At 40.2% G+C, this 245,724-nt stretch overlaps 7 protein-coding genes and 1 long non-coding RNA gene across 15 annotated transcripts; 5 read left to right on the forward strand and 3 right to left on the reverse strand.

The window, feature by feature from the left end:
* The first annotated feature begins 22,903 nt into the window (after positions 1-22,903).
* CDH5 (cadherin 5) lies at positions 22,904-53,146 on the forward strand. Of its 2 annotated transcripts, none has more exons than XM_030026260.2 (12): positions 22,904-23,106; positions 39,726-39,927; positions 42,260-42,548; positions 42,638-42,754; positions 43,517-43,681; positions 44,111-44,298; positions 46,039-46,292; positions 46,864-47,006; positions 47,836-47,960; positions 49,015-49,123; positions 49,410-49,655; positions 50,483-53,146. In XM_030026260.2, the coding sequence occupies exons 2-12, from the start codon at positions 39,736-39,738 to the stop codon at positions 50,974-50,976; spliced, it is 2,322 nt and encodes a 773-aa protein (XP_029882120.1). In that variant the 5' UTR covers positions 22,904-23,106; positions 39,726-39,735; the 3' UTR covers positions 50,977-53,146. The 2 variants fall into 2 exon arrangements, with proteins under 2 accessions (XP_029882120.1, XP_029882121.1); XM_030026261.2 differs by lacking the exon at positions 22,904-23,106 and adding an exon at positions 34,199-34,302.
* A 24,343-nt stretch (positions 53,147-77,489) lies between these two features.
* BEAN1 (brain expressed associated with NEDD4 1) lies at positions 77,490-141,084 on the forward strand. Its single transcript, XM_030026262.2, has 6 exons — positions 77,490-77,812; positions 78,929-79,003; positions 91,297-91,431; positions 121,521-121,730; positions 124,369-124,510; positions 137,404-141,084. Exons 1-6 carry the CDS (start codon positions 77,782-77,784, stop codon positions 137,750-137,752), a joined length of 942 nt encoding a protein of 313 aa, XP_029882122.1. The 5' UTR covers positions 77,490-77,781; the 3' UTR covers positions 137,753-141,084.
* Positions 141,085-145,585: 4,501 nt separating this feature from the next.
* LOC115346379 lies at positions 145,586-151,056 on the forward strand. The gene is made up of 2 exons (XM_030026387.2): positions 145,586-145,922; positions 148,166-151,056. Exons 1-2 carry the CDS (start codon positions 145,614-145,616, stop codon positions 149,669-149,671), a joined length of 1,815 nt encoding a protein of 604 aa, XP_029882247.1. The 5' UTR covers positions 145,586-145,613; the 3' UTR covers positions 149,672-151,056.
* A 4,500-nt stretch (positions 151,057-155,556) lies between these two features.
* On the reverse strand, positions 155,557-172,711 carry TK2 (thymidine kinase 2). Its single transcript, XM_030025167.2, has 10 exons — positions 172,405-172,711; positions 171,491-171,528; positions 170,517-170,591; positions 169,036-169,089; positions 167,372-167,461; positions 165,848-165,921; positions 160,162-160,250; positions 159,774-159,853; positions 158,404-158,484; positions 155,557-158,002 (listed from the first exon to the last, which is right to left on the reverse strand). The coding sequence occupies exons 1-10, from the start codon at positions 172,709-172,711 to the stop codon at positions 157,904-157,906; spliced, it is 987 nt and encodes a 328-aa protein (XP_029881027.2). The 3' UTR covers positions 155,557-157,903.
* On the reverse strand, positions 161,880-163,792 carry LOC121233528. The gene is made up of 2 exons (XR_005933168.1): positions 162,222-163,792; positions 161,880-162,186 (listed from the first exon to the last, which is right to left on the reverse strand). It is a non-coding gene; the product is annotated as an uncharacterized LOC121233528 (long non-coding RNA).
* LOC115346497 (chemokine-like factor) lies at positions 172,656-175,736 on the forward strand. 2 transcript variants are annotated; one of them, XR_003925147.2, is made up of 5 exons: positions 172,656-172,778; positions 172,887-173,045; positions 173,636-173,731; positions 174,020-174,141; positions 175,338-175,736. XR_003925147.2 is itself a non-coding variant. In XM_030026581.2 (4 exons), the coding sequence occupies exons 1-4, from the start codon at positions 172,710-172,712 to the stop codon at positions 175,440-175,442; spliced, it is 429 nt and encodes a 142-aa protein (XP_029882441.1). In that variant the 5' UTR covers positions 172,656-172,709; the 3' UTR covers positions 175,443-175,736. The 2 variants fall into 2 exon arrangements, 1 of the variants encoding a protein (XP_029882441.1); XM_030026581.2 differs by lacking the exon at positions 174,020-174,141.
* Positions 175,737-176,694: 958 nt separating this feature from the next.
* Positions 176,695-193,150, forward strand: CMTM3 (CKLF like MARVEL transmembrane domain containing 3). Its single transcript, XM_030025630.2, has 5 exons — positions 176,695-176,866; positions 185,991-186,146; positions 187,988-188,083; positions 189,372-189,489; positions 191,173-193,150. The coding sequence occupies exons 1-5, from the start codon at positions 176,753-176,755 to the stop codon at positions 191,199-191,201; spliced, it is 513 nt and encodes a 170-aa protein (XP_029881490.1). The 5' UTR covers positions 176,695-176,752; the 3' UTR covers positions 191,202-193,150.
* Positions 179,187-239,089, reverse strand: CMTM4 (CKLF like MARVEL transmembrane domain containing 4). 6 transcript variants are annotated; one of them, XM_030025628.2, is made up of 6 exons: positions 238,722-239,089; positions 219,456-219,632; positions 207,809-207,907; positions 187,102-187,177; positions 181,605-181,686; positions 179,187-181,136 (listed from the first exon to the last, which is right to left on the reverse strand). In XM_030025628.2, the coding sequence occupies exons 1-5, from the start codon at positions 238,905-238,907 to the stop codon at positions 181,637-181,639; spliced, it is 588 nt and encodes a 195-aa protein (XP_029881488.1). In that variant the 5' UTR covers positions 238,908-239,089; the 3' UTR covers positions 179,187-181,136; positions 181,605-181,636. The 6 variants fall into 6 exon arrangements, 5 of the variants coding, with proteins under 5 accessions (XP_029881488.1, XP_029881485.1, XP_029881489.1 ...); XM_030025625.2 differs by lacking the exon at positions 179,187-181,136 and adding an exon at positions 182,244-182,310 and having other exon boundaries at positions 181,446-181,686; XM_030025629.2 differs by lacking the exon at positions 179,187-181,136 and adding an exon at positions 182,244-182,332 and having other exon boundaries at positions 181,446-181,686.
* Between the last annotated feature and the right edge of the window lie 6,635 nt (positions 239,090-245,724).

Below are 245,724 nucleotides of genomic sequence, written 5' to 3' on the forward strand. Positions count from 1 at the left end.
GCAACAGAAAGTGCTTTTAAATAACTCCACAGGTAACTGCATTAAAATAAATCCTCAGGCAGTGGACATTTAACAAAGAACTTGGAACAAAACAGCAGCCCCCCTTTGACAGAGGGCAGTATTTTCTTGTCCCAGGTTTTTAACATTTTCAAACCAGAAGTGTTGACTGCACACCATTTTGTTCTATGGCTCTTGTAAGCACAATAAGAAAATCTTCTTGTACTTATAACTAGATTAATTGCAGATTTTCATATTGGAACAAACCTTTAATGGACTGGAAATACAATACAGTCTGCACTGTCATTTCACCCAGATCTCTCGATGTTACCGAAAACACTGAAGCCATCACAAAACTGTAAAGGGAAGCTCGTCAAACAAGAGCAGGAAATAAACTGAAAACACCGTGTTCCTGTGGACAGCTGTGGTGTTGGACCCAGAAACCCAGCTTGTCAGCGTGCAGAAAACATTTCGTTCATTTGAGGCAGAAAGAACTATCGGAACTCATAAGCCAGCACAGGGGAAACTGGATCTGCAACCACAGTGAGGAATACCGCAGGAAACCCAATCACCACCGCATCGATGACAGAACACCACTTCCTGCCTCCACTTGGGGTATGGTATTTTTGTTAGATGGGGTACTTCTAAGAAATTATTTTTAATAGCTATTAGTTCAGCATTGTCTTCGCTCAAGGTAAAATAGCCAAAACATACAAAGCTGACGGTAATGAGATATATGCACAAAAAAGAGGGGGACAAAGAAAGAGAAATATCCTATATTTTAATCAGCAGTTATACATGGCAGGAATTGCTGTGGTCATACCATATGGAGGAAGCACAGGAGTGGCAAGCATATTTTCCCTAAATAAGGTTATAAGAGAAGCAATGGGATGTGTCAAAATTATGGGTACAGGAGCTCCAGCTTTGTAACATTTTGGTGGTCTTTGTTAGGGCTGACAGCTACAGGGACACTGCCTCGTTTGAATTACACCGGGTGACATTTTTCAAAACAGTGGCAAGCTTCTAAACACTGCATATTTGGTCTCCAGTTTCAATGAAACGTTTCATCAGCCTCGAGCTGACCACAAGGACAGCGTGAGCCCTAACAAACTCCTATTTAGTGCTTACTGGGCATCAGCACCCAGCAAAGAGATTAACTACAAACCAGGCTTTCAATAGCAGTTGTGGACTTGGCTCAACTTTGTAGATTTTTTCATTTTGACAATTTATCACTTCTCAGACTGAACAACAATCCCTTGTTTCTACATAAGGGTCATGAAAACCTGAATGGAAAAGCCAAAGGGATGGGAGCTTTCACCATGTTCTTTGAACACCCTTAAGCTGAGAGCTGGAAGTGGCAGGGCCAGTAAATCAATGACTGCTGCCTGCTCATTAATCTTCACGCCTACATTTGTACCTGTGAGGAGCAGGTAGTGTTTCTAACCATGCCCACAGTCCCTCTCAGGTCAGGGTAACCCTCCAAAGAGGGCAGCAAGATGCTATTGAAAGGCTTCTCCTTCCGGCACAAATCACTGTGGCACAAATGTCAGAAATACTTTTCTGCTGAACTCTGCTGTCATCTACATGGCTGTATTTTTTACCCTTAGACACATTACAAGCATAATGGAGAATGCATAAATGAATGCACAATGATTATTGATATTTATATGCGTTCTGCTAGTGAGAGATCATGCCCATAATTCATATGTGGTAAAGCCACAAAATTATGAAGGTCTTCCTACCACTGCCATTTATAATCCAATGGGAATCCATTACATTTTTATTTCTCATGTTACAAGGGGCAATTTATGACTGTCTGTATATCACATTATGTTTTAGAGGTGATGATAATGTAAAAGCAGCCTGACCTCAAAATGGAACAACTGATTCAAGCAAAATGCCATTTCACAAAAAGTATACTTGGTTTCTTAGAGAAATAAACAACTATAGGTAAAGCTTTTTAAATTTTAGTTATGGCATTCATTTTAGAAAATAATTTTTGTCAAAATAATCTCTTTCTGGGGTCATTTCATTTAATTTTCCTTTTAGGAGCAGAGGTGCAGTTTTATTTGATTTTTTTAATCACAACCAAACATACAAATTCAGCCTATTTCAGAAGCTTTAAAATAGCCCATTCTCTAATCTTTCAGTCTGGGCATTCCCAAGCCATTTTGTGATCAATACTGAGTTGTTCCCAGCCCAAATGGAGATTTCAAGACTGCTACTATTTACCTACCTCCTAGTTGCACTGTGAGGCATAAGCTCTTGGTGCACTTACACGCACTTAAGATTTACTGTGATGACATCACTAAGAGGCCAAGAGTTAATGTCAGATAGTTGTAATGCCTAACAACACAGGATTTGAGGGGTTAGAGTCCTACTTACTATCTTCTACTTAGAAATGAAGTAGCATTTGTGATAACAACTATCCTATGTCCTCCACAGAAGATGCATGCCCCTCCTGAACGCGAGAGACGATACAAATGTTCCTTTGTCACTATTATTATTGTTGGTTTTGTTATTATTTCTAAGGATAAGAGTTCTATTACATTCATTTGGTTTCTTAACAGCAACATAGTATTGTTCATACCTTCGCAAACCTACCACATTTTAATTTTCAGATTCTTAAGTTTCCAATATTAAGGATAGCATTGCCATATTCTGGTTACAGTTTGGGGGGTTTTTTTACTCACTAAGACTTCAGTTTCATCTGCAGTAGAGCCATTTATATTGGTATAACATGTTACTCAAGTATAGCTGAAGTCAAATTACACTTAATAAGCTAGACTATATTTTAAAAAGAAGATGAAATAATGGCTATAATATTTAATGTGCCACTTAACTGTCACATTAATAGTAAATCTATCACCAAAGATGACAGAGCTACAATGATTTAGCAGTTACCAGTCCAGACCGTTAGAGCTTTATGAGTAACACCAGTGAACTGCATTACAGGACCAATTCATATCTTTTCTCATATGGAAAATTAGTCTCTTGAAATTCCTGAACAGTCCCAACTAAATGGGCCTACTTACGACGCTACCCAAAGTCAGCCAAGGTACCAGAATGTGGATCTAGCAAGTGTAAAACAATACTCCATTTTCCAGGTTTTAGTGGGATACCTCTTGAGGTGACTTCTATGCAACATCTGAACAATCTGCTGGCTGTGTTAGTTAACTCGTACAGTGCCTAAAGACAGACAACTCTTTTTCAGCATCAGACAGGAACTCCTTCTTAGACTCACCTGCACTAGCAGAGGTGCACTGTTTTCAGTTAGACGACCTCCCTGAACCAAACTCAGTGAGTATCATGGAGGTGCCAGAACTCAAAGGAAGCGGGACGTGGGACCAGAGTAGCCTAGACTTGGATCAGTTTAAGCTGCCGTGAAGCTGAATACCTAGAGTGGAAACAGCTGAGGACTGATTGCAGCTTCCACATAGCCCCCAGAAGCTGCTGACTGCAAGTACAGATAATGACTTTCCCATGCTGTGCTTTCACACCAAAGTGTTAAGCAATAAGCTGTCTGAATCTTATTTTTCCTATGTAACTTATTTTACTTTATATAGGTTATAGTCTAACTAAGTAATACTTGCATCTGAATTATAAAATATATACTAAGTTCTAATATTAACTCCGTGTATTAAAAATAATTTCTTTTTAAATCTGTCATTGTTGGAAATGGAAAAACAAGTTTAAGTTTGCTTGCTGCATTCAGTGCCTGGTCTATTTCATTTGTATGTCTTGTCATTTAGTAACTCTTAATTAAAGGTCTTAAACTGATCTGCACTGTATTTTATGTCAGTATCATTTAGTATATCCTTGAACTCACTGAATGTAAAAATAGCCAAGAACTGAAAATTCAAAAAATAAGCTAAAAATTGAGGACACCAAGAGACTTAAAAACTCAGGTCAAAATAAATCCTGTCTTAATTTCTCATCTTTTCAGAAAGGCAGCATTATTCTTAAATTTACCTGTGCTGTGTTTACCAAAAGACAAGTTTTGTTTGCGGGCAACATAATTAAGAGTTTTCTTTAGTTGTCAGCGTTTTATATCAGGACTTGAACTATGCTTAGAGCTGCATGATATTTGAAGCAAAGAAATTATTATCTTGACTATGATTTACCTTTTCAAAGGAGTTCCTTTAAAGCAGTTCAGCAACAACAGACCTATGTGGGACGTGTTCGATTTTAAAATTTCTTTTCTAATGAAGGATAATCATAGAATCATAGAATCATTTAGGTTGGAAAAGACCTTCAAGATCATCGAGTCCAACTATCATCCATGCCCACTAAGCCATGTTCTGGAGTGCCTTGTCTATGCGCTTTTTTAATACCTCCAGGGACGGTGACTCAACCATTTCCCTGGGCAGCCTGTTCCAATATCTGACAACCCTTTCAGTGAAGAAATTTTTCTTAATATCCAACCTAAACCTCCCCTGCCACAACTTGAGGCCATTTCCTCTCATCCTATCTCCAGCCACCTGACAGAAGAGACCAGCACCCACCTCACCACAGCCCCCTTCAGGTAGTTGTAGAGAGCGATAAGGTCTCCCCTCAGCCTCCTTTTCTCCAGACTAAACAACCGCAGCTTCCCCAGCCGCTCTTCATGAGACTTGTGCTCCAGGCCCCTCACCAGCTTCGTTGCCCTTCTCTGGACACGCTCCAGCACCTCAATGTCTTTCCTTTAGTGAGGGGCCCAAAACCAAACACAGCACTCGAGGTGCGGCCTCAGCAGTGCCGAGTACAGGGGAACAATCACCTCCCCGCTCCTGCTGGCCACACTATTTCTGATACAGGCCAGGATGCCGTTGGCCTTCTTGACCACCTGGGCACACCGCCGGCTCACATTCAGGCGGCTGTCAACCAGCACCCCCAGGTCCTTTTCCACCGGGCAGTTTTCCAGCCACTCTTCCCCAAGCCTGTAGCGCTGCATGGGGTTGTTGTGACCCAAGTGCAGGACCCGGCACTTGGCCTTGTTGAACCTCATACAGTTGGCCTCGGCCCATCGATCCAGCCTGTCCAGATCTCTCTGTAGAGCCTTCCTACCCTCAAGCAGATCAACACTCCTACCCAACTTGGTGTCATCTGCGAACTTGCTGAGGGTGCACTCGATCCCCTCATCCAGATCATTGATAAAGGTATTAAACAGAACCGGCCCCAATACTGAGCCCTGGGGAACACAACTTGTGACCTGCTGCCAACTGGACTTAACTCCATTCACCACAACCCTCTGGGCTCGTCCATCCAGCCAGTTTTTCACCCAGCAAAGAGTACACTTGTCTAAGCCATGAGACACCAGCTTCTCAAGGAGTATGCCATGAGAGACAGTGTCAAGGGCCTTGCTGAAGTCAAGGTAGATAACATCCACAGCCTTTCCCTCATCCACTAGCGGGTCACCTGGTCATAGAAGGAGATCAGGTTGGTCAAGCAGGACCTGCCTTTTGTAAACCCATGCTGACTGGGCCTGATCTCCTGGTTGTCCTGCACATGCCACGTGAGCGCACTCAAGATGAACCGTTCCATAATCTTCCCCGGTACTGAGGTCAAGCTGACAGGCCCATAGTTCCCCGGATCCTCCCTCTGACCCTTCTTGTAAATGGGTGTCACATTGGCAAGCCTCCAGTCCTCTGGGACCTCCCCTGTTGACCAGGATTGCTGATAAATGATGGAGAGTGGCTTGGCAAGCACCTCTGGCAGCTCCCCCAGTACTCTTGGATGGATCCCATCTGGTCCCATAGATTTGTGAGTGTTCAGACAGCGTAGTAGGTCACTAACTACTTCCTCCTGGATTATGGGGGGTATATTCTGCTCTTCGTCCTTGCCTTCCAGCTCAGGGGGTGGAGTACCCTGAGGATAACTGGACTCACTATTAAAGACTGAGGCAAAGAAGGCATTAAGTACCTCAGCCTTTTCCTCATCTCTGGTGGCAATGTTCCCCTCTGTATCCATTAAAGGACAGATATTCTCCTTGGCTCTCTTTTTATTGTTAACATATTTGTAGAAACATTTTTTTGTTGTCTCCTACAAAAGTGGCCAGATTGAGTTCTAGCTGAGCTTTTGCCTTTCTAATTTTCTCTCTGCATGACCTAACAAGATCCCTGTACTCTTCCTGAGTTGCCTGCCCTTTCTTCCAGAGATGATAAACTCTGCTTTTTTTCTTGAGTCCTAGCAAAAGATCCCTGTTCGGCCAGGCCAGTTGTCTTCCTCAGCGGTTCATCTTGCGGCGCATGGGAATAGCCTGGTCCTGCGCCATTAAGATTTCCTTCTTGAAGAATGTGCAATCCTTCCTGGACCCCTTTGCCCTTCAGGACCATCTCCCAAGGGACTCTCTCAACCAGTGTCCTGAAAAGGCCAAAGTTTGCCCTCTGGAAGTTCATAGTGGTGGTTTTGCTGACCACCTTCCCTGCGTCACCAAAAATTCAGAATTCTATCATTTCATGGTCACTAAGCCCGAGACGGCCTCCGACCATCACACCTCCCACCAGTCCTTCCCTGTTTGTAAACAGTAGATCTAGCAAGGCTGCTCCCCTGGTTGGCTCACCTACCAGCTGTGTCAGGAAGTTATCTTCCACACACTCCAGGAACGTCCTAGACTGCTTACTCTCTGCCGTGTTATATTTCCAGCAGATGTCTGGAAAGTTGAAGTCTTCCACGAGAACAAGGGCACATGACTGTGAGACTACTGCCAGCCGCTTGTAGAACTATTCATCTGTCTCTTCAACCTGGTTGGGTGGTCTATAAAAGACTCCCAGCACAATATCTGCCTTGTCAGCCTTCCCTTTCATCCTTACCCATAAGCACTCAACCTCATCATCACAATCGTGTAGCTCTGTACAATCAAAACACTCCCTAACATAGAGAGCCATCCCACCACCTCTCCTTCCTTGCCTATCCCTTCTGAAGAGCTTATAGCCATCCATTGCAGCACTCCTGTCATGGGAGTCGTCCCACCAAGTTTCTGTGATGGCAACTAAGTCATATCTATCCTGCTGCACAATGGCTTCCAGCTCCTCCTGTTTATTGCCCATGCTGCATGCATTGGCATAGATGCACTTGAGCTGAGCTATCGAATCCACCCCCAACATTGGCATGCTGCCCCCAGGCTCATCTCTGGTGCACCTAGGTTTATCCCCTTCCCCCTTCAAACCTCGTTTAAAGCCCTCTCTATGAGCCCTGCCATCTCATGAGCGAGAATCCTTTTCCCCCTTTGAGATAGCTGGACTCCATCTGTCGCCAGCAAGCCTGGTGCCGTGTAAACCTCCCCATGATCAAAAACCCCAAGATTCCACTGATGGCACCAGCCTCTGAGCCACATATTAATCATGTGTGTTTTCCTGTTCCTTTCAGTATATTTCCCTGCCACTGAAGGGATTGAGGAAAACACTACCTGTGCTCCTGATCCTTCCACTAATCGCCTCAGCGCCCTGAAGTCCCATTTGATTGCCTTTGGATTTCTCCCTGCAATCTCATCACTGCCAAAAATGTATGAATCTAAACCGTAATTCATCTCTCTTTTCCGTAATGTGATTAAGGGACTAGTTTCAATACAAATCAGAGTAAATTATACTAGTGTGTCTGCCTGAAAATGAAGTATGTTTTCACTGTTACAGCAGTGTGACACAACTTCCAAAAAGGAATGACAGGCTGCTAGGCAAAAATGATGAGGAAGAGATTCTTATCAAGGCTTCGAAAATGTCAGAAAAGGGAACAACATCGGTTTAACTACTTTGGTTCTGTAAACATTTTGCCATTTCACAGAAACATCTCAGTAGTAGAAGGGGGAGAAAATGTTGCTTTTGGCTAGATTTTCAGTGGTGCATTTCAGGCCTTCTCCACCTATGAGGAGACTACTTTAATTTTTTGAAATATCAGCATTTCATACTGAAACAGTGCTTTCTTCTTTTCATATTAAGCGAGCTTAATGTTGGACAAAGGCGCAAATTTATCTCCCACAGTCTAATGCTTGAACTTTGATTGAGCTTCTGAATATTTCAGGAATGTCAGCCCCAAGCTCTCTTCACTCACCAAGGAAAACTGCAATTGCCTAAATAGCCTTCTTTCTACGGAAATACAACAGCTTGAGTTCCACCACCCCCTATTCGTCTCTTAATTCATTGAAAAGGCTGCCAATACAGGTTTAGCAGATGCTACATGGCCCACGTACTTGAAAACATACTTTCCTTGGGCACTGAACATTGTTCTTCAGCCACATGCTAGAACAAGTGAAAAGCTCCACAGTCCATTACAAACATCCTGAGCTATTTGGATTAGAAAGCCTCTGAAGATTATATACGAAAACATGCTGGTTTACAATTAGCTGCTTTAGGCTGTATGCTGTATAAATTTGTGCTTGGTGCGCTCTGTGAAAAGCTTTCTCAATGGAAGCTGAAGCCCTTGTTTCTATCTTTAGTACTGGCCTCCCCCAATAATAAGTTTCATGGCCACTGTGGTCTGCTCAGAAATTCAGTAGCCTCTGGCCACAGATAACCATCCACTAAGTAACCTTAAATGTTATCCTCTCAAGGTTAAAAAAGTGTGTTTAAGATTACTCTGGCTTTCAGCTCACATTCTTGCATCCTTCCTGAACTCCCACTTCCCAGGAGATTCTGCCCAGTGATGGATAAAATGTGTTTTTCCTTTTGTTCTTAAAAGTCAATTCATTCATCATGCTAGGTGGGGTATATCTTTTAAGCACTGGAATGAGAGCTGGTCAGCACAAAACAGCATGCGTGAAAGACAGAACTGTGGTGAAAACAGACCTGGGCTAGCATTGAGGAAGAGTCCAGAGAAGTGCGCAAAATCCTCTCCTACCAGACATGAGACCTTGTATCAAGCAGCTCACTGCATCTCCCCCTCAAAAACTCTGTAAGTCTCAACTGATGTTCTAATTATTATGATGCATTAAGATTTATTAACATTAACCAGGAATATCACCCCCCAAAATTCAAAGTTTTCTCTCATCTTTGAGGCCTATTCAGGGAAGGCATCCAGAAAGAAAACTGCTCAATATACAGCCTGGATTAGTATTGTCTACATAATGAACCCAGCTTCATAGACAGAAATTATTACAAGTATTTTTCACATAACTTTTTAATAGACAATGACTTTTCTTTTCTCCGTATATATTTTCTGCTTCATGGTATCCACACTCATCCTATTAACTCTCCCATATAACTGCCAGAGAAGATCTTTTAGAAAATATGGACCAGCTTTCCCTACAACTCAAGTCATACATGTCATTTTAAGATAGGTCTCACCATTTACTTTTCACGTTACAACCAAAAGGAATTAGGATGTAATTTACACACATCAAATAACAAAACTACTCATAAAATTAGTGAGAAAATTTCTTTTTAAAATCAGAGGGAATTAATAACAGGGTTTGCCTTTGCACAGTACAGATATTCATACTTACTAAAAAGTCCTCAGTCATAGAAGATTTGACTATGGTAAGTACAGCTATGACTTCGGGACAGGTCACAAAACTCAAGGAACGTAGTTTTCATCTACAGGGGTAGTTACTATTGCACTGTGTATACATAAGCAAATCGACTGTTTTAAAACTCAGGTTGCTTATATTGCAAAATGCCAGAATACATTTTGAATTCAGAGCTAAAAGCACCATTGCACTATTGGCATAGAAAAAAATTAAACCCTGAACGTGAAATCTTTCTACTGCTGTTGATTTTCATGTATCACTAATCTACATGATCTATTATTTAATCTACCAGTGCTATCATTGATTTTAATGGGCCAATGCTAATGATTTTTTTTTAAAAAGCTGTTCTTAAATACAGAAAAAAGACAGACAGATGTCATAGCCACAGAAGAGACTAACAACGCAGAAGATGTCTGCCTGCTGAAGTCAAATCAGCATGCAAGGTGATTACCATATCTTGGGTTACAACAGCTCTTCAGGAGGGGATTTCAGATGTAGGCAAGGTGAGACACAACCCTTATCTATTATAGGAAGCTGGTATATTCAGCAAAGGGAGTACAGTTTATTTTTAAAATGGGGCTCCTCCTTTTCCCTCCTCCAAGACCTCCTATTGCTAAAACTTACTAGCATTAAAATACTATACCAACAGAGAAAAACATTTTTCTCCTTTTCCTTAAATATTGCTTTGTTTCCCCAATAGCCAGTTTCTGAAGTGTGAAAAAAACAATTCCAACAGAGAAAAGCCCACTTTAAAGGTACTGGTTTAACATTTTACAACAGTCTATACCTTATTTCAGCAAAAGTCCAAACACAATGTGCTTCCTGTCCCAAGCTTTGTTATACAACGGAAATCCTTTGATAGAAGCATAGATGGGTCAAAACAAACCAGAACTACTGTATTCAGAAAGAAAAAAAAAGTTCCCATTCCCACATATTATTCTATTCAAAGTGTATTTGATAGCATTTACTGGCATCCAGATTGCATCTTCCCCTTGCACCACAATATGTGTCTTTAACTGAATGCCTTCAAAAAGCTGAGAAATTAGTTGCTTATTTCCTCTTTAAAAAAAAAAAAAAAATTCCTCTTGTGACCAAGGACGGGTGACATTTCATAAGTCATCCAATAAGTAAGCACATGCAACAGGAAATACTAGCCTGGGGTACTTGAACTCCACAGCACCTCCTGGCTCTATCAACCCAGTTTCACTCTGTGACAGATGGATGGAGGTAGCAACAGAGAGGTCATCAGGGAGAGAATTACCTCACACCTGACTTCACCTGGTATGTTCCACATTTTGCTCTCATGAGTTTCAGATATCCTTTGGCCCCACACATCCCTACAATGATCGTTAAACCAGAGAATGAAGAAGAAAGCCTTGAAGGCAAGCAGGCCTCCCCTGAAGAGACAGTAAGAGTCCAATATGTGTACAGTATAGATCTTTGCAGCAGCATCAGTTTAGGGTTTTATCGCTGATGAATTGCTTTGTGAGTATTTGCATCATTTATATAACCAAAAGTAGCTAACGCTACAGAGTTATATAATGCATATAACAAAAAGCAGAGAAATGTTACCGATGCAATTAAAATCAGAAGTCAGCTTATACTTTCCAGAAAATGAATACAGCATTTGATTTTAAATAGTAATAAAAGGCTTTAAAATCACCATTGTATTTCTTAGTACTTTAGAAAGATACACTTCCAGGTTGTATCAACCTGCAGTAGTAAATCCAAAATTCACATCACCTTACTCATGCTAGCAGTACTATTAAGGGAAATGGGACAATTCTTCCCAACATGGGGTACACAGTTAGTTGTATTATCATAAAATTGTGGGTCATAGATCAGAATCCAGAATGAAAAATACAAGCCCTTCTTAAAGAGATACGATCTGCAAAACTAGGAAATCAATACAGAAATCAATAGGAAATAATATTTGACTCGTTCACAAACAAATTTGTCTCATGGGACTTCATCTATATTCAGTCACAGAATTTAAAGTAAGCCCACTTTTAAAACTTAATTAAGCTACAGCTGGGTAAGTCAATAAAAACGTTACCCTGGTGTCTTCAACCCCTTGCAGGAGTAGAGAAAAGAGCACTTTGTAGGCCAAGTCCGAACTGAAGATTTCAAACCAATAAGCCGTCTGCACAATGATCAGCACAACAGGGCCCTATTTCATTCTGGACATCATAATAAACTTCATCAGCAAATGGTCCCAGCAGGTCTAATCTTTGCTTGTGGTACTGCACACATTTGTTGTAGATGAGGTATCAATGAAGCTAAAAAGAGGTGGTTTAGCCCTGAAACGTGTAGCACCAGTACAAGCTCCTACATCACACTGTAGTAGGGTGGCTTATGGCATCCGTATCCAGTCATCCCAGATAATATTTCTGTCATTGGATAGGCCATATCTATTGTTGCTGGGAAAAATCAGAAAAGCGGGAGAGCCACATTCAATCACCCCAGATTCCCTGGTATTGCAGGCAGGGGGACTGCTCCCTTCAGCTCTTCAGAGGTTTGAGGGGCACGGTTTCATTTGCAGTACAGAACAATCTGGAGGTGCTACAGAAGAATGCAGGGCAAGAGAAAAACTGGAAGAGCTGCAGGAAGGAACAGGAGGATATTGAGTGCATGTGAACTGGCAGGGAAAACGGCGAAAATGCAGTGTGTTGGCTGGAAAAGGTGGGGGTGAGAAGGGAACCACTAAACAGCAAAAGAAAAAACAAATTCTCAACTTTGTGACAGGAATATCTGCAATCACCCAACCATCACCACCTGTTTGGTCCCAGCAATCCCCTTCAAACCAGCATGCCACACCACTACAAGCCAAGGAATCTCTCCAGCACTCCAGGCTCCTGGCTACACCTTATCAATAAAGGTGCATGCAAATATATGCTGCTTTGCCTAATCGGCACAACTTCTACAGAAGCAAGAAAGTCTCTGACCCTCCAACAATAAGCAGAATGAAGCAAAGATTGTTCCATCACTAAATTCTTTTGGTTACACAAACCGTAGATTTATGCTGCAAACTATATTTGTTCATATTTATTAACAAAGGCATGCAACACAGCAGTCTCATTTTCTCATACGTTAGCTGGTCTCTTGCTCTGTAAAGCCAAATCAAAACCTGGAAATTCTCATTTTCCTGATTTGTGATGCACTAAGCCCTTACTGAATAGTGCAAATCCATGACTACAGTTGCTCTTCATTTTCAAGCACGACATTTTTTCAAATACAACCCAAGACACCTGAACTGGTCAATCACTGCTAAAGAAGTAAATCTACACTTTCAACTATTATTCAAATTATTGTAAAAAGTGTTTAAACAACTGTTGTTTACAGCCTCAGTAGAAGCTCTTTACATTTACACTCGTATAATTGTCAGAGATCAAGTCTGCTCCAATAGTGTAAATTGACTCATCATGAAAAAAATTACTTTATTACAGGCTTTCATGTAGTGTATTAAATATCTCAGCCTGCCCGTAGATGCAGCACCACTGTCAAATCATGCTCAGGTACCCATCGCTTTAGTCTTAATTTGACATCTCTTAAAACAAATCTACTTTTTATAATGATAGCAGTAACATCTTTTTTTTTTTCCCTCCAGATAAGACAGGACAGAAAATCTTTGCCATGACAGTCAGAAAGTGCTTAATGTGAAACAAATACTCCTCGACACACAGATGTGCTTCTATATTTTAGCGCTAGACAAGCTCTCCCGTGTTGGGCTGGAGAAGGCATCTTTTACCCACAGTGAAATCACGCACAGTCAGGACTCCCTCTCGCTTGAACTGAAATGCTCTCTCCAGAGCCACACCACATGCGTTTTCTCCCCCCACCCAGATGGAAGCCACCAAAGAACATCACCCACGGCCAACAGCACATTCCAGTTTGTTGACTCACTGCATTTCACTGCTATTGGGTTAGGTGCCTTTTTGTTTCCAACAAGCCAGATTTTTTAAATCTGCTCATACTTAATGCTTACGTTTCAGAACACTTCTGCGCTCGTTTCCTACATGGAGCCCTAGCTGTGATAACGCTCCACAGGGATGATTAGAAATGGCTTATATTTCATCCAAGCCTCCCCTAGACCAACCTTTCCAAAGATTTAAAGGAAACACGTAGAAGGCATTTCTCATTGTGCTGCTGTACACCTGCAGACACCGGCCAAGGTCAGGAGAGGAAACAACAAAATTCTTCAAGAAAGCCAGTTCCTTTGTCATCTGAACGCGGGCAGGAAACACTGGAAGTGTCATAAGAAATTTTTTCTAATGATATCTTAGCCCAGCCTTGCAGAAGCCAAATACAGATGATAGTTGTACGTCCCCTCCAACTGAAATAGTCTATTCTATTCTATACTGCTTTGAGGAATAAATGTGCTAACATCCGGCCATTTCAGTCCAATATTCAAACAGGCCAGATCCTCACGTTCACAGAGGTTTCTGTGCTTCAGAGCACAGAAACAGCCAAAGAACTCTGGTCTGAGGGGAGGGCAGGGTCAAGGTCTGGGTCAGACCTGCTCTGGCTGAACTGCCCCAGCCACCAAAGAAGGGCCTGGATTCGGGATCTATTGCTCTGGTTTAACCTCAGGCAGCCTTCAGAGGAGGCTATGAGTTATTGCGTAACACGAATAATATTAATTACCAGCCATTTTACTTCACAGATACTTGAACCACATTTAAAAATATTGCACTTAGTGTGCAAATAATACAGAAAAGGTGGTTTTTTTGAAAATCAAGTGTTTTAAAATTATGCTTTCTCTTCAAAACAAATATTTAAAGTTAATTCAGCATAATTTTCTGCTGCATTAAACTGGTGACAAGTCAAAATAGCTGCAAATCTACTTGCAGTAATTCATGAACATTTGTCTTCCCTCTTGTTTATTGTAAATAGATCTTTACACAATAAGTTAATTTAGCAGCACATTTTTTCAGGAGCATGCTCAGGAAGATGGATCCTAATAGAAGTGTTCATGCACAACCTTTGCAAACTAGCAAGATCAATCATTTTTCTATTTCTCTGAATTTCCAAAATTAATGTAAATCCTGAAAAGTCAAAGCAAGGATTTAACTGTCTTAAATTTTCCATTGTGCTTTTAAATATACATATTCTCGTCTTTGAGATTCTGTTTGGATGTTAGTAACCAACTCTTATTCTTTTTAATCTCTGTTAAAGTGCACAGGGATGGGCACGGCATAACCATTTGTACGTTCAAGATGAAATATCAGCAAAAGAAATATGTCCAGGGCAGATATATTTCATCATGAATCATTAATTCCTAAAGCTTGAGTCTTTTCATTATTCATTACACATTTTTCATCCTGCATTATTCCCTCAGTTAGCAGAGTTGCAATGAGATATTTACAGCTCAGAAGTGTTAGCATGTAGCTGGGGAGACTAGTCCCATGCCTCAGCACTATCAAACTGAGCAATTCACAGGTAACCATAAGATTAAAAATGACTTTTCCACTGCATTGCAAAGATCACAGTCACTGAAATTTGGCATTTTATAGACCAAGCCCTTCAACCTCTGTGACTAGCTTCCCTATTTGCAGGGTACTTCTTTATGCCAAAATTACAAACAAGAAAACTCAAATCTTTGGATTTCCATCAGATTTGTGCTGTCCCTGTGCTGTTGGAAGCTAGGAAGTTATTTATGCAATTATAAATATATTTCTTCTGTCAAGAATTAAATGCTATTTTATCAGTTCTAGGGAAAGACTGAAACTTTATATTCCACATTCCACTGCCATGGCTAAATTCAAACTAGTGCAAATCAGAGCAGCTTCACTGCAGAGAAGGAAACAACATCACAGCAGAGAATGGCCTCCAGTGTTTAAATAAAGGAAAATACTAGCTGCTGTTGCTTCCACACGGATGGCTCAGTTTCAACAGGTTGGGGGTAAAAATCTATACTGACTGATTTCCAAGCCATTAGGAGTTATTACACATACATTCACTGGCTAAAAGAGGCACAATGCAGACTGCAGAACAGGAACAATACATGGGGGACTGTCAGTGATACACTTAAACCATCTGCATTTGCACAGTGTTTGGCAGCAAAACCAGAAATAAGGCAGCCTAGGTCTGGGGGTATAATAAAGGCAGTGCATATAAATGAGTAAAAGTCACTGAACCAATTTACAAGGCATTAGTGCATTGGCTCCCAGACTTCAACCCCTCAGCAAGAATTCTTTCAGAGCAGCTCTCTCCACCCTCCTTTTGGCAAACACTCAGACGCGCTCAGTCCAGCGGACAGATCCATGAACAGCTTTTATAGAAAGCACATGTACCTCCTTCCCTTTTCCCATGTGCTATTTTAACAAAACAAAACCCCCGTCTGAAATCCTGTGCCCCTGGGAAAAGGGTGGCAGCAATGTGAGATGCGGGTCCATCTGATCTCTGTAGCAGAAGCCTGCGTAGTCTCACACGCAGTCTGTGCCGTGCAGCGGAGCCTGGACCCCACGCCTCACACTTCTCCATTCCCTCACTGGCACCTCACGCATCAATAGCAGGGTGTCGCAGCCTCTCTCCCACTCCATGAAACCATATGCCAGAGAGATCTGGCCAGCCCCAACTGTGATCTGCCAACCAGCTGGGGCTGGCACACTGTGCTCCAAGCAGGGCCATGGCTGCACAGCAGCGAGACAGCATGTGTGTGTGTGTGCGCGCGCGCCTTAATAGGGCACAGCAGAGCATTGCTAGAAGATGCTCCAAGTGCCGCAGCAGAGCGCTTCTGCCCATCCCTGCATGATGAAACTGGCGGGGGGAGAGGGATGATCCGTGACCTGGTGCAGGAGATGCTAACGTCAATGGCATGACTTCATGCACGGAGATTAAATCACTGGAGTGCCAGCAGTTCCGTGTAACAAGATAAAAGGAAAATCTAGAGACTTCAAGGGGCATCAAGGAAAGCATTTAAGATATGGGTCATCTCATGTCCTGTAAACACCCAATGCAGCTTCCTTTCCAGGAACTTGTTTATTTGCAGACTCATCTGGCGTGGAACAAAGCACTAGTGAGACACGTTCCTTCCTGGCAAGTTTACAAGTGGATACAGTGCATCAGCATTGGGAAAGACACTGAGGTGAATGGCACCCCAACATCGCCCTGAAAGCAACTCCAAGTCTGTGACCTACTCTTTGTTGCATCCTAGTCTTTTCACCTTAATACTGTAAAAACTTACTCTCAAGATAAAACTCCTTCTGCACTTGATTAGCCACAGGAATCCCAGCATCACAGAGCTATTTGTGTGCTGCAGCTTTCGGGATGACATCTCTCCGATATCAGGAATGGTTATTTGGTATATAGCTTGCAGTTCAAATAGTAATCTGGCTTTTTTCTCCCCTGAGGCTCTCACAGAACAGTAAGAGGCAGAAAAATTGGGTTTCAGTCCTTTTTGAAAGAAAAATCAACATTTATTTCAAACTTTTTTTAAAGTTTATCTAAAATCTTCTGGTTTAGGGCTTCCTAGCAGACATCAACTTCAGAACAAGTCAAACAGCCAGTGTTGCTGAGTGCAGGGACTGAGATCTGCTACACTTGGTCATGCCACCACTGAAGTCAGGAGCTTGCAGCCTAGCATTGCAGCTGGCAACATCTGACCCATTAATGGGGAGAATGTCATATGAAAGCCAGTATCCGGATGCGCATATCAGTTATGTAAATAGTGTAGGAAGGAAAGAGAGGAGGTCACATCCCTGCTTCTCTCCAGCTCCCTATTGATATGCTGCATCCCTTACAGAGTGCCCTGGTTTCGGCTGGGATAGAGTTAACTTTCTTTCTAGTAGCTGGTATAGTGTTATGTTATGTTTTGGATTCAGTATGAGAAGAATGTTGATAACACACTGATGTTTTCAGTTGTTGCTAAGTAGCGTTTACACTAAGTCAAGGATTTTCCAGTTTCTCATGCCCAGCCAGCAAGAAGGCTGGAGGGGCACAAGAAGTCAGGAGGGGACACAGCCAGGGCAGCTGACCCCCACTGGCCAAAGGGGTATTCCAGACCATGTGACGTCATGACCAGTATATAAATCGGGGGGAGTTGGCCGGCAGGGTCAGATCACTGCTTGGGAACTAACTGGGCTTCGGTCCGCGAGTGGTGAGCAATTGCATTGTGCATCACTTGTTTTGTATATTCCAATTCTTTTTTTTTTTTTTTTTAATTATTATTCCTTTCTGTCCTATTAAACTGTTCTTATCTCAACCTACGAGTTTTACTTTTTTTTTCCCCGATTCTCTCCCCCATCCCACTGGGTGGGGGGGAAGTGAGCGAGCAGCTGCGTGGTGCTTAGTTGCTGGCTGGGGTTAAACCACGACACAGAGCGAGGAATCGCAGCACACCGCGTGTCCGGAGAAACACAAGACAGAGCTCAAACAGACGGAAACCTCCCCAGCTCCTCCTGCCCCAGTAGCTCCACAGCACTACCTCTCCATCACCTACTGCAGACTATGGTTCTGTTTATTTTTTAAATTAATGCCACAGATAGAGTGTTTGCACTGCAAACTTGACCAAAAATTAAGATGGATGTTACCCCTCTCATTTCAGACCTGGCATAACAGAGAGAGAGAGAAGCTTTTCTACACCAAAACATGAACTTCCCATTTACATTACCAGTCAGAGGTGAAAGCTGGGCTGCTTCTACAATCATTGGCAGTGTTAATGAATGAAAGGTAATGTTTGTCATCATTTTTATTTAAGTGGGACAAGAAGAGATTGTGTTGGTTTGGGTTTCTATTTTAAGGGACATTTCAATTAAAGCAGATATGTTCTTTGGGTGAAAAAGTTTCACTGAAATCAAGACTGTTTATCAAAAATGTTTCTGGAAAATTTTTGATCAGCTTCACACCTCTGCATTAGACTTGCTCTTCAAACTCAAATCACATATCAAGGTTAGTGTGCCTGAGTTAGCCTGCAGGCTTGCTTGTTAAAATCCCCATGGATTGTGTTTTCAATGAACAAATCAAAGGGATTCATGATTCCTTTCTTTCAGTTCAATGGTGAGGCAGTTTCATTTTACAGCTCCTGCTCAGAGTGCTACTAAGAGTTTTAATACAATACGGGTGCATTTTCTACCATCTATTTTTTCCTGTCATTTCCAAACAAGGAAACAAGATCATTTGGGATCATTCCGTGCTGAACATTTTAGACGCAAAGTCATTAGTCTTTATGCAGCCAGAAGTCTCATATATGATGAGAGATTTGCCTGATTAAAGAGCACAGGATTTAACCTTCCATGAGAGATCCAGTTTAATGAAATGCGTATGGTACAGCCATAACAGTACTCTGGAAAACATTTCAGAAAAATGCTATCACATGTCCCCAGCAAACATCCAATTCCACCAGTTTTAACTAAAATTCCTCAGTAGTTTTTTAAATATACCTTATATTAAAAAAAATCAGAGCTACATTCTTTTGTTTAACAAACCTGACAAAAGGAAGCTGAGTCAGACTCACTCCAGGATACGCACCTCAATCTGTGACAAAAAGGAAAACACTTACCAAGCGGATATGGCTAAGAGCACTGCACTGCCCTGATTAAAAGTCCCAGAAATAACAACACAACGTTCTGAAGAGATTATGCTTTCCACACAGAGCAGTAATTGTTATTTTTTAAACTTTAAGTAATGCTTCTTCCAGAGAGGCTTCAGACAACAGTCGGATACCATTGCACATTAAAAATGGGAGGGATCTTACAATGACTATCTGAGCTGTTAAAAATTAGCATTTCAGGTTTATTTTTATAACCGAAAGAAAGCTTATGCTCTTCCCTACCATAATTCTTAGCTGGGCATAAAAATACTGACACAAGTATTACTGCTGTGACTGAATTTCAAATGGTGGCAGACCTTCACTTGCACAGTGCCTGTAACGTGCCGGTTTTAGCAAGACAGACTACTAGGTCTAACCTTTATAAACTGTTACAAAGCATTCTTGATCTGTACTGCCAAGTGTAAAGCCCTTCTCCAGGGAGATTAGGACTATTGCTTTTGAGAAATTAAAACATGATCAATTGCAGCTGTGTCAACAGCTGTCTTTGGTTTTGATGACTGTGCTTATTTAAAAGGGCTTATTTATCATGTGGAATTTCACCTTAACTAGAATTACTTGCAAAGAAAAAAAAAAAAAAAATCCATGCTCACTCAGTGAAAGGCATGGGATGTTTTAGAAACTTTGCTGGAATTTGTGCTGGTTAGGAAAGCAATGAACTTGTTCCTACAACTATGGTTTCCACAAATTCTTTGAGGGGAACTTCACAGACCACTGATTCGATGGGACAGCGAACAAGCACTACCGTGAAAAACTGAAACAAGATGTAACCAAAAGCTATTATCGTAAGAGTCAGCCTGCTTTGCTGGCTATGCAGAAAGTAATGAAATTGGAGTTTCAGATCACCTGACCAATCACCTCAGCAACAGATAAAATACAATTCTGAAGAAAGACGCAAGCTTTAATCTTGCATCTATTCTGTGCAGTTATCAATTCCATTAACTATACTAACACACTCACAGGTATCTGTGTATAGTGAGAGCAGTCAAATTTAATAGATTTAGCATAGTAAATGAGGGCTCTGTTCCTGCCCATTATAACACATTCTTCCTTTCAGCAATAGCAAGATGACAGTTACTACTTTAGATTCCCAGAAATGTCAAATTCAAACTATGCACAAGCACCTTCAAAGCAAAGTTGAGTTTTACCCCCTTTATACAAGAAAGGAAAGACTATTTTAAACTTTACTAGCATAAATAGTCTGGAAGATTGCTCAGACACCAGCATTTAAATAACACAGCTAACATTATATGCTGATCTGAACCAGACACATCTAACCCAGGTGCCACAAAATCAAAAAATAACAGCTAATTAACATCTGTGGGGATAACCTCAGGGAAAAGAGCAAATGATCCAGGAGGGACAGCCGGATATAACGTGGAAGAAAACTTGTACAGCAGTGCTAGACAGACCAATGAAAAAGGCCTGGTGTCATTTGGAAAAAGGAATGGAAGACAAACACTGTGAAATGCCAAGTAAATACTTATCGCTCCTTTTACTTGTGCCACCAGCTCCATCCATGAGTCACACAGAGTAGTGGAAAAGTTGTTAGATGCTAGGGATTCTATTCATTTTTAACCTATTCCTTTCACTGCCAGACGTTTGACTATTAAATAAGATTTCATACATAAAATAAGGCACCTAAAATGTAACTATACCTGCCAATGTTGTCCAATCATGCACAGGATGTTTCTCGTTAGCAAAACTTAGTGTGAATTAATAATATTTGGTTTAAAACATTATCCCCTTGCTTGCTAGACACCAGTCACCAAGGAATTCTTCCAAAGTCATATGATTTGGCCCTAATGATAAAGAAGTCTGAAAGTCTAAAATCTACAAGAAAACCTGCTTGCTAGCATTTTGAATCAGCAGTTTTGTGATGAAATTCACTGCCTAGCAAGCACAGCAGTGCAAATGTCTGGGATTAACCAGAGGGTGTGGAGTGGTCTAAACCATTAGGAGCTTTGCCACCTCTCGGAGAGGGCTGCAAAGGTAGGTTCTTAATTCGGTAAAATCTCAATGGACATTTCCTCATAGCCAGAAAGAAGACTTAAAGAATCAGTTCAGCAGAGATGAAATCTATAAAGCATAATGTGGAAGGTTTTGAGATATTAAATCAGGTTTCTAAAATTTAAATCAGCGTATCTTCCTCAAAGCTTATAAATGGTTTTCAGTTATTCTACTAAGATCTGAAACAGAGCATGCTGAAAATGCCTTTAGAAACTTTCTCACTTCATTCCTTGAACTTCTCAGTTCAGATAAAACAAGTCAACTAATACAAAGCTTATTTAGCAGGCATCAAAACAGACCTTGATAATCTAGGCCTGTTGCCTCAGGGCCTATATAGAGAACATAGGGGTTTTCTCTTTCCCTTTTCTGAGCAGTGGACGTGAAGGGCTCCCTTATCCTCATCCTTTGTTTACATTAGCTAAATGGCATGCTTACTCCCAAGTCCACAGATATGAACATCAAAGGCTATGCAACGGTTGTAAATACAGTTGAAGTCATTTGCAAAATTAAATCATATCTGGGACCGTTGTCTGCTGTGGGTACCAGATTATCACTGAGCTGCATCCTGACCTGATAACTGCAGTTCCCTGGAAAACTCCTATCAACATCCTCCCTGCTCTTCTCTCAGCAATGACACAGGAACAGCTTATTTTCTTGTAAGGAAACTTAACTCTAGTTGGTCTCCTTAGGTAAGACTTTGAAAAATGTGTCCTCATTAGTTGCTTAACTTTTCTGAATAATTAATGTATCAAATTTTTTAAAAAGCCATTCATCTTTGCTGCTGTACATCACAAAAATGTGAAACAATCTAACCAACCTCAGCCTTCTAGCAAGCCAGGAAATCAATGCCATCACCTGTGCCAGACTATGATGACAAATAGGGGCAAGAGAGTATTTAACTGTGGAACATTATTATTTAAAGTCCTACTTAAGATACATTGAACATTTGCCGACATTTATTATAACTGGTTCAAAAAAAGTGAGTTTTGAGTTGTCCCACACTTCTCAGATTTTCTTCTGTGTTACTGAGTAAAAAAATTCCTCTTCCATTTGTACTGTACAATGCCAGAGATACACCTTTGAGTTCAGTTTTAACATGCAGAGAGGGGACAGAAAGTGGCAGGTGGCACTGAAGAATGCATCACAGTCCCCCAGAAGGGTTTGGGCACTCAGGCTAGGCTGTAGAAAAGCCCACTGCCTCATCAGGTTGGGCTCACTGAACAATATCCTGACTTAAAGTTTTATGCTGGTGACAATATTAGAGACACTGACGCCTGCGCTTTGGTGAGCCTCACCCAGGCTGCCACAGCCCAGCAAGTCGGCCTCGGGAATGTAACAGAAATGCTGAATCTTTCCCTTCCATCTGCCCTGAGTGGTCTCAAGGCTTAAAACTAATCACAATAAAGATGTTACAAACATTTTCTCTTTCAGGAAGGCCCACCTACACTGTCTTGCTTGCAGGGTCATAATTTTACCTGTGAAAAATACTGTTGAATTTCATTTTTACATCCAGAGCTGACATAGCTTTACAGGAACCCAGTCTCATTCATATGAGGGCTCTAACTTTTTTGCTTGCAGGTATAAAAATCCTTATAGATAGGACATCTCCAAACTGCTTTGAAAATCCTGTTTGTGCAAAACAGGCATAGTCTGTGCTGATTAAATATCAGACACTATTTAAAGTACCATTCAGATGTTTGCTAACTCCTAAAAGTCTTTATAAAATGACACTAAATAACATACCAACTTTTGTGTTTCTCTCGGAGCCAATTTCCTTTTATTCAGCTCCCTCATTAGAGTCAGCAACAAATAAGTAGGTATAGCAATAATAAGGCTAAGTTTATCTTGTTTCCTCCACTCCCTTTTCTCACTGTATTACTAAGACTTGGAACAATAACAGGATGCCGGGATGCAGGATGGGAAAAGGCTGACTCCCAGCTGGAAAACCTTGGAGACTGGAGAGCTGAACACTCCCAGTATTGCTTAATGAAAAGAGAAGTGGATTTTTCTATTTTATCTTCATTTTCTGTATACTGCTTAACATTTTGGGATACTGTTGATTTTAGTTTGCCTGATTTGGGGACAAACCGAAGCTCCACCAACTCTGATTCAGGTAAGGGATAAATGCTATTTGCTGTCCTTCAGCTATGAAGTTCATTTCAAAGGTTTTTTCACCTCCACCAAAAATCTCTTCTAATGTCTTAAATAATTTAAGAAATACCAGCAGACAGGCTATGAATTTTATACATATCCACAGAATCCTTTGCACCTAACATTGATGGCACTTAAACCAAATTAAGTGCAGACAACAGCAGAGCTGTTTACAATTGACACTGGAAGAAGAAAATCTCTGGCTTTCTTGGGCTACACCACAATATTCCCAGATGTTTAAAAGAAGAGACATCTTATGCTTTTTTGTAGTTCTGTTTTGTAATATTTAGATTATATTGCTGATGCTCATTCATAACAGAAAAGGGAAAGAAATGATACTGCAAGTTGCCCCTGTAAACCCTTTAGGAAAGGATTTCACTTGCAGTGTGGACAGTTACAGGCTTAGTACTGTTTTGAGTGAGCAGGTGTATGCTGTGCTATGATTTGATTCAATAAGTTTTTTCAAAGTGGGGGGTGACTTGGTATCTGTCTTTAAGGTGTTATGGCTTTATTGTGACCAATGCCAAGAGGAGGTGAAAGCCACCATGTATACTAGCCAGCTTTGGCATATCTCTCCTGCAAGAGACTTGTTTAAGGCTTAGAGGGGAGTTTACATAAACATGTCAGTGACTTGGTCTCCCAAATCTCAGGTTTAAACTGGCCCAGGCACTTTAGGACCCTAACCCTGGACTACCGGCTTTTACAGCCCCTGTTCTAAAATACCAGCAATTCTTGTTTTAGAAGTTTCTTGATCTCAGTGGTCCAAAAAGAACCATTTTTTCTGATGAGATACTTTATGAGCAGTGGCTTGATACAAGAAGTTTGTTGAAAAGGCTTTTATCTTGTCCTAAAGATAGTGTAGCAAGTCCCTGAGCTAACAAGTTTGCTGCACAGCTTGCAGAGACAAAGCATTTATGCATAGGAGATGAACTGATACTGCTTTTTTCTTTAAGAACTCTATTCTGCAATAGCGGCACTGTCAGTGTGCACAGTACCTTACTGTGCTGCTTGTCACACTGTAATAAAGATAAAGGAAGGAAAGAAATGCAAGGAAAAAAAAGATATGGAAGAAGATGAATTTCTGTGAGAAAATCTGTTCCATTCTTAGCTACCGAAAACTTTAAAAGTTGGCTGCTACTGCAGTTAACAAAGGTATAGTTAATCAATGTGTTCCTGCCTCCACTGATTATAAATCATTATATCAGCATTTGTAAAAGCATACAGTATTATAGATGTTCATGTAGGAAAAAATATTAGACAAAAGCAAGGATACTCCAATGATTTACAAAAGCTTCTCATCTTAGGCTAATTTGTGCCTTGTAACAACAACCAATACACCAGAAACAAATCACAGACATGCTGACTTGCAGTTTATCTGTGCATCTCCAGGACTTACTTTTTATCCTTAAATAAGGGGTGACCAACAGGAAAAAAGGACACAGGATTAATTTAGCATATGAAAGACTTAGAACAGTACAGTATACTATAGAGAAGAATGTGAAATTACAAACAATAAAACAAATTAATTTGAAGCAAAAGATAAACTCAATTAACAAATCATTCCTGCTTTGTCCACAAACCTGGGCTTTATTTTTCTGCAGTGCTACAATGCTTCTGCACTGCATTGCAACAAGAAATATTTCCCAAAGCTTTGCTCTTTAACATAAGATCATACAACTATTTCTTAAACGTTTTAAAACAAATGCTAACACTGAAATTATGCCATGAAATAGCTACATGTCACTCAGCAGTCTGGAGCTTGCAGAGCGCTAGATGCAGGGCTCAGTGCTAAAGAGGCACCTTAGGCAGAGAAAGTTCCACCCAAACAGTTAACAGGTTTGTTGCCAGGTTTGCTTCACATCCTGCCTCTGTTGAGTAAAACAACTGAAAACAGGATATAGGTAAAAATCACTGGGGATGGTTTATAAGCTCCTCTGCTTTATAGCACTTATGGAACAAAGGACTTCACTGTCCATCCATAAATGAGTTACTTCAATTAATATTTCAAATGAAAAATGGAAAAACTTTTTTAAAATTCTTTTTTCTTGTCAGGGTAAATGTCTACAGAACTACAGGCTTAAATCAGGCCAGCTGATTTTCTAAGAAAGCAGAGGTTCACAAACTAGAGGTAACATTATTTCTAGCAGCTGAGCCTTCTGTAAGGAATCTTCATGGTTATTTTGTCACGCATTCATAATTCTGGTTTTTGTTCAGGTTCTAGAAGTTTGTAATTCAGAGGTTCAAATGTTAGCGCCACGAAGAAACTAAGAGGTTCTCTGTGAGAAATCTGTTGGCCATGAAAATGTTTTGGTGGTTTTTTTTTTTAAACAAGTGTCTTTCCCTTTGTTATCCTTGTGGGTTTACAAATTAAAAATCCCTCAAAGTTTAGTCCTGACATGACTGGTGTGCCATGAGTCTATTTTGTACATATGGTGCTACACACATAGCTGTTAGGCAGGCAGTGAGATTTGCAGCCCAGCCCTCCTAGGTGCTAGTTAAAGCCCACGGACATCCACAGAACTGGAACAGTTCAAGAGCTGTGTTTTCCAGGGCTGGGCAGAGGGGAAACTTAATCTGTCCATTCCAGGTGTTCACACTGCCTACGCTTCAGTTTTGGTACTCTGAGTATATCCAAGTGAAGATTTACAATCAGTAAACCAGAAAGAGTCAAACAGGTGGGTGCACACTCTGGCAGAGTTTTCTCCAGACAAGTCTTTTTGTGTGAGATAGACAGCAAAACTGTCTTACAAAAGATTAGGAGCTGCATGTGAAAGTGTTATCAAGTATCATCCATTAAAGGGTCCAGAACTTGTAGTGAAAAATGACTGATATTTTAGAGAAAAGGCAAGCATGATTACCTGGGGACACACTGCAGAAATTGTACGGGAACCTTTCCAAAACACCAGTGGAGAGGAAAGAGTATTCTTCTGCCCTAACATTGTTACCTGAAATGCAAGGAGTTACAGAGCACCACCATAGAGGTAGAACAAAAGCAGAAATGTTTTAAATTCTTCATTTTTCAAAATCCAAAAAGGTTAGTTTTATTGTCCCAGTCTTGTTGTCATCAAAACCCTCCTGTTCCTGTGGGATTTCACCACCATCCTCTGCCAAAACTTCAGGAGAAAGAGCCCCCTGTTTCTATTACATGTTCTTTTAAAAAGCCTACTACCAGTCTCCACAAATTAGCAGTAGCCCATCTGGCTTTGCCCCCACTAAAGTCATCCATTTCTCTGCATCCTCCTCTCTCCCCAAGCCCACCAGCGACATCTGGAATGGTCCTCCTGACACCTGGCAAAGTTCACAGGGCGCAAGGTGGGTTATCTGCGGCACACACAGGCCCTTGTCCTTATTGTGTATGACAGCATAAAGGGAAATTCCACTTCCACACTACGTCTGGAGGATACAGTTGAATTCCTTCTTCTGCCTTTATCCACATTTCTAAGCAATGCTTTGGTAGGATCAGTCTTCCTTTTCCCCTTCCTTTTATGATGTTATCTGCTATGAATTTGTGTTCTGGAAATCCTCTAGGAGTGCAAGTTCTACCTTACAACATACCGCTTGAGGAGACTAAGCGCCTAATGCTGCTTTCATGCAAATGATAGGAAATCCTGCCATTGATGGGAATTGTTCCTGTGATAGGTTCAGCTTCATTGGCAGAATCTCCACTGGCACAGAGTTTTAGGTTAGCTTCTCCATTCTTTTTGTGGGATAATCCCTCCGCCTACCTCCAGTCCTAGACCTGAATTCAGAGGAGATTTGCATTATCTTACTGACTTTTATTGTCATTATCTTTCAGATATATATGATCTGTCTGCAAGAGAACCAGTTTACTCATATTAAGGTTAGGCCAACCAATCAATACTACTAATAAGGTATCAGACTTGTCACCACCTAATCTATGAATCCAAACCTAAAAGGAATTAGTATATATTGTCTATTTGCTCAGTACTGTTAATTTAGGTTTTTAGGCTGTCATTATAACATAAACAAATACTGCTACACTATGCACATTTTCATATCATCCAGATTACCAATGCACTCCACCCAAAACACATATCCAGCACAGAAATTAAGAAGTGAGGGCAGAAAGCAGAGAGCACAAAAAGCAGGAATGCTTTTTGTAATGGGTTCATTTTACTAACACAATAATGTGAACTTGACAGTGACAAAGCTATTGCAGAGCTCTATCATCTGTAGCACCATTTAACAAACACATTTGCTTTGTACACTAGATTAGCTAGCAGCAACCTTGGTAAAAGTTTAGAATTAGAATAGATACTGAATCCTCCAGTAATTGGACTTGGAGATGACTTAAGTTTCAAACAGGAAGAAAGGGGCACATTTCTCTTTGGAATATATTACGTCATTTTCCTGCTGTGAAATTGTGAGCTGTATTACCTGCCTTATATGGATTGATCTTCGGCTTGTTTAAATGAAGAGAAAGGTTTCATTCGCACAAGAAAGGGGTTTTCAGTGGCCATGATTAAAATATGAGCTGTGGGAGAAATAAACATTCCACTTAGCCCCTAACTAAGGAGAAAAAAAAAAGTCCCACCTCATCTTAAGAAATATCTCCAGCTGTGTTTGGATTCAGGCAGCAAACCCACAAGTGCAGCACTGCTGTGAATAAGAACTTCCCAAACAGTCAGGTTACTTTAAAGCTGTCAGCTCCCAGGGGGGTGCAGGCTGCTCACCAGTGCTCACCACACTGAGCCCCAGCAGGGCAGCAGCCGCCAGCCTAGATCCTGGGCGCTGCCTTGAGAAGACCTGTGAGCAGAAATGTCCCCAGGCCAGCCAGCTGAAAGCCCCTAGCTCTCACTTTTCTCACTTTCACAGAGACCTCTTACCACATGTAAACAAAAGCATGGCCTGCCTTGGAACAGGGTCACTCCTACAGTCACATCTTACATGGTGAACTAGCACTTACTATGGTTGCAATCTGTTTCATGAGGCAAGCTCTCCTTGGGTGCAGGTTCCCTCATTGCCTCTGGACTGTGGTTGTAAAATTCATCACATTAATGACCTGCTTAAGCCAGTGCATAGATAATGGAGCAAGACACAACACAACACTGTATTAAATCACAATCACTCCCACATGGAAACAAACCCATACAGAAAAAACATCTAGCTCTAAAAAAGTCACAAAACTTAGAACAGCTGTCCTCATCTTTTTACACTTCCCTGTGTCTGAAGCCTAAATTTTCAGGACCTCCAACTTCCCTTTAACAGCACTGTCAGCTGGAAATTTGCTTCCCTAGTTTTATTTTGATTTGAAGATGAGATTTTCCTAACAAGAGCTAAGCTGTAAGTAAAAATATTAAAAGGCTCATTGTAAATGCGTAAGAGCAGTAATAATATCATTTGTATCATCTCACAACACATGGAGATTATAACAATGGAAATGTTCCAGGAAAAGACTGTAACTATAGGGATGGGCAGAAAAGGTCTTAAAGTTAATTAAGCCTGGTCTGGAAGTCTAGTTGAATAAGGGCAGGAAATAGAGAAGAATGAACTGACATTTGAATTAGACATTTTTAAAAGGGAGCAAAATACTGAATACTAATTACCAAACAAAATATATCCAGACACACCCTGGTTTTTTAGCCTCTTGCTCAACCAGAAAACAAGAGATTTATGTATATGTACATGCTTTCTTTATCTGCCACAAAATTAATTTTCAGAGGAAATACTAATGCATTCATTTACCCAGTAGAATAACCTGGACAAAGGAATCAGAACACACAGCCAGCTAAACATGATTCCTCTGCTTCAGATTACTGTTAGCGCAATAAATATCAATTACTGTGACCTGTGCATGATGCTTGTGTTCAAGACAGATACTTTTGCTCTTGAGCTTTTGTTGAAGGAAAATGTCAAAAAAATCTTATCTGCTGTAAACACAGCTACATTGTACTTTAAAAAAAAAATCATATTTATTGCATGCAGTTCCTCAAAGGATGGGGACTTTTCCTTAATCAAAGCTCGTCAGTTGGAGCTCTGTGCTGGGAAGCCTCTCTGATATTAAGGCTTTATCTGGAAACAAAGGGGAAGTGGAAGAAGCTCTATAATACATTATTCTTATATTGTACCTTATTTTGTTTCAGCTTGGCCAAACTCTTAAACAGTCAGTAACAGCTTCAGCTAATCTCTGCGTACAGCAGAGCTAACCAGGAGGCAGTATCAAAACAGATCAATTCTGAAATGTGCACACAATTTATTGTAGGAAACAAAGCTTCTGGTTAGACATGCTTGAGAAATCTTTTTAGCGATAACAAACACCTCCAATGTACCCGAACTGTTCCACTTCTGCACTGGGATAAGCCAAATAATTTTTTGAGGATTCTCTTGTCCCCTTCTCATCCAAACCCACACTCCCTAAAAATCAAACATCATCATCTGAGTGTGGGAGGTGCTGGGGATGAGGGAGGCTCAGTGCTGAGACACCTGCATCTCTGTCTCTCCTACCAGAGCCAGAAGAGTTTGGGCTAAGCAAAAGGAAATTGGCTCAAAGCAAGTGAGAAAAAAGCTGGATCTACAGCTGCATAAATATGCCACTGAGGCTGACAGAGCCTCAATCATTCTTCAAAGTCAGTGAGACCCTTCGCAGCAATGAGTACACCTGACTGCAAGATCATCCCTGAAACTACTTTTTGGATACAAGGAAGAGAACAAGTTCTTTGTCTGTAACACTGGCAGTGCATCACTATTTTCAGCATCTGTCCTTATCAATAATTAATCTGGATGGGAGATATTTTCCTCTTAGCTTTGTATTTTGGACAAAGAATTCATAGGGGAAAATGTTTGCGGTTCCAAACTATGCATGCAGGGTTTATCCCACCCATCTTATTAGCTCACTTCAGAACAGAAGGGCTGTATTTAATGCAAAGTTAATCCCCCAAAATAGCTCAGATTTCAACAGCATTTGGCAACTGTCATCAAAATACGTGTGGCCAAGAACAAATTTTCTGTCATTTAATTGTTAGTTTCACCCCTGCAACATCTGCAAAGCAAATAAATCATACTAATCATAGGTACTATGAGCTTCATGATTTTAAAAAATGGAACACTCTAAATCAACAGAGCACAGAATCCATATGACACAATGGTGATGAGGTGATAATATTCTGCACCAACACCCAAACTCTGCTTGTGCGTTTGAGCATACTCACTAAACACCAGAATACTGCTGCTCCTTAGGAGTCAGTCAGCCCTCATGTACGTGGTCCCAAAGCTCAGAAGCTATAGGAGAGTAGCTTATGACCTTAAACTCATTGCTGTCCATGCTGTCAACAACTAACAGAAAGCCAAAATCTTCTGTTTATGATAATATATTTATTTGTTATGGAACAGTGTCACAAATTGGCTTAATAATTTAATCACAAATAGGCTTCAAAACATTTTACCAGCTGGGTTTATACTGGGCACTGTGCTTAAGCACATATTATCCTTTGTTGTATTTTGTACTAACATATTTGTATGTGAAGTAAAAGGCTTTATGCATGGAAGGACTGGACAATACCACTTGCTGCTTCTTTAAAGCACTCTTATCCATTTTGGGGTCACTTCAGGGAAAGTTTCTGTAGTAAAGCATTATATGACTTTATGGCCAGAGCAAGAACTCTTAAGCAGCATCAAAACATACATAGTTCAGTGTTTCATGTACTGTATCTGTTCAGTTTCAAATTGGTTATCATCAGCTCTCAAGTATCTCTACGGCTTCTGTGATGACAAATAACATTATCATGAAAAATGAGTAAAGACATTGATTCTGCACTTGGCATGATACATGACCTGCATGCTGAGAGTGTGAAATGGGGAATATTCTTAAAACTCACCTAATGATTCAGTGTGGCTTTGATAGACCTTCATACATATTTCTCTACTGGGCAAGGTAGAAGGCCAGCAGTTTTACTAAGACTGGTGGATTATTTGCTAGACATACCAGGATGCTCATACAAAAGGAAAACAGTCATCCATTAAAACAACAATTAGACTGCATAACTGATCTGATGAGGAGAAAGTCAGTGCTCTCACCACTCATTTTAATGATTTCAAAGTATTGTTTTACCTTCATCACATAGGTCATCCTTACCACAGCAAACGACCCTCACTTAAACAGTGCATTGTCATTTCAACAACAGAAGTGGTTCAAGAATTATTAATTTATCTAGTCCAAAAACAATGCTTCCTTAAGGTCCATGAAGAGACCAGTCAGTAACTAAAACATGTATATAATTTGCTTCTCAATTATCAGATTTGCAAGTAAGAAACTCAGATAAAAAAACAGGTTACTATAGATAGATAGAAAAATTATTTAATTAAAGATTAGAATAGGAATCATAGCTTGTGCACATGAAACACAGAAGCAGTCCCTCTTGGTTGGATAACTTCACCACATAAGATTTTTGATGTGCTGCATAAAAAAAAAACCCTAGCTTCTCTCCGACTTACGTGGAAGTTGCATACTTTTGTACATACTATACAGTCACATGTTTTATTAGATCATGTATGGGATTCATTTCCACAAACAGAAATGTTTCAGATGCCCAGATGTACTTAAACTAACACTATCCACAAAAGGCTACCAGTCCCTGAAGAACACAGAACAACTAGGCACAATCTATCAGCCGATCTCTTCCAAATTTTCCCAGAAAAAGATTGAGGTTTTCTTGAATTCTAACAGAAGCCAAATTCAGAGCTGATTCCAAGCTGTACAGGGGTTATGTACAGGTAAATCAACTTCTAAGCCAAACAAATGTATATTTGTAAACAGGAAATTGAATCTGAACCTACACCAGCAACACACATTCAATAGTTTTATAAGTAATCCTTTCTTTATCAGGTAGGAGTCATGTAGGAACGTAGACAGCACTCTCCAAACTGCAAACATGTTTTTGTAAGTTTTTGGAAAATACACATTAGGATAAGGTTAACCAGAAATTGAGAGAAATCAACAGAAGTTAAATGTCTTCCTACCTTTGAGATTTTGGGCCTTGGTGCTTGACTGTCCAATAGACTTGTCTCTGAATTCTCTCAACTAAATCAGCATTTATCAGCGAAGGATTTTTGTAAACCAAAGTGAGATCATGATTATGTCTTGCACACCCAGCTAACAGGCAGTAAATGTAATGAGTCTACTAATACAGTTATCAGGACACCTCTGAAGGTTAGTGCTGTAAGGAATAGTGTTTGAGCTGAAGTAGCACCACCAACAAAATTATTTCCCTATTTGTCCCAGAGGTCATGCCTGTATGTAATGGGACACATTCAGAGCAACTCAGAGCCAACATGGACAAGAGCACAAAGCACAGTATTTCTGGCCTACTATGATGGCTAACTGCATCTGTAGTACTGCACCGTTCATAGATTAAAATAAGCAAAGCCTGCTACAGGCTAGTCTTTCCCCACTCGTGCCAACATTTTTATTTTTGTTAATCTACCCAGGTAAAATATTATCAAGCACATCACTGATGTAAAACAAACTACAGTGAAGTCAGGAGAATTTACTGATGCAAGATCAGATCCCGCACCTGACTCGCCCTGCTTGTCTTATGATCTGTGATGAGGTGACCTCTAGCAAACAAACTGCAAATGTATACATCCCTTTTCTATAAAAGCTTCTTAGCAAGGAACAAAGGAGATCTTTGTGACCTCTTACAACTTTCTTCCTCACCCGTTTCTCTAAAATCATTCTGTTTACAGTAAATGTCTTCTTAGACCATATATTTCTTATTTTCAGTTCACACTCAGCCTTTTCATATGCCCTTCTGTCAGTATTTACCAGAGCACTTTAATCCTGGAGTCAGCAAGTCACTTGCTAAAATGCAAGCAAGGGTGTCAGGAAGCTCTAGGAGGACATTCATGCAGATTTCATTATTGCTGCTCACCCATCTTCAGTGCACAAGCTCTCACTCACTAGCTTGGGGGGTGGCTTTGTTTCTTTTGGGGGGGGGGAAGCCAAACCAGTGCTTGCCTCCCCCATCTTTAGCCAGTTCTGTATCTGAGATAGCAGAAAGCCTGGGAGGCCAATCTGGCTGCCTGCTTTCCACCAGGCAATGAATCTTTAACACATACAGAGTAAGCATTTATAGATCTTTTATAACCAAATTTCTTCAGTTCTGGAAGAGGCATCTGTCCTGGCGGAGGACTCCATCCACCCATGAGATGAAGTTGTATTTTGTATCATCCAGGAGAGAATTTTCTGGTGAGTTGAACAGACAGGGGAAAAAGCATTAATACATTGTCCCCAGATCTACCAGAAACTTGGAGCTGAAATCACAAAGAACTTTCAGATGAGAATTATTCTCTTTTTTCCTGGAAAAAATATGAGGAGCCAAAACCCGAGCCAAAATAAGAAGTGCTGAATTATCTCCTCAGCTATATTAATCTACAGTGCTGCAGCATCAACACCAAGAACTGAACAGCACCAAATGCACACAAGAGTGCTCTCACAATACTGAGAGATGTGTGGGGTTTTTTTAAAGTAGCAAGTTTAGTTAAGATATTGCTGAAGTGGCTATTCATTCAAAGGTACTTTCACAGGTATAAGATGTCATTTTATAATCAGTTTCCAGGCAGGCATTTGCACTCCAGATTGTTTAGTCATCAAAGTGGCTATTTACTCAAAGGTACTATCATGCATATAAAAAGTCATTTTATAATCAGTTTTCAGGTAGGCATTTGCACTCCAGACTGTTTAGTCATCAGTGGAAACCACTTCTCAGATGCATAAAATCGACATAAGGACAATCAAAAATATAATACCAGGTAGTCAGGCACTAGGCCCATTTAAATCAGCTCAATAATCTGGAAATGAAAAAGCAGCACAGTGTTCTCAGGAAAGGCCTATTTTAAAATGAATCATTGTACACTGTTGAGGACATGTGACAAGCCTTAATAAGAAATGAGAGAAACACTGAATAACCACCCAAAACAAATTATATCTGAAAATGCAACAGAAAAATGATTGCTCCAAGTCAAATGTTGCACAAGTTACTCAGTTTTTTTTAAGTGATGTTACTAAAGTTTGAAGACCTACCCTAGTTCCTGTTCTCACTGTACTTGCTATGTACCCTTGACTTCTCAAATTGTAAGCTCAAGGGAGCGAAGGAAGATCACAGTTTTGCAGCTTAGATGCCAAGCAGAAACTGGACTGAAGGTAACAATTATACCTATGTGATTACTTTGCTGCTGTGTTTCTCTGGATTTGATAGAAGCTGGTTAGAGCAATGTTGTCTAATTATGAGATGAAGAAACTGGGAGAACAAAATCTGAGACTGTTATTACTCCTGACCCTGGTCCGCTGTCAGGAGGTGGCAAAAGCATTTAAGTCCTCAGTGCTTCAAATGTACCTTTTGAAAGGGATACTGCTTTTTATCTAGCTGCAGTACTTTTCACAGAGAAATGAGGTGGATTTATCAATTCATGTTTGCACAGCTGTTCCCTGAAAGGCAGCGTTAAGTATTGCTAGGACTATTTTCTTTTAATAACATTTTGCCTGCTTACCAAAACTACAGGCATTGCAAAGAAAAAGACAATTTATCCCCCTCCTGTGTTTGGTTTGTTACCTTTCTATTTCTTAATGCTCACTGCATTCACACATATACCTTTGGTCTTAAACATCATATAGATCAGAAATTAATGTTAAAAATGGATTCTGTATGGCAGGGTTGTTCAGGGTCGTTACTTGACACTGGGTCAGATTCTGCTCTCTTTATATCTATCATGGCTTCGCTGAGCATAGTCATTTTGGAGCTGTTTAGATGGTGTATCAAAGTAAATTTTTTGCATCTGAAAAAAATTTTTGAAGTGTTGTCTACTCTGTGTTGTAGGGTTTAATCCACTCTAAATTCAAAAGAATTTTTTGCACAGAGCTACTTAGGAATACTGGAGAGGGTGCAGCAGACAGGAAGGGGAAAGACCGTCAGAAAATACTTATTAAACTAAACTAAAGCTATCCAAAGTCAACTTTTCTGAAAAAAACTTTTGTGAAGAATGTGTTCTTAGTTTTCTTTCTCTTTTAGCCCAGCCAGTGCATCCCCGTGGGCATGCACCCATCCCAGCACCCCGCTCCCCAAGACACAGCAGGGCCGGGGCCTGCACCCACACACACATCAAGGGCAGGTTAAGATGAGCAAATGCCCCCCTTCAAGCTCCGTATTTCTCCCAATTGATTGAATACAGTATTTCAGATATTTCGTATTCCCTACATTTACATGGCTGCAGGAATGACAGCTGAGGTTTGATTAACAACCAGCAACAGCAAAATTTCCAGTACTGTGGAATGGAACAGATTATTTCCTCTAGTATGGATTTATTAGTAATTTTGTTAATATTTTCTGCTTTGATTAAACTCTCATTTTTGCATGGGATTTTTCATTTACATTTACATTGTTCAGTTTCCAACCAAGATACTGTAAGCAAAAATAATCATTAAGTTTCCAGCTCAATCATCGATAATAATTTTGTTTCCAGCTTTTCTGACAATCAGGTATGCAAATTATCTGAACAATACAGACATAAACCTTTTAAAATTTATTTCTTTTCTGGTGTATGATAGCCACTTTAAGCAAATTTCTCTCTTAGGATATTCCTTATCACTATTTCTAGCAGTATTTCTGGTTTTTAGATGCTGAAAAACAAAAATTCTCAAAGATCAGCATAAGATTTTAGTCCAATCAACCAGAAAAATACATCATTTCAGCTACAACTCTCTCCTCATTTACCAAAGTCTCACACAAAAACCTGGTTTAACTTCTATTTAACATGCAAGCATAGAACAAATTTATTTGCTAACTAAACTAACCTCGCATAAGTATTAATATACATTTTTAGAGTGAGAAGTAAATGAGGTAAGAGGCAAATACCAGGAAAAAAAACCACAAATGTTCAAAAGAATATTTCATCAAACGTGTTTTCATTACATGGAGACCTTATTTATATTAGCCATTCATCAACTTTACAGTTGATTACTTACCAAAACAACTTGTAAAATGCAAACTTTTAATTAGTACAGTATTGTCTGTATCTCCACCTGACTTTTTTTTAATAATTACTCCCAATCTGCGAGAAGAAACTACACCGTATGAGTCATGTGTCCCATAAATCAGTTTGAATACCAGAATTTCTCAGTTAACTGTCTATAGTGCCCTGCAGACCAAGAGTTATTTGCTAAAATAATTCAACACATAAAATGAATAATGTTGGTGGAAAAACCCATCATTTGCTGAAAGAAAATTTAAGAGCAAAGCAAGAAGCTTAGCTATTTGAATAAACCATTCCTCTGCTAACTTTAAGGAACGTTTATGATCCCTGCTTAAATTGAAAGAAGTTTGAATTATTGGTCTAATCAGTTAGAGACAGAGGGGTAACTGGAGACTGTACATTAAGGTAGACCGGCGATGGGACCTCATGGCAGCATGTGACAGAGAGCCGTGCATGGGACAGATCGGTCACCGCACGTGCTGTGCTGTTCCTTTCTCCAAAAGCATGTGGCTGCAGGGGTCATTACTTGAAATGGTGCATCTTAGTTCCTTTTCTCAGTCCTGGCTGCCACAGCAGACGTGAAAAGAAACGAAAAGCCAATCCCTACATGTCATCCACCTGTCTGTCATCCGTCAGAAACTCTCTTGCTTCTGACTCCATGGGAATGCATTCCCCTGCTCAGGCATGGGAATATCTCTCTTCTGCTATTACCTCTGACATTTCAAATGAGATCTGCGGGAAAGGAAAACTACCACAGCCAGAAAAGAGAAAGCATTTATTACAGCTTGTCAAGAGCTAACATCCATGGAACACGGCCTTCACACCAGGACAGTGCCCTTATCCAGTTACAGCTCGGCAGGGTCCTGCTTCTGAAGTGTTTGTATGTGCTGCCAAAGAAGAGTATTCTTAAATACTGTGATGAATTCAGCTACGGATTCAACAGCAATGGACTTCCAGCTGCTGAATGGAAAACTTGCATGGTATCATAGAGGAAGTCTTCTCAGAGTCAGACTGTCCTATGGAGCAATGCACATCAAATGTCCCTAGAAAAGACAGCATTGCAAAGTGCTCGAGTGTGCAGTGTTACTTCTCCCAAAATGAGAAATTGTGAAAGTTGCCAAAGACAAAGCAAGAGGCTTTTCTGTATCAGTCTGTGTTTGACCTACAGTGCATACCAGAGGGCAGACCAAACTCCACCAATTTGCTTCACAAAGGAACTGTGAACTTACCAAGGAGACTGGACAAGTATTAACAAGGAATTCATTAATGAGGTGTTAAAGGAAGTGAAGCCACCTCAAAATCTAAGAACACAAAGATGGACCTGCTGAGTGGAAGGGGTAGCTTAAGTTTCAGCTGAAATGTGCATATATTTAAAAAGATTGAGTCTAGCGCTTTCTGTATTAATGGCCAAGCTTTCAAACAAGGCCTGAACTGTGAAACACGTACAGGCCACCTCCTTCAAAGGACAGTTCGCATTTGCTGCATGGATCCTCAGGAATAATCACGATATTACCACAGTCCCAGAGCTCCTATACAGATAACCGTACACTTGTTATGAATTTGAGCCTTCAATTTCCGATAAGCAGTGCCCCTGTGTGAGGATACCAAAGGTCCCGGAGTAGCTGTTACTAGTAATCACTCTCAGCAACAGTGAGAAGTACCCTGAGGAGTTTGACAGAGGGCACGGCAGGCTCTGAATTGAGCATTAATAAACAGAGAGGCAAATACTAGGAAAATATTACTGTGAAGACACAAAATTTCTCTTCACAAAGTAGATTTATACTGAGACCAGTATGCTTTGGTGGAGATTTGACTATTTAAGTTAAAAATGCTTTCTGCAAGGATATTTGTAAATGTATCACTTCCAGTGAAATTAATGGCAACTGAAGTGGGCAGTATTGTCCTCAGTTTTTCCAACTAATCTCTTCACTACAGCAGTACAGGAGATGTCCACTGTACCAGAGCAACAAGAGAAAATGACTTTGTAAACAATACAGTCTGTTTTTTCCAAAACTGCGGTCTGTATTGGTTGACGTTAACCAACTGGTTTCCTTTGGTTATTATGTTTTGTAATGTTATGAATAAAAGACAGACTTAGGTGATCACAACAGAATCATATCAATGCCTTCCAGTTTCCAGCTGTAGAATGTTCATGTACACAAATAAAACAAAACAAAGCAACTAAATCTTACTCATTTTTCTAAAATTACTAAGCCAAAGTAAGTGCATAGAATTAAAAAAAAAGCTAAATTGAAAAGTTTTATATTAATCCATAAAACTGTATAAAACACAGCTTAGCTATTAAAAAGCAACTTCAGCGCCACCTTAGTTGGTCATTTCCTACACAATCACAAAGAAGAAGAAATGTTCCTCAGCTTACGTACAACAATGTAGAAGACAGAAAAATACAGGAAAGCAAAATTTCATGGTAAATAAAATCTTTTTACTGACAATGATACTGCACCACGGGAGAACATTGATTGCCTAGTTACCAAAGAGTAATTTTGGAAACATCTCAGCACCTTCCTGCTGAAAATATTAATTTAATCTTGCATCTAGCAACCTGTGTGATGTCAACTTCTCTATCACAATTAACGGTTTTATTTTTGATGTGCATGCTGACAGCTCCTAAAAGCTAATGGAAAGTAATTTATGTGTAATTTAAAGTCTGATTATTTGAGTGTTAAAGTTCCGTGACAGTTCTTTATATTGGGAAGGGGGAATTTAGTAAGAAAATGAATCAACTTTGCTACATTAAAATAACTTCTCAATCTGATATGAAAGTCAGGCCTAAGGTTTGCAAATATTAACATATGATGCAAAAATATGGTTTCACCTGAGAATAATTTCACAAATTATCATTGTGTAGATGGTAAAACCTGAGAATAGGGGATAAAGGAACTTTCTATGTGCCTTCAAATGTTTCAAAAGACATGGAATTGAATCAATAAATGAGCTCTCTGAGCAAGATAATTTGCTATATTGTACTTAGAATTGATTGAAAATTTCACATGAATCATTTTTTCCACAAAAAAACCCAGATTTTATTCTAAATCAATATTTTCCATATGAAGATATTGACTACAGCATATTTTGTGTCAGGGCAAGTCAAAACATTGCATTTGGGCTTGTCAAGCTGGAACATTTCATTTCAAGTTGAGTTAACATACACTTTGATCTGGCTCAGCCTTGGTGTTGCTTCCCATGGCTATTCTCCCCATGTGCTATGCTCTGCAGCCAGACTACACTTTCCACAATGCACAATGGGTGATCTTTGCTACTGAATCTTCTCTTCACATTAACTATGGTAGCTCAAGTGGATGCTGGCTTTTATGCTAGCTTTCAAAACTCGCACGTTTTTTATTTCATTAAAATATTTTTGTTGGTTTTTACAGTTGTCATCTAGTTAAAACTGTTTTGTGGAAGGAAGAAGCCTGATATTTCAAATTTTGATGCTAAGGCAGATGAAAAGAAATACAGAAAGTAATCAAACTTTTCTATAGAAGGAAAGTCTATTGCGCTTCTATGTGTGCTCTCTCTGATTAATCTGATTCTGTTGTTACTTATATAGTTTTCGTATTTTATGTTACTTTCTAGGCTACAGAACATGATGAACCACCTTATTCTACTTTTCTCCTTGTTCTTGGCTCCAGCATTTGCTGACAAAGAAAGTCAGAAAACAAACCAGAACTTTTCTTCAAACAATGCCAGTCATAAAAGACTGAAGAGAGACTGGATATGGAACCAAATGCATATCAAAGAAGAGATTGATACACCATTACCACACCACGTTGGCAAGGTAAATAGCAGTCTGCTAGCAACAAATAATTAGAAATGCAGGCAGCAAATGAGTATCTTGAAATGTATTACTTGTTTGCAGTCTAGGCAGAATAGAAGAGAAAAAAAGGAAAAAGAAATGGGAATTAATACCAACATACTAATGTGTTAAAATCTTAAGAATGTGGACACAGAGTAAATCAAGAATAATGTCAAAGGGATTCTAATTCTTTTGAAGAATGCAAATAAATTTTAAAGAATGGCAAGTATGAAGCATCCGGAGTGCAGAAACAATTGTATTGCATGCAGGTGCACAGTTAGGAAGGAAGTCTGGCGGCTGATGTGTGTCAGGATTTTTCTGGCAGCTCAAGATTCTTTCAAAAACCTAGGAGATCAGCTAATAAAAACATATGCATTAAAAAACATACAGTTTACATCTCTCAGCTTGGATACAAAACATAAGGGCTAAGTTTAGGAATACTGTTACACAATCAAAAAATTTGTTTCACAGACTGAAAGAAAATAATTCTTTAAAATAATAACGAGCATTGACCTGCCTGTAAACTCATTTTCTTCAGGGCAGGACTCATAAAATCCTATGATTAACTGCATATCACCCAGACAAAGTTCTTCCAATCTAGTCTTTCAAATTGAACTACTTTGACACTTTTCAGATAAATGCAGTTGTACGTTTTCCTCCCATGTACAACAATCAGCATCTGTCAAGGCTGTCTCGGCAAAGTGAAACAGACCTTTCTGGATCAGTGCTGCCCACTGGCAGAAAGCACGAGAGAAAGAGAAAAGAGGCCATAGGGTACTCTCAGCTAACACAGGGTATCTCTGTTTCATTTCAGACCAATTCAGTAGCAGATTGAGGAGAACGCTTCTATTCCTGGAGCTGTCCTAAATAAGAGTAATTCACTTTGTACTGTGCTCTGTGGTCTTTCAACAGTGGAATGCTTCTGATTACTTTTGCAATGGCTGTGTTCAGTGCATTGCATTTGCAGGATTGAACACTTGATAAACCCTTTAAAAAAGGCCACAGCAGCAGCGTGGCAGAACTGAGTGACAGCTGCAGGAATATGCTGATACATTTTGATTTTATCTTTCATGACCTTGGATGCTTTCCTTTGTATGTTCATCCTCAGTTTTAGAGAAGGCATTCTTGGAAGTCTATACCTTTTACTCTAAAGAAGTAAATAAAAATTGAGAAAGAAAGCACAGACTACACTATCTCTGAGACAAGGGTGATGTTATTTCTCATGTTACATCTCCAGAGTTGTAAACTGTTCTTCAGCAGCCCCAGCAGCCAGAAGCATGATTAAGTATGTGGAATGAGGGAAGAAAATTTTAATGACACATTTCAAAAAAGAAAACAGAAATGAAAGAATGTTCATCAGTAAATGACAACTACAGAATAAATCAAATCTTGAATACCAAACAGCTGCAATTTATGATACCATCAGTAACAAAAGACTAGAAATTCTTGGTCAAACCCAGCAATTGTTGATAAACAGCTTGCTGAAATAAGAATGCTGATATAGTGCATGGAAAATTGTGGTTTAAACCTTCTATCAGTGTCCATAGATGAGGGAAGGTATAGAAAGGGAAGAATCAACAGATTATTTGCAGATTAAATAATGAGCAAAACCATTTGGGATTGGATTAAAACACATTTTAAAACTGATTAATGTTCATTCCTTTTACCCCATCCCTCTTGCACTGCATATAATCTTAAATTTTAAAATCTATGGGGTGGAAATTGAATCTTACTGTCATAGCATGAGCCTAAAGACTGACTATAAAAAAACTGCAAGTGACTAAACACAAGCAAGCTGTCAGCTATGGCAGGAATTCTGCTAAATGCTAAGTAATAGAGACTTACGCTGAATAATGTCAGTAGCTGTGAATATAGATTTGATTCTGTAATTCTGTGAAATCTAAGCAAAATCTCTGCTAAGTTCAGAAGGTTACTTGCAAACAAGAATAGTTCAAACTGAACCTGGTGGCACTTGCTATTTCAGACATAATGATGTTAATGATTTGTATGTGTTAACTGCATGAACAATTTATATCTTTAGGAAATATGAGATATGATCTAAAAAAAAAAATGTTTCTTGATATATAAGCAAGCAAGTTTCAGTCTGGATGCAAGTTTCATCCTATAACCCTGCATGCTTGCAGCTGCTGTGGTGGTCAGCAATACTCCAGCTGACATCAAAAGTCTTGATGGCTATTCTGGTTTCAAACTGAGTCTAAAGAAGTCCTGATCGTGTGTATCTTCTGGTAGAAACTGTGTTGCACCCGGATACCAAAGCCCACTTTTGTCTCTTTGAATTATACTTTCCTTCTAGATCACTTCAAGTGTAAGGAACAACAATGCTAAGTATATTATTGAAGGTGAATATGCCAACACCATTTTTAAAGTGGAAGAAACCAGCGGTGACGTATATGCGTTTGAGAGGCTAGACAGAGAAAAGAAAGCAGAATATGAGCTGACAGCTCTCATTATTGACAGAAGAAACAACCAGTCTCTGGAACCCCCATCTAAATTCATTATCAAGGTTTATGATATCAATGACAATGTCCCCGTGTTTGTACAAAAAGTATTCAATGGATCTGTCCCAGAAATGTCGCCAGTAGGTACGTTCTTCCATCACTCATTTCCCTTCATGTCTCTGGTTAAAAAGCAGAATTTATACTCAATATGCTGTTCGAAAATCCTTTTCTAGGAACCTCGGTCACCAAAGTGACAGCTGTAGATGCTGATGACCCTACAGTTACAGGTCATGCCACGGTTACCTACCAAGTCATTAAAGGAGACGAATACTTCACAGTTGATGACTCTGGTAGGTCAGATAAGCAAATGTCCTTACACTTTGTCCTTACCTTACACTTTGAAGAAAACGCAGGTTTAAGCCTTTATCATTCTCAAAAAGGCGGATAATAACTCAAAAATATAATTTTAACCATAATTTAGAAAGATTTTTCATTCACACTCACACAATGCCACTGTCTGCATCTGGAAATGAACTAATAAAGCCAGGATATCAGGTGCCGTTAACTAAGTGAGAAAACAAAAAGTCATTTTTTTCCCACTGATGAAGAGACTGACTAGGAGCTAATATAAGTTTATGTTTTCAGTTTAGCATAGTTACCATTCCTTTGACGAAACAGGAAAAGGGAATACATGAATTCTGAAGCAGCATTCAATAATCAACAGCCATTTGCTTTCCTAAACTTTCTTGTTTAAATTTCACCCAGTTTTAAAAATAATGTCAGTATCTCTTGCAACCATGGTACTCCTCTGGAGCAAATAACTCAGATAGAGGTGCTCAGACAAACTCTCTAGATGCTGTAGTGGTCAAGTTTAGACATCATTAGACTGCTTCTAAGCAGCAAAGATCAGTTTAAAGGAATGTATTGTACAAAATCTCCCAAATACTCCATCACGTAGAAAGATTTCTAACATTTCTAGCCTTAGAAAAATACCACTGTAAAAATACTACTTAAAGCTGAAAGTGTGGCATAAGACAAAAATTTGCTGGCAAAATTAAGAGATGTTGGACATGCTGCAAAATCTAATCATATTCAATGTTATTTTTTCAAAGGTGTGATTTCTACAACAAGGGCTGATTTAGACAGAGAGAATCAATCAAGATATGAAATTATTGTTAAAGCAAAAGATGCTCCAGGGTCTTCTGGGGATTCAAGCACAGCTACAGTCATTATTACTTTAACGGACATCAATGACAACTTCCCGGTATTCAAACACCGTAAGTATAATGCAAGCGCTGTATCATTTGGAAACCAAGGGTTGACACAACTATAACGAATCTATGTCAGAGATCATCACAATTCAACTTCTCTTAAAAGTGGACAAGAGAATCTTACGTATTCAGAAGGTCTTCTGCATTTCAGCCCTAGCTACATTTCCTGGCTGACGCACACTTAGAGAAGAAAATAAAAATCAGTATTAATTTCATCACTTTGTACAAGATCTTGACAATTTTGAGAATTAATTATACTCTTATAAAAAATACATCAAAGTGCTGTCTGTAGAGATACATAATGCTGAATTCTCAAAGACATATTTTTCTGTACATCCATAAACTAAGAACAATTTTTAACTAAGTTCTAACTTCCATGTACACACTCTTTATGTCTTTTTTATTGTTGGTTTTGTTTTGTGTTTTTTTTAACAGCATCATTTCACTTTAAAGTTCCTGAAAACATTTCAGTAGGAGGAGAAGTTGGCAGAGTCAAAGTAGAAGATGTTGATGAACCACAACACAGAAATACGAAATACAGTTTTGTCAGAGGAGATTACAGGGACACCTTTGAAATTGTAGCAAATCCATTCACAAATGAAGGAATCATTAGGCCAAAGAAGGTACTTTTCCCAGTAACAAAGATGATTTTTTTTTTTTTCTTCCCATGTGTAACAAGTTTGATTCAGTTTGGGACCAGTGGCAGGAAAAAACGAAATGTGTGGAAGTCAGCATGAAATACATTCATCCCGAAAACCCTGCTCTGTAAGCTCTGTGAGAAGAAGGTGATTTACTAGTCCATTTCAACTGCCAGTCCTGGGAAAATCTAGAATTACTGCAGGGTGCAATGGGGACTATGTTAGATGTTCAGGTTATGTGCTTCAGGCTCCTCTCACACTTCAGGTACTTGGATGCTTCAAAGAGTCAGAGATTTTGAGTTGAACCAACTGACCAAGTCAAAGAATCTTTCCCTTCTGCAGCCCAAGTGAAACCAAAGCATAAAATGTGAACAAGTCCATCTGACCACTCTTCTAAAAGTGCTCTTTACAGTTTGGCACATGGTCCAATCTGAGCCACAGCTCCTTTACTTTCCTCAGGGTCTTTTCAGAGCTTCCCCACTAATTCCTTATAATTCTTTAAGATGGCCCAGACTCTCCAAAGCGTTTATTATGGTTTGCTCTTTGTTTTTTAATTCTCAGACCTACTGGATTTGTACCAGGGGACATTCCTGCATTACACAGAGCACTGCCAAGCCAAGAGTTCATTGATTTCATTGACTTACAGTTAAAAAAAAAGAGGAGGGAGGACTATAAATCACCTCCTGTAATCCTCAGATTGACAGGAATGTGTTTTTCACTTACAAATGTCTCTCTCTAACTCTTAAGTGTAAAAATGTCATTAAGAAGAGAAAACTTTAAGGAAAAAAAGTACCAAGTATTCCAAGACTGGCAGTAAAGTCTTCAGCTGTGGTCACACAAGGTGTAAGCAGCTTGCTTTCACCGAATGCAGCCCTTCTCCTGGTCTTTCCAGGACCTGAGTAATGCATTGCTTGCAACTTCTGCCCAGAGGAGGAGCAATAAGAGACCCCACACATACACACAATGGAAGCAGCTCATCTTTTAAAACGCAGTGGGCAAAGTTCACCCCACTGTTTTGTACCATTATTTTGGCCATGCACATGTCATAATTTTAAATATGCAGCCATATGAGATAAAATTTCAGCTGCTAGATAAGCACTATCACTTCCATTTACGTCTACTCAAAGAGAAAAACAAGAGTCGCTACAATTAACTACTGTGTATAATCTTAGGCAACAATGCAAAGGGACCCAAACTTTGAAATGAGTGATAGCTTGGGCATTTCTTACTGCCCTAGCTCCTGCCTTCCTTCCATTGTGTGATTCCTCTTATAATCTCAGTCAATGGGAAAAACAAGGAAACAGATGTCGTTTATCACTAAATGCCCCAGCTATCAGTCAGCGCAGCTATGAAGTCTGTCCTGAATGACTTCAGAACAGAAAGCCTAGCCAAGAAGAGGAGAATCTGGTCCCCAACCTTTGAGAAAAAGGAGCTAAACAAGTTTTGGTAGTTACAGAATTATAAAAACAAAATTACTTAAATGAAGAAATACTTGCTGAACTTAGAATACTGGATGAATCTGTTCAAAACTGGAAGTTGCTCAAGCCACTCTATGAAAGAGAAGTTCAGTTTGGAAATGCTCTCCCAAGAGTCTAGCTAAGATGCAATCTGGTAATATTTCCAAACATGAATTAGTGCACAGAGCTTAAATTTGCATAGATAGCTAATGCAAAGTTTACTTAGACATCTCCAAAGGAAGAATATCTGTGTTTGCCTCTTTTTTAGCCCCTGGACTTCGAAAAAGTAGCAGAATACAGGTTTGACATTGAAGCAACAGATCCCACAGTTGATCTTCGCTATTTTAAATCCGGTGGCTCTAGGAGCATTTCAACAGTCACCATTGAAGTCACTGATGTTGATGAGCCTCCTGTCTTCACTAAACTACCATATGAATTTAAAGTAAGGGAAAATGATCCAGAAATAAGAACACTTGGTTCAGTTTGGGCACACGACCCTGATGCAGCTAAACGGAAAATCAGGTAATACAACACCAGCTTTAGTAATTCTATTTTAAAGTAGAGAATTTGTTAATGGTTCCAAGAATTTGACAAAGAACTGAGACTTTAGCCCTATTTTTCAGAATCTGCATGCCAAAAAAAAAAAATTTTTGATTTTTCCAGCACTGCAGCCATGGTTATATACGATAACCAACAAATATGAACATAAATTACATTTACCCACGTAATTACCACATAAACTTACTGGTAAAACATTTGCACATTTACAGGAAAATGCATTATCCTGGATATCTTTACATGGTTATAATCTATTGTTACATTTTTAATTGTAATAACTCTCTCAAGCATGTGCTTTGAAAAGAAAACAGACTTCTGAAAGAGCAAAAGATAGTAGTCTGGAAACTTTTTCCAACAGATATATTTCGCTCTCACAGCTTGCATAATTTTAGGGAAATATTCTGAGACCACCTGGTCAAGATATTAATGTAATTTGTCACACAAAACCTCCCTGACCTTCCACTATGAAGAACTGAAGTGGAAACACAGTATTATCACTCTTGCATTGACATACCTGTTTTTAAACAAAATACAGATTTATTCGACGAAGAGCTAGTCCTAATGGAGACTATATTAGGGTATCCGATACTGGAATTATTCAAATTCCCAAGCCCCTGGACAGAGAATTCAGTTCCTCATACAACATCACTGTAGCAGCTCAGGAAATCCTTGAAGATGGTAAGTGCTATCCAATTCCCTATTTGAAAGAAATCAGTGTACAACTTTACAGCACGACTGTAGCTTATCAAAAAGGAAAGCCATGACCCGACAGTCTGTTTCCACCGAGCTACGAATGAAAGGGATGCTTGCAGGGTTTGAACAATAATCTTCCAAATCAAATGAGTACCTACAAATAGGTCAAATAATACAGTTTTAAGATTTGGCCCCTAGCTATTTATGCTGAAAATGCATTCAGTTTGTTACAAGGAATAGAAAGGGCATGAGGGGAGGAAGCAGCTTGGGAAACCAGGATAAGCCTGTGGTTAGAGCAGAAGCATGCCAGCCAGCTTCACCCACTTACACAGAGTTACAAAATCCCCCCTCCCACGGTGCCGCCCGGGGAGCATCGCTGCACAGGCATTCCCGCATAGCTTCACTTGGGTTCAGGAAACAGGGCAGGCCCGGGGGCCAGTCCCAAGTCAGTCTGGGGGAGGCCGGCCTTTTCTGGAGGGTGAAAGATATTTAATAATATAGACATGGCCTGTTCTGTGCCTGTTGCTTTGGTGCCAGGGAACGATGCTGGATCCCATAGCCACACAGTGTGAAGAGTAAGGAAGCAATTGTCATTTTCTTCCTCATAGATCCTTGATGATTTAGCCCAATAGGAGAGTTTTAGGAAAATATTTGGATCTGTCAAAGGCAAAATTTAATTTTATGATGGAGGTAGAACCTCTCCATGCATGTCATGCAGGAGGCACAGAGGTAGATACAAACAGTGGAAAGGTGGGGCTAGACACCACTGAGATTCCAGACATCTCAGCGACCTGTACTGTTGTTGTCATTTCAGGCCATCTTTCTGACAGAGAATCACATGCCCAAGTTCATGTAATAGTTACTGATGAAAATGATAATGCTCCAGAACTTGTTTATCCCGAAGAACCCAGAGTGTGTGAAAATGCTGCACCAGGAAAGGTGAGACAGGAGGAAGAGTTTCTCCCTTAAACCTGAATTATCTACTTGCAAGCTCAAGCAAAAGATGTCTTTTAATAAAAGTTAGTCTCAGTTTTCATACCCAAGCACCCAATCATTTCGCTGCTTTCCAAAACATCAATGGTCAGAAATCTCTCTTCAGGACTTTACACTGTTGGAATATTGACTTCTTTCTGCTTACGCACATGGGCTGCACAGTTCCTCTCCCTCCAGACTTTTGAGTATGTACGTGCATTAGCAGTCAAGCGTTACAGAGCAAAAATTAGCAATTCAGTTTTATCACACAAATGTTCATACATGATACTGAGAATGAAACCATTTCAAAATACTAAGAGAAACGTTGCTGCATAAAACGTTATTGTAGTATTCATCAGAGTGCAAGTATCTGCATGCACAAATAGTGTTAGCATTTCTGGTTTTAGGTGTTTGGCCTCAGAGACAAGTGTTTAGCCCATACATGTAATGTTTGTTTAATTAAGAGACTTTGTCACAGGCTGGACTCTCTAATGGAATCTGTTAGAACACACAAGGTATTATTTCATCATTAATTTAATTTTTAAAATACCTTTAGGACATAATCATACACATTTTTTATATTTTATACATCTAATCTACCCCAGGTTGAGGTTTTCAAAAACAAGCATGTAATTCAAGAGTGGCAGTCTCAATGATATTCAATGAATGAGAGTCCTACTTCTAAGTAAGTTGAACACTTTAGAAGACAGCCATCTTAGGAATTTAAATGAACCATATGTCTTTGAGCATAAGACTTTTTTTATGCTTTAATTACACAAGACTTCTTCTTCTTCTGTTTCCCACTTGTGAGTAAAGGGGCAAGACTGCTCTTTTTGAGGACCTACAAGGAAATTACTTGCCTTGAAAGAACTTGAAGAGGAGCATCACAGGATATATTTGTCCTGCCCTTTACTGAAGGGTTAAACAGGATACACAGCCTAGCTCTAACTTAAATACTGTAAGCGGTTTTATCACTGGAGGCAATGTATACTGAAAATTATGATCTCTTCCATCTTCGTAGGTAATCATCAGGATTTCAGCTACTGACAAAGATGAAATATCACCTAGAGGTTTCTTCAAATACTCCCTGGCCACAGAAGATAGCAACTTCTCCTTGGTTGAGAACTATGGTAGCGTATCCCTGCAATGCGTTTTCTCAGCTAGCCAAAGTGAGACACTAGGACACAGGGGAGAAAAGCTGTAGCAATGACCTATGATTGGTGTAGCTGTGCTAAGTAACAATTTATTTTTAAAGGCTTAATTTACTGAAAAAAAAAATGTTTGTTGCCACCCAAGTTTCACTTGGTTCTCTGAAGGCTGGCTCTGTCTGAGGGGAAGATGTACCAGCTGACTGATGATCTATAAGGAAAATCTGGTAGAGATTATCACTTAATTAGATGTCGTTACTTCTTCCAGATAACACAGCTAATATCACTGTCAAATATGGACAGTTTAATCGTGAACTTGCCAAAATCCACTACCTGCCTGTCATCATCTCAGACAACGGTGATCCTGAGCTCAGCAGCACAAATACACTTGTCATCAGTGTCTGCAAGTGTAATGAAAAAGGCAACTTCACTTTTTGTGAGGAAAGAGCTAAACAAGTTGGAGTTAGTATACAAGCACTGGTGGCAATTTTCATCTGTATCTTCACAATCATTGGTAAGTATTTGACTTTTGTAATGTTCTCTGACTTAAAATGTAGGGATTGTTTCGTTTTGTTTTTTCTTAACTGAGATCTACAAAAGCTTTGTGGCTATAAAATGGTCACAAAGTCAGAAATACTGCAACTATTTGATTCATGTCACTTGCTCTTTCTATTTGGCCTGTTAGCATAGTTTCAGCTACAAAGCTGTTCATTCTACTGGAAAGGCTGAGTCACTGGAAAGGTTATTGCACGTATGCATAATATACTTGATTTACTGTTACTAGGCTCACATGCAGCTATAAAACAGGAAATTTGTGCTGGGGCAATAACAATAGGATTCCTGTTGCCAAAGGTTGAACTCGTCTGGAAACCCTTTCAACAGTACAGCGAACATATATACATAAATAAATCTGTAACAAATCAGCAGACCAGTACCTATTTGCTGTATTTGGAATCTATCAGAGAAGGGGCAACATTTTTTTCTTGCTTGAGAAGAGGCCTCCTTTGCAATTACCACATAAGTAGCATTTGATGCCTGGCATTAAAAGATTTACCAGTTCAAGGCTGTAGTTGATTCAATGAATTTTTGACACTATGTATTTGTACTTGTGATTCCAGCTCAAGAGTCAGTTGTACAATTCCTGTACAGACTGAACTGCTTTGAGAACACACAAATCCTACAGTTAAACGGTATTTTACACTATTTTCTTAATAAATATTTGTTTAAAAAAATTCACTGTGGAAAAAAAAACATTTCAGACTGTGTTACATATCTTAAATGCAATTTGGTTTACTTCCTTACTTCTCTATTTACATGTGCTCATCTAAGTTTTCTTTCCAGTAATCACATTGCTAATTCTTCTAAGAAAGAGACACAAGAAGGATTTGAGCGGTCTTGGGAGGAATGTGGCAGAGATTCATGAGCAGCTTGTCACTTACGATGAAGAAGGTGGTGGTGAAATGGATACCACCAGCTATGATGTATCTGTACTCAACTCTGTCCGCAAGAATGGTATAAAGCCGGAAGCAGTTCCCTCTCCATATGCACAAGTCCAAAAGCCTCCTGGAAATATAACTTCTGGTGCTGGAGAAATGGAAATGATGATTGAGGTTAAGAAGGATGAAGCCGACAATGACAGGGATTTACTGCCATATGACACACTTCACATTTATGGCTACGAAGGTGCTGAGTCCATTGCAGAATCTCTCAGTTCTTTGGAATCAGGCTCCTCAGACTCAGATATTGATTATGACTTTCTAAATGACTGGGGACCCAGGTTTAAAATGTTAGCTGAGCTGTATGGATCAGAACCAAATGAAGATTTTGTGTATTAAGTTCAAATTAGCCATGAATTTTCTCCCTCCCACTACAGATAGACTTCAAGAGCCTGCCAATGGCCAAAGAAGAACTCGCAGCTCTTCATCCAAGCCATACTATGATTTCAAACAGACATGAAAAAAAACCTGACAGCAGTAGGTTTAAAAAGAAACACATGGATCACGTATATTGACTTCCCCCAGCACTGCTATCCTTGCTAACATTCAGTTCTTTCCCCAAAATTGCTGCTCGAGCACCTGCTCGAGCCTTCTAGGACACAACTCCTCTCCCTATCCAGACAGACACTTCTCCTTAAAAAGTGGTTTTGTCCCCAGTTTCTCCTTCATTCCTCTCCTCCTCTACTGTTTTCATCTACATGCATTCAAGGTCACCATCCGCTGGAACAGAGAGGTTCGCTGGCATTGGGAAGGAATGTTTTGAATAACCTCCTGTATCTCCAGCCAGCTGGTTTGCCTGGCCCTCTTGTAACATCTTTATTGATATTCCACGCTTATGCTTACCCAGCAGAGGAGAGGAGGAACATATGGTCTATCACTTAATATCAGAAATTATTCCATCACTTTCAAAAAGAGGCATGATTTTTCCTTCTTTCTAATCTATTAATTATTCTTGCTTTATAGTCTTCTACTACATATATGAGTTACTAAAGATAAAATTAGACAGGATTTTTAGATGCACAATCTGGCTTCATCTGTCATTTTTAACAGCCTGATGATGATTTCAGGTACCTTTCTGGCATGCTAGAATTTGCTCTAGCTAGCAGCAAAATTGTTTTTTCTTTCTGTAAATAGGATCTCAGTGTTACTCAATGGAACATATCCTGCAGGGCAGGAAATGTGGAGATCAGGGGAATGTTAAGACTCCAATACTGTAAATCTCTCTAGATGGCAACATAGGTCTCACTAGATTTCTAAAGAGGTTGAATAGGTTTTTTATTCAACATTATTAAAGCAATTGTATTTTTTCAAGGACAAACAAATGAAGGGCCTCATTACTGTGAAACTGTTTTGATTTTTTTCTAAGCAGGTACTGTAAAACGGGTATTTTCCACCTAGGAAAATATTGTAGACTTCCAAACCAGAATGCTACACACCCACTCATTTGTCTGCATAAAAGAACCGCAAATGTAAGTAAGGTTTTGGAGCTGCAACTACTACGTCCCTGGTAAGCATGTGTTCAGTTTCTCACCTGATGAAGAGCCACAGAATGAACAGAATGAAACTTCCCATGCAGGAAGTTACCCAGCCAAATACGTTTTGTAAAAAGCGGGTCTCTTAGGACAATAGCCTGTCTCTGGCTTCTGGCAATGCAGATTCCCATTGCCTTCAACAGGAACAGAGCCCTACCACACAGATACTCAATTTTGCAGAATCTGTACTGGAGCTGTACGTATTAGTTTAGTTGATTTGATTATTTAAATTTGGTAGCTAACCAAATAACACTAAATCTTTTTTTTTTCCTAAACTATTATAGTGGAACCTCACAAATTTGCTTTTCACTTATTCATGTCATCTCCAATTTACACTCCTTTCCCCCAAAATGCTTTCTTGGCAGGAAATAGCAATGCACTATAATATGGTCTCACATTAGTCCTCACTACTGTAAAAAGTTGTCCAATACAGTACTTAGCTGGACACTAATGCCTACTATCATCAATAAAGTAATCACTCAAATTTTCAAATATGAACTAAAGGAAAACTAAGTAGAATTCTGTCCATCAGTCAAATCAGCTTTGGATCACATCCTTTATAAAAGTAGTACATTTGGGGATGAGAGTCTTGGTTTTATTTTTAATGTGTTCATTCTCTTCTGTTTTGCTTAATCCAGTCAACAGTGTATGCTACTGAGGTTCCACGTGTTAGTGTATTATAAAGAATGCTAACTAATAATACTTACAGTTTAAGGTTTTCATCAGTAACTAAGGTATTGGCTATCAACGGGTAAAGTTAGTTATGAAATTATTTAGTGCAGTAAGTAAAGTACTTCGGTAAGCATCATCCAGATAGTATTACCTGTAATCGCTACTTTTAAGCCTATTTTCTAAAGCTATTTTAAGGAACACTGTATCAAGTTCCACTGTATAAAGATGTTTGCACTGGATAGTTTCTTTTTATATTCCTGTACTGTATTTTTTTTTTTACTACATAAAAGCCAATCTCAAGTTTGGATTTTCTGTGCATTAATGAGTTTCACACAGAAGGCAATACCAGGCTTTGTACCACAGTGAACTCAACCATAAAAACACTGGTACCTAGGCTCTAAATGAACTCAGACTAAACACGAATTCACCAAAGAACTCTCTGTAAAAGAAGTGTTCTCCCACTGTCTGGAAAGCTGTCAGTAAAGCTCCTGGGGTAAGGAAGAGAAAAGCCCCAACAGTCCAGTCTGGTTTCAGCAGCTGGTGAGGTTGAACCCTCTGACTTTGGAGGACTCATGTCTGCCAGTGCTACAGGATGCATTCAGTTTCTGAGCAGATGTTTGGTATTTTAGCAGCCAGTCATGAGGGTGATTTTGAACCACCATGTTTACTGAGACCCTGCCCTTTTTTCCTACTAGAAAAGTACTCCTCTCAAATGGTAAAGGACACACTGCAGAACAGAAAGTACTAACACCGTGGGTGAGTACATACCACCCACCTCTGGGGGAACTACACATATGCCCACTACCTGAGTGGTCTATCAGTGTTACCTCAATGGGAAAAAAGAATGACACCACCACCACCTGCTGTCGTCGTCTTCTCTGATCTGCTGCTACAGATATATGCAAGCCGGATTACTCTGTAGTACACAAAGAGCTCCAACTTTCTCACAGTCCAGGATTTAGATTGGACATGATAGGACAGTACACACCTGTGACAGAAAATTAGGCCTAAATTTGCAGCTTTAGATAGCACAGTTTCTTACCATTTCTTTTCGCTACTAACAATGACTACCCCAATATATTCCCAAGATTATTCTAGTGCTTTAAAAAAAAAATCACATCAATTTTCCCCAGATATGGCACTTATACTTTACAAAGCTTGGAATAAAGCAAAAAAGTTCAATTCCTTCACTGCTAATTGCCATGAGCAAACTCCAGATCAAACACACTTTAGCACAAGTTGTATTAAAAACACAATAGATGTGCTAATTATGTTATAATGAAATGCATTTTTCCATAGAAAGAATTTGATTAAACAGCTACTTGCAACTTGTATCAGAGATTCTCATAAAGGTTTTCATTATTCATTTAATTAATATGCATTTTAATCTCTTATCCCTAAAAATATATCATAAATTATTATTTTATTACATTCAGGCACAGAAGTTCATGCCATTTAATAAAGGTTTTTTACTCCCACATCATTAGAAATTTTTATGAAAAAATGACTTGTGATCAGAATCCTTGATATGTATCAAAGCAGAAATGAAAAGATGAATATTAACACCTGGCACACTGCCGCACTTCCTAGAGAGGTCAGGTGAGCTCAGGTCCCGTTATCAAAACAAATTTCCACTGTTCAGAGAAAGAAAGAACAATTGTATCGGGTATTACCCGATTACAGTCCGGTACTACTGATACACTATCAGGAAGAATGTAACAGCAAATCCAGTGAAAACAGAAGGATTAGTTACAAAATGAAAAAAAAAAAAAAAAAAAATCTTTTTTGAGTTCTTGTTCTTCAATTAGTGGGTTCTTCCCTTTTCTCCTTTCAGCAACAAGGGCTTAGAATAGCACCAGAAGGGACCAGCCAACTTGGCAATCAATCAGACCTGCTCAAGCACAGGTATTGTCATCCAGCCAGGACTAACTGTAGCGATCAAGTCATGTAAAGCCACACTGGGTTTTTTGGAGCTTAGAGTTTGCAGTACAGATCCACCTATACACATTTATTTTAAATGTTTTCACTCCTATGCATATGTCATATGCAGGGGAAATGCTCACGGTGGTAGTAAACATGCAGATATACTATCCTCTTTGGCTAGAAATAATAGTTATGCTTATTTCCATTATATCTCAGGTGGGGCTAGGACAGATAAAAAGAATAATTGTCATCTTTCCTGACCTATTCTCCCTTCCTACTATTTTTTTAATAAATGTTTCAGGTTTGAGGGAGTAAGAAATAAAACTCTTGTGGTTTTACCTTCACATGCTTCCCAGAATGAAAGAAATCACCAAGGTGATATCTTTCCCATTTAAGAAGCTATCACAATTTTACTGTAGCACAAGTCATCAAGTCTTACCAGGAACTGAATAAGAGTTTAATAAGATCAAAGCAAATGACTTAAGCCTAAATCTAGTCCATAGAAAAAGCATGACAGAAAACAAACCAGCAAAGACACCCTTTTAGTCTGCATCAGAAAAAGGAAAAGAAAACAAAACGAGAAAAACTCTTTTATGAGCAATAAAAACCCATGGATCTTTGCTGACCTCTCCCAGCTTCCTGACTTTGTTCCTGCCTGACCTGAAAGAAAAGGGAAAAACAGCATTTCCTTCCCCTTATTCCCAGTGAGGGGCTGTCCCACCTGCTTTCCCACAAGACTCTCTTAATTCATTCTAGTTAAGCCCTTCATCAATGCCACAATCAATTACAAATCTCTGCAATTCTTTCATTCCTCATTAAAAAGGAACTTCTACTTGAAAGCCAGTGGTCTGAATGAAGTTACCAAAACAAGCAGAACAAAGCAAGGCAGAGTTCACCAGGCAAACACATCTAAAAAATAAGCCAAATAAGGTTTTTCAGAAAGTCGGTAACAGCTGGATTGCAAATGGTCCAAGGAGCTCTTCTGGCAGCCTCACTACAGCTCAAGGCCTGACCTGCAATGCTCTCTACAAACCAGTACATTCTCAGATGGAAAGGTTCAAAAGGAGGCATCATGTAGCCATCTGCTGTTCTGACCTGCAGAAAACCTCCTACATTGCAGATATTTCTTGGGACAATGTCTAGCCGCTACAAACTACTTTTATGCAACTGGGGCAGTACAGAGGAAACAGACTGAAATGTGAGTCCAAATTCCATCATTTTAAAATGTCTTTTCTGAACAACTGTCCGTGCTTTCCTCTCCCCATTTAAAGAGCAAACCTGAAGAACCTAAAAATGCCAGAACCCCGAAAGGAACCTGAAGCGTCAGATTTTGCTGCCGCACTTGCTGCACACAACACGTCCCACACCGCAGATGTATAAAACGCACGCTAGCGCAACAGCAGAAAATCACAAGCGAATTTAGCCCGAGTTAATCCCGTCAGTACTGTGCCACTTCACAAACCGAGCTACGGAAAAAGCAAACCTCCAGCTGCAGGGACCAGCGGCTGCCATGGCCACAAGCGAACGCCTGGTGGCACTCGATCCCAGCTCTCCGGCAAGGACGGCTCCCACCGCGCCGCCCTCCGTCCCCTGCTCGCACAGCTGGTTCTCCTCTTGACCTCCCACTCCGTTCTCTGCTCTGTCAGCTCACTCCAGCATCTTCTTCATGTTCAATAAAATTGATAACTCCAGAAAGTTAATTCAATCAGTTTCGTGCTTTAACGCTGACTTCACAAAAACGCTCAGACCTTTCCAGAAGCCAGAAAGGCTACAAAGCCTGAATTTATAAAGGAAAAAGTAGTGATCTTGTTCAGGCAGGAGGTTTGAAGGGCACGAAGGGCACAAAGGACAGGGAAATAGCTTTGGGGAAAGGATGCAAGCTCCGGATGTCTCCTCCAGATCACCCTACTTGGGGCATGTTTGCCTGTTTGCCAGAAGGAGCCAAATACTAAGTCCTGCTAGTTTGTCATATGACATTGGAATTTGTTTTTTATGATAAAGATGTTGTCCAACACTACTTCTTTAGAGTATTTTTCCTTCCAAACCAAACTGCAACTGCTGATCAGGATTTTCTCAAGCAATACCAAATAATTTTTATTTTCACTGACTCTTGTAAAACAAGTGGGGTTTGCTCGTTCATTATTTTTATATTACAACCATGCAGCAAAACTTTCCCAAGTAGCCATACAAGGAAACCAGTAAAAAAAAGCACCAGGAACCTTTCAGTGACCACCTAAAAGTTATGAAAGTATTCACAGAAATCACTTGTCACACAATCACAGACTAATGGCTTCATGAAAGTCAAAGATTCCTTGCAAGTGGATTTATTTCAGTATTTGTAATCAGTAATTTAATCAGCCTTCATCCTCCCTCCTACTACTACTCCCCTAGACAGATTACTGTAACTCTGCTGATCCACCAGCTCTGCAAATCTCTGTGTGCGGTATGGTAGGAGAGGCAGGCTCTGCCTTTGGGATCCAAAACAATGCTGTCTGCAGATCTCCAGGATGAACTCGAACTGATCAGTCACAAAGAATAGTAGCAAACACCTATGCCAGTTTAAAATATGTTTATAATATTTTACTGGGCTAAGGTTATGATAAAGGTTTATGGCAGAGTAAGTGACTGTGCACACTGGCAATCTGCTGTGCCTCCCACAGCCATCTTCGGCAGTTGCTTCTCAGTCCACCGCCTCTCCTGGTCATTCTTTTCTCACTCTTACAGCCAGCTCCAGCCTCACTCTCTTCCTCCCTCTCTGCACAGTGGCAGCTGTGATGTCCTCCCCATTCTGCAGAAAGCCTGGTGCTCCTTATATCATGTCACCCCCAACACCACGTAACCCCAGAGAAGCTGTGCTGGACTACACTGACACCACACTGATTGAGAGCCTCAGCAGAGCCAGCCTGCCTTAGGAACCGGCAGAATGACCCAGCTGAAATGCACAGACCTCTCTGAGCACCTAATACAACTGATATTGGCAGCACTATGACAAAGGACTTGGCAGCAGCCACCACCTCTCCAATCCCACCTCAGTCACTCCTTAATTACTTTTTTCCCATGCTATAGACTGAGCTCTCCTATCCCTGTCACACGTGATTTCCCAAACACAACATTCTTCCTGATCCTCTGCCATTGCCAGCAACAGTTTGCAATGCACTCACAGCAGGAGGGTTGGGAGTCCCAGCACTCCTACTGCACTGGCTACCCGCTACCACCCCTCCTCTTGAATGCCTGGTGATTTTGCAAAACTTTGCGTAAGAATATGCCCCAAAACAGCTCCTTGATAGCAAGCAAATCTTGCTAGGATGAGGAGAGAGGAGGAAAGAGAAACATAGCAGCAGGTGAATTTTTAGGTCAAAAACAGGAGAGGGAAAAAAAAGTTATTTCTCCCTCTGATCCAAAAAGTCAGGTTATATACAAGTAGCAAATTGTAGCAAATTCCCTGTAAGCAGAGACTAGCCTGGGCTTCCTCATTCCTCAGCAGCAGCTGAGCCACATCAGCCTCCTCGGCTTACACATCTGTTCCCCTGATACACATGGGTCCCCATCCTGTCACCATCTGCTCCTCTTTCCTCCCACAGATGCCATGTACAACATGGCCAGCAACCAGGGCTCTGTGAGCAAACCACACGCTGACCGCAGGTCCCACCCTGCCAGGCCTCCTTCTCCTTTAGAGAACCAGAGCACATTTCGCCAATACGCGCAGCTGACAATAGCTAAGGATTTCTTCCTAAAACCGCTGCCCTGGCAGACTGCCAAGCAGAAGTGACAACCTGAAGCCTCCAACCAGGTCAGCAGGTCCTGCACCGCTTGAAGGCAGCCCTGCTTACACAGCCTCGGCCTGCTCAAAGGGCAGCAAGGGGAAGTTCTGTGCACCTTCCCAGACCAGCCAGCGCGAACGTCAGTGAAATTGCCACTGTGATTTACCATGCCTTGGTGTACAGCACAGTAGCTGGCTTCCTGGTTGAGGAATTACTGTTTGAACAGGACAGAGGATGGATAGAGATTATACAAGTATGTAACACAGCTGGGGAGACTACGAAGTTCTCCTCTGTATCACTCGGGTAAGAGCCATCCACATGGATACTGAAACTTCCCAAATGTCATTGCTAACTACTCCAGCTTCTGGTGTCTGACGATTCCACAAAGCTGGAGTATTTTGCCATTGCAAACATGGGGGGCAAGCAGACGCAAGCAGTGCACTGCCCTCCTAACAGTACCATGCTTGAGAATGACATGAGCTCTGCAATTGCAGGCAGGTAAGGATCCAGAGCAGCAAAACCCGCAACCTTTGTGACCAATCCAGCCTGGACAAGGGTCAGAGACATACAATGGCCATGCCTGGTTGTGCTGCTTTCTAGTACTCAACAGCAACTGACAGCAGAAGCAGAAGGTGAGGCTAGCAGGGATCCATGGAGAAAGTCGACCGTGCAAAAGAGCTGGCATCCAGAAAGCTATCAGAGGGCTAGACGCAGGGCAGTCACAAATACCAGGCAGCAGAGCTATGTCTCATGCTGACAAAAAATCATTATCTCGTTCTGTTGATTTGGCAGTGCCCACTTGTCACCTGACTGAGTAATCACATCTTGAACAGACTCAGATCTGTCTCTCAGTACCTGCATGGATCTGGCAAAACTGCTCATCAAGCCAGGCAGAGTGATCGCATTAAGTAAGTGAAAAGCGCTATACCCTTCCTGAGGAGCCATAAAAAAAGTGTTAGAACATAGCCAACCTTCTCTTCTTCCTTTACTAAAAGAGCTTTGAGTTAGCTAGAAAAATTGATTCTCTTCAGTCCTAGTAAAACAATCTCCACAATTAATTTCTTCCTATAAATAGATAACTAAGCATCAACCCTAATCAGAACTGGGTTTCTTGGATTTTGTTGCAACATCTGGATTTTTTGGGATGTTCATGCACGAACTTGGCAAACAGACAAGGCATTCTATGGGCACAGCTGTGTATAATCCATCTGTTGTCACATATATCACTTCTGACTGAACTGGAAGCAACGCATGGCCTTCCAAGAGAAGGATATCTGGCAGAACATTAAATGGTCACCAAACACACCTATGCAAAGCTGACTGCCTTTGATGTAGACATATTTCGGGAGGAAATTTGTGACTTATAAACAATATGCACTAATAAAGCCTATTTGCAAGAGCAGAACTCTGGGCTCATATCCTAGCTGTGATAGAGACTTCTCTTTTCATCTCAGGTACGTCATGTAGGCCCAAATTTTTGCTTTTACACATCAAGTGTTCAAAGTGGGACTCCCTTCTGAAAGGTTATCTGGCCATTGTCTTCCCCTTCATGTGCCATAGCAACCATACATACACACTTGCCCACATCATCACAAGGGTTAGTTAATATGCATAAAAGCATTCTGAACATGTAACATTCTCTAATGCTTATGCATTTTAAGGATGAAAGCTTATTTTACACTATTTTACAGCACACTTCCAGGTACAAGAGATTTTTGCAAAAGACCTATGAAGACTTACAATTAAAACACCATCCCCTGCACATATTTAAAGGTCTGCATGATGTATATAGTATTATTCCCATTGCAGTTAACAGAAAACCTGTAGCGTAAGCTGTGAGTAGAACCTGCATTTCATAGGTCACTGTGAGCAAGTGATGGGTAACACAGTTAATATGAGGGAGACTTAGAGCAAGGTAGTCATGTACACATCTGGAAGTTAAAATTACCATGTTAGGCATTTAAAATCCATGGCATAGCCACAAAGAGTATTTATTGCATGCAGAAAACACTGGTGACAAATAAAGCACAGATTTTATTTTTATGAAATGCTAAATGTATGACCAACATACCTGTATTGGTTTTGCTGGCAAGGTTTTGGTAGCGGGGGGGGTTACAGGGGTGGCTTCTGTAAGAAGTTGCTGGAAGTTTCCCCTGTGTTCGAGAGAGAGCCAATACCAGCCGGCTCTAAGATGGACCTGCTGCCGGCCAAGGCCGAGCCAATCAGCGATAGCGGTAACGCCTCTGTGATAACATTTTTAAGAAGGAAAAAAGTTGGGACAGGCAGATTCGGCAGCCGGAGAGAGGAGTGAGAACATGTAAGAGAAACAACTCTGCGGACACCAAGGTCAGTGAAGAAGGAGGGGGAGGAGATGCTCCAGGCGCCGGAGCAGAGATTCCCCTGCGGCCCGTGGTGAAGACCATGGTGAGGCAGGCTGTCCCCCTGCAGTCCATGGAGGTCCACGGTGGAGCAGATATCCACCTGTAGCCCGTGGAGGACCCCACGCCGGAGCAGGTGGGTTTCCCGAAGGAGGCTGTGACCCCGTGGGAACCCTGCGCTGGAGCAGGTTCCTGGCAGGACCTGCGGATCTGTGGAGAGAGGAGCCCACGGAGCAGGTTTTCTGGCAGGACTTGTGATCCCGTGGGGGACCCACGCTGGAGCAGTGTGCTCCTGAAGGACTGCACACCGTGGAAAGGACCCATGCTGGAGCAGTTCGTGAAGAACTGCAGCCCGTGGGAAGGGCCCACGTTGGAGAAGTTCGTGGAGGACTGTCTCCCGTGGGTGGGACCCCACGTTGGAGCAGGGAAGAGTGTGATGAGTCCTCCCCCTGAGGAGGATGAAGCGGCAGAAAACAGCGTGTGATGAACTGACCGTAAACCCCATCCCCGTTCCCCCTGTGCCGCTGGGGGGGGTTGGTAGAGAAGCCGGGAGTGAAGTTGTGCCCGGGAAGAAGGGAGGGGTGGAGGGAAGGTGTTCTGAGATTCGGTTTTTTTCTCATTACCCTACTCTGGTTGATTTGTAATAAAGTGAGTTAATTTCCCCAAGTTGAGTCTGTTTTGCCCGTGACGGTAAGTGATGAGTGATATCTCTCCTGTCCTTATCTCGACCCACAAGCTCTTTGTTATATTTTCTCTCCCCTGTCCAGCTGAGGAGGGGGAGTGATAGAACGGCTTTGGTGGGCACCTGGCAACCAGCCAGGGTCAACCCATCACAATACCTCATGAGGCTCCATATGGGATGGAAAAAGACTTACACTTAGTCAAGAGACTCAAGTTTCAGTGCCTTTACCTTACTTCAGTTCTGCCTCTAAGAAACATGTGTATTTTAGCCATTCATACTACTTACATCAGACCTTTATTGCAGCTGACCAAATTATCCCATTTTAGACCACAACAAATAATCAACACTCAGCTGTTTTTCTTCCATAGTTCTAAGATTAGCTTTTTAAATTTCTACCCACCTCTGAAGTTTTTAGTCATCAGGTTCAGAGGCCTTCTGGTTCAAATCCTTTACAGCACAGGAAAGGACTCATGAAAGACACCTCTAGTTAGTATTTCCTTTGACCATGGAAAGCTCATCCCAGGACAGTTCTGTAGACCCCAAAGAACAGCTGAACAAGCTCTCATTTCTGTGACAGCAGCTGTTTGGGCTAACGCCCAAGGGATCAGCCTTGGAAGCATTCGCATGTAGAATTTAAACTTAAGAGCTGACACACTTCAAATGGGGCTAAACTGGACTCCAGTTAGGTAGAGAACGAAAAGTAACATGCACAACCAAGGTTCTACACTGGATGTGTTTATGCAGTGCACTTTATTTTGATGCTTCTCAAAGACACCTAGAACTGCATCACTATAAACAGGACCTACTTCCAGTCATCACTGAAGCAATAGGAGCTGTGGCTGCATAAGCTACTAAAAAGAATCACTATGACATGCCCTTAACGCGCAGTAACACAGGCACTGTTTACAGGGTACTCGTCTCAGAGACTCGCTTACAGCACGCAGTATTAAAGAGGCAATGTCTCAAAATTTTTCTTTTTTACTAGGAAAGGAGAGGCCTTCACACACCAGCATTCATATGAAGCCCAGTAATGAGCAAATTTTAGTCTAGAATTGCTATGGACTTTAGTTTAAGTCTCTAGACTTATGGCTAGCAAAAAGCCTGAATGAACATTATACCTTATCTAGTTATTGTTGGGACTCTGAAATATCTATATTAATCCCAGAGGAGATGGGAGAGACTGAAGTCCAGGGTAGCTAAGCTGATAGCACCAAGTTCCTGAAGGAAAACTGAACTGTACATCCACTGATTCTCAGAAATGGCACAAAATGCTAAGCACCTTCAATGGCCCAGGACAGCATCCTTGCATTCACATGCTGGGTGTAAGAGTATTGTATTGCCTTTAGAAGCTAAAGTCTTCCTGAGGCTTCCTTGCTTTCTGAAAAAAGACAGGACATTCATAAAGAGGATGCCTGCCCGAGTCATTGTTAAGCACCCAGAGTGTGCAGAAATTGAAGTTTACTGAGTCTCTTTCTTCTCCTCACTGCAATGAACTAGCAATCTTCTCTAGGTCCCTTATCAGATGAAGTATTTTGAATGCAGATCCAAACTTCTGCCCACCCGCATGTGCTAATGCACGTTCAGTGGCTGTTGGATTCTCTTAACCCTGAAAGACTTTCCAATGGAGAGAAAGGGACTGGCACTGATTACATTCCTCCTCGAGCAGAGGAGATGAAATAGGAATCAGACTGTGACTGTCAGTCCACTGTGATTTTTCTGCCCTCTTCTGAGCACTGCACAACTATTTAATCATGTAGGGATAAGGCTCTTACTGAACACAGACGCTGTGATTTCACTATACCCACATGTTCAGCTGCCCATTTCCCCACAGGCAGGACAGTCTGCAAAGAGCCAACATTGTCCATCAGACTCTGGAACATATATATTGCTCTAAGCACCTCCGATCTGAACAAGGCTCCACCACTATGGGAACACAGTTTCACATTATAATCTTTGGACAAACGTTAAATCACAGCATGGGATATTGCAAGCATCAAATAAAGATTTGAAAGCTGGGTTATAGGACCCTGAAGATATGTTTATCATAGAAATGCTGGTGGAAGCTTAATTACAGTGATACCACTATATGCTGCTCTGCTAGGCAAGCTATTTAAGTCCTTTCAATAATGTTTTGCTGTAATGGGAACAGTTCAAGCTGCAATAGCAGGTTTGCTACATAGAAAACATTATAGCAGTTGATCTTATTCCTTCCAATGCACTCATTTTAATATGGTTTTTCCTGCTGCTCCACCTATCAGTTGCCCTTATCTCTAGAGAGCACAATTGCCTTTTTTCTGCCATTTCCAGTTAGTTATGATTTTCAGCTTAGAAGAGCTTCACTCAATCTAAAATAAGCCTATCGTTTTCACATATCTCTTTTTATTTGAGGAAACTGAAGGGTTCTTACTGAATGCTGAGCATGTGATTGCACTGCACCCAAGTAACTCTCTTCTGCTACGTAATAAAGAGCTGCACACTCACCCTGCCAAGAAGCCTGAGAAAATGAAATACTCACTAGATATTTCTACAGAAGTAGCCCAAGGAAGGAGTAAGACAGTGTGAGTGGGCGTCACCTAGAGAAAGTTTTCCCAGCCATGGTATCAGTGGGATGCCAAAACCAGAATGAGAGGCATCTCCTCTTAGAACAGAGTTTGGACTTGCTCAGTTTCAAGTTTGTTTTCCCTTCATTCTACTTTTCCAAACTAGGAGGTGTTCCCTCCATCCACACTCCCACACACATATCTCCCCCCTTACACCCCCACCTTTTCCAAACAAGATCCCAAACCCATCTTCCTGTCACACCTTTACCTGCCCAAACAATTCTCTCACCCAGACTTCCCCACATCTTTACAAGTAATACCATGAGATTCCTACCTAATTTCATAAAATCCTATTTGCCTTGTTTTTCGACAATTCTACTCGATGTCACCTAACTCAAGGAAGAGATACTTTCTACAGCTGACGATAGGGCAATAGAGCCTACAGGGAAATCAAGCCCACTTTGTCTACATAAAATTCACGAATGCCAGGGACAGCATTACCTGCTGTAAAAAACCAGAGCATCATAGCACAAATTTGACCTGCAAAGAGCAGATCTATTCAGTGTCAATCAGCTTTAAGGTTCAGATTGACTCATCTTCAATGGCAAGACATGATCTAATCCAATTTGTATACAAACGTTATTATCAATTGTCTGCCATTTATCCTCAGCCTCTAATACCATGTTTAAATATTAAGACATTTTGCTTAATCCCATCGCTAGCTACAGCTTCCCTAGGATTCTGATTTTTCTTATGAGTAACCCTGTTTTTCATGTAACAGCTTAATGATCTGTCAAAAAATGATAGCTTATTGCTTAACTAATTGCCTATTTTTTAATAAAGCATTCTAAAACATGGGTAATGATTGTAGGCCTATATTTCCCTAAGGAATAAGTAAGGTCGGATCACTTGATTTTTTCTTAACTTAGCAAAATACAGTAAAAATAAATTATTCATATGACACCTTTATATTGTGTCTTGTTACATCCTTTTTTTTTTTTTTTTTTGCATTAGCAATTAATTCCATTCAATGGCAGGAAGATAACTTTCATAAACTGATCAGTTCAATAAGAATTTCTAAGTGAATTAACCGGGCTTGACTGTCTTTACGTAACAAAACTTGAAATATTAAATGTCAGACATAAAGTTACACTTTTACTGTACCTTGTGCAAGCTTCTAAAGTCACATGCAAGCCCACATAAATAATGGCAGTGACATGCCAGGTTTCCCTGGGTTTCCCTCTCTCGTGCCCATTTCATCCATGCAGATTACAAGACCTTCTAGGGAAGCACCATGCAGTTCCCACATCCAAGTTCACGTACGGCCTGCCTAAGAGCTGCTTCAGGATAGACGGACTCTGTAAATAAATCTCTTCGCAGCAACACTAATCCCTTTCCATCAATAAAAGTAGTGCTCTTCTTTACTCTCCCTCTTCTTGGAACTCCTGCCTCACAGGCTTACATCTGCAGTAATTTAAATGCAGCTGGATATTGGTTTCTAGTAAGTGTAAGATCTACACCAAGTCCCTCACATGGGGCAACTAAAGGGAAAAGAAAGAAAGAGCATGTACAAAAAACCCTAAGTGAGTGGGACACATTTTCATTTTGTTGTCAGTTCACATTGTCAGAAACAAAATGATTTTGAAAGTAATAGAAAATCAGTGTAATAACACTGTCCTCAGCACGGCTTTGAAATCCATTTATGGGAGCCACACCAGTAAAGCACATATATAATTACAACTGAAGCTGTATTTAGCTCCAGACTAAACACCATCACGAGGCAGTGTGTTAAATAATGCATTTCCCTAGTGCTTTTTACTGACTGTGATCATTTCATACATTAAATTTATTGTTTTGATAATACAATCTAGTAGCTTCACAGCCAATGCGCATACACTTTTTGAAGATTTCAGTGAAGCAGGAAGTATCTGCACCCTGAGAAGCGATCATCAATACATAAAAATTTTACTGTGTTTCAGCTGCACCCTCCCTGCTTCACCTGGGCCTTAAACTAAACCCCAAAGAAGTAGCAGTATTCAGGGAAACAAGGGCCTTGATGCTCCACCAACACCACAGTCTCACCAATTCTACATTTGAGAAGGTTTCCCCATTGGACTCGGGGCAACAACCATGTTGTAGTCCACATGCTTACTTCTCAGGCGGATGTACAAGAAGAGTGAGCAAGCAACAACTATGGTCACTCTGCTATCACTGTCACTGCAAGGAATGTTACCTCAATATGTAAAAAACATAAACAAGGGCTTCCTATCTTTTTATAGCATGCACCAGCTCTCTTCATACCTTTCTTCTTTCTCAGTCTCTCTATATATTCACAGATATTTTTTTCATTTTGACTTGAATATCAAGCCCCATCACTGAATTTTTTATCAGCATTTTCCATGCCAGATACACGTGTGTCAGCTGGCACTGGCTTTCAAGTTGCCAAAATAAGAGTAAATCAACAAAAGGCAGCAGTTACAGTGGTGATACCAGCTATTTTCTGGACGGTTATCATGGGAATATCTTTGTCAATTTAATATGACATTTCAGAGCAGAGTGGAGACATGTTCTTTCATTTTAAAGTGTGGTCACTGGAAACTGGCTAGATAAATGGACATTGCACTCCCTGTATTTATTCTTTCTCTGTTATTAATGTTTGTTGTATTTACAAGACAAGAAATGCAGTTTCTTTGTCAGGACAGCAAATGCATCTGGAACTTCAAAATCCACATGTTCTCTTTCCTTCTTAAGCCTTGGGAGTTTACAACCAATCTTTCTGGTGGTACAATCTGCTACGATTGCTCCATAGCTATTATCTCAAAATCTGGTAGTAGAGAACATATAGAATCGTGATTTTTAATATATACATATAAAATAAATAAATCTTTTCAATGGTAAGATTTAATAGCTATTTGGTTTTGGTCTTGACTCTTACTTTAGTACTAAAATAAATGTGTTATCATCATTCTGGCCATAGATATTACTCAGAAGATTGGCATGCAATGAATTTATTACCTAGAAAGTACCAAAGTCTACCACTGTATAAATAGCTTCTTCTGAACACAACAGGACTTACATCTCCTTGTGCACCAGCTGAACTTGATCTTTGTTCATTCACCACATAGTGGTACTTGCAGCTAAAATACAGCAGATGGCACCGAAATCAACTTACTACTGACATTACTGTTGTTGATTTCCCCCAAATGCTGCCACAATACCTTTCCAGTCCAACTTCAAACAGGAGTTGAACCTGAAGTTTTACATTATCCACAGCGAGCATGGATACAAAGAAATAACCAACAGATGATACGCAGATGAACACACTAGCTTAATTTTGGAACCTAATTTGATAAAATGCAGTAGTTCTTGCTCTGTCACTGTAAAAACCCTTAGAGTTACTTGGGTGATACCAACAATCCAAGTGCTGCAGAATAAGCAAGACTTGACCTTCTCAATATATTCCAAAGTCTGAATAATTGTGTTGTTTTTTAAAAAAAAAAACAAAACAAAAAAACCTGGCTCTCAGACTCATTTACGGTGTCTCACACAGTATCTAGAAGCAGAAGGCAGCACAGGTTGAGTCCTTTTCCTCTGTAATGATGGGTTGATCAAAGGTGACTTACTCTCAGAAACAAACTGAGCTCTTGAGTGCTTTTTTGGCACAGGCAGGGAATACTGTGAGGTAGTTTTAGACTACCTTGGAAATCAGCAGTTCATACTATGATTTTATTTAGTTTTGTTCCCTCTGTATGCTCATATTCTTAAACACAGGTAACCACCAGTGGAAAAGACAACGATGCTGACTGGGGATGCTGACTGAAGGCATCACTCACAAGCCTCTACTCAGCTGTCAGCTGTAGCCACCACCAGAACACACAGCCTGGGGAAATACGAGGGGAGGCAATGGGGAGAGAAAACAGAAGGCACAAAATTTCTGTCCACGTCCCTCACATCTTCGTTATTGGAACATCTTTTTGTTCTACCAAGACAACCATCCTTAGGCTCCCAAGACCAAAGGCCTTTTAGATATACAATAGCTAAAATATTAGAGATGATGAAAAACCTAAAATGAAGGCGAGGATATAGGATTTGCCCTCATTACTCTTCCTCACAGCCAAGCTTCATCTGTTGGGAAGAAATCTAGGTAAGGCATTGGAATCAAATTCATGCTACGGAACAGAAATGCATGAGTGAATGCCATATTACTGGTGCCTTATGCTCCTAGTCACATCAACACTGGATCACATCCTTGTTTCTGATGCTGGCTGATCTGAAAGGAAAAATACAGGCAGCTGGGACAACAGCTTTTTTTTCCTAGTGCACTTGCTTACATTGTTGTGTAGCAGAGCTGAAAAGCTAACTGCTGGATCATACAGAAAAAAAAAAGATTTACGTAGCCAAACATTCCAGAAACAAAGTAATCTTTTAACAAATCACTACAAGGCTCACTCCTGAAGCCTATTAATAAACTGAACACTTCATTTACAGTATGTAACAGATTGCTCATCTTGGGACACTTTGTAGACCTGTGCTTACCTTGTGACCTGGTTTTCCTTAGACCTCTGAAACAAAGTATGATTGGAGCTAGTTGACACTAAGGTCAGAGTCTGCACACTATGTTCATGTGTATACATTAATGACAGCTAGTTCCTGATAAGAAGTTTCAACAATCTGAATAAAGGAGTCCCTAAAATACTAACCCATTCCAAATAATAAAGTACAAAGCATATACTGGAATTTTTTTTTAAAAAGTCATTTTTCAAGCTAACAACCAAAAAAGCAAAAAAAAAAACCCAATAAAGCCTAGTTGCTCTTTGCTTTCTTTGGCCTCTGTTTGACAGTCAGTACATTTTCAGTTAAGCTTGGAGCAAATTTGCATTAATAACAAAGCCATGCTCATCTGTCCAGCTTGTAATGGAAAGTAATGAGAGCAAGAGTGGCAGAGACACAACTCAGGTGCATGTGTTTTTACCATTTCATTTTTCCTGTTGGGTTTTTGATAAAAGTCAACTGTCCTTTTAAGTACTAAGGAACATAAAAGTGTCCTTCATGATTATAAGTCACTAACTCAAGCAGCCTGTGGCTTCCTTCCCCTTCAATTCCTTTCTGTTTTCTCCACTGATACTTAATCATAATTTCCCTCTTCAGATAGAAGCCAGTTGTACTGGCTTTTGCTCACCTATACCCTAGAGTGGTCATTCACAACTGCTCCTTTATAATTTTATCCACAATTTTGAGAATATCTTGTTTTGTCAAAAGGGTACACAAAGGCTGACAAGAAATTGATGCAGCTGAACTCTTTAAATGTGGTCTCACTCACCAAGCTTTCAAGTGTTGCAGCAACCCAGTTCATCTCATTTCTTTTTGATATCTTTTTACTAGTTTGTGCCACACTATTGTCTGCTCTTTCCGCTGCATTAAACACCATGGCCAAGCTGTCAGAGACGCAGTTTTATCCTAAACCCCAGCACAATCTTTTTGTATTGTAAAACCCTCAGGGTCCATTCCTTTTTCTTTGCTTTGCTCTGTTGCTTTTGTCCCCAAGCCCGCCTTACCTTTCTCTGCAAATGAATTGCATAAGCCACTTAACTGCCCTGGTTTCCCACCTCTCCAAATCATTTATTGCTGTGCTTCTCTTTCCTAGCAATGGAACTTCTCTGCTCTTGAGGTTTTAAATTAATTGCCAGTTTGCTTATCCTCCAGCACATTTATTTCCACAGGTTAGAACTATTAAACAAGACAGTATGTTACACCCTTACTTTAACCATTAATAATTTATAAAAAAATATGTCTCACTTCATAAGTGGTGCTAGCCTGTCAGGATACAGGGAGAAACGCAACCTGGAGGTTGCTGATTTTTTTTTTTTTTTTTAATCTGTTTCATATAAAATCTGCCTGCATTTGAATCATCCTCTGTGCAAGTTCTTTTCTGTCACTGGTTTCTGCTTCTCACAGCAATTCCTCTCAGGCAGGAGCCTCATCATTACATAAGACTAAGCATTACTTCCAGGGCCTTATCTTACCCTCACTTGCACATGTACAATGCCAGTGAAATCAGGTTTGAGTTGCACAGGGGTTTCATGAGCCTGAGCCTACCTCCCCAAGCATTTTGATCTCCAGTTTGCATCTCTTCCTTACTATTATGAAAAACATTCACAGTTCCAGTGAGGAACTTTGCACCTTTGAATATTTATAAATTTTTTACCATCTTCCAGAGGTCCTACAGACTCACAAACACTTTATAAATAAAATAGTAATAGAAGGGAGAGATATTGGTTTGTGTATTCATTGGTAAAGCACAAAGGACAATGAATCACAGGGTTTGTACGTCGCCAAGGTGCGCTAAGTATTTCTTACTAGTACACAACAGTTCAGAAAGATAAAATCAATTCTGAGTCTCATATATATATTTTCTTTTGCTGCCAAACTGGCTTTTTCTCATTTGTACTTTTGTTTTAGGTTAACAAATGCATTGCTAGATTCATACGCTTGCCTACACTAATAATACTGTAGGGTATGCCTTTTTTTCCCCAAGAGCTCTCTATCAAAAGCCTCTTTTAAAAAGATCACTGATAGTAGATGACAAATACTTTAGTGTCCATCTGTAAAAAATAAGAAATAAAACTCCACAAGGGTTACACTGACCAACAATCTTTTAAATAGTCAAGAAACTAGTTTGTAGTATGAAGCTTTCTTTCATTTCACTTTTCTCCTTCTCCATGACATCTGACACGCACAAGCGAGGCTCTCCACCTTAGCGGAATTCTGCCTGTACAGGACGTGGCCTCTGCATCAAGAAACCAGCTTTCAAGTATGGTCCCCCCCAAGACCACAGATACCCCTTGCCTTAGGAACAGGTATCAGTGTTTTATGGGACTACAGGTGGATCTGATCCAAACGCAACATTTTTAGCACCAAGTGTGACACCTATGTCAAAGAGTGGGCCTACAACATATGAAATATGTTTTGTAATATTCTGACATGCAGAATTACTATTATTACTGGTGACAGTGTTGTTACTGAATTTTTAATTCTGTGTATGACGTAATTCAGCATTTCTTTTTATGTATTTGTGTAGTTATGTATCTCCAGGGACATATGTTAGTAATCCATTGGCCATCTTTAATTGCAAAAGTACTATTAGAATTTATGATAAATTCATACAAGGACTCACAGAAATAAACACTGAGACTCTGCATTCACTGCTAGAGAGATGCTTTAAGGTCCTTGAAAGGTCAACACAAAATAAATTGCATAATTAACTATAAATTTAATTAAGGAGTCACAGAATGAGAGGGAAAAGAACACTGAGATCAAATTTTCCATTCTACATCCTTAAACATTAACTCAACTGGCACCAGGAAGATTGAAATCACAGAAAGACAGTTAGGGGAAATATTATGGGCTTTTCAACAACAATCTTGGACCCAATTATTTCCTAGAGTGTATATACATATTAAAATACATATATTTGTACAGAAGGCAACAACGGCATAATTTACCATCTTCCTCAAAAGTCTGCAAGCAGGTGAATAAATAAGAAACTAAATCTGGCCCCCTTCCAAAGCCTAACAGCATCTTTTGTTCCACAGAAAAAGACAGCTGGTAGCTTTAAAAATCAGAAAAATAGCCTCTGAAAATTTGGGCATGACAGATTTTCTACAGAATACTTTCTTGACATAGCAACTACAGAAACAGAATGAAGAGCCTCTTCATTCTAGATCTCATTTGTTTACATGGCATGTAAAAGAACACAGCTTCTGCCTTTGGGCCTTGGTGCTACTGTAAGATATTTTTTTATTGATATGTTTCATCTGTATTAATAATTTTAAATTATTTTTTCCTCTTGACAGATTTTATGCCTAAAGAACCAAATCACTTGATTTAAACCTCTAGAAAATATTTTTCAAAATACATTTACCTGTCCTATAAATGCTAGTTGAAAAATGTTATATAGTAACTTTATATATTTCAAATTCCATCCTTTTCAGTAAAATAGCTTTTAGCATAGAAGAAATTTCCTTTTGTTAGTAATTCCACAATACGTCCAAGCTCAAAAAATCTTTAGGATCTTGCTGGGAATTCATTTTACTTTGATGATATTCAAATCCATTGCTTGAAAATTGCTAACCTAAAAACTGAAAACTATCTTCACCCTAAGGTTTCTTAGAAATGTGATTTAGTAAATATTAAATAAATGAGTTTAAAAATCTAACCACCCATCCTAACTCTTCAGGAAACCCATTCACAACAGGTCTCAAAACCATAATTGATTTCATCGCTTCCCATTACCCCTGCTTGAAAGACAGCATAAAAATGGAAAAAAAACAATGAAAATGAGGAAAGTAAAATGTGGGCACTGGTACACGAAATCCAGAAGTATCACATGCACACTGGCCTGAACAAAGGGAATTATACAGCAGTTGTGTTAAAATCCAAGCTACAATATGCATGGAATATCTCAGACTCCCATTTAAAATAAAGTAATATCCTTGCCCATGTGAGGCTAATCCTACTTGCTATACTGATGCAAGGTAGCTCCATATGCAGTGAAACAATTTCTTGCATAAGGCAAATAGGAGTTTCCTCGAACCTGAAATCAGCCAGAACTGCTCCTCTTCCATTTAAATCCAGCAGCAAGTGGGCTCATCGATTGTAAGCACAATACTTAATATCAAACAATATATACTGCAACAGCAACATCAAAAAATAGATATTGCTTATAGTCATTATACGGAAATTTAAAAGGGTCTTTACTTCCAGAAATGAGCTCAGTGTGAAACTGGTTATTTAACAGAAAAGAGACTTTCCAAAACCCTCTCCAGAAGGGGCTCAGGTCATCTAAGCAGTTTCCAATACAAACACAGCGTATCTCTCCTGTGAGAATAAGAAACCAAAGCTGAATCAAAAAAAAATCACTTAAGAAAAGTGATGTGCAAAAAGTACCTATCTGAATTCCTGCCTGCCTTCTACTGAAGTGGTTATTCCCCTCAATTCAGGACTTGAGAGACCGCACCTGGAGCATTATACGGGCACCTTTGGGCTCCCCAACACAAGAAAGACATTGATACACTGCAGTGAGCCCAGCAGGGAGTAATCAAGATGATGCGGGGACTGGAGTGTCTCTGTACAAGGAGAGACTAAGCATATTTGACTTTTCAACCTAGAGAAGGTTTGGGGGTATCTCACTGCTGCCTTCAGCTACATATCAGGAGGATATAGAAAAGACGGAGACAGACTCTCTCCAGCGATACCATGATAAGAGGCAATGGCTACATGTTAGAACACAGACAATGCGGACTAGATACAAGGAAAAAATTTTCACCATAAGGCTGGTTATCATGGAAATAGGGGCCAGAGAGATGAGTCTCCCACCTTGGAGATATCCATGACTCAACTGGACAAGGCTCCGGACAACCTGCTCTAACTGGATCTGCTTTTAGTCAGAGGATGAACAAGGTGACCTCCAGAAGCCCCCTCCAACCTACGCTGTTCCACAGCTCTGAGAGATCAGTGGGAAAAGTCTTCAATTGAATGATGGGAGCCAGGACAGCAAAAAATATTTAGTGCACAAACTTATGCCTACAAATATCAAGTTTGTACTGCTGCTCCATTCTTTCATGGAAAATGATGTTAAAAATATCTGAAAAACATTCCCAAAAATTTTGAGGCTTTTCACAAAAATTAAGTTGAAAATAAAAGTTAGGCATTAAGGCTCTCCATGCAAAAATTACTGTCTTTTTTCATACTGTAAGTAAATTTTTGAGGAAGCAGAATGAACATCTTGTTTTTTTTCAAAAGAGAGTAATTTGAAAAATTTTCCTTCAAAGGATTAGGGTTTATTACATTTCAGAACACAGTGCGCTGTGAAAGCATAAGATGCTTCCTGTCAAATTCCAGTCCCTCTTTTCCTGACCTCTTTTGTTTTCAGCAGCAAGCACAGATTTATACAGCCTGGTCCACCACACAGTGGAAAGCCCCAGCAAGGTATTACCTTAGCCCAGGGCCTAGTGTAATCAGCTTGCCCAGAAATGGCAGAGCACTGGGAATGCCCAGCACTTCTGGCACTGCTGGTCTAGCACAGGTGCAGGGCTAGCTGAGCTGGCGTAAGACCTGGCCAAGTAACGTGAAGGCAAATATATCTGCATACAGTTGGTGATGAGACTCTTCCAGCAGCTAGCGCTGATGAAATCTCACTGCTACCAGATCAGTGCTGTTACCACTGACAAGGCACAAAATTTTCTCCATGGAAAAGACTTCCCTGTTCCCATAAACAAAAGTTAATCAATTTTGCTCATCCTGAGGCATTTTACCTAAGACTAATTGTATAATCCAACTGACATTTATTTCATTACCACCTTTTCCATTAAAAAAAAAAAAGATGTAATGAACAGTATCCCCCAAACATCTCGTTACTAATACATAAAAATTCTCAGTCAAAAAGACATCTCATTATAGCAGTAAAACTTATTTTGCCTTACAAAAATTGGCTGTCACAAAAAGTCCATGCAGGTGGCATAGCAGCTACCACACTTAAGCATCAGTTCAGGGCTGAGCTCCAAGAATCTCAAATGAAACCACAGGATATGGTAAGCTGAGTTGAGGAGGTCTGTCACTTCAGCAGACTGCACTAACAGTACAGTTTTATAATGAAGTCCCTAGATTGAAGAAAAGGTAAAATAATCCAAGAATAAAATTATCTGTCTTCAGCAAGGGTTTCTCACTGATTTTCCCTTATCAATAAATTGGGTAACACCCACCGAGGACGGCAAATTCATACAGTTCCATCCACAAGCAATGCCATTCTGAACTTTACCTAAATAAATGTACTTGAGCTCCTAGACGGTCACGCTCTCTATTTCTAAAGACGAGGAAAAAACGTTCTCAAGAAAGTGACAGAATTCAGACTGGACATACGGGCCATACGCCACCAGAGACAGACCCTGCTTTGGTCCTCCTTTTTTTGTGATGTTATGAGAAATACGAGCAACAGAAATTCTGAAATTTTTTACCTTCGTTCCAGCTCTCTCAAATACAGTCCATAAGCAAACTCCCATATAGTAAATCATTTATTTGTGGAAAATTTGCTTTAATACAAATCTATTTTACCAAAACAGAAAAGCAGATACAACAAAAAGAAACAAGTAACAATGTAGACTACCCATAATATGACCCTGACACAACACATCACTGCTGAGGTAGTGCACTAAGTGAGCAAATGAGAGTCTGGCCTGAATTCTGCAACTCATCCAGGTTTCATTCAGGTGCACAACTGAATGAGAAAAACAGGAAACCCTAAAAGCTGAAACACACACAAGATAAAAGGGTAAAAAACTGCCCCACCTCCATATGTATGTGATGCAGATTTGGAAATTAGTAGGGTGACCAAAATCTACAACATTTAAGTAGATTCAAGATGAGCATGCTGAGTACCGGTAAGTACCAAGAAAGCTATTGTTAACTGTGACAATGTTTCTGCAGGCTTTGATGTTGCATGTTGTACATTGTGCTGTCTGACCCAGAAACAAACGTTCTCTCAGAAGCAGCTGCAACTACTACTGGAGATAAAGGACAAGACTGTCACAGAAAGGGGCCTAAAGCCAGTCTGAGATTTTTTTCAGAATTGCCAAACACTAAGCAATTCCCCTGCATTCAAAGTCAGTTACTAAGGCCTCTATATTTTCCACAGCTTGTCAGCTTATGTAATTGTTTAAGCATAGATTTTTCGGTCAAACATAACACTCCAAGTCTGTCAGGATTAAAGTTAATATTGATACTACGGCTAAACGTAAGGTGCCATTTGGGAAAGATGCCATCACCAAAATTTGCAGAAGTGCTAAACATTAGAAATTCCTGAAACTTTAAGTGGAGAAAATCTTTTAATATCCTTAAATACAGTGTTACATGCGTATATGACTTCACATACAGAATGAGGCCAATGGGGCACATATCCAAAAAAACAACATACAGAAAATCAGCTTTTCTGATGTGTATATAGATTCACACCTTCACGCTGTAACTAAACAACAAAGAGCCCTAAAAGGAAGTCATACAGTTTCCATTTATTGAAATGATAGAGAAGGAGTCTTTCAAGGAGTCAAATATTCTGAGAGGTTGAAGAAATTAATCATAAGATAACTTTTGCAGCAGCATTTTGAGGGATTTTAGGGTAGAGATGTGTTAATTAAGAACCAAGGTACTATAGTTTTGGCAAAAGGTACAGGTATCTCTGAGCCATAACAAAACATACGTGTAAAGTTCCAGCAGACCTTCATTTCAACTGCCTTAGACTCACTTAATGCTTGCCTGGATCTAAAAAGAAAAGAAAGGAGAAAAAAAAAAAAAAAGTGATCAATGACAGCAAGAAACTTTTTACAGAAAGACCACAATCTTTACATCCACCCCAAACTTCATTACAACTCTGAATCTATCACTACTGAACCCAAGAGAAATTAAAGAGCCTAGGTATTGACAGTAAAGTTATTCCAATATGAGAGAACTTGCTCACCTGCCTACAAAGCTACCCGGGGGGCAGGGAAGTAAAGGCGGCTGCACACATACTCGTGGAGCATCCATTTCCATTTCCCTCACTCACAAGCAGTACCAGCGGGACCACTCTGCAAGTGCCTACAGGGCTAACGCATGCATGGGAGAAAGAAACTGCCACTATAACTTGGTTCCTAAAAAAATCCAAACTGCTGACAGGACGTGCCAAAAAAAGACCTTATTTCTTGCATTCTTTACCTAAGCAGCTAATGAAGTGCTTTTCTTAGAAGTAAACAACCAATCAGGAAAGCTCATACGCTTTAGTACCCGCTGCAACCCTGTTTTCCGTCTCTAGCACTAGGGCATGTATCATTCACAATGAGAAACGTTTCCAGGATCCCTGGTAACAAGCAGATCTTACTATTGTGAAGTGGGTTTAGCTCTTATTTGGACTACGTTCTTCTGGCCCTCACCCAGCCACAGCGAATTATTTTCTCTGCACTGCTCAGATAATCCCGTCCATCCCCGCGGGTTTATTCCCAGGCAGTCCCCTCCTTTCTAGCCCAAGTGCTGGGCTGGACTCGGCTTTGAAGAGCCGTTATCCGCCTACAGCTCCTCATCCAAGCAGCAAATCCCCGCAGCCTCCCCAACACTTTCCTTCCCTTTCCCCAGGGACCGCAGAAGGGAGGGGAAGGAGCGGAGCCGGGGTTACTCCAGGTCCCGGGTGCTCGGGAGCTCCCCCCCCCCGCCCCGGGTCGTTCCCCCCCTATGCGCAGCCCCGAGCACTACGCGGGCGGCCCGCCCGGCCCTGCGGCCTGCGCCGGCCCCGCCGCCTCCGGGCCCCGCTCCCCAGGGGCCGGACCGCGCCCCGGGGGCCCCGCTCCCCCCCGGGCCGGGCCACCTCGGCTCCGGCTCCGGCTCCGGCTCCGTCCCCCCCCGCCGCGGCTGGAGGCAGGGCAGGGCAGGGGGAGCTCCGGCCGGCCCCCGCGGGGCGGAGGTCACCCGCCTCCCCCCGCCCTCCGCCCATGGGCGCCGGCTCCGTCCAGCCGCCGCCGCCGCTCCGGCCCCGCGCGCAGGAGGAGGCGGCGGGGCGCGTCTCCCGGCGGCGGCTGCGCCCGCCTCGCCGCCCGCCGCCGCCCGCCAGCCGCCGGGGAGCCGCGGCGGAGGCGCATGGAGACAACGGCCGCCGCTGGCTGCTGGGGTAAGGCGCGCTGAGGCGGCGGGAGCCGCGCCGGGCACCCGCCCCTGCCGCGGGCGGCAGCGGGGGGCACGGCCCGGCACGGCACGGCCCGGCGGGGCGGGGGGCGGCCCGCAGCCGGGCAGGACTCTGTCCTGGGGGGCGCCGCGGGGCGGGCGGTGGCGTGCCACGGCGGGGGAGGGTTTCCGCGGAAACTTTCTGTTACTCAGGCACCCCCCCCCCCCCCAAAAAAAAAGCAGCAGCACCCCCACCGGGCTGCGCCCCCCCCCCCCTTCCCCCGCCTCCAGCGCGGTGCCGAGCGGGGGTGCGGCTGTGGTGGCAAGCCCGAGATTCAGAAGGAAAAGCCCGCCGAGGACGATCGGCGACGAGGTGCCGGCTGGAGGGGCAGAAGGCAGAGGGCACGGGGGACAGCGTGCTTCCCCGGGGTGTAAGTGCAGCCTGGGCAAAACACCGTACAAACGCTGTATCGCATCTGACCGGCTATCGGGGGCTCGTATTTTATGTGCAACTGCAGGAGCAAACAAGCCCCTCTTACAAGAAACCTAAGCATTTTGTTATTTAGGACACGTTTTACTCGTGTGCATTTTGTTGCCTGCAGGTATAAATCTTTGAAGTACAAGTTATAAATATTAAAGCTTAAATACATAGGGGGAGTATGTGTATCAAATTTTAGAATAAATTTATTCCAACCCAGTTTGACACACACACGCCTAATGTACTCAAGCTGCACTTAAACAAATTAGGAAACAGTTATTTTGTTTTACAATGGTAGGTGCCTGTTTCAGAGACCGGTGAATGACTTAACAACAATAATTAGCATATTTATATAACACATTGTTGTTTATACATGGGGTTTTGAATCTAAGAGGCATTAAAGTCATATATAATACCATTTCCTGAACTGGAGTGATTCCTGGAAGTATGAAGCAATGACTTGTTAGGCTTTTTCACCCCCATTCAAGCTACATCTGTGCATATATTCATAGTCTGAAACATGTAATCCTGCCCTGGAGAGAGTGGGTGCATATTAACAACATAATGTGTCTTCAACTGACATCTGGTTGCAAAACAAAAACAAACTGCTATTAAGGACCTTTTTTTCCATTTTTCCCTCCTTAGTTCTTTTCTTCCATCTTCCTCTCATCTCTGGAAGCTCCATCCGTATTGGAATAGGCAGCAATTATTCCAATCTCTGTAAGTAGTCTTTTTTTTTTTAACTGCATTAATGGCATGCCTTCCAGTCATGTACAGCTGTAGGAATATTATATTTAAAGTCCTCTAGCAGATAAACATCAATCCATTAAAAAGCAAATAGCTTCCTGACTAAGAAAACAACTGAGGTAACAGAAATGGACTTAACCTTGTGATCTTTATACAGACAAAACTCAAAGAAATGACTGACAGAACTGTCTGAAATAGAGGACCATAAAATTTAGTGTCAGGTACAAGTACTTCAATATTTCCTTTTAAAAAAAAAAAATCCTCCTTTTCAGCATTTTCTCCCACAACAACAAATTAGCACATAGCTGCTAAAACTGATTTACAAATAGAGCACACTGACATCAGTCAAAATTTTGGCACTCACTAGTGAAACAAATGTGGCTAAAAATTACTTCCAGTCATTGAAATAAAACAATTCCTGACATTTGACTTCCATCTACTCTCCTTTTTGTGACTGACTTTTGTAGTTTTTACATGGAAGTTATTTGAAAAGGAAATATAACGTTATAGGAGCAAATTCCGCCCATGTCACTGGTCCTATTTTGGCAGAACACCACATGTATGCAGGGAAGCAGAGTAGCATGTCCAATCTCTTAGATGAAAGAATGCATAATGATAAAAATACATGCACAACAATTAAAACAACCAAGATACCTCTCAGAGCAAGTGCTGCAGCTCAAGAAAAGCCACGCTGAAGTGTTTTAACTAGATTATGACTTCAGTAACAACTTTCAAGCCAAGATGCCCATCATGGGTGGCAAATCATATGATTAAACCTGAAGTTTAAAGAAAGAACAGGCAAAAAGTTATCTTACTTACTTTGGAACATACAAAAAGGAACAATAAAGTCAGGCAGCTACTACCATTCACAGACTAGAAATATTATCAAGCTTAATGTTTGCTGCCACAGCCTACCAACTTGGAGAAATTATTCATAGTGTCAAGACCAGCTTCTGTCAACACTAGGTATTTGTAGGATCTAACCCTAAGATAAGTTTGGTAACTAGGAACAGAGTTTGGTTGGTGAAGCTGAAGACAGTACAAAACCAAGGAAATGCAAAGTGTTGTCTTTCAGATTGCCTGGTAATCCCTTAAACTAGAAAAAACATGTTAAAGTTGGGCTTAAGAGCAAGTGCAAAATTAGTAGCTGCTGATTAAAATTGTTCACCCCCTGGCTACCTAATACATGACCAACTGGCATCACCGAAGTCATAGAAAATACGTAATCACAGTACAAAAATGACAGGAAATTGTAAATGCTTTCATTAGTGTAGCTACATGTGGCAGTCTACTTATTTATTAGTGAATTGCCTGTAGACTTGGCAAAAAAAATACTTGTAATGTGCTTATATTGTTACAGGTTAATATTGCAAAAATACTGTTCAGATTATTTTTCCACAGAACTGTTGGTTTTACATTATGCATGAAATGACATTTCATAGCACTTCATTATGTATGTAGCCAATGTATGTTTAGTTTGGGGATTCATATCAGAATAACATAATTTCTTATCCATTCTTCGCTTTCATGTTCCCTGACCTTTAAGCTCAGATTTTTCCCTGCCATTGCCCCTCCCAGAGAGACCACTTCTTCACGGCAAGACAACTTTGTATTGCATTAACTTTAGATTAGAGTTTTGTAATAGAACTGTTGCAGCAAACAGTTCAGAGTAGTCTGAGTATTGCCCTAATTTCCAAATGGGTGCCTGTGTCTCTTCAAAATTAAGTGCTTTTAAGACAATATTTTTGTTTTACTTTTGGCCTTAACTGAGTACAGTTCAGCCAGGCCCAACGTTCTGGCCTTGTACGCAAGGGCTATCATGTTTAATTAATGGTAATGCCTAGACTGTGAAATGTTCTGCTGACAATAACAGATGATATTAACACAATCCCAGGTGGGCATTAGCCAAAAAAAACCCAAAAAACAACAACAAAAAAAAAAACCCAACAAACCAAACTGTGGCTTGTATTACGCTTTTATAGTGAACATGGAAAGAGACTGCTGTTATCCCAAGCTGTTAACTATGTACTACAGGAAGGAGGCAAGAGCGGATTCTTCAGCTATACAGAATTCACATATGCCAGGTACTAGACCTGTTTACTCTCCCAACACTGAATTTCCTAAGCAAGTGCAGAGGCCCAGGAGGAGGACTGCAGCTCCTCTCATACAGACTCAGCTGTGCCTCAAGAATACTGCTCTTGTACAGGACAAAGGGGCAAGTCACACAAGCGAAGTCCAGGCAAGCTAATACTCAGGAATGGAGCTATATGACTTCAACCACACAGGACCAAGGCAGGTTGACGGTTTCAGCATTTAATGGAACTTTCTGAGCGGAAATAAAATTTGCTATTAGCTTTGTTGCTTTAGATATTTCTTTCTGAGAGAAACATTGGATTTTCTTTGCCAAGTGTTTTTAGCTTTTGGTCAGGTATGTTTGTTTGGTTTTTAAAGTAAAAAGTAAAAATTATCTCTAGAAAATATCTGTGACTGAGTATAAATCACTATTAATCAGCAGTCATGAACCTCAGTCACTGTTTCTAATACTTAAATGAAGCGGGCCCAAAACTGTCAGAGAAGCAAAAAGGCAGAAAAATGGTTCTACCCAAAGTGCCTTCCCTTCCTGCATGCCGCTGCCTCCTCCACCTCCTCCCTAGCAGTTCTAAGATTAATCTCTGGAGAAATGGATTGTAAGCACAGGTAAAAGCAAACAAATCAACTGATTCTTTAGTTATCCAGATTGCTAATACACATCAGATATTATAAAAAGATAGTTATTTTACAACTATTAAGTGACCATAGTTACTTATTTCAATACTAGTGAATCTTTATGATTTTCATCTGCATGAAAATCCACCTAAGCCAGGCACAGGGACATACTTGGTACAAAGGAAAAGTGCAGAAAATCCTGATCCTAAAACCAGTAAGCCCTTGAGAAGACACTTTGGATGCTGTCCCTCAGCATTCAGCTCACACGCAGTAACTGCACAGCTGGCTGCCCACTGTGTTGTCATTGACTACAGCACTGCTAGCTGTGCTCTGAGACCCCAGGACGACAGTGAAAGGTTGAATAAACTTCTACTCATAAACAAGGAAATCTTTCTGTACGCAGCAAGAATAAAATGCTGTCTCCACTGCTACAGACTAGGGAGTCTGTGGCTTTTGTTCTTGATGGCAAATCCTGTATTTTTCCCAGAATGGTCTCCGAACTCAGCCAGTTTAACACAGTTGTCTAGAGGCTAGTACTCAATGAACATAACTTCACATTCATAGGCACAGGTGGAGCCCAGTGCCTCAGTTCAAACAGGTGAAGAAACTGGGTGATTTGGGGTCTGTGCAAGTATCTTACAGTGGTTCTATAGGCTGCACCAGATTTGAGACATACAGAAAGACAAGAGATTGCTTCAAGCCTGTGCGTGACAGCTTTGCTGTTAACTTGTGTCCTGCAGAGAGTACGTTATGCCAGGAAGTTTAAGAGACAGACTGATAGCTCTGCACCGAGACTTCTGCACCCCACAGCAGTATATTCCCTTGAGAAGTGTCAGTGATCAAAGCACCAACATCTACCACCCATTACCAGTCTCTTTCTTCTCTAACAGAGAATGCCAGAAACCATCTAGGTCTGTGATGCCAGGCAGCGAGGGAAACACACACTGTAGTTGCCCCCTCTTCTTTAAGTGCACAGCAAAGTTTAATCCCCAGAATAATCTGCTTTTTATTTTCCTTCACTGCTTTTTTTCTCAAAGCGTGGATGTTTTCTGAAGGCACCGAAGAGGCTCCCATCTCCCTTTCCTTAAAGGCATACTGCATATCTCCCTACAGTTCTCCACGTTGCATTTCAGGCTTTAATGACTCCAACTGTGCAAAGGGAAGGATGTTCAAATGCCTCCAGAACCACACCTCAGAATTCTTTGTTCTTCTCCCCTAGTAAGTCATATCCTGCTCAGTGTCTTTCTGCCATCAATTTATTTTATGATGGCTTGAAATCATCTGTTACATCAAGAATGATTTTTACACCTTTTCATTTATTAGACTGGAATCTGCACTAGGAAGGTATCAATTTCCAAGCCTGACAATTTCTCATCATCGTTTAAGAGCATGTAGACTGACAACTCCAACTGTAACTACTGACTTAATGCTTTAGCTGCAGCAGCTTCTCCCAACTCCTACCTCCCATTCCTGATTATTTTTTTTTTTAGTGGAGAGAATAATAGATTAGAATTCATTCCTATACAACTACTATGCAAAAATACAGATTGGAGTCCAACCCTGCTCCCTATCAAATAAATAGAAATGATGCTTTAGTTTTTGAAGGGGATCTCATCAAAGCAGTACAAGCACCCATGCTGAGAAACCTTTCAGAGAAGAGTAGGGGGGAGATTTGTTTTAGAGGTGCTGAGCACTATTAACTCTTGCAGTCTGACATTTCATTGTTATATAATGACTGTATTTGAGCTGTATGTTCAAACACCTAAAAATGCAGTAGATGCCCAGACACCTTTATGCAGAGCATCTTTCAAGGGGAGGTGGACACCTAATTGATTATGAGCTTTTGTAAAGCCTACTTAAAATCTCTATCCTCAGATGCTTTGAAAATGTGGCCTCAAATTCAGAGCTGGCAGAAGCAAGCTATTTAGTTGGCTTTGACAGCATTTATGCAAACAGTGATTTTAGCTCCAAGACTTTAATACATATCTTGCTAGAACTCCCTGAAATCCCTCAGACCATTTTTTAAAAATAATGACATTATATGACATTGAGACACCTACAGTCTTCAAGGACCTGTGTGTAGATAATTCACAGGAGGACATTCCAGCCAAAGCCACTTGATCACTGTCTATTCTTAATGCAAATAGTGGTTCTGTGACACTTTGACACTTTTGGCCTCTTTAATTCTAAGTTTCTTATCTTTTAATTGCTGTTTTTAGTTGCAAGCATGTTAATTCCTTTACTTCTAACATTAAAATGAGGGTTTTCCTTTCAGCAATTGTTTTCTTTCTTCATTAGAAGCATTATAAAAAGAAATAGTGAAATATGTGCCATTTCTAAATTTTTTTACTTGAATTTCTCCTGTTGGCAAGTAATCTTTTTTAGTTTCATGGCCTAAGAGAAGCAGCTCTATAAGCATGTGATCTTTACAGGTTTTCCGTATCTTATCTTTATTTTGAATTAGCTGCAAAATTGTTACAGGATTACTTCTACTTAAAAGACACAACTAAGACTGAAGCTTTATCGTGCTAGGTCCTGCACAAAATAACTGGCCTTATCCTTCCAGATTGCAGGTGTCTAGATAACACAAAAGGTGGGAAGAGAAAAAAAGGTTGGCAGAAAAATTAATTGCTTTAGATTACATAGCAATTTAAGGAGAAAGCAAGGCTTTCCTGGCTCCTGGATTGGTATCTGTCCATTACTTGGCACTGACTCTTGCTAACAAGATACTGCACTAGCTATTTTCTCTTGTAGCATCTTTTTTTCCATCTTTGTCCAATCCCATATCTGTCTTTGTTCTTGGGGTTGAAGGGGCAGACTTGCTGCAAGACCATTTCCAGAACATTTATTCTGCTTTTACTTTTTCATATGATTATTTTCTGTGACTGAATTAATTGTCCACAGACAACCTGTCGTCCATCAGGCTCAGACCTGACAGAGAGAAATATTCTGAAGTTACACTTAACCTCAGCTTTCACTTCCCGCTTACTTAGGACAGAAAAGTAACTACAGATGGCCTGTAATGTTTTTCTAGGTAGATCACAAATACAGGTGGGTCTCCCTTCCACTGGGGAACTCAAGAGATACATAGAAATGACATATTTTGCATCATAAAGTTAAAACACTTCAGTCAGTAGAACAGCTTTCTGAGTCACTCTAAATCATTTAATAGGCTGCTTCCAATTTTTAAATGTTGAAAACAGGCCCCAACTTACAGAATGGGTTAAAATCGGGGATTTCCACAGCAAGGACTCAGGACCTTAAAGAGATGAGCTTTACAAAAGAGATGCCAGGTCCTCTCAGGGTGAGAGTAATACAGTACATGGCAGAGCACCCAGCAGATTGCGAGTTATTTAGTCCCAGTTGGAAGACTAGTTCTTAGTAGGAAAAACTCATATTGAATTTTGCTTCTAATCCACACTTAACCATCTCCTTTTATTAGCAGAGTTCAGTATTTTGGGCTAAACACTCCCCATTTATGATTATTTATAAATTAGACTACTGAGGTACACAATGGCCATTTTCCATCTCCAAATGCACACAGTATGCAAGCAAGTCATTGGCCCAAACAACTGGCAAGTACAAGACTTCACTAAAAAAGTAGGTCATAGAAAGCCCAATGCAGAACAGAAGAGACTAGAGTTTTTAGAAATTTGTAAACCATGTTTCCTTGTTGTCATCTTAATGTATTGCCCTGAAACTTGCCTCTAAAGGTGCAGGGATTAGGCAGCCTACTATGCAATCCTCGTTCCCTGTTCAGCAAAGAAATGTAAAAACCGTGCAGACTTGAACAGACAATAAAAGCTCTGAATGACAAACTAACACTCCTGGTTGATTACAGGTGCCATGTTGACAAGTAGCCCAACAATATTCAGTCATTTGGTATTGTAATTATAACTCTGCCTCAGAGACACATCGGGAGAGGAACGTGAATCCAAAGTGATTTCTGTTTTGGCCTGGATTTGGTGCTAGAGAAAGAATACGCACGCTACAAAGAGGAGCAACAAAGAGTAGCTATTTGGGATAACTTTTATGCATCATTTGAAGAGCATGTTAAACTACGCTAATAATCATGCTCCTCACACTAAACACGTTTGTGGAATCAGCTATTCCTTTAGAAAGAATATGGGACATTCAATAATAGATTGAAAAAGCAGTTACAATGTATTCATACTGTTGTGTACTGGGGTGAATGCTGTGTAGTACTTTTCTTAGCATCAGTCCCAATCAGAAACTGTCCCAATGTTTAGGGAGAGCACAAAATCAGAATACCACCGAGAAAGATATTGTATATACATAGCCACTTATAGTAAAGACTTTGCTTTTAGAACAGCACAATCCTAAATGGAAACGTGAGTGGAAACTGTACTTTTGCAACTTGATCCTATTAGCCAATCTGAAAGGCATCTAAAAAACCTGATAGAAGTCTAAAATAAAAAAAAGAAAAAAAAAAGCTAGGTTCAGAGCTACATTTCTGTGCTTCTGATTAAAAAAAATGTTTCTACTGAATGAAGCAAGCTGTAAATTGGAAATTTCCCCAAAGTTGGAGACATAAGATCGTGCTTCAGGAGTGCTGGAGCATCTATAGAGGTGTCGTGGTTTAACCCCAGCTGGCAACTAAGCAGCACACAGCCACTTGCTCACTCCCCCCACTGATAGGATGGGAGCGAGAATCAGAAGAGTAAAAGTGAGTTAACTCGTGGGCTGAGATAAAGACAGTTTAATAGGTAAAGCAAAAGCTGCGCACACAAGCAGAGCAAAACAAGGAATTCATCCCCCACTTCCCATGGGCAGGCAGTGTTCAGCCATCTCCAGGTGACTTGGGAAGACAAACACCATCACTCCCAACATCCCCCCTTCCTCCTTCTTCCCCCAGCTTTATGTGCTGAGCATGACATCATATGGTCTGGGATACCCCTTGGGTCAGTTGGGGTCAGCTGTCCCGGCTGTGTCCCCTCCAACTCCTTGTGCCCCCCCAGCCTCCTCGCTGGTGGGGTGGGCTGAGAAGCAGAAAAGGCCTTGGCTCTGGGTAAGCACTGCTCAGCAGTAAGGAAAACATCCCTGAATTACCAACAGTTTCCAGCACAAATCCAAAACATAGCCCCATACCAGCTACTGTGAAGAAAATTAACTCTGTCCCAGCCAAAACCAGCACAAGGTAGAAATAAGAACTTTTTCCCAGATTTTCAAACATGTAAAACTATGATTCCCAAACACAGCCAAGGACAGCATGGTAAAATGCAGGGCTAAAGCTAGTATCAAGGTACCTTAGTAGTACAGAAATGACATCTTATGTCTGTTCTCTGATTTAAGGTTATTGTAAATTTCTTTAGTTGTCATCAGTGCAAAAATACTAAGGAATTGAGGGGCAGAAGAAGTCACCAGAGATAAGAATCTCTCTTCCTTATATTGTGTTTTGCACAGGTTTCTGCATTATGCTCATCTAAATCATAGAAGCACAGCAGAGCATTAAGCATCAAACTAACATGTGCCATGTGTTGTTTATTCTCTCATGCTCTCGCCAAGCTCAAGAGCTGTTAAATCACCTTTATCATTGGAGGATCCTTCTTCACCATGACTATCTTCCCGCAGCTGGCTACAAAGGTTTCAAAGCCAGGCTGCAGGCAAGAATGAAGGCTATGATTTTTATAAAGTGCAAAGGGTTACACTGCAGACAATAGTTCCTGCTGGTGGATGATCAGGGCATTATCAGACTCGGTGGTTGATGCGAGAAGTGCGTACCCACTTTAACAGATATATAATTCAATGGTCATTTGAATAAGAAAAAAAAATTTGGCATTACTAACATAGGAAAATACAAATTTGGATATGCAATAGCTGTAAACTATTATCTGTATTTTAATGGTGCAGGTTAATTGTCAACTTGTGGATTCATTTTATGCATCACACTTATATAATATTGCACTTTAACCTAAATTTGATGTGATCATTTTGATGTTCTTAAATTACTAATTTTCACTTCACAAATTCATTCAAATATGTGCTGATTTAGAATACAAACCTTGAAAACCATCAGCATGCCATTGCGTGGCACATTCTTGTTGGGAACAGGTGGACTTAGAACTGGAAAGTGCTTCTCTGAAAGAGACTTTGTTAGCTCCGTCATCTGTAGTAAAAATTGTTTTCAAATCAATTTTACCTCAGGGTAAAACATACTTTAAAGACAAAATACTTTGTGCTAGCCTCTACTGAGATAGAAACATCATCTTGGAAATAAGCATTTTCACACAAATGAAACTATCTGTCTCAAAAGAATTTTTATTGTGTAGAACTTAAACATTGTTATTTGTTGAGTCAGTACCACACTGAATGTGATGCCTACGTCTGTCCCTGCCTGCTGCGTGACTATAGGCCTGTGCCTCTGTTTCTTCCTCAAAAAAAGCATTTATGTATTTTTAGTCTTCATGGTTTTTTCAGTTATTTTGCAGCTCCCCTTGAGAATAGATGGAAGATTTGTATCATCTGGATTCACGAAAGACATAATTTGCTCTTGCTACACCTGGGAAGTACAGCTTTATGGGATAGGTTTGCACACCATTTTTTTTAACCATCATTGTCCCCCACTGCTTTTAAGTCCAAAAAAATTGGATATGCCCATATAATTTCTTACAGCTTACCATCTTAATGGTTCTCCCTGAAGATAATAAAACATTGAAGTGGTTTTCCAGCATTTTCATAAAGACTATATCCCAAAGTGACTTACACAGTTCAACAACAACTAGCAGAAACAGAAAGCATAATATTACTTTCTGGATGAGAGAGAAGAGGTGTTTACCTTTTAAGTGACCTTCAAAGTAGAGCCAGTAAAGTGGTGAAAAGTAAAACAGGAATTTTATGTTGCAGGGACTGTAGAAAACTTTCTTACATCCAAAAAGTGGTGAAATTGTAGCCAGTGATAGAGAATTGTGTTGAACTAGTAAAAACAGGAACAGTGAACAAGAAAAATACGAAAGAGTGTAGACTGGAGCAAGTTCAAAGAGGTTTAAAATAATTAGGGCAACTTCAAACTAGGTTATGAACTAAACAGACTTTATGGAAGATATAAATATGTGAGATGCATACCAGGACAAATTACTCTAATAAATTTGCCAATATATTATTTTTTTCTTTTGCATCATTTTCTTGCAGGTGAATTCCTTTTTGATATTTCAATGACTGTGTAACCAGTCTAAAGTTAACAAAAATTGTTCCCATTTACACAATGACTACGTTTGGTACCACAAAGTAATGGTTGCTTAGCTGCTGCTTCTATAATGTTTTAACAAACAAACAAACCCAGACAAGAATCCCCACAACTTTAATTGCTGGGAATTCTATGCCATTTTACCCCCGAATTGTCTGAGATGTCTACCAGAAATACAGTAGCCATCTGGGAAATGTACTGCAAGATGTTCTGAAAGTACAAAACAATATGATCTGATTATTGGCCTCTAGATTGCAGAGTTGCCAGGTACAAGCATACAATCTAAGATTTACTGTGACAGTATGTTGTCAATGCTGATGGTATTTATAAATGCATGTGGTGGTACTGACATCTTCCACTGGAGCAGCTGTGTGGAGAATTGGAAATTATGAACAATTACTCCAAACTGCAGGATTTTGCAGCTATGAAGGATGACAAAAAGGCTCGAAATTAAAAATATTGGAGAGCAAATTAAAACATGATGCAGCAGAATTGCCTGTCTTCTGTTGGGTACCGATTTGCACACTAGCCCTCTGTGCCTTTACTTTCAAGAGCTAGTGTTTTTCAAGTTGGGCTTGGACTTTTATTTGCCTGTATTTGGAATGTTTTAGGTTGCTCATAAAGTAACCTGAATACAGCTCTAGTACTCTAATGAAATTTAAAGCTGATTTCTGAAGAGTCTTTCTACACATAGGTCTTCCTTGCCAAACTTAAAAACTTTTTATTCTGTCATTAATGAACTATTTTCCATCTATTTTACTTCTGTTGGTCATTATTGGAAGGCCCTACAAAACCATGCAACTAAACGATGTCAGTGTAGCCATTTGCGCACTTGTCAGAAAATAGTTTCTTTTTATCTACCATCAAAACAAGACCACTTTCACTAGCACTACTGGTGAAATGTGGGGAAAAAAAACCCTAATAATACCTTCTTTGAATGATGTGGGAAGTTTTTTCCTCTCTTTTCTGGATAATTTTCAGACTTCCTGATCTCCAAGAATTTGTTCATTATAGTATGTTAATAGATTTTTAACCTAACAAACTGGAATACATTTAGATAACAAGTTCTTTCAATTATTTGCTCAGTGTGTTTTAGATGATATGGCTGGTCACTGACATTCCATGGGATATTTTGTATTGTGCAGTTACTGTGTAAAAAAAAAAAAAAAAAAAAAAGACATACTCTTCCTTGCATAGAGATTCCCCAACTCCTTTTTAAATTTTGTATCAGGCAGCTGCTGTTTGAATGTTTACGGACATCAAACAAAACAGCTATTTTGAGTAGCCAGTGAAAGCTAAACACCTATTGCTTGCTGGCATTGCATTTGCAGTGACCACTCTCTCCTCAGGCATACCCTCAGAACTTTTGGACTGAGAAGGGGTGATCCTGTTCAGATATGACAAGTGATGACAATCCCACCAGCACTCCCATTTCTTGTGCAAATATGATTTGCACAGGTGAATATTAGCATGGCCTGAAACTCTGCTTTTCTTAAGTTACAGGGCTTAGGCTGGTACCATCTCTCCTTTGAGAGTAGGAAATTTGTGTTCATGCATGTATGTATGCATAAAGATAAAAGGAACCATAGTACACTATCAAAGGATAAAGATAAAATGACTCATTTTTCCCCCCCTCTCTTAGGCAGAGATGAGTGATTCAGTTTTCTACTCAGCGCCTAAGAATCAACAGTAGTCCTGGGAAGTGGCTTCAATCTTTCAACTGAGGAGCCAGTCAAAAAGATTTGGCTTCATGCAGAGCTGCAGACCCTACTATATAGGATTTAATGTCTCTGCAAACCAAACCTGAGTTAATGTCTCCATAAATTTACCCAAGGGTTTATTAAGATTATTCAAAAAATCCTCCACTCTATCAGACTGAGTTCCTACCCTTAATTGTCAAACTGGAAAGGAATTGTGAGAGAGTCATACTTACAGCTAGGAAGCCCTTAATCCAGTCCTTCAGGTTTGTGCAAGATACCAGATCTCTCTTTTTCCCCTCATTCTTCCATTTTGTGTGTTAAGCTGGGGCAAAGATGGATTGTTTTGTTTTGGATGTTAAAGCATGTAAGTCAGTCAGAAGGCTAGGTGCCTCCGAGACACGGTACCCCTGTGATTTCTTTCATATGCTTCACTTAGACCTCATCTGTCTCGAACACTCTTTAAATGATCATCAACAACAGTATAGGAAATGTTTGAGTCTGAGACCCTTTTCACATCTGACAAAGAGGAGAGAGTGTTTTCATCTGCCCAGGGCTTTCAAAAGCAGGAAGATCGACTTTCAGTAGACATGTGGCTTTGTTACTCAGGAAGGAGTTGCTTGTTACACAAAGTCATCTATTGTTTCTCCTCCTTTCAGATGAACAGAGCATTCTGCCGTGTAAAAAAGAAGAACTACAGTGTGGTGACGGACTCTGCCTCTTAAACTGGCTGCGCTGTCACTATAAGAAGGACTGTGGCAGAGACTACATGTCCATCAAACTAACATGCTCAAGTGAGTTACCCTTCACTTTCCTAAATCATGACCTACGAATGTGAATCTATTTCTCACTGAATCGGTGTTTGTAGCAATACACTGTTCTAAACATAAGATTTGATATGGTTTTACTGTTGCAAGGATTTGGATATTTAGAGGTTTATTTATTCATATGTCTAAATCATTTATACTGCGTGCTGATTTCAAGTAGAATAGTAGACAAATAGCAGCAGCAGTGGGAATGGAAGATTTGGTCGAGCCCAAAATGCATTAAGCTAATGTATTGTGAAGGCTGGTGCTCTGAACTGCCAGTTGAGGGGGCAAAAGAAAAAAAAAAAAAGCCTAAAAAAGGCAGTTGTCATTGCTGGAAACAGTTAGACACTGGCAGCTCTACAGAGCAGTGACTGCTGGCCCGCACACTGCATTTGGAAATGTTAATGTGAATAAATAAACAAACTGCCAGCTGATTAAAATAATACTTGGGCAGGGGAGAGGTAAGAATTACTGTCAAGTCAGAGATATCCAGTGTATTTAAAGGAGTCATAGGGTAACATTTGTAAACAGTGCAGATAGTTTTAGCCATTTGTTTTAGAACCAGATTTGTTGCAAATAAATTAAAAGATGAGTTGGAGGATTTCTGATGAACAAAAGTGTCTTGTAATCTCAGCAACTGCTGTTAACTAGCAAACTTGGTGATTTAACTATCTCAGCTTTTTCTGTTCCTACTTTTTGCTCGTTATGCTTACTTGTTAATTTCAAGCTACAGTTTTAACTCTGAAACTTTCCTTTTAACATAACCATTTTGTAACTAGCAACATCTAAAAGGGGAAATTACTTTTAGACCTCTATTCTACATGGTACAAATAGGATGGATCACATACTGCTGTCACTAATTACTTGCCAAAAATATTTGCAGACTTGGGGTTTTTAGTTAACACAACATTGTACACAGAAGAATGTAGCCGCAATTTTGCAAAAAGACCAGAAGTTACAACAGGGAGAGCAGATTGACAGCTACTGGCAATACACTTAAGATGAAAATAAACCAAAAAATGAGTTTCAGGAGTGAGCCTCGTACACTCCATCCTCTAATGGGCATTCAGATGCATGGAGGCAAGATGGAGCTAATCCAAAGTAAAACCCTCTGAAACATAGCAGGCTCTCAACACCAACTGTTTAGTCTACAGATCCATGATTGTCACAACCCAGTACCTGGCTTTACAGTGGAGTTCAAGTATTCATGCAACACAAGCACTCCATAGAATTGATCATAGTCCATTCAGTAGAGCAGGATTCAGGTCAGATCCATGGAGCATGAAAGATTATGAGTTTATAATTGAGAACTCAGAAGGGCTACAGTTGACATGCATGGGAGGACACACAAGACCTGAATTTAGGCAAGACCTCAGGTTCTTATGCTCTTAATTCCTAACCTAATCAGCAGAGATTAGAGCTAGACACGTGGTTTGTTTTTTTTTTCCCTGAGAAGACATATTGGGTGCGGTTGTGGAAGATTTAACGGGAACACATCAGTTTTGATGATCTCTTGCCTAGATCGCATGAAAACATTTTAGCAACTTAGATCGCACATAAATAGGCATTATTTTCTGCCCTTCTGTAAAGGTGTGCATAAAGTAAGCAGTGAGTACAACAAACTCTTCTTAATATATGTGAATACATATTTTTTTCTAAATGCAAAGCTGTCAATTCAGTGCTAATAAGAAAAAGCTACAACAATGACAGCTGACAAAATAGAGTCAAATAGTCACAGGTTTTCTCTGAACACATTACAGTAGTCAAGAGCTCAAAAACACAAAACCAGCAGATCATTTGCAATGGTTACAGAAGCGCATACAAGTCAGAAATTGCCTAGAGGAAAAATTCATTATTTTTCAATGGGAAGACTGATTTGCTGTTCACAGATGAACCTGAGAGCAGAGTGTCCTCCAGTGAGGCACTAACATCTGTCACTTCGTATATACTTCACAGACACAGAAATGTTTCAGACGAGCGCCAAAGCACCTCTATCATGTTGGTTTTGCTGAATAACAGCAAGACCTGTTAGAAGATCAGCACCAACAGAAAATCTACACAGAACAACTATGCAATTAGATCTGGTGTACCATTTCCTTCAGTCTCATACTGTCCAGAATAGCACTGCTACCTAGTAATAAAGGACAAGGCAGTGACAGAGTTAGATGGAATGCAAAAGATGACAGACAGCTTTCCATACACAGTTAGCATTCGCATTGGGAAGTCATGTTTGAAGATGTAGCTAAATGAGCACATGTAAAAAGTACTTGTGTATAAAAAAAAAAATAATCCCTTTGTGACTAATCTATAGGTAACATGATATAATATGTATATAGGGAGGTGTGTGTGTATATATATATAAATATATACATATCATCTTTATTCTTTTTCTTTCTATATATGTGTAAGATAGAGGCACTCCATTTGAATTATTAATTGTTCTTATTTCTAAGTTTCTGCTTTTGCCATACGAGCATCTAAACATTTAGCCCATAGGTTACAAAACACTTTTGTTCATTCAGTCTATTTCATCCTAATACATTTTAGAATTTCCTGGCAGGATCCAAGAACCTGTGATGCCCACTGAAGGCAGCAGTCATTTACACCCTTGAGCCATAAAGCGTGAATAAAAATATCAGGCTTTTACATATTAGTTACCATTATTCTTTCTCATCTTAATTTTGTTACATTTACTTTACAGTTAATGGCATCTCCATTCAGAAATTTAATTTTCTTTTTATTTTGGCTGAGAAAAACTTCACCTACTTCAAATGAAACCCATACATAATTAAAAAGACAGGTACCAAGAAGGAAGTGTAGTTCCCTTTTTGCATGTTTTTCTCTAAAGCACTAGTAATAGACATCTTTAAAGCTTGTCTCAATCATGTAACTTATCCATTACTTACTTTGTATGTCCTTGGACAATTTATCATGCTGTTTAAGGAAACTGATTAACAATGCAAATAGATCTATCACATAAGAATGTTGTTTTCTTATTTTGATGTTTTCAAAGACATGGGGATTGTCACTTTTTTTTTTTTAAATTGAAAAGGATTTCATATATATATATATAAACAGTAGAAATTTACTTTCATATGATTATTTCAACAACCTAAAAACCTTTTAATAAGTGGCATTAAGTCACTTAAACTTGTTCTTTAGCAACAGGCAAGTGTAGCATACTATAGAGCTACAGCTATCAAACCATCACTAGTAAAAAATGTGTGGCCATCATCTCCCCACATATGCTTAGAGGCCTCATCTGCATTCCCCCACACTCACGCACACAGATTCCCAGTGAAAATTTTGACCTTCTGCTCAATTTCTGTTTCTTCAAGGACAAAAGCTGATGTAGTATTTCTAAGTCAAAATGCTGGTAGTCAGCAGTGTCATCACTGGTCTGTGTATTTATGAATGCACATTACCAGCGTGCAATAGACCCTATTGCTACCTGTAGTTATGATGAATTAACTGGGAGGGAGGAGGAAAAAGACAGCTGTTGTCTGGGCTTTTTTTAAACACAAACAAAAGCTATTGTCCAAATTTCTGCCACACAATATGGTATTCCTTGACTAAAAATGCCTCAATGGATGCTAAGCAGATGTTTTGAAATTAGTTTCCATTGGGGTAGAAGTTTATAATTCTCACCATAAATCATAATGTAAAACTAGTATATAGACAGGTTAAAATTTCCATTTTTATCTTGTTACAAATGAATAATTTCAGCATAAAAAAAAAAATAACAGAATAAAGCCATATTCCACCTTTTGAGTTGTCTGTGAAAACAGCCCTTGTCAAAGTTATTCTTTGTTACGGAAACTGAAAATCATATGTTGGAATTTAAATCCCTTTCTATTGCTTAAAGTAAGTTGTTGTTGGAATAGTGTTTTTATCATCAATGATTTTATGCTTACAGCCTGAAATTATGCAGAGGGCAGTGAAAAGCTTAAGCAGCACTTGGCATTAAATCTTATTAAGATTTGAGAGGATCTTCCACAGTGTACAGTTCTTCATCTAGCATTTGTATCTTGCAGCTGTAGACCAGCTCTTTTCTCCAGATCAAGCTCTGTCAGTTAAAGATCATGCCATCACAGTTGCTCACCTCCATCCACTAACTAGAAGAAATCATTCTCATAAACCAGTTGATGGAGTGCTTAAAGTGAGTGCTCCCTAATCTCCACTAAAGACAACACCAGCTAGGAAGGATAGCTTTATATTTAAATAGGGAGGTTGAATCAGCTCCTCAGATTTTGCCAGCAGCTTATTAGGAAGTTTTCTGTGAACCTCAAGAATTACGGGGAGAGTAACCCCTAGCAAAAGGAGAAAAACTATCCTAGAGAAGATGGTAGTATATATACAAGCGTCTGTTTTAGTTGAAGCATACCTTGTTGAAAGCTTGACCCTGAGAAAGTAGGCTCGAGATTACTTCCTGAGCCTAAAAATTCCTGAGTGCAGGAGGTCCACATATTGTACTATATAGAGAGGGAAGTGTCCATAAATGCTGTTCAGATCACAATCCCTGCTTCTAATGGAAGGATTGAACATACAAGCATATTGCACAGCGCTCAACAGGACAACAAACGAACCCTCCGAGTACTACTCACAAGACTGTTTTCTGTGTAATTAGCAAAGCACTTTTGTGATACAATCAATTAATTACATTGTCAAGTGGCTGATGATACTGTCACATAGTGTGTGCAGAGGTCTGTTTCTTAAATTCATTATATGGAATGTTTATCAGAGTCCAAAAACTTTTCAATGTTGATAACATGCTTTACTGTGTTATTTTGGTTTGCTCTTTGTATTTTAATTTTGTTCTACTTCCTTCCCCCACCTCTGTTTCTAGAAACCCAAGATACCTTTTAGTAAAGCTGAAACAGCAGTAACAATACTGTTTCTATATGACAACTAGTGGTTATGCAGCACATACACCATAAAGAACACACATATCTTTTGAAACCATGTTGAAAAACCTGTACAATAATTTTACTTTCAAACACACATCAACATGCATCAAACTGGAAAATGAGAACCTTTTCAGGTGGTTCTGAAAAGTAGTACTGTTCACTCCCCAGTAAATACCTACAGTCAGGACTTAGGTACTTAGTTGTTTCTACTCACAGGCAAGTCTGTCAGCAGCTTTTGAGACTCTGGAATTTTTGGTGGACCACAGCCATACAGGGGTTCCCAGGGAAGCTGATCACATGCAGCTTAATTTGGCAAAGCCGGAATAAAACAGCAATTCAGTCTCAGCTATCAACTATTATAATAGAACAGTCACCCAGAAGAACCAGGAACAAATATAGCCACCAAAGTAAAAGGAAGAGATGTCTTTCCTGTTGCCCCAAGAAAATGAGCCCATCAATCTGAAAACTGGTCAATCATTCCTATCAACACTGGAGTTCTTAAAAATGCATCACAGAAGCATGGCAGTTTTTTGATTTGGGCTGGACTAGATCCTGTCTGATGGTACTTAGGTTTAAACTAGCAGCTCTGGTGTGAGTATTCAGGCCTTTAAACAAACACACAACTTCAGATTATAGAATCCAAAAGCATGGAAAATTGTGCTTTGTGCAGATTTAAAAACAAAAGGCTTTTCCATAGTATACCCGTTAGAAGTTTATTTGTCCAACAGTTTTCATTTTTGGTCTGAGAAACCCTTTCTTCCTTAAACAGAGAAATAAATGGCCAAGTTTCTCAGGCTGTTGTATGTGCTCACTATCCATGTACATTCACTCCAGGGGATTTTGGATTTGTCAGTAGCTAAGGGGAATGCATGAGATCTGCTTCTTAAAACACTGACAGTACATCAAACACAGAAGCAGACTAACAATAGAGTGAAAGGGAAATGACTTCCAAATCACCTCCTGCCCACTGTGTCATTAATGCCTAACCTAATATTCTGGATTCACATACTTAAGCACTGGGATGGAATAAAATGAGAACCTTTTGTTCTAGCATTTATAAAATCGGATACAATAGTGTCTATAATGGGGGCTCCCTGTACCAGTAACCACTACTATATGGTCTCAGTACTCATTTAGAATAAGAGATTGCTTAGAGATCACTCATTTAGAATAAGAGATCAGCTATGCAGGTAAGCAGGATCTCAGAAGTGGGAAGGGCAAAGGAAAAAGAGATTCTAGGAAAAGAGTTCAGAAATAAATACCTAGGAAAGGGGAAAATCAAAACTGACAGCTTTTTCTCAACTGTATTACACCAGTTTTACTATTATGTAGCTCACTGAAATCTCCTGTGGCCCACTGCTGTAAGACAAGAGTGATGCCATGGTATTTTGAGGATGTCCACCACTATTGCGGGCAGTCCAGTCACACTGGAACTCTTGACATTATTACTTGTCCAGTTATGAGCAAACGGCAGAGGCATTCAATGTTTCCTATTTGAGACAGTGAGAAAGGTTCCAGAACGGTGGTTATAAAGGAAAGACAGGCTATAGTATTTTACACATCATTTCAGACCTAGGCATGTACAGGAAAAGCCTTGCAGCTAGCCGTGGTAAAGTTAATTTTCAGTGGGAAGGGAAAAGGGAAAATCTTGGGTCCTCAAAATCAACATCCACAGTATCTACTGCGAGTAAGAGCGGACTTTCCAGTGAGGCTATATTCCGGGAGAGGTTTCCATCATACGTTTAGCATATTGCTACAAGATGCCGCAAACCATAGTCTAGTTCTGGCAGGAAGAGCCTCAACAAGTGGTGGATCAAACAAGAAGAATGCAGGCTAAGTTCTTTTGAGAGGAGGGAATCTTTGTTCTTTTTGTAGCACCTCACACATCGTTTCCTAACCATGGCTTCTAGGCATTATGGTAATATAAGTAAAGAATAACAGTACCAGTCGGTGTGTTGAACCATAGCTCTGATATTCCTAAAAGCCTGTTTATGGCATCACAGTAATCAACAGAAGCTTGACGAGCTATGTGTGTGCATTCATAGAGATGATTCTTACACAACCAACAGTATATGCTTACCAACAAGTGATGTGTACATATACATACATAAACACCGCTCTGTAAAAGAGATGCCTTAACATAGAAAAAATAAAACAGGAATTTATTTCATATTGCAGGATTTTAAGTCCTCACAATTCAGTTAATTTTTACCCTCCATAGTTATCTTTGCTTTCAGAGACAAAATAGTTACTTCCTTAGCTTACTCTCAGAGCTTAATTTTAGCATTTAAGAAGCAAAACACTGACATAAAAGTATTTCATTTAACGTGCAGCTACCATGAAATTCGGCCTAATGGCAAAGAACATGAACTATTTAAAGTGTATTTCAAGTATGAATATATTTGCCTATTCCTTCCTGTATCTGTCAACCAGAATCACCACATGAAAAAAATGCACTTGTATCTTTCTTCCTCTTTCTCCCCCTTTCTATTTCTGGTGCTCTCTTTTCTTGACTTGACTGATGGTGATTTTTCGCTGTTCAATCCTCTTGAATCAGTAGAACCACTGCTAAGTGTTAACAAAAGCATTGTAGTGCATGTACTCAAGGGAAGCTGCCCTGAGAAGCAATGCCTGGATTTGTTCCAGTTGAGAAAACAAGCTAGTATTTCCCTTGCCGTAAGAGGAAATCAAATGTATAATCTTTGCTTAAGGGTTAACCATACATTTCTCAGAAAATACACTCAGCAAAATAGTGTTGACCTGTAGCACTTAAGATGTACTTGCCATCACCTACTCTTTTTCCAGTCCTCTAGCCAACCATTTAGCATAGAAGCTTACATGCCTACAAAGATTTTAGCTATCTTTAAGTGTCTTAAGTTACCTATGTGCTTTTTTTTTTTTAAGGCTGTATTATCTATATAGAGACTATCCTGAAACCATGAGAAAGTAGTATGAAAGGCTAAAATTCTGCTTCAGATTTAAACATACGTTTTCATGGGAACCAAATAATTTGCCCCACTGAAGCCAAAGATAGTCATAATCTGTGCAGTCATTGCTCCTACTTCCAAGGTTTACATGACTGGAGTCTTTTGTACCAAAGAAATAAAGTGGTTTTTATATCACTTGATACTTATCTTTTTATTATTAAAATAATTAAACACTGCACAAAAACTTAAAATAACCCTGTACTGAAGACTTTACTTAAGGCTCATATTAACAGGAGGAGCCAGGTTTATGTTTGTTCTAAAAGCTGCATCTACACAGATAAGCCCCCAGATTGCCTTTCTATTAAGTACCACAGGCCATTTGGATTAATAATCTCCATCACAGTCTATGCAGTTTATATAAAGTCACGCAGGTAATCCTGCCTATAGGAAGTTCTCTCTAGATAGTCCTGCCTAGAGTTAACCAGGATGGTTAACATACTCTTGTCATGAGACTGTTGAGGAAAGTATGTTTGAATACTATCCAGACTTTGATTTTGGACAGTTCTTGTCAGAAAAGTACATTTTAATGGAGGCATGGATTTAAACAACTATTACATGAATATAACAGCGCTTGAGATAATAGAGTGACAACAGTCATTGAAAATCTTAAATTTTAACCTAATGAATGCATTCTTTTGTTTCCATTCATTCCAAGTTAAGTCTATTAGATGTCCTTTTAAATTTATTCCAACTGAAGAAAAGGAATTTGTCATTTCACAATCTCCTTGCAAATTTGTATCCAGGCTTCTCCTAGTCCTTGCAAACAGTTTCAGGGAAGGTATACAGACCCTCTGAGTACAGGTTTACATACTCTAGATTGTCAGTAGAGACGGACAGGTACTTGGGAAGGTGATTTCATAGAGGTTCAACCTGCCCTGTAGATGCATCCAGTCTCTTCTTACTGCCCCAATGGGAGACCTAGAAAGCATTGATTCCTAAAATAAGCTCCAAAGTGAAGTTCCAAAAGTCAGTGAATACTTGCTCTTAATCTGTGTGATACTGTTATGCACCACTGAAAGAGACAGGAAAACCTAGTTGTAGTGATCATTGTAGGAAACACAAATGGAAGGCATGTCAGAGGCCCTGTCTAACAGGAAAGAACTCTGAACTCAAGAGACCCAGTCTGTCCTGTGTCTACCAATTTCTTCCTGAGAAGTCATTTCATCTTCCTTGAACTTCACATATACATCTAGCAAATATACATAACTATACTTGTCAGCTTTGACAATTGCTGTATTATAAGCACTTTAGCACTCTTATGAAGCAACAGAATGATATTCCTTATATTCAGGAATATCGTTATAATACAAGCTTCTCTGTTAGGAAAAAGACTTCAACACCCCCCCCCCCCCCCAAAAAAAAAAAAAAAAAAGATAAAGGGAGGGGGGAAAGGCAAAAAACCTGACTGCATCTAATTTGGGAGCACCTTAGGAAATCAGTTCTTACAATCTTGCTGACTAATTCAGGCTTCTTAAGACATCAAATCGTTTGTTGTAATGATAGTTTAAACAATCTTTATCGTGCAATTAAATTCTGAATTCACTGCTACTTGTTACTTCTATTTCTTCTTTGCTTGCTTAGTCACAAGAAGATGCTTTGGCCTCCAGTTAGATTTCAGTTCTTTGGAGCATTCATGAAATTTATTTCTGTTTTATTAGGAGAATTTAGATTATTATGGAAATTACTGTCTACTCTTTCCCTGTTATAACAATATGCAGCCTATTGCATACAAAAATGCTGTTGCTGGACTCGTTTATAAATTTCATGTACTACCTTAGTCTGGATTATCAAACTAATTACAACAGTATCCTCTTCTCTTACAACTTTTATTTATCCTTTCTGAGGATTAATTTGAAAGACTGCTTCTTCCAGTGCTGTTATGTTTATTCAGCATATTTTTTATTTGCTGACATTAAGTTTTATTTAATGCATATTGTACTGCCTGCTGAGGGTCAGTATTTGTTAATCTTGCCTGATGTAAAAATCCTACTCACATACTACCAAATTTTGTAAGCAGAAATGAACAATGGACATAATTGAAATAGCCCTCAAGTAACAATTAGAGCAGAACTTTTATCTGTATTATGCATCTGTAATTTGACAACTTATCTTTTCATAAGCACATAGCTAAAAAGAACAGAGGGTTTACAAAGTAACAACTAAGCATAGAATTCTGGTATACAGTAAACATAAAAGGCAAGCCTGCATGGCTCTGGCAGCCTTTGTCTCCTAGCTAGAGAAGTTAGCAAGAAGTTAATCAGTAGCCTTAAGAAAGGAGTATGATCAGGTACTAGCAAGCAAAGATGCCAGTGCCAGGTCTTCCTGAAATGGGACAGTCATTCTGATGATGACCCCCTTGCCCCAAGAACTTAGAAAATGCTCAATTCTGCTAAATACAGCTATTTTCAAGGTAGAGATAATAATACGAAATTATTTGATAGGATATAAAGAACGGCTAGTTCAGTTTCATAGTGAGAGATGATCAGTATTATTGTTATATTTTGAAATATATTTAAATATTTCTTTGTATGGTTGCGTTTTATCAGGAAGAGAAGCTAAGGTTTAAAAGGGGAGTTCCTGTCAAGGCAGCCTGCCAGAGGCTGCTGTGTAAACCCACAAACACAGACAAGAAACTAATCTAGTTAAAGAGTCATCTTGATATGCCTTTTTCTTCAGTTGTAATATGAAGTCTGTGAATTTCAGAAAAGGTTGTTTTAAAACATTTCAGTAGTTTTTATTATAGCGCTTTTATAATACAAACTTTCAAAATGACAAGAAAAAGCCCATCAGCTACGCAAATACTGTTCCCACAATGTAAATAGGTAAAACAGTGACAGTTTTTGAACATGCATCTCAGTGCTCCCCGAATTGGAAAATCTTGTATGACTAAAATCAAGAATGCATTTACAGTGCGTAAAGTATGCACATAAGCGCTTTCCTGAATTGAGGCCTAACTTCTTTGTCCACAGTCTCTTTATAAATAACTAGCAGAATCCAGCTTTTTGGCACATAAGCTTTACAAAACATGAGTTATTGGGAAACACTATATGCAGTAGAATTGAAAATAAGATGAAAAATGAAGAGCAAATAGAAAACAGTCAGCAGGGCCAGGGGGTGTAAAGCCTTCTTGAAATCCTAAGTTCAAATATGCCTTAAGTCATAACTGAAGTAATTTGGTTGGTTTCATCTGAGTGGCTAACAGAAGAGGCTTGTTCATATCATTACATTGCAAGAGAAGTGTTTATAGCTGCCAGGCTTCATTCCAGAAAGAAAAGTGGCAAATAAATGCATATTATATACAAATACATAAGCAGGGAAAAATGTAATGGTAGACAACAAAATATTCTCCTGATCCATCTTACTAAGCATCATTGGAGACTCTCATAAACAACAGTAATTCACAGAAGTAGTAGATGATGTTTATAAATGAATGAAACCCTAATGACGTCCTTCTCTGAGGAGAGAAGTAGAAGTAATCCCTTCAATCCTACTGTGTGGGAGAGCCAGAGAAATACAAAAACCAGTGATATGTGAAAGGAAGACTAAAGAGTTCACGGTCTAACTCAGATGATGCTTCTGGCCTAAAGCACTAGTAAGTCCTTCGCCATCGTCGTAACGCTGCACTTGCCATAATAGTTACATGGGAAAAAAGATTCTTTGCTGGGAATTAAGCATACTTTTATAACAACCTTTAGTGCAGTTACAGGGATAGCCTTTGTTTTCCATGGATTCAGTTGTCTGGTGCCAGAAGTGCTGGATTAATTTGAAGTTGAATTACATGCCTGTTTGCGAGTTAGATCTGCTTGGTGTTCATAGGTGAGCCTTGCTACCACAGCATGGCTCTCCTGAGTTCTATCAATGCAGTTGTATGTGCATCTGCTCTAGAGCAAGGCCTGGAGACCAATCCTGTGTCTACTCAAGGAGCAAGGCCAGGGTGCCAATTCTGCTTCCAGAATAAAATTGTTGTGGGGAAGGTTTTTATTCACAGTGTGCTTCACACCAGGGCCATAAAAAGCTGTGGTGGCTTAACTCAGGGAATGGTGCTCTACCAGATGAGGAACAGGAATGGTTAAGGCTGGTGTTGCTCTCTGTGTGACTCCACTCATGAAGCCGCAAGTCTGCTACTAAGAACAAAAACAGCCATTCTGGGGATTCTCCCAGGAAAGAGAAATGTCAGAACTGACACAATGTTTGCAATAATAAGCTGTGTTGGCAAAATTCTTGTAGATGTCACCAAAATGTAAATGAACTCCACTGACTCAGGGAAGCAGTCTCCAGAAGAGACACAGAATTTATTTGCATTTAGCAGGGGATTACAAATATCATTGTTCTCTTACCTCCTCTCAGACTGAAACTGTTGGCTCAGTGTCAGCAGTGCAGAGATACATTTCTCTTTCTTGAAACTAGTTTAATACCAAGAGAATAAAGTGTGTATCCCTGTATTTGTCAGCTAGCTCTTTTTCACACATACTTCACTGCAGGAATCCTCATTCTCAATACTAGGAATATAGTATATGATATAGTACAGCAGAAACATGTAGAAGTACATAACTGGTACAGAAACAAAGAGGTCAGTATTCATCACTTCAATAAGATAAAGTGAGGCCAGTCCACAGTTTTGTTGGGCTCCAAACATTTTCTTGCCCTGAGTACTATGCTGGAGATAGTATTCAGCATGGGCTTCACAAAGTACTACAGAAACCCCATTCTGGAAATACTCCATGGAACATGAGTTAGCAAGAAGGACAGAAAGTTTACCTGATGATAAAAATGCATTAACAAGACAGGTATAATGCAACGTCTTAATTTTTGTTGTCTGGAGAAAGGAAACATCATCAGGACAAAAACAAAATACACAAAGATATTACAGGAATGTTACTCACATTTCACACTTTTTAAGGAATATAAAGCAAAATATGAAAAATCTAACAGACGTAAGTGCCATACTTTCACCATAAAGAATAAATAGCACAGTAATCCCCACTGCAGAAGAGATGAAAGCATCAAGAAAAAAAAAACAAAAACAAAAAAACAAAACCATGTTTCCATAGCAAGTCTCTTTTTTCCTATTTTCTATCTTCACATAACCATGTAATATTTATTAGAAGTAATTGCTCAGCTTAAGGAAACAGTGTGCTGGTAATTCATCCCTCTTCCACAGGTCATAGAAAGTGCAGGAAAAATATGCAGAATTAGAACATGACTTAACACAGAGCATCAGACATAGATCATGTGCCGCAGAAAGTGTCGGTTGGGTTTAATTTAAATTACAAGTCAATTCAAGGAAGAGCAGAGTTAAGGTATTGCCCTTTTGGTTGTTGACTTACAAAACACATTCAGTTAAAGCACCACTCCACTCAAATGCATCGGTGTGTCAATTCACAGCCTCAGTGCAACCATCTGTCCTCAGAAGACTGCAAGGCAATTTGAATGCTGCCAGCCCTTTCAGTAGGCACACAATAGTGTTCTTCTGACAAAATTGGATCATACTTGTACTAATAGAGGTCAGCATGGGATTTCATGACTGAACAAGCCAAAAAAAGGGGTCACAGTCTCCATGTGCTAAAATTGTGCACACTTAGTTTATTGTTTGGTGCTTGAGAAATTGACTTGTCTCATGAAAGATGCTAACATCTTAATGATGTGGTGTTGGGGAACATGCTACTCTCTAGCACTAATACCACGCCTTCCCTTTGAAAAGGGAGCAAGCATTTAGACTTTGGATGCCAAGTTCCCGATACATTATCTTTTCTACTGGGACAGAAAAAACTATGTTGGATATATAGGTGGTAGATTTCCAGTCACGTAGCTGTCCACTGCAAAGTCCAGCAAGCACCACATCATCCTCACTGTGTAGGACAGTATTTTATCCTAACAGGGAGCTAACACAATGCAAAATAAGTCCACAGATTTTTCTTCTGTAACCCACCAAAAGCCATGCGACCTGCTATATAGGGAACTACAAAGCCCTGCCATGCGTTACTTAGAAAAATGGGGTACCTGCAGCATCAGAGTTATACAGGGATAGTTCTGCTCTCAATCCACTCCCTTTAGCATGTGTTTCATCCAAGTGAGAAGGTAAGAGATGGGTGAGAAGCCTGCCTCCTCTGTCTCCTCCGCAGTTATGAAGGACAGGCAAACTGGCATTCACCAAATGGAAATAAAACATGCCTTAAAGTCAGCATCTCTCCTACCACTTTATGGAAACATGAAAACCTTGCTTCAGTCTGCTAAGTTGCAGTGAAAAAAGCCTAATTTTATCAGTAGAAATTGCCAACAAGAATGAGAAGAGCTCTTTATTAAAGAATGATAAGTGAAAGCTAAGATTAAGGCTGACATTAGGCAAACTGATTTCATACTAATCTTGATTTGGGATCATAGCACAGCAACTGTTTGTGATAATATATGTATATACACATTTGTAGGAGGCAGACATGAGTTTTCTGGGTTTGATGTATTCATATTAAATTGTCTTGAATAAGAACCCAAAGGACAGTGTTTATAGAGTAAATAAGACTAGCGAAATATTCCATGAATTCAAAGACATCCATCACAAATGTCACCACATCCCTACCATAGAAAGGGGTTCCATACAAATGTTATGTACGCACTGATGGGGGCCATAGCTGCAACCCGTTCCTCTCTCTCCAGGCCTCTGAGCCCCAGATTGCACACTGCAACCAGGAGTGCTTTTTGTGATAAGGCATCTAATCCTTTTAACCCAGTCTTTGACCTAACTGAACAGGCTAGTGACTGAACTTCCCGCATCTTTTTCCTGTCCACCCTACAAAAGCTGTTCTGTGCAAGGAGCAGAGACAAGGTGCTGGAGCAGAAGGAAAAGGTGTTACTGTTTTCATTGGCTCTTCAGTGTTAACTACTAGGACAAATACGTTGAATGTGTTTTTATTTGGACAAAGCTTAATGGAACAACTGGTACAAATGGTCTTTGGAAAGAAAGATCCCATTCTCGCAGATGAGGGTTTTCTTACCATCTCCTCTATGACTTCTTCCTCCTTCCACTGAGGAAGGTATTGTCACCCTAAAGAAGCCACATCTAAAGCAAATGTGGCAGATCAACTACATGTTATTCCAAGGTTCAAGCACCCTTCTTCCACATTTATTCTTGTGATTCAATACCAATAATGAAGATTAAGTACACTGTCTTTACAGGAACATACTAATGAGAAATAAAAATTGTTACTTCAAGACAAGGTAAAACCTTGGAGTTAGATTTCTCTGCTTAAAATTGCTTTTAGAGTTTACAAAAAAAAATTACTAAGATCAAAACCAATTTGCCAAAATTCCAGTGGAGAAGAATAAAAACTTCATTGAAAAAATAGAACCATAACAAAACCCAGTGTATTTCAAATCTAATTCAGTAAGGTTGCAAATACTGAATACAGTTACGTTCCTAACTTACAGATGCTTGCATGGATGAATAATTAATCTGATCTCACACCATGATCATTATGCATGTACATTAAACCTGCACATGTAAACTGGTATAATGCAGTTTTGAAAAAGACAGCATTCCCCCAGCACATCTTACTGACATCCTGCTCATTTGGAATCCTACCATGGTGAAGTGTCTGCTTCTTTGTAATTTCATGTTTGGGAATAATTGAGAGATGAACAAATAACTGAGCCAGTGCACAAGATAATTTGACTGGACACTGTATTGATTCCTCCTATAATGATTCAGAAACTAGTAGAGATGAAGACTTGTTCAGATAGAGTAGTAGTGCAAAAGAAATTACAGCATACAGTGATATCTACCTCATAGTGAGAGAGTAAAAAAAAAGAAATCTTGTGCTAAATTAATCAGAGGAGATAGGACCATAATTCATACAGTCAGTAATCATCCTGACAAATATTGTAAATTAATGCATTATGCATTGTTCATTACTTTTTATCTCAATCACAGTAATTTTCTGAGGTTGGTATGTATATGTTTGTCTTTGCAGAGTTTTTGGGTAATGAAACACTGATAAAGGGCAACATGAGGAATAATCATATGCATTATTAGGATATCTCTAATCTTTCTTCACAGACAGGGTTTATCTCCAAGTAATATAGAAGATGAACAGGAGCAGTGACTTTCCTTTCAGAACCAAAAAGCTCACTGAACAGTCTTAGCACTTCCTGAATCAACAGGGTTGCCCACACCTTCACAAGCATTCAGTGCTTGCAATCTCAGGTATATTGTTAGCAATGAGGCCATCTGTTTATATCATCAATGCTGTCTTCCTTGGCCCAACCTTAAAATCTGGTATTTTAGGAAACTATGCAGCAGCTGCTAGTTAGAAAAATCTGTGATCTCATCCCCAGAAGGACTTAACAAGATAGTACTAACAAGTGACACAGTAAATATTAATTATTTTAATAATCCAAACAGCATGCTATTTCTTGTATCATATGCTGTCAGCACAAGAGAGATGAGAGGATCTAAAGTGAAAGTCCCTGCACTATATGATATTCAGTACAGCTTTTAGAAGAAATTGTAGCAGGACAACATGCACAGGCTGAACATTATAAAGTTGTAGGTGTAGCTCCATAAAACATAGTGGTTATCCTTGTTAATATTTCTAGCACACTTCTCCAATTAATACCAATGCAGAAGCTATCCAGATGGTGGCAGGGGTTCAAACAAGATTTTATTTTTGCATAGTGTTCATACCTTCCTTGGTAAAGAATTGCAATCTGTCCCTTTATCTCCAGTACCTAAAAAACAAAACAAAACAAAACAAAAAAAAACCCCAAACAACAAAAAACACAAACCAAAACCACACACAAACAAAAAAACAACCCACACAAACCAGCAAACCAAAAAAACCACACCTAACTTCAAACCACATTCCCTTACCAATTTACAATGGAAGGCAGGAGCTCTCCCTTCTCCAAGTCATTAACAACATATCACTGTAGTATGGTTTCAAGACACCCCCCACCACTCAGTTAAGACCCCTCAAAAGATACCTTGTGATGCACAAGACAAGAATGAGGAGTTAAAGGAACTATTTGATACATGCAGAGATTTCAAACCTTTCCCATTTAATGTTTTGCCCTCAAGCTTCAGGACAGTGGGCACTTCAGATTAAAAAAAAAAACAAAAACAAACATATATATATATATATATATAAACAATCAAAAAAGTATCCACTTTCCATTTCCATTCTAACTGGGCATTTTGTCAGTACAATTATACAATTTAGGATATGCTGTGAAGTCCATGGTTTTATAAATTCTGAGAAATAGCTGTTCACCTGCTACTCCAAGGTAATGTAATGTTTCAAAATTAGGGTAATTCTGAGTTTACATCTTGTCTCTACAGCAGATCAAAAACTTACTGTTAGCTTGTTAAAAATTAATATGAGGCTTATCTCAGCTTTTTACATATTTCGCTATCCAGTTACAACAACCATCAGGAGTTCATACTTAACATCACGGCACAAGAGCTTTAAAGAGAAAACAGCCACCTTTTCTAAGCTTATTTTTGTTCATTTTCAGCAAATTAATCAGTCATTGCATTGCTCTTGCTTTAAGCAATTTAAATTCAAGGCTTCCATATTGTCTTAGCATGCAGTTGGTTCACTCATTTAGCTAACACTCACGCAGACTGGTGATCTTTGGTGGAAGCCTCAGATTTCAACCTTGTGTCTCACCAGACTTTGGACAGGTGACCTGTGGAGATCACTGGGGTAAAATATGAATTCCAGCCCCGGGGTTCGATCATGGTGGTTGTTACTTGGTCCTGTCCAAGAGCCATAGGACCTTTTCCACAGGAAAGGACCAAGTTTTCACTGCTGTTCAAAGCCCTGTGACTCCACTGATGTTGGAAGGGATTTTCCCCAAGTCTTTAATTGCAAGGTCATTATGAAGATAGTGTCCAGCACAGACAACACATATCCCATTGTATTTTGCTAGGATTTGATATTCCTCTAGTAACGCTGGAGCACCGTTTTTCCCCTTTTATTACTTTCAGTGCTACATCACTTCCATGAATAACCCTTTTTCAGAATAGCATTCACTTTTCTCCACCTCACACATTGTATTTCTACTGTGTCATATGAAATAGGAGCTATTTTCATGCTGTCAGTTTCTTCACAAAAAAATTCATTTTCTACTAATGCAAAGAATATAACATTTCAACTTGCTTTTAATCTTCTAATGTCTTTTAATCTGACTGTTCACACATAAGAAACTGAAGATGTTCATATATTCACACCAGAATTGAAGTAGCAGTGTATCCAGCTACCTCATGCAAATAGTAGTCCACATAAGAGCAGGTGCATACAATTTACGTATCTAAGTTTAGCAGTCTCTTTGAGATGGTGATAAATTCTTCTAATGTGAACTCTTTACATCACCCTCATATTGAAGGACATTCTTTCTCCTGTATTGCAAGACTATAATGTAATATATACCTTTTTGGTAGGGAAGAAGTATGTTTAGTTAATTTGAATAGAAGCACCTTAACTGGCCACACCATGTGAATCCTCTTGGCCTCATTATGAGCGTAACAATGTAACTCTTATCTGCCAGCACATAGTTGAAATGAATAATTAAGGCCGATAAGAGGAAACTGAAGAAGGTGTTTGGGGGGGGGTGTGTGGTGTGATTCTTTTTTAATTTGTTAATCAACAATTGTAAAAGTCCTTGCTGTTAGCAAGTATGTAGATGAAAATCTCTTTGCAGTCATGTATGATCAGGATAACCAGGAACAGAAATAACTTCCTTTTCTATTACAAAGTTGTTTATACCTTTCTCCATATATTTGCCCATGCCCTTGAAAGGGGATAGAAGAGGATTTTGTATCAGCCTAGATAATAGTTTCTCCACCAAGAATCCCATAGCTTTTTTCAAAAATTCTTTTTTTCCTCTCCAGTGGGTAAACGGGGAACAATTTAACAGACACATTTCCACTATGAATATTAATAGAAGTAAGTAGGATGGTTTGCATACAGGCATGCTAGGAGTTAACAACAGGGCTCAGGAAACAATCAAGGGTCAATTTGTGCTGCAGTGGTGGGCTAATAGTCAAATGAAGATCATTCTGCCTCATCCAAAATAGCAATTGTGTCCAGAGATGAAATCACAGTTATCTGATAAACTGCAAGAAGAACAATTAGTGACCTTTAACATTAGACTAAACATACAAAGCATATCTCTTTGAAATGAAGCTGCTACTTCGAGAAGGTGGAAGCTGGATGGTATTTCTCTCTCCCTGTTGTTCCAGGCAGTATCCCTAAAAGAGCTTGCATTTAGGTAGTCCTACTAGAACCACCCCTGCAGGGCATGCTTATTTTCTGGGACTGAACCATTTTCTGGTCCCGTTTGTTCAAAAGGCCACAAAAACTAGCTAGCCTTAAAAACAGTCAGTATTCCGGGTTAAGACATTGTCAAGGGTGCTCTGTGGGCATCGCAGAGGTTCTAACCTACATGCAACACCGTTCATTATAAAGGGATTTATAAAACCTTTGTAATTCAAAATTTAATCAACTTTCCCATAACACATAATTATTTAAATGGAGTCTAATCTAAGAAACAGCATGCTCAGAAAAAGCCAAAGTTCTTGTTCTAGCCTTACTCTGCATCTTTCTATTCTCTAAATCTTATTCTCACTCAATCTCATTCAGTAGCAGTGCAGAACAATGCACACTGCAATTTCTGTTTCCTTTAGAAATATATTCTTGTCTTTAAATCCTCTTTGAAAATAATAAATAGCTTAGTTTTAAGAACAGGGAGGAATACCCACAGCCTAGACTTCTAATTGCCTGGAGATAAAATGGTGCAGCATACACAGATGTTTCTCAGGGCACCTGTAAATATCAGCCCTTCTTAGCATGTGTCTTCTATTTGGGGAACAACCCAGGACTTTTTCCAACTTCCCAGCGGATAGGAAGGTGTAGCTACCTCATCTCTAGCAGCTATTGATGTTTACCCTATGCTGAAACTAGCCTTGAAGTGGAAACTACATTTTATATTTAAAATACACACATACACACACTGCAGTTTATATAGAAAGGTGAATAAATGTACTTCCCTAAAGGCTACACTTGGGGGGGGGGGGGGGTTGGTTGGTTGTTTTTAAAGTCCTTCCTCTGCCATCTCAAATGGAAAGCAACCAACATCGTATTATTTATAAGAAGGAACTATGTGGAACCTATAAAATAAGCTATATATGCAAGGCAGCAGAATGTTATGCTACTCCAGGAAAAACACCACTGCCTGTCAGGCAGGGGGGGAAATTACTTTTTCCAGCCCTTCAGTGGTGTGAGTCTTCTCTCCTCTTTAAGCCTGGCTCAGCTCTGCCGGCCAAAGATAAATACGGGAGAGGGCAGAATACATGATGTGATCCAACCAGCCCCTAGACACTGCACAGCATATATATGGAATGGTGTTTGGCTGTATGGCAAGTCTTGTACTCTGATTTACCAATCCTCTAACCAAACAGGTCTTCTATAGTAAGCAATAGGGATTTTAAAGAAAGGAATTTTTTTCCCCCAGTTTTTCAAATAGTAATTTAATTTCTATAGATCTTTCAGTGTCCTTGAATTTTGGTGGCTCCTTTAGCAGCAAAGAAAGTAGGTGATTGAAATCGTCCCAAGAATCAATATCTGTTTTGCTATTATTGTCATTCCTGCAGCTGTTTACACAGAAGTCCTACTCCTGTTCAGACAAAATCTGAGGGAATGAAATCGCTTCTTAATGGTTTGAGAAAACTCCTTGATTTATGCAGACAGATACTGCTGTAGCTTTTACAGATACAAATGATAATTTAAGTCATACTATAGGCTTTGTATACTCTGTGACATCAACACCATAATTCATATGGAAGTGCATAACAACACTGCAAAACCATTTTAATTATTTTAAAAAATTCAAGTCACCTTGAAAGAAAGACCAAGATATATCACATATGATATCACCTCTTAAAGAAAGATCCTTGGATTCCAGCATTTGTTAACAGGTTTCTTAGTGCTCAGTTCCTTACATAACTAGATAGATCAGTATTTCAGTTGTCATTATTTTCTAAGCAGTAAATGTGAATCAGTCCTCTACTTTTTTTTTTTTTTTTTTAAATAGATTACTACTATTGAAGACTGGAGATGAGGATGGAAAAAAAATAGGATTATTTCGATAGCAAAAGTCCTAAATAAGAAGCAGCACATAACCACAAGCGCTCTAGGAGTGTTCAAGCTATATATAAGGTGGACGTGATTCCTGAAGCTCAGTTAGTAGTTCAACCTCAAATGCTAAAGATAGCATCTTTATTAGCTCTTTTCCAGAGTTTCAAATCATGTGAGCAGGTTAATGATAGCTGAAAGATGCCGGTTAGTAGAGCCAATTGAATAGTTCAATGCAACACAAGGAAAATATGAAACTTCATCATTTAAAAATTCTCATAAATTTCAGCCAGTATGATAATAATAGAAGTGGATAGCTGATTTACAGATTCATAGATGCATATAGCAGGCAAAAGAACACAGGTCACCTGCTCACCAGTTGTTACTGTTAGAGCTAGCAAGAATTTCATCACTGCCTTCTCATTTTCTCTGTGGAGGCGGAAAGTAAAGTTTGTAAAGAATGGAACTTTTCTGTGGAAACTTTTGGCTGTTGGGTTGGTTCCCGCGCCCCCCCCCCCCCCCCCCCCCCCCCCCCGAATAGATTAGGTTTCCTGCCTGGGCTACATCTTCCATGAGCTGTCATCTACCCTACAGCTACCTCTTTAGGTCACATTAGATATAGTTCAGAAAGAGCTCAACCTCCTAAAGAGAACACAAGACATCTAGATCACAGTTCAAGCAGACTGCTGAGGTAAAATATATAATTATTTTCCAATTACATTTTTTCAAACCTTTTCTTCTCAGAATAAAAATTATTATATTGCTATATTTTTTTCCGAATTCTATATGAGAAGCTTATGTGCCAAAATACCAGAGTTTCTCACAATAAAAAAGATTATTGCTTTTGCCCCGGTCAAGTCACTACCAACCTAAGCTGGATCTGAGCTTATGAAGGTAACTTTACTTTAATGGGTAAAACAGGATTCTCATCATACTTATTTCCAAGCCCTAATACAGACTTTCTGAAAAAAGTAATAGGTTCGGGTCCTGCTTATAAAATTGTATTAGTTCAAAGTTGTTTGTGTATGAGAAAATAGAGGAAGAAATATATTGTCCATCACAAAGTGGGCTGTTACACTTCGAGTGATTTGTTTCACTGCAGTGGTATTTATCATGTTGATAAAATAGACCATGGATCTGAAAATTGGAAGATTTTTCCTGTTAATTTGAAACAGCACCTATACATGCTGCTGTGACATCAACATAATACCCTAAAGCCACAGCATCTGAAAAGATTTATTTTCTGAGCCCTTCTGCAGCCACATTCTCTTTGCTTCTGACATTCTCAATTTGCAGGCTGCTGGTGATCCAATCTTATTCATTCTGGCTCTATAATAAGGATGTCAATGCAAGAAGAGAAAAGTCATTATCTGATAGCCAACAGACATGATAAAAAGGCAGAGTTAGATATCTCAGAGGAAAGGCCACCCTTTCTGCCTTGGATGAGCTTCTCAAGGTCATGGGCAGCTTTTGTACCTGTAAGTATGCTCCAAATTCACTTTAAGCTGAGTGCATCAGATAAAACTGAAATGTCCCTATCACACAGTGTCATGTCTGAATAAAGTTTTGATTTTTTACTATTAATCAGTGAAAATTTTTAATTATGATTAGAACATATATATGCAGTGAGAAAGATCAAAGAGGCAATGTGAGTTGCAGAGAACCTTAGTCTAAATTTATGGGCCCTGCCTGGTTAATGTCATTCCTATGGGTTTGGATTATGCTGCAGTATCTCCCACTAGCAATAATCAGGCAAGACTAGTTAACCATTGCTATAGAAAGATTTTTACCTCAAATTTAAAAATAATAATGAATATCATCTGGTTTTGGGAACCGTTTAAATGTCACAGTTGCAACAACTGACAGCAAAAATTTATTTATTCATCGACTTTGTCAAATAACTACTTAGTACCATTCCAGAAGATAAGCTACTATCAAGCACAAGTTAATGGGCTCTCATAAGTAGTAATTGGATGAAAGTTTTGAGTTGCAATATACATGAGTTAAACTAGATCAACCAATCTTGATCTATGAATCTATACACCATACGATGCCCTTTACAAGCCACATTAAGGTAAAAGTTTGAAGCAATTCCTACACGTTTATTATTGAATATCAATTGTACCTTAAGAGGCAGTTTAATTTTATGTGTGCAAATCAGAAAAGCATACAGAACAGGAGGACAACACGTGACTGGCCCCTAGGCTGTAAGTAGCAGAGGCAAGCAGTGTGAGAGAAATGAATATGCTCCTGGGCCTCCCGAACTGAAAATTCCTTTCCCCGTACTATTTGTATGGCTCTTGTAATACTGATTTATAGAGCGGACGCTTCCCAGATTATTCTAGTCTTCCACTCATTTGCTAAACTTTGCTACAAGACAGTAAGATAAACGCAAAAGGACCAATAGCCTTGCCTGTTTTTAGCATCATCAGTTCCTTTTAAACACTGTTTAAACATTAAACATACTAAGGTAGCACTTCCTATCTGCTTCCTATATCCCTCTAGAATGTAGGAAGAATCTGATGCGCAGTGTTCCCATAGCTGAATGAGTATAACTGGTGAGCTAAGTGGTTTTATTCTTTTGGTGTCAAAAACATGCAGATGTGAGTTTGCATTGTAGCATGGCAGTCTGCACTACTGTATAGCTGCTTTAAAGAACCCAAGCATTCAACGCATTCAAATGTTAAGGCAGTGCCACCTAATTCATTACGCTTGACACAAGCCATTGCCATAGCCAGACCTACAAAACCCTTTCTTCAGTGACCAATTTTCCATCTTCTATATTTTAACAATAGCTACAAACTCCCTGTACTTACTCAGTATTTAAGTCTTTCTGGGTCCCTAGTTAATCCTACCTTAATAAGTTGCCATCACAGTTGCTGTAGATCTTATGTGTTGGAGCACTCAACAATAGGCATGCCAAGATTAACCTCTCACCAGAAGCACAGAAGGTAGTCTTGCGAGAAGACAAAAAGTAGATTGCGAGAAGCTATTTGAGAACATACCTAGTTTCTTCCCTATCCAAACTGGTTAGAATTAGTAAAAAGCGCAGTATTTTCCTCTTTTTTTTATGATGGGGGGGAGCATTCGGCTCCAGTTTTATCATTAAGTGGGTCTCTTAACCAGGGAGTGAGAAGAAACCATAGATCCATCCATAGTGTTTTATGGAAAATTATTTCAATATTGTGTCTGACAGCGCTGAGCTGTTCTCCTAAGCTTTTCCTTTTATGGAATTACTGAATTTTTTTTAATACTTTCACTACACCTAGGGATTGCAAAGGTTAAAAAAAAATAAAATCAAAACTTGTTAAATTGCCATTCCATTTAAAACTGGCAGGTTGTTTGCACAAAAATAAGAGTTGAACAAAGTAATAATGTAAATCAAATACAGGCCAGATATTGATATGAAGCCACTCCTGATGTATACTTGGGATAACCAAGGTAAGTCCCATAAGCAGATGACATCCTGGTATGTATCTAGCATAAGTGAGAGGTTCCAACCTTCCTCAGGATCCAGATGGAATAGCTTTGAATCCAACAGAGACCTTTTTTAAAAAAAAAAAAAATTAGCTCCTACAGGGGGACGTTTGCATTCAGTGACTTGAATAATAGCCCTCTTCCTCTTGCTACAGTGATGCTCTGTCCAAAGCCAGTGCCTGTGTTCCAAAACCTTTTTCAGCTTGTTTTTGTAATGCACCTACCTTACTCATTTTGTGAACTCCTGCCTGGGAGCTACAGAATAAGCAGTGTGATAGCAGCCTGATAGCAACTGCAACCAGAGGCTGATTTCACAGTACAGTAGGAAGTGCAGAATCCAACTGGTCACTGTGGGCCAGACTAAATCATCTTTGAACAAGAACCATTCATAAAAGCAGAATCAACAAAATCTTCATCAATTCCACTAATTTAGCTTATCTGTGTGCCTCACTAGGACCTCTCAACTCCTTCTTGCCATCTGTCAATCTCCTCCCCTTGATAAAGAGACTGCATATTCCAACACTGTCCCAACCAGGTATTAAAAAAAGGATATCAGAAACATGCTTTAAATTGCTTCAGTGTTTGAGATACTTTGTTGTGATTATTTTAAAATCAAAGCATACTATGCCCTATCCTATTCTAAGCCTCTTTCTACTCATTTCCAGTCCTGTACACTTTCTTAATATAGCATATTTAAAGCTAATAGGAGGTGCTAGGTCATCAACCCCAAAAAACTTGTACTGACCCAGGGCGTACATGTAATACAACATTGTTCTGTCAGTGTGCTTCAGCTCTAGTTCAGCAAGTAATCACTAAGCCCATTCTGTACTCAGACAAGGCTTAACTGAGGCTGGCAGGGATGTAGAGGTGTATGATTATGCACACAAAATCCTTCCAGTGCAACACATCAGCACTTCTTCATGAGCTGTTCATGCACATTTCAGTCTAGGAACCAAAACCACTCCATGTCTCATCTTCTCCATCAGTGATAGAGGAATGAATTATCATCTTTATTAAGATGATAGACAGATTTTAAACCAGGGCAAGAGATTTGGTTATCTTAGTAAGAGCCAGCCTTAAAATCATCTCTGATTTTTCAAGGGAACAAAGAAAACCCTATCAGAGACCATTGTGGCTTCACTAGAGCTGATGTGCCTTCAGGAAAAAAAAAAAAAAAAAAAAAAAAAAAAACCAACAACAACAACAAACAAAAAACCCCAACTGATTCAGTATGGAGAGAAGTGATTTTCATTTATATGTAGTGCTTCCCTTCTGTCTCATTTGGGATATGAGCAGGTAAAAGCCAGTGAAGAAGAGAGAAGCCCCTCCTAATAAAGGGCTATATCTTGGATGAACCAAGCTCCCATGACACATCTGCACACCAAGACATTTCACTCTGACAGGATGTGACCCAACTGAAACTTCAACATTACTTTCTGCCAAATTAGAAAGGGATAAGAAGTGTCCCTTCAAAGACAGATTAATGAGAAAGCACAACATACACAAAAAAAGTCAAGTTGTACTACACCTCCTTCACTTACGTGGAGTTACTTTACAAGTTGGTCTCTTGAGATGCAGGAGCGCTGGGTGAAATAATACGATATTTAAAGGGTTTTGCAGATTGTTAATTTATTGTCTAACACTGAATTGATAGTGTAGGCAATTTTCCACTAGTACTCTCATTCTAAATTAAGTGCTTGCTGAGCCACATGTGCCCCTTGCATTGTATTCACGACTGCAACAGCCAGCATGTTCCGTTTGTGCCGTGTCTGGTTAGTTACACAACTCCCATCACTGGATAAAAGCAATGGTTTCTGCATCCAATATATTTCATATTTAGAGGATTAGATATAAAGTATTCATATTTATGCATGTATTGTAAAAAAAAAAAAAGTTAGCATTCTGCTATTGCTGTTATATTTATGGGCTTCACATAAATTTCCAGATACTTCAATTCTGAATGAAGAAACATAGCATTTTTATATACAGAAATGTACAGTTTACCAAAAGATGTATTTGGATAAAAGGAGAAAAACTTGTAAGATGTTCCTTTGCCAAAAGTAACATAAACTCTTTTGCCCCCCAAAAATTCAAAACCAAAGAATTTATATCAACATAGTGTCTCATTCTGTAGTTGTTAGTCACCTCAACAATTCCAGTAGTAGTAAGTCAGTCTGTGAAGTCTCACAGTGCCAAATTGAAAATAATACCATAAGAGAAGTTTTATCAGCTGCACATTGTTCTAGGAGCTAGAGTAAGGGGAGTTGTTCATTCCTTCTAATAAAAGCAATATTGTAATGTATCTTGTCTTTAGCAGAGACTGGGTTCAATTAGTCTAAGACATGAAAAAAGAGAAAGATTCATGATGGTGAGAAACAAGGTAAAATAGACAAGATTTGGAACAGGTCAGGAAGCCCTGAGAACGTGCTAGATAAATGGGCTGTCTTGAAATAAAAAAATTAATACCTCAAGTACAGGTGGAGAGTATAAGAGAGAGTACTTTCTCTCTGAAGTCACTGCTAACCTGTTAAATTCCTATAAAGCAAAACAGGACCAAATGTTAGTGCTCACACTGTGTGGCACCACAGGAATCTCAAAAATAGTCAATGTGTTAAGATACCAGCTGGCTTCCATACACAACTGGAAAGAAAAAAAAAAAAAAAATCTAGTCTACTTTTCTTTAGACAGTCCCTGTTAAGAGGATCATTTAGAAGTTGTCCAAGTTTCAAAAGATCCGAAAGCGCTCACTGCAGCCTCTTTTCTTTCCCACTGAACTTTACAGGAAGTTTATCACCAACTCCAGTGACAGTACTATTTGACTTCAATTTGAAGACCACAGGCCTGATAGTGCATGGAGCAACCTCATATCCCAGGCTCACGTTCTCATCATAATGGCAACAAAGTTGATTCTTCCCTTTTATCTTTGCAAGTCAGCCAAAATTATGTATTAAATTATCTGCCAGGACTTTCAGTTCAGGTGTCAATTCCCTGCAATTGTGATTTAAACTAACTGGCGCTGCTGTGATATTTGCATCTTTCAAAGACAGAATTTGCAAAAATCTGAATAAACAAGGCTATGGAAAGCCAGTGGGAGTACACACTTGTTGGACACATTACCAACAGAGATAGTTAAAAAAACTGTACAAATGAGGAACATGATTAGAATTTGAGGAAGTTTAGTTCTAGTGCAAGGGCTGTAAGATCAGTGGAATCCACCCCTCAAACATACCCCATACCTGAAAACTCTTTGCGCTAAGAGTATTAAGTGGGACAGTTTTCCATACCTTTTTGATTTAATGCTACAGAATCAGTTTAATTTTAAGAAAATTCCATTTTCTCTTTTGGCATAAAATGCTTTGTAAAAGCTCAGCACATTTCTTGGCTATCTTAATCGCTTATAACAATTCTCAGCCAACAGTCAAGTGCTTCTAAAAAATTAGCAAAAACCCTACTACATGCTAATTCCCCAGTTTTTTTATATTTCTAGTCAGTTCTCTCAATGTCAAGTGTTAGCCAACGATAACATACATTGGCTTGAAGCCATCATCATCTTTTTAAGCTTATTGTGACTGCAAGACACTAGGTAGTATATCCCAAAGGAAAAGAGTGGGGAAAACATTGCTGAAAACTATCTGCTAACATCCATCCATGTAAAAAGCACTTGCACTTCCAAAAGCATATATTCACTTTACAGAACATTCAAAAGAGCAAAATTTTTAGCCTTAGTTCCTGTAGAAAACAAATTATTTATCTGTTCAACTGGCATGTAGCCAGATACAAAAATATATCCATGCCATATTTGAAAGCTAGTCTTGGTATATATGCATGTCCAATAATTTCTTGCATCAATAAAATTCTGGTTTACTCGATACATAGTCTGATCCTGAGCAGCTAGTGGGAGATTTCTTTTTAATTTGAGAGGGTGTGTGTGTTTGTAGGATTTTTTTAGTAAACTGTGGATTAAGGATAGGAGAATGGGTGCTTACTGCAACTTGTTTTCAAGACTAGGCCCAAATTTGGTTACCTTTACTGCATGCCCAAACTTTTATCCACAAATAAACATACGGAGCCTTTTACTTAAGCATGGATTCCATCTGCTGAAATCCTGAATTCTTTTTCCCATCATTTCTAACATTTACCTCCCCTCCTTTAGCAGTACAATCCCCCATAAATATGTCTATGGGCAATTAATTCACATGTATAATCATATGTCACCGGTTGATTGTCTAGAGAAAACTTACTGTTTGATACTCTCTAGCTTGTCTCAAACAGATATTTGACTTGGAAGTAAATTACTGGAGTTATTCTGACTTTTCATAGTTTGGGATATTCTTGCATTTTCCATTTTTCTCCCTTAAGCAGAATTATTATTGAACTTAAATAATACATCTAGAGGGTTGGTTTTTTTTTTTTTAACAGAGGAGAGCAGTTATAGTTTTTGCCACATACAACATGAGCACATTTTGACTGAAAAATCAAAATGGGGTGGAAGTAGGAGTAGTAATGTTGCTATGTGGAATGGCTTGCCTGAAACAAAGGTGCACAAGCCAGACAGAGCTCAGCTCAGTCTGCAGTCACCTGGTGAAGCACAGGGTGTACCTACTGGACCACAATACTTCCACACTGTTTTAAGGTGAGGTCTGCCTGCCCACTCAGCTCCTTCTTTACACAGTATCAGGCCAAACTAGGGAGGATGAAATGAGAACGACTGCACCAAACCTAACCTCTCCGCAAGGCATGTAGCCAGTTTGAATGCTAGGAAAGCCTGGACTAAAGCACAGGTTTGGCACCATCCTTCGGTTACTGTTTAAACACACTGGCAAGCCCAAAGGGCAATAAATTAAGCTTATTTACTTTCAGGTTTTTAATGAGCAAATTTTAAGTGCTTATTGTGATGGTTTTCTATGTCAACAATTTATTAGATGTTAAAGCCAAGAGGACCACCATATTGCCCGAGCTTCTGCCTAATAAAAAGCCATGTCTTTGATGGAAATCCACTCCCTCACTAAGAATCCCAGTCTGCATGAGTCCCTTCCCCCCCCCTGCTCCAAATCAGTTTATTGGGGTGCAGACTCATCCCACAAACTAAAGCATGCCTTATGCTACAAAAGCATGCTCCTCTGTTTCACTCTAGCCCAAAACTTTCTCTACAAAACCTTGGAGACTTTTCACACCTAGTAACAACACACAATTCCTCTGTTCCACTTGGAGCCCAAATTTTTGAGTTTTTACATTCCTCCTTGTGCACTGAAGTTCTTTCAGCATCAATCAATTCATGATACAAAGAATCTTTCCAGGAATAAGCAAAATTATGCAACATACATCATTGACTCCAGTAGGATATTCCCTAATAACAGGGAAACAATTGCCGAGTGACTCCCCCAGAGTCAATTACTAACAGCTGCAGAAATCGGTCTAATAAATAGGTTGTCCATAAGAGCATGAATTTGTAAAATGGATCTGTCTTAGGCTGTCTATTAGGGCTTTGAAAGCCCTTAGTTTTGGCATCTGTATTATCACACTTTGTAAATGTCTCTTTTCACAACTGACACATTCTTTCTTTCTCTGCTGTACAGAAGTTCACTTGAACCAGAGCAGCCCCACCAGTGAATTCCCCAACTATGGTGAAAACGGAAATGATACCAGTTTACTTGTTTCACCCCTTCTGGTGGCTGGAGTAGTGATTGGACTTGTGCTATTTCTATCCTGTGTTACAATCATTGTTGGCAGTCTGCGAAAGGATGGACGGTTAAGACACCCGCATCTGAGGAGAGATGCTGTTTATGGTAAGATAGCTAGTTTAGCAAGATAATGCTTAACTTTATTAATAATCTTGTGCTATGGGCAACAAAAAGCATCTGGCCACTGTGCAAGGGATAAAAAGAAAGTAAAATTTAAAAAATAGGGTAAGTAGGTCACAGGCAGCTTTGTAGTTTAATAGCATCTTTGTTCTGGCACTGAATTCACATAGTACAAGCTCCAAAGTTAATGGTTAACATAAACAAGGCCAATGCCAACAGCATTTCTTAAACAGCTTATTTTCCCTTGATATGGTATAAGATTACTTCCCCATCACTAGACTCCTGATAGTTTATTTTCATATCCCATTATAGCCTTGGTATAGCATATAATGTAATTTCTATCTGTTGGAAAGCCAGGAATGTTTTCACTTCTGCAGTGTGTGCACCAGCCTACAAAAATGACTGGACAATTACTTCTGACCACAAAAGTTAGTAACCGGATATAAAGAGAACAACAGGGCATCAAAACGTCGTTACAACCATCATCATTGTTAATGATGTCATTGATGACATCAATGTCATTACTACTGTCATCATTAAAGAGACTGGTTTGCTATCAAAAAAGTGCCAATTGCTATCCCCTTACCCCCCCAACAAAACCCCCCATACTTTAAAAGAATTTGGGAATATGAAGGAGTTAATTGTAGAATTATATTTTTGGCCAATTTGGGGTTTGCTGTCCAGAAGTTAAAAGCCACTTTGTCAAGAAAATGACAGAATCTGATTATTTCTATATTTAAGGAAAAAACAATTACAAAAAGTTACTTTGTAAGTCTTCAGCTAGTAAAAATTCAAATGATAAATGGATTAATGAATTGAGTGGAGCATCAACAATTATATCATCTGTGGTTAGGCTCCTATATCTGCAGTTTGTTACGAGAGTACAGTTCTTTGCGTATTGTTGAGTTTTTTTCTTTATATAGAAAAGATAATAATAGTGAGCCACATAAAAACACAGTGGCTCAAATCTTGATTTCACTGTGGTAAATCAAGTATCCACTGAAGTCAGTTGGACTTCATTTAATTATTTGGACCAGGAATTTTTGTGTCTAAAAGAAACACATTTCCTAGGATCAGTTTGTCCACCTGGAGCCAGGAATAATTATTTTGGGCTTTTCCAGAAACATTTATACAGATAAGTGAATAACATCTATGTTTTGGGAATAAATTTTAGGCTTCAAAAGAAGTGAAATGCAAACTCCCATGGTAACATACAGAGGGAAAAAGGAAAAAAAAAAAAAAATCCAGAAAACTAATGTCTACTATTATTGTAACATCTATTATTGTAACATCTATTTTTCCTACTTTTCAGTAGCTAAATTTGGAATTAAATAGTTAAACCCAAATTGGAGTTACTGTTTTGCCCATCAACAGCAATATTTTGGCATGATAAAATACTGACCATTAAGATTTAATCACTACATTTAAATCTACTGCTATGTTAATTTAAAAACCCTGAAGCCAGGCAAAAACATAAATGACAATTTTCAAACTGCTTGTTAGAAATAATGATGCTAGAGAAATGGAAAAAGAAAAGCATGGTGATTATTTTCAGAGAAATTCAAAAGAATAATCTTAAGCTAAATTGTGCCAGTCTACCAAAGTGAAAATTTTACATCAGCGCATGCTGTCCTAATATCTTGGCATGCTTCCACTGGCCAGCATGGGAGCAGCGGGAGTCACTGTGAAGTTGGCTTCCTTCACTTATCAAGCAAAAGGAAAGCACAGTGCATGATAGACTGGATTAGTCCTGGTAAATACATTGGCAGAGGTGAAAATTGCCAGAAGGAGGAACAGGCAGTGCAGGTGAGTCCTGCCCTTTTACCCTCTGCTGAGAGACACTGCTTCGATGTCATTTTAGAAGCTGGCCTTTCTCTCCAGGTACTATTTTAATGCATCGAGTGAAAAGGAGGGATCATTTTATTGTGGGGGGCAGGGAAGTGGAGACTGCTGCATCTCCACAGCTTGGGACATTCTTAGGGAAATTTACCCCGGAATGTTGAGCATTAGCTAACGATCCTCTAAAACAGAAAATAGCAGTAACTTCTTGATATTTGTGGAGCTATGAAGCTTTTGCGTGAAAGCATTAAGCAAGCCCTGGAGCAGGCACCAGGATGATTTTCTCTACTATTTTCCAGTTTTTCCCCTTTTTGTTAGTGGTTTTATTAAGAACAGCACTTTCTCAAGACACATACCTACAATCAAACACCTAAGCCGCCTTTTAAAAACCTTCACAGAATTGGCAAGGTTTCAATGTATGCAGCTCCTTGGAACTTCAGCAGTCCTGCTAATGTTTGAAGCCGCATGCAGCAGTACCAACACTCCTTTTCAACCTTTGAGGCACAAGAAAGGCTTTAGACACTTGCATCTTGTAGGGCAGCACTAAATATATAGTCCCTGTGCCATAGCCTGAAACACCACAGTTCATCTATAGATGATGTTAACTTTCTCTTGAAGGAATAAAAATGTCCTGTGAAACCTGATTGTTCCAGAATACCAGTAATTCCTCTGCCTCAAATAGGTTTTATTTTCTGATTTATGGCAGTGTTATAAACAGTGATATTGTCTCAGAGAATCCACCATGGAGGAAAAGAGCAGCAAGTATTAATTGCTTGTTTTCCAGCTCCAGATGGCTTCTCTTATGGTGGCTCTTTTGGAGAGCTGAGATCCACCTGCATGGAGGAGTTTCCCCCAGCTTTTGATTTTGGTTCCTATCTGGATACACTTTCTCAGGTCAACGTCATGTATCCCGATTCACCTCCACGGTAAGCACTTTTCTAAGATTCTGAGTATTACAGTCCTGTACTTGCATAGCCGTCTTAAAGAAGAAAATAAAACTTCTAGACCTATACCCACTACAGAAATACAGGTCACACAAACTCTAAATACAGACAGGCTTTGTTTAGTTTAAGTTCAAGTTTTCTGTAGCAGAATATATCTTTACTAAATAAAGGCATGTGTACAGCCAATTCTCATTTACTAATATTCACATTAAAATTTATCATATTGATGGCATACTAATGAAACACACAAGTAAAATTACTTATGAATATCTTTCTTTGAAAGAAATTATTTTACAAGTCAAAGTTTCACTTCCATGAGAAAAATACATATTTTTTTCAAGAACATTCAGGTTACATTTGTTACTGACTTTGAGACTGTTCAGATAACAGTAAACGATAAAAAATGAAAGGGGGGAAAAAAAAGAGAAAAAAAGGTGCAAGAAACCTTTAAATCTTCCTGTATTTTTCAGCAAGTCTCACTTCTCAGCTTTCTTAACCATGGTATTCTATCAGAAAGCAGAACTGAAGAAAACATATCTTTCTGGCATACCTAGTAATTGTACTTAACCCTCCTAATTTAGGATAGGGAAAAAATTGTTTGGGGTTGTTCATCTTATATCAGTAATCTGTGAAGGAGGACAACCATTTTAGCTGTTTAACCCAAACCTGCTCTGGAGAGCCAGAGTTGCCTGGATTGTAGTAGCATCTTTGGAGAAGAGCGTCCTTCAAATATCAGGCAGTTCTAATTGCTCAGGGAAGTAACATTGCTAGAAGAGGCTCTTCCCAAAGACAGTTATTCCAGAAATTATATAGCAGGTCCTTCCACATGTTTGCCTGCATTCACAGGATACAAGAACAGCCATCACAAGTGACAAGAGTTGCACTTTAGGCCATCTATATCTCCTCTGTGTGCCTCATGCACCTTGTGGTTAATAAATGAAGGAGGAATTCAGTTACTCCCTCCAATGAACCAACAGAAATCGTTTGAAGCAGAACATCACTTCAGGCTTTCTGTAGTGCTGTATCTTACAAACAGCAAATAATGGTTGAACAGTCATCCCCCCCCCCTTTTTTTTTTCTTTTCTTCCTTTTAAGCAGACTCTGTTTTGAGGTAAACCAATAAGACCAGCCCTTTTCTGACTTCTTGTATACATATGCAATATAGAGCAAGTCAGTAGTATGAATGTACAATATATAGATCTTTGCTTTTTCTATTTTATGCATGTTCTACAAGCAACCCTTTATGTATTACAAAGTCATACTATATAATAAATAGGCTTTTAGAGATGGTGTAAATATTTTAGCAGAAAGCTCACAATGTGAAGAATTATTCCGAGCCTGGCATCTAAATTTGTAGAACTTCATATAAATCCACTTAAAAATTTAGACTGGTTTTTGGACCCACACTGAGTCTTTACTAATAAAAGCCAGCCAGCTGACACCCAAGCAACAGCTTGAGTGGGCAGTTGGCCAGATTTCTGAGAACAAGCTCAGACTCCTGTGAACAAGCTCTGAGAACATATTTCTTTAGCAGGCAGGTCTCCTAAGATTATACCAAAGGTTGCTTCCATTTCCAGTTTGAAACAGGCCCAAAGAAGGACTTTCCACCTCTATGGAGTTCTCTGGAAAGAGATACGCGAGTGATACAGGATAGCACTAGATGATCTGGGCTTTCTGTAAATTCTCCAGCTGCTTCTGTAATAAGTCTGGCACAAGTTAACTGTCTTGTGTCCTACCTTGTTCTAAGAAACTATTCTGGGACATCAGTACTAGGATCAGAGCAACATAAAGGTGTCCAACCACTGCCTCCTCAAGATGCCCTTCTGGGCAGAGTGGACTGTGTCCCTGAGGGGCCCAAGATCTGACTCTGCATACACAAGGAAACACTGCTCATGCCATTAATTGCAGATCTGCATCACAGGTCAAAAGTAAAGATTATTGTTAATGGTTTTGCTGTTTTCTCACTGCTACCATAGTTAAATATTTTAGAAAAAGTAGTTTTGGCAAATCCACTAACCACTTTCTTACATTAGATTTTACGTTAGGTTTAGAGAAATACCATGCACTGAGTTTTGTCATTAGCCTGCCATAGTTGCAGGGTGGTTACAGAGAAGCCATTTGGTCAATTTGTCTTGACAGCCCAAAATATACAGTGCTCCTATCCATAAACATCCCTTTAGGATAATTAATGGCTTTCTAATTCATCTCAGATCTGTGTTAGCATCTGTCAGATTGATTTTACATGAGTTGTAGAAGGGAAATATAAAAACAAAATACAGTGGGTATGAACTTAGCAGTTTCAAGATATTAGGGATTTGTATTTTAGAGCCTATTTCTAACATGTACAGATACTTGTACTAGTGCTGGAAGTTAAGTTAGTGTTTCATAGTCTGTGTTTCCAGAGGTAGCAAAGTATTTGTTTCTAAGAAACTTCAGACATCTGAGAAAGATGATCCACATGATCTGGCAACGATTCTAAACCACAGAATTCTTCTCCTCCCAAATTAGGAAACTTGAACAAATTCAACCAGGACCAAATATAAGAACAATCTCCCTGCCACAGCTTAACTTCCGTCATAGTAAATATGACTTTGAAGGAAATATTGGAAAGCCTGTAAATCCAGTATTTGCCAATTTGTTCAACATTGACTGTGATGGTATAAACAAAATCATCTAATTGAATTTTTAGTATCTTTAAACTTTTAAGAAGAATCAAAGAAAAAAAAAATCAAGAGTATTATGTGGAATTATATGGCAGGCAGCAGACCTTTAATCAAAAAAGTCTTCTGGAGTTTGATCAAGATGGCTGTAGTTGACATTTTACACATCCCAAACACATGCTGTTAACACTATGTGGATAATACCTTTATAGATAGAAATCACAAGCTCATGCTCACGTTCACTGTGCCAAGAGTTCATTGTAATACATGCACCTATAGTGAGCTTTCCTAATTATCTTTTTATATATACGTAATAAGAAGGCTGTTTAAAAATAATTTGAGCTTACATGTTTTAAATGGCTTGAAGTACAGTTTCAATCAAGGACCAAGTAAATTGAAAACGATTGCATTTTCTTGATGACAATCTCTAAAATCCTAACAATGAGGAGATTTGAGATTCCCTGCATGAAAGGAATTTCATCAACTTTTCACCTTTTGGCCAGAAGAAATGCATTTCTCCCCACTCCACTAAGTGCTTTTTCACTCCTTAGTGATTGGATTTTAATGGTATGTACAGAGCTTTGGGCAACCAAGGTTATCACCTTTTTCATCCATGACTCTTGACTGCCTAATACAGAACATCACTGAGGAATGACTCTTGAGCGAGATGGAGGGATTTAGCTTCAGGAATAGTTTTAATGGAAGCCACAAAAGTCCTCTCTGTATTTCAGATTGAAATGTGTCCTGCAGGGCACACTACGATAAAACGTTAGTCACCCATTATCCTAGTATTCACATTAGAACAGACTGGGGGTTTTTTTGCTCATTTGTTTTAAGTATGCTCACTCTACCTCATCTGGTCATCTTGCCTAATCTATATAGGATCAATTCTAGGGAAAATTGTCTTGTTTAGGCCTGATCAATTTCAGTACTCTTAATACCCATGTTCAGTCTGCATTGTTTAAACAGGCAAATCCATTTTAAAATTACTTTAAAGTGGCAAAAGGAAATGCTTATGTCTTAAAGAAAGACCCTAATTTACCTCTAAATATGAAAACAAAAAAACCCCAAACTACTTAAGGTACTTTCTTTTCTAAGACATTCTTTTCCATCCCTCACTTCTGAGGAAGCAAGTTAGCCGTATCAGAGGGAAGAAGGCTTGAGCTTCCTAGATTTTCTTGAAAGACAGAATTAGGCTTGCAGGAAACTAACATAAAAACTTGCTATGTTGTGCTGTATTCCTTTGCCAAGGCCACTTTTCCTGCAAGCATGCATGGTAAGTAGCTTTTGGCACATTACAATGACAGTTGGCAAAGCATGAGATGGACATTTGTGGTTAAGTTCAGATCTCACTTCAATACCCTCATTGAGATTTTCAGTCAGTAAAGTAAAAAACACCACTGGAAATATGACAGTTTTAAATCCACTGGAAATCATGACATGAGATAAAACTCTCAATTCTTTCAACTCCGAATTCTGAGCAACTAGACCCTCAAAAGCCCCTCCCTTCACATCCTAGTGCTTTCCTAATTAGTATTAGGTATAGAAACAAGTTAATTGCTTTTTGATTAGTTAGTTGCTTTCTGCTGTGAAGGGATTTTTACATGACACCCACATTTCACAGCCCATCGAGTAAGCACAGTGAGATTGTCTTAGTGCCCAACATTAAACCAGCCCTTGAGAGGTCAGGGTCTGCAAGTAAGCTCCCAACAAGTGTATCTAGACTAGTATTTCAGATGTCTCTGGTATATCTCTAAACAGAGCCCTGCCCTAGCGAGGTTCTCACCTGCTGTCAATGCCACCACACCAGTGGCAGCACCTTCAAGTTATATCTGCTGTATGGACAGGTTTTCCCCCAAGCTGCCTTCATCTTGCTATTGTCTACTAACGGATCATCCTTCAGGAAGCCATTTCAGTCAGAGGATCTTCTGCAGTTACCCAGTCCTACCCCTGCTGCTGCCAGTAATCACTTTTAATAGAAACTTACCTATTCTATAACAGAGTTTGCAAAGATCTTTTGTGCTGATTATACTCATTTCAGAATACCTAAGGACAGACCTAATTCCTAATTATTATGGCAACCTTCTTATTTCCAGCTTAAATTTGTTTACAACCATTTTATGATAGTTTCTTTTTGTGGCATTTCCATTCCTCTTAAATAACCATGCCTTTCTCATTACTTGCTGCTTGTATTTGTAGTCAAAAATCTTCTCACACCTCAGCCTGCATGTTGGGAGGCTAAGGCACAAAGTTCTCTTCACTTTCTGTCATCATATCTGTTGCAATGCTGTATCGTCTGACCAGCCTTTATCTACACCTGTCCCAGTTTCACTCTAGAAGTGCTAACTATTGCTGCATATAAAAAAACCCCACTCTGCAGCAGTGAAAGGAGAAAAACCTGATGAAAGAGAGGCACCAGGCATTTCTAAGCAGAAATTTATTGTGCCATGCGAAATGATCACAACTGAAAGCTGTTAAGTCATTGATAACAGTACTGAAAAAAAGAAATATTTTTCTGTAATTTCCCAGTAGTTAGACTGGGAAGTGAGGGATGGAAAAGAATGTCTTAGAAAAGAAAGTACCTTAAGTAGTTTGGGGTTTTTTTGTTTTCATATTTAGAGGTAAATTAGGGTCTTTCTTTAAGACATAAGTTGCATATTGCAGCTAGTATTTCCTTCACCTGCTCAGAATTCATTCCTAGAATAATTAAGGCAAAGCCCTTTCTAGGAATGTGATCCTAAAACATGTCACATGGCAAACTTCCTCAAATATTAGCAGGTCCTAAGCATTCCTGCTGACATGCAAAAGTTGGTATTGCTGTTTAGAACCCTGTTTGTGGATCAACTCCATGGCTTGGGAGGCTACCAGAGATTATTTTGAAATAAGTTTGTCTTAACTGATTATTATTACTTAACCAGTGCCCACGGCTTCACTGTCATTTACTGTATAATGGTTACAGAAACCCGGAGACTAAACACTGCTTATGATCAAGTGGTTCTTACTATGTATAAAATTAATGCCAGGCTGAAATGTATCATGTAAAATCTTCATCATAGAATGACTTGGGTTTTTTTAAACATTTATTTAAATTGTTTAAAGCTGCACAATTATATTGAAACTGTATCATATCAGTTTCAAATGCTATCTGGTATACGTTCTCATGAAAACACCCTTTACATTTAATTTCATTTTTCATCTGGAATATTTATTCATCAGAGTCAAAACGTCCTCAAGAGTCTTTTGACACATAGTGCAGAATAAAGATCCAGCCTTTTAGTGCTTATTAACACAAATAGTCCTATTGTAGTTGTGAGGGAATGGGAAATTCCAGAAATAACTATGAACAGAAAAAAGGCAGGAAAAAAAAAAGTAATTCCAGGTTTCCTGTCTCTTCAAGGGTTAAGTTACTTAAGCCTTAGATATTTCCTTGAACAATACCTTGGGTTATATTTTTTACTATTTAAAAACACTAAAATAGAAGATAACAGTGTTATTCGTTCATGGTTACCTACTCCAAGATCAGGCAGGCACCTTGGAGGTCCATGTACCACACCTCTGGGAGCTTTAAAGTCAATTACGTTAGGAGATCAGCATCACTCTACAGCTAATAAAAAGAAAGAGGTTCCTCCAGAGTACCTTAACTTAAGAGGAGTCTCCCCCTTTTTTAAATAGCCACTTTTCAAACATATGTGACAAAACATTCCCAGAAAATAGTCCAGTGATTTTATAGAGCATTGGATCATTCCTTCAGGGCTCTGTCTTGGCTGACACTGCGGGCTGTTATCTCTAGGTGTTGCATGTTTCTTACTTACCCCCTCATCCACTGTAATTTGGGATCAGTCATAGTAAAAAATTCTCATGTAATATTATCCAGGCCCCGAGACAGATGGATGTTGATTTCATACTAACAATATAATTAGGAGGACTGAAACTGCATATGAAGAGGTGCCACTTAACTTGCACTATCATTCTTCTAATCACTAGGCCCCAACAGTTCAGGGTATTTCTTTTTTAATAAAGAAATATGTTTTGGCTCTTCATTCTAAGTCACTGTTCAAGAATTAAACTAAGTGAATGACTGAGACAAGCCATATTATGGAATGGATTGCTATTATATGAAAATATTAAACTAATGCTTAATAAGTCACTGACAACACATGCAAAAGAAAAGTCAAAATATCATTAGTAAATGCACCTAGTATCTCAAATGGAAAGCGTCAGTATCAAAAATAAACCTAGAAAAATATCCTGTCTCACGACATATGTCACTATAAAGGCAAGTCTGTCAAAAATGATACATTTCCTCATGGTAGTTATATATCACCAAAGAATATATGTATTCTAAGAAAAAACACCTCAAAGGAAACACTGACAGATTTCCAGGCTGCTGTCCTATAAACCCAGCTGTTAATGGATTGTTCCATCAGAGATAGCATCATCAGCTGAACTACTTACATGGTCATCAAACGCATCATTATTTTTTTCCTTTGATCCTCCTTTTGGAGAGTTACAGTATATTTGTTCTAATTTCAGCTTTTCTTTATTAGGTAACAACATCATATAAACTGTGTTGTTTTCATCGTAGCTTAAACCTGTCAGCACATGTATTTTGCAGATTTAGTGATTCTGTTTACCATTATTAAAAGCAGACAGTAGGTCATCAGCAAAATGGAAACTATGCAACAGAAGCAACTTTAGTAGAGTCATAACATACAACAAATGAACAAAGTAAACAAAAAGACATCTATTTCACAATGAATTCTTCATTCTCCAGATTTGCCTTTTTTTCACTAGCTATTGTTTGCATCTTAAAAAATTCTGTTAGAACCTTCTGCTTTCCCAGAGAGCAGGTCATAATTTATGAATGACAGGTAGTTAAGTAAGATCTTTTGGGTTTCCTTAGCAACAAACCTATCCTAATACTTACTGCAATGAGACCTGACAAATTCATGAAGTTATTTCCCCCTCCAACATTCTGAGTCAACAAGGTCAGCTTCAAGAGCTGCTGTATTTTTTAAGCAACATTCTTCTCTTTGCAGATCACATCTACATGCAGTAAAATGATGTTAACAGACATCAGTCCTCCTTGCCTTTCCTAGTATAATTATCCCTTAAAAACTCAGTGTGGTCTACAATGACGACAAAGTTATTCTGACAAGAAACAAGGCCAAAAAAAAAAAATGCAGACAACAGCACATTTCATGGTCAGTAACCCCTTCCTCCTCATGACTGCCCCGTAAGATACACTGAACCTTAAGATAATATTATTTAAAATGCACACAAGTACTGCAACCAAGGATTCTTTTCAGGGCTGAAGGAGATGCATGATATTAATGAGATGCAGTGTAATGAGTTCCTGTGTCCATTATTAAGTTATGGTAACATTTCAAAAGCATTTGCTTTCTTGTCTAGAAGGATTTTCCTGTGACTGCTGTACTGAACTTCAAGCATCAGCTACTTTTTACATGTACAATAACTTCACAGAACTGAATCTCTCAGATAAAACATAACTATCATTGTATTTTTTGCAAGAGACTAGCAAGTATTTTTGTTTCTCCACTTACGTCATGCAAGCTCCATGCTCTTGCATTTTCAGTTGCAAAATATATATATACACACATATACACATATATATGTAGGTGTCATTCGCTTAGCAGTTACCGAGGTTGCACTTTTATGATATGGCTAAGAAGTTCAGCCTGTGAGCTGTGGTCCAAGATCTACACCACTTCCTCCATCTCTTACACTTCTATTTCCCTTGTGTTGCATTGATGCCCATCTGACTATGCTGTGAGTTTCCAACTTAGGTAGCTAAATCAGTAGAAATCCGGCCCAGAAAACACACACATACACACACACAAAACCAACAAAAACCTCCAAACAGACACACACACACACAAAAACCCCATGCACACAACCTTTTTGCCTATTTAGCTCCAGATTGGGGATCATGGTTTGGAGGAAGTAGTGCAAGGAACACAGTGGGAGTATGCGACAGGGCAGGGGACACTTACTTTCAGTGACATGGACATTGGCTCATGTTGAAACCACCACTTTCCACATCACTGAGCTTTCCAGCTGCCACCTTCTCAGATGAAATCAACAGCATTAGTTACCATACTTAAGTGACTTGCATGTAACACTATAATTTTAATATTAGGAATCATCATTACTGATTGTTATGGATGCACTGGTTCTTTTTAGTGGTAGCCATCATTACATAGTACCTCTTGGCCCCTCTGGTATCAAGGTCTCCATACTAGCTGAAGAGAAAGCAGCTCCTTCATTCTATTCTAGTTTGCGCTGTTTGCAAGTAAAAAGAAAGAAACCTAAAAGCTATGTCAAAGGTGCAGACCTCATACTGCAGGACAACTTAGCAGTACCACTTAATTTGTGATACAGGCCTCACTGCAGTAAAATGCAAGAGTCCATTCACCTCTTCTCCTCAAACATGAAGCTTTATTTTAAGACAACAGGAGGAATTTAGTCCAGTATTGCTCACACCAATACATGGTAATCAACTGCAAGCAATGATTGCTATTACAATTTTTTGTAAGTAATCCTTTAAATCTTTTGAGGAATGATTTTCCAACCACCAACATACATGGATAGTGGGTGCCTGTCAAACTGTGTATTACTTCTTGTAATACTTGCTTAGAATCCTCTAATAAAAAAAAAAGATCTGGTAAAGACTAGATGTATAAGTTTACATACTATGGTCTCTTTGAAGGAGAATTGCAAAGTAGAATTCATGCTTATAGTGTTGATGATTCATTATTTATACTACAGGAATACCTCTATAAAATCACTCTGAAAACACAACCAAATTACTGAGGCTGTTAAACAGAGGAGGGGAAAAAACCAAAAACAAACAAAAAAACCCCCACAAAACACTTGGAAGCTAGGGAAAAAAATACAAAGTTAAAGTTGCTTGTATGACATTAATTCATCTCCTTTCTATCCTCAAGAGAAAATTATAGGAACCTTATCTGTAGCCTCCACTAACAGTATCATAGCAATAGATATTTGCAATGTCAGCGTTACAAGCAAAGATACCACGCTTAGGAGAGAATATGGGAAACTGAGTATCATGATCATAAGTTGCTAATGAAATACAAGAAGTTACTTTTTGAAAAAAAAGCTATTTGAATGATTTTTAGTTGCCTCCTTAGCCACAACAATCTGTAGGTACAGTTGTAAAGGTGCCAAAAAGCTATTTAATTGAAAATCTGGCACATGTTACTTACGGCCCTATTAGATTTTTAAAATGTGAACTTCATTGCCAAAAGTGAGGGGGCAACATTACTTGCATTGGAGTTTGGACAATAAGAGAGAATTATTTTTTATCCATCATATATATGAAGAAAAAGTGCCCTAACACTAATATATTGATACTTGGAACTAAACACTAAAATGCCAGGTCTTGAATACCATAATTTTCTACCCATTTGTCTTGATGCTTAAAAGTCTCCTTCACGAAAGATCACTTTACTATTTATCCCACCAAGCATTTTAGTTCTACAGAGCAGAGCTATGGTCCATGAAAGATACTAAATTAAATCCAAGGGAAAGAAATGTAGATGATCAGATAACAACAGTAAGTAGAATGTGCCCATTTCTCCTTTAGGTCAGTGGCAGATTTCCCTTGTGCTGGGCCTGGGCCCAGAATCAGAAGACAGAGAAGCTTCTTCTCTTTTGTGTCTCAGCAAAAGGATTCAAACTTTTCCCCCTTGAAACTCAGATGACTGTGAGCTTTTCAAAACTGAAACTCTTACTACAGTAACAGGAGCCAGTAGGTGCTCTTCATTAGCCTGATTAAGTCAGTCAAAATCTGTGGAAAGATTTTTAAATAAATTCACTGGGCTTTGGGTCAGCAAAATGTAAATTAAGTAAAGATGCAGCTCATAGTAAGTAATCATGCAAAGAGGGGCTCCTCCTTTACTCTTGCTGAGTTCATGAAGAGTTGAGGACATCAGGTACTCGATCTCTGACTGAGGTCTAAGATCTTTTAAAAGAATATCAGGTATGCTTGAAAGCTTCAGTGGGCTTAGTAGAGGCTGGACTGAAATCTTTTTCCACATGCTATACAAAACCAATTCAACCTCCTACGTGTTGGAACTTGTTTCTGAAGTACCTAGCAGCCCTATTCAGGATCTTCAGAACAGCTATGTTTTTAAATACCATTCTTTCTTATGGGGAAATCAAAATTTTCTAGTCTGAATTTAAAACCATTGGCCTCATAAATATAAAAATAAGATAAAAGAGAGGTAAAAATAAAACCACCTGTGAATATTTGAGTTATTTAGTGACCTAGTACTAAGATTTCACTTTCTTACCTTTCCCTTCCCCAAAACCCACTGCCATTACCCGGACTAGGAGAAATACCATCAAAATCATCAGGAGCATTCTGAGGGAAAGGTACAAATGAGTGCAGCAGAACCAAGTATTTTTCTAAGGCAGGGCCTCCATGGGTGATTGCAGTAGATTTGAGCTCACTCTAACCAATGCAAGCTGCCCTGCTGCAAGCCACTTATAATCTACAAGTAGGGTTTATTAGCTTGGGTTTAGCCTGGCAGTAATGCAATTACAGGGGACAGAATGACTGCCTACAGTCTGCTGGGAAGACATACGCTAAATATCCTAAGTTTCAGGAAATATCCTAGATCTTAATAGCTCTGCAGTTAGCGTGGTTGAGGAGATGGGTTCTTAATTTGTCTGGCTCCAGCAGAATTGTTTTTCAGGTTAACTGAGCAGGCGAAGGTTTTTACAGGAAACATTCTCTCCTTCACAGCTGGATTTAAAATTATCCCAAAACAGCTAAACAAGGCAGCCACAAACAAAGCAGGTCCAACATTTAAGATCATGATGTTACAACTCTTCCTCAATTTCGCCTGTAGCCAGTGAACCAGGAAAACAGTACCTTCCTTCAGACTACTAGACCTGGGCTGGTATGATAGCAAAAGTGAAGTCAGCTTTAGTTTGTGGACAAACAACAGATGATGCTAGGATCACTAGACAGTGGACCACCTAGATAACAGACCAGATTCACCAGTTCTGGTTCAGCCTCCCTTGGGGCCACAGTGAAATCTCTGCAGAGCCCTTAGGCTCAGAGGGCTGGGGAATGCCAGCGCAGCACGGCACAAATGCATGGAGCCTACTCATGTCCGCTCTGTCCGTTCCCATCCCCTTCCTGCAACACAGAACATGGGAAAACACAAGCACAAAGACACGCTGGTCTATCCAGGCTCATTATTTACCCTTTCTGGGCCTCCCTAGGCTGTGCAGTCCAAGCTCCAATCTAAGGTGCCTGTCAGCATTCACAGTGGGACAGGAAGCACTGAGCACAGTAGTGGAGTGAGGAGGTAATAGTTTCGCCTGGCTCTAGCTTGGTGGCATGGACATAACTACGAAGCCTGGATAGATCTGAGCTGGCTTCTCACGGAAATCCCACAAATTGGTCTGTCTTGCATTCCTCCTTTTCGGGAGTAACATGACGGGGAGTCTGCCAAGTATCAGAATGACCAGCATGAATCTATCAAGATTATTCATCACAGCTCTGCACCTCAGCAAGAAATCCTGCTGCCTCTGCCAGCACAGATCTGCAACCCAGACACCACACCGCATGTAACTGCTGGCTGAGCACCAGAGACCTGTGAGTCAGGAGGACAGCATTTGATGTGATACTCTAGACTCCATCTAAAGCTCTCTATAGCTTATTTTGTAACTGTAAAATGGCAACACCACTTCCTTTTTCCCCAGCCATTTTCTATCTTAGCTACTTACAAGCAGTTGAGAGCAGGAATGAACCCCCGCTGTGTTGCACCTATGGTGACTGGTGCAGGGTGCACAGCTTTGTGTGAGCCAGCAGTGTTACTCCTCCTGCTCCTGCATAACCGGCTGTAAGGAGCTGGGCTTATCCCCAGGCACCTCAGCTGAACGGTACTGCCACATGGTGCTGCATGGTACTTTCATGCAGGAGGATGGGGTCTAAACTTTCACTGAGACCTCTGGGATTGTCTTCAGGTTTTTGGAAACATGCTTTTAAGTGTTACGCTCTTGAGTGTCTCACATGGCAGGGTAAGCAAGTATGTAGGCTGAGGAACAAAACACCAGATGATCCTTTTCTTCTCACTTTACCTGCCCCTGTTACACTGAAAATACTGTACTGTGGCATTTTTCACAGGAATCTAATGAAATATTCTTTTTTTCTTTCAGCTACGATGAATGCGTGGGGCCAGGAGCAACACAAATATACATTCCCACAGATGATCCCCCCCCATATTCTTTTACGGACCCTTGTCAAAGAAATGAAATATCTATAAACTTTAGCCTGGAAGAGGAAGCAGCATCTGGAACTACAGGACAGGCTGCAAATTATGCAGTCAGGCTGCAGGACTTGCAGCAGCCTATTTCATCCATCTCTTTGTCATCTCTCACTCTGGAGGCTGCTCCCCTGTACGAAACTGTAGTGTGTGAGCAGAATGTCCCCATCCCACTTGTTCCAGTGGAAGTACTGAAAAATTCTTCCACTGATTATCAGACCCTTCTGAACCAAATCATGTGAATAAAAGTGGCTCCTTCAATTCTTCTGAAGAACTCAGACCAACAAAAACATTTAAATGGAAGAATAAAACCTCTGAAAGTTTTATCTATTTTATATCTTTAAACAGGGATGCAATGGGATTTTATTTTTTACTGTGAATTTTGAAAGTTTACCTAAACTTCCCTCTTTGTGCTTCAAAGTGTTCCATGACATCACACAGCATAAAAGAGCAGCAGTGACAAGCATTGCATCTGACCTTTTTGAAGCATTTCAAAACACATTGAAATCAGCCACTCTTAATGTAGATACATGTTATCAAGTCAAGCCTACTTGTTGATTTTATGATACTTCGCATGTTTTAGAGCAGAAGGAGAAGAAAAGCATTTTGTTGTCTTTGTAGGTGTCACTTGTACATTTCATTCAGTGTCTTGGCAACAAAGCATTTTTAAATAATTCTTTGACTAACTATGTATTTCAGTAGACAGAGACAGAACACTGCCTGCAAAACATGACTGTCAGTACCACATAGGAGCAAAAGAAAAAGGAGAATAATATTTTGATAGTCACATTTTTCCTTTGGAAAGCCTGGCCAGTACCAGGCTTTCCAGACCATTGCAAAGCCTGGCCAGTACCAGGCTTTCCAGACCATTGCAAAGCCTGCTGTAAGTCTTCCTCAAAAGAAACCAGTGGCAAGTGATGGAGGGGTGGCAGTGGATCCCCAAAGACCGATTGGCTTTACCTACGGAAGCTGTACTACAGCCGTGTGCAGGCCTGGGAGCTGCATGGCCTTTGCGGGGACTTATTATAGCCAAGGGAAGGGCAGTGTCTGGAATCCCAGAAGATGCTTCATGCCAATTCCCATGCATGACTGCATTTTGAGACACTAACTGGTCTCCTTCTTCAGTAAGGAGCCTGTAGTGTTACAAAGGACCTTGATCTCTAGTAACTGCACTAGTGTGATGTAAATAACAGATGCTGGACTTGGCATGCACAGTAACAGAGAACCTCACTTTGTGCAGAAACCTCTTACTAGGCACGATCCGTTTTGCTGAAATTGTGCTACCCACAAATCTAGCCTTTGTTCATAGACCTGGACTTCTCACACATTCATATGATAAATGCATACAAGTTGGAGATGCATACAGGAACAGCAGAGGTAAACTGCAGACGTGAGAGTTTAATCTTGCATGGTATAGAAGCACCCTATCTCCACCCAAGGACTAAACTACATCTTCCACCAGTACTAGTTAGCAGAGTTATCAGAGGCTCATCTCCACTAAATCTCTTAGTAGTAGTCTCACTGAAAAAAAAATAAATCTCTTTACACTGATAAAATGAACTTCAGTTTACTACCCCCACTGAAAGATATGTAAAAATTACTATAGTAAATATATAACTGTGTTTAAAAGGAAGCATCATCCAAATTATTAAAATTGCACTTAGATTTTCTGTAAATACTAAATAATTTTCAACTGTAATCATCACTCAACACTCCAAAGATTGACACAATTATAATTAATACTTAGATGGGAAGTAATTATATGGTTCTTACTGCTGTATAAATTATACCATTACTGGGTCATATGCACGTGATGAGATAAGGTAAATATGCATTTTTTGCTAAGTAGATGAGAGTAAATATGTATTTTGCTAAAATAACAGAATTCTTTTGCAGTTCGGCAAGATTTTCAATATTATTAGTATACTATACCAAAAATAACAAAAATTCACAATTTTGCATTGCAAAACTGCTGGCAGGCATTGCCAGAATGTAGGCTATATTTCACATTTGTATTTTTAACAGACAGAACTATCCCTCTGTATAAAGTACTAGTGTAAACAGTTTTGTGGTATGCAAAGTATCCTGCAATAAGAGAGACAAAACTCTACACCATCTATTAGCAGCCAGAAATTAAAACCCATATAGAAATGTACCAGTCAGTTTTATTGGCAGGAAAAATAAAAAGTGAAGGAAAGCACAGAGGTTTATTTATGCAGAATAGGACATGCTTTCATAGCTGTGTCTTCCTGCAGCTCTTGGACACCTGCCTAGAACAGGGTAAGGCACTGGGACCAGACCCTGCTTACTTCAGGCTGCTACTGGGGAGGTGGAGGGGGAAATCTAATAAATATTAGAAGGCAAATGTGATTATTTTTTTTTTTTATTTTCCCTGAAAGTGAATCTGTCTTTTACCTGTGATATGGCAAACCTGAAGGTTCTTCTGAAGACAAGCACAGAGGGCTTTTCACATCTGGCAGGCAAGCCTCTACCCTGTTACAGATGCTTGCAGTTTCTGTGCATTTTGGGAAATCCTTTCAGCCTGCTTGGCTTTTAACCTGACAGGGATTTCATGCCCTTCCACTAACTTTCTATCTGTGGTATAAAAAATAAACTAATTTTAATAGGCCTCTGATGAAAACGGGAGATTTGTATTTTACCTAATGATAGAAATGCATTACTAAGATTATAGAAAACTAATCAAAGTCTTTCTTCATTTGATAACAGTTACGCATCCTTAGCATTGCAACCTGAATTTTATGTAGCAGCATTACTTACAAATAGCTGTCTACTCCCTCTTGTGGTATACCGCTTTATGAAGTCAAGTCATCTAGTTATCACGCTACACAGAGTTCACAATAAGGGACTCATCCATCAAAATAATCCCAGCTTCTTTGTCACACGGATATGGAAGCCAACCAAAACATACAGTTCCATACTGTAGCATTTTTCTAAGTCACAACTAAATGCATAGGTTATGTCATTCATTATCAAGAAATAATCTTTAAAAAACAAACTGTGAATTAGAAGTAGAGTATGCTACCGTGGCCTAGAATTTTCTACTCTTGTTAATCTTTTTAACTAGGTGATAGCCAACAAAGTTGTGGAAACAAAGCTTATGAATCCAACCCATATACCTCTGCAAACAGACAATACTAGAAAGAGACGTTTATAGCTCTAAAGCTGCTCTAACAGCTTCTGCTGCGACTACTGGAACAGTGTTGATGTTTCTTGTAATGATGCATAAGAACATGTTTTCATTTCTTGGAGAATATTTAAGATCATGGATAAATCTCAGCAAAGTTGACAGAGTGTGTCCTGATGCTCCTCTTAAGAAATGCATATCCCCCTATCGGATTTTATCCTAAACTCTCACATAATTTTAATGCCAGTCCTAAAACAGGCTTAACACAGGCCTTTCATTTATTATGTGGGTAATATGAGAAAGAAAATTGTTTGGACATGCTGTTTCTTGCTATGTGATAACAATACTGTATTTCTGTAGTCATATCTTTGCTTCAATTTTTAGTACACTGATCTTTACACCAAACTTTTAGTAAAGAACATACATGTATTCTGTACAGCTTCTGTGCTTTTTATTGTGTCAGTATCACTTTGGAACTACGCACAGCCTTTAGCCTCCTGTTAATCAGGCAACTAAGCAACTGTTGACTAAGCAACATTATGCTTCAGCCACTTAAATTTGGACTTTACATTTGTCAGACATCACAGGAATAAGCAGCCATCAGAGCAGTCAGGTCTCTCCTGCTCAGGGGGATGAGTCAGTGCATGCCCAGCCAGGATCAGCCCTGCTCAGCAACAGCAGGAAGGGAAGAGTCTGCAATACTGCTGCAGTGGAAATTGTTACCTTGAAATACTTTCAGGCATTTCAAGAAGCATCAGAAACCCTCAAAAACACATTCATAGGTACCTCTGAAAATTACTAAGGTCAGGAGACTGGAAAATGGCAACATACTGCCACGAAAGAAGAGGAAAAGCCAGGAAGTAACAGGCCAATCTTGCCAGAAATATTCAGAGAATTTTTTAGCACAGCAAGGTACCACTGTATTTCCTGAATGGAAACCACATCAAACTGATCTAACTGGTCATGGTACAGTCTGACAAATCATTCCCCTCCTTCAACTAGAGAAATACTATCTACATAAAATTACAACCACAGACTTCTGTAAATTAAAATAATAATCATACAAGAGAGTATTTATCAATTGCTCTGTGTTAGTTTGAATGGATGCATCCAGTGGGATCATCTATGCCCTAATGAAAACACTGAGTTTTGCTGGATTTCAGAGCTTTGAGAGAGAACGGACCTGTTAAAATCAGCAAATTACATTAAACTGGGAGAGGCAGGAGTATGCAGGAGAGCAGGACTGGAATTTGACAAGACAGAGAAACAGCCTGGAAAGAACAAGATGCAATCCAGTGAACACAAATACAATTCCTGCACTTGAGAAATGTAGGCTCAAATTCACAAATGCACAACACAGAGTGACCTGTTAGACTGCAGGAGAATGTCTGAGAATTAGACTGAGACAAATATGGTCTAACTATGAGCCAATAATGTCATACTACTAGGAAAAAAGAAGAAAAATTAACAACAGCCTGGGAATATAAACAGCACTATTATTCTTAAAATGCTCAAAGTATCTCTCCACTCACTACTGCTCTGTTAGGAAACTGAGTCCAGGCTGAGGCTCTACAAGTCAAGGAGACTGACAAGCCTGACAGCTTAGAGGAAAGGAACAAGAAAGTTGAAAGGCCTAGTTATTATTTTTCTTGGTTTTGCAGGACAGAGAACAGAAGGCTGTTCTCCATTTTCATACAGAAATGAGATACTAGAATTGCGAGGAAATGGAGAATTAGTATTTCATACATTGTAGAGAGGGAAAGATTCCACATGTTACCAGGAACGGAAAGGCCAAGTTTCAGTCCTCTCCTTCTAGTGGAGCTTTCCATAGCCTCTCTTTATCACTGTCTGACAGTGTCTGATGCTGCTTCACAGCCTGGGAATTGGCAGTTGTACATTTGTCACATAATATTAGCAGCTCTCCAAACCCTAGATGTTCTGCCAATACCCTCTGGGAAAAGAGGATTCTCTTAGCCCAGACCATATTAGTGACCCACTGAGAACTACATGATTTCTAACACCATACTGTTGTCACAGCAAAAAGTTTTCAGTGAAAATACTCATCACCACAATTATATCCAAGCACCTCCAGCTCTAACTCCACTGAAGTGATGTGCTACATGTGAAGTGGGAATTGTAGATAGATCAGAAATTAAATCCATGTTTTCTGAATCCCCAACAGCACCTCATGCATTAAAACTTCTTCTCAGCTAGCAAAGTTCATATTAATTTCCCTTTTCCTCAGCTCACAGTAATGTATGCTTGAACACTGGCTACTGAACTCATAAGCATACGATAAATTCACAGCTTGGATTTCAGACAGGTCCATATGCATATATATATATATTCTCATTTCCATTAAAGCAAGAAAAAGTAACAAGCAAAATGGCTTCCATGTCCAGCAGAGGCACAAAGTTAAAGCTTTAAGGAACCTAGAAGCATCCACAGTGGTCCATTCGTGGTTTGGGTTCAATGCCTTGATTCTCTTATTTGTTCTCCTGCATCTCCTGTCAAGATTGTTTCAATAAACCTCCTCTGCCTAAATCAGCCCAACTGCAATGAAGAAAAAAGGTCAGGTATATAGCCTGATGCAATTCACCAGGTATTGGCATTGTGTCTTTTGAATGCCAGGGAAATAGCAACAGTTTTCATGCACAGCTGGAAGTGGCCATTCCTTTCTACTCAATTCCTCTTCTCTCCTAGGACTAATGACCAGGGTTTTGCCTTGCTGTAGTCTTTAATAGAAAAAAAAAAATCATTTTGATAGATTCTGTCTTCTGTTACACTCCAAATGAACCTAATACACTCGCAATGGAGAAACATTTTTTTTTAATTTAAATTCAAATGACAATGAAGCAGTGAAAGAACCCTGTAAAAATTAAGATTATTTTGTCACAGCTTTGCTCCTAGCAGGATTTTGTATTTCTGCAAGAGACTGAAATCAGTGATAAATAAAACACCCAGAAAAGAGCAAAACTTCTTTGCAAAACATTTCAAAATCTCACTGAAGAAGGAGGAGCAAGATGGGAGACCTCATAGCTCAGGGAACTGCAACCGGACTTTTGGGCACCTGGGTCATGGGCGAGTACGCTGCCCAGTTGGCAGTGAAGGGATTGGTATCACACACACGCCAGGGAAGTGATTAAGCTTCCCTTTCAGAGAACAGGCTTTTAAAGTATTAGGACCTTCAAAACACACAAAATAAACCCCATCCTTGGACGCTGTACTAGGAAACTAATTCAGAGAGCAACAACACAGTGATAGCTAGATAGATGAGACAACTTGGTATTTACTGTATTATGCAAATACGCTTTATTGAAACACTCAAACCAGCAACAAAGCAAGATTCCCTGTATCATTCTACTAAAATGCACCAGGCTTTAACAAAATGCAGCTATTCTATATGTTAACAAGAACCACAAAGTTTAAAGACTCCAATCCCAGCCCTGTGGGAGCAGTGTGCAGAAACATGAAATCCAACCCTCATTTGGGTCAATAAAGTTTTGCATATGGCAAGAAGAGAGCTGAGCCGCCTGCAGGCACCCTACTAAGAGCACAGCCAAGCTTGTCTGTGTATGCATGCACATATGGTAGGGGAAGAAACTCAGACATTGCAGCAGATGGCCAGATGGCCTCATTTTAACATGTGGTGGTAGTATGGGGATTTGTCCCCCTTTCCCTCTTGGCTAGATCAGCAATTTTTATATAGCAATTATCTATACACAAATTCTACAAAAGTATTTCCTAATGACATTTCACTTAGAATGACGATCAAAAGCATATGTTTTTGGAAAGCTCTCTTGTCTGGAAAGTCAGAGAGAAAAACCAGTTTGTTTGTAACACCACACAGCCACTTTCTGCAAGAAAAGAAACAGGGCTGTGGTCAAGTAACCCTGAGATTTCCCTTAACCAGGAGAAGCCATACATTCCCAGCGGTTAACAGTGAGAGAGATACTAATTTTAAAATCTATCATGTAATGAAGACAATCTATAATAAGATGAGCCATTAAAAAAACATCAAGTCAAATTCACACTTGCAGCAAGTCAAATCAGCGGAGACACTGCTGAAGACACCAGCCCAGCTGGTCTACAACAAAAATTAAGGTCATGGGAGGCCAATGCCGGCACTAATTTATGAAATCACACAGGTGCACAACATCATAGCAGCCATAGGAAGTGACTCTAAAATTCAGATTCCAAAAATCAAGATTAGCAAAATCATCTGGATCAAAGCCAGGTTTCTTTTCCAGCTGCTGGACCCGACCTCCATTTCAAACCCATTCCCAGAAACTTTTCAGACGCCGTAGCAGAGGACACAAGTCTCCTTCGGCTGATTGTTACCCAAACCTTGTCCAGGAATTCAGGGGCGACGCACAATAAAAAGAATAACAAAATAGGCACAAGGAACGCACTACGTTACAGGTGGTCTCATTTCACCCCACAGCGCAATTACCATTAGGGCAACTTTCACCCCCACGCCAGCCCTTGAGCACAGGGCCTCGCCTTCCCAAGCCCGTGCCCACAGCGGACAGCTCCCTCCGGGAACTCGCAGCCGGCCAGGAGGGCAGCCGGGGCCACGGCGGAGGAAAAAGGCAGGAGAGGGCTCGGGGAGGTCGGTGACACAGCGCTGCCGGAGCCGCGGGGCGGGAAACGAGAGATCTTACCTCAGCGCGATGGCGATGGCGGCGGCGACGCGGCCGCCCTCGCGCGACGCCGCCACGCGCCCGTGCTGAGGCGACGGCCGCCCGCGCGCAGCACCGGGCACCGCCCCGCACGGCACCGCCCCCTCCGCCCTCCCGCCTTTCGCTTTCGGTTCGCCGGGGCGCCCGCCCCCCCGCCCTGACTGACACGGCGGGACACCACTGACCGTCCGGCGCGCCGGCGGAGTGGCCAATGGCGGGCCGAGCGGCACCGCGGCCGGCCAGACGGGCGGGCGGCCCGGCCCGTCCGGTGCCGCCATGAAGGAGCCGGCGGCCGAGGAGGAGGTGTTGCGGGACTACCTGGCCTACTACGCGGGCCGGGGGGCGCAGGGGGAGCTGGCGGTGTGCGACGAGGCCTCCCTGAAGGCGCGGGCGCGACGGCTGCTGGGCCCGCGGCGGTGCGGCGCCCTGGACGTGTGCAGCGTGGCGGAGCGGTGCCGGCGGGCCCGGGGCGAGCGGGGCGGCAGCAGCGTCTTCCGCGACCTGCTCAAGGCGCTGGAGGTGCTGGAGCTGCTCTGCGTCAACCTGCTCCTCTCCCCGTGGCGGAAGGAGATCAGGTCGCTGAAGGTAGGGAAGCGTGGCGGCGGGGGGGGGGCTCGGCCGGGCTCGGGGCCTGGCGGCCGCGGGCTTTCAATGCCTCTTCCCCGGGCCTGTGGCGAAGGAGGCCCGGCAGCGGCGCCCGCGCCCCGGGGAGTTAGGAGCAGCGCTCCGGAGCCCATTTTGAAGGGGTTAGGGGTGCCCCGAGCGGTGCGAGGGTGCTGCGAGCTGTTCGCTGGCCTTTGCAGGCCTTGTCCTCGCCGAGGCCGGGCTTTCGGGGCCCTTCCCGGGACTGCTGAGCAGTTCAGGGGTTTGGAAACAGAGACCCTCGGTTATTGTGAGAGGGTAGAGAAGTAAAAAGGTACAAAGAAATGCTTAGACTGTCGTTACTCTGAGTTTTAACCTTAATTTGCCTATAAGGAGGGGATGCTTTTTCGCATTCGTTACCACTTTTGCTAGCAGTTTGATGGCAAAGGCTAGGTGGGCCAGTGTCTCTCTGGTCCAATGATTTTACCATGTATCCTAGCTCTGGTGACTGCAGCTGGTGAAGTGCGTAGGAAAACCCCCTTCGAAAGAGGAACCGCTGTTGCTTTTTGCAGCAAGGTGGTCAAGGTTACCCCGCTTCCCTAGCACACAGAACGCATCTCATTACCCAGAAGAGACAGCAACCTTCAACACATGCAAGATCTACTTGCATTTAAACAAAATCCCCAAACACCCAAGATGCAAACTTATTTCCCTTCCTACAGCAACAGGTGCTGGTGAGGAAAAGCCATTTCCTTCCTTCCTTTCTTCCTGCTCTTAGGTCCCATCTGCGGATTCTCAAACAGCTGTAGATACCTGTTCTCCTCATTCATCTCCCGAAAACAGGGCAAAGCAGAAGATAGTCAGGTCTACAGTTAGTTGACTCAGCTTTTCATAACACAAGAATCCTAGGCTTCATTTAAATCAAACTTTGAAGACCACTGTGGGTAATCCAAAGTGCAAGACAGCCTTCTGAAGGCCTGAAATAATTCTGTTGCAAGGCACAAGTTGTAGAACAACCGGTATCTTGTGTACATACAGGTTTGATAAAAAGTTACTGGTTGTATGCGGAGTACCAGTTCACATTTCCTGCCTCTCACCCACTCTGATGTCACACACACACACCCCCCCTGCAGTGCCTGCTCCTTACTTCCCCTCTAGAAGGAACAGAAGCTGGGGAGTGAAAGGCACTGTTGACAAACTTAACTGAGAATGGACTGAGGCTCAGTCCTACATTATACTATGGCCTTTTAGGTTAATGGCCTTTTGGGGGGTAATTTTTGTTTTCTCCCAAGCTTGTGCTTGTAAGACCAATGGCTTAGGTCTCAGCCTTACAAAGTGGGTAAGTCAGTCAGTCTCAAGCTAGGCAACCTGAAAATAAGGTACCCCAGTCCTGGAAGTCTTGACTTTGTATTCCTACCTCCACTCTGTTCTGACTTGCCTGGATTTGGTCATGCTTAGGTCAACGCAGTCTCTCCTATCAGCGTTTCAGACAAAACCAAAAACCACTTCCAGTTTACAAACTAGGCCTCATGCCTGGGGTAGCTCCAAAACCAAGCAAATGTTGAATGATTTTTTTTTTTTTAAGTTGTTACGCCGCGGTGACATTTTATTCAAGTCATGTTTTGCAGACAGCTTGTGCAAAGAGAACGTGTTCTGGCAATATTTCTGCTAGAATAGTCTCCCTTCAAAAAGGTGCTTTCAAAGAAATGGCAACTTAATTTGGGGGTAGTAAAGTTACAGCAGGAGTCTGAACCATGGAAAAATAAAATGTTAGAGTCTTGTCACCAATTAAGAAATACAATTAATAGTGCATTGTGTCTGTTTCTTTGGGAAAATATTAGACCTCAGTGATTTATTTTATGAATCTTTGTTTGTTTAAAATTCTTCCATTCTTCAGTACAGAACATAAGACTTATTTCTGAGTTTCTCTAGTTTGACTAAAATGATTTTCTTACTCTCTTCCTTTTTGAATATTGATGCTCTTAGCCAGTATCTCTGCAGGTTTAAACCGGCATAACTTCACTGAAAGTAATGTGCTATAGCAAGTGCTTGGGAGGCTGACAAAATAATGCTGTTAGAAAAGCCTCACCCACTTCGATTCAAAATTCAGGCTTTCAGGGACATTGTTTTTTAAAAGATTTAAGTAATTTTTTAAGGACTTTTAATTTTTAGGAAGTCTTTCACACTTCCACCCCACCCCACCCCCACAGTGTTCATCTGTTTTTCAATGTTGCATTCTGTTTCAGACGTTCACCGGTAATTTTGTCTACTATATTCAATCTGTGCTCCCAGATGACATTGTAAAAACAGTACTGGAGAAAATAGGTTACATTGCAACAACAGCAACAGAGTTTTCACTTGTCAAAAAGAGAAACAATGAGGAAACAAAGCAGACTGCATTTGAAATATTCCTGGCAAGAATTGAGTGTGAAACCATCCTTGAAATGACAAATGAAGAAAAACATGGCAATTTGGAGAAGACCCTACAGAAGAGAACACAAATGCACCAGCATCATGGAGATAAGGACAAAGAGGATCAGACACCCCAGAGAGAAGACACTGAAAATCTAGAAAATAAAGAAAACAGTGAGACGTCTTTGTGCCTTGCTACTCAACAGAAGTCTTCAACTAATAGCAATATATCCTTTGAAGCTGCTGGGAATCTGAAGATCAAAGATGATATGCCTCAGTTAGCAGTTGCTCAATCCACTAACAGGCTTCAGGAACACCAGAGGCAGGCCATTAACACTGTACATTTTCCAGGCAAATGCTCAGACAGCGAGGACTTCTTGATCAAATATAGTGACATTGTCATAAGACAAACACCTATTTTCAGTGATAATCTTTCTCCAAAAGCTTTTGAAAAAAAGTCAAGAGCCAGTCTAAGTGAAGAATGTGTTTTGGCAGTTGCCGCAGAGTCAACTGCAAATGAGATCAGGCCTGTGCCACTCTCACCAGGAGCAAGCGGTCCGCCAGCCTTTGCAATATTTGCTGACAGCTCTTGTGACAGCAAGAACACGTTGGAGTACAAAGCTCAAGAAGTCCCCAAAGAATCAATTGAAGCAGAAATTAATGATGCCATAAATTGCATAGACCCGGACCCTGCAGATGAACCCAATGAGCTCAAGTCTCTGCCGTACAAGGACATTGCATCTGTCCAAAACTGCAGCATCCCTAGGGAGGAGGAAGTTTGTGAGCTGTCTTTAACCTTCACAAAACTACAAATCAAGGACACTCAAGAAGACCTTATGTATCCAGTAGAGGAAACTGGCCAACCTGAGCCAGTATCATATGCAAGTACAAGTGACAGGCATGTAAGAGAATTTAATCATTCCAAAATAAAACATACATATCTGACTAATGCTCAGATGCAGAACAGAGCAGCTGCACATACTGAGCCATCTTCAGATCTATGCTGTACTGCTGGGAACATGGAAGATCCCACTACTGGTTCTGATAGCAAGAGACTATTAATGGATACTCCTAATGCACATACAGCCTCTGAGTGCTTCAGACACATTAGAGAGCCCCCTAACCTCACCTACATTCCACCACAAAGTATTGATGTTCGGTCTTCACGCCTAAGAAGGACCAGCGCACAGGGCAGAAAGAACCTTTTGCAGCCTGAATGGGACTCTCCCAAATCCAGTGAAGTAAAGCTGGAGAGCTATAATTCAAAAGTAAATGAAATCCAGGAACCTTATGTCATTATTGACAAAACTGACCAAGGAATGTTATGCCATCACACTTGATACTACCAGTGCTTTATTTGTAATCTGCCTGGGTTTTTTCCTCTCACTTGTGGCCTTCATCATCTTTTCAAGGACATTATTAGCTTTGTCAAAAAGGTTTAAAAAAAACAAAACAAAACACAAAACTACCACTGCTTTTGGACAGTAAAAAAGGGAAGTAGTTGATCAAATTCTTAATGGTCCCTTCTCATGTGGAACCTTTGGCGCTGAAACCTGAATGGTCACCTTGCAACTTCCATAAATCTAAATCCATTTAATTCATTAGCCAGATGCCTTCTGGCTGTACTTAATGCCAGACAGCCTTCTTCAGTTAAACATACTTCTACCCCCCCCCCCCCCCCCTTTTTTTTTTTTTTTTGCTTTACGGACCTATTCCTGGTATATTCTTCGAGTATAGCATGCTGTACAATGGTAAAAACAGGTAAATGTTTCTAAACTGGAAAACCCAACTTTATAACTTTACAAATGCTATACTGGAGTGTACTTCTGTTAACTCATTACATTCCTATGAAGCTTTGCTCTGAACTAATCTTGCTCCTGTTTTCAGTTGAAAATTAAGTTTAGAAAGTTTGGTGACATTCCTTTAGGTGTAAAGAAGGAAACAGCCCAGTGAACACTTTTGGTTTTATAGAGGCAATAACCTGTATTACAGGTTTTATACCTGTCTCAACTTGTTACCAAAATTTTTTGTGGCTACCACCACAAATTTCTAGAGAAGCACTGAGCATCATAATGGTTCACTGCTACCAGAAGAGGGAGATCTAGCTACTGCTGCCATTTCCCTTGCCCCTGTTCCTGCCACTTAACTGTGTACCAGCTTTGGAGTTCACTGGACTTTTCTGTAAGCCAGTTCATCTCACTAAAATGAAGGGAAAAAACATTCCCTTCTACATTCTCTGCCATTTTAGTGGCAGGAAAAAAATGAGATCAGCAAAGGGTCCCAGTGAGCATTAGAGCCAGGATAAGGGATGTCCTGTAGGTGGGACTGCTGTGTGAAAAGCATTGTGCTGTGAAGGAAAGCGAGCAGTATTGTTAGATCAGATCAGCTTTAAGCTAGAGTCTCAGCATTGAGAAACTCTGTCATATACAACATTTAATTAAATTTAGAAAAGCACACAGTCACTTGTACTGTATTTCAGCAAAATCTTCAATGCTTCTTCATACACTTGTTACCTGGAAAGACAGTTTAATACTGCTTCAAGTTAACGTTTCCAGTAGCACTTCAATGCTAAGAATGTTTTGTTGTTTCTTGCATAGTTAAAATACTATAGCTGAAATTAATTTAGTATAAATTGTTTATAATTGACTTTCACCCCCCCCCCCAAAAAAAAAAAATTCAAAGAGGAGCACATGGATTACACTAGAAAAACCCCAGGAGCTAAAATGTAAAGATCTGCTTTTTGAACAACTAATTGTTGAAGTCCTGTCATCACCCGATTCCAGCAGTGTAGGAGGAATAAAACTTTGACCAAGCTAACATCAAGTGACAGGACTGCCTTCAGCTTTGGGTGGGGTTGGAGCAACAGATACTATGAACATACACAAATTAATACTTCTGCACTGTGTCTGGCTAGGATTGAGGTAACTTTCTTAATAGCAGCCCCTGGGGTGGCAAGTTTGGGATTTGTGGTTAAAATTATTGATAATACACCAGTGTCACAGCTTTTCTCTTTTTCTAACTATACTCCCCACCCCCCCATGAGTAACTGGGAGAGGACACAGCTGGGACAGCTGACCTGAACTGGCCAAAGGGATATACCATACCATGTAACATCATGCTCAGCAATAAAATGAGTGGCAGAAGAAGGTGGGGGTTTTTTGTATACCAAGGTGGCCATTGCTCAGAGACTGGCTGGGCATCGGTCTGCTTGTGGGGAGGTCGTGAGTTACTGCCATCGCATCACTTGTTTCACCACCACCAGCCCCTCCTTTCCTTCACTTATTAAACCTCTATCTCAACCCAAAAGCTCTCTTGATGTTGTTCTTCCTATTCTTCCCTGTCCTGCTGGGGAAGCAGAGAACAAGCAGCTGTGTAGGTGCCTAGCTCCTGGCTGGGTCAAACCACCACAACCTCCTTGCTCTCCTTTCAAGTACCTATCTGTTCTTCCTAACCATTTTGGTTTTTATAAGCTATATTTTCCCCCTGTGGGGGTTATTAAAATTACATGTTTTAAATCTCATATTGTGTCAATTACTCAGGGACTCTAATTTAAAACTGAAAACCAAAAAAAACAACCTTTCTCATCACAAATGAAGATGTCTCCTAAGTACTTAGATGACCACCAGTACTACAGGATTCATATACCTAACATCCCATTTTTATCTTTACTGTAGCCATACAAGGAAAAGTATTTAACAACTTACACATGAAAAACCAATACAAAAGGAAAGACTACCACTTGAAAAGACACTATCTTGGGCATCTGCCTCCATTAATGCCATATTGCTGACCTTCATTAAACTTGCTCAGTTACTATCTACTGTGAGAAACACTCTTAAGTCTTTAATAAACTTCCCCTGATGGGCCTGTGAACAATTACTTCCATCTTCATGGTACCTCACATACAGGAGACATAGATCTTCACTTTGCCTCTGTTTGAGTGGGGTCTTGGACCAGCATCTTCCATGTCCAGGAGCTTACGAACAACCTCACATGGGGAAAAACTAAATATACAGAGGGTCTTTCAGAAGAGAGGAAGCATAGCTCTAACTTGCTAACTGCACCAGTCCACAGCTCCACCAAGTCACAGGAACACTGGTGGTGATAGTAATGATGGACAATGCCCACCAAACAGTTGAACTGCACAAAATTTATTAAATATAAAATGGCCGTGTTCTGAGAATCTACTTTTTGTTAATGTTTTGAGCACCTGGATTGAGGAAGAATCTCCTCTTTATGCCAGATTGGCCAGGACTGGGCAATATTTTGTTTGCCTTTGTAGGGAGAGCTACAATGCACTTGAAGTCCTCTGGGTTTTCATCTGAGTTTGTTATTGGTACAAGAACACCTTTAACTTCTCTGCCTGTACAAATGGTAGGGTTCTGAGGTCTTGTACTACAAACTACTTTTGTATTTGCAAATTTACAGGATCTCAAGAGACAACCGCTTTACAGTTAAAGATGCTTGTGAAGAGACTGGATTTGAAAACCAGCTGAAATAAAAGATAAGTCATATTTAATAGGCCTTAGGCAGCAGTGCTTTGTGCAACTGCTTCCACATGAGTAAGGTGGAACTGGGTTTAAAAGCCTAGTTGTAAATACAGTCAGACCTGAGAAGAGGGACAGACAAAAGGGACCACAAGATTTCTGACCCCATCTGCCAGTGCCCTCCTGTCCCTGTTGGTAGTAACCACTGCACCTCTCCTTGGCTAATTAACTTAAATCACAGCAACCACTCAAGCAGCACAGCTAGCCAGCAAGAGGGCTGCCTGGGCCCCTTTCTAAAAGAAGGTGGTTTGTGTTTGTAGAATGTGTGCCTATCCTCTGGTGAGCTGTCAACTTTAATTGTGCTACAGCTGTTCCTGATTGTCTATTAATTGAATGGGGATTTACTGACTGATTGGATGTCTTTCCATCATAGAGACACAGGGCCAATTCTGTTCCCAAATTTATATGCTACACACAACCACTTTTAATGGCTCAGCTCTCCCAAGCCTCGGATTAGAGAAATTCTCCTTTGATCAGTGTAGACACAGAGCTCAGGCAGCAGACCTGGTAGCTGGGTGATATTCACCCGCACAACCTCTCCCCACTGCATATCTTAGAATAGTTCTTTTCCCCTCTTAACATTCATATCACACATATGCCCTTGCCCTGTCTGGAGTTAAGGTGCTCAAGAAGCACAGCTTGGTTTTAGAACAAACTTTGTTGTTTTTAAAGCCAAGAATGAAAACCAAATTTCATTGTTAAGACAAAAAAAAAAACAAACCAAAAAACACAAAAATCCCACACAACTGAGAAGCATGCAAACAGTAAATGAATAAAATAATTACAATTTGCTTCAGAATTTCAGAATTTTAAACAATTCCCTGAGACACAAATAAAGCATACCTGAGAGGGACTGGCAAGGACTTGCAAAGCACTGATGAAGATTATCATCGTTCAGAGCTGTCTCACCACACAAAGACAATTTCTGAAACACTGCTTTATCATTTTTTACCTTACTTGTACCTAAACACTGGGAGAATAACCACCAGTAACTCACCACCACAGCTAAAGGTCCCAGCCATGGGAAATTAACTGGCACAGCTCTCTTAAGCGAGATAAGCGATTAAATCCCACAAGGCTCCTTTTCACAGCATTAAATAGTAAAAAACTGAAATTAGGATTGGGATGGAATATAGTGACGTCTGCAGAGCAGCGTACTCACAGTGGAAGTCCTAACAGCTCAATACTTTTTGTGGTGTATGTGAGGGAGGAAGGTATCACTATTACCAAGCAGAGGGCTCTAGGGTATAGCAGAGGCTTCAACATAAAGCCTTCTGGCATAAAAATAAATAAAGCCAAGTAGTATGTATGCAATACACAGGTAACAAACTGAGATCCTCTATTCTGTCACTCTCCTTATCAAACCCCTGTATGCATTCAGACAGAGATCACTCTTGCAGGTGTATGTTTACACAACACTTAGCAAAATGGTGCCGTGATCCTGGTACAACACAAATAATTATCACATGCCAGCCTCTCAAAAAAAAAAAAAAAAAAAAAAGATAAATGATCAATTAAAAAACTGATCTGGACTAGTCAGAAGACTACACTTCTCTTATGTAGGAATTAATCTACCACTAGTTTTGTTCTGAAACTGCAAACTTTTCATTTTCAAAAAAAGCTCACAACTTTGTCAACCCCCTCAAATGCTGGGGGGGAAATAAACCACCACCATAGTTCTCACCTGACTTTATCGTGCTTTAGAAATACACAATGTTTACTTAAACCTCCATACACTACAGGAAGGACTGGATTCTCCAAGTCATGAAACAGGACAGTAACATGCCATTACTCAGGAGAGGGACAAGAGAGCTTCGGGTCTGAGTCTTTTCATAGCAACTGATGGCAGAATACCCAGCGCTTCCTACAGTCTCCACAGGAGGAAGTGCACTGAAGAGAGATGCTGGATTATTTCCTGGTGTTGGCAGTAGTTCTGTGTGCTAATTACACTGGTGAAAACAATTTTCAAGGTTTCTTAAGACGTACAGTTTTGGACAGTCACTTCTGAAATGTTTAATCAAACAAGGAAAATCTCCTAAACATGCTTCCCGTGTTAAAACAAAGTACACAAAAGGCCAGGCTAAGAGAACACAACTATTAAATGTGTTCATTTTTGCCAGTCTCTCTATCTTACTTCAAATCAATTTATATGCTGCTCCCAGATGTTACTGATTTGCTAAGATACCTTGACCAGGACAAAGTAAATACAAAGTCTGCAGAAGACATCTATTCAGACTAAGTATGTAATAAAGAAAAGGCAATACAGGAGGAGATAATCACTTTTTACACATATTGTGGTTACGATGTGGAACTCACTGTGGCAAAAGTAATTAAAACCCACTATTCTTACTCATCTCATGTACTCCTACAATATACTGCAGAATAGCCAAAATGCATGCAAAAACAGTTACGTGTGGTTCAGTCTACAAGTATAGGCTACATCCACCTTACAGACCAAATCTTAGAAGCCAAGAGAAGTGCAGCTTGTTTGTATTATCCATTCTACTGGTACCGATTTTCAGTCTGCCTACAGAAATGAGTACTTCCTATAGTATTTTGCAACTTGCTACCCGATCACTGCTGCTTAGACAGTCATAAAAGAAACAAAATATATGTCAGACTAATGCCGATTCCTCCCCTCATCAACTGAGAGATTTCAAGAAACAAAAGCCAATAAATTCCAGGCTTAAAACCAGATATTTATGATTACTGCAGTATTTTTATCTACACATCTATAGCAGACTGCAAACATTTTACATTTATGACACATATCAAGCAACCTGTTTGGTTTTGTTCCCGGTCTTCATCAAATACCCCAATCTTCCTGTATATGCAAACCTATACATGAAAATCAATAAATAGCAAAACATAAAATAAACATGCTCTCTGTAGCCATCACATCTGTCATTTTTAATAAATAAGTTATATAAATGATTCCTTTATATTTCATTACAATTATGAGTATCAATAACCTCCATGCAAACTACTTTTTTTTATATAATAGGGGGGAGGCAAATCTGACCAAAAAGCATAAATTTTGTTCAAAAGCTGAAAGATAACAGTGAGATTCTTTGTAAGATTCTCTGTACAAAACAACTAAGTGATATTTTCTGGACTGTCTGCAAAATATACATCCTTGGCTTCTACAACCCATAATGAAATTAGAATTAAGAACAAACTGCAGATGACGGAACTTCAAATTTATAGAACTATTTCTTTAGAAATAGTTCCTTTGGTCTCTTACAGAAGAAAAAATTTTGAAGTTGAACAGAAGGTTTCAAGAATGACTACTATCGCCCTACAAATAAGCTTCAATAAGTAAGATAATTACTTAACACAAAGTCTTATTTTTAAGCTAGAATTCTAAAGATTTACAACAGAACAACAGAATGGCAATATTGGGTTCACAAGCTTTAGTATACTAATGTAGTACTTCACTAGGAAATGCTCTCTCAGTGCACTGATTATTTTTCAGTTGTACGGATTTAAAAAACAAAAAAATCCCACTAGATAGAAATGACAAGAAATGAACTCCATTTCCTGACTTGGAAAACGGTGCAGTCATTTCAATACAATGATTTTTAGGCATACCACAAAATGAGATACCACAAAACTACAACATAAAAGCAGTGAAGTGATCTCCAGAAGTAATACCATCAGATACTGTTCACAATCAGGTAGAATATGGAAAAGCGGAGTAACTGAAAATTTATATCCTCCAGCAAGTTACAGACAAATGTCTGTAATAAGTGATCAAAGTTCTGTAGTCATGGACATCTGCCATTTTTAGGAGCATTCACTACAAAGCTGACAGATGCTCAACTATATTAATATAAGTGTGTTTTAAAGCACTGTTAACCTTGCTTGCTCCAATTAAACCAACCAAAACTTTTATGGAAAAAAAAAAATTATATAGTGTACTTCAAGAATCATTCCCCTCAAATTAAACAGAAAAAGTAATGTGAAAACAGTCAGAACTGCTGCATTAGAAGGATTATCTTGAAGACAACGCTCAGAGGGTAAAGCAGAAATTAAGGGCAACTCAACACTTTAGCAAACAAGTGCAAGAATGAAACCCCCACTATTTTACTCTACTTTCCAAGTACCTGTAAGTCACAATGAACTAATGAAGATATAAAGGCAAAGAACCATCTGTATTTTTCTTTATAAAAAAAAAAAGTACAATCAAAGAATCCAAAATAGTTAAGAAATGAATTAATTCTAGGGGGTTTTATAACCATTTGAAAGGAACAACAAATATAGTTCTGTGCACCCTGTATTTTCACTAATCCTCAACTCAGCCATAGCAGGGCCGGTGACTTCATGAACACTAGACAGAAATAAGCCCTTTTAAAAACCTAGCTTAAAAAAAAGCCTCAGAGCCATTCTGCCATCACTTAGAAAAAACGTTATTCTTTTTTTGACACTGAATTCAGTGGGACTATACTAGTGCATAGTTATCTTCAGAACTACAGCTATACTGTGATTTCATGTAAAGCAGAAGAAACTTACTAAATTCAATGAAACTGCACTAGTGTAGGTAGGATTAGAGTAAGACCTCCTGTTTCAACCTGGTAAGACCTACTTAACAAAGCTACTTTGACTTGATGCACTTCATTTGCTTCCTCTAATAATAATAAAAAAGGACATCCCACCTCCTGTATGGAACTATTTCTTTCAAATTACAAAAATAGGATTGTCTTTGGGGAAAAAAAAAAAAAAAGAAACTTAGGTTACTTACAGGAAGCAGCAGTGAAGTGGGAAATGGGAGAAATAGCTGTATTTTAGCTGAATAGAATTGACACAGTGAAGCTGATGGAGAAGTTAAAAACGTGAAAGGGAATTGGCTTATATTCTATTTATGACTTGTATCTGAACATTTCATAGCAGTAAGTCCACAACATTCTACAAAGCACAATTCAAAAGCAAAACCAGTTATATTTAGAAATATTAAAAATACTCAATATTGCCCCCAAATCAGACTTCATAAACATGTTTTCTTTAAAATACAACCACTGCAGCCTTCTACAAATGGTGTTGCATATTATATGGAGTTAGTATTTGGTCCCGGTTTTCTTCATACTTTTCTATCATTTTCTGCATGTCATGGTCGGCTCCAATAACCTTAAAAAGAAGAGCATGAACTTTAGAAATGATTGACACCATAAAACACAGTTGCTTTTGAGCAGAATAGAACAGGACTACCACTGAAGCCAAACCAATACACTCCTAGAGATCTGTCCAATTAGCTTTCTGTTCAGAATTTGGCATTCATTGAAAAGCCACATGTCTGATCCTGCAAACAATCACAGTGAACAGACCCTAAAATTCCACCAAAGAGATGTAAGATCAGACTTTTATGCTATACATTAGGGATAGCTGTAAACATTTTTCCAAGGTTTTCCTTCTCCAAAGGTTATTAGAAAAGCAGATTTATTTACTTTTATCACTAAGTAACACTCTTAATATTTGAAAAGTACAATCCTCCATATACTTAATTGGTTGTTAACTAAAATAATACTCACAAGCACTGGGCAGGAAACTTCAAACAGTGTATGTTTAATGAGCCACTCTTCGTAGAGCTGATGAATAGCTTCTAAATAGTCCTAGAAAAGAGGCATTCAAATAACACATATGCCCACAGATGAAACACACATTGCAATTTTTATACATTTGGTAAGTAGTTAAGAACTACATATAAAAGCCAGCATCAGATATTTCCACTAACAAAAATAAAAAGCATCAGAAGGTTTCTGAGAAAAATTAATTCCCAGTGTAAGGTTTTACTCCATGAAGAACCTCAAAGACACAGCTTACAGGAGCACAGGGCTCTCAGCTCCTTTTAAGATCAAGAACCATGCTACTCTCCCATAAGTGTTAATGTGGCTCAAGATTTTACAGAGAAAAATACAACAAAGAGAAGTAAGGACAAAAGGCAAGACTGCAAAGAATATGTATTGAAGGCACTCTGTGTCAATACACTTTCCTAAAATTCCGAGTTCACTTTCTCCTAACTCTGACTCAATTTCCTCTAAAAGCACTTCTGCCTGTCATCAACTATCAGGTTTTTTTTTTTTTCCACAGAGACCACTTAACATTTTTCATTCATAATTGCTCCCCCCAACCCTCAGTAGAGCTGCAAAGTAACACAATGTCTCTTCAAATCCATTATATGGAGGATTTATTCTCCAAGGCAAAATTCCACATGGCCCAAAATTTAACTCTTTCATGTATCTTCAACTGACAATGTCTTCTATTGAACTACCCAACACTAGAGATACCCTTGTAGTTAGTATACAGTATGTCTTCTGTAACTACATTTATTTCTGGTTAGGCTTTCTTTAGGAGAAAACTCTAATGAAAGTCCATTCTGTAAACTGTGACACAGAAAGTGATCATTCAGTTACTACAGTTTATCTTTAAGCAGATTCCCACACTAACAATTTTCAAGAAGTTGCGGCTTTTCAGACACAAGCAGAGACACTTTTCACGCATAAACATCCCAGCAACAGCAGACAACAGAAAGTGCCCGCATAAATCTTCAGCACCTGCATGCACAGGTATTTGTGCTTCAACTGGGTCCTTTTATGCCATTTAATGATACAAAAGCAATTGCCTTTTTACATCTTAGAGAAGATTAACAGTTGATTAATACTCCACCTGAACAGTCAGCTATAGTACACTGATTACTAAAACATAACACTTGGGCAAGTCAGTGTGCATGACAGATCATTTTTTTAAATAAATCAAAATTAAATACTGAAGTTTTAGTTTGCAGTGGAAACAGCCGCACCACATTTTGGCAATACACTCAGGATATGATTTTAGTATTTAGATTGGAATCATTATGTTTTTAAAGCTCATTGTAACCATATATATTGAAGGAACTGCTTACCAGAGGAATGATCTTTTCCTCTTCTCTGCATCTTCTCTTTAACCTCTCATAACAAACTTCAGGAGAAGTCTGAAGATAAACTGTCATAACAAAAATTGTAATAGTTATGTTCAAGGATCAGCTTTAAAAGCAAAGAGGAAACTTACTTCACAAACTATAGAAGGAAAGAATCCTGACTTAGGTACCACCACTGAACCTCCTCTTTGGTGTTACTGTTAATCAATCCATGAACCATCCATGAATTCATGCTGTCTGATGCTAAACAATGCAACCACCGTTATACTGAATAATGTGATTATTTATGACCCATGAAACAAGAACTGTTTTTTCTCCAAGTAAGGAAACCCACCCAACAAACATGGCCCTCCAGATCCCATCAAAATTTTACCTATCAAATCAACTGAAACATCAGTGTTGTTCTGGATCCAGTCAAACCATTCAGTTAGGACAACATAATCCACTTCTGGCATTTTTCCGCTGAATAAACATAAAAGTCATCACTCACTGAACAGCATGCACAGATCAATTCTAAACTCGTATTTTTTTGACCTGACTAGAATTACTCCCAGTTTACTCCAGCATATGTGAAATGAAAAAAAGACCAATATTATGCCCACCCAAATTGAAGGCCTCATAAAGCATTGTTTATACAGTAGAAAGACCAAATATTTTTCTTAAAAAAAAACCAACCAAACACAAAGTTCCTATTATTAACAGTTACAAGCTATTTTCCCCATTACAGTTAAGAAATAATTACTTAGTGACTAAGAAGAAAAACATTACCACATTGACATTTATACAATAACAACAAATTAGCGTCAATGGTATTTATTGCTCAGGTTCTTTATATCAGGTTCATTTCAAATATATCTGAACTACTGCACTGCATGTCACCAGAAAGGCTTAATTTACTAGGCAGCAATGACAATTCATTACAGAAGCCATAGTAAAGAGCAGTGAAAAAATAATGACACTGAGTAAGTAAAAATTACTCCCACTGTAAGAAATATTTGTGGAAGGAGTACTGAAATATTCAACATGCTTAATTTGAACTCTGTATTCAGAGAGCACAGACAATATTGGAGAAAACTGTCCCAAAGTTATCTCAGTAAGAATAATAAAATATCAAACAACTCATGTAAAAGGGAGTCTATAGAGGACGTACTAAGAATCACATATTATGTTTTTACTAGTATTGGAATCTTCACTTATTATCATATTCCTAAATAGTCAAATATTACTAGTTTTACATTATTCTGTCTTCAAAACTGGTGATAGTAACACATACTCCACGCTCTTTCCTAAATGCTTCTGCAACTGAAACATAAAAAAAGAGATAGGGTCAAGAGGCTCCTGTCCTCTCTAGCTGAATGATTAAGTCCAGCTGCAACATTTTAAGTAGTGCTGAAGGAAAGATTCCACAGATTTCTAAACCATTCTCCTGGCAATGTGCTTTGATCACTGGCAAAACTGAGTAAAGATAATCCAGAAATATATTTCTGCTTAAGTATGCAAGAAAGCAAAACCCATATTTGTACTACCTCCCTTCTTTATCTGCCATCCAGCTGAATACCTTGCCTCCCAAAGCACCCAAGAAATGGGCTAACACAATTCACCACTATTCTTCTAATATATCAATTATATACGTTTCTGGGAAGCAGGCATATACATAAGCCAAATACTGATTCTGCTACTTTTCTCCAAGATATATGGGGAAAACAGGAAGGTCAAAAGGAATTAGAAATACGAAAAAGCTCCACTATTCTTACCCTAAAAGTCAGATACATCCAGGTCAATTCTGCATTGACCTGCCCTGCAGACAACATGCCTTTGCCTCCCACACTGCCCGCATCAGTGGAGTCCCCTGGATAATCCTGTGAGGATTCTGGATCAGGCTCAAGATCCATAAAGATACAGGTAACGTAGGAGGCACAAAAGGATGTTTTCATTTCCAAAGTTTGCTGACACTTGACTCCTACCAAGTCAAGTTTTTACTGCAAAAGTTAAACATGAATGGAATGAGCTTTCTATCATAAATAACTATGAATTCAAATGGGACAAAGTGAATTACTACTGCTTACCCTATAACATATCATGCATACTCACGTGCACTCATTTAAAATTCTTCTACAGTTTTACACCTAACATGAGCGTGTCTTTCAGTGCTAAACTCAGATGTGCAATCGCAGTAAGAACTTGGACACTCATCCATATCTCTGCATGCTGGAGAAGCTCACAACAATTGCTCAGAATTTAAGCCTTCCATCATCATCGTAAATCTTACTCTATTTCTCTCTCTGGGAAAAAGCCTGCAACGCCAAAACACAAATACTGAGTGACATTGGATCAAAGAAGAGCTGGTATTCCTGATATTCCCACAGCTCTTCATCCCTTGCTTAAACTAATCATTCTCCTAAAGGAGAAGGGCTTGTGTAGACTAGAGATAACAAGGGATTCTTCTCCACCTTTAAGACTGGGACCCTAAGCAATACCTTCTCTTGCAGAAAAGAAAACAGAAAATAACCTCTGCTCTTTGCAGCATGCTTGCCCCAGTCTGAGTCTTATTTTGAATAAAATTTTTACTTCACTTTTACATACTTTTAATGGGACAACGCCTTCCATACAGCTATTTAACAACCCCTTTGCTGAAGATACCTGTTGAATAACTTGAGCCTGAGGGGGTTTTTTGATAACATTTTCAGGAAAGTTTAAAGATATGTCAGGTTAGTTTTGTTTTCCAGACCTTTCATCAGACAGGCATCGTTCAATTTCCACAACGGGCAACCTCTCCTGTGTTCTCTGCGTGATTTCCACATGTTGACTAACCTACATAAAAATTAGCATCACTCCCCTACAGAGACAGGAGGTTCCTTCTAGGAAATAGTAACAAGGAAGGAAAAAGCCTCTGGAAGATACAAAGGAATTTTCCTTTGCAAAGTCCATTTAGTTAAAGAATGATTTTTAAAATTTTCATGCAGCAGTTGAACATAAAGCACAGCATGGGAAGCAATCGTTTTAAGTTATAAGGCCTTTCCCTTGCCACAGGGCACTACTATCCTCCTACATAAAAGCATCAAGTGTAAAGTTTGCATTTTCTCTTTGTTCCACTGATGGCTAAGACACCATCTTCTAATTTTTAGCCCTTAACATATCCACAGCCTTTTTGTATCTAATTATTCTTTTCTTACTATAGTCTTGCAATTTCAATAACTCCCATTTTTTATGTTTGCACCCGGTGTGTCTGTAGGTGACGTATGTATTCTCCCAACCTTTCTATAAAAGTATGTCAAGCTGATTTTGTCTCTTTAAACAGGCCTTCCATTCTTTTGATCATGCCAGTATCTCAGCGTCACGCCTGTTTCAGTTTTAGTTCTAGTTCATGCATCATGAACAAGCAGTTATAAGTGTAAAAAGTAATGCTAAAAAGCTCTCATAAAAGCTGTGTAGAAAAGCACCAATATTTCCATCTCCCTCCTGGAAGCCCTTTGCTAGATACCTGCAAGAGTCACATTTACTCTTCTCTGGGCTATGCAATACTAGGGTTATTTTCTGATCAAGTTTTATTTATCTATAAATATATAAAAAGATACATATATTTCTGCTTTTTGACTTACAATCTTTCCTCTTCAAATGGAAATGTCTGTTGTCAGTTCAACTGAATGACAGAATTTATCAGCATACTCTCACCCTTGGTACCAAAGCATCAATCCAAAGGCTGATCCAACAGGAGTAACCTCCTTCCAGCCTGATAACGTGCCCTTTCAGTATCTCCTTTCAATGGGATTTCCTATCACATTACAACACCAGCTTCTGCACTTATGAATAATCATTCATGCAAGTCTCCCAAAACCTCCTTGATAATATGTGACTTCAATTCAGATCGATGAGAATGCCTTTGTTCGGGGGGGGACGGGGGGACAGGGATGGGGGGACGGGGGACGGGACTTTACAAAACACAATTACTAGATTAGTCTAACATGATGTGTTGTTGGTTGCTGACTTTAACTTTTGTCCAAAGCTTTAGTTATTCTTAACTAATATTATTATTAACTAATTTAGTTATTCTTTCCTTCCTCATTTGTTCTGAAGTTGTGCTAAATACTGAAGCAGATGAACAAACCTGCAGTTACTAAGATGACTTTCCTTGCACCCTAATATGGGCTCTGCAGTAGTTGTTTTAAGTCACAGGGGTACTGCCTCTATATTACAATACTTTCTCCTAGTCTGAGATTTCACATGCTTTCATGACCCTCAAGTGGTCTTTGTTTCTACTATAGTTGTTACTACTATTTCCATACTCCCATTATCATCCTGTCTTTTCTTAGATGCAGTTTTCTTTCCTGTACAGACGTAAGTTTTAGTTTTTGAGACAAGTCTAGATGATCTTTAAAGAACTACAACACATAGGATAGGGCAGTGATTAAACAACATGGAGTAAAGCTATAGAACTGCTTGCCATAGGATGTCCTGGAAACTAGAGGTTTACACAAACTTAGGGGAAAACTGGACAGGCTCATGGAAAATACATGCCCTCTGGGTTACTAAATACAGAGAAACCGCTGCTGAACAAGGAAGTCCCTAAACTGTGAGTTACTGGATATACTCAGAAATCACCATAAATGCTAACCCTGTTCTCGCACTCTTTTCAAGTACTTTTGGCCATCACTGGAGACAGGATATACGGGAGGACAGATTTATTTATTTTTCTAATGTGACTCAAAATGGCTATTTTCACGTAGCCCCAATTTTTCGTTGTTTTATTTATAATCCTTTTATAAACCCTTGTATCATATTTTGGTTTGTTATTGGTAGCATCAGCTGGCTTCTAGCTTGCTGTAACAAAACAAGGCAAATGCCTTCTGTCCAACATTAAAAAGTGCTGAAGCCACAAAACATCTTAGATGCCCTTAAAAATGTTATTACAAAATTAATACATAGAGTTGACAAAAGCAAATAGCCTCATAGCAACAAAGTTCTCAGTCTTTGGGACAAAAGCACTTTGTCTACAATGGGGAAAAAAAAAAAGTCAATAATTAAAAACAAGAAAGACATTCCAGTACATTTCCACTGTATGCAGACTGAGATAAGTAATGTCTCTTTCTGTTTGCCTCGCATCTTACTGTGTCTCTCCCAACTTTCAGAGCAGTTCCAGTAACAGCCTAAGAGCTTATGTAGCATGGATGCCATCTTGTGGCACGCAGCCATTCTCCCTGCAGACAGGGGCAAGAAACTGGTTTTGTCCCTTAAGACCACTGAAAAATCCATTAAACAACAATCTGTTACACACACTTCTCAATAGAAGGTCAGCATTCAAAACAAAAAAAAAAATCAGCACTGATTACTGCACTATTTTAGTTAGTATGGGATGGGCAAGTTATACATCAGCCAGGTAATAAATGCTTTTTCTATTTCAGGCCACAATCTTATCCCCCAGAACGAAATAACCCAGGTTAGACCTGACTGCTCTACCCCTGGCCCAAGCACACCTGGAGGTGGGGATCTGATTCAGAAAGTGACATTTAGAGACAAACAGCTCTTGTTCTTTCTTTACTTACTAGCCTACGAAGGTTTGCAGTCTATTTTGTTCATATGAATCCTGATTCTGAGCAACTGCATGTGACTCGAGTTCCTGCTTGTCAGTCAAGTTCACGCTTGCAAGAAATGCCAATCCTGGATGCAAGGTTGGATAACGCTATCTAGCTCTCTCCCTCCTAGTCTTATTCTTTATATCCTCATGATTTTTTACCTGTTCAGTATGTGTTTGCTTTGATTTAAGCAAGACTTTTGTATTCAGCTGGAGAGCAGATAACTTCAATAAATGGTGTTCTAAATAATAAGATGTTCTAAATAGACAAGAGCGCTTCTGAAAAAGGTTCTCACCTGGCCCATGTCCTACAGGTTTTATTCTACCAGTGGGCAGCACGTCCCATACAAAACACACTGCCACTCCAACACAGAACTGACAGATTTCATAGACCACTAACATCCAAATTACCAAAGAAATCATCAGTTGATTATATTTTTTTAAAATCTAATTAAGCCAAGAAAGTAAAGTAGAAAACCATATAGCATACCTTCGATACAGATTTTCTACAAAAATGTATTTTGCACTGTGAATTGATCGCTCCATCATTCTTATGGGGGAAATCTACAAAAGAAAACTTGACAGTCACTTTTCAGCATGTTTGTTTCTTTTCAAGCTCATATTGCACATCATGTCCTTTACATTATGAAATACATTAACATTTTCAGTTCTTTCAGATCTTGTGATAAAAAGAACAACCCTAATCTTACTTATGGTCACTGCATTATTAAACACCTACATAACTAATCTGTTTTTCATACACAAGTTTCAAAGGTAACTGCAAAAGCATTCAGCTGAGCACCTGAAGTTAACCAGCGATACAAAAAAGCAGCAATCCACTTAGGATTTGCAGAGCAACAGGAACTTCCACCTTCAGGTGTGTCACTGTGTCAACAGCACAGGCCTAACATCAGAAAAACTATAACAAGAACACAGAACTTTTTAAAGAAATAATTACAACTGACAAAGCACTGGCCTTAGCCAGTCGTGCATGTGTTCAAACAGCACTTCATTTTGGAAATGAGAGATTCTCTGACGCTCTCTGGCCCCTGCAGAGCACGGCAACCATGGCAGAGCTCTTTCCAACCAGGTATTCTGCACTTTAATGACCATGGAAGCAACAATTGCTCCAGCAAGGCGCAACTGACAGCAAAGCACAGATTGAAACGCAGGGCGATCCTCAGGAATTTTTGAATGAACGTTTTCTGCAACAGAATGAGATTTCTATTATCTTGAAAAAAACACCTCTTCCAAAAAGCTAATGATTGTATGTGCGGTATCCCTATCATATGTGGTACTTCTGAAAGTTTGCCCTGACACAAACTCAGAAAATATAATGCAAGAACAATCATTAAGATACAGGCATGCCACATAAGATCAGATCTTGTAATCAGGCAATGGAGGACTTAGCACAGAATGTAACAACAGGTGTTTGACGGAAAGAAAAATGAACAGGTCCTGATAAAAAGGTAGAGCATGCGAATCGATACAGGAAAAGAAAAAATGAGAAGGAAAAAAAGGATGCAAACCATCTGAAAAAAAGCAGTAGAAATTTTAGTGGAAGTATTTTGGACAAACACAAAAAGCAATGGCTAAACTTGTGCTAGAGAGCATGGAGCAGCAGAATGAATACTAACACCATCTTCAAGATTACCTAATGTTTGCCAAAGATTTGAAATAGCTAAATTTATATCGAGACCAATTACAGACAAGTCACTGATGCGTGGTGAGGAAGAGATTTGTGCAAGTCTAGCTCGTAAGGGTGGTGCAAAAAAAGCAGTATTAGTTTGGGGGAAGTAAAAGTTCTGAGCAGGTAGGAAGCAGACGTTTCGCCCCTGGAGCACAAGTTGAGCATATCAACAATGTCTCTGCACCACAAAAATTCACACTCACTGCAGGAACAAAGAAGGAACGTGAACAGCATCTTAACTTTTGGATACGAGGTTAAAAACATTTATTACTTATAACTGCATCTAACTCCTTTTCAAATTAAAAGAAAAATATGTTTATTTACCATTGGTCTGGTATGCTGCTCCAGCATTGTAAGCTGTATGTAAGTCTGTAATGTTATCCCCCATCTTGATGCATCTTGGTACATTAAGCCCTGGGGTTAGAGACAGAAGCGAGACAGACAGACATTTCAGTTCGGTCAAAGAGCAAAAAAAGTGAAGTTGGGTATTTTGTAAGCTTTTGCACTACAACAGAATTACTAAAAGTAGTGCACTAAAACAGCTGACACCAGGTTTGAGAAGAATTAAAGGATCATTTGCTCTCCACAATGCAGATGTAAGAATTACAGTCCTGGTCCTTGGAGACACTTAAGTGGGGCACTTGGAGTGCTCGCTGAAGTCAACAGGAATTAGTTACTCTGCACCTGGAACAGTCAGGACCAAGGCATAGCTCATATGAGACAGTTCAAATACGTTTAATAATTAAAAAAAACTTGTCTGCTACTCTATTTTTGTGCACTGACAGACTCTCAGTACACTCAGTCCATCCAGAAATGCAAATATGGTTCCAGTAAGTATGTTCTGGGCCTCAGAAAAGGTGTCTTTTAACACAGACAACTGTTCTTCCCAAAGGATCCTCAAAGCAGTTCTCAGATCTTCCACTCTTTCTGATTGCTGCAATTCCACACACACATACAAGCAACAGTCTATCCTGCAAAGCAGAGAAAAGATCTGACTCAAAATAAAACATCGCTCAGTGTCTATTTGCTGAGGTGACAAGCTTTTAAGTCAGCAGCATGGCTTCAGTCCACAGATCTGACCTCCTCGTCTCCTTGTCCAAGATCAGAATAAGAAAGTATTCTGAAGCGCGCAGATTGCCGAGATAATGTGCGACACAGCCAAGCATGCCCCATCCCTTTACTAATAGTAAGAAAGTAAAGCATCAGCAACTCCTAGTAGGGAGAATTTACTTTTCCAGAGGACCTATGCTAGCAGTAATTACATCAAATACACGTTAGGGCACATGTGGTTTGGAGCGTATCCACACTGCTGTGTTGACAGCAAATTCCACATGAGCTTGAGTATAGGTACCCATCTCAGACAGCAATGAGATTTTTTGCAATGGAGGTGATCATACAAGCAGGGAAGACTGACATCAGAAACCACTTCAACCATCCCAGCAAAGCATTATCTGCAGATGTAGTCAGAGCCCTGACTGCTGTCTCCAAGCACAGCTGTGACAAAGGGACATACTTGTGGGGAATGGTTCCAAGAAGCGGTGACTACCCAAAAGACAACAGAGGCTCTCAACACCTCACAGGACTGAATTTTCCGTATCTTCAGCAGTCAAACAATATTAACCGATCAGATGCACCTCTCACTTTCTGAGCTAATTTAATAGCAAAGACATTCCTTCCTTCTTTGAAATAAGCATAAGTAGATTTAGAAACAACCGTCACACTCAGGGCTTACCTTTCCGTGAATTTCTTTAGCTCATACCCAATAAAAGGCCCAGTACTTGCTGAAACCACATTTTATATGCAATGTTTCTATTATACCCATGTCTTAATCACAGTAAAAGATCTTTTGCATCATGGAGCTTTATTTTTTGCTGTATGAGATTATGACCACACTTTTGTAACAGTTTTGCTGATTGGTAAGAAGTCCTCATGCACGTAGTTCTAGAAGAACAGTAATTGTAATTGTAGAACTAATTTGTGCCACTTACCAGGATATTATGACCACGAACATTCCTCCACTTAGTCACCGGTTCTGTCAAAACCTTGTTAAAAAGAATTACTCCATGTTAAACATGTTTCAGATTCGAAATACGTAATTTGACCCTACAAGTCTACAACCACTTTTAATGAATACTCCATTCAGTAAGTCAGAGTATTCAGGACTTGCACTGGAAAGCTCACCCCTCTTCAAAAAACAGCACTGAATCCTGTAATACAAAAGGTAATAATCAACACCGTTAAAAAAATAGAGAAACATCATTATACAACATCTTTTTAGCATTTTTAAACCTCCAAAATAAAACACTGGATTGATTACCTAACAAGCCTGGATATAATTTCACTTTTTTGAGTCAAAATCAGTGCAATGTAAGGGCAAGAATGGCTTAGCTGAGCACTGACTGCATTTCAATGACCTGCTCATTCCCTCACAAATTAACACTTCTCAGCAAAGGAAGAGAGGATCAGAACGCTATCATATTACTTTTCATTTTATTTTTGTGATCTAACAAACAAAATGTATTCAAAACTTTTACGAAATTAATCAGAAAAGCTTCTACCCTGAATAAGTAAAATCGCAAGCGACTTATCTGGTTCAAACAGGGTCTAAAACTCCAACAACACTGTAGAGCCAGGCCTAAAAGAATCTGATAAGCCTGGGAAGTTAACTAGCTTTTAAAAAATGTTGCACTATATGCAAATTAAAGTTTGCTATCCTTTGAGTTAGTAGTTACTTACTCCATAAGGATCATTCCTGTTACCAAAATAACATTACCAAATAACATCTGGCAACGCAGCATTTCCATGAGGAATCCTGAGACTTATTATCAAATGTGTTTCCAGATCTGCCAGGAAAAGTATTAATATCTGACGTACACAAAAGCAATTGGTCACTGAGGTTTGACCTTGATTTTGTTTAAAATACAGTAAGCCTACCCTTTCCCTAATCTTGTTCTAAGCAATATGAAATCGAATACCATCACGGTCTAAGAAATCCCCAGAAAAAATTCTAACAGATTTTTCATTTTTTAAAAAAGCCATCCATTTACTGGGATCTCAGTTACATGACATCGGTATTTTTACATCATTATTTCTTTGTCTCGACTTTGCTTATTACAAGATATATCTAAGATTTAAGTGACATGAAAGAGCAAACGAGCATGCCCAAACATGCCCAATCCACGTGGGTTGCAGTTATTTTACAGAGGTACAAACTCTAATCCACAGGCTTTACTGATATTTTGGCATCCAGTGCTATATTACATATGATCTAAATCTCTCTTCTACAATTTGAATATAAATGGGGGGGGGTGCTAAACATGTGCACCAATAAGGGCACTGGCTCACAACCTGCTGCTCCTTTCTCATTAGCCTAAGAAAGGACAACACTTCAAAAGTTAACTGCCAATTCTGTCAAGACAAGCAACTGCCGAATGATGTAAATAAAGACAAAGAAATGTACATCCAGTACCTCAATGCTGGTAGTTTGTGCAAAATAATCCAGGCATGTTGTTTTTCCACTTGCAATGTTCCCCTCTATACATATCTGCAGAAAAACAGTATCACCTTTAAAAATCATGCTATCACACAGTAGTGAACGGCCGATGTAAAAATATACTCTTTCCATATCAAACATACTATTTCCTTATAATGTAAATAGATTAGTTTATAGGAAGACATTGGGGATCAGTTTGGATTTTGTGACTCCCCGCAGACCACCTGACATACATATACCAACTGTCTCTTTACCAGGCAAGGGGCAACCTTACTTTCTGGTACCCCCTGCAGAGTCAGCAGCCTGCCAGTGCTTCCAGATTCCCACCCCCTTCCCGCGGCCCCCACGCATTTCAGAGGGTCACCTGCTGTGCTGCTGCTCCTCCACCCTGTCTGCCACAACTCACCTCAGAGACTTCAACTTAACTTTCTACTTCAAATAAAGGCCAACTGAAGTAGTAATTTCAGTATCCATTAAATAGATAGCTTAAACATTAAGATGCATTAGATTTTTATTTTCAGAAACCTGCACAGTTACAGTAAAAGAATTTTGTTTCAGCTGTCTTAAAATAATTTATAGCTTAAAGTAATTAGATTCCAAATAAAAAAAAAAAACAAAAACAAACCCGACCTTCACAGGCAGGGCTGTGTAGGGCAACTCCAATGCTACACACGCAACACTGACCCCAGACTGACGCTTGTCCCTACACAATACCATGCGTTTGCACAAATCCCTCACGGCTTTGTTGTGATTTACAGAACTTGGTAAGTGTGGGTTTGCACCGAATTAAGACCCAGTAAGGGACCCCCCACCTGACCACCACTCCCCACCTGACCACCACTCAGTAAAACAGCCCCATCCAAAGGCTGCCAATATACACACATTCAGATTATAACAACATTAGAGCTTGCACATTTTATACAGTTTTCTGAACAAATGCAAATACTTACAACTGTCTTTCTATCACCTTCTTTTATCAGATGTTTATCTAGAATGGAAATAAACAGGAGTTACAACCAAGGAGGTCTTCCTAACTTACAGTTGTACTGAGCCTCTTAAGGTGAGCCCCTCCATGAAGTTTTTAGGTTCTCTATTGCTCAATAATGTATTTGCTAAATTACCAATATTTAAGGTTTTATGTAATCATTGGGTCACGTAACAGACACGCCGTGGCATACACTGACACAGTTTTAGCCCAAGTTCTCCATTCTCCTTGGCACTATGATGAGTCGAATGGTGAGCGCCTACGCTCTTTCAGCAGATTTTTGTTACGCTGACTGCTCTTCAGTTAGTTTCCACTGGGCAAAAAAATGAATTTTGGAAAGGCCAGTCGTGGTGCGACGCCCACGGACCTCACAGGCCTAGCTATAAGTCGGGTAAGGATGAAGGTTTTAGGACACCTCCGAGACAAGCGCTTGAGGTGCCGTAAATCTCAGAACTGCCCACGCAGCCCTTCCGCGAGGAACGGCGGCACCGCCACACCGCGCGCGAACAGAACGCGCCAGAGGGCACCGGCCGCCGGCTCCTCGCTCCGGTGCCGCTCGCCGCTGCCGCGCAGTTTTGGGAGGGCTCGGTTGGCAACGCTCCTTGCACACGCACAGACACACAGACAGACAGACACACACCCCCCACCGCATCCTGTTTACCGCTCGGGCAGCGCCGAAGCGGCAACGCGTGCGGGGGGGGGGGGGTGTCTGTCCGCTCCCCGGCCGCCGCTCCCGCACGTCCCCTCCTCCCTTCCCAGCGGGTTCCCACCGCTGCGCCGGGACCGCGGCGCGCACACACACACGCGCGCGCACACACACACACACACACACACACACACACACACACCCGGCCGCCTGCGAGGCCTGCCCGGACTTACAGCCGCCGGCGCCGCTCGGGCCGGGCCGGGGCCGCAGCACCAGGCCGCCCGCCGAGGAGCCCGCGGCCGCTCCGCCCGCGCACGCGGCCCCCCGCGCCGCTCCCCGCCCCCCCCCCCCCCCGCCTCGCCCGGCCGCTCGCAGCGCCGCGGCCGCCCCATGCCCTCCCAGCCTCCACATTCCCATCGCCACCGGCCCCGGCTCCGCCCCGCTTCTTCCGCCGCTGCTGCTCTTCTCCTTCCGCCCCCTCCTGGGCGCGGGCCGCCTGGCTGAGGGGAGCGGGAGAGCCCGGACCGGCCCGGCCGCCATGGCGGCTGCGGCGGTGGACAGCGGCTTCCTCCGCTCCCCGCGGGGCGCTGTGAAGATCGCCCGCGCGGTAGGCCCTGAGGGGAGCGGGCCGGGCCGGGCTCCCTCCGCTGCCGAGGGGGCGGCCCCGGCGGGGCACTAACCCCCCCCCGCCGGTGACTGTTTTCTGTCCCCTCAGGTGGTGGCGTTCGTAACGTTCCTCTGCTTCGTGGCGTCCCGCTCGGGCGGGGCGTACACCGCCCTGGCCCTCATGGAGACGGTCATCACGGCGCTGTTTTTTCTGCTGTACTTGCTAAAGCTGGACAAGAAGATGAGGTGGCTCTTCTGGCCGCTGGCGGTGAGTAGGGGCCGGCCCTCGAGGGGAGAGATGAGACCCGTTCTGCGAGTGCCCCTCCGGAGGGGCTGCCGGCCACCCCCCCGGTCGCCGCTCCCGTAAAGTTACAGACAAAAAGCAGGACTTCGCTTTTGTTGAGCCGGTTTCTCGTGACAGAGGCGACAGTGCTCTCTTGCATCGGTTCCGTAAACAGTCCCTCCGGTAATGAGCATCATTTGCTCAACTTGATAGTGCTGTACTTTTCGTCTTTCACATCACAGAGTAAAGATACGCTTTCACTTCAGCGTTAACGAGGTCTCCTCTTACCTGCCTTTTTTAAATTTATTTGCTGCTTTAGTCTGCCGAGCGCAGCCAAGTTGCATAAATTTGCCTGCCGAAAAAGAAGGTGGTAAAATGAGGAAGTTTTATCACAAACGCTCTTTCTAACATCAAACCACTGGGTGTCACTATCGGTCTTGGGTGGATATTAGTGTAATGCCATTTTCATTGTAAAAGAGCAGTTCTTAATGATGCATACAATATCGGGAGCTGTTCACGTTCTTCTTCAGGTGTGTATTTCAGAATAAATACTTTGCTTCCACTGGCTGTTTCAGGATATTTTCAACTCGGTGATTGCAGCGTTGTTCCTCCTCATTGTGTGCCTGTTTGCAATAATAATCAAGACCAACAATGGGACACTGGCTGGAGGAGTAAGTAGGAAAATTATTAACGAATTTCAGTTCTTACAGTAGCCACGATGTGAACCTCTTGGTATACTTCCATTGTGGTAAGACCACGGAAACAACTCTGTCATGGAAAAACGTATGCAGAAGTCGCAAACAAAAGTCAACACGCATTCAATGTATCTCACTAAAAAAATATAATCCTCAAATCACTAGTAATTTAAAGATATTACTAGACTTAGGAATTACTACAGAGAAGTACTAACACTGAAGACTCCTAAAGTTTAACTGAGCAACCTGCATTTGCTTCCACAGCTTGAAATTCTAGGTGGGAGAATCACTGGCTCCTTTAGGACTATCCAGTCTGATTACACTATTTAAGAAGAAATGCCTACAATCCTGCTAAAAAGAGTTGAAACTTCTTAACAGACATGCTGGTACCTCCCTCCTGATGTGTATATTATTTTTTCTGACACAAACTGAGAAATTACAGCAGTTAAAAAGGTTTTTTCAGACTATGATTGTAAGATTTTTGTGCCTTTAAGATCAAGCCAGTTTAATAGTTTAAACAACTGGTATTTTTAATTCAAGTAAAAACTTATTAACATTAATAATAAGGGGGGGGGGGCGGGAATCAGTTTTGAAAGTATTTAAGTCTTTTGAAGTACAAGATAAGCTAAAATGTGATGAGCAACCAAAAGAAAGCCAGAACTTGCCACATGGGTTTTTCGAAATCAGCTTAAGAGGCAATGAGGTAGAAAGCTGATGTTTTCGCTGGCAACGACATCCAAAGCAAAAAGGAGACTTTCTGATAAAGTGACAGGCTATGCTAGAATCTAATTTATATTCTCAACTGTGAAGTTAAGTTGGAAGCAGGAGACTAAGCAGGCAGCTTGGAAAACAAGTTCGGGCAGGACATATGACATCTTCAGTGTTGGGAGAAACAGAATTGCCCCGAGGCCTGTGCTCCTAGGGTGCAAACTGCCTGGAACTGTGGTCTCCTGAAAGAGCTTGCCTTAGCATTACTCCCACTGATCAGATAATTCCACTTTAAAACATGCTTGCATAAAAAAAAGTTGTGTGCATGTGGGATCGGGCCAAAAGGCAAGAGCAGAGTGAGTTAACTGAGCAGCTCTTTTGCCAGTCGCCGGCCTGAAGTTGTATATTTTTTAAATACTTAACGTACATTTTCTTCAATTTATTTGGAACATGTTTCTCATTCAGAGCTTCAGAGGAGAGGAGCACTGGTTTTTTTCCTGCTAGGCTCGTTTCTACAAATGTTGACTTTTCTCCAGGCTGATTAATTAGGCAGTCCTTGAAGAGACAGAAGGGTTTTCATTTAGGATAAAAGCATTGTCTAGCATAATGCAGCATTAGCTTAGCTTTCAAGGAGAACACATCATCTCCAAGGCGTCACACAAACAGCAAAAAAAGCCAGGGTGTAGACTGCTGTATGGGATTTAAATACGGATGTTACTTAATTTATCAGCTGTGTCACATCACACATAGATTTAGAAGGCCAGAAGCAAGTTAGGAAGATGTGTTTACTGCTGCTTTGAGGAACAGTAGAGGAGTAACTACAGTAGAAGATAGAGATTCTATGGGGAAAGTAACATTATTGTTATTTTTACAGGTGTTTGGTCTTGTATTGCTTGTTCTCTGTGTCGTCGATGCAGTTCTTCTTTTCCAGAAGATTAGCCTTGGTGCACCAAGAGGAAGGAATACTCCTGCAAAATAAGATTACCATTTTAGTGAAAGAGCACTTTCCTCACTGATGACCGCTTTACTGTTCCCTTTTAAAAAATTTGTATTGTCAGGTGTTCACCTTTGAATTCCCTGTGCATTTATGTACATTTTTGCAAGTATTGTTCCTAAGTTTTCTTAGGCTTACAAATGTAGTTTCAGTGTTGCAATTTCACCAGTATAAGCTTCACAGAGAATTGTCCTGTTTTTCTAAACTTAATTACATTTTTACCTGTATGAAACTTAAGTTTCAGAATTGTCTCTCTGTAATAAAAAGAAAATACAAATAGGCCTAAGTGCATTGTTTATTTATTTATTAAGAGCACTTGAAGTAAAAATTACTTGATTTAACGTACCAGTAAACTTCTTTAGGAACACGTTTTCTTCACCCTTACCTGCGGTCCTCGTGGCATAGACCAGCGTCCTGGCTGGTGACTCTCTCACGCCACGTGAATGCTTTATTGCTGTGGGATCTTTTGAGCCCCAGGTTTTTGTTTTTACGTTCCGAATAGCGCTGAAAATAACCCCACTCCTCCCTAGTGTAACGCAATCGTGACTGGGCTGCCGTGCAGTGAAGACAGTAGGTAAAATTACATCGGTGTTACAAGTAAGTCACGTTTAAGCAGCTGCGAGGACCACCGCTGCAGACGCTCCAAGGCCGAGGGTGCAGTTGTGCGCCCTCCGAATTACTCCAACTGCCCAAACCGAAGGGCAACCAACCCCCCCGATGGAAGAGGCTTTCGGGGCTGGAGAGGTGCCACGGACACGGGCGAACAAAGGCAGGGCCCACGTTGTGAGCGGGGAGCGGGTGCGTTAAAACACTTCTGCAGGTACCGAGGCGTGCACAGACCCGGGGGGCCGGCCCGGGCCGCCTCCGTTGCTGCCGGGAGCCGGGCAGGAGGCGGGCGGACCGGCGGCACAGCCGCCCCCCGGCCCTGCCTGGCGAAGGCGGAGCGGGGAGCGGCCGGCTCCGCTTCGGCTCCGCTGGGCCCCGGCCTGCGGTGCCTGCGGCCCGGCTCCGCGCTGCCCCGCCGGGATCCCCCCCTGCAGCTGCGGCGGCGGCGGGCAGCACCGGGGCTCGGCGCTGGGACGGGCTGCGGGGCGGCCGTCGGCGCCCTGCCCTGCCCCCCCCCCCAGATTTGGGGATGCTGAAACTTTTTTTCACGTTTCCGCAGTGTCACGATTTCCGCTTCCCTCCTTCAAAAAAAAAAAAAAAAAACACAACCCCACACAAAACCACCGCTCCCGCCGCCCGAGCCGCCAGCGCTCCCCGCCAGCCCGCGGCCGCCGGAGCCGCTCGCAGCCATGGAGGAGCCCGAGCCCGCGGGGGCCGCCGCGCCGCCGCCGGGGCTGCGCTCGCTCCTGCCCCCCCGGGAGTTCCTCTGCTCCCGCAAGGGGCAGCTCCTCCTCGCGGAGTCGGTAAGGGCAGGGGCAGACCCCTGGGGGGGACGGGACGGGGACGGGGACACGGACTCGGGGAGGACCGGGGCCAGCCAAGGGCAGAGGTCCCGGTGAGGCCGGGGGCTCCGGGCGTGCCCCCCCCGGTTGGGTGCCGGTTACCTCCGGAGACGGGGGCGGTGTGAATGGGAGCGGGCCCTCCCCGCTTCTCGGCTGAACGGGGGCCGTTCCCCGGGGCCGTTCGTCTGTCCGTCTGCGGCGTGGTGGCAGCCGAGGGAGAGCACACGCGAGGGGGAGAAACGGGGGAACAGCCCCAGCAGCATGGGGGAACTGCGGGGCCGGGAGCTGCGGCCGGTCGCGTTCGGGCGGAGCGCGTTAGGAAACCGAACTAGCTGTCACGTTAAGCTTCCAGCGCCTTAAGCGCGTCCCCCTTTAGCAGGAACCCTGCTCGGTTACAGCGGGCCGTGACTGCGTTTTGACCTGTTTGCAGCGGGAATGCGGTGACCGCTCCCGACCAGATCTGCATTACCTCCTAGCGCCATCAGGGAGGCACGGTTCACAGGGGAGCTTGTCCCGAGTATGTCAAGAAAGATCTAACTCACCAATTTGTGATGTGTGGCATTACATAGGGGACCACGATGGCTCTGCTTTTGTCCCGAGCGCTCCGAAACCTGTGTTTGTCCCGGACCTTACAGAAGGACACGCTTCCTCTCTGCTATGGAGCCAGTTAGATTACTGTGAAAGTACCAAATAATAATCACTAGAAAGGAGCTTAGTGTGGTGAGAGCAGCACTGCTCCCCTAGACATACACCGTTGCTTTTGTTTAGGTCCAGGTTCTGAGATCTGGGCTGGTGGTAATTATAAGGCCTTTGATTTTTGGTGTAACACTTGCTGGTATTTTACTTGTAAAGGCTTAGAGCCTGACAGATGAAACCGTACCCACGTGATAGGGAAAAAGAAAACTTACCCCCATAGGTAGCAGGTATTTGACAATCAAAAGTTAAGTTTTAAGAGGAAGTTAGTTGACTGAAATTAGACCTTCAACATCATTTATACTAGAAATAATGAGAAATTTAAACACTAAGTTCTCTGCAATTTTAGCAGGAGTTTTGACAACGGGTCGTCAAATATCAGGACAGCCCAAACTAGTATTCAAGTACGTGGACCGCGGTTAAGATGCGTAAGGTGTCTCTGGCTACCCACCATGGTAGCTCAGAGAAGAAAACAAGGAAATTCAAGCAAGAGAAAGGGAAGGAACGGCAGGAGGAGGCAGCGCCAGCCCTTCTCTACCAGCCCTGTGAGTTTGTGAGGCTGCAGGCGCTGCCCTGGGGCAGACAGCGTGGGGAAGAGCCAGGAGATGCGAAGCTGGCTTTGAGAGGAAAAACCATTCATTCAGGAGATGAGGGTGACTTCTGGGGTGGGGAACAGGGGCCTCGGGCTGGGTAGCAGCAGGCCACGGGCTGTATCAGCTCCACCAAAAAAGCTGTAAAAATTCCAGGTAACCCCTATCACTTATACAGCATCTGTAGTTTACAAAGCCACACGTTTAGAAGATACCAAAGCCCAACTAACTTTGCTCCTTTGGCGCATGTTTTTGTTACATACTATAATGTACACTAGAATTTCCTAAACAAGCTTACAGCCAGTAAATTACAACTTTCAGAGAGAGCCTGGCTTTTTAACATCTCTGAGCGATGACGTATTTGAGGAATACTGTTCTGGTCATGGGACGAGACTCACCCTTTTGTTGTCATAGAGAAGTACTGATTATGCCTCCTTGGAGTAATAAAAACTGCTCTGTCTTGACAAAACAGGGATTTATCCTTTGTAAGGCCACTCAGGGCTTCCTGAGGGTTTGGCCAGCTGAAAGCAGCTCTAAAATCCCATTTGCCGAAGCAAAGCTTTCTATGTGCTTCTTGCAGGCCAGCCCATGTGCTTAGGATGTCGTTTCCTGGCAGAGGGGAGACAGCAGTAGTTTCCCTCCAGTTGTCTCAGTTTTGCCAGAAGAAATTCTTGAAGACAACACAGGCCCCAGAATAAATCCAGTCTGTATACAATTAGAGAAATGCAGTGCCAAATGATTGAAGATGAGTCCAAGTTAAATCTATCCTAGTTGAAATCTGTGTTTTATCTTTAGCTTTGTACTTCTCATCTTGAATGTTTGATTTTTCCTCTTTGACACAGTACTAGTGTGAGGTGGGGTTGGGTTCTGCATAAATGTATGTAAATAATATTCATGGATACAGATTTTGAATAGTGTCTTTTGTTTAGAAACAAAATGGGATTCTCATTATTGTTACCGAATATCTCTGTCACGTTATTATTTGGCAGCTTGGCAAGTCACGAGAAATGTGCTTTATTTCTCCATCTTTAAAGTCATGCAAATACTGGCAATCTCTGCAGGTACATCAGAGGTTCTCTGTCCAGCTGGAGGAAATGCCAAGTCATTTTTTTCAACATTCAAAAAGCAAACCGCCATATACTGAAAAATATATTACCAAAGAAGCAATTTACAACCATATCTTGACTGGGGTAGACAGTTATACTTGTCTTTTTTGGTCTATGGCAGAAAGGGAACGGGAGTTGGCTTCAGCAAATTCCCTCAGCCCAGTGACCGTGCTTGGTGTGTACTTGATGGAAGTAACCTCATTAAAAAGTCTTGTTTCGCCCAGTAGAAGTGGCTGGCAAACGATCGGTTCAGCTGTCGTAAGTTATAGCGGACCGACTCAGTCTTTGTGAACTAAGACAGCTGCCACATTCACGCCAGCCCCTTCCCTTTGCTTGCCCTGCTGGAGGCGGCTGGGAGCACTGGTGCCCGCATTGCAGCTCACGGCGTCCCAGGGAAGGTCACGCAGGCAGCTGCACCGGGAGCGTGGGAGCTCAGCGCTGCCAGCGAGGATTGCTTTGGTCAGACTGAAGGAAACTGCTATAGCCACTTATTTTTAAAAATAACATTTACACACATTTTCACATGAAGCGAGTAAGGATCTTTACAATATTTGGGTGTAATTGTCATGTTAGCGTGTAAACCGCTCTGTGGGCTCTCGGGTCTGGGCATTCTGGTGCTTCCTCTAGAACAAGTTAGGCTGGTGATGAAGCTGATTACTGCTAGAAGCTTAATTATAATCTCAAATTTTATTCAGAGAAGGAAGTTTCCACCCCCCCGTTCCTTTTCCTTTTGATCTTCTTGCCTTACTAATTTTTTATCCCACCTGGGAGAGCTACACAGCCACAAAGAAGCAGTAGCATCAAGTACATGTATAAGCTTTGCTGTCTCTCCTGATCCTATTTATTCTCATTCACTTGCTTGTCCACTTTCTAATCACCCGTCTTTATCTCCCAGGTTAATTTTTTTCCTCCTCCTTTTTTCCTTTCTGTTCTTTCCCCATACCATTATTTCTTCCATATATTTTAACACTCCCCTTAAGCGACTCATTTTTCCTAAATACTCAAGTTGCTGTCTTGAAGGTCAGCATCTCATCCATGCTCTTTTCCCCCGTTAAACGAAGCATTTTTCAGTTCCCTCTCTCCCATGCTGGAACCATTTAACAGCCACTCTCATACCTGCCACCAGAGCTTGTCCAGACAAGATCCACATTTATACATTCTGCTGCTCACCCCAGCTACTTCAGTCAAGCTTTTGCATTTGTCCTGGTGACTACTTTAATTGGCATCTCCTTAGTCCCCTGAAGCCAGTATGCAGTGGCACTACATATTTTTTTAATAAAAATGTAATATGAATATGTAAGGTTGTCCTGTATAAGGTTGTGGTGACACAACAGATGCAGAAATCATTGTGCCTATTTTTCTCCTCTTTTCCTGTCTGTCTTCTGTTTTTTCAGTCTTCTCTGAACTGACCTTCATAACTGAAACTTCCAGCTGTTCTGTGTAAAGCCTCCTTCGAAGACCACCCCTGGGCCTTCCTCTGGGTCTGTAGCCAGAGGGCAACCCTTGCAGCTAATTCTGGGCGAACCAAGAACTTCACCTCCATGACAAGTACGAAGGAGAAGAAGTAACTAAATAGCAGAGACCACCCAATGATCTACTTTCTCTCTCTGCCAATAAACAATAACAAAATGCACTCTTATCCAAAAGAGATCACCGCTGGCCACTTTTAAAACTGTTTAAGCAAACCTGTGCTTTTCCGTGGAGGGGAAATGAGGAGCAGGCATTTGACCGCACGGAGCAGCGAGCGGAGGGCACCAGGGCACGTGTAGCAGCGTGCAGTGACGTCAGCTGCCTCCCCGGCATCCGCATCGTCCCCGACGGGCTGCAGTGGGTCTGTTCTCCCTGCACGGAGAAGACAAATGCCTTCATGCTCTGCCATGACCTCAGCACTTCAGCAGTCCTCCCTCCTTGAAGGAGTGCAGTGCTCTCTAACCATTGTGACTAATTATTTTTTATACCTTAAGTTGCAAGCTGGTTATATGATAAAGTATAACTTCATAATGCCTGGCCAGTTTAAGCAGCCCAGCAATATTAAGTAATAATTACACGGGAGAAAATTACTTTTTGAAACACAATACCAAAAAAGTTTCATTTTCTTTTTGAAAGTAGTATGTAATAGTTCTTTCTCTTTTATGTACATTCCCATTCCCACAAAAGGTGCTCAGTGGAAAAATCAGGCTGCTTTTTTGCCAGGTTTTATAATCTTACCACTGCCAGACTATGAAAGGATCCTGTTCTGTTGTTCACTGCACTAGACCTTTCTGCATCCAAATATTCCTCCACAGTGAAGCTGGCAACAATCACACTAACCTTCAACAGCAGCGCGGGAACAACTCCGACTCCTAGCTGCTATCAGTGCCAAGGATGTAATCCCAAGGGAAAAAGAAAGCCCCTGTGTAAATACAAATGGACAAAACTGATGAAACACTATTTTTTTTTTCCCCAGAAGCAGCAGTGCTTGCTGAGTCTGAAAGTGCTAGAGATGAACTTGCAACTGCATTGAACCTCACAAACTTCCTCTCTAGCTGGTTTTTTTTTTAGCATAGACACAGAGCTGTTAGAAAAATGACAAGATCCCATTGCTTGACCCTTCTCTGAAATCACTTTTAAAGACGCAGCTTCAGGAAAAAAGGTGCAGAACAAGTGTGATGTGCAGTGGATCATTTGACAGTCTTCAGAGGGGTGAGGCTATATTCCGACAGTTGCTTTTGAGTTTGTCGTTTTTAGAGCAACTTTCAGTTTGCCAGATGTTTGTCTCAAAGACTTGAAGTCTGGAAGAGTAAGTAAGCAAACGTTCATTATTTCTGGGTGCAGACTGGCACATCAACATTTGCATTGTGGGAGGAGAGCTATATTTTTAAAATTATGAAATATTTAGATGACATCAAATGCTTCAGTTAGTGGCACTGCAATTAAAAGGTCAGACAAGGTAATAAGATACCTACTCACTTTTATAATTCAGAAAAGACAGTAATGGATAGTATCCAATATTGCTCAGGGAGTCCATGCACTCCACCTGTCAGAAGGGGAAATGAGCTCTAAACAAAGAGAAATGAGAAACGTCGTCAAAAGCCGTCAGCTTTACGGGCTCTTGTATTACACAGGGCTGTCCCCAAGTTACCGGGTGGATCTGGCATTAAAATGTACATCAGGGCTGCGACATAGCCACCAGGGAGACAAAAAAAAAAGAAAACCAAAGAACAAGCTGTAGCACCGTAGCTGTCACCTGACAGAGCCTTCAAGCACCTCCTTCCTTTTGTTTCTCTTGCTCTTTCTAACATCTGCCTGCCTCCCCTTCTAGCACCTTCCAACCTTGCCTCAATGAAGGCTGTAGCATCTAAAACCGCTACCTTTCAAACCTTCTCAAAATCTAGTTCACTATTTTATAGGTGTGTATTTCATGTAAAATCTTCCTTGGGCCTTTTCAGTCTCTGAATGCCTCCAAAATGAGGGATGGTGCTTAACTGGAGAGCAATTATCACACTTCACGTCAGATTTTTTCCCTTTTCCTATTATCATCAATAACCCATTGAAATCAAGGAACTTATTGCAAATCAAGGGTGTGGTGTTTTGTTTTTTTTTTTAACATGGCCTTGACACGCGCTTCCCCTGCACAGCGGGATGCTGACAAGTAGAGTCGGGAGCGCAGAGCTGGGATGGGCTGAACTCCAGCCCACCACTCAAAGTGGTGGTGATGGCGAGCGTACAGTTACTGTTCCATCAGGGCTGAGGAACAGGCAGCAGGAGACTGCTGTGATCCTACCAATAACCGAGGGGTTTGTCCGAGCAAGCAACTGGCCCGTTAACTAGATTTTAAAATGGACAACTAATATCTCCCCAGATGCCAGCTTCTCCGGATCAGGCTGAATTAGAAAGCTGAAATGCTCAGACTGATCCTTTTGTCTCTTCAGCAGCTTACCTTGCGCCCAGGCAGGAATCCCACCAGCACACTGGAGCAGAAGTCCTTCGGCGTGCTCTTGCCACAAAACAAGTTTCTGTTTGCACCCTGAGCCGCCTTACAGCAGGGTCTCAGGCACTGCACTGCGTTTCAAACCAGGCGGACCTGCCCAGGGCCGTCAGGGCGAGGACAGCGGGAACCTTGAGTTACACAAACTACCGTAAGGGTGATCTTAAGAGAACACAAAGGCTCTTCATTTCACCTAACAGTTAACGCTTCTGACAGAGGAACTTTTTCTCTGTATAAAGGCAGACAGAGCACAGGAGTTACTGTATCAAACAGAATCGAGATCAAAGTGATCTCTACTGTGCATCGTCAGCTTACCTATCTGAAATTTCCCTCTCTACCTCCCCTTGCTGCTGTAGCTGATGTATTATTTAACACTGCACTTAATCCTTTCATAAGAGATCTACCAAGTTTAGTTCAAGTCTAACGTTCTGCTGTTGAAAGGGGGTTGGCTGGTGGGACATATCCTGAACACGTCTCCTCCCTGCTGCTGTTAGTCCCTGCATACTTCTCTGTCTCTACATGTGAGCCAGAAAAAGAAAGAGATTTTTTTTTTTTAAACACCAGAACAACAAAGAAAAAAAGTCCTAGCTACATGGTGATTTCTTTTTAAACCAAGAAAACATGAAACCGTGTCTAAATTATGTTCCACAAAAGCAAGTGAAGCAGATTCACAAAGTTAAAGTCCAGTTCTTTCTGTATTTGTTCCATAGGTGTGGGAAGGGAATAGGTGGTGTGGGATAGGAAGGAAGAAGTCGTCCTCTCTCCTCTTAGTAGTTTTCAAGTTCTGTTACATCCACTTCTCTTCAAACAGTACTTACCACTTTTTGTTCACAGAAATAAAATACCACTTTAGGGATAAGATATATTGAATAAGTTCCCCCCACTGTATGAAAACTCTAGAAAAGACTGCAAAGAGGCTATGTAAGCACTAAGCAAATAGTAATAGGATAAATACAAACAAATAGGTATAGGTTAAATATTAACAGGCCTCAATGCGGAATTGAACTCTATGTATTATACCAGATAGGTTTCTTACAACCCAATGAAATGAGAACAATGCATAGGCATTTTAAGATAAATATAGTATCTTACTAAAAATGTCACATCCTCTCAAACTTCACCACCCAGTCCTAATGGATCAAAACAATATACTCCAGCTATTATCATCCTGGTCAAGAACACACTGCTTTCCCCAAAAACCAGGCTTAGAATAAAGGCTTGTTAATGAATTAAACTAAGAAATTATTTCAACAGGATTGAACTACTTAGTTGTCCCCTAAACCTAAATGGGCTCTTTTGATACGTGTATTTGAGGGCTGACTGACCCCTCATAGGAGTAATTATCAATCAAAAATTAATTAGAGGAGCCTTATGATTCAAGTATAACAATGGGGGGTTTTGAGGTACAGGTGGTTCCCAGGAACACATGGTAGCAGCAAGCAAAGAAACCGATAGATCTGAAATTTAATGAGGCAAATGCCTTGATCATCACGGTACAAACATTTATGCTTTTCAAGAAGCCACATCTGCCTTCAGATGTGCCATCTGGGGGAAGATAATACATCTATTTTCAGTATTACATGAGTGAAAATGTCAGTGTCCCAATTCAGAAGTTCAAAAACTCCTTGTAATCTAATGCTCAAACAGTACCTACTGCTATGTTGACCAAAAGCATCTCCGAGCATTGCTAAGGCAGAGATTTGTCTCCAGGAGGAAAGGCTGGATAAAGCAGCTCAGGTGTAAACTAGCACATAGTACTCACACTTGCAGAAAATGTTTTATTCGGTATGCTAAGTACTTTTTTTTTTTTTTATTTTAAGCTAATTTCAAGAAAACAGCAACCAGTTACCATGGGAGGCAGTAGAGCAGTAGGGCTGGAGCCCAACTCCCAGTACATCATTTGAAAATTTTATTAAGTTTCTCCATGGTTCCCTCACCTCCCGCTTTCACAAGTACAGTAGCTGAAAGTCCACAAGTGTAGCACAACACCTCGGCACTGTCTAGTTTAGGTGAAAATGCATTTTCTTTAGCCATTTTCCCATTGTGAAACTTTCTATTTTGAGCCATAAACTGTATCCTAAAGGTATTTTAATTGAATAGGAAAGCAAATGCAATTTTTATTATTTTGTAGAGTTAGGAAACATCACGGAGATAAAACAAATCTATAGGAGTTATCTATCCTATTACTGTCTAAAACAGCTGTCTACATTGGAAAACTAGAACCAGAGACTTCCAGAAATGACAGAATAATTAATTCTCAGCTCTTTTCTATCCATCAACAGCAGGCTTTTTTCTTTCAACTCTAAGAAGATTATAAATGCTGAGTTACTTTGGCTATCTGAGCAATGATTTGGGTTTCAAATGAGAACTGGCACAGTTGAAAGCTTAAAGCTCTGTTTGCTTGGCAATGCCCCACTCTATTTTCAGAATTATGTTGTCAGAACTGTTCACAATCCAGAGCAAATTACTGACTCGGAGAGGTGCAAATCCCCCGAGCTCTCCAGAAAGTCGATTTCGCACGCATTGAAATAAACACCATTACTTTAGATTTATTCCATGCTAAACAAGACAATTCATTTGGCCCAAGAAAAAAAAAAAGTAAGCAGCAAGATATGCCATCACCAGCAGCACTGACAGGAATACGCAGGGAGAATAATGCTTCAAAGCTGCTCAGCTGCCTGAGGCTCTGCTATTCCATGCGAATAACTAGAGTTTTCCCTTTACTCTAGGTGCTGTCATTTATCATCTTTATCTGCTATATTGCATCTCTAGCTGCCTCTTTCATGATGGCACCACTCCTAGAGTTTCTGCTGGCACTGTTTCTTTTTTTTGCCTACGCCTCCAAACTTAATGAGAAGTTTAAAGGACTCTACTGGCCTTTGACGGTAAGTGAAATGTGCAACATAAAAACACAGATTTATACTCTACAGTATAACATGAGTAAAAGGGACTATATGGGAGTTTAGGCTGACTGTTAACAACTTCACCCCCTTATCAGAAACTTGTCTGTATTGCCTCTCATTCAAAAGATCCTAAAGCACTTCTTAAACTGCTATACTACGTACTACAGCTTTCTTGGTGCTGACACAAAGCGTGATTTTATTAAAGCGCAGAATTTATGCCCAATTCTGGGCAAACGGCTTAGGGCTGGATCTTCAGAAGCAGGCAACATCAGCCTAACTAAGTCTGACCACTGCTGGGGGCTCCTTAATATTGCCACCGTTACAAATGAGGAAACTGAAGCATGCTATATAGTAATGCATATCCTTTACTAAAATGTTTTAAAATTCTCAAGTAAGTGCTGTTGAGATGCAGAGTCGTACTCACATGCAAACAAACTGACAGCTACTTTGTTAAGGGGGGAAGCCCTGCAACTCTTTGCCAGTAGATGCTCATTCTCACAAAGGAAACCACTGGCTATTCATTGGGGAGTTTTCAGGTTTGCAGTTGCAGGTGATTCCTGCACACTGGCCACTGGATGTCTCTGTTGCTTCAAATATACATTGTAAAGGGAGCATTTGTCTAGCAGTACAAATAACTTCCAATAAACCGCTAATCTAATCGGTCTGGGTTCTCTTTTGGTACAGTCTAGCAATAGTGAGATTTGAATTAGAGCTCTCAATGTATAAAAATAGCATTAGTGAGGCCACTGGTGGATAAAACAATAGTGGTGACTTTGACTATGACAGCGTGCATGGGTTTCAGCCGGTAATCTCAGTTCCATCGTTTTCCCATTTTCTACATGCATCTGATCCCAGAACTAAGACAAAAAAAAGCACTTGTATGTTTGTTATGTCCATTACCATAATATACTCCAGCCGCAAAATGTAGATAACTGACCTTGTCCTGACTTCAGAAGAGTCAAGTTTCTTGTAGGATTTGTGCTTTGAGACAGTATCTTACTCATCCATCTGTTCTGAAAAAGCAGAAGATCTAATTGTGAACAGAGGCCAAGATACCATTATTCCAGCTCACACGATTTACACATACCCTGGGAATCGGAGGTCTTTATTTAATATACAGTTCAGAGACACTGTTGCTCCAGCACATCGCTGCTTGTATTATAGGGCACAGCCCCTGCCCTGCAGAGCTACAGTCTCGGGCACAGAAGCACATATTTCAATGAGAGCAACGGGTACGTTCACTGCAGGCTAGCCGTTGGAGTTACAAGCGTACGTACTAAGGATAAATAATAGTTTTAAACACTAAACAAAGTGTTTAGTTCCTAAACGAGGAGTTTCTGCAGACAGGCTTACTTCTATATAGAAACAAGCACACGCCTGTTCCCCGTGGGAACTGGTCTGCTCCTCCAGAGCCTTTGGTACCACAGGAGTTCTGCTTAAAGATGAGACTTTTTAAGGCATTGCAAACGATTCTTCCATTAGAGCCCTTGCTGCGTTCCAAGTTCAACACCACAGTAAGATAGCCCTTCTCGGCCTGAAGAAAGGTCTGCCTGACATAAGCATGTTAGAAGTAGGATTTATACAACATCTGTAAGAGCAGAAGCTTATGCCAAGATTCCGGTCATCTCTCATTTAAAAGTATTTCCCAGATGAGCAATTCATCCGCTACAAAATACCAGGCTGTAGTCACACCCCAGCATCAGGCAAGTCCACTGACACAACAACAAAGGTTTTTAGTGGTCACTTCTGAAATCATTTTTAGAGGAGTTTGTATGTTGGAATTACATGACTAACCCGAGAATGCAACATTGCTTATTTTACAGGATTTCTTGCGGTGCGTCACTGCTGCCATTATTTACTTTGCCATTTCAATTGCTGCTGTCTCAAAATACAACGACGGAGCATCTAAAGCAGCAGGAGTAAGTAGACATGAGCTTTCCACTTAAGTATTTTGGTGAACTGCATATGGACGTACTTTAGAAACCATTCAATTTTGTCCCCATTGTGAGTAACAGAAGTTTCTTCAATTAACTGGCTGAGAATTAGATTTGCCTAAAGCAAGGAAGAAATGGTCAGTGATTTAGAAAACCAGGTTTTGAATCAATGAATAGTTTTTTCATCCTCACAGTGCTCTGCTCAGTGTTAACTATACTACTTGCAGAAGGCACCTACTCTGCTTTTTAATTTCACCAGCTGTACAGGGAAGGTAAACTTCTCTGTTCCTGCAAAGAACATCAAGATCCTTGAATGGAGGGAATAATAATAATAATAAAAGAAATCAAACCTGTAACTACTAAGGACAGTCTAAATTAAGTAATTTCAACCTCCTCCCTCTACTGCTTAATTTTACTTGGATGAGTTGAAACAAAAGCAGTGTCATTTTACCCTCCGGTATATGGAGTGCCCAGGGGAGAGCCTTCGTCATCAGCATTTTGTGTTCAGAAATAAGATACAGCCTCTCCATCTGCAACTTGACTCTAAGCATCAATAATGCATGCAACATAAATAAAAATTGCATAATAATTTTAAAAGATAGGGAAGAACAATACCCAGTAGTGTTAGCCAGCAACCCTTACCAAACCATCCCAAGTCATACGCAATTTCAAAACAAAGACCTTGTTTTAATCTTTGTCACTCGGTCTAGACATGGAGCAATGCAAATAGCATTTACCCTAGCTTCTTGGACTGAAAAGCAGCCTATTCTTGCCACACTGCTGCTTCTTTGACGTTAAATAGGTAACTCCAGAATCATTTTATTTCAGTCTGGTTCACTCTGCAATAGACATGCAAGGCAAACCAGTAAAAAAATTATTTCCAGAGAAATCGAGGTGATTTCTTGGTGGCAAAGAGATGCCCTGGGATGGTGGAGGTGCAGGTTACATTCTGCTGTAGCTCCTGGCACAGGGCAACGCTGACGCTCAGAATGTGCCCAGAGCCAGGGCGGGATGTAGCCTGGGGAAGGGCTAAGGACACATCTGATAGAGCAACTGCAGGCATCACTACTCAGGCTCCCAAATTAGCTGTAATTTAGTTGATGCCAATGGGTCGTGAGACATTTCCCTTCCCTGTCTCTTTAGAAAGGCACAGGCCAAAAAAAATCAAGCCTGAATTTTCTTTAAGAATTGTTCCTCTGTCAGTTAAGCTTATTCTGGTTTGTCATTGATGGACATGACCTGTTGTTAGAGAGAGTATTATTTGCCATTTTAGGTGTTTGGATTTATAGCCACGATAGTGTACGCCATTGATTTCTACATAACCTTCAATGACCTGGTTACTTTTCTCAAGCAAGGCAGTTCTGATTCCCCTGAAGGACGCAAGTCAGAAGGTAGGTAAAATTCCCCCTTTTGGTTATACAAGCATGTAACGTGAGATTTTCTTCTCCATTTCACCCTTCACAGGGGAGCAAGAGCACTCACTCAGTAAGAACAGTTTCTATTCTTGGCTACCTTGGTTTTGTATGCCACAAATACGCTGAATTGTGAAGCTGCTTAGTCTTAAAATACAACAACTGGAATTTCAGTGATTTATAAAGATAACTAGCAAGCCAGGAATGTTAAGTTCCTCAGAGTTTTGCACCATCTAATTTTGAAAGGCCCCAAATCCAATTATAGAAATTATTGTGCAGCACAGACTTTTTTCCTCCCATCAAAATGTCTTCCTTTAAAAACAAACATCTACCTTTTTTTTTTTTTTTTGATAACTTAGTAATTAACATCCATTAGTCCATAGTCTTTTATGTCCAATAGTGCTTTTCTCTTTATCAGCTCTTTATCAGGATTACCTCTTATTCCGGGTCAAGCTTTGACCATATGTGGGCAAATGGTCTTGAAATCTAAGGGCCACACAGCGTAAAATTAACAAGATTATTATCAAATTTCTTTCTAATTTAGGAGGTACAGTCTACCTCAAATCAGACAGATCCACTTAGAAAAGGATAAAAAGAAGGACCTGCTCTTGGGAGTTCAAACCCATTTCAAGTCAAGTCAGGACACAGGTAGCTATTTTGCAGTACCCAGGAGTCCAAATTAGGCATCACGCCCCTGTGATACTACTCACTGCACCCACACAGATGAAAAAGACCACTCCACACTTAAAAAACAAACAATCCCCAAACCCCCCAAAACACCCCACACAAAACCAAAACCCTCAACAACAAACACCCAAGACGCGTACAGAATCCTGGAAGGTATATAGTAATGCTAACAGTCTTCTCTAGGTATTAGTAGACTGTTAAATGTGTTGCAAGCTTTACGACAAAAAGAGAGACAAAGAAAAGAAGAATTAAAGGAACAGATCATAGGAAACAGACTGTTAAGACTAGAAACTGTTTATCCCCACGAATTGAACTGACCTCAGGAGAAGATCAGGTGACAAGGGTACAAAATTAGGCTAAAGATTAGATGGAGAGAGAAATATATAAACTTACAAATACACAGTCATGCAGCTTTGTGTTGATGATTTGACCGTGCCAGAAGGGCTCTGCACTGTTTCTCCAGCACCATAATGATGTTCGCACTCGGCTCTCAAATGCTGAGGCCGGAAATCCTTCGCTTCCTTGCAAGCAGAGTCTCGAGCTTGGGCAAGATGTACCTCTATAGGCCTGTTGGGATTTCTTCACATCTTAAAGCTTCTGGCTTTCAGCTACGTTCAACTGGCAGTGCATAACCGTGACCCACAGCAAACAGCAATGTTCTAGTACAGGAAGCGTGTCTTCAGCAGACTTCCTCTTGGTGGTCATGCTAACAATAATATCTCTGCAACTTCTTTCATCTGAACTGTTGTCTACGTTGTAGTGGTCTAAGTGCCTCAGCAGCATTCCTCAAGTCCTTTGAAACACCATTTAAAACTCCATCGTATTAGTAAGAACTGTCATTTTACAAGCCTCTTCCCAAATATGCCACATCCTTTGAAGTAAACACCTGCTGAAGAGCAGCATATCTCTCCCAGCAAGAGCTAAAGCTGATTTCCAGTTTTCATTTTCGCTCTTGTTCCTTGTTTTAAATTTCAGATGAGGACTCCGATTCTGACTCAGACTGAAGAAGCGAACGCCAACCAAGCGTGAAGGGAAGATGATCAAGCACTTTCCTCTTTGCCGAATGCACTGCCAACTGAAATATCTCCCTTGTTTCGGCCTCAGTGTCCTCTTTCCACCTCACTGTTTCTGGAATCACCAAAGCACCGACAGGGCAGTGATGTGGAAAAGGAGACTATTCCCAACGCCATTAGACAGTCCTTCAGAACTACGAATTTTACAGTAATTCAACCTGCCACAGAGGTCAGTATCCAAACAACATATCTCAATTCTCTGTTGCCTCTCCTTACTCAGCACTACAAAGTACTGAGTAAATGGGAACATAGTATTTTAAATGTGTAAGTGGAGCTTATAATATGCTTTCTTAATTCCAAATCTTTAACACTTATAGCTTTTATACTTCTTGCTGTGCCAAAGAAGAGAGGCTTGGAATGCCTCTACTTTATTTGTATTTTTCTTGATTAACTAACAGTATTTCTTTATCTGAAGTCTGAATATTCCACTATCTCAAGCACTGAGGGCATAGATTATAGTTAACATGTTGGTTTCAATACATTTATATCTACTGCCTATCTGCAACAAGAAAAAGTGACAACTGGAAATCTGCAGCAAGAACAAACCTCAAAGTATAATCGTGCCACAGGGTAGCTGGCTCGTCAAACATTCAGTATCACTTTTTTAAGCTGCTTGGATGGGGTCACGTCCCATCTTCCACAATTTCACCACAGATACGAGGTAGAACAGATGAGGCATCGTCTTACCAGCCCCCTTCCTACCATTTGCGTGGAAGCCCTTGTATGTGTTTGCACATACAGGTAAGGCAGGCTTGCCAAATACCATCCAACAGTATCTGCCTATCAAAGCCTGCAAATACTTGTGTGCAAGATATCACTGTCTGATCTCATGCTCTGTGTTGCGAACACTGGTCCTCCCACGAGAAGTAGCCCTGGACTTAGTCCACTGGGTTCGCAAAACAGACAACTTGTTTCGTAAAACTCAGGATACCTGGGCCCCAGGAGGGCAAATGCATCCTTCCCACTGTGAAAAGGCAAAAAAACCAACCTCCAAACTAAAGACTGTCTGCAGTGAAATTCATTTTCCATGACCCCTTTTTTGGGGGTGGGAGTGTGTGTGTGTGTTTTGTTTTGGGTTGGGTTTGGTTTTTTTTTTTTTCCCTGGAAGAACATGATTTATCTCGTGGTCTAGTATTCTGGGGGAAAAGCCTTCCGACTTTACAAGAAGGTGTTTTCATGGGTAGCACAACCTACCTTGAAATATTTGTGTCTACCTATACACGCATACTGCTTGGAAAAAGCATGGCATGCTCCTTATATATGGCATCAGATAAGTCTATTTCAAAGAAACCTGTATACATTTTAAAAAATTAATAAAGTACCAGAACAGGTGGCCTTAACAAAAAGTAATTAAAATGAGAGCAGATGGTACTAACAGAGTAAATGAAAAACAGGGATAAAACAATAAAGGCAGATTTCCTTTGGAAAAAAATTACCGCTTGGGTTCCAATTCCCTGCTAGCAGCTGGCTGCTAACAGGCACAAACACGGTACCTAACAGTGAGCAGGTGCTTGGGAAGGTGCTGGCCAGATTCAGAGTTGTCTGACAGGCAGCTCCTACATCTCCTGTTTCCAGACCACTGAGGGAATAAAAGCAAAACAAATGGTTGCTTCTAAATGTGACAAATCATCTTTGCTTTTATGAGAAAGAGCTCTTTGGACCTTTTCCTGTATGAAATTCCACATTTCTTTCTTTTCTGTTGTCGTATTTTACTGGCATGCACTGTGACGTCAGGGGACCTGGGCTCATTTTTATATTCAATTGTTTTGTATTTCTCTTTTTTTTTTTTTTAATTAAAAAATGTACTGCATGTCACAGCTGGAAACTAGTACATGGTTAATATTTAGAAACTGTGCTGGATTAAACCTCTTTTAATAGAAGTGTTGGGTGTCTTTATTTTAAGACCTGCTTCTACTGCCTTGCCTCTGACTAGCGAGAGTAACCATGTTTCAAGAAACTCCATCAGGCCAGATGCCGTGTGCTGGGGAGGCGGACAAAAAAAAGCACAGAGCCAGCACTGGACACCACTCACTCATGCTTACATGTCTTGCAGGAGAAACCTCATCTTTAGAGCATAAGCATGAAAGAATTTAACCAAGAATTAGTTTTAGCATATTTAGTAGACATTAGAGATAGGGTGCTCTTAAGCAGCAACTAGTAACACTGTAAACAACAATCCCCTTTGGGTTTACCCTTCACAGACATGGTATAACCTAAACCTGCTAAGATTTTCTAGTAATTTTTTCACATTGGAATACTCCTAAAAATCAACAGAAGCAGCAGACAAAATTGCTCATTAGTTGCTGCAGGACTGCTTTAGCAAGCGTGCAGTCAATTGCCCATCCAGAGAATTTCATTATTAGCATTCAAGTACTTGATTTATTTCTAAGCAGTTTGCTCCCAGGGTCAAGCACTTGTGTAAGATTCCAGCCTTTTATTTAAAAGATCTGTTCCCATGATTGAAATAAAATACATTTCTGTATTTTATGAATATAATTTCAGAAAAGATCATTCAATTAAAAATAATTACTTTAAAGCCAATTCTGATGGGGGGGGGGTGAGAGACTGAAAGAGTTAATGTCTCAAAAGCCCAACAGCTCACACACCAGCAACAGGAGGGGGAGGCCGTGCGGGAGGGTGCGCAGCTCCCTGTTCTGATAAGCTGTTCTGATACAAAGATCAAACAACGGCCATATCAGCAGGGAAGGAGAAGTTACTCCACAAACAAGCCCCAAGCCCAAGGGCTCACAAACTGCTCATTAACCTGACGAGTTCGGATGCCCGCCCGAAGGAGGGGGCAAGGATGATAAAAGGACACAAACTGAAGCCCCAGGTGTGGAAGCCCACCGGGACTGGACCCCTCGGCTGACTGAACCAACGCTGGACCCAGGACCGGTGAAATCTTTCTCTCTTCCTTTCTCTCTCTCTGTCTTCTTCTCTCTTTCCTTTTCGACAATCCCTACACCTCATCCGTTTCAAGATATAAACTGTTGACCAAGTCTGAGACTAAGAGTGGATGCAGCCGCCCCTAGACCCTTCTCTGAGGAGGAGTCTGGAAAGCAAGGGGGTCTGCTCTGAACCTCGTGACTCAACGGGAGGGATCTCCTTATTCCCTGAATCGATGTATACGGTTACACAGTTTACAGAAGTAGTCTTATGCCAATTCCTGTTGTGAGAAACCCTGCCACCTACTACCACGCCTCCCCAGTTCCGTTTCCTTCTGTCATAAATAAAATCTTTAACTGATCATTTGGTGTCATTTCACCTTAATTTAGCCCGAGGGAATTTCGAATTAAACACGGCTCCCTGGTCTGTCCATTCTGGGTCGTGACAGGGGGTGGGAGGCTGCCTCAGTCTTTTGTTCATCTCCCGCCAGCAATATTGCACTAAGCTCAGTCTGGTGTAGGGCCGAGAAAAAGTCTGCTTGTTTCTTTGGCTTTTATGTTTGTTTGCTTGCTTGGTTTTCCTCAACTGACAAGATTAAAATAGTGGGAGCACCGATTTCCCTGCAATTCAGGATTCACGACACAAGCATCATGCTACACCTGCAGCACAGAGGCCTTATTGAAGTTCTTATTTCAGTGTACCAGCAGGGTCATAACCAAACATCTCTCTTCGATCACAATACGTTCTTGTTCCAAACAGGAGCCGTTTCCAAAACGCATAGAGGCTAATATATGCCTTCATTACAACCACAGCACAACTATTCCCATTTTGAATTCCTGCGCTTGTTGAACAGCACTTAGCCGTAGACAAACCTAGGGAGCGAGGAGAGTTTCCAATACCAAGTGTGGAACAAATCTTTGTAGAAACTATGCAATAAGTCTTATGATCCAAACACTGTGAATCAAAGCCACTAACAGGAAGGAAAAATGATCAGCTGGCATCATAGATGAATGACTTCATACAGCTGTCACACTGTTTGAAGGTCTCTCTCCCTCCTCCCACCTTCTTCTATCAAAAAGCTTTTATACTTACTTGTGGAAGATTTGTTCAGTCTTGTGTGGTGATTTTGGACAGATGATGTTAAGGAATTCAAAGGACTTTTCCAAGCAGCTTTTTTAGATTCTGACTAAGAGGCTCAACTGTCCTTTTAACATTCTGTCCATTACTCCACTTAATTTTGCTTTTCATCCGATACTGTTCAAAGCTCTGGAAGTCTTAAATTTCCAACTGACAAAGTAATATCCAAGATACTAAGTGAAAAGTGGTGTATCTCACTCAGCCTATGTGGTATTTGAGAAGAATGCTTCCACCAGCCTAGTTTGTTGGAAAGCAGAAGACAATTTAATGCTCTGCATAGCAAGCAGATGTTTTTCATTCATTATGCTTCTGGTAAGTGTTCATTGTGCAAATTTCCAAGCCTGAACTTTACAGCTGCATCTTTCCCTGCTAGGAGACCAGCAGCCTGTACCATTAAGTGAGCATGCACTTGTAACCAAACGCTAACAGTGCATGTTTCTGACACCTGCACTTCTAAAATGCATAAATGAGATAACATACATAATGCTACTAGGCTGAGCTAAACCTTATAGCAGGCAGATTGTAACCAACCTAGTTAGAGATTAAAAATAATAAAACGAAGTGGCTTCATTCCAAAGACCAGGACACAAACTGCCCCCAAAAAGCAAATGCAAGGTATGTATCAACATGCGTATGCAAAAATACAAGAAGCTCCACCTAGCCATACCTTAATCTTTTTTTGAGCATGGAGAGATAAAGAGGGAATACATCAAGGAAGAAGCAGAAGAAATTTAGATAAGCACCAAGAATGTGAGTCTTGTTACAAGATACTTGAGACACCTTTTTGCATGGAGTATTGGTTTAAAAGTCAGGATGGAGACACCATCTCTTGTTTTTCTTCTATATAAACAGGACTGCATCAAAAAATCCACACCGAAACACAGATTCCTCCTTTACTAGAAGAATTCACAGTACTCTGAATGTTTTGTAAAACTTCTAGGTCAGAAGGTAAAACAATGCTACCCAGAAAATTTAAGTGTATTTTTAAAAGGAAAAAAAAAAAAAAGGTAGTCAATTTTTCAATCTATTTCCTTGAAAAAGAAAACAGTGATTCAAATGTTAATTTTGGTCAGGTAATACTTGTGCTTTTATTTTATATATTTTTGGATGCTGTCCATCACATTTTGTTAGCCTGATCCATTACATAAAAAATCAGTTATAGTCTTCCCAGGAGACTGAAGGAAGAATCAGTATTTAAAAGTTAGAATAATTTTTATTTTTTTTTAATTTGACAGCTGACAAAGCTTCTCTTGACCAAGCAACACCACAGATAACAACATCAGCAGCAATATGGCAGTAAGGCCAGCACTTTTAACTCTTTTGTTTTCTTAAACAGCATCAATTACATTAAGGCCTGATCTCTAAGCAAGTCCAGTGGATACACCACCACAACAGATGAGAATCTACCGCTGCTGACAGTCCCACGCAGGCAAAATGAACTGCCCCATCTTGTAGCAGAAAAGTTGTACAAGCACATGACTCTCCTTAGTGAATCCTTCTGTAAAAGCTCAATTGTACCACCACCTCTGTCCACCTCCCCACACGCACGTTATCCCTAAGCAGTGTTTTAAGAGCATCATCCATATTCCCAAATCTTTCCACAAGACTCATTCAACCGTCCGTGCATTTCTGCAGTTCTTACCCTTATTAACTCAGTGCTTTCACCTCGCACCTAAAGCGCCTGGATACCAAAAACCCTGAATGCATCAAGGTAGGACTTGTAACCTACAGCTCATGAGGTGGCAGAGCATTACCCACTCCCTCCGGCATTTCAGCCCCGAAGTTCCTTTTCAGTCCAGAACATGCTGCTGCAAACCACAAGATACAGCATTTCGGCCCATTACAGCGTACCAGATGGAGAAACCTCCACAATGCCACCACAACCACTGTAGCAATAAAGCAGTTCCACGTGCTTTCTGCTCCATCTAACCTCCCATCAAGGACTGCTTATTCATGGTTTTTCGCTAACTCCTGCAGCTATGAAGTTTGTCTTGTCACAGACATAGCCACACACAAAAAAAAAAACAAAACCACACCACCTCAGACAGGGTCGGTTTGTTTCATGTTTAACCCCTATGCCATTGTCTTGCATAGGAAGTATATTTAAGCCACTGCACTTACTGGATTATCAACTAATCAACCACAACACTTGGTATACTGAGTTTATATGTTGCCTTTACAGATGAAGACAATGTTTTAGTACTTTAATATGTCCATTTATTAAACAGGAAGTCCTTCACAAATGATTCCATACTATATTGATCAAGATAAGTGTTAGAAAACTACCATTTTCCCTACATACAAAAATACAGACTTTTACCACTATGAAGACATGATCAGAAGAGTACCATGAAAATCCATAGAGCTCAAATCTTCAAATATCAGAAAGACAGAAAGACAACTAAATTAAAAAAAATTTACAAAAAGTATTGTGCCCATATACAAAAGACTAGAAAAGCAAAATGACATTTAAAACTGATAAATACACAATTTAAATTAGGCTGTAACAGTATGGATTTTAAAAACAAGACTGCTTTCTGTATTGCAAGACATTACAGTTCTTCAGCTTGTGTTTGTTTAGCATAAACACCAACAGAAAAGAAGCACACAACATATTGAAAAAATCATTACTGGTGTAAAAAAGGAGTTGGGGGTTACGTTTTCTTGTAGAGTTACCTTGCCTTTGAAATTGGTCAAGCATTAACAGCACAACTTTCACATACAGAGCTGGAAGATGCTACACTTACACATGTAAGTTAGAGCTGACGATACTGAGAAGACAGTGATCACAGCTGGTAGGTACCGCTACGGAAAGCATCTATTTTATCAGCTGGCCTCATGTGCAGTTTGAGAACTTCAAGAACACTTACCAAAATAATGTGAAATTGCTTCAAGGTTGTAAATTGTCTCTATATGAACATTTGCTAACTTGTGATATTCTTCAAATCCTCGATTAGGACTTGGTGATAAATGGGTACCTGATCTGCAGTCCCCTAAGTCAATGGGGAATTTTGCCTGAGTAAGGACAACAGTCAGGTTATGCATCTGCACATAGAGTATGCTTGTAAGATTTTCCTTGGCAAAACGTTACAGTTTTTCTTACTTCAAAAGCAAAACACAAGCAGACTTGTGCTCATATGATAAAAGGAAAATTGCATCCCCTTTGCTCAGCCCAAAATGGAATTCTAACCCACTGTTTCAATTAATACTTCTGAGCTGTTCACGATTACAAATCTGTCACAGTATAGGACCTATATCCCCGAGGGATAAAGTCTTTCAGTCAGGCCTAGATGCTCCTTCCTCAGACACCATGAATCATAAATTATGAGCTAGAATCAGAATGTTTAGATTACACCTGCTATGTTTTTCTAGAGGACACAGAATCAGCACCGAGGATACAGATATCCCACACCAAGCATCTCTTTACAGAAGTCTCAAGGAAAGAAATTTGGAGTACCTTCTAGCTCTCATCAGCAATGTGCTTTATCTCTATCTTTCAGGTAGCAGCTGAAGGCAGAGCAGAGCAAAAGTGATACAATCTTCTGATTCGCCATGAGATCAGATTTACTATTTAGTGCACAAAGGGAAGTCAATGACTACAGTAGCCGTAAAACTGGTGTTAGTGGAAACAAAGCACAATGAAGCCAGAGATGCATTAGTGACTCACATTACAAAAATAGTGTTTACTGGTTTAATAAATTTACATCTCTATTTTTGTGAATGACAAGTGTTTATACCACACATGGAAGGCACCCTAGGTGAAGCAGTTTTTCAGTATTTGTTTACAATTCTGTGAAAAGACATACAAAGTGTCAACTTTTGAGTCAAAACTGAGCATTATAATGAGAAATAAATACATACTTTACTATTTTATTGTGGGTTCCTGAACCCTTACAAACTTCAACATATACAAATAGTTTCAAAATGACACTAATGTAGAAGAGAGTAAGCCTAGACAGATATAATGATTAGCTAAGTCATTTATTATATTATGTCATAAATGTTGTGTCTTAAGTATAGAAATCATTTTAAAACGCAATAAATTGGCCACAATATATAAATCAAAATATTTTTTTACTCCAGAAGTGTGATGTATGATTTAAAGCTGGATGAACTGTAGTGCTAAGATACACTCTCCCTCCACAATATCCCTCCACAATATCTAACAAGTAGAAACCGGTAAACATTCAAGATTAAAGTATAAACAGTAGAAAAATGAAGGTAGCAATTGTTGTAATAAAAGGGTGCTAGCCAGAACCAATTTAACCTGTAGACATCAGGATAAATGTAACATTACTAAAAATATTTAGACAATAATACTTTGGGGATTAAAAGGTTACCAAAAGTGATAAATCAGCCTAGTTAAGAGAGGGTATTTTCTTTCAAACACATGAAGGTTTTAATTAAATATGTCTATTGAGACATTTGTCCAAAGCAAAACAAATACAATACCCTGAAATTTCCCATATTCTAGACATTAGTCCGTGACAGTCAGAAGAGGCAGATGGTCATATTTCATTCTGTTACTCACATCCAGATGTTATTAAAATAGCTGTAGGGACCAGCCCCAATCAAAAAATAAGAAAAAACCCAGATACTCTGTTTATACAATCTGGCTATTGCTTTTTTAAATGCTCCTAAGTCCTCATTCTGAATTCATGAAGATAATTTCCATACCCTTCCATATATGCTAACTGGCTTTTTAAAATTTTACCCATGAAGTCCATGGTATACAGATAAAACCTTCATAGTAAACACAAAGCTCTATGTTATAAATATGTCAATCAAGGTAACTATGTATATTGTATATAAAATTAAATATCTTCTGTTTGCCAAGTATAATTTAAAAAGGAATATCTGTGGCTAGTTATAAAAAAAAAAAAAAAATATTTATTAACCCATAGAGATTAAAAGGCAATTTCACTAACTCATCCAGCCAGCACATCTGAAAGAGTTGCACTGGGATTCTGGATAGGTAACTTTATCTAATCACATTCTCATGATAAATAGACAACTTTCATTTCTGGGCATATATAAGAACACTTTTGAAAGCTGCATATCCCAAAAGAAAATTAGATTGTGTTGTATACTCTAAATTAAAGGCTATCATAAATCACAGTGTACGCAGATTTGTTCAAGATTATTTTTAGAATACAAATGGTTAAATTATAGACAGATTTAAAAAAGACAATGCTAAAATAAGACCAAAACAACAAAGGAACCCTTTCAAGTTGGACAGCACTGCTCTGACACTGTGAAACAGATCTATCCAGGTGGCCAAGTGGCTAACAGGGAAAACAACATACCAGGAAAAACTCTGAAGTGGCATTCAGAGATTTCCTGAATATTTGTATAAATTAATTTTTAACCAACTCCCTGTGTTAAAATGGAGAGGAATATGGCATAATTTCTACAAAGTATTTTCAAACATTCTGCTGGGTTTCGTACCTATTTCAGTTTCATTTTTAAATTCTTACTTTTGTTGTCGTTAGAATTCATATACGCGACATCTCTATCTGCACAGTCTTTTTGAGCTTTGCTGGCCCTCCAAACAATCCATTATTTTATGCTATAGACAACAAGAACTAAGTACCCAATTTTCAGAAATGCTACATGACTGCTTTACTAATTTCAGTGGGACTGAGCAGAAATTAGTCTGAAACTATCCTTTCTTCTAGACACATAGAGCCCTTCTGATGCAAGCATCTACATTCTGCAGGTCTCTGTGAACCAACTACTACACTTCAGCTGAGCAGAAGTTATTTGACAATCACACCGATTTGTCAACATACCTCAGCTTTTAAGATGCACCATTAACGTCAGCGTAGAATCTCTCCAACTGTATTACACAGCCAGCACAGCCCAGAGTTAGGAACAGAGAAACACTTCCACACCTACTTTTACTACCGATTCAAGGTGTCTCTCTCCTTCTCTATGAAGTGCAGAAGCAATCTTCCCTTCTGCGATTGGGGATTATAAATGTTCACATATCATTTTGAAAGCACTGGATTATTAAGCATCAAGTTTGCTCTCCTTCTCACCCTTTACCACATCTCAAATACATGATCAGATTGTGCCTGCCTTTTTATTTATCCTAAATACCTGCTGAAGATGTTTGGCTCCAGAGCTTTCAGCCTAAGACCTGTTCTTTATGCTCCAATTTTCACGCACAAAGCTGTTCAGTATCTGAGTAGGAGACAGGGTATTATTTTCTACACTATTTGAATTGCTATTAAGTTTGTCTGTTTAAATTATGCCCTAAAAACATTACTCTTACTTATTTTGGTGGTTCCCCCTCCCAAAAAAACCCAAATAAGTAGGAATGTTTACAAAGTTGTCATGAGACAAGAAAATAACAGATATAGAACAAGGACTAAGGCGGGGGGGGGGGGAGGATGTTGTCTTAATAAAACCACATATTAGATAAGCATTTGCTGTGCCTGCACATCCCCAAAACAGCACAAAGGTAACAAATATCAAATTTGTTCAGGGACCTTAAAGTTCATGAAAAACTAGTGGTTAATTCACTCATAACAGTCCACATGCAGCTTGTAGCAGATCAATTCTCCTGCTGTGTTCCACGCTATTTTAAGAACCTGTAAGTCTGCTGTGTTAGGAAGGGGCCATCATCATATTGTACAAAATAATTCACAGGGGAAAAGAAAAAGTAAAATAAGATCATCTTAGGGAAGATTGGAAACTTTCCCCAGTTTTCCCCTCTTCTTTCTAGAATCAACAATGAAATACAAATAGATAAAACAATTACAGATTGTGTAATGAGATGCACACTGAAACACATGACAAAGCCTATGAAGAAGCACCCCACATTACTGATTTTGTTTGAATTCACATGTAAGAGACATAAGAAAAAGACGAGAGGCTGCTTCCAAGGCACAGCTCATTGCTGATGACATGCTTCTTAATACAAAGCCCATGATGAATAGCAAAGACTGAAATACAGGCATCAAATCTCTAGAGTCAGTACTTTGTCTCTCAAAAAAGGCAGAGGTTAGATGAATCTCTAATCCTCTCAACCTCTAAGCATGGGGCTCCTACCAGAGAGCTTACACAGAAACACATGCAGTATACCAGCCAGCTTCAACAGCCCTAGCGAAAAGACTAACATTTCCCCCAGCACACCCAGCCCAAACATCATAAGCTACCATAAAAAGAAAGAGTACCACACTTAAGCAAAAGAATGTTGGACACAGCATTCTTATCTTCCCTATACTGAAGCAGACACTGTAAGGATCAATAAAGAAGGCTTAACAAAAATTAAATATTAAAACATAAGATAGATGAGGCATGAATATATGAAATTAAAGGAACAAGTGGAGAGTAAGAAGGAATCAACTTTACTAAGAAGTGATGATACTGTCAAATCAGTTCTTAACTATGGTTTTAGAAACTCCTGTTGTAGGCAGTTTGCACATCATTACAGGAACGTATGATGAACTCGAACTAAGGCTGACAAAACTAAGCATACATAGCACTAAGAGGAAAACATATATTTTCACAACCCTATACAACAATTATTATGCTGTTGCTCCAATCATATCTTATTGTTTAATCTTTTGATGTCTGTGCATAGGTTGCAAAATTTACCATCATTTCTACATGCAGAAATACATGGAGACTGCATATCTGAGGGCTTAGTTTGACGAAAGAGGACTAATCAGAACCACTACAGTTTTGAGCATCCCATTCCTACAAGGTTCAACTGTTTAGCTTTAATTTAGTTTTATTTACAGTGGGTTTTGAGTCCCTTTATGTAGCTAAACAGCACTCTTCAGGACTAAAAGAAATCATGCCTATATGCTCAGCAATTACAAGCAAGACTAACTGGCTGGAAGAAACAGTTTAATGTCACTTTTCTAAGCAAGTTTAAAAAAAAAAATTTTAAACTTTCTACCCTATTTTCTTCCTTCAGAGGTTTGGTTGTTTTTTTTTTTATGATGACTGCAGTTTGGATAACAATCTTAAAATATTACCACCTCTTCAACACGCTGTGTAAAATTAAGTTGGGGGAGGGGAGGGTATCAACCATGTATATATCATATGAACTTAGTGTTTCAAATTTAGTTGTCTCTCACAGCTAATTTATTTCCCTTCTATATAATCCAAAGAGTAAATAATGTCTCTGTAGAGCAATAAATGCTTAATTTAATTTTTAGAAAGTATATACTATACAATACTAAAATAATCTTTGGTCCCCAAAATAAGGAAATTACAAATTTACATTTGTTTTCGTTTTACAAAGTGTATCACATAGTATTTTTTAAATTAATATTCTCTTTGAATTCTACCCTGAAAGCTGTGCTAAGCTCAAGTCATGATGCAAGTAATAAATAATGGCATACTGTTCTTAGCTCAAGAAAACTTATTTCACATGTAAATGCACTCAAGGTCATTCAGGTATACTATACTACACGATGAAGTATTACACTGTATTAGAACTGTAACTGCATCACTCTCCATTTGTCATTCCAGCTAAAAGGTAACAAAAGCTTTTCATGATCTCACTCCAGAAAAAGCTCGGTGATGTTATCCTTTTTCTAGGTAAGGAAATGTTTAAGGATTTGAAAGATACCAAATTCATAAACTTAATAGATGCACGAGACCTCCCACACCTCTGAAAAAAACATACTCAGCACAGGTTGTACAGGAGAGGAACAGGGTGTTCTCTTACGTATGAACCATTTCAGTCCTTGTCATTAACCAGCAAAACCGGATACATTCCTAATGAAAAGCCTTTGCTATGCATCACCTAACTTCTGTTCCTTGATTTCAGATGAGGGTTCCACTCTAAAAGCATGGATCTTCTGGAGGAAAATATTCTGTATTTGAGTAGGGGGTTTGGGGTTTGGTTTTTTTAGTGTGGGGGTTTTTGGGGGTGGGTGGGTGGCATTTTTTTGTTTTGTTTTTGTTGGTTTGTTTTGTTGGGGTTTTTTTGCAACCTTTATACAAACTGCTTTAATGCCAGTTTACAATTCCAGTCTAGGTATGCTAGTGCTACTTTTAAAAAGGTTCTTTTAATAATTGACAGTATCTACAAACTCTCCTTGCAAACTTTGCCAATACTAGGCAGAGTGCGGAAAAACAGCAGGGCTGTAACAACTGTACTGGCAATAATAAGCTTCATTATTTCATACCATACTGAACATGGAACTGTCATTTACTTTTCATGAAACACACAGTAATCCTGGTGAGACACCACCTCAATAAAATGTCAATGTTTTAAACCCAACACTAGAGGTTGGTTTATATGGTTCGATCTTTTTTTAAACTGGTGTTCCCTTTGCCATTAACTTTCAAAGAAGCACAATAAAATGTTACTATAGTAACTGGGAAACCATTACTCATTAAGAAAATGCAAGTTTTCTTTAACCTCATTAGTAACTCTTTCTGAATTTTAATCTCCATCTTAACCACTAAGGTGAAATGCACAGTAGACATAGTAAATTGAAAATGAAAAGACATTAGTTTTGTCACTGGTTTTTCACACATCAAAATAATTCTCTGTTGCTTGATTCAAATATTGCAGCGTTAGGTTCACATCTGTCACTATCCCAGTTCCCTCCAGTGTTAAAAAAGCCCAGGCATTTCTATTGATCTTCTGCTTGGTATAACCTGTTTATCATGTTTACAAGTGACCTATCTGCAACATACTCCTGTTTGTTTTTAAGATTCCAGTTAACTGCATTCATCCACTTAAGAGTACAGCTACATAAGAACACAATGTAAAAAGTGTTCAAGTCAAATGTGAGATAAATTCAGGTATACATGGCATACAGTTCCTCTAAATTCAAAGATTTCATCAGCTTACATCAGAAAGGAATTCAGCTCGAGAGATCTTCCCCTACACACACTTTCTTCATATGACATGCAGGCATGCATATGCCAAATAATGAATTACATAGATAAATACACCAATCAAAAAAAAACCAAAAAAAACCCAAACAAACAAAAAAAAAACCCAGAAAAATATCAAGGGACATCTTCCTAATAACATTATGATATTGTCTAACCGATTACTGCAGAATTTGAGTTTTAGGTAGAGCAAATATCCTTCTCTTCACTGGAAGTACAATTAAAATAAGAAAATATCAGTTACGTAAAACTATTTCTGAACAAATCAATACAACCATATTATTCTCCAATTACCTAAACTCATTTTCCAAAGAAATATGAGGGAAAAAAATTTGCAGAAACACCTAATTAAAAAAGTTTTAAAAATCAGTTTTACCTACTACCAACAGTTTTCATTTTAGAAGAAAAAACCAACCCTCCAAAACCAGAAATATTTATCTTACATGAATCACACTATTGCAACCTTAGAAACACTTTTATAAGCACATCAATTTTTTGCTAGTTCTTGCTTACCCTAGGCTTCTCAGAAAGGTTGAACCTTAAAAACAAAACAAAACAAAAAAAAGCAAGCCAGCCATGACTGGAATGCAAGTCTACTGGATGACAACCCCTTCTTTCTCCACTGTGCCCCACAACCCCCTTTTCTCCACCCTGTCTCCCAAGCATATTTATCTTCCCACTTCAGAGTGAAAAACAGAATGTATCCCAACATTAGCAGATAACCACATACTTGCACTTGATGCATTATGGTGACCATTCAGTAAACGTGCTAACTGCACAAGTTCAGATCTGGCCAAGGTGCATGCATGCATGAACTGAATATGGCAATTTCACAAGTAACCCATAGGGTAACTACCTCAGCACTATATCCATCAAACAAAAAAAGTGAAATGCTTGTCCATTTCAGCTATGTAAGTGCACCAACAGTGAAAATGCAGGAGATCTTACAGATGAGAATTGAGCTGCACTGCCAAGGCTGCATAAGGATGGATACAGAAGAGTTTGTCGGACACAATACATGGCTAAAGTTATTGCTATTTGCCCCTCACTTCCTTTTCTCGTGTTATTAAATTTACTTAGGAATTTCTTTCCTATATTAACCAACCAATGTAGCACTAGTCTTGGTGTTTACAATAGACAAAGAAACAGTGGCAGAACATGTATATTCAGAGCTTGCACTTGTGAGAGGGAAGAAAAGTACTGTGCAGTTAATCCAAAACAATAACATACTTCGAAACATATATATATTATATATTATATAAGCTATATAATATATGTGTATATATATGTGGACATCTTAAACCAATCTTCCTTTTGAATGGCCAACATTTACTGCCTTCATGACAACAGCTGCTGACTCAATGCATCTCTGCACATGTGCAGGGCTGGGCATTCTTTGCCACCATCTGATCTTCCTTTTCTTCCTTAAATAAAACAAAAACCCTTTATTCCATGAGAGAGTTAAGCACTTCTTCTTTTCCCTTTGCAGTCCCATTTGAATGTCATTTTCATGCATCCAGACGCTGAATCTCAGGGCGATGATCTACTTCTCTGGATTCTGTCCGGGCACGTATGTAATCACTGGTCTGCCGACTATTTTGTTGTCTGCTGTTCATTCGCCATTTTTTAATAGCTAAATATGTGTTCACAGCATACACTGCCATTGCCAAGAAACCAAATATCTACAAGAAGTAGAAAGAATTGTCAAAGACAATTTCTGAAAACAAGAACAATAGTAGTTTCACAACAAATTCCTCAGAAGCTTAGTTTTCTACTTTATTTACACTGACAAATCATCATGACCTGTAAAATTGATGTTTTTCTTCTTCAATGAACTAGAGAATCTGCAAAAGCGACTAAGATTAATGATCCCAGAAAACAAAGTTCTCTGTCTACAAACATGACAATTAAATCCTGCAATGCAACTTCAATGGAAGAAACTCTTGTAAAGAAAAACACGTCTCTTCATCCAACAGTTCATTCCTCAGAGTGCACGTAACAGTGAATGAATGACAAGATAACAGATGACCAGTCCAGACCATCAGCCTGGTGAAGGAGCTAATCTGCAGTTCTAACTATATGCTTCTGCAGAACTGTTGTGTGATTTTCAATGTCCATGTTTGAAAGGAGAAGAGGGAGGAAAAAAAAAAAAGGGGGGGGGGGGGGGGTGCCAACTCAAGCACAAAATTAAGTTGCTTGACCTTACTGTTCTAGATTCAAAATCTTGAAGTACTACTATACTCACTCCACAGAACAAAAATGATCTGTAGAGAACAAGAAGAATTCAGCAAATTATGTGTAAGCAGCTCCAATTTCTTGTGAATTTTTGGCTCTATCTTTTCCATAGGCTTGCAATATAGAGCAGTATCATCTAAGCTACCAATAAGAGGAAGAAGCAAGGCAAGTTCAACTGTTGAAGTGTTCTCTGCAAGTCATTTTTCTGCTTGTTCTTGCTTCCAGCTTTACAACAAACAACTCAAAGGATGTCAATGCTTTTTAAATCAGAATTACCTTATAGCCAACTGTAAAATTAGAAGTAAACTATGATAGCAAAGGCAACAGGAGTATTCATGAACACGAGGGAAAATTTATTCTTAGTTTTAATGGCAGATGAGAGTCATATATAAAGAAGTTCAAATTCTTACCACAGCAGCAATTTCTGCTCCAGTTTTATGGTTTAAAGCAGCAAGTACTACAGAGGCAATGAAAAAGAAGAAAGTGCTGAGTCCAGTGTTGACCAGATCCTAAAAAAATAAATTCATTAGCATTACTAAACAATGATTCTTTGCTTGCTTTTATTAAGTGATGAAACAGAAAAAGGTTAGAACAAGAACTATAGCAATACTTTCCCATTTTCTATGCAGTTTACCACTTACACAAAAGAAGGCAAAGATTATCACACAGGAAACGTAGCATGTGTGCGCATTAGCCTGTGAACTGAAGTCAAATAGCATGTACACATGAAGCACCAGTGCAGATTCTGGATGCATTACCTCGATTTCTACTGGGTTTATGAGAAAAGTACTGTCAGCATAAACAATGAGCAAAGCTGTTCTACCTCAGCTGACGCTGAAGTAACCTGAGTATCAAACTCCAGCACTCCCGGAACCCCTTGTTCCCTTTCACATCACAACAGTGCTCCATGCACTGCCCAGATAACAGTCATGAATTTTTCTAGAAATTCTTTGAGGTCTTCACTGTAGAAAACTGCATGTCCTATGCTATTTCTATGTACAACAGCTGCCCATATTGCGAGAATACACAGATTTTTATGTATTTATTGCATAAAATTGATGTTTCAAGCAGACATTTTAGAACATATGCACAGCAACACCCCAGGGGCACCTACGTTGAGGGAAAATTCTTGCTTTGCTCCAATCACAGAAAGATGACAGGCAACATGCAATTCAGTTATACATATGCTGCATATGTCACTTAGTGTTCAGATTATTATACTGCCAGGCCTTACATAAAGCAGGGTCGTTAACACATCACTGGAACATAAGTAAGAATTCTGAATGGCAGCTATTACCACAAGAATAATTACGTCAATACAAGACTATCTGATCAGACTCGAGGAAAAAAAGACGTTCAAGAGTTGGGACTTTAAAATAAGAGAAGAAACAAAGGGCTAAATGCATTAGGGACTAGCTGTTCAGTATGTTACTCAGTGCATCTTTTACAATTTTTTAAAACATTTGATACATATGTACACTGCACTATATGTACACTACAGAGATGTAGGAAATAACAGACTAGGTTGATAACTGAATAGGTGAAGTCAGGGAGCAAGGAGGGATGTGGAAGAATCGGGAAATGGAAGTTCAGCACAAATATCCTGAAGGCACATGAAATCAGTGAGAGGTGAATACTATCATAGCCAAAAGGGATGGAAAGAAAACCTGTATACAAGTTTGCTGTGCAACTTACAGTTTTGAGTTAAAGAAAAAACAAAACACCCAACAAAAACACTGAACATGCCAACTCCCACCATTAAAAAAATCCCATCACCACTCTTTAATTAGAATTCAAGGACAAATTTGTTCTACTTGACACTCTTCCTTCACATGCAAGCCAGGCTCACTTCCTGTTCCTGCTCCTCCACTTACTACAAGTAGATTTTTTTTTAATTTTTTTTTTTTTTTTCCCCGAAAGTGCATCTTTCGAAGTGCTGTAAAAAGTTAGGCTTAGAAACCTGAAAATATAAATCTAAACTTATTCCCTGGGTACGAATCCCTTGACTATGTTCCAGCTACATAGCACAAAGACTTTGAAAAGACCAGTGTCATCCAGCCAGCCCGAAAACATCTGTTTTTCTAGCCTGATTGCAGAATGCTTTAGAAAGTAATTGTAAAAACTGAGAGTTTCTGGCGCTGTGTTATTCACAGGGAAAACTATCTATTTTGAGGGTACTCAGCGACAGCTAAGCGTACCTGGGGATAACCTGTATGATGTATCACCGTGGCCTGCTTCCTCACCTAAAAGGGGGACTTTCCCAAGAAATCTGAGAGGTTTCCATTGCTATTTCCACCCACATCTTCAGATTTCATAAGCCCAGCAAGACCTAAACTATCTTACCAAACAGTAAGGAAACAAAAGCAAATTCTGGGTACTTGTCACCTCTGTTCAAGCTTACTGAAACGTTATCTGGTACTTACAGCATCAAACAAAATTAGATTTTTTTAAAAATACTTACTGCAGTTTTAATTATATAACTTCTTGCTTTGCAGAGATACAATTAAGAAATAGAGATATCGGAAAATAAATGCCACTTCACATTTTCTCCAAGTATCCTCCTCTCCAACTTTGAGTTTAGCAGCTCTAACTGTGCTTCTGAGGTTGCCAAGAAGAGCTGTGGTCTCATCTGCACAAACCTTTTCTCACTAGAAGGGAAGTCTCACTATATATGACAACAGATACTAGACTCAACAGTATTCAACACTTTCATCAAGTCTCTAGAGTAAACATACGTATGTCACCAAGAATGCTGAAACTAAATACTGAGGAGAGGGCAGCTATGCTCTTGAATAATTTAAAACAAAATAAAAAATTAGTTCAACCCAAGGTCAAGTTGCGTATTTTACTACCAGAGTACATCTGCCACCTACAAGAAAGACCTGCAGAATGGAGACAAAATCCTAGAAGAAATAACTCAGAAGAACTTGGTAATTACAGTAGGTGAGCATCTCAAGATGTGATGCCATGGCAAAAAAAAGGGAGAAAAAGCACTTATACATTCCTTCGGACATATGGACACAATAGGTGTAAGGTGGTAATCTTACCTTTGCAAGGGACACTGGAATGCTTCATCCTGTTCCGGTATCCACATTTTTAAAAGAATGTTGAAAAATTGGACAGGGTACAGAGAAGAGCCACAGAAGTTATTTAAAAGGAGGAGAAAATTTCTCACAGTATGAATCAAAGAACCTAAACTGCTTTGAATATTAAAAAGATTGAGCTGTGTACATGAAGACTCCAGTGTTCAAATAATAAAAAAATACTAGCGGTTTTATAAGTTTAACATAGAAAAGCACAACAAAACTAATAGTATAACAAAATTAACAGCTGCAAAGTCAAGACAAAAGTCATATTCAAAATGAAGTAAGTTTTAATTGTAAGGAAGCTAACCATCAGAACAAACAACCAAAGATGTGCTTAATATTCCACCTTTTCACTTTTTATAATCCAGATTCTGTTTTTTCAGACACACATTTTGTACTTCTTTAGTACCGTACTTAAAGACTAAGTGGATGACACATAACGCTCTATGATTTATGGAGTCAGATGTGCTTATTAATTAATCCTGCCAACCTCCGACTTTTTGAATCTGTCAGCTTGATCATCTTGCCAAAGGAGAATAGTATAAGCAAGATGGCTAGACCAATCCACAACATGACAGACATTATTATGTAACTCCATGCTACATATTGACTTGAAGGCTTCTTTTAAGGTAAGTTTAAGATACTGCAGAATATGAAATACTGCTGAAATTAGACCGCTGGTGGCTTTGTCATGATTTTTCCAGGAAACCAAAGATGTAAGTATGTTAGAAACTTTGTCATCATCACTGGCACTTTGTTTTATTGTACTCTTTACAAAGAATATCAAATTTGTCCTTGCAAAGAATCCAATCAAGCCTCCATCTTGAGGCTCCAATTAATTCATTTCTGCAATTCCATTTTCCCTCTTCAGGTCAAAACCTTTTAATGCAATTAATAATTGATTCACATTCATACAATACGGCTGGTTTCTTAAAAAGCTAGAACTAACACAATCTTTCATATCCACAGATCAGATTGTTTGGAGCTTAAGGAGCAATGACACTTATCAGTAACATTGTCATGCAGATATGTAACGGTAACACCACAGATACAAATAACGGTGGAGGTTTTTAATTCAAAATTTGGTACTTACTACTTAGAGCAGAAAGATAAGAAAAGAAAAAATACAATGGTTTTGGACGAAGTCAAAGCAGAAACAAAAGAGAATGAAAATGAACTACAGCAAGAATTCAAGAAGTAAAGGACACTCCCTAAAATAATGTAGCTTTTTTCCACGTAAGAGAAAATGAATAATCGTGACAATAAAAAGAATAAACTAATTGAAAAAAGATGAGCTGTTTCAAATCTGGCCATGATGTAGCTGAAGTTCTTGCTATTATATTTATAGACAAAGTAAAAACCACATCACACAGATAGAAGAATTTCTGCTGAAATTACAGCAACCTCATGAGACAGTATGCTGTGCCATAAAATACTGTACAAAGCTGCCATCCATAACAGAGAATAAAATCCATGAGCTGAATGAAATCCACTCTAGACTGCTGCTGCTCCCTTTCTCCTTTCCAAAATGATTTAAAATTAAAGACTGACTTCTGGTCACTTGCTAGTTATTTGCAAGTTATTCTGTTCAGTGACCACTGGTCCTATTAATCCAAAGGAGAGTATTCAAGGACATATATTTGCTACTGCCATCACCAGCTATCTGTCCCACTCAGAAGGAGTGTAAGGCAGAGGAGGCAACTTAACTTGTGGATGAAGATGCATTTATGCAAAGACAGTATTTTATACTAGAAAAAGGTGAGGCTTTTGTTCTGCTGATTCTGCTGTAAAGGTGGGAAACTCTAGAAAAGAAAAGTGGACAGCACCCTACAGTCTTTTGTTTTTAAGGGTCTGGGCAGGTACAGTTCCTGGATTAATGAGGATGGAAAAGCTGAATTGCTGCTATGAATGAGAGGTCTGTTAACAGACCTGAAAACTCCCATTAAGTAGCTCCTGAAAGCTGGAAGGAATATCAGCTTTGAAAGCTTCTGTTTAGTCCTCCAGTTTGGTACATTACCAGGAGTTGGCTCTGATGCTCAGAGGCATCAGTAATATCAACGTGTCTTTATCCATCACTCTCCATGACTTCACATGCAAACTTTTCAGAGACCTTCAATCAAAATACATGCTTTGCCTTATTATCCTGATTTCGTGGTGAAGTAAGATTGCACAAGTGGCCAGGTACTATTTAAAAGGGAGACAGTGCCATATGGCAATTGCAATTTGTATAAACAAAAACATGACATTTAAACTGGTGGTTGCTTTTGTCATTTGCTTTTTGAAATCCAAGAGTTTACATCAGATGGAGTTTAAAGTAGCTAAATGAATGTAATCTGGAAAAGAAGCCTGCACATGTCAACAGCTTGACTTTGCCGCAAAAGGTGACAGAAGTTAGTGGCCTGCTGCTGTCCAGGTTATTTTCCACGAAAGAGAGAGCTGAAAGTAGCATTTCCTTTTAGCTCTGTTTGGGTTTTGGTGGCTTGTTTTTCAGCTGACAGGGGAAGGAAAAGGGAGTGTGGTTACTGACTGTTTTTTTTTTTTTTTTTGTACAATGCCCATAATTTTTCCTCCAACCAGTACTTTACTTGCAAGGTTCAGGAAATTTGTCCCTCGTTTTTACAGGAAGCTATCAATTTGAAATTTACAAACAAACCAGTCAGTCCTCTGAACCAAGCACTTCTGGTCAAACCCCCATAATTATACTCTACAATCATATTATTAAACATTGCATGAGTATTTTGCACCACAATTAAAACTGGAAACATGGTTTCTCAACCAAAAATAAGTCCTAGGTAGAAAGAATCAAATTAACTGTATGAGCATTAATTCCCATCTCTTTTTTTTTTCCTCATTTGTTTAGGCTTACATAGGTATGGGAGCCTTTACTCAAACACTAGATTCTGCTACTTCAAGATTCACATAAGCATCGCTTTGCCCTGATAAAACAGTCCATGACCAACAGTTTCAGAAATATGTTAGTGACCCAGAGGGCTGGATTCACACTGTGCAAACAGAGGTATCTTAGTGCCCATCTCACAGCGTGGGGCTATGCTGCCTGCCCCATGCAGGACTGAAGGTCCCCATAGGTCCCATGTCACACACAGCAGCCCCCAAAGGTCTCTAGCATTTGTCTGCAGGTGCTCCTGTTCAGGCACTTTGATCTAGTCCCAGGTGTCTGGCACTTCCTGGAAATCAGTTCTATTTCCAGCATCTCAAGCAAAGTATGTAAAAAAAACCCTGAATTAACACAAGTGACTTTCAAAGACCTTAGCTCTCCAAAAGGTCAGGGACAAGCTATGATTTTGAAGAAATGGAAGAAGTGGCTTCAAAATCAAGATTCATATGATTTTCTTCTTATTTCTAACTATTTTTGAGTTGGCTTACAAGTTCTGTTAAATGTAGTAACTCTGCTGTAAATGACAAAACATGTTCCTGAATGAATGCTTCCACAATCCCCATTTCATTTTGGTTTCCTGAAGATCACCTATTTCCCTCTCACTTCTTTCTTAGCTGCTCCTCACTGCTTTCCCTGCATTTTTTTTTTCCCAATAAGCAGTCCTGCACACAGACAGGACCAGCAGTTACTGTCACAAAGCAACAGACCTTACTAGCAATAACTACCAAACCATGTAATATTTCTTGTATTTAAAAATTGTGTTTCTATTTCTTACAGAATAGCACATCGTCTCCACCATGCTGCCAAATGAGAACTGTCCATGAAGAGCGCTAACCCAGAGAAAATTAATTCTGATTTTTTTTTAAATTTATAAAATATTCACTTTTATCCTTAATAGGTATTGCTATTTTGACAGCAGTAAACATAAAAGCGAAGGATGACTGGCTTAATTTCTCATTCAACAGCTAAGCCAAAGAAAACCAAGAGTTTTTTCTGAAACAAAAGGGGGAAAAAATAAATCTTAAAAAAAAAAAAAAAAAAGAGAAATCAAGATTGCCCTGTGAAGGCCTTTGAACTACAGCTTTGTAATTACATTCTTCAGAGCCAAGGCTGGCACAAGACAGTTTGTCATTCTGGCACCGCATCAAATTTTCTGCCAACTACTTCAAGCATCAGTTGCTTGCACACAACGTTTCATCACTGCAACAACTGAAACAAACCCAACCCTGTAAGGATGATGAAACAAGTTTTCAGGCAGCACAAAATAAAACCACTGATCTGTGTCTTCTAAGAGACACACCTGACTCCTCATGTTTCCTCCCTGTAGCAGTGCTTCCCTGGGACTGAGTCCAGGCTAATAAGCACAGCGGAACTCTAATTAAAGTTTGTGCTGTGCTCAGTTCTGTGCCTCATCTTTGAGGCTGCTCTAGGCTGAAAAATTCTGCATTCGCAACTGTACACAACACACACAAACACAAAATACACTACCAGAGCTCCAGTGGATGTATTAAAAAAAATTTTTTTTTTTAAATCAACGGTCAAAATCCATTGGAAGATATTTTTTCCTACACACAGACAAAAGTAGTCCATTCTACTGGCTGATTATGCAATGATTACATCTGTAATGACTGGGATTTCTCTCAACATACAAACTCTCATCCAAGAGACACTGTCAAATTCCGGTATTCTCAGCTATTTGCCATCACTTTTCCCCCTCCCCAAGTCACCTCAGTTGTCAGCCCTGAAAAAAAGGTATTGCAGCATTACAGTGGATCCACTCTGCAGTGACAGTAATTGTCAAGAAAGCCTGGCAAACCACATGCAAATTCACCAGAACACCAAAGTTACTACAAACACTTCTATTAGCTTTCCTATTTGTCCTGGTTTTGGCCGGGATAGAGTTAATTTTCTTTCTAGTAGCTGGTATAGTGTTGTTTTGGATTCAGTATAAGAAGAACGTTGATAACACACTGATGTCTTCAGTTGTTGCTAAGTAGTGTTTAGTCTAAAGTCAAGGATTTTCCAGCTTCTGATGCCCAGCCAGCAAGAAGGCTGGAGGGGCACAAGAAGTTGGGAGGAGACACAGCCAGGACAGCTGACCCAAAGTGGCCAAAGGGGTATTCCATACCATGTGATGTCATGACCAGTATATAAACTGGGGGAGTTGGCCTGGAAGGGATCACTGCTTGGGACCTAACTGGGCATCAGTCGGCAAGTGGTGAGCAATTACATTGTGCATCACTTGTATATTCCAATTCTTTTATTGTCATTTAATTATCATTATTAGTTTCTTCCTTTCTGTCCTATTAAACTGTTCTTATCTCAACCCATGAGTTTTACTTTTTTTTTTTTTTCCCTCCTTATTCTCTCCCCCATCCCACTGGGTGGGGGGGAAGTGAGCAAGCAGCTGCGTGGTGCTTCGTTGGTGGCTGGGGTTAAACCATGACACCACCCCAATCCCTACTTCTAGAAGGCCATGTCACGCACACAGTTTGGCTCCAAGATCTTAAGCTCTCCCTGTATATCACATGAGATTCAAATAAAGAATTAAAAAAAAAAAAAAAAAAAAAGATAATTTAGCCAAACACAAAATTATAGCAAACATTCAGTTACTAGTTAACTCTGAAAACAAACATTTCACAGCAGCAGCTCATCAGTTAAACAGGAATCTCTGCTGTGGTGTGTTCTTCATTCCCCTATGCCACTTGCTAGTCTCCTTGCAGAATAGGCTCCCTTTGAGCTGCGAAGCATAAAGGAAATGGAAATTTCCACTGACAGGTTCCCCAGCTTTTGCATTTTTGCATAATATTGATAGTGCTGCACAACACAGACAAGTGACTGTTCTTTCATCTCACTGTAACAGACCTGCCTCTTTCCAACACACCCAGGCAAGGTTCTTTTCTGGCCTCACCATCTTGACATTTCTTTCATGTTTACCTCAGGAAAATATGAAAATGCTTGGCAAGTCTCTAATTAGGGTCAAAACAAAGCTCTTCTCCCCACATGGCTAAAAATATATATTTAAAAAAATTTAGTTAAATTTGCATATCTCTTAGATGCTAGTATAAACTTATCCACATTTTCAGTCCAACCAAGGACAGTGGACATTAGACAATATCCAGAGTTCATTAGAAAGAAGTCTAATTTGAATAAAGTACTAAAAAAAACCAATCCTGTGTTGGACAATAGCAGTTGATGGCCTGGTACTTTCTAATATGTAGGATCATTAGAAAGCAAATGGTTTCAAATGGTTCCTAGGAAGTTTGTGCCAGTGCTGTGTTTAAAGAAAGACTTCTTCCTAAATTTAAGACTATTAAATTCTTTCAAGCGCTGTAACAGCCTCTTCTTCTCACAGAGCTTCTAAAAGGAAGTTTGAGATTTTTCACAAGGGAAATACCCACTATAAAGCCATACATACTTTTTAAAAGCTTGTATATTAATGAATTCATACATAAGCAGGAGCAATGTCCTCCTAAAGCATTCAGAGTGAAAGTCTGTTGCTCAGAAACTGTGGTAACTCTGTCATGTACAGAAGCTGCAAAACTATCAAAATAACCATCAAAACACAAGAAAGTACTAAATATTGAAAGAGACAAATAATGTATGAATATACATCCAAATTGTAAAGAATACAATGCCAAAATAAGCCAAAACCAACATTCACCCACAACTCTACATTCTTAAATTTCCTACTAACTTTGCCAAAGAAATCTCCCATAGGTGTTTTATCAGCAGCCTTCGATCTCCCGCTCTGTACAGACAACAGCAGAATACAGCTATCTGAATAATGAAGATACTTCCACGCTCGTCTCAGAGTAACAGCCCTATTAGAATAATGACTGTTAAAATCACTAAGCAATACCAGGAAGAAGGATAGTCTTATCAGTTAATGGAAGTCAGAAGCTTCCAGTTCTCTTCTCACTTCTGTTAGAGGTCTTTAGTATAATGATGGAAGAAGCATTTCATCTTCAGTACATAACTGAAAGAACGAGACTTGCGAGATCATGACAATTAACTTCTACCGCTGTTGATCTGGCAATGTGAACCAAAGCAAAAGCATTTGCAGTGTGTTCCATTTGCCTTTCAGGTTGAACTCTGACCGCATCATGTTGCTCCATGCTGTTTAGGTAGGGGATTCAGAGTGTGACCATTGCCCTAAAAACCAAAATACTTAACTTTAAAGAAAAAAAAAAAACAAAACCACACCACAATTGGTTGGATTTTTAAGCCCTCTCTTCTCTAAAGATCTCTAACAGAGTGCTATGCAGAGACAAGTAACACTGCACTCAAAGTGGCAATTCTTGTCACTCAAATACCGTCAAGAAGTCAGAGTAGCTGAAAGGACCTACCAGTTACACACCGATATCTACTGCATTATTTGGGTGAAAAGGCAGAGAACTGCATTTAGGCTTCTGAATTATGTATATTTTCAACATATTGTCAAAGTGTTCTGGTAGCCAGTAAAAGTGTGCCACAGGGCTCAACAACAGAACAAAAAGATACAGACATGCAGACCCAAGGGTATGCGAAGTCATTAAACTGACTCTTCCAGAGATACAACTTCAGCTCAGTCATGGACACCATGCATACCACTCTGTGGTCTCTTGATAAAAAGTCTTGGTCAAACTTACTTTGAACATAAGCCAGATGTAGCATTCAGTGTGAAACCACTCGCATCGCACCAGGAAAACCATCATGTATTTCATTTGACACTGATGCACTTACACATGCTTGTTATCATGCACTTGTACATCCTACTAGCACGTAGAGAACTGTGTGGTATAAAAAGATGGTCTTCAATTGCTGTTATCAACTATCAGGCTGTTGTGATGCTCATTAAACAACCAAGCTGGCAACAGAAACAGAGACTACCTTCCCTCTGCAGCTGCTGTTTTTCAGCTTCCCAGGAAGATAAGTGGCGACAATACTGGCAGAATGGAGACAAAAGGAGCAAAGGCAAGACAACCCAGTAACATTCCAGCGGTTCCACTGGTTTCGTTTTGCAAGCCACCTGGATCTCCCCCACCTACAGTCACAGTTCTCAGTCCATCTAATCTATCTACCAAGTACTCTTAGGAAGAGGTCCTCAATAGAGCATGCATATACATGCCCAGGGTACAAAGCATTATCTAATTCCACATTCCAGTCTCATTTTTAGATGTCATTTAGGCTTATGAACAGTTACTGCAAACGTGCAAATAGCAACATTAATAAATTACATTAAAAACAAATTAAAAAAATTACACAGAAGCCTAAAAACCTCTGTGACTGGTCTCCAACAGTACTTACAAAATTACTGTTATAAAATAAAACAGAACATAGGCACATATGTATCCGAACCGTCCAAAGAAGTTGATATAAATATTGTCCTTGAAGCTGACAGATCTTTTGCTAGTGACTTAACATGTTGATTTTGCGACCTGTGTTTATGCAACCCAATCTGAAAGTTTAACTCATAATACAGCATGGAAATAAGAGACTTGTACAAAAGGAATGTGCACTGCCAGCAGTTCTCTTCCTAAAACTCTTCATATTTGAGAACACATTAAGCATTGCTAGTCAATGTTTAACAGTTAGGTGTGCAAGCAATTCAAAACACCTTATTTTCACAGAAAGCACATAATTTTTTACACTACTACTGGATGATTGTATTAATCTGTGTAAGAAAATATATGTAGCATGGCCGTCCAAAAAAAAAAAAAAAAACAAAACAGCTTGAGAGAACAACAGGCTACTGTAAATACAGCATCTGTCAAAGTTAAATAACTACAGGCTGCATTTTTATCCACTTCATCCACAAACAGTAATTGCTGGCATTAGCAGGAAGTTTTTCCCTCCAAAGAGAATCTACTAGAAGACAATTTTAGTTCTATTTAATGTAGTTTAATCTTGCTACATTTCAAAGCTCATGCTGCTGTTAGCGTTCAAAATAAATATAAGTAAAATATATACTTTACTCAGCATAAGAACACTCATAGACAATCTTAAACAACAGTAGAAAGTAAAGTTCAAAGACCAAACTTAAAAACAGATTTGCAGCTATTTTTAACAGAGTGAGGATTTGTATGAACTTACAGTAAGATTCCAGTTGATCTGCGGTATTCTTGTGTGAAGATTTAGACTGAACATAAGCAACAGAACTCCAGTAACCACCAATGCACTACAGCTCACAAACTCAAAGAAATAAAGGCCTTCGCAAGGGGAGCATTCCATGATGGTCTCTATGCAGATGAATGCAATCAGTGCCAAAACCTAGGAAGAAAAACAAGTGGAAAAAATATAAATAGATTTCCACATTTTGAAAGTAGCCACAAGTATTCCTGAAATTTCCATTGGGAACATGATCAGTTTACACTCAGGAATGTGTGATTTTAGTTTATAACAGGGCACTGTCTAAAGAGCAAAAACAAAAGCAAATTAATGCAAGACTTTCTGGAAATCTCCTGTTCAACAAAGTATATTTCAGCAAAATTACACAGAGTCTAACATCAAAATGACTGAGACACCCAGAAAGGCATGAAGCCTTCAGGCCATTGGCTTAATATGCAAACAACACCTCAAACATTTTATTTCATTTTTCACTCATGATATACTATTCCAAAACTTTAAGATGGAATGCATGTGTCTATTGGCCCAACCTCAAGCTAAATTAGATAGTATTAATATAGTGTGATTGTGAAAGACATTACAATAAAGCTATTATTTAAAATTCATTACCAACTTGGGATCTAAATAAATTCAAAGTAGAATAGATTCAGGATCCCTACCAGCCTCCAAAAATGCCATTTTCATGGTTTGTATCATCAATATGCTGTATTTCATACAAAAATGCATTTTATCATTCCCTTGTAAGACAGTATGAGCAGCTAATAGATGAAGGAAGAACTCCTGGTGCTGCAAATGCATACATCTAACTGGGATAATGGTTAATCACACTAAATTCAGAAGATATCTCGGTAGAGTTAACACAAATGCAGATTTTTGCAAGACAAGAGTTTAATTTACTATTTAGGATAAAACAGGGAAACTCACTATACTTAAAAAAATCTGCCCAATGGACAAAACTAAAATATATAAAAACCATACACCATTATTAGCTATCGCTGACAGCTACCACTTAGATACCATTAGATACCACTGATTACCTACCACAGAGTATTCAACTTACGCATGTAAGTCTACGTTTCAAACTGATTCTTCTTTAAATATAACTGGTAAAAGAAAAACAGTTGCATGGACAGTTTTGTTTTGGTTTTTGGGTTTTTTTAATTTTCCACGGCAAGCAAGGAAGGCCTTAAGAGTGTTTTGCTTTGGTTTTCAAGACAACACCACCACCCCCCACCCACTTACATTTTTCAGAAGGAATTCACTTTTTTTGCTCTGCCACAAAATTCTAACAAGACTGTAGTAAGTCACTTCAATTTGAGGATGAAGAACTCGGGGAGATAGCCTCCTCAGAGGTAAATATTCCATAATTTGAAGGTTTTGCACAAACAAAACCTAAGTTTAAAAGATTGACAGAAGCTACAATACAAATCAGTTTCTGCTAAATCCTTCTTCGCCAATTTCAATAATGTTTTGCAGATACAGTTTCTTCCAGCACTTTTTATGCTTCATCCATTAATTTGTCTTTGCCTCCTACAACAAAACTAGCAAAATGAAAAAAAAGGATTTTGAAAGAAGTTACCATTTTTGTCACCAACATCAGCAGTAATTCTAAGCAAAGGACAATACCCCACATACTTTGTTTGCCACATACTTCAGAATACAGTAGCTAATTTAAGTTTAAAATTTGATTAAAACAAAGCAAAAGTTTTAATCAAAAAAACTCACACTTGGGTAGAAAGTCTTTCACAGTTCACTTAGCATGCTCTCTTAAAAAGAGCACGTGCCATACTAATTTTTAGCAGCTAAGAGAGCAGGCCAATTCACATCAAACAAATTCTGAACGGATACCCAGTGACTAAACACTTAATTTCAGATTTTATCTTTGACATTGAATAGCTTTGGAAAAAAAGAAAAAGAATATGCCGTGAAATGGAAAATTCAGAAAACCAGAATCAAAGTGAAACTATGATTTCAGCAATGACACACACACAAAAATACTGTCCAGAACACAGCTTCACTTTACAGTATTATCATGTAATGAAGTCCACCTTTTCTGTGAACACAAGCCTCATAACTAAAGATTATATTGAACACCATTTAAAAAAAAAAAAAAAAAAGTAAAGATCTAAAAAACGTCTTAGCCATTTCAAGCAGGAGCAGTACCAACGCTAAATGTTGGCTGGCAAAACTTTGACTTTTAGATGTTGCAATATAATAAAGTCTCCATTGTTCTTGCCACTATTTTTGATATATTATGACACTTCTAAAATTTTTATTCTTTTAAAAAGAAATAGTTCTGCAATATTCTCTAGAAATACTGTAGTACAAGCCCAAATATAATAGGTTCATTTTCTAAAAATAGGAACAGCTCTTAATTGTGCCACTAACATTAGGCTGAAGGAGCCAAAAACTGGCACACCAATTGCTGCACTGGGCACCTGCAACGCGGCATGTGGAGTCTCTGCTGTTTTGCTGATAAAAACCTTACATTGACTCTTCTCCACACCAGATAGCGTTGCTTCCTCAAGGCTAACGTACCCATCTTAGCAGTCAAAGCTCAAAAAGATGAAAGAGTTTCTTGCATACAGCATTAGAAATAAATTCTGTACTGAAGAGGCACTTGGAGCAATGAACTCTTACATACTCCCAAGCTCAGAATTAATAAATTTCAGAGCAATTCTACCTTAAGACTTCATTTTATCCCTTAAGAAATTATAAAATACATACCTGTGACACACCCTTATAAGAAAAAAGTGTTAGTTGTGTACACTTAGGTTTGACTTAACCCAAACTATTTCAAAAGCAAGTAGAGATGTGCCATCAGTTTAAGTAATATGCAGCGGCATTAGTGTACAGTGGTCTGGGTTGTGGCAGCCCATGTCTATTGATATGTTTATCAGAAACATTGGGAGAAAACCTGAATTGCTTCAGTTTATGATGGAGGTGCTGGCCACAAAGCACAGGCTATGTTTTGGAAACATGCACAATAACCGACTACTAACAGGAGTATTATCATGACAGAGTGGATCGGCACACCTGAACACTTGTTGATTGGGGGGACAGGGAAAGGAGAACATTCCCATGCATACAATTTATTTGTAACACTTTTGTACTTCAAGTAAGATTCCAACTAAATGTGTTACTATTTTTCTTGCAATCAAAATATATTTCACCCTTCTCAAAGATTATCCATCCTGCCAGTGCTACACAATACCTTCCTGTTAACTGCCCATTATTTGTCTCACGAATGCTATAGCAAAAAAATGAAATCCGAATTAATCACCACATCAGAAAAAGCTATCCTCCCACAGAAACTTCCCTTTTCGTAAACAAAATAAAAACTTGTCTTTAATATGAAATATTTTCTCTCTGAAACATTACAGTAATCTTGTCTTCCCACAGATTCATGTCTCCTACAGAAGCATCCTTCTAATTAACTACAAGTAATGAGAATCTTCTATAAAAACACACTAGTGCTGCTTTCACTGGCCATTCCACACAGACATTAAGCTAATTTTGTTTCTAACAAAAATGCAAACTACTCTGAACACACGAAATGAAAGTATAATGTATTTATTACAGAATCAAACCCATTACTTCCTCAGACAGCTACATTACTTAAAAGTGTTGTGTAAATGCTGCAACATGAGCCAAAGCAGCTTGCCAAAGGCCATGGTTCATCCAGTGACCAAGTTCATTAAAAAAAAAAAAAAAAAGTTAACATTGTAAGAAAAATGCTTCATTTTCTCTGCATTTTTAAATTTATAAAGTAAATAATTTATGAGACAGGCTATATAAATCAGGTAGTGAATTAATACAATTTTGCCACCCAGAATACTACTTGATTGCCATGGCCATAAAGTAGACCGATGTGACCATAAGCGTGCCCCCAGAGTGTGCCACTGCAAACTGCAGGCAGACCAAAAGTCAGTCTTGGTCTCAGCTATCCCAGCCTATTTTCTGAGGGACTTCAGTGCAGGTTCAGCACTAACAATTTTCTCCTGTTCTCTCACAGAGCTCTGTAACTATAATGCAAACATCTTCTCTCTAACCTATGTTTATCTCCACTGCCTGTCTACCACCCATCACTGCCTACTGAATTAGCTGATCTACATGCAGCTCACAGCTTACCAAAGCTCACAGACCTAAGTCACTTCTCCAGAGCTTCCTACGCTCTTCCCTCTGCCACACCACAGACCCAAGATAAAATTGGTGCCGTGCCTTGCCTTACGACACTAGCTATACACACTCTCTTGGGAAGAGGGAGGAAGGACAAAGACCCTCCAGCCCTCCTGGCAAGCCTCCATGCTCCATCCAGACACCATTTGAGGGCGCAGAGACTGGCGCTGCCCCAGATGACTGCGGCACAAAGCTGCAGCAGAGAAAAACCCTCACTCCCCAGCTGCTAAAGCTGTGCTTTGTAACACAAGTCACGAACGCAACCTTGGAAAACCAGGAGACAGGATCTAGCTAGGCCTGCGTCTGCCTCCCATGACTGCAGTTACAGGAGTAGCAAAAAAAAAAAAAAAAGAGGGGAAAAAAACCCAACAAACCAAAACCACCACACCAGCATCATACTGATTGGAGCACAGGTCTCAGCCAACAAAATGCACACTGCCATTTGTCCAGCGTTGGAGGCGACCCTCACTTTGGAGTCACACCTCTCCTCATAGCTTAGGGTGATGAGTTTTGACAAGTTTTTCCACAAGCAGAAGTTTCAAGGTTGGTTTACTGAGGAAAAATGAGAAGCTGAACATGGTGGAGATCTCCTTTTACATGAATTACTGCTCTCTCCCACAAATGACACAGCTACAGCTTTCTTGGGCAGAGTCAACAGAGAAAGTTTCCTCTGATGGATGAAACAAACCTTTTCATCTGTTTTTCTTTGCACTGAGTACTTTGGAGAGTTTTCTATTCCACCCTTAGTGCTTCAACGCCCTAAGATTTATATAACTCTCTTTTATTACTATCTTTCTCTTTTTTAACAGTTGTTTTTGATTTCCCTTCTACTTCCACTCTTCTTGAAGTAAGTACAGTGGATATTGCATTGATATGCAACTTTGTCGTGATGGAAACATCTGCTTATTCTACTGAATGCTCTGGTCCACACAGAGGCATCCTAGGCTACCTGTGATAGCACCTTTTTCTTGAACAAAGGAGATGCAAGAGCCTGCTCAACAAAACAGGATCAACAAGAATGAGCCTCAGGGTAAGCTGAGAAAAGGTCTGGGTCTGCCCAGCCTTGGAGCCCAACGTGTGCAATACAGCTCTAACTCTGTGATGGAGCAAACCTCCCCCTGCCCTTCATCCCTCGTCTCCCACCACCACATCATGCAAAGGCAGAAGAAAAAAATCTCCAAGTAGAGGATTAAGTATGCAATGTATTTCCCAATAATGATTTTTTTGTGCGTTATGTCTCGAATAAATTGGCAAACTGTTATCCAATTTTATTGTTTGGGACATTTAGGACCGCTAAGATAACTCATGTACAGTGTAAAGCTATCGCACTTCTATTAAACAGCACTGAACCCCCACATAAAGGCTCCATTCAGAGTGAAGCAGCCCCTCACTGGAAGGGGATGAAGCAACCACAATTTAGGGCCATTTAATTCCTGAAAGAGAGCTTCTATACTGGGATCCAGTGTCCTTTAATTTAGCCACATCAGCCTCCTACCATTATTGTATTCATCTCAACTTTCCTGTAAATTCCCCTGGAGAAGGGCCCTTAATGAAGAAATCATCTGCCTTAGGGCTATGTAAATGGCTTATATTTACATCACTTTCTTGGCAACAGAGCCACATCAGACATAGAACACTGTATTTCCCCAAAATGGAGAAAATGTGCTACGACAGGCACCAATGCTGAAAGAGAGCTTTTAGGAGGTTGCTAATGGTGTATTTTTCCTGTCAGAACATGTTGTGTTTTATTTTTGAAGAAAATAATCAAACAACTTTGCACTAAAAACAAAAAAGACAGTTCTGCAATGAAAACAAAGTAAAAAATGAGTTTTCCTGTTTATCTAAAACGTTACCACAGAAAGCCTTATTGTGTGGTTAAATGACATAATTACGCATGATTTCCAAAAAACCACAAAATGGTCAGCATTTTTTCTGCCTGAAAAATACCCACAGAATTTAGTAAGAATGTCACACTACCAAGACATTTTAACATCCAGACTGTTTAAATTAATGGTACAGCAGAATATATATGCACAAAATAGAGAAGAAATAAATTGCTTTTACACCACTTAAAGTATCTGAAGACATTAAACTTTCTTGAATTAAAATCTAGATTTATTGTTCTCATTTACTTGGCCCAGCAGTCCCAACTTAATGTATGAAACCAAGTGGGTCTCATTCCATGCAAAGCACATGCATTTCCCACATCTAAAACAGCTGGCACAGATACGAATATTTGGGATCGTATGGCTTAAAAACAGTCCTGCTTCTCCAGCAGGAAACCATCTTTTACCCTAAGCAGAAGACTGATTTCCCGCCTGTTCCTAGTCTGCATCCTTAAGACTAAAAGAAATGTGTTATTAACTCTGGTAATTGGACTGCAAGGAGCCTTAAATCACAAATGAGTATTAAACTTTTCTTACAAGATAGACAATTTAGGAAAATGACACTCACCAGAGAGGGAAGCTTAAGAAGCACCAATGATTCAGCACCCTGGATAAACTAAATTGTGCTCTCATGGTACAAAATACAACACTGAACAAATCCAGAGAAACTCCATCAGACCTCCAAATGCAACTCTGATTTTGGCTTGGTGGTGACAATAGAAATAATAGCAGAATATTTAAATTTCAGATCTTCATTGCACCTCGAGGGTTTTACATGTAGCTGCAATCCTTAAGTTTTCATTATTTCTTAGTTTACTTTTGGATATAACGTGGCAAGACTTCAGCGCATTAAATATTGTGGAATCTTTATTAAATCAGCTGATCTTTTGCCACCTCCAGCAGTTTTCTATAATCCTTGAAAGATTCAGCTACTGCTGACTTCCCTTTCTCAACTTAGGCAAAAGACCAATTCTAAATACAGAACATGTTTCTGAGGCCAGAAACATTTTGATGGCGTATTACGAGAAAGGGTCATATTTAAGAATGAGGGTAGTAACTCAAAGTTAACAACAGAATGATAGCTGTTTTGAAACACTAAGTACATCAGAACTAACACTCAAAAAAATTAACTGGACTGAACTAAGGTCAACAGAAAAGATTCTGAACTGGCTAAAATAGAAATGCATCAATTTTAAAAGTGAACTTAATCATAGAGTCTGGAATGAAAAAAAAGCTGCAGACATGAAGTAGTGACTTATTTCCTGCTACCTATGCATTTAGTACAGTGTTTTGCTTATTGCTTGGACACACCTATACAACAAACATTCTCATCTGCTAGATAAATGCAAAACCGATTCCAGTTCAAATATCATTAAACAAATAGTATTTTACAGTATGGAAATTTTTTTTTTTTTAAAGAAAAAACAAACATAGTTCTTCCTGTTACTGCTAAATAATTTAAGACCTTTTTTTCACGTTACATTTACATCGTCCTCAAAGTAAATCCATTTCAGCACCTGAAGTCATAATTGGACATGCAGACAGCTGTGAAGCACTGGTTTGCACAACCCCGACGTGGCTCATTCTGGAGGTGTCAGTGACCAGACCTATACCACGCTGCTCGGCGCAAGGCGGCCTCGGGCTGCAGCATCAGACGCTGCCGCGGCCACCACATCCTCCCCTCTCTCCCCTGAAGAGCAGGGTCACGGACCAGGCGGCCCCTCACACCAGTGCCTGCTGGCATCAGGGGTGCACCCCGCTGGGACTGGAAGAGTCACCTCGCGACCCCCGCTCTCGGCCCCATCTCCGTCGATATCTCCACCGCTGTTATTCTGGCACCTGTAAAAAGCTGCTTATCCCTACTGCACGTGACTTGGCAGACCTGACTGAGAGTTTGCCTTATTTACTCGCACCCAACCAAAACACAACCATCTTCCTACAACAACAACAAAACAAAACAACACCAAAACCCACAAACAAACAAAATCACTCTGATTTAGGTACATTTCAGGTTTTATCCAATCAAGCAGATGACCAAAAGAACCACTGAACAGAATCTGAAGCCAAGGCACATTGCAAGGAGGTGTTTGTTTTAGGCACATTACATTCCCTCACAGAAACCTGAATAAAATTCAAACATACCACCCAGATTAGACAAAAAAGGAATATAACGTGCCACCTGTCTTATAAACAAAAGCCCATCAATAGTTTTGTAGGAACCCCATCCTATAGGTACATTCATTTCAAGATCATACAGAGCCACACTTTAAACAAGGGCAAACAAAACATGCAGATCATAACCAGTTCCTCCCAGCAATTTGTTTCCACAGGAACCTGTGCCTCCAGTCCCCACAAACTACAATTCATGTGTATCATAATTAAAAATATTTTCATAAGCAACAGGTCCTCCAAGACAATAATGAACAAAATTCCAAACTACTGAGTTATACATTTCTCACTTTCCCATTTATATGCGGTATTAATCACTTAATTCCTATGCAACCCAGTGAAATGAACAACTCATAAATGGAAAGGCTTATTCTGTATCTATAGTAAACTGAATTAAAAGTAATTGGCAATTCTTGTTTGTCTTAAAGACAATTTAATAGTGTCACTAAAAGTCACCAGTTTTGAACCAGCATTTATTACTTTGTTAATAACAACTGTGCAGGATGCTCAAGAGAGCTTGTCCAGAAGAGACGCCTCTCAGTAAATTGTCAAACTTCCCATCCCCAATCTTCCAGCAAGGGTACAGTATCCTCTCCAGTCCATTTCCTAGTATTTTCTATTAAGTCAAACTGTAAGAACGCATAACTTATCATATCTTTGCTATTAAAACAAAATGGATAAATACAGTTACCTTATTTTTGTCTTCAGGCTGCACACACATGTTCTGTATGGTACATACACACACATGCTCTCTGCTGGAACACATGTTAACTGAGATTGTGTTTGTAAGATTTTTAAACAAAGTTAAAAAAATTTAGCTATTGCTTCACTTATGAGAATTCTCTACTCGGCTCTTAAAAAAAGAGAAGAATCAACACTTTTGACCTGGCTTTGTGTTCCCGTTCACAGGCCAGCCTGTGTTGGAAACCTGGCTAGCCAAAACAATATTAAAACAGAGTACTGTAAATCCGTAACAAAAAGTAGGATAAATTAATTGGTTTTAGAAGCAAAGGTGTACTCATAAAATTTGTCAAGTATTTGATCTGCACAGATTCCTGTTTAACTAGCCTGTTAGGCTATTTTAAAAAGTGAAAGTTCTATTTTAAGACTATCAGAATCAGTCTGTATCCTTTAAAACCCCATTTAATCCCAATTATGAGTAAACATCAAACATCCCACAAATACTAAAACAAGAAAGGAATTTTAATGAGAAAACAATCAAGAACTTAAAGTAGTCCTAAGGAATCCATTAAAGTTTTTTGGGTTTGTTTTTGTTTAAAGGAAATGGTGCAAAATGTCCTTGCAATCCCAACGTTCCCAAGATTGCAATCTGAAGGCCCCCTTAGATGCCATGCCTTAAAAGGCAAAAAGAGTCTAGACATACTGGTAAAACAGAACATTAAAAAAATAGATGTAGGCCAGAACATTAAAGAGCGCTGCCAGCTGTACTGGGGAATGCATGAAACCTTCAAGCCCGTCTTGCTGTTTAGACTGTCTTAGAAGCGTTATACAGTAGTATCTCATCCAAAATAGAAAAGAGCCCACAAAATTTCATTGCATAACTGCAAATCCACCTACTCATGATTTTATAACTCAAGAACAGATCCGCCTAAAGACTACAAACAAACTTGGCACACTGCAAACAGAGGACTATAAAATGTTGTTAACAGCACAAAAGCCCTAAGATTCTGGCAAAAATGCCTTCGCATTCTCGGTCACAATTCTTACTGTACTGCCACCATGAACTAAACGTACTGAACATCCCAGGGACTTAGGAGACTATCCTATAATTCTGGAAGAGCACTTTCTTCAAAACACTTTAAAAATGTTACTAAGTGATAACATCATATAAAAGATCCCAATGTTTAGTAAAAGGTTTCACCTACATTAGATAAAAAGTTTCTAAGCATTAAATGCAACAATTAGTTTCTTCTAGAACAGTATATGATCAAACAACTAATTAATTTATTCACAACATTCAAGTGGCAATATCAGTTCCTAGCATGAAAATAATTTCATAAGACAAAAGTTACAGAAGGTTATTAAAGACTTGTAGAACTTCAGTATTTCATAATACTCGCAACCGTGCTTGTTGCTTTCTTGCATGAACATTTCAGTTTAAAATGTACAAAAGTACAGAAAATTACTAACATGGAAATGCTTATAGTTAATTCGTAAAATAATTTCACAAAAAATTGCCAGAACTGTTATGAGTAGTGCTGTATCGCTGGCAGATTTACAGCATTTGAAAATAATAATGTTTAGCTTAAGTAAAGTTACAGCAGAAGTATCACTGTATGCAACTCCAGATCGATGCACAGGACATATTTCTACATACCGGGCACACAGTCGCTGTGCTTTTAAGCTATACTGTAATGAAGGGAACTACCACAAACAACTTCAGCTCACTTGCAAGATGAATGCTTCGTGAATGTACATACAAGCTAAAGAAAATTTAAAGAAGTGTCTTGAACAAGACATTACTCAAGCATCAACAGCTGAGTATCAAGTTACCTATTAAGAAAAGTTTAACTGCAGACAATGCTGAAGACACTTGTTTGGGTAAAAATGCATCATATTCTTCCACAAGCTAAGGCATTAAAAACCAGAGCCTTTATTAAAGTTAATTAAATACAATAGTCAGAAATGGGATACTCAGAGTTATAGTTCCCAGTTTAATTCACACACAGTGAGAGTAAAACATTAAAAGTTACTCTGCTTACCTGAAACCACCTTTCAGGCATTATGTCATTCTAGTAACATACTGCAGCATGAGTACACATTTCATACTGGACATCTGCTAAACAAACAACGCTTGAAACCTGTCCCTGTAAAGACTGCATTACCTGACTCATACCGTTGCATACTGCATGGGCTTCTCAGTCTGGGCGAGCGCTACACCAGCTCTAAGACCTCTTTGCCCACAGTCAGGAATATTTTTGACCCATCTTTCCTCTACTCATGGTTGTACATTCTTACACCTGTTCTACAACAGGTTGGTGTTAGCCAGCTTTTGCTTTCCTCCTCCCATATTCTGAAGAGTTGATGGTTCAAGTTCCAGAGAAACCTAAACATTACTTCTACGTTTTGGAAGCAACGGACTACACAAATCATCTGAGAATTAGGTAACTTAAAAAAAAAAACAAAAACAAAAACAAACAAACAAAAAAAACACGAAATTTTTTTTTTTTAATCCAGCTGTAATTTAGAAGGAGTGACTACTACCACTACGGAGTAACAGCAGCTGACCCACTGTTAAGATGTCTATTCATTGCGCATCTAGTCCTCTTTGTGTACAAAATTTCAGTACAAAATTATTTGTTGAGGTCTAGAAGCAAGAGGTATTTCTGCAATGCAATTTTGAGCACAGGATGACGACTATCAAAAAGTGTGCAAATTGATTTGACAAAATGATGCATTAATTCCCAGAAATTCTCAAAAATAACAGATTCCTCCTATACTGGTTACGTTAGAAGAAAAACACAACCTCTTAGATTTCTAGTCCTTCTCCTTGTCTCATCTCAAGATGATAATTAAATCACTAGGGAGGCTCATCAACAAAAGACATTACCAGAAAGATTACAGGAAAAGAAGGTAGCTTTCCAAATAATAATAATACCATTAGAACTACATTTCTTACTGTAGCATCTACAATTAGTATAGTGATCTATTACTATTACACTGGTTCACAGCGGGAAGAAAAAAATAGAGCATACTTATTACAGAGATTATAGAAATTTCTTCTGAAAGCAGAATTTAAAACTATCTACCATCTTAGAGAGAAATTTATAACAGGAGTTTGGAGTTTACTGACAATAGGACACCAGCCCATGGCCAGATGGTAGTTAAGAGACACCATGAAAGAGACCAAAACCCACTCACCTTTCTGTGGGAAGACAACCACAGTCTTTTCTTTAGTTGCACACAGAAACAATAAAAAGCAAAGCTAAACAGAGTTCTCTCATCATTCTTCCCTCTATGGTAAATGTCAGTATCAAAACATCACCACACGGCAATGCAGATCTACAACCTTTAAAGAGAAATCTTTCCAAAGAGAAATCAAGAGTTTCAGAGACACTGAAGAGACATGGTTTACCTAAAGAGGATTTATAAGCATATCTGCGTACTACAAATTTGATCCTTTTAATTTATAACAGTCTTTTTCTAAGACCAAATGCCAAAGACCACCAGCATCCACTGTCATACTTAACACATCCTCTGAACAAGCAGCTACAAATACCACTGAGAATCAAAGCTCAATGTACAATAAAGTGACAACAATTTCTTACATAAACGCATATTTATTGTTTGGAAATTATAAAAGATGGAAGATACAGTTAATCACAGAATGACTATAAATTACCAACGCAATCCCAGGGTGTAACAGGGGAGGTATCTCCAGCAGAGGCTTGAGACGTGACATGTCATCATACACACTGGTAAGACACACTGGAAAGGCTACCTACTACTCAGGTTGTGCCTACTGAGAAACAATTACCTTGGTCAGACAATGGTGCAAGGAAGGGCTGCTGGACAGTCCCGAGACTGGCGAGCCCCTCTTACGAGCAGAGTCCAAAACAATTTTATCTTGCCTTATGCAGCAAGATGAAGGCTGGTTGAGTGCAGACAGCTCTTTCGAAGTGCACAAAGGAGTAAGTAGTTATGGCAAGTGGCAATGTTAACACAAGAACAAATGGCTATAAACTTGCTAGAATTAAGTTCACACCAGAAATGAGGAAGGTTTCTATAGCTCCGAAGTGCAGAAAAAATGAACAAAGCTAACTTTAGGGTGAAACTAACACTTACGGAAAAAAAAAATGTCAGGTACAGGGCTGCCTGTGACACCAAAGCTGCATTAGAAGGCTCAGACGTCTCCTGCAGTGCTCTGCTTCTCACCGAGATCGCTGAATGCTTTCCGTCAGGACCAATGACCTGACCACTGCGGAATGACCTTACCATGCAGAGAACATCATCTACTGACCTCTGTTAGGTACGGTCTAATTTTCTGTAGCTTAATTAACACCCCACTTACATGAAACCAAACTTTACAATAACTAATGTGAAAAAATCTCAATTTATTCACATTGCATACAGCGGCCAACTGGTAACTTCTATGATTTAGAGAATGACAACTGCCTGTAAAGCACCCGGCTCCCCCCTCTAACAAGCCATAAACAAAGCAGATCAGTAATCACACTGCTGTGCAGCTGCACAGGAGTACTGCAGAGAGATCCAAGGAGAAAGGTGCGGGCAAGAGTTAGGCATGCTGTAAGATGTGACACGTGGGACTGGGGTGGGAGCTTGGGGACTCCATCTAATCCTCCCTCCAGAGGTGATCGGAATGAGATGCTGAGCTGAAGGCACAAGAAGGCAGCAGTAATTAAACATGAGATTACTGAACACCTTGTAATAGTTTTCAACCAGATTCTAACAGTTAGCAATTAGCTTACTCCTTGGAACATAAATGTTATTACTCTAATTTTTTAATATAATTAACAATAAGAATTCTCAATAGTCTCACTACCCATATAGGCATGTATTACAGGCTTTTTGAATTTTGCTTTCTTCATTGCAATAGATCCTGATAGCAAAGAATTTTACTGTCATCCTGGCCTTAACCAGTTTCTGGATCTGGAAATGTATAGCGACAGTAAGCCACAAAACAACTTTTTCCAATGTTCAGCTACTCTCCACCAATGAAGATGGAACTTTTTATTCTGAAAATTGTGAACATATGAACTGCTATTCCCACCAGATTTCATTTAGCTCAAAATCTTGCCTCCACTGACGGGCAACAGCATATGCTATAGAGAACAAGACGAGAGCAAGCACGCAGTGATACTTCCCAGTACACTCATCAGCAAGTTGTAGCTCAGAGACCTCCCAAGCAGAAGTATTATCTTCTTTAAAAGGAGCCTCTGATGGATTTTTGTAGCATTTGGAACAGACACATGAAGAAAAGAAAGTCTAGGGCTGTCTGAGCCGCAGAGGCCGTCACTAACCACCACAAACGCCATCCTCTTTTAAGCTAGCACATAATACAGGTTTTCTGACACTTGCTACTTCCATCAGAAGGTTGCTCTGTGACCTTAACTGCTCCAGTTAAACCATTCCTAACTACTGACAATGTCACAAGAACTGGCCAGGCACAATTTTCCACATCAATTGTCCCAACTGTTAAAGGTGATACATGTTACTTTAAATCAAGTACCTGGGAGGATCCTAGTGACAACCAGTGAGGCTCCCAACAGGATCCTGCCTGATTTCCTCATAACTCACCTGCTGGCCTGGTGAACAGCCCACCTGGAGCTACTGTTCCCAAAGAAACTGAGCAGCAGACAACAAGCAGTCATGAATCACCATGGGAATTTCAGTGGGAAATGGATGTCTACACCCAACTTTAACGATAGTAAGATCCTTGAAGGCACAGAATTGTAACAATCAAGGAAAAATAATAGTGCATTTAGAAAAGCTGAAGAGAAAAATAAAGTGAGTAACAAAAAGCAGGCAATCTCATCTAAAGTTAAACTATTTCCAGTAAAGAGGTGGTACCTGCTAACCTGCCCATCACTTTTGGATGATGGCAATGGGCCCCACCTGATTCTTCACATAGTAAACACCTTTCTTCAGCAAGCACACTCAGAAAAAGGAGAGACTCTCCTTAGGAAATTCAAGGGAATGGGGAAAAAGTACTGATATGAAACAAATCATTTGAGGATGTCCATAGGAAAGTTTTCACAGGGGTATCTGTTTGATTATTGCCCAATAATCTCCATGGGAAGTATTAAAGCCCCCAAAAGCATGAGAAACATAAAACCATGCCAGAGAGTAATGAAAATAAACTCTGAAGAGCTTTTCTGCTCTGGTCTCCACGGACAGCTATGTAATCTCTCATATCTGCCGCAAGGCAAGGTACTGCTCCATCTAAATGCTGGCAAGTCAGCTGAGACAATTTTCACCTAGATTTCAACTTCCCCAAAGGAAAAGCATTTCTTTGGTTAGTAAATAAGTGTACTGGCTTCACCCTGACTTGCATTTCAAGTTCAAACCCTCATCTTAAAAAAACCCACCAAAAACCCCCAAACCAAACATGAGCACTCCATGCTACTTTAAGTCTTCACCCCCACCCCCCCATTCACTTCCCTTCATGCTGTTTACTTCCCACCTGCCTGATGACACCCCATCAGGAGTCTCAGCCACCCCAGTAGCCCTGAACACTCCTTTCCTGATATGGTCCAACACTCACCATCTTCCTTCCTTCGAGCTTCTTCTTTAAAAAGAGGCTTACAGCTGCAGGCCCAGTTACAGCAGATGTTTCCTCACAGATCCAAATAAACACACATGCAACTATTTCAACAGAACAATAAGATACAGGCAAAAGAGCTACTTTCTGAAAAGCTCACCTACCTAACAATAAAACTTTCAAAAAGAGGAAAATCAGTTCAATACTAAGCTGTTCCACATGGGCCCTTTTTATTACTTCCTCGCTATTCCTCATACTGATATTACTGACCATTAGCAGGCAGACGTATGTACTACATAACTGTTCAACTTAGCCACGAATATTAATAAAAGCCCTAAATAGTAAAATACGGTTTTCTTTCCAATTTAAAATTAACAAAAAACCATAATGCTATTCAACCTTTTCTGGGAGTCAAGGGAAAGAAAGCCAAAATAAGACTGAGAAATAAGCTGCACAATACTACACATGAATCATTATCATAACCATTATGTCAGTGCCCCTTTAAAGGGCACTTCAGGGCATATTCTCTCGAAATGTTAATGAAGACGAGTTAAACTATTCTCCCCTCTAGCAGCACTTAAAATTATTCCAAGTGCCTAAAATGTCATACTGCTTTCCCTCTTCTAACAACTCCTGTAACAATATTTTGATTCAATAAAGACAAATCTACCACAAAATAATAAAGTCCTACAACCACCTATTTTCAGACATGTGGGTTTTTTCCCCCATTCCCTGTTCCTTCTGCTTTTGACAATCAAAAATGGGCATTTGGAAAAAGAGGCATTTAAGCCACAATGTCCAACAGTTATCCTTCACACACAGCACTACGAACTAATTCGCGGAAAGTCCTTCAACTGAACATCAGAATAAACAGCAATGTTTGTCTTGAGCTGATATTTTTGTCTGCCAATCACATATGTATTTTAAGACAAATCCTGATACTAAATAAAGCACTTGCATTATAATCTTTCCTGTAGCATTCTTTTGACTACAATAAATTTAGAGACCTTTTATCTTAAGAAAACTTAAAAAAAAAAAAAAGTATTGGTTATGTGCAATAAAGGGAGCTCCTCCTCATTTTTAAGAGCTAGAGTTCTATACTATGGACTTTGATACATTTTAGTTCTTACAGTATTTTTGTAAAGTTATTATTAAACATTATAATCAAAATAATTGTACTTGGCAAATAAGCGAATTAAGTACACCGTGGAATGTGTTCTCTCTTTTCTTTCTTTTCCAGAACTACTCAGTTTTCCACTGGTTTGCAAAATTCAGTAGTCTGCTCTACCAGTCATTACCATGAATTAGAGCTTCTTCTGAGTACAATTGTGCAGAAACTCAACGTGTTGAGATGGTACATAGGCTTCCACCCTATACTAGCTAATTTAATTTCTTGTTAATTTCTGACTCACTGGGTTCATACACTCCGTAGGAACCACGTGCAATAGCTCAGATCCCTCTTATTAAAAAGGCACAAAACATTACTCAGTTCCCCTGAAGATACTAATCTGCACATATACATCTTCCTAACAATGTACTGGAAGAAGCGACGCCTTTGTTCAACACACAAGAAAACTCCAGCACAGAGTGGTTTTCCCCCCCATCTTTCTTTACAAGACTTAAAAAAAATTGAGGTGTACTCCATGTGTCTGTAGAACTTGTTCCAAGCAAATTAGAGATTAATAATAAAGGATTCACTCACTCATGATCAGTAATCACTCATTTTAATCACAAGCTTTTAACGTGACTTGCCACAGTTACTAGTGTACTACAGAAAGGATCAGCAGTAGGAACAGAAAAAAAAAATCCTGAGGGCAGATTATTTCAGCGTATTAGGCAGCACCACCCCAGGATTTCTACCACATGGACAGTTTCTAACAGTTCAAAGACAGGTAGATGTTGCACAGCAATGACAGATTCTTTGGCTTCAGTCCCAAGAACGCATCGTGCAAATACAGCTATTCCCTGTTGTTAAGGCTCCTCAGGTAACACGCTCATTGCTACCACTTGCAGAGCAGATTCTGTTCTACACTGAGATGAGAAGAAAACAAATCGCACTTCCAAATCCTGGGCGTTACTGGGTATTTGTAAAAAAATGATCATATATTCATTACCACAGTCCTCTATAAACTTGTGTCACTGTTGAACCTAGGACACTTTGAATGTATTTCATGTGAAACCTGTCTGTACAAGCTTTGTCTTGTACTAACCAGCAGTGGCTTTAAATGCTGAAGTTATATATATGAAATATTAAAACGTTCCTGCCATCACGGTCCTCAAAGAGCTTGCCCGTTTTAAGGGCAAACAATTTGTAGCACCCTAGAAGAAACTACTTCACGATTTATTTCAAGCTTACTGCCGTTTTCATAAAACACCTATTTTAAAATACCCTGAAAGACACATTTGTTAAGAAATATGTCAAAGTGACTTTGAAAGCGGATCAGATGAAGACAAACATCAGCATCATCAACAGGAAAAACTGACAAAACCCTTAGGTGTTACTACGCATTTAGCTGCCGTGGTGCTGCTCTAAGACTTGCACGGACTCCATCAAACTAAACGGGTCAGCTGTTTGAAGTACATGAACAACTACAGCTTACGTTTTATTTCAGAACGGGAAAACGTGGGATTGGGGGGGGTGTTCCACGGTTTCTTTCCTTCTACGCTGTGCACTTAAGAGAACTTCAGCCTGTGAAAGGCAAGCAAGTAAGCAAGTACTTTGCAGGCACCGAAGTAGACCCCCGGGGACAACCCGTGCCTGCAGCTCCCTCACCTAGGCACTTCGGGTAGTTCCCACCCAGCGGCCCCCACCGAGGGACACAGGACCACGACGGACACACGCCTGGGCTCGCCGGGCCTGGCCTGGCGGGCAGGAGCCCCGCGGGCAGCGGGGCAGGCAGCGCATCTCCCGGCCAGGCTGCCGGGGCCGCTTCCAGCCACAGCCACGCCGCTCTCCGACGCCTCTCTACGGTACGCCCGTCAAAGCGAGAGAACATTTAATATTTAAATTGCAGGACTTATGTACTGAGAAGTTGCCTTTTATATTTTTTTTTTTTTTAAAACCTGTAGCGGTGGAGTTTTTTTCAATACCCCAGCGACCTAAGGGCGCAGGCAGGCCCTGGCACGCACAGGGAGGTAAAATCTCTTTCTGCGATCAACCGGCACAGCTGAACACCCCTACGAAACCGACCGTAATGGAGGCCTAGCCCGGGCCGCTTCCCGCTGCAAGGGGAAGACACGCCACCTGACGGGAGCGAGCCCGGACGCACCTCGAGCCACCCCGAGCCCAGCGGCGCTTCCTCCCGCCGCCGGGGCAGGACGGCGGGAGCCGCTCCGGGGCCGGACCGAGCCTCCCCCGCCCCGCACCGGGCTGACGCGACCCCGCCGCTCGCAGCCGGCGGAGGCGGCCGTTCGTTCACAGGGCTCGCGCGCGCCCCAGCGCCGAGCTCGGCAGCGGCGGGTGACACGGCGCTCCCGGCCCGGCTGCGGCGGCTCCCGGCCCGCGCCGGGCTTTCCCGGCCGCCTGAAATGGAGGACGGTTGGGCCGCCGCCAGGCGCCGCGCCCGCAGGTACGCACCTCGCCGCCGGGCCGGCCGGCCGGGAGAGCGGCACAGCCCAGCCGCCGCGGGGTGCCTTTCCCCGCTCCCCGCCCGCAGCCGTACGGGGGGGGGGGGGGGGAAGGAGCCCGCCGGGCGCGGAGGGCGGCTCTCCCGAGCGCGGGCGGCCGCGGGCCCGCTGCCCGCCGGCGGTACCTACCACCTCGGCCAGCTTGATCCTGCCGAAGGTGCCCCGCAGGTAGTCCAGGTCGCAGCGGAGGCCGCCCAGCCCGCGGCGCTGGCTGACGGGCTCCGTCGTGGGCTGGTAGGGACTGCTGGCCCCCGAGATCATGGAGGTGCTGGACGCCTCGCCGTCGAAGCCCTCCAGGTCATCGCCGTTCCTCATGGTGCCGGTGCCGCCGCGCTGCTGAGGGGCTGCCCGCGGAGCTCCGGCCCGAGCCGAGCCGCGCCGCGCTCACCTAGCGGAGCGCCGGCTGCATGGCTCCCCCCGTCCCCCGTCAGGCGGAGCGGCGCGGGGAGAGCGAAGGCAGCATGCTGCTCTGCCCCGGCCCGCCTGCCGCCGCCGCCGCCTCAGCCCCGGCCCCGCGCGGGAGGAGGACGAGGACGAGGAGGAAGCGGGAGAGCGGCGGCGCGCGGGCAGCCCTCAGCGCCGCACGCCGCGCCCCGCCGCTCGGGGGCGCCCTCGCCCCACCGGGGGGCGCCGGGGGCCGCCGCGGCGCGCCCGGCCCGCGCTCCGGCTGGGACGAGACCGCCGGGGCGCCCTCAACCCCCTCGGCGGCGCGGCCACCCCGCGGCTCGCTCGGCTCGGCTCCCGCGGTCCCGGCAGGCAGGGCAGCTGAGCTCCGATCGGGGACGCTGCCGCCGCCGCCGCCGCTCCTCCCCCTGCGCTCAGCGGAAAGGGCGGAGAGAGCCCGCCCCGGAGGGCGCGCCGCGGCCGGGCGGTGCCTCCCCGGCCCGCGGCCCTCCGCCCGCTCCGCCCCCGCGGCCGGCACCTGCCCCCGGCCGCGTCCCCGCCCCCGGGCCGGCGGGGCCCGGAGCCGCCCGGGCAGGGGAAGGGCCGGCACCTGCCCCCCCCCAGCCCGCCGGGCTGTTCCCCGCCCCGCGGCCGGCGCCGAGCCGAGCCTGGGGCGGGGGCGGCCGCCGGGTCACCTTGCTCGGCGGGAGCCGGTGGAGAGGACAGCCGCTGCCTCCCGGCGGGCCTGGCCCTTCGGGAGGCGGTAGCGGTCTGTGGCGTTAAGGGCTTTTTGACTTCGGGCTCTTTAAAGCGCGCCGCTGGTGCCGCTGAGAAAGTCGACGATGGTGACGCTTTACCTTGTATTCGTAACTCGGAGTTAGTCCTTCGAGATACGTGAAGCAGTTCACGCTGCTCAGAACTACGCTTTCAAGCTGTTACGATACTGTACCCGCGGTAGTTCGGGGGCTGGAAACCTTCAGCGTATTCTTCCGGGAGTGCTAGAAACATTTTAAAAAGTGTAATTCTAAACAGTGAAGTTTTCCAAGTAAATGGTTAGTTCTGACAGGCTCCGAGTCACTTTTTGGAGACGCTTTTTCACTTGCTGTGTCACCACAAATAAGGAGAAATTGCAACATAATCTGGCAAGTACAGGTGTATCAAAGTTTTGGGTTTTTTTAACATGGAGACAGACAGACTGCCGTGTACCACAAACCGAGCTGAATTTCAGGTGCTCAGTGTTGCATCCCGTGATCTGCCATCTTTATCAGCCAGAGCCCTACTCTTGTTCTTGTCACTGACAGTCTACACCGTTTTCTCTTCTTTCACATTACTAGTACAGGGCTTCCACGTCTATTAATTCTTCTAGCATCTTACTCTGGCCTCCAAGAGTCTTTCTTACCACTACAGTTTTTCTCTTTTCCATGAACACTGCGGATTATCAACCTTGTGATTTCCTTTCCAGTTACCTTTGTGTTTTGCTTAATCTCTCCCTTTCAATTCTCTTGAAGCCCCTTTAATCCTTCTTCTTTTAGAGGGTGCTGCCCAGTACCACGTGATTTTTAATGTCAAGAGATTTTTCTTCTTTTCTTTCGCCTCTGTATAAATAGACCCGAAGAAGTAGGGCCAAAGAGACAGACTCAGAGAGCAGACCAGGAACACGGGATGGAGAAAGAGTCCGGGGGGTTATCTACCATTAACAGTCATTGCTTGGTTAACTGGAGACATTGCTGACAGTACACAGCCAATGGAGGTCTTTTCACAGCTCCTCTGGTACACCCTGGTGCTGAAAGAGGCCAATATTCTCAAGCAAGATGAAGAGTTAGAAGACATGCTTAAGAAAACAAAAACATTGCCCTTTGATGAAGGGCAAATGGCAGGAAAAGAAAAAAAAAAGAAAAGAACACACGAGCAAGGTATGGAGAAGGATGGAAACTCTGTTGCTTGGGTCACATGAAACTAGCCTAACAATATGAAATCATAAACGTAAGGGGAAGATCCTGCATTGGCACAGGGCTGGCCACGATGGACTAATAGGTTTTTACAGTCTCTTATTTCAGTTCCTGCATAACTCTGGGGAAATCACAAGTCTCACAAAGCTCCTTTTCTTGCAGGAAATATCATGGGTAGGTGGTTGCCACTTTGGCGAGCTTCTTCGGATTCTTTTTAACTTAAGGCTCCATAGCTGTTTCAGGAACACAGGAGTTCCACATTTAACTACAGAGACATTTAACCTTTGTTTTGAGGGACTGCTGTGGCAGTTCTAGAGAACTATCCTGAGCAAAACAATAAGAACATTTTTGAAACATCCAGTGAACGTTATTTTGACGGATCTTTTGCAGTTCTAAGCAGAACAACAGTATGTTGAAGGAGAATCAAAAGGTGGTATTGCAGAAGGCAAATGAAGGACAAAGGGAGAGATGGTTGAGTGATTTAAGAAAAAGGCTAGGCAATAAAAGGTCTTGATGCTAGTTTTTGGCGTAGCCACTGCCTCCTGCACAGCTTTGGGCAAACATCTTAATAGCTTAGTTGTTCTATGAAGTGGAGGACGCAAAGTTTAAATGCATTTCAAATCATTAGAGCATTCTGAGAATGCTGCGAAGCATAGACACACCGAGAACCCTCTGTTCTTTAGTGAGCTAATTGCCTAGGTAGCGAAAGCACAGCCCGTGTTCTCTCTGCTCTATCCAAAGTGTTATTTGAACAATTGTGAGGCATGTTTTCAGGGAGCGTGTTGACAGTGTCACTGACCGCGGTTTCGCAGACATTCCAGGCAGCTCCTAGGGCAGCGGGGTATCAGCATTGCCGTCCATAGCCACGGTGCCCCTTTCGGCACCACGGTCTGTACAGCCAGCGTCCCCCTTGCTATGAATGGCATGGCGCCAATACCAAGCCATACTGGGGGATTTTCTGGCGTCCTCCTGGACGGGTGGGTGGGCTGGACAGACTTGGCAAGGGCTTGTGAGGTTGCTGCCAACATTTAACAAAGGAATCCTTTACACACATTCTTGCCTGATACGGCACCTTTTCAGCCTGCTCTGTAGCAGTTGAAGGAAAAAAATGTCTACATTTAATATGTAAATAAAAGTATTGATCCAGTAAAAAGGTCATTGCATTCATCCGAGGCAGATCACGTTGCTTTCAGATAACTTTGTTTTTCCAAGTTCATAAGCTTTTCAAGCACAGCCTGACATTTCATTGTGTGGCTGCATACCAAGACTAGGAAAATGGGGAACCAGGTCAACAATCAGCACTCAAGACACCACCGTAGTATCAAGCTAATCAGATCATGGAATTCATCAGAAAGAACTTCATAACCAGCTAAAATATGACTGCATAGTGAAAACAAGGAAGAAATAGCACAGAAGGGAGGAAATCCAAGTATGCTATTCACAGACACTACAATTAAATGATCAAAGATCTGTATTTTTACAGAACAGTTAAGCCAGCTTTGACAGAATTAAAAACTCCCCATCAGAAAGAATCTCCAGGACAGTGGTGATAAATTAAAACCAACTGGTGATTTAGGTATAAAAAGCAGTGGAAAGAGAATACTAAATATTATCACTGATCAAACTGAACAGAACAACCCTCATCTCTCAAATTTCATCTCGGCTATTCATACAGCCTTTAATAAACTTTTGAACTTCTTGTGGATTCATTTCATTAAGCACGTGTAAGTTTTATTTTCAAGATTAAAGAGTGTGATTCTATTGCAACTGAATAGGAATATCAGCTTAAAACCAGATTTTTAAAGCTGGATTTATGTAGTTTTAACACACTTAAAAGTATTTTAATGTTTATACATAAAATTTTGTAGATCTGAATGGTGCTTATTATGAATGGCACTAAATATAGTTAAGAGTGCGAAAGGAATTAGAATACTAACAGGAAAGTTACATCTGCGCAAGTACCTGAAAAGAGCTGAGAGGTTCTTTAAGAAAATGCTCCAGTATTTCCACATGACCTACCAAAGGGAAGGAGCACTGGTATGCTGCCAAATTCCAAGAGAGCTGAGCAGTGATTAGACTTTAACTCTGGCATCAGAGAGGAGGCTTTTTTCCCCTTGAATTTCTCAATGTAAAAAATGCTGGAGCTTTCGCTCAACTTTTCAGTTGGGGAAAAAAAAACAAAACCGCACCCCACCGTAAAAAGCTAATAAAGAACTTTAGGAAAACATCTGGTAGTTTTAAGTGCCTTAGTTCAGTAAATTGTCCATTTTCACAGTGTGGGAATGTGGCATGCACGCTTTGATTCTGTAGCCATGAGTGGCACGGGAAGCAGGCAAATAGTTTTGCTGAGTCAGAGTTAGGAATTAATACATCAGGAATAAGCTGCAAGTTCTGACACAGCCTTTAAGGAGAAGGAAAATTGGACAGAATGGCAGCAAGTCATGCAGTCAGTTATCTCTAACTAGTAGAGGATAACTGCTGCTGCACGGTACAATTCCTACTTCACCATGTCCAACCACAGCTGAAATAGCACTGCGCAACCTCCCAGGGTAAGACCACTCAGCATAAAGGCACCTCAGGAACAGTAATGAGAACTGAATTCCTCAGCTAGGAGTCAAAGCACAGTCATGTCAACTGAGGAAAGTACCAAGAGAAGCAGAAAGGACAGAAAGAAACTAATTTGAAGGGCAATCTATAAAAGCTTCTTCCACTGAATATCCAGAAAAGTTTCACAGGCTGACAGCATAGTGCCCACTTCTCAAATCTGACACTTTGGTCAGGGTACTCAAGGCACATACTGACACAGCACAGCGAGTGACTCTCTTGGCTTTTCATATGGTTAAAAAAGTGCAGCTCTAGTAACAGAAAGTGTTAGTGAATCCTATTCCTGTCCTGCAGCTATGCTATAACATTAGCTTATGCATACTTTCAACACCTTCACCTGTATTCCAGCCCTTATGCTTCGGCAAATAAACAGAGCAGCCCTGGAAGGCCCTACGGGCCTTGTACGCTTGTGCGACAGGTTCCTCCAACACGCACACCACGGGGCAGCCATCAGGTCTCACAGCTGGGACCAGAAGGCAGCGGTGGCTGGAAGTCACCACAGGACCTGTCCCAGAGAGCTGTATGGGGTTGGCTTCACCTTCAAGGGGATGGGTAAAAGTGTCACTCCTGGAATTCCACCATCACTATCAGGAAACACCATTTCCCCTTCAAAACCAAACCAACCAAAAGAAAAAATCCCCCAAAAACCAAAACCAAGAAAGGTAACACTGCCAATAAAATCAGTTAGACCCTTACTTTCCAGACTTATGAACATGACTTTATATGCTATTAACAATGAGCCATTCACAGAGCAACGTTTTCGTTTTTTTTTAACTCCAGGATTAGACTGACATCTCCTTCAGTATTGTCTACTGCTCCAAGTCTTGTTTTTTTTTCCCTTGCCTTCATCACTGATGAAGCAGTCACTGACTCCTTTCACCTCCAAAAAACTTTTAAGGACATCTGTAATCTTCAAGTGCCAGAGAGGGGTTACCTTGCAGCCACAGCTGGGCTGAAGGGTAGCAGACATTCTACATAGCAAAGAGGTGAAATTAATTTCTATAAAAAATAGAAGCAAAACCTCATATTCTTAAGAAAAGTGCCAGCAGACCTTTAATGGTGCTGGGAACCAGCCAAGACTGTGGGTTGTATTTCTTTTGAAAGAATCCTGTATAATGAAGCACACTGAAAAATATGCAGAGAGACTGACAGCAGTGTTTATTTTATTCATGGCACTACATTTATTCAGGGAACAGAGAGGAAAAAAAGCCCTGAACCGAGAAAAAAGGTAGTTGTCTTCCAATAATACCATAAAAACACACAGGGCTAGAACAGAAGGTCAGAAAACACTAGTTCTCTCTGACTGCGTGGGCATGGTCACGCTGCCCCACAATATCCACTATTTTTATAGCAAGAGATGGAACGTGTAGGGTACAGCAGGCATTTGGAGGGAAAGAGCTGATTTTTATTTTTTGAGGAGGTGGGAAGCTGAAGGGGAGGATGAAAAAATTGTATAAACCATGTTTTATAAGCAAAGTTTTAAAGGTCCCTTAGCAGGCTTAAAAAAAAAAGAAAGATGAAGTACACTCACTACATTCTTTCTTTCCACGGATGAAATGGGCCAGCGAAAACAACTGACCTCAACTGTTTTAAATCTGTGTTTGTTGTTACGTAACCAAACCAATCAGTCCCCTGCACTTCTGGTGGGGAACTGCAAACATTAAAAAAGCTGATTTTTTAATTATCCTTTTAAATTTGTTTTACTTACAGCTGAACTACCGTTTATTGCTAACATCAGCTAACATGACAACAATTCAAAGAATATTCCTTTTTTTCAACAGCACTTAATTCCTCCATATGACAAAACTTTATATTCAGCTAATTTGGCTCATTCCCTTGCATAGTATTTCTTTAGTTACATGGGTCTTCTACATGCAAGGGAAAGTTTTGGGTTGGTTTTTTTTTTTTCTTTCTTTCTTTTTTTAAACAGGAAAAATAATTTCAAGTCTTCCATCACTGGCTATAAACTCAAGGCAGGCACATGGCCCCAACTCTACAAAGCCATACACAGTGGAACTAATAAATCCTGATTCCTTGCAGACTTATGTCTTCTCTTCCTACCTTCCCCACCTCACCCCTCCCACTGAGCCCAATGACCCAGCACCCTCCCGAGGGTCCCTTTTCACACACAGCAGGCTTAGCTCCTATTTATGTCCTCGAACTACTGCTTGAGCAAAAGGAAGCAAGTGCTATGC

Source organism: Aquila chrysaetos, chromosome 9 (genome assembly GCF_900496995.4).
Source record: "Aquila chrysaetos chrysaetos chromosome 9, bAquChr1.4, whole genome shotgun sequence".
Lineage (NCBI taxonomy): Eukaryota > Metazoa > Chordata > Aves > Accipitriformes > Accipitridae > Aquila > Aquila chrysaetos.

What these genes read in the sequence shown, in the direction of transcription:
- CDH5 (XM_030026260.2), top strand. Translation starts at nt 39,736, where the DNA reads ATGATGAACCACCTTATTCTACTTTTCTCCTTGTTCTTGGCTCCAGCA. An exon ending in GCAGCTAAACGGAAAATCAG is followed by an intron (nt 46,293 to 46,863) that starts GTAATACAACAC and finishes AACAAAATACAG; the next exon opens with ATTTATTCGACGAAGAGCTA. An exon ending in CTCCTTGGTTGAGAACTATG is followed by an intron (nt 49,124 to 49,409) that starts GTAGCGTATCCC and finishes TACTTCTTCCAG; the next exon opens with ATAACACAGCTAATATCACT.
- BEAN1 (XM_030026262.2), top strand. Translation starts at nt 77,782, where the DNA reads ATGGAGACAACGGCCGCCGCTGGCTGCTGGG. An exon ending in GGCCGCCGCTGGCTGCTGGG is followed by an intron (nt 77,813 to 78,928) that starts GTAAGGCGCGCT and finishes TTCCCTCCTTAG; the next exon opens with TTCTTTTCTTCCATCTTCCT. An exon ending in CATCAAACTAACATGCTCAA is followed by an intron (nt 91,432 to 121,520) that starts GTGAGTTACCCT and finishes TCTGCTGTACAG; the next exon opens with AAGTTCACTTGAACCAGAGC.
- LOC115346379 (XM_030026387.2), top strand. Translation starts at nt 145,614, where the DNA reads ATGAAGGAGCCGGCGGCCGAGGAGGAGGTGTTGCGGGACTACCTGGCC. An exon ending in AGGAGATCAGGTCGCTGAAG is followed by an intron (nt 145,923 to 148,165) that starts GTAGGGAAGCGT and finishes ATTCTGTTTCAG; the next exon opens with ACGTTCACCGGTAATTTTGT.
- LOC115346497 (XM_030026581.2), top strand. Translation starts at nt 172,710, where the DNA reads ATGGCGGCTGCGGCGGTGGACAGCGGCTTCCTCCGCTCCCCGCGGGGC. An exon ending in CTGTGAAGATCGCCCGCGCG is followed by an intron (nt 172,779 to 172,886) that starts GTAGGCCCTGAG and finishes CTGTCCCCTCAG; the next exon opens with GTGGTGGCGTTCGTAACGTT. An exon ending in GGCTCTTCTGGCCGCTGGCG is followed by an intron (nt 173,046 to 173,635) that starts GTGAGTAGGGGC and finishes TGGCTGTTTCAG; the next exon opens with GATATTTTCAACTCGGTGAT.
- TK2 (XM_030025167.2), bottom strand. Translation starts at nt 172,711, where the DNA reads ATGGCGGCCGGGCCGGTCCGGGCTCTCCCGCTCCCCTCAGCCAGGCGG. An exon ending in CCCGAGCGGCGCCGGCGGCT is followed by an intron (nt 171,529 to 172,404) that starts GTAAGTCCGGGC and finishes TTTCCATTCTAG; the next exon opens with ATAAACATCTGATAAAAGAA. An exon ending in CACAAACTACCAGCATTGAG is followed by an intron (nt 169,090 to 170,516) that starts GTACTGGATGTA and finishes CTTTTTAACAAG; the next exon opens with GTTTTGACAGAACCGGTGAC.
- CMTM3 (XM_030025630.2), top strand. Translation starts at nt 176,753, where the DNA reads ATGGAGGAGCCCGAGCCCGCGGGGGCCGCCGCGCCGCCGCCGGGGCTG. An exon ending in AGCTCCTCCTCGCGGAGTCG is followed by an intron (nt 176,867 to 185,990) that starts GTAAGGGCAGGG and finishes CCTTTACTCTAG; the next exon opens with GTGCTGTCATTTATCATCTT. An exon ending in GAGCATCTAAAGCAGCAGGA is followed by an intron (nt 188,084 to 189,371) that starts GTAAGTAGACAT and finishes TTGCCATTTTAG; the next exon opens with GTGTTTGGATTTATAGCCAC.
- CMTM4 (XM_030025624.2), bottom strand. Translation starts at nt 238,907, where the DNA reads ATGAGGAACGGCGATGACCTGGAGGGCTTCGACGGCGAGGCGTCCAGC. An exon ending in AGATCAACTGGAATCTTACT is followed by an intron (nt 207,908 to 219,455) that starts GTAAGTTCATAC and finishes TTATTTTTTTAG; the next exon opens with GATCTGGTCAACACTGGACT. An exon ending in GAGCAGAAATTGCTGCTGTG is followed by an intron (nt 206,846 to 207,808) that starts GTAAGAATTTGA and finishes TACTTCTTGTAG; the next exon opens with ATATTTGGTTTCTTGGCAAT.